The sequence below is a fragment of the Bombus terrestris genome, chromosome 13, assembly GCF_910591885.1.
Source record: "Bombus terrestris chromosome 13, iyBomTerr1.2, whole genome shotgun sequence".
Taxonomy (NCBI): Eukaryota; Metazoa; Arthropoda; class Insecta; order Hymenoptera; family Apidae; genus Bombus; species Bombus terrestris.
Window position 1 is genome coordinate 127,584 of NC_063281.1, and position 288,358 is coordinate 415,941.

General features: G+C 38.9%; 3 protein-coding genes, 2 long non-coding RNA genes, 1 other non-coding gene and 1 pseudogene across 12 annotated transcripts; 3 read left to right on the plus strand and 4 right to left on the minus strand.

The window, feature by feature from the left end:
* Positions 1-5,455: 5,455 nt before the first annotated feature.
* Positions 5,456-8,533, plus strand: LOC125386192. The gene is made up of 2 exons (XM_048411328.1): positions 5,456-6,580; positions 7,532-8,533. Exon 2 carries the CDS (start codon positions 7,613-7,615, stop codon positions 8,387-8,389), a length of 777 nt encoding a protein of 258 aa, XP_048267285.1. The 5' UTR covers positions 5,456-6,580; positions 7,532-7,612; the 3' UTR covers positions 8,390-8,533.
* Positions 8,534-74,007: 65,474 nt separating this feature from the next.
* On the minus strand, positions 74,008-74,694 carry LOC125386239 (annotated as a pseudogene).
* An 11,402-nt stretch (positions 74,695-86,096) lies between these two features.
* Positions 86,097-183,630, plus strand: LOC125386172. 7 transcript variants are annotated; one of them, XR_007226082.1, is made up of 4 exons: positions 86,097-86,234; positions 169,354-169,535; positions 171,030-171,127; positions 171,204-172,299. XR_007226082.1 is itself a non-coding variant. In XM_048411246.1 (2 exons), exon 2 carries the CDS (start codon positions 124,219-124,221, stop codon positions 124,993-124,995), a length of 777 nt encoding a protein of 258 aa, XP_048267203.1. In that variant the 5' UTR covers positions 86,097-86,234; positions 124,138-124,218; the 3' UTR covers positions 124,996-125,139. The 7 variants fall into 7 exon arrangements, 2 of the variants coding, with proteins under 2 accessions (XP_048267203.1, XP_048267204.1); XR_007226084.1 differs by lacking the exons at positions 169,354-169,535; positions 171,204-172,299 and adding an exon at positions 183,519-183,630; XR_007226081.1 differs by lacking the exon at positions 169,354-169,535.
* Positions 172,872-175,161, minus strand: LOC125386173. The gene is made up of 3 exons (XR_007226086.1): positions 174,359-175,161; positions 173,815-173,996; positions 172,872-173,069 (listed from the first exon to the last, which is right to left on the minus strand). It is a non-coding gene; the product is annotated as an uncharacterized LOC125386173 (long non-coding RNA).
* Positions 183,631-201,116: 17,486 nt separating the features above from the next.
* On the plus strand, positions 201,117-201,235 carry LOC125386252. The gene has a single exon (XR_007226227.1). It is a non-coding gene; the product is annotated as a 5S ribosomal RNA (ribosomal RNA).
* Positions 201,236-224,908: 23,673 nt separating this feature from the next.
* LOC105666892 lies at positions 224,909-229,333 on the minus strand. Its single transcript, XM_048411521.1, has 5 exons — positions 229,234-229,333; positions 226,527-228,485; positions 226,137-226,315; positions 225,526-225,761; positions 224,909-225,086 (listed from the first exon to the last, which is right to left on the minus strand). The coding sequence occupies exons 1-5, from the start codon at positions 229,331-229,333 to the stop codon at positions 224,909-224,911; spliced, it is 2,652 nt and encodes an 883-aa protein (XP_048267478.1).
* A 4,547-nt stretch (positions 229,334-233,880) lies between these two features.
* LOC110120181 lies at positions 233,881-238,744 on the minus strand. Its single transcript, XR_007226088.1, has 3 exons — positions 237,537-238,744; positions 234,539-234,782; positions 233,881-234,449 (listed from the first exon to the last, which is right to left on the minus strand). It is a non-coding gene; the product is annotated as an uncharacterized LOC110120181 (long non-coding RNA).
* Between the last annotated feature and the right edge of the window lie 49,614 nt (positions 238,745-288,358).

Below are 288,358 nucleotides of genomic sequence, written 5' to 3' on the forward strand. Positions count from 1 at the left end.
TAAATACCGAATGAACTTTTTTACAGGCTATCTCTAACTTCAACTCGATTTATCAGAGCTGCGATGGAGCAAAAACATCCGTTTTCTCTTACAATCGACATAGTAAAATGTGAATTATTAAAATATAGTTTTAACGGAAGATTTGGCTGACACGTTTAAGGAAATTTCTAAATCAATCGCCATATTTGTGTTCTGTCAAATTTGCATGGTATACTATTCCTATGTGCAAGTAGCATCAACTGAATTATGTAACATACATCCTCTTTTAAGTTCAATAATGCGTTAAACTGATATCGTTGCTGCTGCTCGAGATCTGTCAGCACCAGTTTATCATTTTCCGTAGGTAGAATATGTTACAACAAGATACCATAGATACTGTCAATTTGCATGAAAGCATGTTTTTTGTGACACTCTGTTCAATATTCGCTATAATTCGGATTGCAGTGAAATCTCCAGTATCCGAAATAATGGGGAAACATGACTGTTCGGATGAAAGAATTTTCGGACAGTAGGACTCGCATATTTTTGGTATAATTATTATTTTGTATTTCAATAAGAATAACATAAGAACTATTAAAAAGAATACGATATAATATAAGTGTTATATTGTTTAAACTTTTTAGGAATTCCATATAATTTTTATTGCTCAATCAAATAAATTTGTTAATATACTAAGCTGGGTTGAATATTACTTTTGAATATTTTCAAATATTTATTCTCAACCACTTAGTTGTAAGTCCTCTTTCTAATGTCGTAAAGGCTTCAAAATAGAAGGCTTCTTATCACCACTTTCATAAAAATTCTTTTTTTCAACATGACGATTCAAAATTTCGCCAACAATATTTATTAAAATTTCGAAACCTTTTCAATATAATATGAGTCTAGATGGATGATTCTATGGAATTGGGAATTTTTCTGGCTCTCACTTTTTAACTCTTTTAAACATGTTAAATTATATCATATTTGCATGATAGAGAAAGATAATAACTGTAACTTCATAGAAAAATTATGAAAAACTACCAATTTAATTTATTTATGTCCAAAAAATGACATTTTATACATGAAATTCTCAGTTTCTTGTCATGTCACAACTACGAAGTTTATGTTTACTCTAGAATTCATACCCATTGAATAAATTTGAAAATATTTATAATTTTTCTCTTTTATATTTTAAGGAAAGGGATTAATGATTTAAAAAAAATGGGTCACATTCATTTACTTAGCAATTTAATGTGATAAAGGCGACCGAAGTCTCGTATCTGGTCCTTTTGACATTTGCTGGGCGACGGGATAAAAACCGATTATCACGTTCTATTTAGTTGCCGCGTTCGGTAGCGTTAACTGACGTTTAATGCAACTGGCACTAAGTTCCACTTTCAGCTAACCTGCTACATGCGGAAATACTGGCACAGGAGAGGATTAAAGTTGTTCGAAAGTAAATTAACAATATGTAACGATTTATTCAAATCCTACTCGATTTTGATATTGACAATTGATTGACGGACTGACGGATGTAAAACTCTTCGGTTGACAAAATGATAACTCTACTCAAATGATCATCAACGGTTCGATGTCGGGGAATATCTAGATTATCGGCGCTCGGTCCGCTGCGAACACCGATGAGTTTCCATGTTTTATCTCCTACAATATATATTTTATAATAACCATATTTATTATTAACATTTATATTCTACCTTAACCGACTTCACTTTATTGACTATAATCTTTGTTACTACTTTTACATCTCAGTCCCCTGTCTATGAAGTTATTGAAAAAAACCATATCCACGGTGTTAAGAAAAAGATCGCGTGCAGAAGGTCAAACTTAATCCAGTGAAGTTACTGCACTTCTTACGTTTTGCAATAAACGGCCATTTTTGATTATCTGAAGTTGTAGATTCTCCCTCGATCGCCTGTTGCAACCAGTCAGCATTTCAGTCCACTAGTTCGTATTATATTCTAAGTTTATTATTGTTATATATATTATTAATGTAAATATAGCATTGGCATTCAACTTTCTTTTTATTGCCGGAATTGAATAGTAATTCGCTTGAATATTTTTGACATTCAATACGAGGTGGTGTTTGGTGTTGGGTGTCAAATAAATACTCATCGGTGTTCAACAATATATTTATTTTTAACAATCCTCGCTTTCAACTCGTTTCGTGCAATTCCAACTCACCATTTGCTTCTCCATTACAACTCGACTATTCTCACTAAGTGTCTTTGGCTTGTGCAGCCTCGCTGATCTCCTGGGTACAGTCGGTACACTGACAACCTCCTCCTGATTATTCTCATTAATTAAGTTGTTCATATAGTAATCACTTTCCTCTTCACTTTGAGCTTCTATATCACTTGTATCATCTCCTCCTTGAAGTTCAAAATCTTCAACGTCCCATATCCATTCACACATCGAGGAAACACATTTTCCTCGAACCTCGACATGACAAGAAAGTATTACCTTTTTGGTCTTCGGTAGGTAGATTCTATATCCCTTGACTTGTCTGTCGTAACCTACAAATATCCCTTCATCTGCCCTGCTATCAAATTTACCTTCGCCTGGGCTTTTCAGGTACCAGACCTTGCATCTAAATACCCTCAGCCTGTTGATCTCCCCTTGGATGTCGCATCCCTTACCTTTCCACAATTCTAGTGGGATCTTATCTCCGATAGCGGTGGATGGGCATAGATTTCTGATGTGACACGCAGTATTCACAGCTTCTCTCCACAGGTAGTCAGGGAGTCCCGACTAGATGAGCAGACACCTAGACATCTCAACCAGGGTCCTATTTGCTCGTTCTGAGACTCCATTTTGCTCAGTCTTCCTGGAACAGTCTTCTTGCGCAGAATGCTTTTCTCCCTCAGGTAGCTCTCAAAATTAATCCCTGTGTATTCACCCCCATTGTCGGTTTGGAGGGCACTTATTTTGGACTGATGTAGAGCCTCCACTTTCATCTGGTATTCCTTGAAGCACCTAAATACTTCGCTCTTCCTGCTGATGATCTTAACGTACATGAAACGAGAGAAATAATCTATAAATGTTACGAAATAATTACCTGCACCTAATGACTTGCACTGAGCTCTGCCACTGACGTCGCTGTGAACGATTTTCAAAGGACGCCGACACATATGGTGGGCTGTCTTCGGAAATGGCATCTTCGTCATTTTTCCTTTCACGCAGACTCCGCATAGTTCATTGTGTTTCTTGGAGTTCTCCTTCATGCTCCTTATAGGGATCTTCCTCATTGCATTTCCATGCAAGTGACCCAATTTCTCATGCCACGATGTGGTACTCTTGTATGCCCTCGCCTCAATGACTTCAACGTCTCCGTCATTTTGGCCAGGTTCCTCTTGATCATTCTCCACGGAGAGATTTGCTACGTGCTCTTCACAAAGTATTGTCTCTAAATAGTATACACCGTCTCCAACCTTTGAGTTGAATACGACGTCTTCACCGTCGTGTGTACCAACGGCTTCATCCCTTGTACACATTGTGGTCCCTTCTTTGCTAATTGTCTGATCGAGATTAGATTTACATCTAACTCAGGCACCCACAGAGCGTTCGATAGGGATAGTGTCCAACCACCACAGAACTCAGCCATTTTCACAACGATTGTTCCTTTCCCCTTAACTTTCAGGTGTCCCTTGCCGATCCTGATTTGTCCGGTCGCAGGCGTGAAGTCCACAAATCGATGTCTGTCCGAAGTCATATGATTCGAGGCACCTGAGTCAAGGTAGCTGATTCTCCTCCTATCCATGTGACTGATGGACGACAAAGCCAATGTTGATATGAGTTCCTTGGACCTCGGTTTGTCTTCCGATCCCTTCTCTCTCTTGTTATCTTCCTGTCTCTTTTTCTCCCTTTGGTTTCTCTCCTCTTTATCTCCTTTCTCCTCTTAGCATTGGTACGAAATGTGTCTCATTTTTCCACATCTGTAGCACCTTTGGTCGTGTGGGTCTCTGACCCTTGGTCTCGCGGTCATCTTTGTATTGTTGCTTGGACTTCCATTGTCTCCTGGTCGCCATTGTGCTGTCTCTCTCGGACAATTCCGCAGCCACGTCGATCCTTTTTTCTTCGAGTAGAAGATAGGATTTCACGGCCCTCGCGCTCAGATCCTTATCAATCCTTGTTGTCCTGAGGTACGTTGAGTAATTTGGATCCGCCACGAGGCCGGCTAAAAGGAAACATGCCATAACGTCGTCCTCGATTTTTATACCTACGCTGGATAGCTTGTCGCATAGATCCTGTATCCTTCCGCAGTACGCGAACATATCCATGCCAGGGATCTTCTCGATCGTACCCAGTTCCCGCATGCATAAGACAATGTCCATCGACGTAGATCTCTCATGAACATCTTCCAATGCCTTGCAGCACTCCTTTGCTGTTTTCAAGGTTCTAATATCTCCAAGATACTCGGGGTGTGCATGCCGGAAAATGTACGCACGTGCTTTATTGTCCATCTTTATGCAGTCTGCCCTCATCCTTTCTGCTGGCGTAAATCCTGGCTCTACGGCATTCCAGCAGCCCAGGAAAACTAACGAAGCTTCCGTCGGCGTTTTCCAGTACTCGTAATTGCCTTTTCTCAAGATCGGATTCATATCCTTGTCCACATCAACCATATTCTCCTGGTCGGCCATGGCGTGTTCTCTCCTCGGATAATTTCATAAAGACTCAAAAAACTCAACAAATAAATATTTCTCCTATTGCAGTTTACTGCCCTGCGCCCATAATCTGTTATTAAATATAGGTTGTGGTTGATATTCAATTGATTCACACAGATTGAATATTGCACTTTATATTTCATCTCCTCGTACAAAACGTATGAACACACAGGATAAGCTTGGGAAATTAACACGTGGTCGACTTCTAAGACAAAAGAGCGTCGTTAGAAGTCGTACCAACTGAGCTTACAGGAATTAGCGGTCATACCAACTTAGCGTTTCTCAACAATAAATCAGTCTTAAACGTTAGAAGATAAAGTATGTAATTTACTTACTTTAGTTTACGATAAAGAATACGAGATTGACCACTAGTTTGTTTATCTAAGGAATAAATATTCATCAGTTTTAAAAATTAAGTGATATTTGCTTTTAACTTTAACTGACGATTATCAAGACTGGTAGTTAATTCTATTATAATCTGAATGATTACCAATTACCATTGATGTATGATAGTGGATGTTCAAATATTGCGGATAATCCTTGAAAAGACATTTGCTTTTTCAAGTAAAAAGTTTTAAATACAGTTGATTACATATGGTTTTTATTGAAATCTCAGTTCCCAGTAGATACTTTAAAAAAAAAAACCAATCAAGTCACACTTCCCAAATTTTTCATTCTGAGTGAATTTTCCATCATTACATTATCATATTTTAGCCATTTCGAGGCAAGAGGCTAGAACAACAGTATTGGAAAGCGTTACTTGGGTGTATTGTGTGTGCAGTGCGCGTAGTGAGTGTTATATATAGTGTAGTAGTACTATACGTTGTTTATTATTTATATCGTCACATTTATTACAGAATGTCGTGTACATTTGGAGAATGTACCGTTTGGAGTACATTGCGGCGGACAGCAATAGCACAAAAGCGCAACGTTTATACGGCGAAAAATATCCTAATAGGACTATATCCAGCGCAAAGATATTTTGCAAAATAGACCAACGGTTGTGGGATGCAGGTACATTAAAACCTGCGAAATCTGGCGGACAAATTCAGCATGACGATTTGGATCTGAGAAATAGAATACTGTGCCATATGAGGCATGTGCAATATAAATATGAGGATTATTGCTGCTGAAGAATGTGTCCGCAACAACACCGTATGGCGCGTATTGAAGTGAGAAAATCTATACTCGTATAGCTTTTAGAAAGTTCAGGAGTTAAAAGCAGTGGATGTTCTCAAAAGAAAAGATTCTTACAAATGGATGACAACGTAATTCTAATTTCACCGCGAGCATATTATTTACTAATGAGGGAATATTTAATAAATGTGGAATGACGAATATATGTTAGCGAACATTTTTGGGCATGTGAAAATTCATACACATCAGGAGATGATTCATGGAGAATGGTATACCACCACATTCTACCAACCCAGTGCATGAGCACTTGACTAGCTCTTTTGGAAACATGTGTATCGGTCAAAGAGGACCTGTGCGTTGGCCTCTTCAGTCCCCAGATTTAAATCCCCTCGACTTTTACTTCTCAAGACACACGAAGAGATTAGTGTATGCATTGGCGGTGTCTACGGTAATTGATCTGTAACGCCGCATTTTCTCCGTGGCGGAAATCGCACAGAATACGGTGAGAAATTTTCGCACAATGTGGCAAATTTTTAAGAGAAGAGTCAGACTCTATTTACAAGAAGATGGAGGATAAATCGAACAACTATTGTAATTTGTTGTATTTTTAGTCGACACTCGCGACCGGGATAATCGCGGCGCGTGTGTAGACCTTTTATGAATATTGACAATACGCTGTTTTATTTAGAAATTAAGGAAGCAAAGGATTAGGGGAAATATTAATCTTCCCTACTCCGAATCATCGTGGGGCGATGTTTAATATACTCTATGGATTTCCATGAGTAAGTAGGTTTAATGTTCAATCTACCATTTCTTTTGGAAAACATCGCGCGGAGTCATTTACGTCTCTGAATATAATAGTTTTCTTCTCTACGACTTGTACGAGATGAGCTGTCGCCCATGTGTCGCTGGGTTTGAGGATCACTGTGCGTCCCGTTGCTTAGACTGAACTCATTTTACTCAAACTTACTGAAGTCATCAACATTTTGTTTATTCTTGATTTTCGTCTTATTTGGGCTTCAAGAATCACTCCTTAAATTTCCTGGAACCTCTGGGAGGAAAAGCTAACTAACGATTCCGAAAGCAGATGCTTTATGTTGTGAAATGAGTCTAAAATGATTATTATTTCTTGTTGCAAAATCATAACAGCTTAAATATCAGCAATCCTTTGCCGAATATTGAGTATTTCTTTCATTTTGCTCACAAGTGTATAATAAATGTCATATTAATTTTCAGTAAAATGAAAATAAGTGAAATTAACAAGAATTATTTCAAGGATGGCTGAACATCTTATCTTGTGTAGTCCACATATGTACAAGAATGCAAAAATAATAAATCCATAAAGCGCAACATCATTCGGTGTTAATATCATTGTTTATTAGAACGAGAAATATACTCCGCGAAATGTATATTTTTAAAATTAACATAAAAATTTCAGTATTGAGACAATTTTTATAGACAACATATGATTGTGAGCTTTCAATAAAGCTGTAATTCATTTATGTTTATATAACTCTTTTGCTTGATTATACTCGTAGAATACCTTAACAAGGTTTGGCTGCAAAATCTTGAGACATATTATATACATATTTCTCAATGTTCATTCATCGTAACTCTCTTGCTTATAACTACTATTAAATGCAGGACGCACAGATCTGTTCAATCATCAAAAATTCCTCTGTTTCGATCGTCAACTAAAACTATTCATAAGTCATTGATTTGTTTGTTCGCAGAATCGGTGCACATTCTCGAAATGCAACATACTCTGCGGGGACTATCCGGCGAGGCACGAATTAAATTACATTTCGCGCCAAATGCGACCAAGGCAAAACAGTATGTTCATTGGATCTAGCATGTCCTTCCTCCCTGGAGGTGAAGATATACCGCGTCGCACAAAAAGCGCCGTCAATCTTCAGTTCTTAATGTTTTCGGAGAACACCTCCAACGAACAGGATACTTTAAAAAACCTGAAGCCAGCCAACGAGTCTACGAAATTGTTGCAAGACGAACGAAAGGCTAGTATTGGTCAATTGAACAGAATCGAAACGTTTAAGTCTGCCTTTGCAGACAGAGGAATGAGTATCTGTCAATTCGATGCTTCCCCAAAATTATGGCAACGAGACCATCGGATGAGTGTCTGCCAATTTGACAGAATGGAGGTACGTGCCAGACCGTTGCAAAGAAATCGTGGTGGATGTATTTGTCACTTCGATAGAATGGACGTGTTAGCCAGGCCGCTGCAGAGAGATCGTATAGGTAGTGCTTACCGTTTTGATAGAATGGATGTTCTGGCTAAGCCAAATCTTTCTCTTGGTAAAATCTTGATGAGAGAAAGACGCGTCAGCATGAGCAATTTTCTCGAGAAAAACGAGGGAACAGTGAAAGGTAATCAAATAGCACAGCGTCTAAGCAGTAATAGCGTTGAGAAAATCGAGAAGGCAGCATTTGTCGACGAAGCGGTATGTGAAAAGAAAAAGGAGAAATTTGCCAAATATATACCCGAAGAAAATAAAAATACCTCTTATAAACTGGAACCGTCGTGCAGCAAAGCACCCGAAACTGTGTTTGATTACAAGACTACTTGCCTGTAGCAGGGACAACTTATACGTAAAACTTATTAATATCCTATTGCTAAAAATCATGTTAAATTTCCAATAACGTAATAATCGTTTTACTGTTATGGAATTATATCAGGAAACGGTATGTAATGATATAAACAAAATATGAAAAAGTAATTACATGATATGTACTTCTTATTTCAGTGTTTCGGAAAAAGAAATATCTGTTACCGACACAAAAAATTGCTTATAACCATAATTTTTCGTGAAAGTTACTATAGAATTGAATACGTACGTTAAAAACTCTAAGGATTATAACTATTTCTATAGATTCTTTAATAATATGATGTACCAGGTGTTGGTTTACAATACTTCAAGCTTCTACGGAAATGAAAACGTAAAAAGTTATAATTTTGAGAGTTAACAATTTCTTTTTATTTTAATATACGATGTTTGCGAAATCTTACACAAAATCATTTCAAAAATATTTACTCAATAGAAATAAGATTTCCGGCAAGAGAAAAGAAACAAATTCTATTCATATTATTTATAAAATTAAATATTTAAAAATGATAAAAGTAGACCCACCTGCAAAACATAAAAATTCATTTTATTAACAGAGGTGAGTTCATTACATTGGTTTATTACGAAAACAAAGTTGTGTATGAGAAATCAAAATAATATTTTATTATAGAAGTATTTTAAATTGAATTAGACAGATTCGAATTAATGTGCGAATTATACCTGCACTTCACTTAATACTCTTAATCCACTTCACATTCTAACGAACTAATGATTTTGTATAATTTCATGACACATGCAAAATTATATTTTATTTTATTTAGGAACTACATTTATTTATAGCACAGTGAAACCTTCTATATTTGTGCTAACTTGTATCAATTCGCACTAACATAACAGAATGCTCAAATTTAATAAATTTTAACTCTTTTCCGACTTTACAAACTTTAATAAAATTTATGTAGATTTTTGTGAATTGAAAGAAAATGTGCAATACTGTTTTTCTTTATATTCGTAAATTTTGAAAAATTGCAAAATTTTAACTTTGGAGATGTTTGATGCTTTTACAGTAGTAACTACCGAGTTGCATGAGCATTTGTTAATTTTAGTTGTATAAACATTTATATATGTTTAAATAATTATTAAAAGTGAAAGAGACACCATTTTTGCTTACATTTTTTAATTTATTAAAGCTAAGTCTAAGAGAAAATCTAACCGTAGCTCGCAATAGAGAGGATATCTGTGCAGAGAAATGCACCAAGAAAAACTAAAAAATCAAAGTCATATGCTATTCCCACTGTAAAAACGAAACAGGTTGGCAAGACATGCGATGGCAGCAGTGTTACGCAATGCTAGCAGTTAATAGCAGCGTACGGTTATGTTGCGCCAAACGACAGGCTCGTCGTTTGTTCGCTACGCGCTTGCAGTTTGAATGCTACAAAGTATCGTGTCTTTATAAAATTAGCATATCATTAAGCAATACATATGTATATACATCGATTCTTTCGATAATTTTTTGCCCCGACCAATACCCCAACTTTTGAACGAAAAGTTTTGATCACTGTATACAGGATGCCAACGTGGAGGGTAGCACTCACTTGACACGGCAGGTCTTCTTATCGCGATAGCCAACGGTATCGATATAAAGAAACGCGCACGGGCCTGCAGACAGTCGCCATCTTGGTATGGAGGCCCTGTTATTCAGGGCAGGCTTATAGAATCATGATTAGCCAGGTGCCGATGTACGAATTGATGGTGCCACCTGTACGTACAAGTTACGATACGTAGCCTTAGACGAGTATACGGAACGCGTCGTGCCATCTGGGGACTATTGCTAGTCACGACAGTTAGGTATTCGAGCACCGAATAGGACCTGGGCGCGTACTACGGTGTATCGAGAGCCATATGATAGGTTGCATTGTTAAGAGTATTTATTCTCTTCACTCTTTGTTATTGGCCTATTGCCCCTTTTAATTTAAGATTGGGAGAGTCGGTCTATTCCAGGCACAAGAGTTAATTATATGGAATTAGCTGGAATGGGAGGAATTTACTAAGCGAAAATTTCCGACGAAATGGTGGTTTGCGAAGTTTGGTTCTTGAGATGCCATATTGTTGTACGGGTCGGTATGTTTCCAGATGCGGTGTTCGATGTCCATTTGCAACGTCCAGTAGCGGTCGCCACATTACGGACCTCTTGTTTGTTGATAGAAGTAGAATCTGCTGTAATTGAGTTACACCGTTGTTGAGCTGTTACTTTGGAGATGTTTTTGGGTATTTCCGAAATTTTCTCACGGTTCAAATCTATTTTAAATAATGACTTACAGTGACAGTTATCTACTTGCCAAGTCGCGTTTCAGGAAAAAAATCTGGAAGCACAGGAAATTACTTAAGAACCCTGAGAAAGTCGGCTTGATATAGTCGGCTGTCTGAAAGTTCCATTTTGATATTTCATTTATAAGGACGGTAAGCGTGTTTTTCTCTTACATTTTTTGCTTGATTGGAAACATTGTCGAGGCCGGAGACATAGTTTAATGATGCAGACAGATGCAGCTTCCTATTGGCTATACATGGCGGCAGGATATGTTTGGAAGTCTTGGATGCTACGAGAGATCCTCTGTTCTTATTGCCGAGTTACTGGACTCTTCTAGGGGATCGTCACCCTCCTATTTATTGATGTGAGAGGAGCCGGGTCACTATTGAGCAATGTTGTTGCGGTACTCTGGATGATCTTCGACGCGCTGATTTCGGGATTTAGCTTTCTATTGTGGTATTTAGCCGATTCCAAGGACAGGGTTGGGGTTATGGTTCGTATTTGCCTTTAGATATATCGCGATGAAATAAGGGAATACAGAGCCAAGGACCGCACGTATTGACGGACTCGAGAGGATTCACTTGGACTGATTGGTAACGATTTTAGCTACATTTTAAGGACACGATATTGGTATAACTCAATTATGACGAACGCGGCTCTGTCCCTGGACAATGATACCTTTTTTTGATAAGATAATTATACATAGTGCAAATAAGAGTATTAAGGTTACGGCACAGAGGGTTTCGGAGCCTTCAGGCCCCGTCGGTGTTTCGAGTGGTGTTCCAGACTTGACCGAACGGTCATCCTGCAACTGGGCAAACGACGAGAGGAGGCTCGGCCTCGTGGTTCCCTCTCGTTTGGTAAATGCGACCAGGGACCAGAGTTTTGAAAATAGCGAGAGCGAAGTTGGAGGAGGTAAAGAAAGGCGTAGAAGAACAATAAAGAAAGGGCGTCGGGTAACCCTCTCTCATCCCTTGAAGAAGAACACGAAACTTCTCGAATTTAGTAATGACATTCGAGAGGTGGTGGAGGGAAAAGAACCCGGCAGCCTAGAAGTAAGCGGCAACGACGGAGGGATACCGCCAAGGATTGTCTCCGTCGCCACCGTCAACGAGGGGTATATGGCTTCGGTAGTGAAAGGAACAAGCGAAGTGGAAGAAAACTCTTTTGTAACTTGGTTAAGTATAGCCGGGAGACCGGTTAGTAAAGCCATCGATGTGGAGGTCAGCGCATCCGAAAAGAAGAGGTTCCTGTATCTGATAGAAGCTGTTACAGTACTCAGATGGTAAACAGAAACAGGCGTCCGAAGGAGCTATTCATCAAATCAGCGTTGAAGAAGCAAAAGAGTACAACGAGCGCGGAACGAAACAAATAAGACTGTGTGATAGTCAGCATCAGTGAATGGCATCATTAAAGGGGTCATTCTGGATATGAAAGATATTGTGGAGAGATTTGATTTAATTTCCAAAAGGGATCCAAATATCAGAAAGTTAGCCGACTCGTTCAATAGTAAGCAAACAGCGTCTGGGAGAGACTGGACCAACAAATGGAAAAGAAGGGATACAAAGTTAGGAGATAGGTGTGAAGTCCCGGAGAGGTTAATGTCTCTACGCAAACTTCCCATCCGACGGACGAGATTGGGAAAAGAAACGGCGACTTGAGAAACAAGATGCCTGTCGAACTGAGCAACAGGAGAAAAACCGTGCCACCGTTCGAGGATAGATAGGTTGACAGGAAGAATCGCGCGAAGAGAGAAGATAACTTACAGGGGTATGTAAGGAGAGAGAAAGGGGCTGCGAGGACTCTGGGGATAGAGAATCTAACGACTCTGGAGATGAGTGGATCATCCACACGAGTAGGAGAGAAAGAAGATGCGAGAGAAGGAAAAGTATCACCGAGCGAAGGAGACCACCGGTTAACGAAGACTGGAGAGAAAAGTTGGCAAGAACTCGAAACAGATTTGAGGCCCCCTTGGTGTAAGTCCGGGAGAGTGAGGGTGCAAGGAGCTTATGGTAGCAAAGGAAGCGCTATACGAGAGTACAGGCGTCAGACGCACTAAGAGCGGGGGTATCCTCGTGGAATTGAAAGCGGGAGACAAACGGGGTAACACTATCCTCAAGATAAAGAAATCAACAGGGGGCAAGGTCCTTGTTTTCCCCCCGCTGAGTAGGGCATCGGTGGAAATTAGGGACATCGAACTGGAAACCAGGGATGACCTTAGACAGGATATCGTTAACGGGCTGAAGATCAAGGATGCAAACGAGGTCGAAGTTAAATCGTTGAGGGCAGCACCGTGAGGCACGCAGATGGCGATTGCTGTGGTGCCGGCATCTTATATCACCGGCAAGGATGAGCACATGAAGATAAGAACTGGCCTCACTATAGCCGCAATTCGGGTCCTCCCAAAGGTAGTGAGATGCTTTTAAGTGCCACGAGATTGAGCACACGTCTAATAAGCGCACGCAGATCAGTCTTGGCAAGGAGCGATGCCGCAAAGGCGGCGTGAGGGACCACACGATTGCAAACTTCGGCTACGATCCAAGGTGTGCGATGCGTAATAAGGGGCCCGAGACACGGACTAGACATGTTACAGGGTCGTTAGCATGCACCACGTATAGGAAACTGCTTAAAAAAGGGACCGGCAGAAGACAGGCACCCTGAAAATATTGCAGATCAACCATAATAGTAGTAAACTCGCACAGGGCCTGATGCACTAGTTTGCCTGGGAGCATCGGGTCGACGTCGTGATTATCTCAGAACCTAATCGACAGCTCCCCTTCTGGTATAGTGACACGAAGGGGGACGCGTCCATCTGGGACACAAGGATCAATAACCTCAATACCAGCGAAGATACGTTGGCTGAACAGGAACGATATGTCGGAATCAAGATTGGGAATCGTACTGCGTGAGTAGATACTGCTCACCCAACGTTAGTCTTGTAGAGGTGGTATATGTTGTCTGTGATAGTAGTTACCAACTGTAGATGTCGATGCTGGGGTACTGCTAATTATTCTTCTATTTTGATGCGTGGAAGAAAAATAGGATCACGGGCGCCGGGAATGGGACCCAGGTCCGAACGTTCCAAACCTAGAGCGCTAACAACTGTGCTACCGTGTCCGTTGCTTAGTTAGTGTCGAGTAGCGGTATTTGTTACCGCTACAGTCTGAACATCTTTGACGAATACGCGGAGAGACTCCACATATCCATAGGGGAAGTCATGAGGAGATATAAGAACGTTATCATCTCAGGTGATTTTAATGCTGCGTCAATGGCATGGGGCGGTACCAAGACTGACAAAAGGGGAAGGATGCTGTCGGAGGTTCAGGATAGGAACCACCTTGCTCCTATTAGGTTTGGGAAGTGTATCGCGTTACAGAAAGGTACCAGGAGGAGTTTCCTAGATATTATGGGCGTTAATGGCAGCCTCTTTAAGAGACGTAAACGGATTATAGCGCCTCGGATTACAGCTACATTTTACATGAATTCAAGGAATTGGTTATACCCAGGAGTAAGGGGCCTTTTAGGTATTCGACGAAGGACATAGTGCCTGATATGTTTATACAAAATTTTGACGATATGAAAGTTAAGTTTTTAGGAGCTCGGACAGGAAAATCATGAGGATTCCTCGCAGAAGATCACAGAGAAAACTTGCAAGGTATCGCACAAGAAAGTCTTTCCCCCAGGGGGAGCAGGAACCCGAACTATTGGTGGAACGAAGAGATCGCGCGGCTCCGGGGGGCGACTCTCAAGAAGAGGAGATTAGCACAGAGAGCTAGACTAAGGAACGAGGAGTGAGCCGAACAAATGGGATCGCGTTATAAAAAGAGCAGGAAAGAGCTTAGGCTAGCTATCTTCAGGAGTAAGAACCTGGCCTCGAACGAGTTCATAGCCACCCTTGACCGGGATCCATGGGGCTTGCCATACAAGATGATCATAGCCATTTTCCGCGAGGAGGCGAAAATGCAATTACACATACCCCGTGATGGATTATTATGTTATGTGGGACTCAGCAGATGGCATATTCACTAAAAATCCCTCCTCTATCCGCTCCTTTGACCATACAAGCACCAACCCCGGAACCGCCTCACGGCACTACTTCAGGGTTGCCTTATGTTAGTACCGTTCTTCTACTCTCCTTCTAGCGTCTTCTTCTTCTCTCCTCTATCTTCTCTTGCGCCAGTCTAGTCTTCATTATTATATTGCACAAGGCCTGGAATTTAGTCCAATCATCTCCTTTTTCCACCACTAGCCCGATCAAATTATCGATTGTCAATGATGTGCCGAGGTGATTCTCTACCTCGATCCACCTGGGTTAATGGAACAGCACATGTTCGGCGCCGTCACCATCACCATCGCAGTCTCAGCAGTGGGCGTGTACCTCTTTCCTGACCATCCTTCGGTACACGTTAAAAATACCGTGTCCGGTCAGAATCTACATATTAATGTGATCAATATACCTCCAATGCTTCTTGAACGTGCAGACGTCCGCCACCAGCGTCTTCCTCCAATTGTCGTTGTGATAGCCACGCCACTCCTCCTTCCATTGATCCCCCATACGCTCATCCACTGCATTGATCCTTGCGTAAAAGACCGAGGCCGGATCTATTTTTGAACGGGTATCGTACTATGACTGAAGATATTCCTTCTTAATTCAATATTTCTCGGCCCGGAGCTCAATTGTATAGTAACTGGGTAAGGTGCCCGTCAGCACGCACAGTGTTGCGTGAGACGCTGTGCGATACGCCGTAGATAATCTTATCAGCGCGGCCATTTACGCCATCTTAAGAGTATTCATATTCTTTTTCTTCTCCGTCGTTTTTGCCCATACAGACTCCATAATAGAGCATCTTCGCAAAGCCGGTCGGACCGACGAGGATCATAGTCAGGCTGAGAAGGAGTAAGACGAACGTGAATCACGGGAGGGAGCAGGCCATGAACATTATTGCTAATCTCTTCACATTAGAGGGCACATGCGTAGCGGACGAAGAGGAAGTAGAGGACACCATCGGCGCGAGCCCCAGAGCAGGGGATACAGTCCATATGGATGATTTCAGGGTTAGCGGTTGGTCGGCTGAACGTGAACAAGACCGTTGGTATAGACGGATTCCCTGGCCAATTACCAAGTTGATCCTTATGCACAGACCCCGGACATGGTTGGCATGATCAACGCTATATACGTTATCCGAGCACTACCATCTAAATTGATGGTTACCCGGTTGATTAAGCAAACCTGGAAAGCATCTTAGGCTCACCTCGTCGTACCGACCAATCAATATCCTTTCGGCGTTCAGTAAGGTCTGGAAGAACACGTTCATGTCAGCCATTGAGATGGAATTGGAGTTGGATCCGTTTCACCGGAATCAGCTCGGCTTCCGCAGGAGGAATAGTACCATTGATGGCATTTCGCAGGTCAGCAAGTTTGCCGATACGTGCAGGAAGAATGGCCTAATTTGTATAATGATGTGCATCGATGATAAGAATGCTTTCAGCACGTTGTGATGAGAGGTCATTTTGAAGGAGGCGAGGCGTAGGAGCCCCTCTTATAAATTGACGAGGGTTCTCGCGAATTACCCGAAGGACCGAGTCGTAAAGATAAACTGTTCGGGGCCACGAACAATTCGAGCCCCTTATTTCTGTTGGGATAATAGGGGTAGTTGAGTTGGTATAACACTGCGATTAACAGGTTATAATATATATGTCGGGGTGGCGTTAGGATTAGGGGTAGGGATGATCGATGCATCTTCATTGGAATTAGCCATCGGTGCGGTGTAACAATGATAGAGTTTATTAGCACAAGTTAGAGGTATTACAGCGTCGGTAGTTGATCACAATGTTTAGATACTCGCGGCACCAATGATAATGGTCTCGGGTTCGATAACGAATGCGCGGTCAACGGGATGCCGAACTTTATCCCTCGTGAGTGTCTAAGTTGTACTCGAGGTTACTGCAAAGAGCAATCACTACGTATCTGAGAGTTACTTGAATCGTCATTGAAATCGTACAGGAGAGTGAGTCTCCATCACGGTGACGCTGTCGAGGAAAGCTATATGGGCTGTGTCTAAGGACACGAGATCCTCGGATTCGTCAAGGAAAGCCTTCGTTCGGAAGGTGAGGGAAATTGGCGTTGCTGCTAATTGGACAATCTCCATATTGGTGGTTAGAAAAGATGCTCACCCTTGAGGGGAAGTTGCTAGCGGAAAGCGTCCTTCGTGGAAGGATAGATTTCTCTTATCTTCCCGTAGTTGGGACAAAGACAACTTGTCTGTTTGAAGGACTTTATATAACTGAAACTTAAGATTTATAACGGGTCCTCGGCCAGAAAAACATATACTGTGAAGATGCGTTGACATCTGGTAATCATTTTACCCGAAAGACAAAGTCTGCGTGTGGCGAGCTACGGGACAGAGATCGTTGAAATGTTTACCATCGTGCACCGTCCCAAGTATTTCTTTTAAGGAGAGCTGTAGAGTTACTTCATGCCTTTGTTAGATAAAACGTTGATCCCTTGACCGCAGCTACGTTCGGCGACTGGTTGTCGCCTCGAGCCCGAGCTCACTATCATAAATCTTAAATAATACAGTCAGATCGAATGACAATTTCTTAATACGGCTATCGTGGAATCTAGATTACAGTACTAAGGGGCCTTCCCCAGGTTCCAACGGGAAGGTTCCGGTGTTCTTTCATCTCCGACATATATTTTATTTCTAACAACTGATTTCGCTGATTATATAAATATTCGGAGATACTCGTGGGTTAGGCTACGATGTCGAATTATAATGCCTTTTACAATCGGATTCAAAATGTTCGACTCGTATAGGTATTAGCAACTTCAGTAGGAATGATAGCGGCAAGCAGAACGGACACGTGCACGTCGCTCCGTAGGCATAACCGAAATATCTGGGTTAATTAAAGAATTCGGGCGGAAAAGTGCACGAAAGTGAAGTTCTAGTGCTCCGGAATGAGTGAGAATACAAGGAATAGTGGAGCTTGCTGGAATAAAAGCGAGAGAAGTGATAGAAAGTGCTGTGTGTGAAAAGTGAGGTTAGGGGCAGAGCGGAGGCCATCTTGGGTCGCGCGACCGAAGCGCCGCCGTGCCGGCTACCTGGGTAACCAAGGAGTGGTGGAGAGCGCCTCCGTGGAGGGCCAGTTAAAACTCCCCGCGTCGAACAGTGATAGTGACATTGCGAGTTTTAGAAATATCCGGACATCAGTCATACGATTGGCGATTTTACGACGACATCGGCAAGTTTATTAGGATACGAATCGCATACACTCGGAAGAATACAGTGTGATTATACGACGACCGGCTACGTCAAAGGACATCCTTTTCGTACATACATAATATACAAATTACAATATGGACAAGTACTATAAGGTAAGTAAACTTACGGCTCAGGGGGTTTCGGAGCTTCCAGGCCCCGTCGGGGATTCGAGTAGCGTCCCAGGCTGGACCCGACGGTCACACAGCGACTGGACGAATGGCGAGGGGAAGGTCGATCCCAGGGCCTCCCCTCGTTTGGTAAACACTACCGGGGACCAAGAAACGCCCGCAGTTGTCACGGAGGAAAAGATGTGCAAGAAAACCACAAGAAGATACCTCGAATTTGATGAAGACATCGCGGGAATCATCGAGGATGTCGAGATGCCAATGCAGGCACTCAAGGATAAGACACCACCCACCGAAAAGGCGACCCGAATCGCCAAGGAAAAAATCTTGAAAGGTGACAAGATCACCAGATATATGAGAAAGTCCCCAGTGGAGGGGAGCGCGTGCAAGACAACGAGAAGCCTGGCCAGGAGCCAGCCGAGGGCAACGAGGGACGAAGCGGCCAGCACCTCGGAGCTAGTCACACCGGCGGAAATGTCGGACAGCGGCAGCGAAGCGGCGGCACCAAGGGAATGTCTCAGGAGGAAGACCATGGCGAACAGAGCAACGGCCGAGACCGAAGGCAACGACGAGGACAGTATCGTCATTAAGATGAGCCAATGGAAGGCGATGACGGAAATCATCACAGAAGTCTTCCGCGAAATCCAGTACATAGGTAGCAGACTCTACCTCATGAGCAAAAAGGATACCGACATCAAGAAAAGGAGGGACGCCATCAGTAAAAAAGCGATCAAGCTCCACTCGATGTTGGACGAGATGAGGCTCAAGAGGAACGCGAGGACAGTCACGGCCACCAGGATGACCACCCCTCCGGGGAGGAGTGAGGAGAAGGAAGGCAAAAGGAAGGAGATATCGCCCGTCGAGGGGAAGGGCGACACCAAGAGAAAGAGACCAACGACCGTGGAGGCCTCCTACGCAGGAGCCTGTGCCGGCAACAGCTCGGCAAAAGCGACTACGGAATGCACGGACAGCGATGTAAAGGAAGACTGGATCCCTGTCCGCGGAAGGAGAGGAAAAGGAACCGACACCCCGACGGTGGTCAGGAAGGCGAACGCAGGAAGGGCAGCATTGGACAAGCCAAAGAGGCCGGAGGGACCGAAGAGGATACGTAACAGACCCGAAGCCATCCTCGTCAAAGTAGGGCAGGACAAGGAGTGGATCCAGGTCTGCAAAGACTTGATGGGGGCAAGGGAAACCCTAAAAGAGAGCTGTGGGATTAGGAGGACCAGAACAGGTGACATCCTGATCGAGCTGAAAGCAGGTAGCAACGCCAAAGAGACCACGGCGGATATGAACACGGCGCTAAGAGGCAAGGTGAGAGCGCTACCAATGCGCGACAAGACCTCCGTAGAGATCAGGGATATAGACCCGCTCGTAGGCAAGGAAGAACTAGCAAGGGAGATAGTAGAGCAACTGGGCGTAAGCGACATCACGGAGGTCGAAGTAAAGATCCTAAAAATGGCGCCGTGGGGCACCCAATCGGCAATAGTGACGATGCCGAAAGCCTATCTGGCCAAAGAGGGGGCGAGCCGGAAGATCAGAACCGGCTTGACGATAGCCTCGATAAAGGCACTACCCAATGTTGTAAAGTGCTTCAGATGTCACATGTTTGGGCATATCGCGAACAAGTGCGCGGCGATAAGCCCTGGAAAGGAGATTTGCAGGAAGTGCGGAGCCAAAGACCACATGATAGCTGCCTGCATCAACGGACCCTGCTGCTCCATCTGCAGCAAGGAGAAAGGAGTGAAATTTGAACACGTAACCGGATCCCTGGCTTGTCCAGAATATAGAAGGCGGTTGAAAGCGAGTAAATGAGGATACTGCAGATAAACCTCAACAGATGCAAGCTGGCGCAGGACATGATGCACCAATGCGCGATCGAACTTAGGCCGGATATAATAATAATTTCCGAGCCGAACAGGCAGCTACCGCACTGGTTTAATGACACCAAAGGAGACGCCTCGATATGGGTCACGCTCCTCAACGGCAAGCTGCCTGATGAAACAACGGAGGTCAAGAGCGACGGGATAGTGGGCGTCCGCGTCGGCGACGTCTCCTGCTTCAGCGGATACTGTTCGCCCAACATAAATAAGCCAGCATACTGCAAATACATAGACACGCTGTCTGCTATGACGAAGAGCGTTGCTAGAAGACACGACAAGGTCGTCGTGGCAGGAGACTTCAACGCAAAGTCAACCTGTTGGGGAGGATCGACCACAGACAAGAGAGGGAGAGTCCTAATGGAGGCTCTAAGCGGCCACCGGGTGTTTCCAGTGAGGCTCAAGGAAAAGTACACCTTCTTCATGAACGGGAAGACGAGCTTCCCCGACATAATAAGCGTATCCAACAAGGTCAGCGAGACACACGCCGGAAGCGCGGTCTTGGACAAATACTCGGCCTCGGACCATCTGTATGTGATCCACAGATTCAAGGCGAGGAAGACTCGGACCTATCGAAGTTCTACAAGTACGTGACCAAGGACATGTCGACGGAGGAGTTCCTGAGCAGATTCGACGACACACTGAAGAAGGAGGACCTCAACGCGGCTATCGGAGCGGATGGGGCCGAGTCCTTGCAAAAGAGCATCGAAGGTACTTGCAAAGGGAGGCTAAGGAAGTCGAACTGTGCGGCGAGCCGCAAGTACGCGAACTACTGGTGGAACCCGATGATCGCGGGAATTAGAGCGCAGACGCACAAAGCGCTCAGGAAGGTGACGAGAGAAAGGAAGAAGAATGCCGGCAACACTGAGCCCCTCGTCAGCGCCTACAAGGAGATCCGAAGGCAGTTAAAAAAGGAGATCGCCCGCAGCAAAAAAACAGCTTGGGCAGAATACTGCAAGATACTAGAGAGCGACCCTTGGGGCAAACCCTATCGCACTGTCATGAAGAAATGTAAAAGCAAGGGACCAACCAACGACATGCCGATGGACATGGTGAAGGCAATCCTACAGAGGCTATTCACCATGCGACACGGACCCCCCCCCCCTCCATTACGAGGGCCGCGAAGAGGCAGAGACTGAAGAAGAAGGAGATATCAGCCTCCGCGTCGCCATCGGCGAAGGCGATGTCGTCGATGCCGCCGGAAGAATGAACACGAAGAAGGCTGCAGGAGTCGATGGCGTGCCGGGCGAGATCGCGAAGCTGATAGTGAGTCGCAGGAGCGAGCTCGTGACAAGGGCGTTCAACGGCATCACCGAATCAGCAAGGATCACAGACTGCTGGAAGACGGCCAGAGTAATACTGCTAAGGAAACCGGGAAAGGATCCCAGTCTCCCCAACGCGTACCGGCCGATAAGCATACTCCCAACCATGAGCAAGATCTGGGAAAAATGCTTTAAGAGGATCATTGAGAGATGCATCGGGACGGACCCGTTCCATCGGAGGCAATATGGCTTCAGAAGGAAGAGGAGCACAGTAGATGCCATCACGCAGGTGATGAAGTTTGCCAACATCTGCAAACAGAAGAAGGTAATATGCGTGATGATCACCCTGGACATTAGCAATGCCTTCAATTCGCTCAGCTGGAAGAGCATATACGAGGAATTTGACAAGAGGAAGCTGCCATGGAAGGTCAAAAGGCTAACCGGTAGTTACCTCTCTGGAAGGAAGATCATCGTGAGCAACCAGCACGGCACGGTGGAGCACGAGGTGGCGGCGGGAGTTCCGCAGGGATTCATCCTCGGACCATTTCTGTGGAACTTGGTATACGACCGGTTGCTCGAGAGACTCGACAACATGCCAATGGTCAGAGCAACCGCCTTCGCGGACGATCTGGCCATCACGTGTTCCGTCGGGAGGAACAAAGAGGCATCCGCCAAGGTCATCACGATGCTGAGAATCGCCAACGATTGGTGCACGAGTGTCGGGCTCACACTGGCGAGAGAAAAGACGGAAGTCATGCTCATCACAAGTTTGCGAGTGCCGAGAGTGGTGAAACTCAGGTTGGGCTCCTCGGACATCGAATCGATCGATCGCATCAAGTATCTCGGAGTCGTCATCGACTCCAGTCGGAGGTTCGGTGCGCATATCGAGATGGTGTGTAATAGAGCCGACAAGTTAATAGGAGCCCTTAGGGGAATACTACCCAACATCAACGGGCCGCCCAGCTTGGCTCGTAGGCTCTACTACAATGTGTGGGAGTCCATCGTAACTTACGGAGCACCGGTGTGGGCTGGAGCAGCGAATACCGATAAGAACAGGGAAAAGCTGAAACGAGCACAACGAACGGCCCTGTGCATAACAACGACGGCATACCGTACCGTCTCCCACGCCGCACTTTGCGTGTTGACCGGGAATCTCCCGATTTACATAAAGATAAAGATGCTCGGAGAGACCTACGAGAGGAACAAGATCCATTGGTCCATGATTGGCACGGATGACGGCTGCAAGCTGAAGGAGGAACTGGAGGCGATTCGCAGGAAGGCCCAAGATGACTGGCAGAAGGAGTGGAACAACTACCAAAAGGAGAATATCACAAAGAAATTAATACCGAGTGCGCTGCTATTTACCAAAAAGAAGATGGCTATCAATCACCACACCATGCAGCTGCTAACCGGGCATGGGAGCTTCGGAGTCTATAGGAAAAGGATTGGCAAGGACAGCGACAGCAACTGTCTCGACTGTGGAGACCCGAACGACGATGCAGAGCACGCCCTCTTCGCGTGCCCGAAGTGGACGGACAGAAGGATCGAGCTGAAGAAAGCTCTTGGCGGGAAGATGGACGTGGGCAATCTGATCGCCACGGTGACCGCCAAGAACGAGAGCTGGAATAAATTCAGGCAATTCTGCAAGACCGTCATGTGTCACAGGAGGGTGACAGCGAGGGCCTGGGAAGAGGCAAGGAGGAGAACGAGTGAAACAACAACTACGCGGAGCAATGAAGGCAAGAATACGAAACAACGAAAAACCGCAGAAGGAGATCAGCCCAGTATTCGGAACTGGCTGAGAAGACGACATGAGCAGTAACTGCCCGAAGAAGTAGATACAACGGGGCACGAAAGGACAACCCTGATGATTGCCGACAGGTTTTACCGGGGTTGTCTGCCCTCAAAGCGGAGGAAGAAGGAGGAGGGCTTTTTAGTGGGTATGGCAACGACATCCGACCGACTCCCACATAACCCAGTGATGTGGGTCACTGGGCATGCGTAATAGCATTTTCCCCTCCCCACGCAAAAAAAAAAAATAGGTATTAGCAACTTGTCGAATGGTGACTAAGTTTTGATTCTTTTCGAGTTGATGTTTGAATGTTGACTCTTTCTGAGTTGGTGTTTGACTCCTTTTGAGTTAGTGCTTGACTCCTGTCGAGTTGGTGTAAGACTTCTTGCGAGTTGGTGCCAGACTTTTGGATTTGTTGCCGGACTCTTGCTAGCCGAATCTTCACTCTTGCGAGTTGAGCTTTCATTCTGTCCTCTCTTATGTAATTACGGAGGAAAGCTCGGTGTGGGTGTGCTTTTTGAACGAAGAATGCGGATTCGTTGTTTTCACTTTTCGCTAGTAAAAGTGAGGTTAACGATCCGCGGTGGCCATTCGTTATAGCTAACGTTAATAAATGAAGATAGGAGGAGGAGGCCTCGTACCATCGTGGCTCGTGGGTGTCTTTGTTTATAGGAAAAACCTACTGTTCCGTTAGACAAATATTCGCTTTTCCCGTTAGGTAACTACCTGCATTCTCTGTGATTTTTAAGAGCGAATAATAAACCCAAGAACTTTTCTAAGGACCAGCCATAACCAGAAAACACTTATAAGATTAGAAAATCCTTCCGGATAAGCACATTAACTTGAAAACATATGTTAACAATTAAGTAAAAAGTTAAGGTTTATAGTGGGTCCTTAGATTTATGGATGGTCGGAATGACGGTACGTGGACCCGTAGGCTGCCAAGCAATGAAGAACGTCGCGCGAACTATCTCATGCGACGTAACATTCTCCCCCCGTTAAGGCGGCACCGATCAAATTTTGAATGTAGGTTAGATGCTTGCCTTATCCCAATCCTTCGCTATCAGTGATTGTCCGGACTCATCTGGATCTGATTGACATGGTAGGGGGACCAGACGTTGATGCCGCAGTTCAGGATGCTCGACGATGTCTGCACAGTAGCTGCTCGTATTATTCCATCGGCTCCGGGATGGACCTTAAGTACGCGGCCCAAGGGCCATTGCATCGATGGAGTATTGTGAGGAATATTGTAAATGGAACATTGTATTCTGAGGATGACGATTGTGCCTTCTTGGATGTTGTGTACACCCTTGTTCCATTTGTTGCGGTTCATCAGTTCATTGAGATTATCCGTATGCCAGCGGTTCTAAAAATGTTTGATTTGTTGGATATGCTGCCATCTGGAGAGCCGGTTGGATGAAGTGTCTCCGAAATCTCGCTTCCGCAAACTCCTTACTGAATTGTCAATGAGGAAATCGCCCGGAATGAGGGCGAGGAGATCTTTGACATCCGTGGATATGGGAGTTAGTGGTCGGGAGTTAAGAACTGATTCTATTTTGATGATGATGTTGAATTGTTCGAAAGTAAGTAATTCGTTGCCGACGATACGTCTAAAGTGGTGTTTGAATGATTTCACAGCTGCCTCCCATAACCCAGCGAAATGCGGGGAATGAGGGGACATGAAGCGTCATTCGATTTGCTTGTCGTCTAGGAATGGATTTACCTTCTCATTATGATCATCCGATTTTAGTAGATTGTGGAGCTCTTTTAATTCGTTGTTTGCGCCGATGAAGTTCGTACTGTTATCGGAGTGGATGGTCGAGCAAAACCCTTGCCGAGCGATGAATCTGCGAAGAGCGGCGATGAAGGTTTCGCTCGTGAGATCGCCAACAAGTTCAATATGCACCGCCTTGACTGCTAGGCACACGAAAATGTCTACGTATACCTTGACCTGGCGGCGGTTACGATCTCGTTTCTTCTTAATGTAAAATGGACCACAATAATCGACACCGACGTTTGTGAATGGTCGAGATTGCGTTACACGAGCCTCCGGCAAATTACCCATTATATAGTCTACTGGTAGTGGATGAGCATGACAGCAACGGATGCAACTTTTGATCGTACGCCATACTTGACTTCGATCATCGATGGGCTAGTATCGTTGTCTTACTGCATATAGAGTAGCCTATGTTCCTGAATGCATACTGACCTTATGTTCATGATCTATGATCCGTAATGTAACCGGAGATTTGGGCAATATGATCGGGTGTTTTTGGGCGAAGGCCATCGGCGCTTGACTCAGTCGGCCTTCGACGCGCAATATTCCTTCCTTCTTGATAAAAGGGTTGAGTCTTTGAAGTCTCCCATTGAATGACATGTTTCGAATCCTTCCGGAGCGTTGCTACCTCTTCAGAAAAGTAACTGGATTGCAATTATTTGATGAATTTGTCGTGGGAAGCACTTAGTTTCTATGTGCTTACTGGTGACGACCGGTTTTGTTTCTATTTCCATCGAAGACAGCGAGCAGTAATTCTGATTAATTTAGGCCAGGATGAAAACCTGTCTAAGAGACTGTGGCAGACAGGAATTGTGGCTAGACAAATTGCTATTGTTTGTTCTGGTATGTTGGCCAAAGATGTTGGACTCCACATAGGCCAACACTCTTCCGATTGCTGTAGCCACTGTGGTCCAGTTTGTCAAATGTTCGGCTGCAGAAAATCTTCGGGAGATTGCCCTCGAGAAATTAGATTCGCAGGATTATCATTGGTGGGGACATGACGCCAATCGATGAAGCTAGTCTTATTTTGAATTTCTGCTACACGATTTGCAACGAAGGTTTTAAGTGCGTGTGGTGACGAATTGAGGCAATGGAGAACAATAGTGGAATCCGTCCAATAATCTGTCCGATTTATTTTGACCGGTAATGCTTGTTGTATAGTTGCAGTTAAAGATGCGAGTAGAAGGACTTCACTCAGTTCAAGTCGTGGAATGGTTTGCGATTTGAGTGGAGCTATCTTTGATTTCACCGTGAGTAGTCGTGTCCGTTTGGATGTTTCCGTCAGAATTGAAAGTACGTAGATAAACACAGTCTCCGTGCGCCTTTTCGCTGGCGTTGCAAAAGCCGTGGAGCTCAATCTTAATGGCTGATTTTATTATTGTTTTGCGAGGGAACCGAATATCATTAAGTAATGGCAATTTGGCATTATACCAGTTCCACTTGGAATGCAAGTTTGCTGGGAGAGACTCATCCCAGTCGACCTTCAACGACCAGACTCGTTGAAGTATAATCTTTGCTCGAACGATCACTGGCGCGAGCAATCCTAGTGGATCGTAGATTCTGACGATCACAGAACTGATGGATCGCTTTGTTATACGTACCGCATCGTCTTGGGAATTCCAAAATATGCCGAGTGTTTTTAGGGTTAGAGTCACTTAATTGTAACCTTCGGCTTTTTATCTCGTTCGGATAACCCTTGAAGTATGCCCTGGTCGTTGGAAGCCCATTCTCCAATGTTTAAGCCGACTGATTGGAGGAGGTCGGTAAGTTCCTTTCTGAGAGACAGTACCTCTTCCTTCGTGTTCGCTCCGATGAGGACGTCATCGATGTAGAAATCTCGTTATGAAACCGATGACACTCGTGAGAACCAATGTCCCTCATCGTCTGCCAACTGTTTGAGGCACCATAGAGCCAGGTTTGGAGCTGCCGATAACCCGAACGTCACGGTGTCAAGCTGGTAGGTTTCGATTTCTCCATTCTCGCTACGCGATACGATTTTTGATAGTGTCGGTCCTCTGGCCGCACTAGGAATTGCCTGTACATTTTCTCAATGTCCCCAGTGAGTACATACTAGTGAAGACGGAATCTAAGAAGGATATCGAACAGATCCTCTTGCAGTTAGAGACCTGTTTAGAGCGTATCGTTTAACGAAACTCCGGGGTTGCTTGCCGCCGATCCGTTGAATACGACACGGAGTTTGGTTGTTTCGCTCGATGCTTTGATTACGTCGTGGTGTGGTAGATAATACCCACTATCGTCCGCGTTGTCGGTGCGGATCCTTAACATGTGTCCCTGATTAAGGTAGTCCTGTAATACCGCTCGATATTCGGCTTTAAAGCGTTTGTCGCGTTGGAATTGGCGGTTAAGTGATGCGAGTCGTTTCATCGCTAGCCCTTTAGAGGATCCAAGCAATGGGAGTTGGTCGTTAAATGGGAGGGTGACGATGTATCCTCCTTCGCTGGTGCGACGGACTTGAGTTATGAAGTGTTCTTTGCATCGTCGATCTGCTTCTGAGATGTGTTAAATCGAAGGTCTATCTTTGATTTCCCAAAACCGCGCGAGGTCTGCTTGCAAAGCCATTGTGGATGCATAGAATGTGTTTGTCGCGGTTTGGGAAGTTGGGCTCTCCCAGTCAGATTACCCAGCCGAATGTTGTTTTTTGTAAACGCAGTTCCGGCTCGTCCGATGGCGTCATATTAATTTGTCCGCAAGTGTTACACCCGAGCTAAATACGACATCGATCAGAGCTGGCAAATGAAATCGTGGATTGGCTAGCTTGATATTTCTGGGTATATCAAGTGTCGATCGATCGATGTGTTGGCTTGGAAGAAGCTATTCGAGGGTGAGCAAAGTGGAGACAAAACGACGTTTCAGTTTTACCGAGATCTAAGAAATCTAGCCACATCCACGATACCAGATAACTTCATAACATTCACGCTCTGGTCGAATCGATTGCTCGTGCATGTACTGCGCGTTCTAGCCATCTCGGAAGAGAGGAAAATCGAAACGCTAAACCGAATGGCTGACCGCGTGCATGAAATCCGCCCTGAGTATCCCATATGGAGGCACGGCTCGACGCGTTGAGCTTCAACAATTGTCGCCGTCGGCGATCGAGTTCGAGACGTTGCAGATCACGGCCGAGAGAAGGATCGCGAAACTCTGGTCTCTATTATTACCATGAGACTTTTCGGGATCGCGCACGGAAATGTCGGTCCCCTTGCAACTGGGCTGAGGGAACGGCACCAGCCGTCCGTAAACGCGGCATGCGACGACGGCCTGGGATCCCGCCGCATATTCGCCACAGACAGGAAGTCCAAGATCTCCTTCCTCGTTGACACCGGTACAGATATATGCTCATACCCGCGCAAAACTACGCGGGTCCATGAACGAAGACACACACGAGTTGTTCGCGACCAATTGGTCACGCATCGCGACTTACGGCACTATCCCAATGTCCCCTGATCGGCGTGAACTTCCTTAGCTACTATGGATTGTTGCTAGACGCAAGGAATAAACGCCTCATCGATACTACCACGAACCTGTCGACAAGAGGACGCACGGACACGACCAGGACATAGTCGATAAAAAGAATCGTCGGTGAGTCGACGTATCACCTATTTCTCGCCGAATTCTCGGACATAACCCATTCACCGGTTTTCGGACGAGAGAAAACTCGACACGGTGTGGTACACCACATCGAAACCACAGCCAGCCCATCCGTCTATAGCAAACTCCGTCGCCTCGTACCTGAACGACTTAAACAGGTTAAGGCGGAGTTTGAAATGATGATCGAGCAAGGATTGATGCATGCGGGCATCGAAAAGCCCACGGACATCACCACTGCACGTCGTACCGAAGAAGGATGGAGGCATACGATCTTGCGGCGATTATCGTGCGTTACACACCGGACTTTTCGAAACAGTCAATATGATGTTTGGGCTTCGGAATGCCGCTCAAACATGCCAGCGATTCGGATGAAATCATGAAAGGTACAAAGAAGTCCAACGCGTCCAGTGAGTGGTCCGAACAAACCGAAAAGAGTTCCCGCGAGTCGAAACGTACCTCAACTGACGCGACAGTGTTAGTGCATCCGATTCCCGGCGTCCTCGTTAGCCTCGCGGTCGACGCATTCGATTACGCCATAGGTGTGGTACTCCAACCGCTCGTCTATGATACTTGGCAACCCTTATGTTTTATGACGAAATCGTTATCCCCCGTGCGAGGAGAGTACAGCGTGTACGACCGAGAATCACTCGCTATGTACACCGCGGTAAAACGATTCAGACACGCCGTCGAAGGAAGAGATTTCGCAATCTATACGGATCATAAACCCTTGACGTACGCATTTAACCAAAATCTTGACAAGTGTTCGCCAAGACAATTCAGACACCTCGACTATGTCGGATAATTTACGACTGATATCCGGCACATAAAGGGGATAGACAATAACGTAACCGACACATTATCCCGGATCGAAGCGACCGGGAAATCTGTAGATCATCAATCGTTAGCCGCGGCGCAAGAGAACGATAACGAGCTGCGCGAAATCATTAATTCCGGCCCTTGCGCGCTGCATCTGAAAAAAGTACGATTTCCCGATCAAGAGGTCGGAATATACTGCGATGTTTCGATCGAAACTTTGCGACCATATGTATTTGAACCGTTACGACGCAATGTATTTCAGTCGCTACATGGGATTTCCCATCCGGGGATGCGTGCTACGCAAAAATAGGTAACGATGCGTTTCGTCTATACCGTGTCAACGCTGCAAAGTTACCAAGCATGTGTCACGTAAAATAAAAAAAGGGGTAGCTTGAACGAAAAAAAAGAAGGTAACAAAAAACAAGAGAATTTATTTCTTGTACTCTGAGTTTACACTGACTGCGATTTGGTTCTGAGCTCCAGCCGTGACTTTCCAAGACTGGAGCTCTTACAATTTGACTTTCGGTGGGATCTGTTTCTTCTTTGTTTGTCATCCCTCAATATCCCCACTATCCTGTAGGCGTACGTGACCGTTGCAACGCTTCTAGAACATTCGGTAGAAGGACCGTTGGGATATAGATGACTCATTAGGCACTTCGGTGATATACATTGTCGCCAAGGCCGCCACATCTTTATCTCCATCATCGGCCCATCGGATTTGAAGTATGCCGGTCGTGACACATGTATCCTCACACGTCGAAACGTTCAAAACGTTTGCAGGCCGGTTCGAACACATACACTTGGACATTATCGTCTTGCAGTATTCACAAGGTTATCTTTATTGTCTATCGTGTATCGACCGTTCTTCGCGTTGGCTCGAAGCCGTTCCCATTATCAATATGAAAGCGCCAACCGGTTGACTGATAAAAGAACGAGTGCATGAATTTGTAATAGAAAAATATATTGAAATAAATATAGGTATAAGTATAATGTATAAGTATGTCGGAGATGAAAGAACACCGGAACCCCTCCCTGGATTCGCGGGAATACCGTAACGTTGTAACTTAGATTAAACAAGTGCCGCTCCGACTATTCGAGATTTATGATCATGAGCTTGGGCTCGAGGCGACAATCAGTCGCCGAACGTAGCCGCGGTCAAAGGGATGAACGTTTTATCTAACAAAGGCACAGAGTAACTCTATACCTCTCCTTAAAAGAAATAGCCGTAACGACACGTGGCAGTAAATACTTCAATAGTTTCTATCCCGCGGCCCGCCACACGCAGATTTTGTTCTCCGGGTAAGATGATCGCCGGGTGTCGGCATGCCTTTGTAGTGTATGTTTAGCTAACGTGAGGACCCGCTATAAGATCTTAAGATTTAGTCAAGCGAAGTCCTTCAAATAGACTTTGTTGCAACTCCGGGAAGATAAGAGAAACCTATCTTCCACGAACGATGCCCCCCGTCAACAACCTCCCCACAAGGGCGGCCAGCATCTCTTTCAAAACGCCGATATGGAGATCGACCAATTAGCAACAGCGCTAATTTCCCTCACCTTTGGAACGAAAGCATTCGTTGACGAATCCGAGGATCTCATGTCCTTAGACACACCCATTATAGTTTTCCTCGACGGCATCATCGAGACGGAGATTCATTCTTTCGTACGATCTCATCGACGAATGACAGTACCACCTTACAACCAGTGAATACCTCACTTCTAGTTAACAAAGAGTTAGACTTGAACTGTGCGAGAACATACGTTTATCATCCCGTGACCGCGGATTCGTTTCGAACCTAAGGTCATTATCACTAGTGCTACGAGTGCCTAATCTTGTTGATAAGCCTGTGCTAATAAACTCTTTATTGTATCACGGCAATGGCTAATTGCAATGAGAACTCATCAAACGCCCCTCTCCATAATCCTGACCCTAATCCGACAAGTATATGCTGATCCAGATCCTTACTCTCTTAGTGTTATTAGAATAGAATAGAATCGATAGGGAGCACATTCATATATTTATAGCACAAGGACATTACCATAAAAGTTAACCTTATAGCTCTAGCTAAAGGCTACAAGGAACATAAATAGAAATCTATTTATTAGTTCTTTTGTTTCTATACCTTGTAACCCAAAATATAATTTATATTCAAGGGCACAATAATATGTACCCCTTCTTATTTAGAATATTTCTGTTTCACTAAATTCTATTTTCTGCGTAGTAGCGGTCTCCAGGTCCCGGATATATCGAAAATAAAGATGTAGAATTCTTTCTTGAAGTAATTACTTCAACAATTATTGCATTTATATACCCATCAGTTAGATCGAATTACAATAAATTTCATATCATTTAGTAACACTTCCATGTGATTATAAAATTTAGTATTATGGAAATGAAATGAAATTTAATGAAAAATAAGGGTATGTACAAGTACTTGTAGTCACTGTATATAACGAAAGAGATGTTAATGTGCATTGTTAATGTAACACATGTTGACTTGAATAGAAAAATGCGTGAAAACAACGCATTCACTTATTGTTAGTATGTTAAATATGATACTAACAGAAATTATTGGTGGATACATTTATTTGCTCCACCTTAATCGAAGTTTTGATTGATATTGGATAATAAATATAAATATAAAAATAAAATTTATAAAAGAAATTTAAGAACGGAAGGAGAAAACATAGATAAGAACGTGTGATCAGGGATCATTTGGTTGTCATAAAAATATTGGTTATCATAAAAATATTTGGTTGTCAAAGTTATATAACACCATTGTATTGCGTTCGTACGTTTCTCGAAGAAACTATAAATGCTTATATGGAAAAATAAAAAGTATTAAGAAGTTTGAATACTTACTTATTGTTAGTAGCGTATCTATACTTTCAAGAACACTTCATTTATACTGCATAAATGATTACAAATTGTATTCCTACAATTAAAACATAAAGAAATAAGATATGGATACTTACTATGTGATGGCGGAATGTTGGAACATCTTCTTTAATAAAGTACACGAATAGACTGCGGATCTTTATGCATATTCATATTTATAAGAATATAGCTTAACAAGTAAAAAGAGCCTCGGTAGAAAATATTTTCCCTACCACGTATTATAGAAAGCATCATACTTTGGATATTTTATATATTTTTTCATAGCTTGCACTTTTTGAACAATTTTGCCTTTCAAATTTCCTGTAAATATATACAAATTCGCAGTCTACATCAAATATAAGACATCTAAAGAAATATTGATTTTGTAAACATTGTGTTCTAATATTTTTCCGAGGAGTTGATACGATGTAAAAAAAATATGCAATTCGAGTGCATCAGATCGTGAGAAAATAGGCATAATTTAACTTTTCTCTTGATAATAATTTCTTTTATATCTCCTACCAAATTGGAAATATACCCGCCTCAACCGCATGACGTACTTTGTATAATAGTGAGGTGGCCGTGTATGCGTGATATGTATATATTAGATGTGCGTGATAGGTGTAGTAGTTGGGCCTTGTCCGGAGAAATTGTCGCTAGGGACTGTAGATGTCGCTGCCGGGGTATTTTTCGCTGCTGATTTTTCCTCCGTTTTTTGGTGCGTGGAAGTAAAATCGGACTCCGGTCGCCGGGATTCGAACCCGGGTTCCCAACGTTCGCAACCTAAGACGTTAACCACTTTTTTTTTATCTTTGTTTATTGATTCCAGGTTTTTTTACATATTTTTATTTACATGATTTTTTTCCAGAATAAACGCTGAATTCTAATTGTAGGGTGGTACAGGCAAAAGTACTGATATGCGACGGTACGACGTAGCCATGCATTATTATATATTTTTTTTTTTTTTAAGATTATTATTGTGCCTTAAATTTAAGCCGCTGTTGCGCTATGCTTATGTACGATATTTTGATTTATGTCATGAAAGCCTGGACGCAAAAACAGGACAGTTCGCTAGCCTATTAGGGAGGGGATGGGAGGGGATGGACTGGGAGGGGTGTTCTGTGGGATTAGTATAATATTTGTTTATCTATTTACGTATTTACATATTTACACTTTTATTCGGTGAGCGTTGCCGTTCTATGGCTCTTTATCTTGTTGTTTTTCTTATGGGTTCCGTATCCACCAATATTTTTTTGTGTCTTTTCTGTGTTTGTCTTCTGTATCCTTTTGGGGGAGGGCCATGTTGTGTCTCCACCTAGTGTCTGCAGTACGGCCATCTAGGTTTTCCTCGTATTGTATAGATTTCATTTCTATTTTCCTTTGCATATGGTAAATTATAGGGATGTTATTTTGGTCTTGAAGATGGTTTCTTTCGTCTAGGAATAGAAAGGCTTCGGGGGGGGGGGGATGTAGCCTGTTAACAGAGTGTTTTTGAAGTGTGCGTCGTTTGGGAATAAGCAGCCGAAGATTAGGCTACTTTTTTTTTTATCTTCGCGGCTTGCGCGAAGTGGTTTCTTGTTAGTTTTAGGATGTGACAGTCGATGCGGTGGATGTTGGCTAAGTCGTATATTTGTTTGTTTTTTACGTATTTTCTGTATCCGCTGTGTTCTGATCCGTAAATGCTCAGGCAAGCTCTGATGCATTTTCTTTCGAATATGCGAATTTTTTCCATTAATGAAGCTGGTATGTTGTACCATATTGGACAGCCGTAGGTTATAATGGGTCTTATTAGCGTTTGGTAGCACATGATTTTTACTTTGCTATCGAGAAGTCTGGAATAAAACAGCCTTTTTGTATTCCAAGAAGCTTTGCTCGCTTTGGAGAGTTGGATTTCGATGTGTTGCTTGTAGTTTAGTTTTTCATCTATATTTACTCCTAGGTATTTTACGCAATTTTTGTGTGGTATGAGGTTCTCTTCGTTTGCTTTTTCTTTTAGGCGCAATTTCCTGACTTGTTCCCTTTCTGCTAGGCCGATTTTGCTTGTCATGGGTCTGAATAGGATGGTTTCGCATTTGCTTGCGTTAATTTTTAGTTTCCTTGTATGATAGTAATCGCTGATCTTGTTAAAGAGTTCTTGCAGTTCTGTTCTTATCGTTTTGGTTTTGCGGCCTGTTACGTAGATGATTAGGTCATCCGCGAAGGCTATGGAGCGTTTATGTGTGGATGTGTTGAGGTTAAAGAGGTTTAGTAAGTCGTTATTGTAGATGCTGAATAGTAGCGGGGAATTTACTGTTCCTTGTTGCAGGCCGTTCTCTATGGAGAATTCTTTGCTTGAAGTGTGCGAGCCGTCGGTCATTATAAAAGTTTTGTTTGTTATCGTGTCCCAGACTATTTTGATTAGGTATTCCTGGAAGTTCTTTTTAATAATTTTATAAACGATCCCTGGGATCCGGACTGTGTCGAAGGCTTTTTCGATGTCTATTAGGCAGGCGGCTACTCGTTGATTTGCGTTAAGTGCCCAGCAGATATCCGACGTAAGTTTGTTTATTGCATGGATTGTGGAGTGTTTGTGGCGGAAGCCGAATTGGTTTTCCGGGATTATCGTATTTTTTGAGCAGAAGGCTGCTAGGGGGCTGTTTATGATCATTTCGTATACTTTGCTTATGTTGGGGAGGAGGCTTATGGGTCGTAGGTTTGCAGGTGATGAGCTGTCTTTATTTTTTTTTGTAATGGCTATGAGTTTGGCTTTTTTCCATTTTTTGGGGAAGTACGTGTTGTTTAGTGCGTTATTAAACAGTACTGTGGAGTACCATTATATTTTGTTTGGTAGGCGTTTGAGCGAGATGTTTGGGATGCCATCGAAGCCGGCGGATTTTTTGTTGTTTAGCGTGGAGAAGATTGTACTTAGTTGATTGAAGTTTGTAAAGTAGTTTATTTCTGGGTCGGGCTGTTTGGGGTCTACCGATGTGTTTTCGTTTGAGAATGTGCAGACTGTTTTGTTTAGCGCTATGTCTTGTTTTATTTTATTTTTTAGTTTGTTTGTTTCGGCGATGATAATTCTGCTTAATTGTTCTCGGCCCATGTGTTCGTTTTGTGTGTGAGTTTTCGCGAAGTGGGTGCCGATAATGTCTAGTTTTTCCGTTGTTTTTGATATTATGAAGTTGCCCTCTGTGTCTTTGTTGGTGTTGTGTATCTCGATGCCTGCTTCTTGGATGAGGGAGGGTTCCTTTAGTCTGAAAATTTGATTTATCTGCGGGAACATGCTAACAGAGTCTTTTTTGGAGATATTTTTTATTTTTTTTGTCCAGTATTGATTTATAGAGTTTGCGAATTCTTGTTTTAGTTGTGATTTTATTTCGTGTAGCAGGTACTTTAAGAATTCTATGTCTTCTCTTTTGTCGTAAAAGTAGTTGTGTCTTAGGTTGTTTAAATTAGATAGTACGTAGCTTTTATCTCGTTGTAGTTTTTTTATTTTATAGTTTATACATATATAAAGCTGCTAGCATGTATAGTTTATACATATATAAACTATGAAATAAAAGAACTACAGGCTCGCAGGAGTCTTTTTTTTTAAACATCGGTACGGATTCTTGTAGGGCGATTTGTATATGTTTTTCTATTTCGTCTATGAACGAGTCTATTTGTCTGTCTGTTAGGTTGACATTGTTGTAGATTTTTAGGTCGCAGTTCTGTTCGAGTAGGTTTTGGAACTTCTTCCAGTCTGTCTTTTTGTAGTTGTACCTGCTTGTTTCGGTCTGTGTTTTGAGTGTTAGGTAGTCCGATGTGATTTTTGCTTATCTGAAATACTATGGCGTTATGGTCGCTATCGTAGTCTATGGTTTTGAGAGTGTTATTTGGTCGTAAGTTTTGGAATTTTATTCGGGCGTCTGCTAGGCATATGTCTACGTAGGAGCGTCCTTTTGGGTAAGAGGGTAGCTCGGAGCTGTAGAGGTTTGTTTTGTAGAAAATGCTTTTATTGTCTAGCCAGGTTCTGACGGAGTTTCCTCTCGTGTTGCTTATTTCGTTTTTCCAGCTGGTATGTTTGGCGTTAAGGTCACCGGCTATTATGTAGTAGTTTTCCTGTTTGTCGAGCTGTAAAAGTTGGAAGAGATTGTCAAATTCGTCGTTAAATTGTTTCTGGTTTCCGTAGGCTGCGTAGGCTGCGGAGATAAATAAGTTTTCCCTATTGTTTATTTTTATTTTTATGATCGTCGTCTCTAGGATTTTGAAGTTTGTTATTTTGTCGTTTTGGATTATTTTGAACTTCAGGGGGTTTTTTATGAGGATTGCCGTTCCTCCTCCTTGGGTAGCGTTTGATCTGTCGTGTCTTATTATAGAGTAGTTTTTGTAGTGCACTTTATGTCTATAGTTCAGTTTGGTTTCTGAGATAAGTATTATGTCGGGGGTTTCTTTCTTAATTAGGGTTAGCATGCTGTATCTTTTTTGGTTTGAGATTAGTGAGTTGGCGTTTATTGAGATGATTTTCAGATGTTTAACTTTTATCTGATTTGTTTTTTGCTGTAATTGGTGGACGGCTGGTTTTGGCTAATCTTCGTCTATATTTTCGATGATGTTGAAGATGGAGTCGATTCTTTCTTCATGCGTATTTAATGCTTTTTTTATTTCGTTTAGTTGTGTTTGTTGGTCGCTTAGAGCTTTTAGAATGCTTTTTTTGAAATCTTCAATGACATTTATTATGCTTGTTTGGGATGAGTCTATCGTTGGGTTGGGGTTTTGTTTGACTCGTGCCGCTATATTTGTTACTTGTGGACTTGTCTCGTTTATGCTTGTTCCTTGTTTTACTATGTCGGCGAACTTTAGCTCGGAGACGTACTTACGGCTTATTTTGGCGATTCTTTCGGTTTTTGTTGTTTTTGCTTTGGTGATTTTTTCATTAATCTTTTTACGTAATTCGACGAGTTTTGGGCATCCTTTGTATGATGCAGGATGTCCGTAGTTTTTGCAGTTTACGCATTAGATTTTTTCTTTGCTTACTGCTGCTTCTTTTTTTATCTTGCACTCGCCTGGCCCGTGCTGTTCAGTGCATTTTACACAGCGGTAGTTTAGGTTACAGTTTTGTGCTGTGTGGCCTATTCGCTGGCATTTGTAGCACTGCATGATATCGTTTTTTTTATTTTTTCCCATGCTATTTTCAGATAGTTAAGTCTGTTTATTTTTAGTAGGTTCCCAATGTTGCTATCGGGGGATACTTGAATTATATAGATTGGGAACAATATATTGTTCTCCCTTGATTTTCTTGTTGAGAATCGAGACACTTTGGTGAAGTTAACTTCTTCTATTTTCAGGGCTTTTAGGACTTCTAGAATTTCTGCTTCTGTGTAGCTGTTTCCTAGCCCTTTTAGCAGGTACGTGTGAGGTTTTTGAGATTTTAGGGTATATGTGAAATAGGCCGTGTTGGCTGCGGTCAGTATTTTTTTTGCCTTCGCGTGGTCATTTAGGTTTTGAAGATAAAGCACGTGCTTACCTGCATGGATTCTTTTGATATGGAAATTCTTGATTTTGAGGGAATTTTCCATGAGTGCTATTGTGTCTTTTGGGTCTTGTAGTGTTATGTTGATGGGGGGCGGCCTGGCCCCTTTTGCCGATGTGGGGGGGTCTGCCTGGTCTTCAGCGAGGTGGCTGGGTGGCAGGCCCTTATGCCTTTGGTTTTGCAGTGATGTTGTAGGTTGTGGTGTTGTTTTTTTCGGCGGAGTGGTGGGGGGGGGTTGCTTGACCGGGCGGCATTGCTTTTGTTCGTGGTTATCGGTGACGTGTCCAGGGTAGTGGGCTGTCTGGTTGCTTTTTTCCTTAATAAGTCGTTTTTTTTAATGTTTTCGATAATAGTTTCCTGCGGTTGCGGTGTGCAGGGGTCTTGAGCTTGGAGGGCTTCGAATCTGTTTTTTAATGGGATTGCCATTGGTTGAGGTTGAGGGCTTCTTTTTTGTTTCATATTTTCGTTTTATTCGTCGCGCTCTTCTTGTGAATCACTTTCTTCTCCTTTTAAATTTTCTTGTTTTGAGTTTATTTTGTTCCTGCTTACCAGGTTTGGAGGCGGATTGAGTTTCCGCGTCTTTTGTGCAGCAGGTCTTATGCTGCTATCTTTAATTATCTGTTGTTTTTCTATCTTCCTTTTGATCCCTTTTTTTGTCGGGCTTATGGCGGATTCCGCCTCCTTGGTTTCAATTTCATTTCTTCCTTCTTCTATTTTTATATTGTTGGTAGTGTGGTTGATGTTATCACTATTTTTTCACTGTTTAGCATTTTTTTTGTTTTTCTTTTTTTGCTCTCTCACTGTCTACTGTACACTGTATAGCTTGCCGCGCTCACTGTTATGGCCTACGCCTGGTTATCCCTTAGGGCCGAGAGGTCCGACCTGCTCGGAGGATTACTGTCAAGATCGTATCTGCTAAAATCGCGCCCTAAGATATTCAAAGTTTCTTCCGTTTATGAAATCGTGATATTTACGAGAAGCCTACAGAATCAACAGTAAATGTTACGATTCTATCTTGTCTTCGGTATTCGTAACCGTTATTTATTATTCTCGATTTCAAATCTTAGCTTTCTCAATTGATGCTTGAATCAAAATAGTCATTAATCTATTTCGATTACTTTGACTCTCGTTCATTATTTCGAAACTAATTCGTTAATATGACAGTAGGAGTGGCGTTAACCAGCGTGGCAATATGACTGATAAATAAGCTTCACGTTTCAGCTTCAGCTAACACGAGAAGGATTAAAGTCTTCTTGGAATAAATAAACATTTCCAATATCTTCTTGATTGGTAATTTATTCGATTTTATTTAGTCATATTTTATTAAAAAATGTTAGATCTTAGTTCTCTATGTGGTTTATACACAAGAATAATTGTCGTTATTGTAAACTATTAGCGATGTAGTCGTAGATCGCGTTCAGGTATATGTAAGATTGATGGTGAGAACTTATTTCTTACTTTAATAATACGTTGCAATCTTCATTTTTGCTGATGTCCTTCCAAAAGTGTTAGAATTTCTTTTCTTCGCTGATGTGATTTTCGTGGAAATCATTTTGAAGTTTTCCCTTTTTGAAGTCCTTGCTATTGCATTCCTCTTGCAGTTTTAATTTTTGCTGATGATAGGTCGTACTCGTTGACACGTAGTTAGTGTCATAGAGCCATAAACTACCGATAAGAAAACCAAGGGGGTCTAACGAACGTTCTGCAGGCCATCGAAACAACAACGTAGAGAGGGTTCCAGTTCAGAAAATAGTAACAGCATGGCCATCTCTGACCCGGACCCCCGGCGATACACCCGTCCTCACCTCCTCCATAGGAGCCAAACTTATATTATTATATATAAACCTTCCTAAAATCAGCTTTCGACATTCGCTGTTCCAACATTCTTGACTGTTACTCTGTTGGATTCACATAATAAACTCTGCCAGTATATCTAAAGTCTGAATTTTTTCTTACCTTCCTCGTGAAAAGCTCGAACTTACGCGAAATTATTCGAACGATGCGAGGAAAGCACCAGTGACCTTCTTAATTTCACCATTCCCCATGTCTTTGACGTAACATTACCTTTACTGATGCAGATATTTGATCCCTTGGCACGTTACACTTTGGCACTTTACAATTTGTCCAGCTGGAAATTTGGTAAATTTTTCTAACTTAATTGCTAAATAACATGTGGATGGCTATCCCCAATGGAATACCATCTTTGAGTTTAACTAATTTATTTCTATAGTGAGGTCAGTGGGGTGTTTTCTTTTTAGTATTCTTTCTATGTGAGTTTTGCTCGCGTTAGCAGTCAGCTGGTTTGGATGTGTTGCCATTCTTCCCTTGTATGTTTCTGTGTACCTTTTTTTTTTTTTTTTTTAATTAGAATATTTACAATCAATTCTCGTTGAGAATTTTCAGTAACTTAATTTGGCGTCATACAATGACATGGATTATAATAGCTTTATATTGTTGGTTCTAGTAGAAACTAAGGATTTAATCTAGAGGGTATTTTCTTTTTAGTCTGCGGATCTGGTCCGTCGTGTCCAGTAGTTGGGTGACTAGTGTGTTGTGGTGGTTATTGACTCTTGTGTTATATCTGCTTCTGGACTTGCGTATTTCATCTTTGACTGTAGGTATCTTGAGGTCATGGTGGATTGTTTCGTTGGTAACATAGCAAGGTGCATTTAATAGGGATCTTAGCGTTTTCGATTGGAAGCGTTGGAGTATTTCAAAGTTGGAGTTACTTGCTGTTCCCCATAGTTGGATTCCGTAGGTCCAGACAGGTTTTATTACGGCCTTGTAGAGGGTTATTTTGTTCTGTATGTTTAGTTTGGAGCGTCGGCCCGTGAGCCAATGGAATTTTCTTAGTTTTTCCTTTAGTTGCTTTGTTTTTTCTGAGATATGTTTTTTCCAAGTTAGCCTCCTGTCCAGGGTCATGCCCAGGTATCTTACGGAGACCTTGCTTGAGATTATTGTGTTGTTAATGGTGACCTGGGGGTAGGTTTGTTTTCGGAGCGTGAAGGTTACATGGGAGGATTTTTTTTTCGTTTATTTTAAAGCCCCATTTTTGGAACCACTTTTCCATGGAGTTGAGACTTCGCTGGAGAGTGGATGAGGCAATTGCCGGGTCTGCGTGGGTAGCTTTTAGTGCTGTGTCGTCGGCAAATGTTGCTATTGTTACCTCGTTTGATATAGGTAAGTCGGCAGTGTAGATGCAGAACAGTAGGGGTCCGAGGACACTACCTTGGGGTATGCCGGATTCTATTGGGAATGTTGCGGAAGAGGCGCCTAGGCATTTAACTATGAATTGTCTGTTGGTTAGGTAGGATTTTAAGATGGAGTAGTATGGATGGGGTAGGATCTTTTTGATCTTGTAGAGTAGCCCTTCATGCCATACTTTGTCGAATGCCTGTTGGATGTCTAGGAATACCGCTGAACAGTATTGTTTCTTTTCAAGGGTTTGGCTGATCATGTGGGTTATGCGGTGGATTTGCTCTACTGTTGAGAGTTGTTTTCGGAAGCCGAATTGGTGGTCAGGGAGTGTTTTCAATTCTTCTAGGAGTGGGAGGAGACGATTCGTGAGCATCCTCTCGAATAGTTTAGACAGGGTAGGTAAAAGACTGATTGGGCGATAGGAGGTGGTTTCATATATTGGTTTACCGGGTTTAGGGATGAGGGTGATTAGTGAGATTTTCCAAGCCTTGGGAAAGTGTTGAAGGCGGAGGATAGAGTTAAAGATTGATGCGACGAGTGCAATCCCTTTTATGGGAAGTTCCTTGATTGCTTTATTTCCTATTAGGTCGTGACCTGCTGCTTTCTTGGGGTTTAGGCGATGGATTGCTTCCATAATCTCTGCAGAAGTGAAGGGCTCAATAGGAGGGGACATTTGGAAGGGAGTGTGCAGGTATTCGGTAACGTCTGCAGCAGCTACGGAGGAATGGGGTTTGAATACTTCAGACAAGTGTTTGGCAAATAGGTTGGCTTTTTCTATAGGGCTACGCGCCCATCCGCCTTGCGGGCGGCGGATTGGAGGTATTATTTGTGGGGGGCGCGTGATTTTCCCGGAGGCCTTCCATAGTGAGTAGTTGGAGTCGGCTGTTGGGGACAAGCTGGCGAGATATTTGTGAAAACAGTCATTATTGTAGTTTTTCATGGTTTTGGATAGGTTTCTAGTTGCGTTGTTTAGTTTGCGTTTGTCCTCGGTGTTCTATGGGTCTGCCATATCCTTCTTAGTCTACGTTTTTCTATTTTTTTAAATATGTACTGGGGATACTCGTGTTTGCTGATGGACGTTATTGCCGGTGTGGAGAAGCGGATAGCGTTTATTATGCTCGTGTTTAGGTATTCCGTGGCTGCTTCGATTTCTTCATTGGTTTTTAGTGAAGTTGAGGCTGAAGTTGTGTGTGTGAAGATTTCTCTAAAGAGCTGCCAGTTGGTGTGTTGGTTATGAATGGAGCCATTAGGTGTATTCTCAATGATAGTTGAACTGATTGTTACTATCACGGGGGAATGGTCAGAGGAGAGATCAGCCGAGGAATTGATTTGGACGTGTCTTGACGAGATATTTTCAGTTATGAGGAAATCAAGGAGATCGGGTATTTTGTTTGTGTCGGTGAGCCAGTGTGTGGGTTCGTATGTGGTAAGGTAGTTGAGATTGTTGGTAATTATGCTGTTGAGGAGGTTTTTGCCTCTTACTGTAATCAGTCTGCTACCCCATTGGGTGTTTGGCGTTGTAGTCTCCTCCAGCTATGAATCTATTGCCCAGGGTGTCCAGGAAGTGGTCGAAGTCTTCTTTGACGATGGAGTGTCTGGGAGGGCAGTATACAGCTGAAGTGGTGATTGTACCATGACAGTCTTCTATTGCTACGTTTGTTGCTTGGAGGTAGTCTTTCTGGAATGGTGGAAGTTCGTAGTGCTTAATGTTTGATTTGACTATGATTCCGGTGCCGCCGTGGGCCTTTCCGCTGGGGTGTTGAGTATGGTAGAACTTGTATCCGTTTATGTTCAGGTAGTTTTTGTCGGTGAATTGGGTTTCAGATATGAGCATTATGTCGATTAGCTGGTGTTTTAGGAAGAGTTCTAGTTCAAGTTTGCGTTGCGCTAGACCGTTGGCATTCCACAGAGCTATGCGTCTTGGTTTTATTTTGTGTCGGGGCGTATTAATTTATCCATGATGAGTGTTAATAGCGATTGAAAATTGTTTATTTTCTCTGATTGTTTCTCTATTAGCTTTTCAAGCCTAGAGACGTTGTCTGTATTAGGTGTGGTGGGGGCACTATTTTGGGGAGGATCCCTGTGGCTATTTGGTGTATTTCGAGTGCCTTGTACCGCTTGGGCATAGGAGGCTGAGGGAGTGGTGAGTTTGGTAGGGCTGGGTGTTTGATTGGTTGGGGGGATTGGGGTAAAGGTGAATTTCGGCGAGCTGGGTGTTTGGTAGTTTACCTCTTTTGTTCTAAGTTTGGGGTACTTGTTTGAGTACAGAGTTTTGTAGGCTGAGCAACCTTTGTAGTTGGCAGGATGGTCACCTTGACAGTGGATGCACTTCGCTGGGGTTTCCGGTGATTACCTGCATTGGTCGGTGGGGTGTGTTTCTGCACATTTGACGCAGCGGAAGGTATGGTTGCAGTATTTCTGCGTGTGCCCGTATCTTTGGCACTTTTTGCATTGCACTATCTCCTTTTTGATTTGCGGTGGTTCGAATTTTACGATGGCGTTCATTAGGCGACTGGTGTTGTAGATTTCCTTGTTGTTGGGTTTCTGTTTTAAGTCGATAAAGAATAGGGATAACGGGTCATTCGTGGCTCTATGCTTTATGTTGCTGACATTGATGACTTCGTGGCCGAGTTTAGATAGTTCGGTTTTTAGCTCGTCGATGTCTGCGGAGTGGTGGATGTTTCGTAGCACCACCCGAAAAGGTCTTTCTTCTTTGAGTTGGTAGGTGTGGAAATTGGCGTTCAGGGCCCTAAGTGTCTTGGTGAGCTTCCTGTAGGCTTCTGGATTTGTCGGCAGGATTTTGATTTGGTTGTTGGTAATCTTCAGGTTGTAGTCCTCCTTGGAGATATCTCTCTCTAAGGACTTGATCATTGTCTGGATGTCGATGAAATCATTAACAAATATTGGTGGGGGAGGGGGGCTTCTGTGTGCGTGGTGGTTTGATGGCGGGCCTGCGATTTCCATGGCGTCGTTTGAGGATTCCAGTATTGCGAACCTATTGTGGGTGTTAATTTGTGTTGTTTGCTGTTGGTTCGAGTTTGTGTTTGGTGGTACAATTTTGCGCTTTTTCGCCTTATTGGCGTCGTTGGCGCGTGGAGATCTGCTGCACTTCTGCCACGGGGGGAGTAGTGCGGGGTAGTTGTGGGTTTGCGCGGGCGAGCCTGGTGGTGATTGCTGGGCCATCATCGAGCTAGCTATTTCAATATGAATAACTAGTCGTGAGACTATGAGGCACGGTTCGGGTTTGGGTTAGGTGCGTAGGCTTTTCTTCTCTCTGGCGGATAGGAAACACTTGGGAGGATAGGAGCACGTTGTGTTCACTTTCGACGGTTGGGTGACACGTGTTATTTTCGAACTTCACTGGGCACTAGAGACACGTCTGTACGCTTCGGCACTCAACAGCGAACTCGTTTCTGTGTACCTGACGATTTCTTCTTTGAACGTTGGTATTTTTAAGTCTTTACCTATATCCTAGTTTCTAACATGCCATCGGACGTCGACTATTGTTTTCAGCATCCTTGATTGTAGCGACTCTAGTTTATTTATGTTGCTCATTGCTGCTGTCCCCCATAGCGGTATTCTATACGTCCAGATTGGTTTTATTATCGTTTTGTAGATTTTTAGTTTATTTTCTATGCTGAGTATAGAGTTTCTACTAGTTAGACATACATCTTTTTATCCGTATTTTGCCTATAATTGATTTTGTATGTTGTTACCATGTAAGTTGTGCGTCTAAGTTGTGTCGTAGGTATTTAGCCGGCCTTGCTTGTATTATGTGCATGCCATGGATATCTGGTGGTTTCTGGTTTTTTAGTGTAAATGTAATACGGTAGCATTTACTGGGGTTTGCTTTTATTGGTTTATCTTGTATTCATTTTTCTATTTTTGTGGTGTGCTCTTGTAGTAATGTGACTGCAGTTTCTGGAATAATGTACCTGACTAGTACAGCCGTGTTGTCCGTGAATGTCAGTATTTTGGTCTTGGTAGTTGTTGGTATGTCGGCCAAGTATAATCTGTACCTAAGACGCTTCCCTGCGGCATCCCTGCCTTGATGTCTTTTACTTCAGAATATACGTCCTTTACTTTTACTACAAAGGTAGATAGATCTGTTGCTTAGATATGATTTGAGTAAGTGGTGGATTTGTTCCGGGAAGTGTTTTTTGATTGTTTGTAAGAGGCTTTTATGGTTCACTTTGTCAAATACTTTCTCAATGTCCATGAAGAGGGCTGTACAATATTGTTTTTTTTCTTTGCTAGTAAAATTTCGTTGATGAGCCTGTGCATTTGCTCTATCGTGGAGTGTTTATTTCTGAATCCATATTGGCCACCTGATATTAACTTTTCTTCCTTTATTGTTGCTTTTAGACGATCATATATTATTTTCTCGAGTATTTTGGAACACATAGGAAGTAGTGATATTGGTCTGTAAGATGTAGTTTGGTATAAGTCTTTGCCTGGCTTAGGTAACATTATGATCCGTGGAAAGTATTAGATTCTTAAAATTGCATTGAACATTATTGTGATTATACGTATTGCTTTTGGCGGAAAGTTTTTCAAGATATTACCACTGATTAGGTCGATTCCTGGTGCTTTATTGTTTTCTGTTTTCTCGATTATGATTCTAATTTCTTGTGCTGTTGTATTAGGTATGGTGTAGTGCTTGTTATTTGAAGTATTAATATTTTACGTATCTTCGTTTGAATGACATTTGGTTTTACTATTGTTAATATTATACGGAGTAAATGTGTTACAAAGCAGCTTGCTCTTCATTGCTTCTGGCTTATGTGTTGTCTGCATTTCTGATTGCTGGGATTAGTTTTATTGGCTTCATTATTTTGTTCGTGGCTTTCCATAGAGAGTAGTTGGCATTCTCGTGCGCAGAGAGTGTATATATGAATTTTGAGATTTCGTTATTATTATGATCTTTCATTTTACTTTTTATTTTCTTTGCGAGATTGTTTAGATGCTTTATGTTTTCACGTGTACTATGTTTTTGCCATTTTGCTTTCGCTTTCCTTTTTTCTCTGGTTATTTCAAGGATGTCTGTTGGAATTATTTTTGTTTGCTTGCTTCTTGGCTCATAATTAGTAGTTGCTCATGTTGCTTCTTGTATAATTTCTGCCAATGTTGTTACTGCCTGTTCGATATGTTCGAATATTTTTAGTGAAATATTGCAGGTGATTTTGCACTTGATTAGTTCTTTATATGTTTGTCATTTGGTTGTTTTATTTCAAAGCAAATCTGATTTGTTCTACAGTATTGGTTTGCTTGTGTATTCAATTATAATCTGTGTACGATCAAAGCTAACCTCAAGACTGGGTGTTATTTTTAATTTGTTTGCGTTTAGTCCTTTTATAACTGCAAAATCAAGTAAGTCAGGAATTTCGTTTAGATCTGTCAGTCAGTGTGTTGGTCTTCCTGTGGATAATATGTTGAGATTACTAGTTCTAATGTATTCTTCTAGTGTTCTATCTCGAGGTGTGTTAATTCTTCAGTCCCATAGCGTGTGCTTTGCAGTAAACTCTCCTGCTGCGATGTATTTGTCACCTAAGTATTGAAAATACTGTTCCCATTTTTGTAATGTCATTTTGTGTCGCGGTAGTGCATATACTGCTGATATCTGAAAGTAATTGCTGTTAGTTTGTATAGTAACTGTTGTTGTTTGAACGTGTTCCTGACTAGTTTTACTATGTAAGTGGTGTCTTATATCGTTTCTTCTTATCACTGCGGCCCTTTCGTGTGCCTTTCCTGAGAGGTATTCGTTATCATAGATGGTGTAACATGGTCTTTTCATGTAGCGTCGACTTTTCATCAGATCCTGTGCCCACACCGGAGCCCTGTACACGAACCGAGAAGAGGCGACTCCCTCATGCAGTCGGTGCACTCCGATTTTTGCCCCACCGATATTCGGTAGCAATGCACGTAGAGCGTTAGGTGACGTCGTCACTTTGGGAGCCAGCAGCTTGAAGTGTGGCCGCAACTTCAATTGACAATCGGGGGTGAGGCCCAAGTATTTCATCCGAGGTCCTACCTTGACCTCCTTTCCGCTCATGTCGAAACACAGGCCGGACGGAGGAACCCCCCTACGTTGGTAGTCATAGAACTATATGGTCCCCGACTTGGCTGGGGACATCCTCAGGCCCAGCCTGCGTATAGCCCGTATCACGCAAGCGGCGGCAAGCTCTCCATGGCGCAGCGTCTCGTGCCACCAGCGTCCTCCGGTCAAGACCAACGTGTCGTCCGCGTAACACACCATTACGTGGGGAGCTTCTAAAATCATGCTCCTAGTCATCGCCTTCTTGATTTTGACTCGCTCAGTACCGAGTTCGGCTAGCGGGACTTTCTGTCTAGTTGTCGCCGACACTCGCTCAGCGTTAGGATCACCGCAGATGACCGCCGTTGGGGAGGGAGCACCACCTTCCCGCTTTTCTGCACCGGCCCTCTTTTGGAGTTCGTTGCGAGGTCCCAGGCGCCTTTGCAGCACCTGGTCTCTTCGCATCCTTCCTCTTTTTCTTATGTTCGACCACCTTCCATTCGCCACCCTCTTGCCCTTTCGAAGGCGATGATATTTGGGTGGTATTGCCCTCAACCGTAGTTGCCTTTCTCTGCCTTGTTTCCGGACTATGACGCCAGTACTGTGAGCGTTCTTCCAGGGCCGTCAGTAGTGAAGGCCCGAGCTCTTCGAATTTCCTCTCGAGGGTAGAGAGACGTATCTCCTCCCCCCTTCATCCTCCTTAGGGTGCGTCAGCTCTAAAGTGGAGGCGTGACACCGTGTGTTCTCCTGATGGACACACCCGGCCTTTCCTGATTGATCTTTTCAGAGGACGATTTCCTTCGATCTCCTACTCTAGTACCTCCACCCGTATCTCCGCCATACTGGCAGCTCCAGTGCCGTAAGCGGGCTCTATCCTCCTTGTAGACTCCACCGTGCCCGCAGCAACGGTGCTTGCTACCCCCTTTAAGGTCTTAATGTAGGTGTCTTTTAAATTCGATGATGTTGTCGCCACCTTCATTATCTCCTTTATTCGATGAATTAGTTCGGCTTCCATGTCCGCTGTGGAGGATGTTCTCATCTCCAAAGTCAGTCCCATAGGTATGTCTGGAGCTATGGATGTCAGCTTCCGTTTTCTTCCTCTGGACGTCTCTGATGAAAATGGGGCCCCATCGGCCATCAACTCTTCAACGTCCGAACTCGCACTTACCTGCGAGTTTCCTGCTGTGGTGTTTCTTGCGTCTGATTCGGCGCTTGCAGCCATGACCACATTCATGCCTGAACCCTCTGGTTTATCCATCCTAGTTGCGATCCTCATAGATATCCTGGTTACCTATGTTACAGACTTTATTCCTTCCTCCATATCCTGCTTTCTACTAGTAGTATTCTTCTCGTCGAATACGGGGGTCCGTCCGGTGGCCGTCAACGCAGAGGGGCCTTGCGCGCACGTGCTCCCGGGTAGTTTCCGAGGTAGCCCGTGAGGCGGCTCTGCTGTCGCGTGTCGCAAAATGTCTGCGTCCGCCCACACGTGCCCCGAGGCGTATGTCGTGGCGATGCCGGCGCGCATCTTATGCTGTCTTCCTTTCTGCTTCCTCGACAGGACTGAATTTTTTTCTTGCTTCCCTGTCCCATCCAGCCCTTTCTTTACCAATTTTCTTGCGCACTTTGCACACACGCACTGGCACAACATTCTGGTCCACTTTTTTGTCGCCTTTCCTTATTTTCACTATAATTTAGTTTGCAGAGTACGGAGCGACGTAAACTCGTCCTATCTGCATACCGCCATCTTTTTTCCATTTCCTGCTGAGACTATCTTATTTTCATTCGTTACTCTCGCATAGCTAATCAAGATATCATCCATTTCTTTGTAAAACACATTAGACATTATAATTTTAACCCTCATTTTGTTTACTACAAAGTAAGTTGAAATTTTGACGACTTCTGTTCCTTTTAAAATTCTACCGTCTCCTCTTTTTACATTTATCGGGTTTTTCAAATTTTCATACTCAACAAAATAAGATAATTTCAATTATTCGATTAATTGATCTATTATTTGGACATCTATGTATATCGGTGATGGTTTAACTATATGAGCAGTGACCTATTCTTTTGTGTCTGTACTCATTTCTTCTATTAGTGAACCGAATAAGTTTCGGAATGGTATATCTTGTAGTCATAGTTGTTTTTCTGTATGTGTAGTTTTCATGGCGCTTGGACCTGGTATTATTTTACGCTGTTTGTACGTTGTTGCTGTCTTCCAGTGTTCATCTTGGTGTGATAGTTTGTCATCGTAGCTATTTCCTTCTTGGTTTCGAATCATTCCCATTTCTTTTGTAGCTTTATTCCTGTAATATGTTTCACTTTTGTTCGTTATTTTGACAGGTGGTATTTGCTGTTACATTTTGTATCTTTACCATTTGCCAGTGTTCGTTGTCTTTAGTTCACTTAAATTCATTGCTTGTCGCACTTTCATTGAAGTTTCTTACATCTGTCTAGCTTGGCTGCTCAGGCAGAACTGCTGATACATATGAGAAGGTCATAGTTCCTCACCTTTCGTTGTCTGCTTATAGTACTGTGTATCCTGGCGAGGAGAGTAAGATTAACCTGATGCCAAATTACATATTAATAATGGGAGAAATATGAAATATTTATAAACTCACCTTTTATGTATTAAAATTTAATTTTCAATAATTGTTTGTTATTTTACAGTATTACTCCCTTATTTACATTGACATCTATAAGTTTTGCAAACAAAACAAGTACGTCATTAAACAAGAACGCAAATTAGCAATGCATTATGCATATAAGTTGTAGGTATTATCAAAGATATGAGATTATTAAAGATACAAGATTAATTTAAAGAAATGTTTGTTTAAAATTACTAAGTCAAAAATTGATACAAATTTTTCACTGACATTCTGTAAAGAATCTTCTTTAAAATATAATTCCATCTTTATCTTTAAATCTATCTTTAAAATATAATTTTTTTGTGGTTTGGAAAATATTGAATCAGAAAAGGATGTTCCTCGAGAAATGCCCTTTATCCATTTACCTTTTCTGTATCTTACAATCAGTGAATTATTGCAAAACAATGTGGTTAATTTAAAATGCCCTTCAAATGTTCTGATGCGTTGATACGAATATGTAGAAGCTTTCATCTCTTCAAGATATCCCTTTCACTAAAATTTCTGTAACAAGAATCAAACTACTAATATTAATACTAATGAAAAATATGAAACGTTTACTACATGAAATCTTCAAAAATATTTTATAATTAAAAATAAAATTAAAATTAAAATCAATCAAAACAGAGACTCTATGCAATCGATTTATTTTATAAACGTTTTAACAATTGTAACTTAATTAAAATGCGTTTCTGATTTTAAGATGCTTCTTGTAATGAAATTAAACTATAAGCCCTACTTTGTTTTTCATCATTTGCATAATCATTAGATGTGTATCATGATACAAATTACATGTTTGCATACAAGAAACAGATGTACAAAATATATTCAACTATACACAAATTTCTACCAAATAATTCAACTACATTTTCTTCATGCTTGTATCATTCTTTTTATTTGCTCAGAACATAAAATTATAAGATAAAGATACATTTTACTCGCGGCATTTTTTAAAATAGTATATAAGTATATCAAAATGTTTTTATAATGTGAAACTTTACACTATTGGACTTCAATATATAAAAATTAATACATGTAGGCCAAGCACGCCTCGTCGCTTTTCTTTCTCGTCTCCCTAAGCTTTTGGTGTACTTGCCCACTGTTGGACTTTCTGGAGAACTCCCTGATGAGCCCCTTCTTCAGCTCATACCAAGTCCTGGCATGGCACTCGAAGCTTACGAATATCTTCGCCGATCCCCTCAGCAGCTTCCTCGCGTAGACTGCCTTCTGACCGTCCGACCACATGCACGTGTCCGCGACTTCTTCGAATGATTCGAACCATCGCTCCATGTTTTCACCTTTGTCGCCGCTAAACAATTCTAGTGCGTCTTCGACATCTTTAAAGCTTAATACTGAGACGGTGCATGCCTTTTGGCGATATTCATCACGGGCCGAGCACATCGTCGCTTTCGTCGTCGCTTTCCTCTCCCGACGATACGTTGTCTCCTTCCAGGGCCGCCTGTAGCCGTGCGCGTAGTTCAGACTTTCTCCCTGTGACCCTTAACCCCAAGCTAGCGAGGCGCGCTCTCAGCTCCTTCGTCCTCAGCTTCTCGAGGTCTTCGTCTCCATCCTGTTCGCGCTCAGCTCTCTGCCCACTCCTTAAGTCTCGCTGACTTACCGATTCTTCATCGCGCTTCGATTCCTTCGGAGTTGACTGACCAGCCTTATACGCTCGGTTCAGCCTGGCCATCAGCACTGACTTCGAACCAGATCTCGGCAGATTCAGACGTGCGAGCTTATTTCTTAGCTCCTCCAGCGTCGAACCCTCTTCAGTCGAAAACTGTTCCTCTTCACAATTTGCCATTTTCAACTCTTTTTTTTCAGCACAATTGGGTCCGTTAAACGTGTCGTTCTCTGTCTGGTTTCAATCCCGGCTCGAGCCCCCAATTGTAGTATCGGAGAAAGGATAGAATTAGGATAGTCTAGATTTGTAAAATTCTCCTAATACTATTTATTAAGATAAATAAAAATAACAGAGATTAATTGGACAGAGAACGATAAATGTTCAACTTGAATTAAAACACAAAAGTCTTATTCCGCTCAAATCACTCTCGCAACTCTATAACTCTAACAGCTCGATCTCTCTACAACGCTAGCAACTCTACAACTCTAGTCTTCGGCATCCGCACTCGCACGCTCTCGCTTCTCAACTCATACTGCCCGCCTTTTGCATTCGTTCTCGCTGGCGTCTCAACTAACTCTACCCTTAGCGTCTCTTTGTCTTTTCTCGTCCCATCGAACACGTGTCCCGAAACCCCGTGGCCAGGGTCACGCAGGCTCTTTCCACAAAATTGTCCACTTGAAAGGACCGACATTGATGTACTCGACGGCGCCACGGCTCTTGCCACTTTGTATACGGTTCGGCCGATATCTTGGGCCTTTTGCCCACGATACTACAAAATTAGAAACATAATTGATAAAACAAAAAACAACAAAGCACCAGGAATCGACCTAATCAATGGCTAAATCTTGAAAAACCTTCCGCCAAAAGCAATAAGCAATATGACAATAATATTCAATGTAATTCTAAGAATTCAATACTTCCCCAAACCATGGAAATTAGCACAGATCAAAATGTTACATAAACCAGGCAAAGACCCGCACCAAACCGCATCTTACAGACCAATATCACTGCTTCCAGTATTTTCCAAAATACTGGAAAAAATAATATATTGCCGGATAAAAACAATAATAGAGACAAAAAAACTAATACCGGATCACTAATTTGGTTTCAGAAACAATCACTCCACGATAGAGCAAATGCACAGGCTTATAAACGAAATAATAGTAGCACTAAAAAACAAGGAATACTGCACAGCCCTCTTCATAAACATAGAGAAAGCATTCGATAAAATTAACCATGAAAGTCTACTACAAACAATTAGGAAACAATTCCCGGAGCAAATACACCAATTAATAAAATCCTACCTAAGCAGCAGAACCTTCGTAATAAAAATCAAGGACACACATTCTCAAGTTAAAGACATCAAGGCCGGGGTACCACAAGGAAGCGTCCTAGGCTCAATACTATACACATGATACACGGCGAACATACCAACAACTACTAACTGCACAGTATTGACATTCGCGGACGACACAGCTATACTAGTCAGGCATACTAACCCAGAAACGGCAGTCAAAATACTACAAGAACTTATCATAAAAATAGAAAATTGGCTACAAGAAAAACAAATAAAAGCAAACCCCAATAAATGCAACCATATTACATTCACGCTACGAAAAAAAATACCACCAAACATCCTATTGAACGGCATGCATATAACACAAACAAAGCATGTCAAATACCTGGGACTCCATTTAGATACACAACTCACGTGGAAACTGAATAGTAAATCAATAATAGAAAAAATACAGAAAACAAGGAGACAAATGCATTGGCTAACAAGCCGAAAATCCAAATTAAGTATAGAGAATAACTTAAAAATATATAAAACGATCATAAAACCAATCTGGACGTACGGAATACCATTATGGGGGATGGCAGCAATGAGCCATATAAACAAAATAGAGACAATACAAGCTAAAATTCTTAGAACAATAGTAAACGCTCCTTGGTATATCAGAAACGAGGACATACGGAGGGACCTGGAAATCCCAACGGTCAAGTAAGCAATCAGCAGCAACGCGTAAAGATACAAGGTAAGAATAGCAACACACCCAAACCGGCTAGCAGCGGAAACGTTCAAAACCATAAACATGGAAAGAAGGCTAAAAAGGAAGCACCCAGCAGATCTCACAAGGGATATGACGTAGCAAACGCGAGGATGGTACCCCGCTGGGGGTAGCCACCAACATGTTAATATTACTGTTAAAAAATTCTACCAAATTTCCAAATTGAACAAATTGTGAATTTTAAGAAATAAATATAAAAAAAAAACTATCCGAAGATCCTTCTGTCTCTCCATTTTCAATGTATTCAGAACTTTCATTGTCAGCTTTTTTTAGCCTAATTTATATTGATCTTCTTCGGAGGTATCCTCAGAACAATCTTCATTGATGTTGACAATTTTATTCAATATCTTATTACATCTGGATTTACTCGCGATTGTTAGAAAAGGGGGATTGGCCAAAAAAAAGAAAATACTGTGTCCAAATTCAATTATCCTATTGTAAATACTTACAATAAGCGGAGACAATAATGGGACATGTCTACAATAACTGAAACTTTTGCACACTGTCTTTGAAAGCGGTTTGTTTATGAAATCAGTTAGCCCGTCAATTGGACGGGTTTCGTACAGATAGGTGTACTACATTCAGATTTCAAAAATTAAAAAGCCTAGGTAAAAATAATTGTGGGTTAAAATTCTTTAAATGAAATGATTAATTCATGATGCAAAATGGTTAAAATTAATGCTACAATTTTTGGGATATTTCATTTCGAAGTTTGAATTCCGTCAAATTGACGGGTCCCGTAAACCTAGTGTTAAACATTTCAACAGCTTCATTCGCCTCTAATTTTGTTTAAGTGATTCCACTAATTCTGCTATATTTTATTAGGTTTAGGAATATATCATAAATAACTTGCAGCCGATCCCGTTATTTTATCTTCAATTTTCCTAAAAGATCATCCCTGTTCAAATGGCTTTATTAATGGACAATAAGAATCATAGCGTTTGAAAAATTTGGAGAGGTTATGACTCGTACCATCAAAAATTGAAATGTATCTATGCCTTTCAAATCTAAATATTCTACATTTTTAGATGTGGGTATTCGAGTATCAATACTATTGGATAAAGTGTTCAGCGTACTTGACTGAACAGGAATCATACTGAGGGACTGAGTTTGTCGACACATATATTCCTTTACTTCAAAAGGTGAAATATAAAATCTTAAGCTACGATTACTTTTACGTTTTTTAAAACTTGTTCTATACCGAAACATTTTGTTACGCAATCTAACAACTTTTGATCAAAAAATAGCTTCGAAGAAAATATCGTCTACAGCAGAGAGCTTATAAATTATGGTCTAATATGAGGATACTTATTTTGTACGTTTGCTGTTTCGGAGACCAGTTGATTTCAATCCTTCGGATGTTGATTTCGTCTAGTGCTTGAATACCAGATCGCAAGTCGCAACAGTCCCCCGTTGATGACCAAGAAGCCCAATTGCTGCATTTGCTGAATGACCCGATGTCTTGCCAAGGAATGGGTTACGGAATACTTCGGCTATACGTCATTTTTGCCACCCCTTTGTTATTCACCTTCGCTGTTAAGAAACCGTATGAAAACCCCAGAAGAAGAAATTATACCTTCGCCAAATGCCATTCGTGCTTTGACAACAAGGGAAAGCACCCTATCATTATCGTTGATGGCGCCGTATATTCGTGAGTGTTCGGCCATTTCTTGAAGACTCCATTGATGTTTGAAAATTCCTCCGATTTTTCAGATTCGATCGCTATCACCAAATTTGTTTGGTCTCGTTTGCTGGAAAATAGGAACTTTGAGGTTCGGATGCCAGTAAAGCACTGATTCGCTTTATTCGTAATTGCCTCGATAACTTAAAAATGTAGTGCCAGCTCAATAAACTTGTATTTAAATTGCTTAAATATTGTTAAAATAACATTAAATTAAATAATAAGTTATACTTTAAAAGAGCGAAGTTAAATTTAATATTACAAAAATGCTTTGAGAAGCAATATGTCCAAACGCTTTGAACGATTGGATTATTGTGAGAGCTAATCTTTGTTGTTCAAGGTTGTATCTTCTGATTTCAAATAACAATTTGCAATTTATGTTGCACCCAATTAAAGAAGTCATAAATTACTATACAAATTAATATCATTGATGATTGTCGTGGCGCGAAGCGATCGTTTTATGCCTTGGCAATGTTGTTTATCATGGTTTCAACAGAAATAAGGCTATACGCCACTGGCAACAATTTGTTACGCAATAGTTTTGTTACTTACAAGAGGGGATTCGTTTATATGAACTGACATGTGAATGTTTCACAGACCCTTATCTTATGAAATTAATGAATGCGCGCGCACTACTGAAACAACTGTCTCTTTAGTGTTTATATATGGTATTATTACGAGAAAAAGTACTTTTAATGAACTGTAGAAAAGGCCGACTTTTATACCAGAAGGATTTAACAAAATATAAAAACTTTATTGCAAAGAAGAAATTCATATATATTTGTTTATTACAATTTCACTTATATTTTATTATCTTGCCATGGAACTGATCCTTGAGGAAATATAAAATAATTTGCAAAATAATATCTCACGGTGTAAAATTCGGCCAATCGCGGGGAGACGCAATCGCGAGGAAACACGTCAACGGGAGTCGTAAATTCCTGTTACGATTATAATGATCGACGCCGCGAGTAGATCGATCCCCTGATTTCCGTTAAGACAATAGGGGTGGTTGAATTAATATAACTTCGTGATTTGCAGTGTTATGATTATATTTTTCTCCAACAACTTCGTTTAATCACACACAATAGTAACGTCGCTGAGTATGAAGATTGCCTGGATCTTGCTCAGATTCTGACTGCCAATCTGATAGAGGAAGGCTCTCGTGTCGTAGTAGATGTGGCGATTGATCAGATCCGATTTTGACTGAATCGAATCAACAGAATCAACTGAATGAGGAGACGTCGACTGCTTGACTCCGACTGTGTGACTTGAGTGGCTTGAACTGACTCGTACTGACTCGAACGACTGACTCGTACTGACTTGAACAGACTGACTGTGAGAACTATGGGAACTCTAGGCACCGTGAGAGCCGTAGGAACTCTCCGTCGAGGCTAGAGAAACTCTTCGTCGGAACCACAGAAAACTCTGATGTTCGTTCTGATATGATTACGGAGGAAAGCTCGGTATGGGCGTCTCATTAGAACGAAGGAAGCTGATTCGTTGTTCATACTTTTCGTTAGGAACGGTGAGGACAAGGATCCGCGCTACCCATTGGCTAAGACGTTAACGGTTGAAGTTGGGATATGGAAGCATCCTACCGGCATGACTCGTGGGAAAATCCACACATTTCTAGTCTATAAATGCCTGGTTTTCCCTATCATATAATTAACAGTTTTTCCCGTTATAACTACCAGCTTTCTCCGTAATCTTTAAGCTTTCAATAGACCTAAGGACCTTTTTAAGTACCGGCTATAAATCCAAAATACTTGCAGGATTCAAGGTTCCTGCAAGCTAATGAGACTCGGTTTATGGTGGGCCTTAGGTTTATTGAGGGTTTCTCTAACGACGCTTGGGCCTTGACGGTCAGACATTACGGTACGTCGCGCGGACTTTTTCACGCAACGTAACACACGGCTACTACAAAAACGTTTCCGTGTATTCCACTCTGTGTACTATTTTCGCGGAGGAGACCTTCATAGGCGCCCGCGACCTCCGGGCAGGACCAGCAGGACCAGCCTCGCCATGCACCATATCCGAGGGTATACTCCCTCCCTCAGACACCTTGTAAATAGGTGACGTAGTCTGGGGGCCATGATCGCCATCGTCTCCGCCCATATCCGTCCCGGGACTCCGTCCGGGCCCGGCGTCACGTTGCGGGAGGCCATCTTCTTCGTAGCATCCAGCATCTCCTCTTTCGCAACCCCTAGTTCCTTTCGTCACTGCACTGTCTTAGTCGAGGAAGAGCGCGGCTGTCCCGGGCTGTCCTCCTGTGGCGGGAACAGTGTGCGAATGATCTCTTCCAGCACTGCCAGATCCATATCTGCCGTCAGTGGTGGAGCCCCTAAACGCAGTTTCTTCATCACCATATCCCACACTGTGTACTACTTTCGAGATATTCGAGAGAATCATAAACAATATTTACCAGTTGTATCCCACTTTTTACACGCGAATAGTCATGTAATGTACAACCGGCCATAAAATACTGTCATAAAAATTAATATTCGCGTTTAGAGGCCTGCGCTCGATGATAGTTGTAAATTTTGTTTTGTAAAGTTGTAAGTTTTGTTATATATTTGTTAAATATATCAAACTCTCTTTCGAAAATGGTAGCAAGATATATTACGATTATCCAAATGCGTCATCACCAATGACACAAAATTACATTATCCGTCCTCCCTTATCATTACGCAAACGACGACTGACTGATGTATTGAATACATTGTTTTGTAGTCTTTTACCCACGTTCGATTTCTAAAAAATTGATCGAAGTTTTGAATGAGCTACAAACAACAAATATAAATTTATAGCCAGCGCCTATCCAAGCTAGCAGCACTTGGGAAAAATATTTTGTATAATTAAAAAATTAAAAATCACTGTCGAACGGCCTACTCATATGAATATGTTTTCCATCAATTGTACCCATTATATTTGTAAAATTTATACGTCCGTGAAATTGGTTAATTATTTATACCTAATCCTCTTCATTTTTATAGGATGATATAATATAACGGTTGCAGATAATTACATATTTGTCTACAAGTGTCGTGTAGAATTTCCTTCACTGTGCACTAAACAGTTATTCAAAAGACAAGGCATTGAAGTTGACGTCTGTACCTGAATATTTAAATAAATAAATTGTATCGAAACATACATTATCTTATATTTTTAGGAACATGTGTGCAGAAGAAATAAAAAATTTAAAGATCTTGCTTCTCCAGAAAACTTGGAAATCAAAACGAAAGCAAATCTGGGCAAGAAAGTTGTAAACATGAGAAATATATCTGTTTCGAGTGATTATTATTTCTACATCCTGAAATGGAGCCCAAAGAAAGAGTCGGAAGTATATTAGCGATAGTATCGGAAGGCGAAGAAAGTGTAGAAGATGAATTAATAAGTACAGGAGATAAAATAACGTTTCTCGTTTAAGAGAAAAGGTGCGATCAAAGAAAAAATCGTATGGCGAATTTTTGTTGGAGATATTGGAAGAAAAGACTAATAAGCTGATAGATGCGTAAACAAGTTTTGTGTTATTTATAGTGTCACTGCTGAAATGATTGTTCCCACGAAAAAAGATTGATGCACAAATTCAAATGTTTTCAAAAGTTCAAAAATTCACGTGTTTCGAAAATAATGATTCTTCCGTATCACCTCTTCCACCACCTTCATTTCAGCCTTCATATTCATCAAATATTACACCTTATACTTGTATCGAACCACCATCGTTTTATTTTATAATTTTATTATTGAGTATTAATATTTTGTTGGGAGGATAGGTAAATTTATTAAACTTTATTTTAAATATTAACTTTAATTAAAGAATATATTTTGATCTTTTAGTAAAAATGAAAAGAGTAAATTACCTTAGGGATAACAGCGTAATATCTTTTTAAAGATCTTATTGAAAAAGATGATTGCGACCTCGATGTTGAATTAAGATAAATTTTAAATGAAGAAATTTAATAATTAAGTCTGTTCGACTTTTAAAATCTTACATGATTTGAGTTCAAATCGACGTGAGTCAGATTGGTTTCTATCTATAAAAATATAATAAATTATTTGTACGAAAGGACTATAATTTGTAATTAAATTATTAATTTTATTAATTAATATATTTTAGTAAATTATATTAGCATATTTAGTGCATTAAATTTAGAATTTAAATAAATTATAAATAATTATAATATATAATAATTATAAGTAATTTATTGAATTATATTTTATTAATAATTATAGTTTTGATTAGGGTAGCATTTTTGACTTTATTTGAACGTAAGATTTTAGGTTATATACAATTGCGAAAAGGTCCTAATAAAATTATATTTAAAGGTTTATTTCAACCATTTAGAGATGCATTAAAATTATTAATAAAAGAAATTTTTTATTTAAGAGTTAATATAAGATATTTATATAGTCCAATAATTATATTTTTTTTATCATTAATTTTATGATTAGTTTATCCTTGAATTAATAATTTTTATTTTATTGATTTTAGAATTATTTATTTAATATTAATTTTAAGATTTATAGTTTATCCAGTTATAATAATTGGTTGAGTGTCAATATGTAATTATTCAATTTTAGGATCATTACGTGCAGTTTCTCAAATAATTTCATTTGAAATTTTATTATTTATAATGTTTTTTATTTTAATACTTATAATTGAAGATTATTCATTTTTAAGATTTTCAAAATTTCAGAAAAATGTTAGTTTTATATTTTTTTTATATCCTTTATATTTAATTTTTATAGTTAGAGTATTAATTGATTTAAATCGAGTTCCATTTGATTTAATTGAAGGAGAATCTGAGTTGGTTTCTGGTTTTAATCTTGAGTATTTTAGAAGTTTGTTTGTATTAATTTTTTTGTCAGAGTATATAAATATTATATTTATTAGAATAATTTTAACTGTAATATTTTATGGTTTTAATAATTGATCTTTATATTTTTTATTAATTTTTATATTTCATTTAATTTTTTTAATTATAATTCGAGGGGTATTACCACGAATTCGATATGATATTTTAATAAAAGTGTGTTGACTTGAATTATTAATGTTAATTTTATTATATTGTTTTTTAATTTATTTAATAAAAGAAATAATTATATTAAATTATTGATTAATAAGATAATTTATTAATTGATTATATTGTAAATTTTGTAAATATTAAAAATTAATAGAATTTTTGTTTTATTAAAGTTTTAATAAAATAAGGAATTTAATTTATTATATATATATATATATATATAATTAATTAAATTTAATTATTTTTAATATTAAAAATTAGTTAATTAATAAATTTTGAATTTATAAATATATTTATAAGGATTAATATATTAAAAGTAAATTAATTAAGTTAATAGAAAATTTTATTTCTATAATATGATTTCAAATCATAAACTTGTTCAAGTTCATTAACTAATTTTTTAAAATTAAATCTCATATATTATTTATATAAAATGATAAAATTATATATAAAAAATATATAGAAGTAAATAATATATTTAAGTTGGTGTAAGGATATTCAATTATTTGTCTACCTAATCAAGTTAATATAATAAAAATGTTAATAAATCATCAATATATAAATTTATTAATAAAGTAGAATTTATTATTTTTTAATTTATTAATATTAATTAAAGGGATAATATATAAAATAAAAATAGATATAAATAATATAATTACACCTCCTAATTTATTAGGAATTGTTCGTAAAATTGAATATGCAAATAAGAAATATCATTCAGGTTTAATATGAATTGGTGTAATTATAGGATTTGCTATTTTAAAATTATCAGGATCTCCTAATATAAAAGGTAATTGTAAATTAATTAATATAAATATTGAAAATGTAAAAATAATAGTAATTAAATCTTTAATAGTGAAATATGGATGGAAATTGATTTTATAAATATTTATTTTTGAATGGATAGGGTTTGAAGAACCTGTAATGTGTAAAATTATTAAATGTATAAATACTATTAATAAAATAATAAATGGTAAAATAAAATGAAATGAATAAAATCGATTTAATGTATCATTATTGATTGAAAATCCTCCTCAAATTCATTCAACAGTAAATTGGCCAATGTATGGAATTGCTGAAATTAAATTTGTGATTACTATTGCACCTCAAAATGATATTTGTCCTCATGGTAAAACATAACCTAAAAATGCTGTTGCTATTGATAAAAATAAAATTGATACACCAATTGATCAAACTTGAATTAATTTAAATGAATAATAAAACAAATTTCGTGCAATATGAAAATATATAATTAAAAAATAAAATGAAGCTCCGTTTATATGAATTAAACGGATTAATCATCCTGAATTTATATCTTTTATAATATTTGAAATTCTGTGGAAAGCAATATTAATATTTGGACAATAGTGTATAGATAAAAATAATCCTGAAATAATTTGAATTATTAAAAATATTCCTAGAATTGAGCCAAAATTTCATATATAATTAATATTAATTGGAGTTGGTAAATTAATAAATGATATAGGTAGATTTAATATATGAGTTTTATAAATTATAGAAATTATTTTTTTCATTTTTTTGTTCGTAAATTTTTATTTTTAATATAACAGATTTTTGTTATAATGAATAATATTAGGATTAAGAAAATAATAATTATTAATAAAATTAAATGATTTGGTTTATAATATAAATTTTTAATAATTTTAAATTTATTATTTTTATAAAAATTAAAATTTAAATATTTAAGAATAATTTTTATTTGATAAATTTGAAAAATTATAATTAATAAAATAAATGAATTTAAAATTAATATTTTATAAGTATTATTTTTTTTTTTATTTTATTAATTAATCTAATAAAATAAGAAAATATAATTAAAATTCCTCTAATAAAAATAATTATTAAAATATAAAGATTTATTGAAAAATTTTGTTTTAAAATTAAAGTATTAAAAGTTATATAAATAATATATAAAATTAAATAAATTAATTGTTTTAAAGGTGAATTGAAGATATTTATATAAAAATAATAAATAATTAATATTAAATTAATATTTAAATTTATGTATATTATAAGGTTAAGAATTAATAAAGTTTTCATTTTTTATTTTTTTATGTTTTGTTATATTAATATTATAATTAAATTTTTAATTTACAAAATTAAAGTTTTTATTAAACTATAAAACATTTAATTTAAATTACAAAAAATAGTTTAATTAAAATAATAATTTTGGGGATTATTGATATTTTTAAAAGAATTTTTTTGAAATTTAATATTATTTTTAATATTTATATATATATATATATATATATATATATATATATATATATATATTAATAATAATAATAATATTGAATTTATTTTAGATTATTTAATTTTTAATATAGTGTTTTTAATATTAATTGTTTTATTAAACTATAGAATTTATTTTTTAAGATTTTTAATTGGAATTGAATATTTAATTGCAATAATTTTATTTTATTTATTATTAATAGATTATAATGGATTTTTATATTTAATTTATTTAATTTATTCTGTATGTGAAAGAGTATTAGGATTATCTTTATTAGTTAGAATAAATTATGAATATGGTCATCAGAAAATTAATTTTGTAAATTTAATTTAATGAATGAAATTTTGATTTTATTAGTTGTAATATTTTTAATAAATTATATTAATTTTTATATTTTAGGAAATTTGATATTATTAATAAGATTATATTTTTTAAAAAATATTAGATGAATTAAATGAATAAATATTTCTATAGGTTTAGGAAATAATTATTATTCAAATTATTTAATTTTAATAATAATTTGAGTATTTGGTATAATTTTTTTAAATTTTAATGAAATAAAAAAGAATTGTTTTATACTAAATTTGATTTTATTTTTTTTAATATTATTGAATTTTATAGTTATGGATTTATTATTATTTTATTTTATATATGAATCTAGGTTGTTATTAATTTTTTATATAGTAATGGAATGAGGGTATAGAGAAGATCGAATTTTAGCTGCATTTTATTTGATATTTTATACTTTAGTATTTTCTTTACCGATATTATATTTGATTTTTAAAATATTAGAAAGAAGTGGTAGAATAAATTTTTTTATATTAGAAATTAATAAATTTAAATTTGATTATTTTAATTTTATTTATTTATTAATATCTTTTTTAATTAAAATTCCAATATATATATTTCATGGATGATTAATTAAAGCACATGTAGAAGCTTCTTTTTTTAGGTCAATAATTTTAGCTTCAGTAATATTAAAGTTAGGAAGATATGGGATATTACGATTAATTTTAATTTTTAAGAATAGATTTATTAGTTTATCATATTATTTAATTATAATTAATTTATTTGGGATATTGATTTTAAGAATAATATGTTTATTTCAGTTTGATATAAAATTAATTATTGCTTTATCTTCAGTAATTCATATAGGAATTATATCTATAGGAATATTAAGAGGCTCAATAATTGGTTTATTAGGGGGATTATTAATAATAATTTCTCATGGATTAGTTTCTTCAGGATTATTTTATTTAGTTAATGAGATTTATAAACAAACTAATAGACGAATTATTTTTGTAAATAAAGGGCTAATTAATTTAATACCTTCAATATCAATAATATGATTTATAATATGTGTTTATAATTCAGGAGCTCCAATTTCTTTGAATATAGTAAGAGAAATTTTTTTATTAATAAGATTGATTTCTTGATATAAATATTTATTTATATTTTTATTTTTTTATTGTTTATTTAGATTTATATATTCAATTTATTTATATAGTTTTATTCAATTTGGAAAAATTTATGATTTTAATTTTAATTTAATAAATAGAAGTTTATTGAATTATTTAGTTTTAATTTTACATTTATTACCTTTAAATTTATTTATTTTTAAATTATTTTTTTATTTAAATAGTTTAATAAAAATATTGAATTGTGGTTTCAATGATATATAAATATAAAGTAAGTATTTTAAATCATTTTAAAAATAGTTGTTTTTGGAATTATATTGATTATAATAAGTTTAATTTTTATATTTTTTGGGCTTTATATTTTATTTATCAATAAATTATTTATTTATGAATGAATAATTTATAATTTAGATTCAATAAAAATAAATTTAATTGTAGTAATTAGATTTAAATTATTAATATTTATATTTTTAGTTATATTAATTTGTTCAATAATTTTATTGTATAGGGTAAGTTATATAAATTTAAATAATAAATATTTAATTAAACGTTTTTATTATTTAATAATATTGTTTTTATTATCAATAATTTTTTTAATTTTAAGACCTAATATATTAACTTTATTATTAGGATGAGATGGTTTAGGATTAATTTCTTATTGTTTAATTATTTATTATCAAAAGAATTTAGCTTTTAATTCGGGAATATTAACTGTAATTTTAAATCGGTTAGGAGATTCAAGATTATTAATAATTATCTCTTTTATAATAATTTTTGGTAGATGAAATTTAATTTTATATAATATAAATTTATTAATTTTGATAATATTTTTAATTATAGTATTTAGAAAAAGTGCACAATTAATATTTATAATTTGATTACCTGCTGCGATAATAGCTCCAACACCTGTTTCTTCTTTAGTTCATTCTTCTACATTAGTAACTGCTGGAATTTATTTATTAATTAATTATGAAATATTAATTGATTTAAAATATAAGGAATATATTTTAGTAATTTCAAGAATAACAATATTTATATCAGGTGTAATAGCAAATTTTGAAATAGATTTTAAAAAGATTATTGCTTTATCAACATTAAGTCAATTAGGATTTATAATAAGAATTTATTCATTAGGAATAGTAAATTTGACATTTTTACATCTATTTATTCATGCTTTTTTTAAATCTATAATATTTATATGTGTAGGTAGTTTAATTCATTATATAAGAGGAATTCAAAATTTTCGATTTTATTCTGGAATATATTATTTATATCCAATAAAAGGGTTATTAATAATATTTTCATTAATAATATTATGTGGATTTCCATTTTTAGTTGGATTTTACTCAAAAGATTTAATTGTTGAGTATTATTTTTTAAATAAAATAAGGATTTTTAGATTATTAAATTTAATTATTGGAACAATTTTTACTGTATCTTATTCTTTTCGTTTAATATTTATTTTAATAATAAATAGTTTTATAATAAATTTAATTTATTTAGATGAAGATAACATTATAATAAATTATATAATATTAATTTTATTAATTATATTATTTATTAGAAAATTTGTATTTAATTTTTTTTTTTTCATATTAGGGTAAATTTATTTTATATTTTTAAATATTTTGTATTTAAAATAATGTTTTTAGGATTTATATTTTCATTATTAATGTTTAATACAAATTTTTTAAGTAAAGTTATTTTATTAATTAAAAGTTTTTTTATAATAGATTTTTTTTATAAGTTTATATTAAATTATTTAATATATTGATTGGTTTTTTATGAAATTTATTTTGAGAAAGGGGTAATTGAAAAATTTACAGGAAAAATTATAGATTTTTTTTGTTATTTATTTGAAATAAATTATAGATTAAAAATTTTTTATATATTATTAATGTATATTTATTTATTAATATTAATTTTATTATATAATTAATATATATATATATATATATATATATATATATATATATAATTATGTAGATAAATTTTAAAAATTTTAGAGAATATAATTAAGAGTTTAAATAGCTTATATTTAGAGCATAATATTGAAAATATTAAGGAAATTGATTAATTTTTAAATAGATAAATAAATAAATTAATTAATATATATATATATATATATATATATATATATATAGAAATAATGATAATTTAATATCTAAATTAAAGTTAGAAGCTTTATAAATTTATTTCTATTTATAATTAATTATTTATTATTAATAATTTTATATTGAAAATATAATGTTTTATATAAAACTATATAAATTTTATAAATATAAATTAGAATATTTAAATTCAATGATTTTATTAACAATAAAATGCCTCTTTTTGGCTTTAATTTAAAATTATATATATATATATATATATATATGTCGGAGATGAAAGAACGCCGGAGCTCCTCCTTGGATTCGCGGGAACACCGCAACTCTGTAACTTAGATTAAACAAATGCCGCTCCGATTGTTCCAGATTTATGATCATGAGCTTGGGCTCGAGGCGACAATCAGTCGCCGAACGTAGCCGCGGTCAAAGGGATGAACGTTTTATCTAACAAAGGCACAGAGTAACTCTATTCCTCTCCTTAAAAGAAATAGTCGTAGCGACACGTGGCAGTAAATACTTCAATAGTTTCTATCCCGCGGCCCGCCACACGCAGATTTCGTCCTCCGAGTAAGATGATCGCCGGGTGTCGGCATGCCTTTGTGGCGTATGTTTAGCTAACGTGAGGACCCGCTATAGATCTTAAGATTTAGTCAAGCGAAGTCCGTCAAATAGACTTTGTTGCAACTACGGGAAGATAGGAGAAACCTATCCTCCACGAGCGTTGCCCCCCGTCAACAACCTCCCCTCAAGGGCGGCCAGCATCTCTTTCAAAACGCCGATATGGAGATCGACCAATTAGCAATAGCGCTAATTTCCCTCACCTTTGGAACGAAAGCTTTCTTTGACGAATCCGAGGATCTCATGTCCTTAGACCCACCCATTATAGTTTTCCTCGACGGCATCGTCGAGACGGAGAGTCACTCTCCGGTACGATCTCGACGACGATTCAAGTAACTCTCGGATACGTAGTGATTGCCCCACGCATTAACATTGAGTACAACTTAGACGCTAAAGAAGCGTAGAGTTCGTCATCCCGTTGACCGTGGATTCGTTATTGAGCCTAGGATCATTGTCATTAGCTTCTCGAGTATCAATTTATCGCGATTACTTGTCCAATTCCAACATGGTCATGTTTGCACTAGTAAATATCTCCTCTATTGCATAGTGATCACGTCTAGTGTCAATAGGAATTCGTTTACGCCCTTAACCCTAACTCTAATCGTAACGCCAACCCGACATCAGAAGTGGGATCAGTGCCGATTATAACAGTGTTAGAACTTACGACCATCGTGCGCGAGTAACCCAGTCGCTAGTGCAAAATCGAGTGTGAAACCTAACAAGTTTTCGCTACCACGTTTTAACCCTTAAAATCGCACGTTCCGACCCCGCTGCACGGGGCGCAACTGTCAACCTGATTATGAAAGAAAACCATAATTTCAATAACGAGTGGCGAGTCGACTTCTACGTACTGGAAGCATCATCGGGTAGATCAAGTCATCTGGGTGAGTCGTTTCCATTTTACTCCGATTCGGGAGCCGAGCGTTCACTAATTAAAGAGTCCGTGGCCTCGAGATTTCTGGCAAAAGAATGACTGACATATTAGTAATGCGAGGGGCAGGAAATACTTGTATTAAACATACGCCTCCCATTTGTTCATCGTGTGTATTAATGATTTTTACATCGAAGATAATTTCTCATGTCCTTGCTGATAGTTATCTAAAATATGATATCGCGATTAGTTGCGGAACTCTAAGTCTGGGTTTTGACGTAACATTACACAAAATAGCCTCGCTATGTGTAAAACAAAAACAATTAATGTCTGTAATGAAACCACTGCAAACGAGATTGTCGTTAATGAAGCTGAAACTGATGTACATGGTAATAATAAAAGTCGATCAATTTCTCTTCTCGACAAATTCAAAGATTCATTCGTTACGGATTCCCTACGTATTCGCGTAAATACAGGCTGGTTAGAAATACGATTAATTGATCCTAACATCACCGTATGAGGAAGTCCTTATAGATTTAGTGAGGAGGACCGAAGAGCGGTACGTGAGAAAATAAGCGTTTTAATTAAAGCAAAGAACATAAGGCCTAGTAATTCGCCATTCGCGAGCCCTACGTAACTCGTGAAGAGAAAAGCGGCTCAGATATATTACGAGTGGATCCCCGAGAACTAAATCAAAGTACCGTCGCGGATCGGTACCCTTTACTCCTTATTGCGGATCAAGTCGCGAGATTGCAAGAGGCGAGATATTTTATTAGCCTGGATATGGCCAGCGGGTTTCACCAAATTCCTACTTATCCTAATTCAGCGGAGTATACAGCGTTCGTTACTCCCGACAGACAATATGAGTAGATAACGATGCCGTTGAACTGAAAAAATTGCGCCGTCCGTCTTTCGGAGGGCCATTCGCAAGGCCCTAGGCAACCTCGCTCATTCGTACGTTGTTATTTATTTCGATAACGTTCTAATTATTGCCGACTCGATAGATCAAGCTTTAGGAAGATTGAACACCGTATTAGATACCCTCGTAAAAGCAGGATTCTCTGTTAACATTGCGAACTGTTCCTTTTCTAAAGACATCGGTGCTCTATTTGAGATATGTAATTCATAACGAAGAAGTTCGTCCGAACCCGGGTAAAATACACACCTTAAGCTCTTTACCTGTGCCAACAGCCGTCACACAGTCCAGGCAGTTCATAGGGTTAGCTTCGTACTTCCGAAAGTTCATCCCTAAATTCTCACAGGTGATGAAACCCCTGTATGCGCTCATCTCAAATAACAGAAATATAACTTGGACAGATAGGCACGAGAAAATAAGACAACAGGCAGTTTCCGCCCTGACCGACGCGCCGGTGTTAATGATATTCGACCCCAATTACCCGATAGAACTACATACTGACGCTAGCTCGGAGAGTTACGGGGCGATTTTGACGCATCAAGTCGAAGGTAAAGGCAAAGCAATAGAGTATTACAGCAAAAGAACTACCCTCACAGAATCTAGGTATAATTCCTACGAACTAGAGACGTTAGCAGTTGTAAACGCAGTCGAGCGTTTCCGTCACTATCTACATGGATGGGAATTTCTTGTCGTCACGGATTGCGACTCGTCGAAAGCGTCGAGTAATAAAGTACATTTAAATGACAGGGACCATCGGTGATGGGCCTACTTGCAGACTTTTGTTTTTTGACATTATGTATCTGGAAAGTAAACGGACAGCCCACGTAGATTTCTTCTCGCGAAACCCCGTAGATTTAGACCACCGTAAAATTGATAAAATTGCGGAGAAAGAAATCAATCTGGCCGAAATATCGGAATACTGGCTACTAGTCGAACAACGTCGTGATTCTCAAACCTTGGGAATCGTCAAGAAATTGCAAAACGATGAGCTCGCGGAAGACATCGCGAATACATACGAATTACGGTCCGATACTCTTTACCGTAGGATACAAAGAAAAGGCAGGACTCTCTGTTTACCTATAGTCCTAAGAGGTTTTAGATAGTCTGTTATTAACCATGTGCACCAGTCAATTATGCACTTGGGTTGGGAGAAAACGCTCGAGAGACTGTACGAGTATTACTGGTTCGAAGGGATGGCGAAGTACGTTCGCCGATTCATTGAGAACTGTCATGCTTGTCAAGTTTCGAAAGCTAGTTCAGGTAAGATACAAGCCGAACTACATCCTATACCTAAGACCAGCATACCCTGGCATACGGTCCACATGGACATAACAGGCAAGTTGAGTGGTAAAAGCGATTCAAAGGAGTACGTCATTGTTTTGATCGATGTGTTCACTAAATTCGTATACCTGCATCGTACTCGTAAGATAGATTTCCGTAACACCATTAAAGCGCTTAAACCCGCTATATTTTATTCGGAAGTCCCTGCCGGATAGTAGCAGATCAGGAAAGATGTCCTAAGGGTAATGAATTTCGAGAATTCTGTGAAAGCAAACGAATTAAAGTTCACTCGATAGCGACCGATGATAGAGCCAATAGACAGGTAGAGCGTGTTATGCGTACATTGAAAATACGTTCACGACAGTAGAAACGACCGGGCGGCCGTGGCAAGACGCGATTGGGGAAATGCAGCTAGCGTTGAACTGCACCGTCAACCGCGTGACCAATTCGAGTCCTTTACAACTACTAATCGGTAGATCGGCGAGACCGTATGACCTATTGCTACCCGACAATATCGAAGAAAAAGAAGTCGATATCTCCGATGTAAGGCAGCAGGCCGTACAGAACATAGAAAGTAACGCCCAATACGACAAAGAAAGATTTGATAGGAACAAAGCTAAAGTGGTTAGGTTTAACCTCGGCGACTTCGTACTACGCAAGAACGAGGAAAGAAACCAAACCAAGCTAGAGCCGAAATTCAAGGGTCCATTTGTAATAACCGAGATTTTGGAAGGAGATAGATATATTCTAAAAACGCTAGACGGCAAACGATCGTATAAAGACAGTCACGACAGATTAAGAAAAATGCCGGACAGTCGCGTTCCCGCTGAGTTGGACGTCGGTAGTGACGGCAATAACAGTGACCACGACGACATGAGTGCCTCGATCTCGGAAGATCCTTAGCACAAAGACCGTAGCACCTTACGGAGTACGTTATGAAGCTCGGTAAAGGGGCAAGTGATGTGTTCACGCGCACCATGAGCTATAGAGTTGTGAAGCTCGGTAAAGGGGCAAGTGATGTGTTCACGCGCACCATGAGCTATAGTGTTATGAAGCTCGACTAAGGGGCAAGTGATGTGTTCACGCGCACCATGAGCTACAGTGTTACGAAGTTTGGTGCGGTCGTGCGATCTAGAAAAACGAGATCCATTGGGGTACGAAATCGAGACTGGTCCATTTTGCCGTTATGACCCGACTGATAACCCACAGGATGCAACTAGCACTTCCGATACTAATTACAACGTTACTAATTCATGTTCTCTTCTATTCCTTTTGTTGTCAAACCCCCGAACAAAACTTTGTTGTTACACTGGACCCTCAGCTTATTTAGACATTAAGTTAAATTTTAAACAATGTTAATTGTACCGAGACTAACGTTAAGAAAACTCAATATTGTAGCTACACCCGAGGACGTGTGATAGTCAGAATGGCCGTGTCGGAGATGAAAGAACGCCGGAGCTCCTCCTTGGATTCGCGGGAACACCGCAACTCTGTAACTTAGATTAAACAAATGCCGCTCCGATTGTTCGAGATTTATGATCATGAGCTTGGGCTCGAGGCGACAATCAGTCGCCGAACGTAGCCGCGGTCAAAGGGATGAACGTTTTATCTAACAAAGGCACAGAGTAACTCTATTCCTCTCCTTAAAAGAAATAGTCGTAGCGACACGTGGCAGTAAATACTTCAATAGTTTCTATCCCGCGGCCCGCCACACGCAGATTTCGTCCTCCGAGTAAGATGATCGCCGGGTGTCGGCATGCCTTTGTGGCGTATGTTTAGCTAACGTGAGGACCCGCTATAGATCTTAAGATTTAGTCAAGCGAAGTCCGTCAAATAGACTTTGTTGCAACTACGGGAAGATAGGAGAAACCTATCCTCCACGAGCGTTGCCCCCCGTCAACAACCTCCCCTCAAGGGCGGCCAGCATCTCTTTCAAAACGCCGATATGGAGATCGACCAATTAGCAATAGCGCTAATTTCCCTCACCTTTGGAACGAAAGCTTTCTTTGACGAATCCGAGGATCTCATGTCCTTAGACCCACCCATTATAGTTTTCCTCGACGGCATCGTCGAGACGGAGAGTCACTCTCCGGTACGATCTCGACGACGATTCAAGTAACTCTCGGATACGTAGTGATTGCCCCACGCATTAACATTGAGTACAACTTAGACGCTAAAGAAGCGTAGAGTTCGTCATCCCGTTGACCGTGGATTCGTTATTGAGCCTAGGATCATTGTCATTAGCTTCTCGAGTATCAATTTATCGCGATTACTTGTCCAATTCCAACATGGTCATGTTTGCACTAGTAAATATCTCCTCTATTGCATAGTGATCACGTCTAGTGTCAATAGGAATTCGTTTACGCCCTTAACCCTAACTCTAATCGTAACGCCAACCCGACATATATATATATATATATAAGAAGTAAAATATTTTACTTTTAATTTCGACTTAAATATAGATTTTATAAAAAATCCTTATATAATATCTAATTAAATTAATAAATAAATATTTAATATATTCAATTTAAATAATTACAAAATCATTCTATAATTAATGAGTAAATTAATATAATAAAGAAAAAAATTATTATAATATATATATATATATAATTTAAAGTTTTAATAAATGAAATTAATGGCATTAATAAAATAATTTCAATATCAAAGATTATAAATGTTAATGAAATTAAATAAAATGGAAGAGAAAAAGGTAAGTTTGTTTTTGTAATAGGATTAAATCCACATTCATATGGAAGGTTTTTTTCAAAATTTATTTTTTTAATTATAGATAAAAATTTGTTTAAAAATAAAATAACAAAAATAATAATTAAAGTTATTATATAGAAGATTATAATATTAATTAAATATATTAAGTTATCTTAAATTTTTTAATTGGAAATTAATTGTAATAATTATACTATATATTTATTTAAACTATAAATAAATATTAAAATAAAAAATTTAATTTATTAAAATATAATAAAATATATAAATAAATAATCAAATTACATCTACAAAATGTCAATATCAAATTGAAAATTCAAAATTAATATGATGAATTGAAGAGAAATGATTTTTATATATTCGAATAAAAGAATATAGAAGTATTAGTGTACCAATAAGAACATGAATCCCATGGAATCCGGTTGATAAATAAAAGATTGATCCAAAAATTCTATCATTAATACAGAAAAATGAATTATAATATTCAAATATTTGTATTATATTAAAATAAAATCCTAATATAATTGTAGATAATAAATTTGTTATTCTTGATTTATATTTATTATTTAATAAATTATAATGTCTTAATGTAACAGTGAAACCTGATGTAATTAAAATAATAGAGTTTAATAAAGGAATTTCAAATGGATTAAAGAATTTGATTATTGAAGGAGGTCAAGAAAAATTAATTTCAATTGAAGGAGAAATTGAATTGTGAAAAAAAGTTCAAAAAAATGAAATAAAAAAAAATAATTCAGAGATAATGAATATAATTATTCTGAATTTTATTATTGAAATGACTGATAATGAATGTATACCTTGAAATGTTCTTTCTCGAATAATATCTCGAAATCATATAAGAGATACTAAAATTAATATAATTAAATTAATAATTATTAATATTAAATTATTTAAATAAATTCATAAAATAATTCTTAATATTAAATTTAATAAATTTATTGATGAAATAATTGGTCAAGGACTAATAGTAACTATGTGAAATGGAAAATTTTTTTTCATTTAATTAGATTCTGAAAAATATAATGTTAATAAAATTGAAAATACATAAGCTTGAATTAAAGCTATAGAAATTTCTAAAGTTAATAGTATATTTTGAATTATTAATGTAATTGGAGATAATAATAGAAAATTTATTATAAAATTTCTTAATAAAATTAAAATTAAATGACCTGAGATTAAATTAGCTGATAAACGAATTGATAAAGTTCAAGGTCGAATAATTAATCTAATTAATTCAATAATTACTATAAAATTTATTAAAAATTTTGGTGAATTTAATGGAACTAAATGTCTTAAAGTTTTAATTGGGAAATTAATAATAGAGTAAATTATAAATCTTATTCATAAAGATAAAGATATTGATAAATTAAATAATAAATGTCTTGTTGATGTAAAAATATAAGGAATTAATCTAAATAAGTTTAGTAATATAATATAAATTATAATTCTTAAAAATATAACAATATTTATAATATATTTATTTGATATAATTATTTTATATTCATTAAATAAATATTTAATAAATAATTTAAAAATTATTATAATTCGTGAAGGAATTAATCAATATATATTAGGAAAAATAATGGTTGGAGTAAATATAAAGATTCAGTTTAATTGAAAATAATTATTAATTGATGGATCAAAAGTTTCAAATAAATTTATCATAATCATTTTCATTTTTTATAAATATTTTTTTTTTTTAAATTTTTAATTTTAAAATTTAGTAATAAAGAATTTAATAAAATTATAATTGAAATTAAACAAATTATACATAATAAAAAAATTATAAATCAGTTAATAGGTATTATTTGTGGAATTCATTAGAAGTAAATTTAAATTACTATTATTGATTTAAAAGATCAATTCTTAATTTCAGACATCTAATGATAGAAAAATAATGATTTGAGTTATTAATTTTAGAATGACAATCTAATGTTATTTAATTTAACTAATTTTTCATATTATTTTTTTTTTAATTCAATTTAAAAATATTTCATAAGAGGTTCTTTCTAATATAATTGGTATAAAACTATGATTTATTCCACAAATTTCAGAACATTGACCAAAATAAATTCCTGGACGAATACAAAATAAATTTAATTGATTAATTCGTCCAGGAATTGCATCAACTTTAATTCCTAATGAAGGAATTGTTCATGAGTGAATTACATCTGAAGAAGATACAATTATACGTATTGAAATTTTAAATGGAATAATTAATCGATTATCAGTTTCTAAAAGTCGAAATTGATTTATTGATTCATAATTTAATATATATGAATCAAATTCATAATTATTAAATTCTGGATATTCATAAGATCAATATCATTGATGACCAATAGATTTGATTGAAAAATAAGGATTTATAATTTCATCAATATAATATAAAATTTTTAAAGATGGGAAACAAATAATTATTAAAATAATTATGGGAGTTAAAGTTCAAATAATTTCAATAGTATGATTTTTTAAAAGATTTAAATTTAAAAAATTATTTATTGAAAAATCTATAATGAAAAATATAGTTAAAGTAATAATTATTATTATTATTATTATTGTTAAATTATGAAATGAAATAAGATTATCAGAATAAAAAGAATTTGAATCTTGAAATAAAAATATGTTTCATGTAGAAATTTTTAATAATTAATAAAATTTATTTGAATTTTCAATTCAATTCAAAATATTGATTTATTAAATATTTATATTAATAAAAGAAAAATAATCTTTATAGTTGAATTTTAAATTCAAAGCACTAATCTGCCATATTAATATTATATTAAATATTTATATTAATAAAAGAAAAATAATCTTTATATTTGAATTTTAAATTCAAGGCATTAATTTGCAATATTAATATTATATTAAATGTAAAATTTATATTAAAAAGGTAGTTTATTTATTGAAAATATTTTTAACTTTATTTTTTGAAATTAATGGAATTTCAATTAATGAGTGATCATAAGGAGGATAATTGTTTAATCATTCAAGTGATGATTGATGAAATTTAAATAAAATTAATCGTTTAGAAATTAATCTTTCAAAAATAATAAAAATTAAAAATAATATTCTATTTATTGAAATTATTGCTCCAATTGAAGAGATTAAGTTTCAACAATAATATGAATCTGGATAATCTGAGTATCGTCGAGGTATGGATATTAATCCTAAGAAATGTTGAGGAAAGAATGTTATATTTACACCAATAAATATTATAATAAATTGAATTTTTAATCATTTTTGATTTATTATTAAACCTGTAATTATTGGGAATCAATGAATAATTCTTGAAATAATAGCAAAAACTGCTCCTATTGATAAAACATAGTGAAAATGACCTACTACATAGTATGTATCATGTAAAATAATATCGATTGATGAATTAGAAAGTATTACACCAGTTAATCCTCAATGCTAATCATCTAAAAACTTTAATTCCTGTAGGTACGGCAATAATTATTGTAGCTGATGTAAAATATGCTCGTGTATCAACGTCTAATCCTACAGTAAATATATGATGAGCCCAAACAATAAAACCTAAAAATCCAATTCCTAATATAGCATAAATTATTCTTAAATTTCCAAAGGTTTCTTTTTTACCTCTTTCATTTATAATAATTTGAGAGATTAATCCAAATCCTGGTAAAATTAGAATATATACTTCTGGGTGACCAAAAAATCAAAATAAATGTTGATAAAGGATTGGATCTCCTCCTCCTATTGGATCAAAAAATGAAGTATTAAAATTTCGATCAAATAATAATATAGTAATTGCACCGGCTAATACTGGTAAAGATAGAATTAATAAAATTACTGTAATACATACTGATCATGAAAATAAATTAATTTGATCATAATTTAATGAAAAATTTTTTATTAATAAAATAGTAACGATAAAATTTAATGATCCAATAATTGAAGAGATTCCTGATATATGTAAAGAAAAAATTGCAATATCAATTGAAGGTGATGAATGAAATAAATAAGAAGATAAAGGAGGATATACAGTTCATCCTGTACCTACATTAGGTGTAAATATATTTCTTAATAATAATATGAATAATGATGGAGGTAGAAGTCAAAATCTAATATTATTTATTCGAGGAAAAGCTATATCTGGGGATCCTAATATTAATGGAATTAGATAATTTCCAAATCCACCAATTATAAAAGGTATAACTATAAAAAAAATTATTAAAAATGCATGTCTTGTTACTAAAGAATTATAAATTTGATCATTATTAATTCATATACCTGGATGTCTTAATTCTATTCGAATTAATAATCTTATAGATGAACCAATTATTCCTGATCATATAGCAAAAATAAAGTATAATATTCCAATATTTTTATGATTAGTTGATATTAATCATTTTTTAATTAAGATTTATAAATTATTATTATATATTTTTAATTTTGAAGATTAATAGTTTTTAAATTAACTTAAAATCTTTAAAATTTTAAATATAAGTATTATGTCTGAAAAAGAAATAAATTGTAAATTTATTAATGAAAATTAAAATTTTTCTAATACTAATTTGTATTTAAATTTATTATTATATATATATATATATATATATATATATTTAATATAGTTTAAAAAAAAATTTTAAATTGCAAATTTAAAGATTAAAATAAAATTTATATTAAATTGAATAATATAAATATAAATGAATAAGTTGTTAATACAATTATAGAATTTTTTTTTAAATTAATAAAGTTAATTTTATTTAATTTATTAAATTTAAATTTTAAAATTATAAATTTAAATAAAATAAAATAATTTCAAAGTATAAATATTCTTGATAATAAGAAAAGAAAAATTAAATTATTTCTATAATTTATATTTAAAGTATAAATAAATTCTCATTTTAATATAAATGTTATAAATAATGGAAATGAAGAATATATGAATAGTATTAAAATTAATATATAATATGAATTTAATGGAATATTATTGAAATTTAAATTTTCAATATTATAAAATTTTATTATTAAAATTAAATTAAGGAATGAAGTAAAATAAATAATTATAAATAGTAAAAATAAATTTTTATTTCTATAAATTGTTAAAATAAATAATAAAGAATTAAAAATTGATGAACATCCAAATAATTTTTTGATCGAAAAATTTAAATTTGTATATAATGAAATAAATAAATTATTTAAAAATAATAAAGTGATTATAATTGGTGAAAGATAAATAATAGAAGAGAAAAAATAAATAGGAATAAATTTTATAAATGTTGAAATAATAAAAATTTGTCTTCATGAAGATTTATTATAAATAAAAATTATTCAGAAACAAAATGGAAATATTCCAATTTTTATAAATATAGAAATTATTAATATTAAATTAATATCAGGGTTTTTTAAAATAATTAATTGGGTAAAGTTAAAGGAGATAATTATAATTGTTATTAAACTTGAAATTGAGGAAATTATAAAATATAAAATCCTGACAATTTTATTTATTGATTTAATATTAATTATTCTAATTAAAATAATAGTAGAAAATTCTATTGATAATCATTGGGTATAAATTCTAGAAGAGGCTATTAAAATAAAAAATAAACTTGTAATAGAAGTTAAATAAATTAAATTTAATTTATTTATTGAAATTAATATTTAAATTTATTAGAAATAAAATATTTTATATAAAAATTTACTATTTGATTATAGATATTTATTCTATTAGTTTTCTACTTTTTATATATATATGTCGGGTTGACGTTAAGATTTGAGTTAGGGTTGAGGGCGTGAAACGAATCCCTATTGGCGCTAGACGTGATCATTATGCAATAGAGGAGATACTTACTAGTGCAAATATGACTATGATGGAATTGGACAAGTAATCGCGATAATTAGATACTCGAGAAGCTAATGACAATGATTCTAGGCTCACTAACGAATCCGCGGTCAAGGGGATGACGAACTCTACTTTTCTTCAGCGTCTAAGTTGTACTCAATGTTAATGCACGAGGCAATCACTACGTATCTGAGAGTTACTTGAATCGTCTTTGAGATCGTACCGGAGAGTGGTTCTCCATCACGGTAACGCTGTCGAGGAAAACTATGACGGGTGTGCCCAAGGGCACGAAATCATCGGATTCGTGGAGAGAAGCCTTCATTCGGAAAGTGAGGGAAATTGGCGTTACTGTTAATTGGTCAATTTCCATGTTGGTGGTTAGGGAAGGGTGCTAGCCGCCCTTAAGAGAAAGTTCGAGAAGAGGAAGCGTCGTTGGTGAGGAAAATAGATTTCTCCTATTTTCTTGTAGTTGGGACGAGGACTGTTTGTCGGTTTGAAGGACTTTAGTTAAACAGATCTTAAGATTTATAGCAGGTCCTCGGGCTAGCTGAACATGTACTGTGGAGACGCGTCGACATCTGGTAACCATCTTACTCAAAGAATAGAGTCTGCGTGTGGCGAGCCACGGGACAGAAATCGTTGAAATGCTTACCGTCGTGCCCCGTCCTAAGTATTTCTTTTAAGGAGAGCTATAGAGTTACTTCATGCCTTCGTTAGACAAAACGTTCATCCCTTGACCGCGACTACGTTCGGCGACTGGTTGTCGCCTCGAGCCCGAGCTCACTATCATAAATCTCAAATAAGTACAGTCGAATCGAATGACAACAGTTTCTTAATTCGGCTATGGTGAAATCTAAATTACAACACTAGGGGTCTTCCCAAAGTTCCGAAGGGAAGGTTCCAGTATTCTTTCATCTCCGACACGGCCATTCTGACTATCACACGTCCTCGTGTGTAACTAAAATATTGAGTTTCCTAATATTAGACTCGATACAATTGACATTATTCACAATTTAACTAGATGTTCGAATAAGGCAAGGGTCCAGTGTAGCAACAAATCCTGTTCGGGGGTTTGGCAGCAAAGAAATAAAAGATAATGAAAATTAGTAGCGTTATAGTTTGTATTCAAGGTGATAGTTGCATCCTGCAGGTTATTAGTCGGATCGTAACGGCATGATGGACCATTTTCGATTTCGCACTCCAAAGGATCTCGGTCTTCTAGATCGTGTGAGCACATAGAGCCTTGTTCCACGGTTTCACCGAGTTTTACCATATTGTTGCCCCGAAATGCATGCGAACCACACCGCATGTTCTCACTGAGCCTTATCATACTGTCGCCCCGAAATGCATGCGAATCACATCGCATGTTCTCACTGAGCCTTATCATACTGTCGCCCCGAAATGCATGCGAATCACATCGCATGTTCTCACTGAGCCTTATCATACTGTCGCCCCGAAATGCATGCGAATCACATCGCATGTTCTCACTGAGCCTTATCATACTGTCGCCCCGAAATGCATGCGAATCACATCGCATGTTCTCACTGAGCCTTATCATACTGTCGCCCCGAAATGCATGCGAATCACATCGCATGTTCTCACTGAGCCTCATCACACTGTCACCCCGAAACACGTGCGAACTCGCTCTGCCGGGTGTTAATGGCATAGTGCTACTGATCTTCCGAGATCGAAGTGCACATATCGTCATGGTCACTGTTATTGCCTTCACTACAGACATCCAACTCAGCAGGGATGCGACCATCTGGCATTTTCCTCAACCTGTCGTGACTGTATTTGTACGATCGCTTACCGTCTAATGTCTTTAGGATATACCTGTCCCCTTCCAAGACTTCTGCTATTACAAGTGGACCTCTAAATTTTGGATCTAGTTTGGTTTGATTCCTTTCCTCATTCTTGCGTAATACGAAATCACCGAGATTAAACCTAACCGCTTAAGCTTTAGCTTTGTCAAATCCATCCTCATCATACCTAGCACTAGTTTCCATCCACTTTATTGCCTGTCGTCTTATATTGGAGATACCGATACTTTTGATGTTATCGGGTAACAACAGATCGTGAAGTCTTGCCGTTCTACCTATTAGTAGTTCTAATGAGCTCGAGTTTGTCACGCGGTTGGTGGTGCAATTCAAAGCCAACTGTATTTCCCCAATCGCGTCTTGCCACGGCCGCCCGGTCGTCTCTACTACCGTGAACATATTTTCCAATGTACCCATAACACGCTCTACCTGTCCATTGGCTCTACTAGCACCGATCGCTATCAAGTGAACTTTAATTCGTTTGCTTTCGCAGAATTCTCGAAATTCTTTTACCCTTAAAACATTTTCCCCCGATCTGCTATTATCCGGCAGGGGCTTCCGAATAAAAATATAGCGGATTTAAGCGCTTTAATGGTGTTAAGGGAATCTATCTTACGAGTATGATGCAGGTATACGAATTTAGTGAAGACGTCGATCAAAACAATGACGTACTCCTTTGAAATGCTTTTACCACTCAACTTGCCTGTTATGTCCATGTGGACCGTATGCCAGGGTATGCTGGTCTTAGGTATAGGATGCAGTTCGGCTTGTATCTTACCTAAACTGGCTTTCGAAACTTGACAAGCATGACAGTTCTCAATGAATCGGCGAACGTACTTCGCCATCCCTTCGAACCAGTAATACTCGTATAGTTTCTCCAGCGTTTTCTCCCACCCTAAGTGCATAATTGACTGGTGCACATGGTTAATAACAGACTATCTAAAACATCTTGGGTCTATAGGTACACAGAGAATCCTGCCTTTTCTTTGTATCCTACGGTGCAGAGTACCGAACCGTAATTCGTATGTATTCGCGATGTCTTCCGCGAGTCCATCGTTTTGCAATCCCTTGACGATTTCCAAGGTTTGAGAATCACGACGTTGTCCCGCTAATAGTCAATCTTCCGAAACTTCGGCCAGTCAGCTATTTTCTCTTTGATTTTGTCGAATTTAATAGGGTCAACGCCTGTGGGGTTTCGCGACAAGAAATTTGTGAGCCGCCCGTTTACTTTCCCGATACATAATGTCAAAAATAAAAGTCTGCAAGTAAGCCCATCACCTATGGTCCCTGTCATTTAAATGTACTTTATCACTCGATGCGTTCGACGAGTTGCAATCCGTGACGATAAGGAATTCCCGTCCCTATAGATAGTGACAGAAATGTTTTACGGCGTTTACGATAGCTAATGTATTGAGTTCATAGGAGTGATATCTGGATTCCGCGGAGCTGGTTCTTTTACTGTAATACTCTATTACCTTGGTCTTACCTTCGGCTTGATGCGTCAGAATCACCCCGTAACTCTCCGAGCTAGCGTCAGTATGTAGTTCTATCGGGTAATTGGGGTTGAATATCGTTAGTACCGGCGCGTCGGTCAGGGCGGAAACTACCTGTTGTCTTATTTTCTCGTGTCTATCTGTCCAAGTTATATTTCTGTTATCTGAGACGAGCGCATACAGGGATTTCATCGTCTGTGAGAATTTAGGGATGAATTTTCGGAAGTACGGAGCTAACCTTATGAACTGCTTGAACTGTGTAACGGTCATTGGCACAGGTGAAGAACTTAAGGTGTGTATTTTACCCGGGTTAGGACGAACTTCTCCGTTATGAATTACATATCGCAAATAGAGCACCGATGTCTTTAAAAAAAGAACGTTTCGCAAAATTAAAAGAGAATCCGGCTTTTACGAGGGTATCTAATACGGTGTTCAATCTTTCTAAAGCTTGATCTATCGAGTTGGCAATAATTAGGACGTCATTGAAATAAATAACAACGTACGAATGAGCGAGATCACCTAAGGCCTTGCGAATGACCCTCCAAAAGACGGACGGCGCATTTTTTCAGTCCAAACGGCATCGTTATCTACTCGTATTGTCTGTCGGGATAACGAACGCTGTAAACTCCGTTGGATTAGGATAAATAAAAATTTGGTGAAACCCGCTGGCCATATCCAGGCTAATAAAATATCTCGCCTCTTGCAATCTCGCGACTTGATCCGCAATAAGGAGTAAAGGGTACCGATCCGCGACGATACTTTGATTTAGATCTCGGGGATCCACTCGTAATCTATCTGAGCCGTTTTTTTTTCTTCACGAGTTACGGCTCGCTAATGGCGAATTACTAGGCCTTATAATCTTTGCTTTAATTAGAACGCTTGTCTTCTCACGTACCGCTCTCCGCTCCTCCTCGCTAAGTCTATAAGGACTTCCTCCTACGGTGGTGTTAGGATCAATTAATCGTATTTCTAACCGGCCTACATTTACGCGAATACGTAGGAAACCCGTAACGAATGAATCTTTGAATTTGTCGAGAAGAGAAATTGATCGACTTTTATTATTACCATGTACATCAGCGTCAACTTCATTAACGACGATCTCGTTTGCAGTGGTTTCATTACAGCCATCAATCATTTTTGTTTTACACATAGCGAGGCTATTTTGTTTAATGTTACGTCGAAAACCAGACTTAGAGTTCCGCAACTAATCGCGACATCATATTTCAAATAACTATCAGCAAGGACATGAGAAATTATCTTCGATGTAAAAATCATTAATACACACGATGAACAAATGGGAGGCGTATGTTTAATACAGGTATTCCCTACTCCTCGCATTACTAATATGTCAGTCATTCCTTTGCCAGAAAATCTCGAGGCCGCGGACTCTTTAATTAGTGAACGCTCGGCTCCCGAATCGGAGTAAAATGGAAACGACTCACCCAGATGACTTGATCTATCCGTTGGTGCTTCCAGTACGTAGAAGTCGACTCGCCACCCGTTATTGAAATTATAGTTTCCTTCCATAATCAGGTTGGCAGCTGCGCCCCATGCAGCGGAGTCGGAGCACGCGATTTTAAGAGTTAAAACGTGGTAGCGATAATTGTTAGGTTTCACACTCGATTCGCACTAGCGACTGAATTGCGCGCGACTTGCGACTTGCGCACGATGATCGTAAGTTCTAGCACTGTTATAATCGGCACTGATCCCACTTCTGATGTCGGGTTGACGTTAAGATTTGAGTTAGGGTTGAGGGCGTGAAACGAATCCCTATTGGCGCTAGACGTGATCATTATGCAATAGAGGAGATACTTACTAGTGCAAATATGACTATGATGGAATTGGACAAGTAATCGCGATAATTAGATACTCGAGAAGCTAATGACAATGATCCTAGGTTCACTAACGAATCCGCGGTCAACGGGATGACGAACTCTACTCTTCTTTAGCGTCTAAGTTGTACTCAATGTTAATGCATGGGGCAATCACTACGTATCCGAGAGTTACTTGAATCGTCGTCGAGATCGTACCGGAGAGTGACTCTCCGTCTCGACGATGCCGTCGAGGAAAACTATATTGGGTGGGTCTAAGGACATGAGATCCTCGGATTCGTCAAAGAAAGCTTTCGTTCCAAAGGTGAGGGATATTAGCGCTGTTGCTAATTGGTCGATCTCCATATCGGCGTTTTGAAAGAGATGCCGGCTGCCCTTGAGGGGTGGTTGTTGACGGGGGGCATCGTTCGTGGAAGATAGGCTTCTCCTATCTTCCCGTAGTTGCAACAAGGACTGTTTGTCTAAATGAAGAACTTTGCTTGACTAAATCTCAAGATTTATTGCGGGTCCTCACGATAGCTAAACATATACTACGGAGGTATGTTGACATCTGGAAATCATCTTACCCGGAGTATAGAATCTGCGTGTGGCGAGCCACGGGGCAGAAACCATTGAAATATTTACTGCCGCGTGTCGCTACGACTATTTCTTTTAAGGAGAGGTATAGAGTTACTCTGTGCCTTTGTTAGATAAAACGTTCATCCCTTGACCGCGGCTACGTTCGGCGACTGGTTGTCGCCTCGAGCCCAAGCTCACTATCATAAATTTCGAACAATCGGGGTGACATTTGTTTAATCTAAATTACGACATTACGGTATTCCCGAGAATCCAAGGAGAGGTTCCGGTGTTTTTCCATCTCCGACATATATAATGTTCAATTCTCGGATAGTTCAGGGATCGATTCTTAAGTTTGAAAATCGAGTTTATTGTAACAATGCTTAGATACAATACAGAAGTAAACAACAATTAATAATAATTAATAACAATAAATAATAATAAATAACGAAGCTTTGTACAAGTTCTACCTGAAAATAGAGAGCTGAGCTACCGATCTTTCTCCGTCAATCCTCAATGTTTTTCAATAATGATTCTTTCTTCTGTGTCTGCTGTAGCTCTCTGTCCGTCCGTTTGGGAACTGGGCGTCTCTCAATATGGCTCTTCGTAAAACGAAGAAAGCCGCTCTGTCCGTGAAATAAAAGAAGTCGTGCTGTCCGTAAACAGAGATAGTCCGTTAAACAAATAAAATCCCTCTGTCTATCCGCGTCTGAACTCTTAGGGAGTTTACATATATTTGTCTCTTACAATTAGTAATGAACGCCATTTATTTAATGGATATAACACCAATTGAAGTTATTACTATATTTAATTAAAACATTTCATTTGTGTTCATTTGTTTCATGTGTATTTCAAATGTATTTAAAGAATTATGTGAAAATTATTATAATACTGTTGCAATTTTCTCAGCCGTAATACCTTTAATGTTTTAACAATAAAATAATGTTATAAATATTTCAATTTGCTATAGCTAAATCAAAGATCAAACGTTGATTTTCAACAAAAATCTTGTGCGAAAATTATTTGTACACATCATGTTGATCGTGATAATAAAAGTTATATTTCTATTTTATATATATTCGTAAATTATTAAATTTGTAAAATTAAAAATTAAATTTGTATTCAATTAAAAATTTTTTATTCTGACAAATTACATTTTACAACCGATATTTTGGAAAGACTAATATTATTATATAATAATTATTAAGGTGTTATCATTAATTATAGTTATTATTAATAATGATTATATACGCGTATTGATACTTATAATTATAATTTTCTATCATTATATTATATAATAATAAATATATCTTATTATTATTATATTTTTTAATATTATAACTGTAATTATAATGATTAATATACAGATACAATCATTGAACAAAGTAACAGGATTGGTAATTATGCAAGTTATGTTAATTTTTAATATGGAGAACAGAAGTGAAATTTAATAAAATATAATCTTTGTAAGAAAATAAAATATAACCACTGATAAGTAAATAAAACTATTAAAAAATTTAAACTAGCAAATCTTGTCAGTACAAAATTGTTTAATTCTTAAGAAGCAAACTATGTGATTTTTCATTTTGATCTTCAAAGCAAATTTTCAATTCTCGCTCCAAATTTAAATTCAAATTTTGAAACTAAATGTCAAATTCAAGTTGCGTTATTAATGATCTTACATTAAATGTTCACATTTGTTCTATTTGTGTCTAATATATTCTGTTGCAGGTTTTTAGTCAGTTTCGAATTAGCTACAAAATTGCAATATTCGTAATTGCCAAAAAATGTTTCTTTCGATAAAAGGTAAAGTTAACAGTACTGTAACTGATGTCAAGACAATATTAATAATCTACAATGCGATGACCTTCAAAGGACCATAAATTCAGAAATCTTGAATTCATTGTATTTCATCATTTTGGTTTATTAAGCTGTTATGTCACGTGTCTAATAGTAGTGCATACCATCGCTAAATTTCAATAGTAAAGATTACCAAAAAACTTCTTATTCATCAAAAAGTCAATGTTACCGCAACTTTTTTACATAGAATTATGTAAATGCATTTAGCCATTTTTTAAGGCGGTTGCAAGAGATAATACGCGAATGTGTTGAATGGCAGTGCTTAAACGCTAAAGATAATTATTTATTGCTCTTTATCTTGAAATCAATTATTTGCAAATAATTTATTTCTGAAGTAAGATTTTGAAATTTTTTTGCAAATAACTTCATTTTCAAATAAATTTGCTTGTTATTTTATTCTAAAAAATTATTTCTCCTTTTTATTTATTAGTTTCAAATATATTATTTTATAAATAAAAAGTGCTTAAACCTATTGTCCGAGTACTTTCCCCTCTTATTTTTGTAACGCAATTTAAAAGTTAGAACCGACTGAAGGGGGCAAAGAAAGAACGAAGAAGCTATTTTGGTGAATATACGGTAGTATAGATATCTATATCATTGGGAAGGTTAGGACTTGCACGTTGGTTGATGTTCTGTTTTACTTCCTTGTCGACAACGTTGAGTTATCAGTCACGTGGAGAACATTCGCGGCTTCGGTTCGTTTCTCTGATTCTTTCTTTCGTGTTATGTTTAACGACAAGTGATATCGATTGATTCAAGAAAAGAAGGAATTGTGGCACTCAACAACCGGCAGAATCCGACGAAAGTAAGAAGCAATTCAAATTGATGAGCTTATAATATCCATAATAGTACAAGTTCGTTTTTTTTCTAGAAAAGCAAGCGATTAGTCTAATATTTTTAATTTCTTCGTTAGATATATCATTACTTTTCAATCATCCTATATATTATGCAATTGCTATGAGTGTAACTATTTATATTTCAGAAGAACTATAATGAATTATACAGTGAAGTTGTAGATTTTTCGGCAATATCTGTTTTTATAGATAGAACAAGTTAATGATCATTCGATAATAAAACAAGAGATGAATTATTTTTTTATAATATCGATTTCATCATGTGAGCTTCACTTCCAAATACTATTGTAGAATCTCTTATTGTCTAAAAAGTCGAATTTAATAAGGATTGTCCTTTTTATGGGCATCTTAATTCTTCACTATTCTATTAATTTTACTTTTGTGTGGATTTCATGTATCAACGTTTGTTCATATTACACATTCTTAATGTTGTTTGTCGCGTATTTTGAAGTATTTGATAACGGACAACGGTATTCAATCGTTTTAATTTACATATTTTGAAGTGTAAAGGCAATAGTATAAATATATAAAGAAGTACCGTGACTGAAATGTACCTTTATCTCAAAATTTTATATTTCGAACAAATAAGAGTGATACGGGGATAAACGGAAATATAGTTCAATTATTTAATAGTAATTTGTCAATTGTCAAATACATTTTATACATCTCTTTTTGTATGCAAGACGTGTAATTTATATCGTGACACATGTCTAGTGATTATGATATTATCTAGTGATGCGAACAACGAAAAACAAAGAAGCCTTTGAAAGAAGAGGTTTTAGCTTAATACGCAATAAGAAAGAACTTAAAACGAAAGCCCCATTCGTGTATTGCTATTCATATGTAGTACTATTTTTATTTTATCTAACTATCGTAGTAAAAATTATGCATTGACTTTGTAAATTTTGATTAAAGTAGAATTGTTAAATTGCATTGTGCTTGCTTTGACACATAGTAATTTAGTTTGAAATTTAAATTTCAATCATGAAACATTTTTAACGATGCGTAATACTAAACGATTTATATTTTTCATTAATATTATTAGTTCAATTCCCGTTACAGAGATTTTAATGTAAAGAGTATCTTGAATAGGCAGAGAGATGCATTTACATATTCGTGTTAATGAATCGAAACATTCGTGATATGGTTTCCACAAAATACTATTATTTCTATAGTTCTATAATGCTTTCTTAAAACATCTTTCCTCCATTGAACATGATTTTTATCAATCTCGAATGGAAAGTATCTTAGAGCACAGAAATAGTAATAAAGGTAAAATAATGGAATTTCAACAATTAACGTGTATCTACAAAGATTTAAGCGAAACTCATTCAATATTATTAAACTTTGATATATTATTTTCTTTTCCTTTTTCCTAAAATTACTCATTATAAAACATCAAAGACGAGATTTTGCAATATTTTTACAATCGAGCTATATCATAAAAACATAATTATTATTACATTTTATTAACGAGAATTCTTTAATGAACGTTTGGAAAAGTCGTTTCTTTTTTACATTTTCTACAAGAATATAATTTCAAAAATATGTGTGCAAAATCTTATGCATGCACTTGTAATATTAACTAGAATATCCTGCTAAATAAATATATGCTTGTAAAATACGAATATTTAATAATAAAACAATTGATTATTATATAAAAAATAAATGTCTTTTCTAATTTTTATTCATTTTTTTAACCAAAAATATATTTTTCATAGGGCATTGCCAGGACGGCCAGATTGAATGTTCTAACACTAACGCAAGCTCAATACATTAGTGATATATATTTGTAATTGAATTATATGTTACAACAGACATGTGATACGTTCTTGCAGCTTCGTCAAAGATAAACAACCAGCGATCGACACTGACGTATACCCTGTTACATCCGCACAATTATAAACAGAAATAGTCTGTTGTAATATTTGCAGTTTTTTCGTAAATATAATATAGGAAACTAAAGCCAATCGACGGTTATATCTATAACAAACAGTTATTCAAAATGTGAAGCTTTACGATATATTCAGAAATCATCGAAATCGGAAAAGCAGAATAGTTCTACAAATTCACCTTTTAATATAAAAATATTTAACAATATTAATTATTATTGGGAAACGGATACGTTTTTATTAATTTTTATTAAATATAAATATATTCTAAAAATAACGACATTTTAATATAATTTGGCCGCTACAGTCGGTTGCTAGATTAAAATGCAGACTACACTGCTTCAGAAGCAGTTGATCGTCAGATACGATTTAGACCTCTTTCTAATCTCACATTGCACAAACGACAAACCGACCGACCTACAAATATAACATGAAAAAATACAGCATTTTAAATGGACGCGTCCTAAGTGGTCTTGTGCGATGGAACAACGTTGTATTTATCGCTCAGACTGTTTGAAACTTGATCTTTGTCGCATCACCAGATCCACAGGCAACAGTTTCGCCTTCGTTTAGTAGGACCCATACTAACGCAACAATGAAACTTTTTTATCTGAAATCTTTTCTTAATACAATAATCATCGATACATTGGCGAGATTTTATAATCGAGCAATGCAACAGTATCCACATACTTTTATATAAAATTTACTGTAAACTAAAACTTTATAACAATATCGAGTTTGAACTCATTTTTAAATGCCTATACAGATCCATATACAGTGGCCCATCACTTCGATCATTGCGCAAGTTATGATTTTAATGAAAAATGTTCCAAATAAAAGTTAGATGATTTCGGAGGGGATATAATTTGACGTAATTAGAGCTTTTGTAGGACAATGCGTAGAGGATATATGATGAGCAACCTTGTATTTTCGAGCTATCGCGGGGAGACGCGGTCGTTAGAATACGCGCCAACGGGAGTCGTAAATTCCCGTTACGATTAGAATGATCGACACCACGAATAGTTCGATCCCCGTATTTCGATTAAGATAATAGGGGTGATTCAGGTATGATAACACTGTGGCTCACAGAGTTAAAATTTATATTTCCAACACTTAGTATACACGATTGAATAGATATAAACACTTAATAACTTAGAACGGTATGAGACTTAATGTTAGAAGTTAGGCGTTAGATCTTTGACTGTGGTAGGAAAATGTGAGAGATATAGGAACGGTGACAGTTATAGGGAATGCAGGAACTCTAGTCACCGTGAGAGACGATGGAAAACTCTGAAGCTTATTCTAATGTGAATAAGGAGGAAAGCTTGGTATGGGTGTGCCCTTTGAACGAAGAACGCGGATTCGTTGCTTACATTTTTAGTTAGTAAAGTGAGGGCAATAATCCGCGATGTCGATTGGTTGGGACCAATGTTAGGAAGGAAGAGAGGAGGAAGAAACCTCCTACCAACTTGGGTCCTAGGCGACACTGTTTACCGGGAAACTTAGATTTTTCGTTAGGTATATCTCCGCTTTCTTTGTAATTCTTAAGAGCACATAATAAACCCAAGGACCTTTCTAAAAACCGGTCGAAAATACTTCTGGAATTAGAAAGTCTCTTCTGGCAAACAGATGTGCTTAGACTATGTGTGCGAACAATGCAGCTAGAATTGCAACTTTATCGTGGGTCCTTGGGCCTTTGGAGTGTTAGAAGGACGGCAGGTAGCCCGGTGGTTGGCAAGCCGCGCGGGATGGCGTGCAGATGTGTTGCGCGACAGAGCAAACATTATTTTTTTTAATTCTTTCGAATATCCTACGTTAGCATTAGTTAAGGTAACATATTAAAAAATTAACAATTCGTAAGATATTTTAGATTGAAATTTTTCTTTTTCTTCGCTATACTTCTCTACGTCTACCGCTATCGGTAAGATATAAAGAACATGGAAAATCTGTTGCGTGAATGTTTTACAGCTGTGTTGAATGTTCATTGATGAAGTAGCGTAAGTATGTGTATATTTCTGTAATCTTTTGTTTAGTTTTTACTACTTTTTATAATTTTCTTCCTTTCTTTGTAATTGCCTTTTATAATTTTTTCAATTTCAATATAATTATGTGTATATAATTTCTCAATAAATACCTAAATCCTACCGAATGACGTTATTATTGCTCCATTTTCATTATCATCCATAAGTTTTAAGCAATTTTACAGAATACAGATAAACTTAAATTTGTATTATCAGCATAGCAAGAGAATTTTTGTTATTATTGTCGATTCCATATAAATGAAGTCATTTGTATTTTCGAGCTATCGCGGGGAGACGCGGTCGTTAGAATACGCGTCAACGGGAGTCGTAAATTCCCGTTACGATTAGGATAATCGACACCACGAATAGTTCGATCCCCGTATTTCGTTTAGGATATTAGGGGTGATTCAGTTAGTATAACACTGGTCGTCACTTGGTTATAATAGAATATATTTCCAACAATTAGGCTACACGAGTGAATAGATATACAAACAACAACCTTATCGCACGCACTTAATATCGATGTGTACAACATAGAGCACGGATCTTACAATTGAGTTTAGTCTCTTAATGGACGTAGCACGCTATGATACTTAATAGAATACGCGAATGTTTGGCAATGTCGCGGGCTGATTTGAGTTATGCTCCGTTGGCTTTCTGTGTTCCGAGTTAGATGTTAGGCGTTCGAATTTTGACTAATTGGTCGTTCTTGCGTTCATACGGAAGAATGTTCGGGGTGGGTGTGTCCTTTTGTATGACGAACACGGATTCGTTGTTCACTCCTTTCGTTAAGAAAATTGAGGATAACGATCCGCGATGTCGATTGGTTTGCCCTCCGATGATACTTGAGGGATGAATCAGAGGCCTCTTACCATCGGGGTTTACAGTTGACCTTGTTCATGGGAAAAACCTGATTGTTTTATTAGCTAGTCCTTTGGATTTTCCCTAATGGATGCGTGCTAATGGGTGCTTGTCCGCTTTTCCGTAACTTTTACTTGCGCCTAATAAACTCAAAGACAACTCTAAAACCAGATGTGCTTCGAAAATAACTTTAGGCTTAAGACGTTCTTCAGGACAAAGAGATTGTCCGACGACGCCTGTTAATACAATACAGTAAAATTGAAAGACTATATTGGGTCCTTAAGTTTATTGAGGGTCGAAATGCCGTTACGCAGGCCGCTGGCTGTCCGGTTGCGAAGGCTGGAGTGTAGATGCTTTAGGCGACGTAACATCATTAAACATCTATAACTTTAAAAATTGTAAAAATTCGAACAGTTTGTGGTCCTACGTGATTATTATAATCACTCTTTTTAGTTTTTCTTCGAGTAACCAAAATTTTTTTTTTATTTGATAGACTATTTACAATCAATTCTCGTTGAGAACTTTAAGTAACTTCATTTGGCGTGGTACAATAACCTGGTTTATAACAATTTATATTATCTTTATTCTAGTTGAATCTAATGCATCAATCTAAAGGGTATTTTCTATTTAGTTTGCGGATCTGGTCCGTCGTGTCAAGTAGTTGGGTGACTAATGCGTTGTGGTGGTTGTTAACTCTTGCGTAGTATCTGCTTCTGCACTTGTACATTTCTTCTTTGACTGTGGGTATCCTGAGGACGCGGTGGATTGTTTCGTTGGTAACATACCAGGGTACATTTATTAGGGATCTTCGCGTTTTCGATCGGAAGCGTTGGAGTATTTCAATGTTGGAATTACTTGCTGCTCCCCATAATTGGATTCCGTAGGTCCAGACAGGTTTTATTACGATCTTATAGAGCGCAATTTTGTTCTGCGTGCTTAGGTTGGAGCGGCCAAAATTTTTTGAGTTTGTCCCTGAGTTAATTAAATTTGTCTACCATATGTTGTTTCCATGTTAATCTCCTGTTCAGAGTCATGCTCAGGTATCTAACTGTAGCCTCGTTAGGAACTGTTATATTGTTAATGGAGACCTTTGGGCAGGTTTGTTTTCGCAGAGTGAAGCATGCATGTGTGGATTTTTTTCATTAATTTTGAAGGCCCATTTATAGAACCGCTTTTCCATTGAGTCGAGACCTTGCTGGAGAATGGATGAGGCAATTATCGGATTGGCGTGTGACGCTAATAGCGCTGTGTCGTCGGCAAATGTTGCTACAATTATTTCTGTTGATACTGGTAAATCGGCAGTGTAGATGGAGAACTGCAGGGGTCCGAGGACACTACCTTGGGGTATGCCCGCATCTATTGGGAATGTTGTGGTACTGGCGTCTAAGTATTTAACCACGAATTGTCTTTTGGTTAGGTGGGACTTTAGGATGGAGTAGTAAGTGTGTGGTAGGACTTTTTTAAGTTTGTAGAGAAGCCCTTCATGCCATACTTTGTCGAATACCTGTTGAATATCAAGGAATACCTCTGAGCAGTATTTTTTCTTTTCGAGGGTTTGGCTGATATAGTGTGTTATTCGGTGGATTTGCTCTATTGTGGAATGCTGCTTCCGAAAACCGAATCGATGATCTGGCAGTGTTTTCGGATCCTCTAGGAGTGGAAGGAGTCGATTCGTTGGCAACTTTCCGAATAGTTTTGACAAAGTGGGTAGAAGACTAATTGGGCGCTTGGAGCTAGTTTCGTGTATTGGTTTTCCGGGTTTTGGGATGAGCGTAATTAGTGACGTTTTCCAGGTTTTGGGATAGTATTCAAGGCGAAAAATTGCGTTGCAGATTGAAGAAATGAGTGGAATCGCTTTTACGGGTAGTTCCTTAATTGCTTTATTACTTATTTGATCATGTCCCGGTGCTTTCCTGGGGTTCAGACGATGGATTAATTCAGTAACCTCTAGAGAAATGAAGGGTTTAATGGGGAGAGATATGTGGAAGGGAGAATGCAGGTATTCTGTTACTTCCGGAGCGGTATTGGAGGAATGAGGTTTAAAAACGTTGGATAGGTAGCGAACAGATTGGCTTTTTCTATAGGGCTTCGTGCCCATCCGCCTTGCAGTTCCGCCTTAGATGCAGGCGACCTAAACGGACGTGCGAAACAGTGCTCCAGTGAAAATGCTACAAGGGGGAAGAGAAAGCGGCAAAGTAAACGCCCATCGCCAAAACGTGGAATCATGCAGATTCCACCAATAAAAATAACTAACAAAGGAGAAACATACTTTATAAATAGAGCTACAGGCTGTACAGAGGCAGAAAAAAAGACTTCAACATGGAAATATCACAAGCCAATGACCGGAACAATGAACCAACACATCACGAAGAAAGCTTGACGGTAGCAACTTCCAGCAAAAAAACACAAAGTAACCCCGTTCGCAAGCGAGAAGAAAACCGAAGTAACAGAAAAAAAACAATGGCTGCAGGATATGAAACTGAGTAATTCATTTAGCGCACTGCCAGAAGAGACCGCAACGGACCCAACGGAACGTCCGACAACCCGCATTGCTAAACCACCACCAATATACATAGATGCGAAAATAATAGACCTCTCATTGAACTGCTAAACAACACGGCAGGGAAAGATAACTATATTATCAAACAGATAAAAATAGACCATGTGAAAGTGCAAACCAACACCCCAGAAACATTCAGAAAAGTGACAAGATCACTAAAGGATAAAAATGCAGGGTATCACACCTACCAGATCAAAACCGACAAAAGCTACAAAGTAGTAATCAGGGGATTACATCCAAAAACAAACACCGACAAAATAAGCGAAGAACTTGCAAAAATCGGACACCAGGTAAGGTCAATAAACAACATAAACAAGTATGATACCAAACAACCATTACCGCTATCCCTAGTCGAACTAGAACCTAGAAACAATAACAAAGACATATATGATATAACAAAATTACTAAACACAATAGTAAAAGTAGAGCCACCTAGATATTAAAAAAGATATCCCGCAATGCATAAGGTGTCAGCAATACGGCCACACAAAAAACTATTGCAATAGAACCCCGGCATGTGTTAAATGCGCAAATAACCACTTAATAGTACACTACCCATCCCCGAAAAATAGAGGAAGTTAGATGCTATAACTGTAACGGATACCACCCAGCCAGCTATAAAAGTTGTGAAGCCAGGAAACAATTACAACGCAAACTGTTTCCGCCGCTACGAAACAAGACATACATTAACATACAAATACAACAGGACAGCACAAAATCCGAGGCAATACCAAATACAGAGCACGCAATAAACACTAAACACATCAGCACCAACACCTTTAGTAGTCGAAGCTACGCGCAAATAATCAGCCAATCTTCCCCCTCTGACAACCAATATCACAACAACAGTAGCAACGACACTACAGAAATCAAAGAACTACTCAAACAATCCATCAAGAATACCGAAATGGTAATCAGAATGATAAGCGAACAAAACGCAGTTCTCAAACAGCAAACGCAACAAATCACAGTCATGCTACAACTAATTACAAACGTGCTAAGAAAAAACGGACACGTTGAAAATAGCAGCCTGGAACTCAAACGGCCTACAACAACGGGCCCTTGAAATTAAAACATTCATATACAATAACAATATAGACATACCACTTGTCTTAGAAACACACTTCACTACAAAAAGCTACTTGAAAATACCATACTACACCATATATGATACCAAATACCCCTCAGGAAAAGCTCACGGAGGGACAGCGGTGATAGTCAGAAACGATATCAGTCATTAGCTACACAGCCAAGTTAATAAGGAATATTTACAAGCAACCACCGTTACAGTTCAAACTAGCAGCAGCTACTTCCAGCTGTCAGCGGTATGTGTGCCACCGCGACACAAAATAACATCACAAATGTGGGAAGAATACTTCCAGCACCTAGGGGACAACTACATCGCAGTGGGCGACTGCTGCTCAAAGCACACGCTATGGGGATCAAGAAACACTACACCTCGAGGCAAAACACTGGAAAAATACATTAGAAATAATAATCTCAATATATTATCTACAGGAACACCGACACACTGGCCGACTGACCTGAACAAAAAACCAGATCTTCTGGACTTTGCAGTTACAAGGGGACTAAACACAAACAAACTAAAAATAACACCCAACCTCGAGCTTAGCTCCGATCATATACCCATAATAATTGAATACAGAAACAAACCAATACTTTATAGCAAACCAGAAACACTATGCAATAAAACCACCAAATGGCAAACTTTCAAAAAATAATAGAAAGCAAAATAAACTGCAACATCCCGTTGAAAACTCCGGAACACATAGAACAGGCAGTAGCAACATTGACAGCAACTATCCAAGAAGCAGCAAGGACAACCACTACACCCGAACCAACCAGCAGACAAGCAATAACAATTCCGCAAGAAATACTCGACAAAATCAGAGAAAAAAGAAAAGCGAAAGCAAAATGGTAAAAACACAGAACTCGAGAAAACAAAAAACGCCTAAACAAACTTGCAAACGAAATAAAAAACAAAATAAAAGAGCACAACGATAACGAATTCGCAAAGTTCATAGGGACACTCTCCACACACGAGAACACCAACTATTTAATATGGAAAGCCACGAAAAAAATAAGGGAGCCAATAATACCCGTCCCAGCAATCAGAATAGCAGATAACACATGGGCAAGAAGCAACGAAGAACAAGCTGAAGAATTCTCCAACCACCTCTGCAACACATTCACACCACACATTATCAACAACAGCAACCTCAAAAGTCATACGGAGGAGGATGCACAAACCACTATTACCACAACCGACAAGGAATACTCCATACCTAAAACAACAGCACAAGAAATTAGAAACATAATCGATAAAACAAAAGCACCAGGAATCGACCTAATCAATGGTAAAATCTTGAAAAACCTTCCGCCAAAAGCGATAAGACTAACGACAACAATATACAATGCAATTCTACGAATTCAATACATTCTCAAACCATGTAAATTAGCACAGATCAAAATGTTAGCTAAACCAGGCAAAGACCCACACCAAACTGCATCTTACAGACCAATATCACTGTTTCCAGTATTTTCCAAAATACTGGAAAAAATAATATATTACCGGATAAAAACAATAATAGAGATAAGAAAACTAATACCAGAACACCAATTTGGATTCAGAAACAAACACACCACGATAGAGCAAATGCACAGGCTTATCAACGAAATAATAATAGCACTAGAAAACAGGGGATACTGCACAGCCCTCTTTATAGACATAGAGAAAGCATTCGATAAAATTAATCATGAAAGTCTACTACAAACAATTAGGAAACAATTCCCGGAGCAAATACACCAATTAATAAAATCCTACCTAAGCAGCAGAACCTTCGTAATAAAAATCAAGGACACATATTCTCAAGTTAAAGACATCAAGGCCGGGGTACCACAAGGAAGCGTCCTAGGCCCAATACTATACACATTATACACAGCTAACATACCAACAACTACCAATAGTAAAGTACTGACATTCACGGACGACACAGCTATACTAGTCAGGTATAGTAACCCAGAAACGGCAGTCAAAATACTACAAGAACATATCATAAAAATAGAAAATTGGCCACAAGAAAAACAAATAAAAGCAAACCCCAATAAATGCAACCATATTACATTCACGCTACGAAATAAGATACCACCAAACATCCTACTGAACGGCACGCATATAACACAAACAAAGCATGTCAAATACCTAGGACTCCACTTAGATACACAACTCACATGGAAACTATATATCAAATCAATAATAGCAAAATACAGAAAACAAGGAGACAAATGCATTGGCTAACAAGCCGAAAATCCAAATTAAGCATAGAAAATAAATTAAAAATATATAAAACGATCATAACACCAATCTGGACGTACGGAATACCACTATGGGGGATAGCAACAATGAGCCATATAAACAAAATAGAGACAATACAAGCTAAAATTCTTAGAACAATAGTAAACGCTCCTTGGTATATCAGAAACGAGGACATACGGAGGGACCTGGAAATCCCAACGGTCAAGTAAGCAATCAGCAGCAACGCGTAAAGATACAAGGTAAGAATAGCAACACACCCAAACCGGCTAGCAGCGGAAACGTTCAAAACCATAAACATGGAAAGAAGGCTAAAAAGGAAGCACCCAGCAGATCTCACAAGGGATATGACGTAGCAAACGCGAGGATGGTACCCCGCTGGGGGTAGCCGCCTACATGTTAATATAACTGTTAAAAAATTTTACCAAATGTCCAAATTGGACAAACTGTGAATACAAATAATAAAAAAAAATGAAGAAAAATAAAAAAAAGGAAAACTTATGTTTCTTTAAATATTCTATTTTTTTGGGCATCAAAGACAAATAAGAAAACTAGTTGTTTCAGCCAACGCTCATACCGCGTTGAGAGCACTCGTTCTCGACGTCCTGTTTTTGCGTCCAGGCTTTCAGGACATAAATTAAAATATCGTACATAAGCACAGCGCAACAGCGGCTTAATTTTATTTTATTTAACATTAATAATCCCCAAAAGAAAAAAGAGAAAAGAATGTAATAATGCATGGCTACGTCTTATCGTCGCGTATCGGTACTCTTGCCTGTACCACCCTACAATTAGAATTCAGCGTTTATTCTGGAAAAAAATGATGTAAAAAAATATGTAAAAAACCTGGAATTAATAAACAAAGATAAAAAAAAAGCACTCGTTCTCGTCCGATCACGAAAGTTAAGCAGCGCTGGGCACGGATAGTACTTGGATGGGTGACCGCCTGGGAACTCCGTGTGGTGTTGGCTTTCCTTTTTCTTTTTTTTTATTTACTAATTTTTTTTTTATTTACTAATCTACTTTACTTTCTTTAACAATCAACTTTTAATAATCCATAACCTAAGCATCGAGAGAAAAAAATGTTTTGGCATTACACGACTATTACGCCACATATTATATACCATTCTCATTATTACACACACTTATGTTTCTTCTCTAAGTATTCTATTTTTTCTTCTTTCTTTTTTTCCGCATCAAAGGCAAATAGAAAAACTATTTATTTCAGTCACGGATTATACCGCTCTATACGCAATCGTTTCGCTGAACGCAGGTGGTGTTCAACGCAGTGAATCGAAACCTCCCATAAACAGAGTAACCTAGAGAAAAGTACTATTGCAAAAATCGACCAAGAACTTTCTTAGCAACACAAGGCTGCCAAAAGACGCGGGAACTTAACCCCCCGTCGAACCTGGTGAAACAGGAACAAAAGGGCAGAAAACATCCAAGGAAGTAAAAGCAAAGAAGAGAGCACAACAGGAGACGCGAATAAAAAGAAACGAAATCATGAATTCGGCAGAACGCTCCCTATTATCAGCAATACCAACGAATAATAGATTCTACGTATTGCAATCACAAGAATCCAGCATATCTCAGACACAGTAAGACCCTCAAATAAAAACAATAAAAGAATCTACAAAACCAAACTCTACTTTAGAACTGATAAGGAAAAAGAACAAAAACCTAGAAATTAAACCAAGTGGACATATGACCTCTCAGGACGGGAAATCACAAATTTGGAAGAGAATAGAGAATGGACCGAGAGGTATACCATCATCAACGAAACCCTCAACGTCCCAGGTGCAGCCCAGCGAAATGGACAACACAGGAGAGGCCCATATCTCCAGCAACCTGGATATGGAAAAAATATGGAAAAACCAGACATATCCCAGCAGACAGGCCACCAGCTTCTCCAAGAAAGAATCCACTGACATGGATCTGTCCATATTTATGGTTTTGTATGTTTCCGCAACTAGCCGGTTTGTGTGTGTTGCTATTCTTGATTTGTATTTCTCGGAGTATCTGCTAATTTCTTCCTTGACCGTTGGCATTCCCAGGTCCCTTCGTATATCTTCGTTTCTGACGTACCAAGGTCCGCTTACTATTGTTCTGACGATTTTAGCCTGTATTACCTCTAATTTGTTTATATGGCTCATTGCTACCGTCCCCTATAGTGGTATTCCGTACGTCCAGATTGGTTTTATGAGCGTTTTATATATTTTTAATTTATTTTCTGTGCTTAGTTTGGATTTTTGGCTTGTTAGCCAATGCATTTGTCTCCTTGTTTTCTGTATTTTTTCTACTATTGATTTGATGTGTAGTTTCCAGGTGAGTTTTTGATCTAAGTGGAGTCCTAGGTATTTGACATGCTTTGTTTGCGTTATATGCGTGCCGTTCAATAGGATGTTTGGTGGTATCTTTTTTCGTAGCGTGAATGTAATATGGTTGCAATTATTGGGGTTTGCTTTTATTTGTTTTTCTTGTAGCCAATTTTCTATTTTTATGATATGTTCTTGTAGTATTTTGACTGCCGTTTCTGGGTTAGTATGCCTGACTAGTATAGCTGTGTCGTCCGCCAATGTCAATACTGTGCTGTTGGTAGTTGTTGGTATGTTCGCCGTGTATACTGTGTATAGTATTGGGCCTAGGACGCTTCCTTGTGGTACCCCGGCCTTGATGTCTTTAACTTGAGAATGTGTGTCCTTGATTTTTATTACGAAGGTTCTGCTGCTTAGGTAGGATTTTATTAAGTGGTGTATTTGCTCCGGGAATTGTTTCCTAATTGTTTGTAGTAGACTTTCATGGTTAATTTTATCGAATGCTTTCTCTATGTCTATAAAGAGGGCTGTACAGTATTCCTTGTTTTCTAGTGCTACTATTATTTCGTTTATAAGCCTGTGTATTTTCGAGCTATCGCGGGGAGACGCGGTCGTTAGAATACGCGTCAACGGGAGCCGTAAATTCCCGTTACGATTAGAATGATCGACACCACGAATAGTTCGATCCCCGTATTTCGATTAAGATAATAGGGGTGATTCAGGTATGATAACACTGTGGCTCGCAGAGTTAAAATTTATATTTCCAACACTTAGTATACACGATTGAATAGATATAAACACTTAATAACTTAGAATGGTATGAGACTTAATGTTAAAAGTTAGGCGTTAGATCTTTGACTGTGGTAGGAAACTTTGAGAGATATAGGAACGGTGAGAGTTATAGGGAATGCAGGAACTCTGGTCACCGTGAGAGACGATGGAAAACTCTGAAGCTTATTCTAATGTGAATACGGAGGAAAGCTTGGTATGGGTGTGCCCTTTGAACGAAGAACGCGGATTCGTAGCTTACATTTTTAGTTAGTAAAGTGAAGGCAATAATCCGCGATGTCGATTGGTTGGGACCAATGTGAGGAAGGAAGAGAGGAGGAAGAAACCTCCTACCAATTTGGGTCCTAGGCGACATTGTTTACCGGGAAACTCAGATTTTTCGTTAGGTATATCTCCGCTTTCTTCGTAATTCTTCAGAGCACATAATAAACCCAAGGACCTTTCTAAAAACCGGCCGAAAGTACTTCTGGAATTAGAAAGTCTCTTCTGGCAAACAGATGTGCTTAGACCATGTGTGCGAACAATGCAGCTAGAATTGCAACTTTATCGTGGGTCCTTGGGCCTTTGGAGTGTTAGAAGGACGGCAGGTAGACCGGTGGTTGGCAAGCCGCGCGGGATGGCGTGCAGATGTGTTGCGCGACAGAACAGCCTGTGCATTTGCTCTATCGTGGAGTGTTTGTTTCTGAAACCAAATTGGTGATCCGGTATTAGTTTTTTTGTCTCTATTATTGTTTTTATCCGGCAATATATTATTTTTTCCAGTATTCTGGAAAATACTGGAAGCAGTGATATTGGTCTGTAAGATGCAGTTTGGTGCGGGTCTTTGCCTGGTTTATGTAACATTTTGATCTGTGCTAATTTCCATGGTTTGGGGAAGTATTGAATTCTTAGAATTGCATTGAATATTATTGTCATTAGTCTTATTGCTTTTGGCGGAAGGTTTTTCAAGATTTTACCACTGATTAGGTCGATTCCTGGCGCTTTGTTGTTTTTTGTTTTATCAATTATGTTTCTAATTTCTTGTGCCGATGTTTTAGGTATGGTGTATTCCTTGTCGGCTGTGGTAGTAGTGGTTTGTGGATCCTCCTCCGTATGACTTTTGAGGTTGCTGTTGTTGATAATGTGTGGTGTGAATGTGTTGCAGAGGTGGTTGGAGAATTCTTCAGCTTGTTCTTCGTTGCTTCTTGCCCATGTGTTATCTGCTTTTCTGATTGCCGGGACGGGTATTATTGGCTTCCTTATTTTTTTCGTGGCTTTCCATAGTGAATAGTTGGTGTTCTCGTGTGTGGAGAGTGTCCCTATGAACTTTGCGAATTCGTTATTGTTGTGCTCCTTTATTTTGTTTTTTATTTCCTTTGCAAGTTTGTTTAAATGTTTTTTGTTTTCTCGGGTTCTGTATTTTTGCCATTTTGCTTTTGCTTTTCTTTTTTCTCTGATTTTGTCGAGTATTTCTTGCGGGATTGTTATTGTTTGTCTGTTGGTTGATTCGGGTGTAGTGGTTGTCCTTGCTGCTTCTTGAATAGTTGCTGTCAATGTTGCTACTGCCTGTTCTCTGTGTTCAGGAGTTTTCAACGGGATGTTGCACTTTATTTCGCTTTCTATTATTTCTTTGAAAGTTTGCCATTTGGTGGTTTTATTGCATAGTGTTTCTGGTTTGCTATAGTGTATTGGTTTGTTTCTGTATTCAATTATTGTGGGTGTATGATCGGAGTTAAGCTCGAGGTTGGGTGTTATTTTTAGTTTGTTTGTGTTTAGTCCCCTTGTAACTGCAAAGTCCAGAAGATCTGGTTTTTTGTTCAGGTCAGTCGGCCAATGTGTCGGTGTTCCTGTGGATAATATATTGAGGTTATTATTTCTAATGTATTTTTCCAGTGTTTTGCCTCGAGGTGTAGTGTTTCTTGATCCCCATAGTGTGTGCTTTGAGCAGCAGTCGCCCACTGCGATGTAGTTGTCCCCTAGGTGCTGGAAGTATTCTTCCCACATTTGTGATGTTATTTTGTGTCGCGGTGGCACACATACCGCTGACAGCTGGAAGTAGCTGCTGCTAGTTTGAACTGTAACGGTGGTTGCTTGTAAATATTCCTTATTAACTTGGCTGTGTAGCTAATGACTGATATCGTTTCTGACTATCACCGCTGTCCCTCCGTGAGCTTTTCCTGAGGGGTATTTGGTATCATATATGGTGTAGTATGGTATTTTCAAGTAGCTTTTTGTAGTGAAGAGTGTTTCTGAGACAAGTAGTATGTCTATATTGTTACTGTATATGAATGTTTTAATTTCGAGGGCCCGTTGTTGTAGGCCGTTTGAGTTCCAGGCTGCTATTTTTAGAGTGTCCGTTTTTTATTTTTTGCTTAGCACGTTTGTAATTAGTTGTAGCATGACTGTGATTTGTTGGGTTTGCTGTCTGAGTACTGCGTTTTGTTCGCTTATCATTCTGGTTAGCATTTCGGCGTCCTTTATGGATTGTTTGAGCAGTTCTTTGATTTCTGCAGTGTCATTGTTACTATTGCTGTGGTGTTGGTTATGTGTGTGTGTTGGTTGGCTGGTTACTTGAGCGTAGCTTAGACCACCAATGGTGTTGGTGCTGATAGGTTTGGTGTTTGTTGCTTGCGCTGTATTTGGTATTATTTCAGGTTTTGTGCCGTTCTGTTGGGCTTGTGTGTTAGTGCTTGTCCTGCTTCGTAGGGGCGGGAACAGTTTACGTTGTAATTGTTTTCTTACTTCACATCCTTTGTAGCTGGCTGGGTGGTTTCCGTTACGGTTGTAGCATTTAACTTTTTCTATTTTTCCAGAATATGGGCAGTGTATAGTTAAGTGAATTTTTGCGCACTTGACGCAAGCTGGGCTTCTGTTGCAATAATTTTTAGTGTGTCCGTATTGTTGACACCGCATGCATTGAGGTATATCTTTTTTGTGTCGTGGTGGTTCGACTGTTACTATTGTGTTTAGTATTTGTTTGATATCATATATTTCCTTGTTATTGTTTTTGGGTTCCAGTTCTATTAAGAATAGTGGTAATGGTTGCTTTGTGTCGAATCTTGTTATATTGTTTATTGTTCTTGTTTGATGACCAATTTTTGCTAACTCATCGCTTAGTTTATGTATGTTCGTTTTAGGATGCAATCCTCTTATGACAATTTTATAGCTCCTTTCAGTTTTAAGCTGATACGTGTGGTAGATAGCATTTTTTTCTTTTAATGCTTTTATAACTTTCCTAAATGTTTCTGGTGTGTTTGTTTGTATTTTTACTTGTTCCAATTTTGTTTGCTTTATTGTGTAGTTGTTTTTCTCATCTAGATTATTTAGTAGATCGATGAGCGGGTCTATTATTTGGGTCTCAACAAAGATTGGTGGTGGTTTTGTAATATGATTTGTTTGGATAGTGGTTTTATTTACGGGGTCAGCGTCTATTTCTTCCGTTAGTGAGCTGAAGGAGTTACTTAGTGGTAATTCTTGCAGCCATCGCTGCTTTTCTGTGTCTGGGTTTCCTATGGCACTTGTGTCTGTGGTTGTTTTACGTTTTTTGCTAGCCTTCACTGGCTTCCAGCTTTCGTCCTGGTAGTATCTTTCATATTCTGAATTGCTATCTTCCTGTCGCCGATGCTCTTTTGTTTCTTCTGTCTCCATGTTAATTTGTTTGGTTTTTATATAATATGTTTCTCCTTTTGTTGCTATGTTTATAGTTGGTATCTGCATTGCTGTTTTATTTCCTCCTCACTATCACTTTGCAGCACTATTACTTTGGAGCACTTTTTCACTATTCACTTATACCTGGAGAGGACGACCGTCTAGACACATCCGTCCTCCTCGGCTGTCCGAGCAGGAGTGGACCACCAACATGGATATTTTTTTTCTTATTTATTTATTAGAATATTTACAATCAATTCTCGTTGAGAATTTTCAGTAACTTCATTTGGCTTGATACAATGACATGGCTTATAATATTTTATATTGTTGGTTCTAGTAGAATCTAAGGATTTAATCTAGAGGGTATTTTCTTTTTAGTCTGCGGATCTGGTCCGTCGTGTCTAGTAGTTGGGTGACTAATGGGTTGTGGTGGTTGTTGACTCTTGCGTTATATCCGCTTCTGGACTTGTATATTTCATATTTGACAGTAGGTATCTTGAGCTCGCGGTGGATTGTTTCGTTGGTAACATAGGTGCATTGGTAACAGGGTGCATTTATTAAGGATCTTAGCGTTTTCGATTGGAAGCGTTGGAGTATTTCAATGTTGGAATTATTTGCTGTTCCACATAGTTGGATTCCGTAGGTCCAGACAGGTTTTATTACGGTCTTATAAAGCGTTATTTTGTTCTGCGTGCTTAGGTAGGAGCAGCGGCCAATGAGCCAATAAAATTTTTTGAGTTAGTCCCTGAATTGTTTAGATTTGTCTAGGATATGTTGTTTCCAGGTTAATCTCCTGTCCAGAGTCATGCCCAGGTATCTGACTGTGTCCTTGTTAGGAACTGTTATATTGTTAATGGAGACCTATGGACAGGTTTTCGCAGCGTGAAGGTTACATGTGTGGATTTTTTTCATTAATTTTGAAGCCCCACTTATGGAACCACTTTTCCATTGAGTCGAGACCTCGCGGGAGAGTGGATCAGGCAATTATCGGGTTGGCGTGGGACGGTAATAGCGCTGTGTCATCAGCAAATGTTGGTATAGTTGGTATAGTTATTTCTGTTGCTGTTGGTAAATCGGCAGTGTAGATGGAGAACAGCAGGGGTCCGAGGACACTGCCTTGGGGTATGCCCGCTTCTATTGGGAAAGTTGTGGTAATGGCGTCTGCGTATTTAACCATGAATTGTCTTTTGTTTAAGTAGGACTTTAGGATGGAGTAGTAAGTGTGTGGTAGGATTTTTTTAAGTTTGTAAAGAAGCCCTTCATGCCATACTTTGTCGAATGCCTGTTGAATATCAAGGAATACCGCTGAGCAGTATTTTTTCTTTTCGAGTGTTTGGCTGATATTGTGTGTTATTCAGTGGATTTGTTCTATTGTGGAATGTTGCTTCTGAAAACCGAATTAATGATCTCGCAGTGTTTTCAGATCCTCTAGGAGTGGAAGGAGTCGATTCGTTGGCAACTTTTCGAATAGTTTCGGCAAGGTGGGTAGAAGACTAATTGGCTGATACGAGCTAGTTTCGTGCATTGGTTTTCCGGGTTTTGGGATGAGCGTAATCAGTGACGTTTTCCAGGTTTTGGGATAGTATTCAAGGCGAAGAATTGCGTTGCAGATTGAAGAAATGAGTGGAATCCCTTTTACGGGTAGTTCCTTAATTGCTTTATTACTTATTTGATCATGTCCCGGTGCTTTCCTGGGGTTCAGACGATGGATTAATTCTGTAACCTCTAGAGAAGTGAAAGGTTTAATGGGGGGAGACGTTTGGAAGGGAGCATGCAGGTATTCTGTTATTTCCTGAGCGATATTGGAGGAATGAGGTTTAAAGACGTTGGATAGGTAGTTAGCGAACAGGCTGGCTTTTTCTATAGGGCTACGTGCCCATCCGCCTTGCGGACAGCGAATTGGAGGGATTATTTGCCGGGGACGCGTGAGTTTCCTGGAAGCCTTCCATAGTGAGTAGTTGGAATCGTTGGAATGTTTTTAGTGAGATTGAGGCAGAGGTTGAGCGGTTAAAGATTTCTCTAAAGAGCTGCCAGTTCGTGAGTTGGTTGTGAATGGCGCCATTAGGTGGGTTCTCGATTATTGCTGAACCGACTGTTGCTATTACGGGGGAGTGGTCGGAAGAGAGTTCAGTCGAGGAGTTGATTTGGACATGTCTGGGCGAGATATTTTTGGTTATGAAGAAGTTGAGTAAGTCGGGGATTTTGTTAGTGTCAGTGGGCCAGTATGTGGGTTTATGTGGTGAGGTAGTTGAGATTGTTGGTGGTTATGCTTTGCAAGAGGTTTTTGCCTCTTGCTGTAACAAGTCTGCTGCCCCATTGGGTATGTTTGGCGTTATAGTCTCCTCCAGCTAAGAATCTATTGCCTAGGGCGTCAATGAGGCTGTCGAAGTTCTCTTTAGCAATCGAGTGTCTGGGAGGGCAGTATACTGCTGAGGTGGTGATTGTACCATGGCGGTCTTCTATTGCTACGCTGGTGGCTTGAAGGTAGTCTTTCTGGAATGATGGAAGCTCGTAGTGCTTAATGCTGGATTTGATGATGATTCCGGTACCACCGTGTGCCTTTCCACTGGGGTGTTGGGTGTGATAGAAGTTGTAGCCGTGTATTTTAAGGTAGTTTTTGTCGGTGAAGTGGGTTTCAGATATGAGCATTACGTCGATTTGCTGTTGTTTTAAGAATAGTTCTAGTTCAAATTTGTGCTGAGCTAGACCGTTGGCGTTCCACAGAGCTATTCGTATTGGCTTTATTTTGCTTCTGTGCGTATTAATTTATCCATGAAGAGTGTAAGTAGTGACAGTAAGTTGTTAATTTGTTTTGTTTGCTTCTCTATTAGTTTTTCGAGTCTGGTGAAGTTGTCCGTGTCTTGTGAGGTGGGAACACTATTTTCTGAGTGGCCACTGTGGGTTTTCGTATTGTTTATATTTCCTTGCACTGTCTGGGCATAGGAGATTGATGGTGTGGAGAATTTTTGAGGTCTAGGTTCTTGTTTGGTTATCTGCTTGGGTCTTTGTTTAGGGTACTTACTATTGTGCAGTGTTATATAGGCTAAGCATCCTTTGTAGTTCGCAGGATGCTCCTTGGCAGTGGGTGCACTTCGCGGGGGTTTAGGGGATTTAGTGCATTGGTCAGTGGGCACATTTTGCGCACCGGAAATTATGATTGTAGTATTTCTGTGTGTGGCCGTACCTTTGGCACCTTTTGCATTGTACTGTCTCTTTTTTTACAAGAGGTTGTTCAATCTTAACTAAAGAGTTCATCAGCCGATTGATGTTGTAGATTTCTTTGTTATTTCGTTTTTGTTTTATATCGATGAAAAATAGCGATAGTGGGTTTTTTGTTATTCTATGCCTAATGTTGCTGATGTTAGTTACTTCGTGGCCGTGCTTTAACACTTCGAACTTTAGTTCGTCTAGATCGGCTGAGTGGTGGATGTTGCGTAGCACCACACGAAATGGTCTTTCTTGCTTGAGCTGGTAAGTGGGGAAGTTGGTATTCAGGAGTTTTAACAACTTTGTTAATTTTCTATAGGCGCCTGGGTTGGTCGGCAGAATTTTTACACGGTTGTTACTGTTTTTCAGTCTATATTCCTCCTTGCTGATATCTTTTTCGATAGTCTTTGTCATTGTTTGAATATCAATGACATCGTCAATGAAGATTGGCGGGGGAGGGGGAGTTTTTTTGGTTATGTTGTGTATTTACCGCTTCGGTTATGTCCATAGCGTCTTCTGTTGTCTCCAGTATCGTGAACCTGTTGTGGGTGGTCTCTTGGCTATCTGGTAGGTTGGTCAAAAGGAATGTAACAGATGTCAAAAGGAAAATAACTTAAAAATATATTATTCAAATCAAAAATCACTTTTTATTCTGATTAAGACCAATGTCAAAACAAGTCAAAAATTTAGCTTTAAACCTACCAGCGCCGGTCAAATTGACCGCTCTCGAACTTCTACACAAATTTAATCATATTTAAACGTTATCATATCACTTCATAATTTCTGACATTACCTAAAACTTGCATACAATAAATTTTTTGGTTTTTACTTTTAGTTTGCTCTTTTATGTTCTAAGAAAAATTTGTATTCTGTCTTGTCTACTGCGAGCAGTTAATTTTACCGGCCGACAAAATATTTTAGATATTCTTAAAATATATACAATCAGTACAAAGAAAAGACTACCTCAAGGTCAAATGATAAACGAAAACAGTAATAACAAATAATAACAGCAGTTACGCCCGTAATTTTATCATAAAACATAATCCATCCCTCGATTAAGATGGACACCAGCTGTCAAGACATATCAACTCAGGCCCATAATAATCCTAAGGAACCGCCATAAAATTTAACATTTTTATAGTCCATTGTTACAAACATTTTAAAAGTCGAGAAGTTTCTTAGTGGAAACACGGAAAAAGCGGGTTTTTCCCAACCCCATTCTCGAGTAACCGTTGGAGGAGAACGACCAATATTCATTAATACTTTCGTATAAATATCGGTGTTACAGCCCATATACTCGGTCAAAATAGACATTTCAAAGAACAGAAATTCCTACGGAGCTAAATTTTGATAGAGACCTTGGGTACACCTGTAGAAATAAAGTTTCAAAAATCCCTATTGATTCCATGCGGCCTAAAAGAATTATTCAAGGTCAAAGTCAAAACTTTCGGATTTTTTGAATTTTTCTTGAAAACGGTAAATTTTATCGAAAGTATAATCCAGACAGAAATTGTAGATCATAAAATTATTTACAAAAATGTTTCTCATACTTTGTTTCCTAAGATATCGCCATTCTAAAAGTTGAAACAATTACATTCTACATGATATGCACACATTTCCACACCACCTATGAGGTAGTGGACTTGGCGCCTTTTTTTAACGTGGTATCCCTGGTAAGCCTATTCCACGATCTGTTATGATGGAGTTTTATGGGAAAATACTGTTTTTACTGCATGGTGATTAGTAATATTGATATTGATATAGGTGATCATTTTAAACTATAGTTTTAATTTATGTTAATATTTTAGTCTGATTCATACTCTTCAAATTCGACATCAACAGTCATATCTTCTTCGATTTCTCCTTCTTCCTCTTCTTCTTGCTGAATGTTCATAAATTGTTCAACTGAAGATGAATCAACTGTCTCTTCATCGATATCACACGAATCTTCGTCTATAGCATTCGATTGAAAATTCGTGCAAGACTGGTTTTGGCAGTTAGTACATTTAGTACTACAACCTTTTTTACAATTGCAAAAAATAGTGTTTAGGAGTTTTTCTGGAGCAGGTGGGAGGATAGTTTGAATCGGTTCCAAAATATTGTCTGTTAATTTCCAATCCCAGTCTTCGGAGTTTAGTTGATTGCCTAGCCATGACTGAACTTGATAGAATGCTCGATACAAGTGTTGATGAGCAGAAGCCGATGTTGGAGGAAGACAAAATAGTTGTACTTGTTTCTTGTTCCGTGTATTTTTTACAAAAATTAAATATCTATACTTGTCTATGCAATCAATTTTCTTTGGAGCTTCTCAGATAATCAACGAACTCATCACCTATTTCGCTACTTGCATCGATCAATGTTTTCATTTCACGACTGACTGTAACAATTTTACCTACCGTCAATAGTTTATTACAAATAAAGCACAATTGTGACATTATTTAATCAAATTTGACAATAATTTTGTATTTCATACATGTAGTATCTAAATGGATCTTTAGAGGAAAGGACAAGTAATGATGTTTTGATTTAATAAATAACATTTTTCAATAACATTATTCAAAACAACAAAATGATTACAATGCTGTCATACGTTTTATTCTCATACTCAGCTTTGACTTCCCGATTCACACTCTCCGGCTTCTACACTCGCTCGCTCTCGCTTCTCAACTCACTCTGCACGCCTTTTGCATTCGTTCTCTCCGGCTTCTCAACCAGCACTGCCTTTAGCGTCTCTTTGTCTTTTCCCGTCCTATCGGACATGTATCCCGAAACGCCCGTGGCCAGGGTCACGCAGGTCCTTTCCACGAAACTATCCACTTGAAAGGACCGACGACACATTGATGTACCCGACGATGCCGCGGCTCTCACGATATTGTTTACGGTTCGGCCGATATCTTAGGCCTTTTGTCCACCATACTACATACATGATGTTATTTTGCGATAAATATTAACCCAAAAGTGTCAAGACTTCTCAAAATAAAATTATACTAAAAAAAATAACAGACATAGAAGAAGACTGTTCAGTATGCAATGAACAAGAAATTTCAGCAACTGAAAACGGCCTGGAAACGCATGAAAAGCTATTTACAACCGATTCAGAGTTGAATATTATTTATAAATAAGCGTTCACGTCCAGAGAAAAGACTGAGGTATATTGGTTATTGTGGTGATAGAGCTACTGATGGTATAGATAACGCTGTTAAATTTAAATTAAAATTTTTAAACTAAAAATCAAATTTAAGATGTATTATTAACGATATTGCCTTAAATTTTTACATTTGTTCTAGTTGTGTCTAATATATTTTCTTTTTAGCTGTAAGTATGTATAATGTAATTATCTAACAAATAAGTAACGATTGAAATGATTACTAATATCGTGAATCGTATTTGAGGTGTATAGTCCGTGATGATTGTCGTCAGTCCTCGTCCGGAGTAATCGTTGCTAAGGGCTATAGATGTCGCTGCTGGGCTACTGTTGCATTTTCTTCTCATTTAGATGTCGTGGAAAGAAAGATCAGACTACGGGTGTCGGGATTTGAACCCGGATCCTGAACGTTCGTAATCTAAGGCGCCAACCACTGCGCTGCTGTCGTCCGACAGTAATTGCTGTCGAGTGTCGCTACAGATGCATCAACTATTGGTGGAGTGTCGAAATCGGCAACTTTAGAAGAATGACGATAAAGAGCAGGAGGAAGGTGCAGAGAACCTGGATGAGAGGCACAAACGACGCGACTCGATTGAGCAAAGAATTTAAGGAGAACAAGAAGAAGTTGGCGAGGATGATTAAGAACTCTAAGGAAATGTGTAGGAAGGAATTCTATGCGACGCTGGATCGGGATCCATGGGGAAGGCCGTATAGGGCTATCATGTCCAGGATGCCTCGGAGAATGAGGACGGAAGGCCTCCACCTGGATAGGGCCCGTGACATACTTGACGCGCTCTTCCTGACGATAGCGACGGGAAGTAGGTCTAGGAATCTGAACGAAGATGGTGACGACGGCTGCAGGGTTATGGTGGAGGACTTGCGGGACGCTGGCAAGAAGATTAATCCGAAGAATCCTGTACGCGGGTGTCCCCCAGGGATCAATACTGGGATCGTTGCTTTGGAACCTGGTGTACGATGGATTATTAAAGGTGTTAAAGTCGATGCCTCACCTGAACGGGGTGGCATTTGTCGGTGACCTAGCCGTCATACTTGACGTGCCTAAGCAGGAAGGGGCGACCACAAAGTTATCCGATGCGATGGATGTGATTTCGCGATGGTGTGCCGATTGTGGATTGAGAATTGCTCGTGAGAAGACTCAGGTGATATTTCGGACGGGCAAATGGATCTCCAAGATAATCGAGATGAACGCCGAGTAAAAGTAAATTTGGACGAAATTTTATGAAAGTTCATCATTTTATATACATTCAGTTATAAATTAATCATTATCTAAATTAAATCATAAAAACTATTACTTCTTCAATCACCGGTCATTTTGACCGCACACGACAAGAATAGGTATACACGAAGTGTCGGTGGGTTTAGTGTTAATAAGAAAACATAATCCTATAAAAGTACCTGGAGCAGGCCTAATAATTGGCGAACTTTTACAATAGTAGCCGGATAAAGCATATATCACGCCATATTGAGACTTAGTTATTTCCCATTGCATGGAAGTGTGCAAAGATTACCCTAATACCAAAATTCAAGGAATTACTGATATTAGCGACAAGCTACGGACCTTGTTCCTGGTTCCAACATGTATATCATCCTGGAGAAATTAATTTATATGAGAATGTATAATGAAAGCTAAGGCATAATTCCAAACCACCAACTTGGACTTAGAGAGCACCATGGTACATGGTACCATCGGACAGGCGTACAAGTTTCTAAATAAAACAGTACAATCATTTTCAGACGAAGAGATTTGTCATCCTTGATCCAGAGAAAGCATTTGATAAAGTGCCGCATGATAAACTAATATAAGATCTCCAAATTACTTGACGCTATTTTACATCATACTAGACTCAGACGTCAATAGCTGTTATTGTATTTTCGAGCTATCGCGGGGAGGCGCGGTCGTTAGAATACGCGCCAACGGGAGTCGTAAATTCCCGTTACGATTAAAATGATCGACACCACGAATAGTTCGATCCCCGTATTTCGATTAAGATAATAGGGGTGATTCAGGTATGATAACACTGTGACTCACAGAGTTAAAATTTATATTTCCAACAACTAGTCTACACGATTGAAAAGATATAAACAATTAACAGCTTTATCGCACGCAGATAATGTAAATGTATACAGTATCGAGCAAGGCTCTTACACTTGAAGTTAGTCTCTTGGTGGACGTAGCACGATATGATACTTAACAGAATAAGCGAATGTTTGGCAATGTGTAATGTTCGACGCGTCACAAGGAACTGGTCGACTTTGGATGATTTCTTTGTCTCATCTTTAAGACGACCCCCACCATCCTTAGGTCACGCCACCGTTCGCGCCTATGATCACGTATGTCCGCTCTTGCGTGGAAAACGTAACGGACCAAATTCGACGTTTCGAGAACTCGCTGCTTGGCAACAGCTATGCGCTCGTCGATACATTGTATATGATCCGGCGGTCAGATAAGACGATCTGACTGAGACATTGTAGGGCCGCGAGTGACGGTTAGAAAATACAGCCTGTGTTAAACCTCGTGGCGTAACAGTTATCTTTCTTCTGACGTAAACCAAAGGCCGTGGCTTAACCGCTATACACGAAGGGCAGAAGCGCCATGTACGAACCCGGTTACTCTAATTTTTTATGAAGTCAACGTACCTTCACTAAAAGTTAGAAGAAAACAATTGAGCTTATCGTGTTCGTTATTCGTAGCATTCTTAAAATTTCAACACCATCGAATCCTATGTAAGAATTATTAACTGCTGATACCTTTTTTAATGACTTTGAAAAACAACCTAATTTACCGAAACTACACGTATATTTAGACATGAACAGAACAGAACAGAATGTCTCCTAGTAACAAATGTTCTTTCCTGTTACAAATGCTATTATTACACTCCTCGTCAAAAAGATAACCCAGGTGTGTTATCTTTAATTTCTCAATGACGCATATAAAGTTTGTCGTCAGTAACGCATAATATCAAACTTTATGAGCTCAGAATATGCGTTTCATTGAAAATAATTAAAAATGTTATGAGGTTTAGTGTGTAACAAAGAAAAGCTATTCCATACTAAGGTCGAAATGATAACACACTCTGTTCATACGTTTAGAAATTGTTCAGTAGTTCATGATCTATCAGTAAAGATTACAGTACAATACTATATAAATTTGTATGTGCGACGCGGAAAAAAATTAAACAACTCTGAAAAAAAAGGAAATTCTTGAACTAAAAGTGCAACAGTTATCAGTAGCAAAAATATCGAAAGTAATAAAATGAAGTCGTAGAGTAATACACAATTTCATAAAAAATGTTGAAGATTATAGCAAAAAGAAAAGTACTGGTCGGCCGTCATCGTTATTCGATCGTGATAAGCGAGTAATTTTACGTGTAGCTTCCAACTCACAGTTGACAACGAAGCAAATAATGAAAAAATCTAGCGTTAGTTCCAGTATTTCAAGTGTTCGTCGAGTTCTACTATCTTGCAAAGATATTAAGAGGCTAAAATTGAAAAAGAAACCTTCGTTAACAACGAAACACAAAGCAGAACGTTTACGCTTTGCAAAAGAAAGAATGCATTGGAAAAAGAAATGGAGAAGGATAGTAATTTCAGATGAAAAAAATTCAACTTGGATGGTCCTGATGGGTTAAAATATTATTTTCATGATATAAGAAACGAGACAATGTCAGCAATTTGACGACAAATGGGAGGGGCAGCGTGATGGTTTGGCCGGCATCGGTTATTTCGGCAAAACAAGTGTCAAGTTTATCGTTGGGAGAATGAATAGAGTCCGATACATAAATTTAATCAAAGAACAAATAAATAATCATGCAGAACGCATTTCTGGAACTGATTACATCTTTCAACAAGATAATGCACCTGTACACACATCAAGATTGGTCCAATCACACTTTAATGAAAATAATATATCTATTTTGGCGTGGCCTGCACGCTCCCCGGAACTTAATATTATTGAAAATTTCTGGGTAGAACTTGTTCACGGCGTATACGCGAACGGAAAGCAGTATCAACACGTACAAGAATTAAAAAATGCAATTGTATATTGTATGCAATGGGATACGTTAAGTCAAAATTTCTTCCAGAAACTATATAAATCGATAGCAAATCGTACAATAGAAAATAGAGAGGGATGTAACCATTATTAAACTAGTATATATGTTTGATAAGTAATTGTTGTTAGTTACAATCTATGTTGATTATTATTTTCTTATTGCACATGCGTTATCATTTCGTTCTTAAGATAAAAAAATTTTATTTTTGTTACACACTAAACCGTATAATATTTTTAATTATTTTTAACGAACCGCATATTCTGAGCTCCTAATGTTTTGATATTACACGTTACAGACCAAAAATGCTTTGCACGCGTCATTGAGAAATAGATGATAACACACCTGGATTATCTTTTTGACGAGGAGTATATAATACATATACAATAATATACACATATAAATTCTATGGAAAGTTTACAAATGTTTTTACCAGTCACTCTATACTACTTGTAAGTTTCTACGTGACCTCTGTTCTGATTTTGTGTTTATATTCATAAACATGAACAATTAATTCTTTTGTCATCGTTACTGTCATATTTTCTGTCGATCTGTACTGTTAGTCTGTTGCATTAAATTTGATTCGTATGATTTCATAAGTGAAAGTATAAGATCATTACCTTTTAATATTAGGTTGTCCCAAAAGTTTCTTTCGTTTCATAAGTGAAATAATAGATGCACATTACTTTTTTTTATATTTTTTATATTATATTATTATTTTTTATATTATATTATTATTTTTTATATTATATTATTTTTTATATTGTTTTATGGATTTATGTATGATCCATTTTATAATAATAGAATAGAATGGATCAAACATAATTCAATAAAATAATATAAAAAAAAGTGTTGTGCATCTATTATTTCACCTATGAAACGAAAGAAACTTTTGGGACAACCTAATACTAATTTTATTAATGTAGAAATTGTTAAAAACGTGAACTATGATATTGCATTCACAGTTGTGCTTTTTGATTTAAATTATCATATTGTCGTCAATGATGTTTTCATTTCTAAAATACACTCTTAATTTAATAAAATTCTGCAGATAGAAGTGCGTCAAATCGAAAGTTTCCAAAGCCATTTCTCTAAAAAATAAAGCATATGCAAAAACTTTATTACGTATCTAATAAATTTTTTCATGAGAAATTACTTCTTTCCGGTCGTATCAGGATTGCAGAGAAGTCTTGCACTACAAGAGGCTCAATTCGTCGCAATCTCTGCAATTTCCAATCAGGGGTTCGTGCTAGTAGCAGCCTTTTCAAATATACATATAACTTCAGATAGAGAAGAGTAAGCTATTTCTGAAATTGGCGGCTTCAAGAATTCGGATAATATGGTTTTCGGCAATGACACATCGAAGTAACGGAAATTATACAACGATCATTTTCTTTCTTTAGTTTACGCTTTCTCCTTGGTGGATATGTTTTCGCTTGTATGACTGAATCGGTATCTATATATAACCGCTAATGAGCATTCGGACACTTCAATCAATTTAAAAAATAGCGTGTGAATTTTATCAATGTGTACAAATTAATGGCGAATTGATAATTAGAAGCACCAGTTATATTTCTATTAGAGGCCTCTATTTTACGTATATCTAAATATACGCGTACACATGTGATTAATATATCATTTTAGCATTTTAATTTGTATAACTTTAATACATGTATATTATTAAGGAATATTTAAGGAATATTTCAGAGCAATTTGCGAAACAAATATATAGTGACATGCAAAATACTTAATTGTTTAACAAAAAATGTTCGGTCGTCTCACTAACAACACAGTAATCAAACTGATGTCAAGATGATCATGTTTCACGAAACTTATATTATAAAGTATGAATTTTTTATAAATATCCATAATATAAGTATTATTTAGTAGAAGTTGCAGATCACAATGATGAGGACCTATTTTATTTTTTACAATGAACATTTATATGGTTTAGCGGAGAAAAAAATATGGGATCCTCAGATATTAAAATAAGCTGGCAATATCCGTGTTTTCTATTTGAAGAAATGAAATTAAATATCAGAGAGATGATTGTTCTGTTATTGAGAAGTTTCATTATCCGAACCTTTTTGTGTCCCTACTATTTCGGATATTGGAGGTTCTATTGTATTTTACATAAATAATGCATAGTAAAAACTATTGAGATATGTATAATTTTGTGTGCTGGACTGGATTAAATGCGTAGTAGAGATACTTCTATGTGGGTATCAGTGCGCGGAGTCTGGAAAACAGATGAATGTAAACTGTTCAGTCGGTCAACAGTCGGGTATGGAAGAAAATGCTGAGACGCGTGCAAGTGTGTATCGATGAATATTCTAGAAATCGTGCATAAAATAAATATACGACTATACTAATATTAATCTAAAGTGTAAATTCAATGTTCCCATAACAATATTTCGGCCATCAAGATCCACAATTCTCAACAAAAACAATTCGCAATTGGAAAAAGCTTTACAACTTTCTTTCCAAAGTAACATTAATTTAAATACCGAATGAACTTTTTTACAGGCTATCTCTAACTTCAACTCGATTTATCAGAGCTGCGATGGAGCAAAAACATCCGTTTTCTCTTACAATCGACATAGTAAAATGTGAATTATTAAAATATAGTTTTAACGGAAGATTTGGCTGACACGTTTAAGGAAATTTCTAAATCAATCGCCATATTTGTGTTCTGTCAAATTTGCATGGTATACTATTCCTATGTGCAAGTAGCATCAACTGAATTATGTAACATACATCCTCTTTTAAGTTCAATAATGCGTTAAACTGATATCGTTGCTGCTGCTCGAGATCTGTCAGCACCAGTTTATCATTTTCCGTAGGTAGAATATGTTACAACAAGATACCATAGATACTGTCAATTTGCATGAAAGCATGTTTTTTGTGACACTCTGTTCAATATTCGCTATAATTCGGATTGCAGTGAAATCTCCAGTATCCGAAATAATGGGGAAACATGACTGTTCGGATGAAAGAATTTTCGGACAGTAGGACTCGCATATTTTTGGTATAATTATTATTTTGTATTTCAATAAGAATAACATAAGAACTATTAAAAAGAATACGATATAATATAAGTGTTATATTGTTTAAACTTTTTAGGAATTCCATATAATTTTTATTGCTCAATCAAATAAATTTGTTAATATACTAAGCTGAGTTGAATATTACTTTTGAATATTTTCAAATATTTATTCTCAACCACTTAGTTGTAAGTCCTCTTTCTAATGTCGTAAAGGCTTCAAAATAGAAGGCTTCTTATCACCACTTTCATAAAAATTCTTTTTTTCAACATGACGATTCAAAATTTCGCCAACGATATTTATTAAAATTTCGAAACCTTTTTCATATAATATGAATCTAGATGGATGATTCTATGGAATTGGGAATTTTTCTGGCTCTCACTTTTTAACTCTTTTAAACATGTTAAATTATATCATATTTGCATGATAGAGAAAGATAATAACTGTAACTTCATAGAAAAATTATGAAAAACTACCAATTTAATTTATTTATGTCCAAAAAATGACATTTTATACATGAAATTCTCAGTTTCTTGTCATGTCACAACTACGAAGTTTATGTTTACTCTAGAATTCATACCCATTGAATAAATTTGAAAATATTTCTAATTTTTCTCTTTTATATTTTAAGGAGAGGGATTAATGATTTAAAAAAAATGGGTCACATTCATTTACTTAGCTATTTAATGTGATAAAAGCGACCGAAGTCTCGTATCTGGTCCTTTTGACATTTGCTTGGCGACGGGATAAAACCGATTATCACGTTCTATTTAGTTGCCGCGTTCGGTAGCGTTAACTGACGTTTAATGCAACTGGCAATAAGTTCCACTTTCAGCTAACCTGCTACATGCGGAAATACTGGCACAGGAGAGGATTAAAGTTGTTCGAAAGTAAATTAACAATATGTAACGATTTATTCAAATCCTACTCGATTTTGATATTGACAATTGATTGACGGACTGACGGATGTAAAACTCTTCGGTTGACAAAATGATAACTCTACTCAAATGATCATCAACGGTTCGATGTCGGGGAATATCTAGATTATCGGCGCTCGGTCCGCTGCGAACACCGATGAGTTTCCATGTTTTATCTCCTACAATATATATTTTATAATAACCATATTTATTATTAACATTTATATTCTACCTTAACCGACTTCACTTTATTGACTATAATCTTTGTTACTACTTTTACATCTCAGTCCCCTGTCTATGAAGTTATTGAAAAAAACCATATCCACGGTGTTAAGAAAAAGATCGCGTGCAGAAGGTCAAACTTAATCCAGTGAAGTTACTGCACTTCTTACGTTTTGCAATAAACGGCCATTTTTGATTATCTGAAGTTGTAGATTCTCCCTCGATCGCCTGTTGCAACCAGTCAGCATTTCAGTCCACTAGTTCGTATTATATTCTAAGTTTATTATTGTTATATATATTATTAATGTAAATATAGCATTGGCATTCAACTTTCTTTTTATTGCCGGAATTGAATAGTAATTCGCTTGAATATTTTTGACATTCAATACGAGGTGGTGTTTGGTGTTGGGTGTCAAATAAATACTCATCGGTGTTCAACAATATATTTATTTTTAACAATCCTCGCTTTCAACTCGTTTCGTGCAATTCCAACTCACCATTTGCTTCTCCATTACAACTCGACTATTCTCACTAAGTGTCTTTGGCTTGTGCAGCCTCGCTGATCTCCTGGGTACAGTCGGTACACTGACAACCTCCTCCTGATTATTCTCATTAATTAAGTTGTTCATATAGTAATCACTTTCCTCTTCACTTTGAGCTTCTATATCACTTGTATCATCTCCTCCTTGAAGTTCAAAATCTTCAACGTCCCATATCCATTCACACATCGAGGAAACACATTTTCCTCGAACCTCGACATGACAAGAAAGTATTACCTTTTTGGTCTTCGGTAGGTAGATTCTATATCCCTTGACTTGTCTGTCGTAACCTACAAATATCCCTTCATCTGCCCTGCTATCAAATTTACCTTCGCCTGGGCTTTTCAGGTACCAGACCTTGCAACTAAATACCCTCAGCCTGTTGATCTCCCCTTGGATGTCGCATCCCTTACCTTTCCACAATTCTAGTGGGATCTTATCTCCGATAGCGGTGGATGGGCATAGATTTCTGATGTGACACGCAGTATTCACAGCTTCTCTCCACAGGTAGTCAGGGAGTCCCGACTAGATGAGCAGACACCTAGACATCTCAACCAGGGTCCTATTTGCTCGTTCTGAGACTCCATTTTGCTCAGTCTTCCTGGAACAGTCTTCTTGCGCAGAATGCTTTTCTCCCTCAGGTAGCTCTCAAAATTAATCCCTGTGTATTCACCCCCATTGTCGGTTTGGAGGGCACTTATTTTGGACTGATGTAGAGCCTCCACTTTCATCTGGTATTCCTTGAAGCACCTAAATACTTCGCTCTTCCTGCTGATGATCTTAACGTACATGAAACGAGAGAAATAATCTATAAATGTTACGAAATAATTACCTGCACCTAATGACTTGCACTGAGCTCTGCCACTGACGTCGCTGTGAACGATTTTCAAAGGACGCCGACACATATGGTGGGCTGTCTTCGGAAATGGCATCTTCGTCATTTTTCCTTTCACGCAGACTCCGCATAGTTCATTGTGTTTCTTGGAGTTCTCCTTCATGCTCCTTATAGGGATCTTCCTCATTGCATTTCCATGCAAGTGACCCAATTTCTCATGCCACGATGTGGTACTCTTGTATGCCCTCGCCTCAATGACTTCAACGTCTCCGTCATTTTGGCCAGGTTCCTCTTGATCATTCTCCACGGAGAGATTTGCTACGTGCTCTTCACAAAGTATTGTCTCTAAATAGTATACACCGTCTCCAACCTTTGAGTTGAATACGACGTCTTCACCGTCGTGTGTACCAACGGCTTCATCCCTTGTACACATTGTGGTCCCTTCTTTGCTAATTGTCTGATCGAGATTAGATTTACATCTAACTCAGGCACCCACAGAGCGTTCGATAGGGATAGTGTCCAACCACCACAGAACTCAGCCATTTTCACAACGATTGTTCCTTTCCCCTTAACTTTCAGGTGTCCCTTGCCGATCCTGATTTGTCCGGTCGCAGGCGTGAAGTCCACAAATCGATGTCTGTCCGAAGTCATATGATTCGAGGCACCTGAGTCAAGGTAGCTGATTCTCCTCCTATCCATGTGACTGATGGACGACAAAGCCAATGTTGATATGAGTTCCTTGGACCTCGGTTTGTCTTCCGATCCCTTCTCTCTCTTGTTATCTTCCTGTCTCTTTTTCTCCCTTTGGTTTCTCTCCTCTTTATCTCCTTTCTCCTCTTAGCATTGGTACGAAATGTGTCTCATTTTTCCACATCTGTAGCACCTTTGGTCGTGTGGGTCTCTGACCCTTGGTCTCGCGGTCATCTTTGTATTGTTGCTTGGACTTCCATTGTCTCCTGGTCGCCATTGTGCTGTCTCTCTCGGACAATTCCGCAGCCACGTCGATCCTTTTTTCTTCGAGTAGAAGATAGGATTTCACGGCCCTCGCGCTCAGATCCTTATCAATCCTTGTTGTCCTGAGGTACGTTGAGTAATTTGGATCCGCCACGAGGCCGGCTAAAAGGAAACATGCCATAACGTCGTCCTCGATTTTTATACCTACGCTGGATAGCTTGTCGCATAGATCCTGTATCCTTCCGCAGTACGCGAACATATCCATGCCAGGGATCTTCTCGATCGTACCCAGTTCCCGCATGCATAAGACAATGTCCATCGACGTAGATCTCTCATGAACATCTTCCAATGCCTTGCAGCACTCCTTTGCTGTTTTCAAGGTTCTAATATCTCCAAGATACTCGGGGTGTGCATGCCGGAAAATGTACGCACGTGCTTTATTGTCCATCTTTATGCAGTCTGCCCTCATCCTTTCTGCTGGCGTAAATCCTGGCTCTACGGCATTCCAGCAGCCCAGGAAAACTAACGAAGCTTCCGTCGGCGTTTTCCAGTACTCGTAATTGCCTTTTCTCAAGATCGGATTCATATCCTTGTCCACATCAACCATATTCTCCTGGTCGGCCATGGCGTGTTCTCTCCTCGGATAATTTCATAAAGACTCAAAAAACTCAACAAATAAATATTTCTCCTATTGCAGTTTACTGCCCTGCGCCCATAATCTGTTATTAAATATAGGTTGTGGTTGATATTCAATTGATTCACACAGATTGAATATTGCACTTTATATTTCATCTCCTCGTACAAAACGTATGAACACACAGGATAAGCTTGGGAAATTAACACGTGGTCGACTTCTAAGACAAAAGAGCGTCGTTAGAAGTCGTACCAACTGAGCTTACAGGAATTAGCGGTCATACCAACTTAGCGTTTCTCAACAATAAATCAGTCTTAAACGTTAGAAGATAAAGTATGTAATTTACTTACTTTAGTTTACGATAAAGAATACGAGATTGACCACTAGTTTGTTTATCTAAGGAATAAATATTCATCAGTTTTAAAAATTAAGTGATATTTGCTTTTAACTTTAACTGACGATTATCAAGACTGGTAGTTAATTCTATTATAATCTGAATGATTACCAATTACCATTGATGTATGATAGTGGATGTTCAAATATTGCGGATAATCCTTGAAAAGACATTTGCTTTTTCAAGTAAAAAGTTTTAAATACAGTTGATTACATATGGTTTTTATTGAAATCTCAGTTCCCAGTAGATACTTTAAAAAAAAAAACCAATCAAGTCACACTTCCCAAATTTTTCATTCTGAGTGAATTTTCCATCATTACATTATCATATTTTAGCCATTTCGAGGCAAGAGGCTAGAACAACAGTATTGGAAAGCGTTACTTGGGTGTATTGTGTGTGCAGTGCGCGTAGTGAGTGTTATATATAGTGTAGTAGTACTATACGTTGTTTATTATTTATATCGTCACATTTATTACAGAATGTCGTGTACATTTGGAGAATGTACCGTTTGGAGTACATTGCGGCGGACAGCAATAGCACAAAAGCGCAACGTTTATACGGCGAAAAATATCCTAATAGGACTATATCCAGCGCAAAGATATTTTGCAAAATAGACCAACGGTTGTGGGATGCAGGTACATTAAAACCTGCGAAATCTGGCGGACAAATTCAGCATGACGATTTGGATCTGAGAAATAGAATACTGTGCCATATGAGGCATGTGCAATATAAATATGAGGATTATTGCTGCTGAAGAATGTGTCCGCAACAACACCGTATGGCGCGTATTGAAGTGAGAAAATCTATACTCGTATAGCTTTTAGAAAGTTCAGGAGTTAAAAGCAGTGGATGTTCTCAAAAGAAAAGATTCTTACAAATGGATGACAACGTAATTCTAATTTCACCGCGAGCATATTATTTACTAATGAGGGAATATTTAATAAATGTGGAATGACGAATATATGTTAGCGAACATTTTTGGGCATGTGAAAATTCATACACATCAGGAGATGATTCATGGAGAATGGTATACCACCACATTCTACCAACCCAGTGCATGAGCACTTGACTAGCTCTTTTGGAAACATGTGTATCGGTCAAAGAGGACCTGTGCGTTGGCCTCTTCAGTCCCCAGATTTAAATCCCCTCGACTTTTACTTCTCAAGACACACGAAGAGATTAGTGTATGCATTGGCGGTGTCTACGGTAATTGATCTGTAACGCCGCATTTTCTCCGTGGCGGAAATCGCACAGAATACGGTGAGAAATTTTCGCACAATGTGGCAAATTTTTAAGAGAAGAGTCAGACTCTATTTACAAGAAGATGGAGGATAAATCGAACAACTATTGTAATTTGTTGTATTTTTAGTCGACACTCGCGACCGGGATAATCGCGGCGCGTGTGTAGACCTTTTATGAATATTGACAATACGCTGTTTTATTTAGAAATTAAGGAAGCAAAGGATTAGGGGAAATATTAATCTTCCCTACTCCGAATCATCGTGGGGCGATGTTTAATATACTCTATGGATTTCCATGAGTAAGTAGGTTTAATGTTCAATCTACCATTTCTTTTGGAAAACATCGCGCGGAGTCATTTACGTCTCTGAATATAATAGTTTTCTTCTCTACGACTTGTACGAGATGAGCTGTCGCCCATGTGTCGCTGGGTTTGAGGATCACTGTGCGTCCCGTTGCTTAGACTGAACTCATTTTACTCAAACTTACTGAAGTCATCAACATTTTGTTTATTCTTGATTTTCGTCTTATTTGGGCTTCAAGAATCACTCCTTAAATTTCCTGGAACCTCTGGGAGGAAAAGCTAACTAACGATTCCGAAAGCAGATGCTTTATGTTGTGAAATGAGTCTAAAATGATTATTATTTCTTGTTGCAAAATCATAACAGCTTAAATATCAGCAATCCTTTGCCGAATATTGAGTATTTCTTTCATTTTGCTCACAAGTGTATAATAAATGTCATATTAATTTTCAGTAAAATGAAAATAAGTGAAATTAACAAGAATTATTTCAAGGATGGCTGAACATCTTATCTTGTGTAGTCCACATATGTACAAGAATGCAAAAATAATAAATCCATAAAGCGCAACATCATTCGGTGTTAATATCATTGTTTATTAGAACGAGAAATATACTCCGCGAAATATATATTTTTAAAATTAACATAAAAATTTCAGTATTGAGACAATTTTTATAGACAACATATGATTGTGAGCTTTCAATAAAGCTGTAATTCATTTATGTTTATATAACTCTTTTGCTTGATTATACTCGTAGAATACCTTAACAAGGTTTGGCTGCAAAATCTTGAGACATATTATATACATATTTCTCAATGTTCATTCATCGTAACTCTCTTGCTTATAACTACTATTAAATGCAGGACGCACAGATCTGTTCAATCATCAAAAATTCCTCTGTTTCGATCGTCAACTAAAACTATTCATAAGTCATTGATTTGTTTGTTCGCAGAATCGGTGCACATTCTCGAAATGCAACATACTCTGCGGGGACTATCCGGCGAGGCACGAATTAAATTACATTTCGCGCCAAATGCGACCAAGGCAAAACAGTATGTTCATTGGATCTAGCATGTCCTTCCTCCCTGGAGGTGAAGATATACCGCGTCGCACAAAAAGCGCCGTCAATCTTCAGTTCTTAATGTTTTCGGAGAACACCTCCAACGAACAGGATACTTTAAAAAACCTGAAGCCAGCCAACGAGTCTACGAAATTGTTGCAAGACGAACGAAAGGCTAGTATTGGTCAATTGAACAGAATCGAAACGTTTAAGTCTGCCTTTGCAGACAGAGGAATGAGTATCTGTCAATTCGATGCTTCCCCAAAATTATGGCAACGAGACCATCGGATGAGTGTCTGCCAATTTGACAGAATGGAGGTACGTGCCAGACCGTTGCAAAGAAATCGTGGTGGATGTATTTGTCACTTCGATAGAATGGACGTGTTAGCCAGGCCGCTGCAGAGAGATCGTATAGGTAGTGCTTACCGTTTTGATAGAATGGATGTTCTGGCTAAGCCAAATCTTTCTCTTGGTAAAATCTTGATGAGAGAAAGACGCGTCAGCATGAGCAATTTTCTCGAGAAAAACGAGGGAACAGTGAAAGGTAATCAAATAGCACAGCGTCTAAGCAGTAATAGCGTTGAGAAAATCGAGAAGGCAGCATTTGTCGACGAAGCGGTATGTGAAAAGAAAAAGGAGAAATTTGCCAAATATATACCCGAAGAAAATAAAAATACCTCTTATAAACTGGAACCGTCGTGCAGCAAAGCACCCGAAACTGTGTTTGATTACAAGACTACTTGCCTGTAGCAGGGACAACTTATACGTAAAACTTATTAATATCCTATTGCTAAAAATCATGTTAAATTTCCAATAACGTAATAATCGTTTTACTGTTATGGAATTATATCAGGAAACGGTATGTAATGATATAAACAAAATATGAAAAAGTAATTACATGATATGTACTTCTTATTTCAGTGTTTCGGAAAAAGAAATATCTATTACCGACACAAAAAATTGCTTATAACCATAATTTTTCGTGAAAGTTACTATAGAATTGAATACGTACGTTAAAAACTCTAAGGAGTATAATTATTTGTATATATTCTTTAATAATATGATGTACCAGGTGTTGGTTTACAATACTTCAAGCTTCTATGGAAATGAAAACGTAAAAAGTTATAATTTTGAGAGTTAACAATTTCTTTTTATTTTAATATACGATGTTTGCGAAATCTTACACAAAATCATTTCAAAAATATTTACTCAATAGAAATAAGATTTCCGGCAAGAGAAAAGAAACAAATTCTATTCATATTATTTATAAAATTAAATATTTAAAAATGATAAAAGTAGACCCACCTGCAAAACATAAAAGTTCATTTTATTAACAGAGGTGAGTTCATTACATTGGTTTATTACGAAAACAAAGTTGTGTATGAGAAATCAAAATAATATTTTATTATAGAAGTATTTTAAATTGAATTAGACAGATTCGAATTAATGTGCGAGTTACACCTGCACTTCACTTAATACTCTTAATCCACTTCACATTCTAACGAACTAATGATTTTCTATAATTTCATGACACATGCAAAATTATATTTTATTTTATTTAGGAACTACATTTATTTATAGCACAGTGAAACCTTCTATATTTGTGCTAACTTGTATCAATTCGCACTAACATAACAGAATGCTCGAATTTAATAAATTTTAACTCTTTTCCGACTTTACAAACTTTAATAAAATTTATGTAGATTTTTGTGAATTGAAAGAAAATGTGCAATACTGTTTTTCTTTATATTCCTAAATTTTGAAAAATTGCAAAATTTTAACTTTGGAGATGTTTCATGCTTTTACAGTAGTAACTACCGAGTTGCACGAGCATTTGTTAATTTTAGTTGTATAAACATTTATATATGTTTAAATAATTATTAAAAGTGAAAGAGACACCATTTTTGCTTACATTTTTTAATTTATTAAAGCTAAGTCTAAGAGAAAATCGAACGGTAGCTCGCAATAGAGAGGGTATCTGTGCAGAGAAATGCACCAAGAAAAACTAAAAAATCAAAATCATATGCTATTCCTACTGTAAAAACGAAACAGGTTGGCAAGACATGCGATGGCAGCAGTGTTACGCAATGCTAGCAGTTAATAGCAGCGTACGGTTATGTTACGCCAAACGACAGGCTCGTCGTTTGTTCGCTACGCGCTCGGCGCGCTTGCAGTTTGAATACTACAAAGTATCGTGTCTTTATAAAATTAGCATATCATTAAGCAATACATATGTATATACATCGATTCTTTCGATAATTTTTTGCCCCGACCAATACCCCAACTTTTGAACGAAAAGTTTTGATCACTGTATACAGGATGCCAACGTGGAGGGTAGCACTCACTTGACACGGCAGGTCTTCTTATCGCGATAGCCAACGGTATCGATATAAAGAAACGCGCACGGGCCTGCAGACAGTCGCCATCTTGGTATGGAGGCCCTGTTATTCAGGGCAGGCTTATAGAATCATCATTAGCCAGGTGCCGATGTACGAATTGATGGTGCCACCTGTACGTATAAGTTACGGTACGTAGCCTTAGACGAGTATACGGAACGCGTCGTGCCATCTGGGGACTATTGCTAGTTACGACAGTTAGGTATTCGAACACCGAATAGGACCTGGGCGCGTACTACGGTGTATCGAGAGACATATGATAAGTTGTATTGTTAAGAGTATTTATTCTCTTCACTCTTTGTTATTGGCCTATTGCCCCTTTTAATTTAAGATTGGGAGAGTCGGTCTATTCCAGGCACAAGAGTTAATTATATGGAATTAGCTGGAGTGGGAGGAATATACTAAGCGAAAATTTCCGACGAAATGGTGGTTTGCGAAGTTTGGTTCTTGAGATGCCATGTTGTTGTACGGGTCGGTATGTTTCCAGATGCGGTGTTCGATATCCACTTGCAACGTCCAGTAGGGGTCGCCACATTACGGACCTCTTGTTTGTTGATAGAAGTAGAATCTGCTCTAATTGAGTTACACCGTTGTTGAGCCGTTACTTTGGAGATGGTTTTGGGTATTTCCGAAATTTTCTCACGGCTCAAATCTATTTTAAATAATGACTTACAGTGACAGTTATCTACTTGCCACGTCGCGTTTCAGGAAAAAATCTGGAAGCACAGGAAATTACTTTAGAACCCTGAGAAAGTCGGCTTGATATAGTCGGCTGTCTGAAAGTTCCATTTTGATATTTCATTTATAAGGACGGTAAGCGCGTTTTTCTCTTACATTTTTTGGTTGATTGGAAACATTGTCGAGGTCGGAGACATAGTTTAATGATGCATACAGATGCAGCTTCCTATTGGCTATACATGGCGGTAGGATATGTTTGGAAGTCTTGGATGCTACGAGAGATCCTTTGTTCTTATTGCCGAGTTACTGGACTCTTCTAGGGGATCGTCACCCTCTTATTTATTGAAGTGAGAGGAGCCGGGTCACAGTTGAGCAATGTTGTTGCGCTACTCTGGATGATCTTCGACGCGCTGATTTCGGGAGTTCGCTTTCTATTGTGGTATTTAGCCGGTTCCAAGGACAGGGTTAGGGTTATGGTTCGTATTTGCCTTTAGATATATCGCGATGAAATAAGGGAACACAGGGCCAAGGACCGCACGTATTGACGGACTCGAGAGGATTCACTTGGACTGATTGGTAACGATTTTAGCTACATTTTAAGGACACGACATTGGTATAACTCAATTATGACGAACACGGCTCTGTCCCTGGACAATGATACCTTTTTTTTGATAAGATAATTATGCATAGTGCAAATAAGAGTATTAAGGTTACGGCACAGGGGGTTTCGGAGCCTTCAGGCCCCGTCGGTGTTTCGAGTGGTGTTCCAGACTTGACCCAACGGTCATCCTGCAACTGGGCAAACGACGAGAGGAGGCTCGGCCTCGTGGTTCCCTCTCGTTTGGTAAATGCGACCAGGGACCAGAGTTTTGAAAATAGCGAGAGCGAAGTTGGAGGAGGTAAAGAAAGGCGTAGAAGAACAATAAAGAAAGGGCGTCGGGTACCCCTCTCTCATCCCTTGAAGAAGAACACGAAACTTCTCGAATTTAGTAATGACATTCGAGAGGTGGTGGAGGGAAAAGAACCCGGCAGCCTAGAAGTAAGCGGCAACGACGGAGGGATACCGCCGAGGATTGTCTCCGTCGCCACCGTCAAGGAGGGGTATATGGTTTCGGTAGTGAAAGGAACAAGCGAAGTGGAAGAAAACTCTTTTGTAACTTGGTTAAGTATAGCCGGGAGACCGGTTAGTAAAGCCATCGATGTGGAGGTCAGCGCATCCGAAAAGGAGAGTTTCCTGTATCGGATAGTAGCTGTTACAGTACTCAGATGGTAAACAGAAACAGGCGTTCGAAGGAGCTATTCATCAAATCAGCGTTGAAGAAGCAAAAGAGTACAACGAGCGCGGAACGAAACAAATAAGACTGTGTGATAGTCAGCATCAGTGAATGGCATCATTAAAGGGGTCATTCTGGATATGAAAGATATTGTGGAGAGATTTGATTTAATTTCCAAAAGGGACCCAAATATCAGAAAGTTAGCCGACTCGTTCAATAGTAAGCGAACAGCGTCTGGGAGAGACTGGACCAACAAATGAAAAAGAAGGGATACAAAGTTAAGAGATAGGTGTGAAGTCCCGGAGAGGTTAATGTCTCCACGCAAACTTCCCATTCGACGGACGAGATTGGGAAAAGAAACGGCGACTTGAGAAACAAGATGCCTGTCGAACTGAGCAACAGGAGAAAAACCGTGCCACTGTTCGAGGATAGATAGGTTGACAGGAAGAAACGGGCGAAGAGAGAAGATAACTTACAGGGGTATGTAAGGAGAGAGAAAGGGGCTGCGAGGACCCTGGGGATAGAGAATCTAACGACTCTGGAGATGAGTGGATCATCCACACGAGTAGGAGAGAAAGAAGATGCGAGAGAAAGAAAAGTATCACCGAGCGAAGGAGACCACGGGTTAACGAAGACTGGAGAGAAAAGTTGGCAAGAACTCGAAACAGATTTGAGGCCCCCTTGGTGTAAGTCCGGGAGGGTGAGGGTGCAAGGAGCTTATGGTAGCAAAGGAAGCGCTGTGCGAGAGTACAGGCGTCAGACGCACTAAGAGCGGGGGTATCCTCGTGGAATTGAAAGCGGGAGACAAAGGGGGTGACATTACCCTCAAGATAAAGAAATCAACAGGGGGCAAGGTCCTTGTTTTCCCCCTGCTGAGTAGGGCATCGGTGGAAATTAGGGACATCGAACTGGAAACCAGGGATGACCATAGACAGGATATCGTTAACGGGCTGAAGATCAAGGATGCCAACGAGGTCGAAGTTAAATCGTTGAGGGCAGCGCCGCGAGGCACGCAGATGGCGATTGCTGTGGTGCCGGCATCTTATATCACCGGCAAGAATGAGCACATGAAGATAAGAATTGGCCTCACTATAGCCGCAATTCGGGTCCTCCCAAAGGTAGTGAGATGCTTTTAAGTGCCACGAGATTGAGCACACGTCTAATAAGCGCACGCAGATCAGTCTTGGCAAGGAGCGATGCCGCAAAGGCGGCGTGAGGGACCACACGATTGCAAACTTCGGCTACGATCCAAGGTGTGCGATGCGTAAATAAGGGGCCCGAGACACGGACTAGACATGTTACAGGGTCGTTAGCATGCACCACGTATAGGTAACTGTTTAAAAAAGGGACCGGCAGAAGACAGGCACCCTGAAAATATTGCAGATCAACCATAATAGAAGTAAACTCGCACAGGGCCTGATGCACTAGTTTGCCTGGGAGCATCGGGTCGACGTCGTGATTATCTCAGAACCTAATCGACAGCTCCCCTTCTGGTATGACACGGTAGTGACACGAAGGGGGACGCGTCCATCTGGGACACAAGGTTCAATAACTTCCATACCAGCGAAAATACGTTGGCCGAAGAGGAATGATATGTCGGAATCAAGATTGGGGAATCGTACTGCGTGAGTAGATACTGCTCACCCAACGTTAATCTTGTAGAGGTGGTATATGTTGTCTGTGATAGTAGTTGCCGACTGTAGATGTCGATGCTGGGGTACTGCTAATTATTCTTCTATTTTGATGCGTGGAAGAAAAATAGGATCACGGGCGCCGGGAATCGGAATCGGGTCCGAACGTTCGAAACCTAGAGCGCTAACAACTGTGCTACCGTGTCCGTTGCTTAGTTAGTGTCGAGTAGCGGTATTTGTTGTCGATTGCCGCTACAGTCTGAACATCTTTGACGAATACGCGGAGAAACTCCACATATCCATAGGGGAAGTCATGAGGAGATATAATAACGTTATCATCTCAGGTGATTTTAATGCTGCGTCAATGGCATGGGGGGTACCAAGACTGACAAAAGGGGAAGGATGCTGTCGGAGGTTCAGGATAGGAACCACCTTGCTCCTATTAGGTTTGGAAAGTGTATCGCGTTACAGAAAGGTACCAGGAGGAGTTTCCTAGATATTATGGGCGTTAATGGCAGCCTCTTTAAGAGACGTAAACGGATTATAGCGCCTCGGATTACAGGTACATTTTACATGAATTCAAGGAATTGGTTATACCCAGGAGTAGGGGGCCTTTTAGCTATTCGACGAAGGACATAGTGCCTGATATGTTTATACAAAATTTTGACGATATGAAAGTTAATTTTTTAGGAGCTCGGACAGGAAAATCAAGAGGATTCCTCGCAGAAGATCACAGAGAAAACTTGTAAGGTATCGCACAAGAAAGTCTTTCCCCCAGGGGGAGCAGGAACCCGAACTATTGGTGAAACGAAGAGATCGCGCGGCTCCGGGGGGAGACTCTCAAGAAGAGGAGATTAGCACAGAGAGCTAGACTAAGGAACGAGGAGTGAGCCGAACAAATGGGACCGCGTTATAAAAAGAGCAGGAAAGAGCTCAGGCTAGCCATCTTCAGGAGTAAGAATCTGGCCTCGAACGAGTTCACGGCCACCCTTGACCGGGATCCATGGGGCTTGCCATACAAGATGATCATAGCCATTTTTCCGCGAGGAGGGGAAAATGCAATTACACATACCCCGCGATGGATTATTAGGTTATGTGGGACTCAGCAGATGGCATATCCACTAAAAACCCCTCCTCTATCCGCTCCTTTGACCATACAAGCACCAAACCCGGAACCGCCTCACGGCACTACTTCAGGGTTGCCTTATGTTAGTACCGTTCTTCTACTCTCCTTCTAGCGTCTTCTTCTTCTCTCCTCTATCTTCTCTTGCGCCAGTCTAGTCTTCATTATTATATTGCACAAGGCCTGGAATTTAGTCCAGTCATCCCCTTCTTCCACCACTAGCCCGATCAAATTATAGATTGTTAATGATGTGCCGAGGTGATTCTCTACCTCGATCCACCTGGGTTAATGGAACAGCACATGTTCGGCGCCGTCACCATCACCATCGCAGTCTCAGCAGCGGGCGTGTACTTCTTTCCTGACCATCCTTCGGTACACGTTAAAAATACCGTGTCCGGTCAGAATCTACATATTAAAGTGATCAATATATCTCCTATGCTTCTTGAACGTGCAGACGTCCGCCACCAGCCTCTTCCTCCAATTGTCGTTGTGATAGCTACGCCACTCCTCCTTCCATTGATCCCCCATACGCTCATCCACTGCATTGATCCTTGCGTAAAAAACCGAGGCCGGATCTTTTTTTGAACGGGTATCGTACTATGACTGAAGATATTCCTTCTTAATTCAATATTTCTCGGCCCGGAGCTCAATTGTATAGTAACTGGGTAAGGTGCCCGTCAGCACGCACAGTGTTGCGTGAGACACTGTGCGATACGCCGTAGATAATCTTATCAGCGCGGCCATTTACGCCATCTTAAGAGTATTCATATTCTTTTTCTTCTCCGTCGTTTTTGCCCATACAGACTCCATAATAGAGCATCTTCGCAAAGCCGGTCGGACCGACGAGGATCATAGTCAGGCTGAGAAGGAGTAAGACGAACATGAATCACGGGAGGGAGCAGGCCATGAACATTATTGCTAATCTCTTCACATTAGAGGGCACATGCGTAGCGGACGAAGAGGAAGTAGGGGACACCAGCGGCGCGAGACCCAGAGCAGGGGATACAGTCATATATACATACATATGGATGATTTAAGGGTTAGCGGTTGGTCGGCTGAACGTGAACAAGACCGTTGGTATAGACGGATTCCCTGGCCAATTACCAAGTTGATCTTTATGCACAGACCCCGGACATGGTTGGCATGATCAATGCTATATACGTTATCCGAGCACTACCATCTAAATTGATGGTTACCCGGTTGATTAAGCAAACCTGGAAAGCATCTTAGGCTTACCTCGTCGTACCGACCAATCAATATCCTTTCGGCGTTCAGTAAGGTCTGGAAGAACACGTTCATGTCAGCCATTGAGAAGGAATTGGGGTTGGACCCGTTTCACCGGAATCAGCTCGGCTTCCGCAGCAGGAATAGTACCATTGATGGCATTTCGCAGGTCAGCAAGCTTGCCGATACGTGCAGGAAGAATGGCCTAATTTGGATAATGATGTGCATCGATGATAAGAATGCTTTCAGCACGTTGTGATGAGAGGTCATTTTGAAGGAGGCGAGGCGTAGGAGCCCCTCTTATAGATTGACGAGGGTTCTCGCGAATTGCCTGAAGGACCGAGTCGTAGAGACAAACTGTTCGGGGCCACGAACAATTCGAGCCCCCTATTTCTGTTGGGATAATAGGGGTAGTTGAGTTGGTATAACACTGCGATTAACAGGTTATAATATATGTCGGAGATGAAAGAATACTGGAACCTTCCCTTTGGAACTTTGGGAAGACCTCTAGTATTGTAATTTAGATTTCACCATAGACGTATTAAGAAACTGTTGTCATTCGATCCGACTGTATTTATTTGAGATTTATGATAGTGAGCATGGGCTCGAGGCGACAATCAGTCGCCGAACGTAGCCGCGGTCAAAGGGATGAACGTTTTGTCTAACAAAGGCATGAAGTAATTCTATAGCTCTCCTTAAAAGAAATACTTGGGACAGGGCACGACGGTAAACGTTTCAATGGTTTCTGCCCCGTGGCTCGCCACACGCAGACTTTGTCCTTCGGGTAAGATGATTGCCAGATGCCAACGCATCTTCACAGTATATGTTTAGCTGGGCGAGGAGCCGCTACGAATATTAAGTTTCAATTATACAAAGTTTTTCAAATAGACAAATAGTCTGTGCCCCAACTACGAGAAGATAAGAGAAATCTATCCTTCCACGAACGACACTTCTCGCTAGCAACTTTCCCCAAGGACAGCTAATATCTTTCTCTAACCACCAACATGGAAATTGACCAATTAACAGCAACGTCAATTTCCCTCACCCTTCGAACGAAGACTTTTCTCCGCGAATCCGATGATCTCGTGCCCTTAGGCACACCCATCATAGTTTTCTTCGGCAGCGTCACCGCGACGGAGAGTCACTCTCTAGTGCGATCTCATCAGTAATCGACCTGTCTTTCGTATACGTAATAATTGCCCCTTGTTCTAACATACAGTGTAACTTAGACGCTAACGAAGGGATAAGTTCGTCATCCCGTTGACCGCGGATTCTTTATTGAGCCTAGGATCATTGTCAATAGCTTCTCGAGTATCTAATTATCGCGATTACTTGTCCAATTCCATCATAGTCATATTTGCACTAGTAAATATCTCCTCTATCGCATAACGATCACGTCTAGCGCCAATAGGGATTCGTTTCACGCCCTTAACGATCCTCACGCCTCACGACATATATATGTCGGGTCGGCGTTAAGGTTAGAGTTAGGGATGTTCGATGCATCTTCATTAGAATTAGCCATCGGTGCGGTGTAACAATGATAGAGTTTATTAGCACAAGTTAGAGGTATTACAGCATCGGTAGCTAATCACAATGTTTAGATACTCGCGGCACCAATGATAATGGTCTCGGGTTCGATAACGAATGCGCGGTCAACGGGATGCCGAACTTTATCCCTCGTGAGTGTCTAAGTTGTACTCGAGGTTACTGCAAGAGCAATCACTACGTATCTGAGAGTTACTTGAATCGTCATTGAAATCGTACAGGAGAGTGAGTCTCCATCACGGTGACGCTGTCGAGGAAAACTATATGGGGTATGTCTAAGGACACGAGATCCTCGGATTCGTCAAGGAAAGCCTTCGTTCGGAAGGTGAGGGAAATTGGCGTTGCTGCTAATTGGACAATCTCCATATCGGTGGTTAGAAAAGATGCTCACCCTTGAGGGGAAGTTGCTAGTGGAAAGCGTCCTTCGTGGAAGGATAGATTTCTCTTATCTTCCTGTAGTTGGGACAAAGACTACTTGTCTGTTTGAAGGACTTTATATAACTGAAACTTAAGATTTATAACGGGTCCTCGGCCAGCTAAACATATACTGTGAAGATGCGTTGACATCTGGGAATCATTTTACCTGAAAGACAAAGTCTGCGTGTGGCGAGCTACGAGACAGAGATCGTTGAAATGTTTACCATCGTGCACCGTCCCAAGTATTTCTTTTAAGGAGAGCTATAGAGTTACTTCATGCCTTTGTTAGATAAAACGTTGATCCCTTGACCGCGGCTACGTTCAGCGACTGGTTGTCGCCTCGAGCCCGAGCTCGCTATCATAAATCTTAAATAATACAGTCAGATCGAATGACAATTTCTTAATACGGCTATCGTGGAATCTAGATTACAGTACTAAGGGGCCTTCCCCAGGTTCCAAAGGGAAGGTTCCGGTGTTCTTTCATTTCCGACATATATTTTATTTCTAACAACTGATTTCGCTGATTATATAAATATTCGGAGATACTCGTGGGTTAGGCTACGATGTCGAATTATAATGCCTTTTACAATCGGATTCAAAATGTTCGACTCGTATAGGTATTAGCAACTTCAGTAGGAATGATGGCGGCAAGCAGAACGGATACGTGCACGTCGCTCCGTAGGCATAACCGAAATATCTGGGTTAATTAAACAATTCGGGCGGAAAAGTGCACGAAAGTGAAGTTCTAGTGCTCCGGAATGAGTGAGAATACAAGGAATAGTGGAGCTCGCTGGAATAAAAGCGAGAGAAGTGATAGAAAGTGCTGTGTGTGAAAAGTGAGGTTAGGGGCAGAGCGGAGGCCATCTTGGGTCGCGCGACCGAAGCGCCACCGTGCCGGCTACCTGGGTAACCAAGGAGTGGTGGAGAGCGCCTCCGTGGAGGGCCAGTTGAAACTCCCCGCGTCGAACAGTGATAGTGACATTGCGAGTTTTAGAAATATCCGGACATCAGTCATACGATTGGCGATTTTACGACGACATCGGCAAGTTTATTAGGATACGAATCGCATACACTCGGAAGGATACAGTGTGATTATACGACGACCGGCTACGTCAAAGGACATCCTTTTCGTACATACATAACATACAAAATACAATATGGACAAGTACTATAAGGTAAGTAAACTTACGGCTCAGGGGGTTTCGGAGCTTCCAGGCCCCGTCGGGGATTCGAGTAGCGTCCCAGGCTCGACCCGACGGTCACACAGCGACTGGACGAATGGCGAGGGGAAGGTCGATCCCAGGGCCTCCCCTCGTTCGGTAAACACGACCGGGGACCAAGAAACGCCCGCAGTTGTCACGGAGGAAATAATGTGCATGAAAACCACAAGAAGATTCCTCGAATTTGACGACGACATCGCGGGAATCATCGAGGATGTCGAGATGCCAATGCAGGCATTCAAGGAAAAGACACCACCCACCGAAAAGGCGACCCGAATCGCCAAGGAAAAAATCTTGAAAGGTGACAAGATCACCAGATATATGAGAAAGTCCCCAGTGGAGGAGGGCGCGTGCAAGACAACGGGAAGCCTGGCAGGAGCCAGCCGATGGCAACGAGGGACGAAGCAGCCAGCACCTCGGAGCTAGACACACCGGCGGAAATGTCGGACAGCGGCAGCGAAGCGGCAGCACCAAGGGAATGTCTCAGGAGGAAGGCCATGGCGAACAGAGCAACGGCCGAGACCAAATGCAATGACGAGGACAGTATCGTCATCAAAATGAGCGAATGGAAGGCGATGACGGAAATCATCACAGAAGTCTTCCGCGAAATCCAATGCATAGGTAGCAGACTCTACCTCATGAGCAAAAAGGATACCGACATCAAGAAAAGGAGGGACGCTATCAGTAAAAAAGCGACCAAGCTCAACTCGATGCTGGACGAGATGAGGCTCAAGAGGAACGCTAGGATAGTCACGGCCACCAGGATGACCACCCCTCCGGGGAGGAGTGAGGAGAAGGAAGGAAAAAGGAAGGAGATATCGCCCGTCGAGGAGAAAGGCGACATCAAGAGAAAGAGACCAACGACCGTGGAAGTCTCCTACGCAGGAGCCTGTGCCGGCAACAGCTCGGCAAAAGCGACTACGGACTGCACGGACAGCGATGTAAAGGAAGACTGGATCCCTGTCCGCGGAAGGAGAGGAGAAAGAACGGACACCCCGACGGTGGCCAGGAAGGCGAACGCAGGAAGGGCGGCATTGGACAAGCCAAAGAGGCCGGAGGGACCGAAGAGGGTACGTAACAGACCCGAAGCCATCCTCGTCAAAGTAGGACAAGACAAGGAGTGGATCCAGATCTACAAAGATTTGATGGGGGCAAGGGAGACCCTAAAAGAGAGCAGCGGAATTAGAAGGACCAGAACAGGAGACATTCTGATCGAGCTGAAAGCAGGTAGCAACGCCAAAAAGACCGCGGCGGATATGAACACGGCGCTAAGAGGCAAGGTGAGAGAGCTACCAACGCGCGACAAGACCTCCGTGGAGATCAGGGATATAGACCCGCTCGTAAGCAAGGAAGAACTAGCCAGGGAGATAGTAATGCAATTAAGCATAAGCGACATCACCGAGGTCGAAGTAAAAACCCTAAGAATGGCGCCGTGAGGCACCCAATCGGCAATAGTGACGATGCCGAAAGCCTATCTGGCCAAAGAGGGGGCGAGCCGGAAGATCAGAACCGGCTTGACGATAGCCTCGATATAGGCACTACCCAATGTGGTAAAGTGCTTCAGATGTCACATGTTCGGACATATCGCGAACAAATGCACGGCGATAAGCCCTGGAAAGGAGATTTGCAGGAAGTGTGGAGCCAAAGACCACACGATCGCTGCCTGCGTCAACGCACCCTGCTGCTCCATCTGCAGCAAGGAGAAAGGAGTGAAATTTGACCACGTAACCGGATCCCTGGCTTGTCCAGAATATAGAAGGCGGTTGAAAGCGAATAAATGAGGATACTGCAGATAAACCTCAACAGATGCAAGCCGGCGCAGGACATGATGCACCAAAGCGCGATCGAACTTAGGCCGGATATAATAATAATTTCCGAGCCGAACAGGCAGCTACCGCACTGGTTTAATGACACCAAAGGAGACGCCTCGATATGGGTCACACTCCTCAATGGCAAGCTGCCTGATGAAACAACGGAGGTCAAGAGCGACGGGATAGTGGGCGTCCGCGTTGGCGACGTCTTCTGCTTCAGCGGATACTGTTCGCCCAACATAAGTAAACTAGCATACTCCAAGTACATAGACACGCTGTCAACTATGACGAAGAGCGTTGCTGGAAGACACGACAAGGTCGTCGTGGCCGGAGACTTCAACGCAAAGTCAACCTGTTGGGGAGGATAGACCACAGACAAGAGAGGGAGAGTCTTAATGGAGGCACTAAGCAGCCACCGGGTGTTTCCAGTGAGGCTCAAGGAAAAGTACACCTTCTTCATGAACGGGAAGACGAGCTTCCCTGACATAATAAGCGTATCTAACAAGGTCAGCGAGACACACGCCGGAAGCGCGGTCTTGGACAAATACTCGGCCTCGGACCATCTGTACGTGCTCCACAGGTTTAAGGCGAGGAAGACTCGAACCGTATCGAAGTTCTACAGGTACGTGAACAAGGACATGTCGACGGAGGAGTTCCTGAGCAGATTCGACGACACACTGAAGAAGGAGGACATCAACGCGGCTATCGGAGCGAATGGGGCCGAGTCCTTGTAAAAGAGCATCGAAGGTACGTGCGAAGGGATGCCAAGGAAGTCGAACTGTGCGGCGAGCCGCAAGTACGCGAACTACTGGTGGAACCCGATGATCGCGGAACTTAGAGCGCAGACGCACAAAGCGCTCAGGAAGGTGACGAGAGAAAGGAAGAAGAATGCCGGCAACACCGAGCCCCTCGTCAACGCTTACAAGGAGATCCGAAGGCAGTTAAAAACGGAGATCGCCCGCAGCAAAAAAACAGCTTGGGCAGAATACTGCAAGATACTGGAGAGCGACCCTTGGAGCAAACCCTATCGCACGGTCATGAAGAAATGTAAAGGCAAGGGACCAACCAACGACATGCCGATCGACATGGTGAAGGCAGTCACGGAGGCTATTCACCATGGGACACGGACCCCGCGAAGAGGGCCGCGAAGAGGCAGAGACCGAAGAAGAAGGAGATGTTAGCCTCAGCGTCGCCATCGGCGAAGGCCATGTCGTCGATGTCGCCGGAAGAATGAACACGAAGAAGGCTGCAGGAGTCGATGGCGTGCCGGACGAGATCGCAAAGCTGATAGCGAGTCGCAGGAGCGAGCTCGTGACAAGGGCGTTCAACGGCATCACCGAATCAGCAAGGATCCCAGACTGCTGGAAGACGGCCGGAGTAATACTGCTAAGGAAACCGGGAAAGGATCGCAGTCTCCCTAACGCGTACCGGCCGATAAGCATACTCCCAACCATGAGCAAGATCTGGGAAAAATGCTTTAAGAAGATCAGAGAGATGCATCGGAATGGACCCGTTCCATCGGAGGCAATATGGCTTCAGAAAGAAGAGGAGAACGGTAGATGCCATCACGCAGGTGATGAAGTTTGCCAACATCTGCAAACAGAAGAAGGTAATATGCGTGATTATCGCCCTGGACATTAGCAATGCCTTCAATTCGCTCAGCTGGAAGAGCATATACGAGGAATTTGACAAGAGTAAGCTGCCATGGAAGGTCAAAAGGCTAATCGGCAGTTACCTGTCTGGAGGGAAGATCATCGTGAGCAACCAGCACGGCACGGTGGAGCACGAGGTGGCGGCGGGAGTTCCGCAGGGATCCATCCTCGGACCATTCCTGTGGAACTTGGTATACGACCGGTTGCTCGAGAGAATCGACAACGTGCCAATGGTCAGAGCAACCGCCTTCGCGGATGATCTGGCCATCACATGTTCCGTCGGGAGGAACGAAGAGGCCTCCGCCAAGGTCAACACGATGCTAAGTATCGCCAACGATTGGTGCACGTGTGTCGGGCTCACCCTGGCGAGAGAAAAGACGGAAGTCATGCTCATCACAAGCTTGAGAGTGCCGAGAGTGATGAAACTCAGGTTGGGCTCCTCGGACATCGAAACGGTCGATCGCATCAGGTATCTCGGAGTCGTCATCGACTCCAGTCGGAGGTTCGGTGCGCATATCGAGATGGTGTGTAATAGAGCCGACAAGTTAATAGGAGCCCTTAGGGGAATTCTACCCAACATCAACGGGCCGCCCAGCTTGGCTCGTAGGCTCTACTACAATGTGTGGGAGTCCATCGTAACTTACGGAGCACCGGTGTGGGCTAGAGCAGCGAATACCGATAAGAACAGGAAAAAGCTGAAACGAGCGCAACGAACGGTCCTGTGCATAACAACGACGGCATACCGTACCGTCTCCCACGCGGCACTTTCCGTGTTGACCGGGAATCCCCCGATTTACATAAAGATAAAGATGCTCGGAGAGACCTACGAGAGGAACAAGATCCATGGGACCAGGATTGGCACGGATGACGGCTGCAAGCTGAAGGAGGAACTGGAGGCGATTCGCAAGAAGGCCCAAGAGGACTGGCAGAAGGAGTGGAACAACTACAAAAAGGAAAATATCAGAAAGAAATTAATACCGAGTGCGCTGCTATTTACCAAAAAGAAGATGGACATCGATCACCACACCATGCAGCTGCTAACCAGGCATGAGAGCTTCGGTGTCTATAGGAAAAGGATTGGCAAGGACAGCGACAACAACTGTCTCGACTGTGGAGACCCGAAGGACGATGCAGAGCACGCCCTCTTCGCGTGCCCGAAGTGGACGGACAGAAGGATCGAGCTGGAGAACGCTCTGGGCGGGAAGATAGACGTGGGCAATCTGATCGCCACGGTGACCGCCAAGGACGAGAGCTGGAATAAATTCAGGCAATTCTGCAAGACCGTCATGTGTCACAGGCGGGTGACAGCGAGGGTCTGGGAAGAGGCAAGGAGGAGAACGAGGGAAACAACAACTACGCGGAGCAATGAGGACAAGAACATGAAGCAACGAAAAACCGCAGAAGGAGACCAGCCCAGTATTCTGAACTGGCTGAGAGGACGACATGAGCAGTAACTGCCCGAAGAAGTAGATACAACGGGGCACGAAAGGACAACCCTGATGAGTGCCGACAGGTTTTACCGGGGTTGTCTGCCCTCTAAGCGGAGAAAGAAGGAGGAGGGGTTTTTAGTGGGTATGGCAACGACATCCGACCGACTCCCACATAACCCAGTCATGCGGGTCACTGGGCATGCGTAATAGCATTTTCCCCTCCCCACGCAAAAAAAAGAAAAAGTTGGGAAACCATTGGAGACAAAGAAGTCGAGTAAGTCAGATTCTGGTCTGTAGACTAGTAAGCGTAATCCCCAATGATTGTGTTGCAGTTTATTTACCTGCATATTTTTAAAAACTACTTTGCCTGTTAATATTGCGATTCTTGTTCTCCAGCACGTACTCTTGGTGTTAATATGCATACGAGGAATTTTTTACCCAGGTTTGCAAAAAATGAATCGAATTCTCCTTATGAAATATAGTGTTTGCGAGATGGGTAGTATAATGTTAACACGGCTCCATAGTCTCATGGCTATGCCAGTCGTGGAGTACAATATTGGTTGATTGGATTTAGACGTGCTTATAAATTAGAAGTTCATTGTATTTTAGGCTGGATTTTATTATTTTAGCTGTACTGCCGTGTACTTCGTTATTGAGATGACGAAGTGTATAAATATTATATCTTTTGATCTTTATGTAATTTTTTCAGTGAAATGAGTTTCTGCCATCAGGTTTATGTGAGTATTTTGGGCACTGAGAGATAATTCGAGCTCATGCTTGCGTTTGTGTTTCATACGACGATATTTACTGATGTAATTATGTATTTGCTGTCATTTATTATACAATTGCTATTATTAGTGTTAGCCTGTTATCTATTTACTTGCTTTGCTTTATCAATGTTTGTTTCAGTTTGATGAAAGTAATTTCTGTTACCTGTAAGAGTGCATCGAGGTTATGGTTTAGCGTATTCTTATAATCAGTTTTAATTTCGGTGTTTCGTTTGGATATATGTGCGTAGGTAGGACGATGATATGGGTGTGTCTCGCTGATTAATGTATTGCTGAGGCGAATTGTTGCTGATTGATTCGCCGACGTTTTTTTGTGTACGGGATAGTTTTTGTAATTAGGTAATCACCTTTTTGTGGTCACCTTTGCAGATAATGGGTTCTGCTGGCATGTTAGATGGTTTTATACATTCACTACTTAGATGAGGTTCTGAACATTTTACGTATGTATAGTTTAATATTTATGTAGGATGACGGTTGATAGGTTTTGTTGTATCTGATATTTGTTTAAGTTTGTGCCCAAGTGTTAATAATTCTTCTTTCAAATGATTCATCCAAACCAGCAGAATGATAAATGTGACGCAAGGCCATTCCGTAAGTATGTTCTTGATTAAGATGAAAAGTGTGGAATCTTGCATTAAATCTTGTCATTATCTATTTATTCGATTTTAAACATGTCATTTAGCAAAATGGACGGTGAAAGAGGCTCCTTTACGAGCGGTAGCTCAACCATCTCTTGAGATAGTCGTGGAAATAAGTGGATATATTTCGATGTCCAATGTTTATAGTGGGAAGGATCTTTTACTTAATGTTAAAGGATCTGTATCTGTTATTTTTTGTTTCATATTTCGTGTTTCTGATTTAGCGGATCTTCTTTTTTTGTTATACACGTTGACTGAAATTTCTTTTTGCCATACGGCCGGTAAACTTCTAATACTGTTGTTTATTTCTGTTGTCAATTGTAGAGACTTGTTTGGTTACTCCATAGGCGTGTTATACTCCATAGGCTTTTAGTAGACTGTTATTCAATGTTCTGGATTTCATGACACACTCCAGAAAAATCACTTAAATAAACACTCATTACACTACATTACACAGATTGATGTTAATTTTGGATACGATTTGTGTACAGATGTCACGCTGCTGACAAGGAAACATAGCATTGTTCTCGCAATGTGTTCTCTCACATCGAACTGTTTCAAATGTAAAGTAGAAAGAGAAAACAATTTTCATGTTTAATTTTCTACAGAAAGCCATCTTTTCTTAAGAAGATATTTTTAAATAAATTTTCATTTCATTTCTACTTTCATATTCTGTAGAAAATAAACTGTTTGAATATTTTGCAATTTGTCTTTTCTCAATATAGGATTTGAAATAAATTTCAGTAAATGGATAGCCCATAATGCCTTTATTTAATAATTGATATAATTGCCATACGCAGACTAGACCGAGGTCAAAAACAACATTATGAAAAAGGATAGCTGAGTTATACACGCATCCTTATTTTAGTAATCTAATTTTTTTTATATTATTTAATTTGTACTTTACAATTTGTCTAACTGGACATTGGGTAAATTTTTCTAACTAGTAATCTAAATATGCAGTGAACATGTGTAGTGAACAGTGATACGATTAAGTCCAGTGTACTAATTAATAATCCAAATTAAATCATATCTTATCATTACATCATAATGTTGTTCATCCATTGTACTTGCTAAATATTCGATCTTCACGAGCTAGTTCTAATTTTAGAATAAATACTTCCAATTTTCTAAAATGTATCACTCTTATAATTACGATATTTGAATGAATCGTACGTCATACAAGTGATAATTAAATCATAAGTATCAAGAAAAAGGCATTTCTATTTCATTGTATTGTTGTAACAAATTTAGGAAAACTTCTATAAATTTCCGGTATCTACAAATTTTATTTCTGCGACTCTTATAATTTCTTCTAACTTTATAAATTTTAATCCCATAAATTTTATTATTTTAATGTCTACTGTTATAATTATTTAAAAATAATAGCAGAGAAAGATGATGTTAAATGAATAGATATTGTCTGATAAACGAACAACTGTTATACATATTCAATCTGATTCATTTGCCTCAGAGTAAGAAACATGAAGAATGAGTGAACTAGAAAGTACGGTTCGTTAACACGATTCATTCATTTATAAAAGTATCTAACGTAAAACTAAATTGCTTATGAATTATGCAACAAGAACTTTCTTCATTGAAAATGACACTTCATAAATATCAACTACTATATGTACACACATATATTGCACTATTTATTGCAATCTTATCCTGTATAAAAATCATTCAAAGTTATGTCTCATAAAATAAATGATTCCATATTTTTGTGCGATATTGTAAGGATGTATACATATGGACAATTGTATAATAATAATCTTACATAGAGAACGTCCAATAGTTCATGGTACAGATCGGGTCAGTTTCTATGTTTTAAAATAAGGTGAAAATCAAGAATGATGAAATTGTGTTGGTGGCTTCATTTTTTGAAAAAATCAAGTTTGACAATTTTTAAGCTACATCACATTTACCTGATTCTCAATTACGCAGTTGTAGATAATTAATAGGATATTGTTATACACGTGCGTGAAAATAAATGGAAAACGTATTAAAGTTTGAACTTCTCCCTCTACAGTCTCATTTTCGAGAAAATTAAATTCGAGAAAGGCTATACGGATCTCGATACAAACTATTATTTACGTTATCTATTTACGTAGAAACGTACATATTAAATCAAAAGTTTATCTCGAAGACAGCACAAATCTTCCCCAATTAAAAGCGAGGATTATTTTGGTCCAAAGGATTATATTAGTCCACAGAACTAAAAACGGAAAGTACGTTGGAAAGCGTGCACGAAAATTTAATTCGGAGAGCATTTTCAACAATTTTTGCATTAATAAAGTAAATCTTAAGAATTATATGCTTTATTACTACTCGTAAACCTATATGGTATGATTTGTATCGTGATCTGTTTAATCACGACATAGTTAAGTGCATGCGTATTCGCAGGAAATTCCAGTTCGATTTTCTCGAAAAAAAGTGTCAAATGGAAAAAACGTATTCCATATTTTCGACTTATTTTCGCATGTTCAATAATCACCTCCTGATTATCATCAATACTGGGACACCCTATATAAATACTACCACAAAATAAAGTATCGCTAATCCATAAGAAAAGCTTTGTGTACGCCTTATCCAGTTCAATTATCTTCTCATTTCCAAGAATATTAATATCATTTATTTTGCGCCTCGAAATCAATAATATTATTGATTTTATTATCTGCAATGTATACTAAACCAGTGAAGTGGAGTATTCAGGTCGTAATAAACGGTTGAAGTTTAATTTATTCGCGCGGATCTGTTCATCCGCTCCAATTCATCACTACATACATCCAAGTATTTGAACAGTCAATTATTCACTATATTAATAAACAATGATGTGAAGTGCTACTTTCAACTATTTTCTACACTAATTGCATGTTCAAGATCATTATTCATGGTGTATAATAATTTTTCACTAATGTAAGCATATGTTTGCAATAAATGTCTTCTGACTGCTATATACATTTTTATATTGGTTTCATATTTTACTATTACAATTACGATAATTGTATCTCATTATAATGCTAATGAAATTTCAACAAGTTTCGTAGGATACAGACAATATATTTAGAAACAAATTCTGTAGTCGAATACTTTCGTGAGCCACTGTATATTATAATATTTATATACTAGAAAATCTCTACTTTTATCTAAATTGTATTAAAGAAATTATAAATGACTTAAATAAGAAACTCGAAGATAACAACTTTGCTCAAAGTGTAAATCTTTATTGTTGCATGCCATAAAATCGTTTATAGCAATAAAATAGAAAATTGATGAAAAATTATTAAGAATTGAGATTTCAATATTTGTATTAAATTTTTTGTGTTCTACGTTCTGAGAGTAAATATCTTTTTGAAGTATTCCATTTTCATGATTTCAGAGAAATCTAGAAGTTTTTGATTGTCAGTGTGGAGAGAAAGAATCTACTTAAAATACATCATGTCACATTATCACCGATCAGACATCAAGATGCCAATTATAGTGGTATGCGAATTGAAAGTTACTAATAAAAAAGGTGATTTATGTAAAAACTGCAAATAAAATTATATATGATATGTACTGGCAGGAGTAACTATGACTCTTTTAAGGGCGAAAACAATACGCCGCTAGAAAACAGTCTCTATTGCGGGTCTCTTGGGGAATCATGGTCGCTCAGAAGCAAGGGAGACCTTGGTCTCGTTTGATCAAGTCGCACTCCTACCTCCTAGTGGTACAGTCGACAGCATGTACGTCGTGTCTGTGTGGGCAATTCTTTTGCCGCGAATACGACTTCCATGTCCAATATCCAATATGTCCATGATCATTGGATCTCTTGATACTATCTCTTGATATTAGAATTTATTTTAGTAACAATAAATACCTCAGCTCGCCGATTCACAGATTAACTGTAAAGATAAGGAGTATATAATTAAATAAAGGAATTCGTCCCTGCGAGGACGGGAATTTGTTGACAACCGGGCATAACTTGGACTATGAGTGGATTATAGATTATAGTCCATTAGTAATGAAAGCACTTCTTGTGTATGAAAGTACTTCTTGATTCTCGAAGTGCTGTGGCGGATTCATTCGCTTTGGAAAGGACCATGGCTAATGACCCAGGCACGTCCACGGACAATGATTTAGTTTAGAAGGTTACGATCCCATTAATGGGGGATAAGATTGCTTGTCCAGTTTGTTCGGAAACGGAGGCTTACTTTTTTTTTGTTGCATTGGGGGATCTGGACAAGCACCTTAAGTTGCATCATGCGAGGACCCGCATTCAATGGGAATGTGTATACTGAGGTAAAAGCTTCCTTAAGCTGCATGGGGCAAGATGCCATGTACCTAAGTGTAGCGGCCTTAGTCATAGAAATAAGTGGCCATTTAGATGTGAAGCTTACCCCATGAGGTTCGGACCCAAAGGACCCTATCTACTGTAGAGGACTAGTATATAGGATGTTTGACCGTGAGATTTATTAGATATTATTGCTTGCTGTCGAAACCGTCAAATATATTTAAAATAATAAATAAATATACAGACTGTATTCGCTGAGTCGCTTGTACAGTATATAAGTCGCAAAGTAAGGTCGCTAATAACTCGTTAATTAGATCGCTGATAATTCTTTTCGGTTGCGTCCGTTTATTTATAATGGTCGGGGGGAGTCGGAAAATTCAAATTCGTCTTTATTCGACGGTTGTACGTAGTGGCGACATTGTTTTGTCCGGAGTTTATTTATGTTGAAGTGATCACCACTTCTACGAAAACTCCACATCTGGTGTTTTTAGTTTTCTCAAGTGCTGAAGCCACCGACAGCATATAGACAAAAGACTAGCATGAAGGCAGACCATAAAAAGTAGACAGGCGACGTTGGCTTCGGGGTTTTTCAGTTATAAGGTAACACTTCTAGTGTACGGATCTGGACCAGCTCAAATTGTATTCCTACTTATTATTACACTTCTCTATTAAATTAAATATATTTTGTACCTTACACTTTATCCACGCGTTTTCTCTCTTTATACATCTAATAACCTCAACAATTTATTCTTACGTTACATGTGTCCCGATCTTGATACTCCGAGACAAAACAACAACATGATTTGAATTGTCCTCTACTCATGTGCCGCTACAGAACTATGAGACGTCCGCTGACACGTACCGCCTTGCACGCGCTCTCCCTACCACATTTCACAGAATAATAAGCAGATAACAGAAGTTGAGATGCAACAATCTTCTCACACAGCATCTGCAGCGATAAACAACTGACACGCGCCAGTGTCGGTATCAGCAAAGTAACCACGTGTTTAGCGGAGTAAGACTTATCAGCAGAAACTAATACTGTAAAAAAAATGCAGCAGCAAGGACTTCTAGAAAACAGGAAACTTCAATAATACTTCCATTAAAAACCACATCAGCTAATACCCTAACACTTCTGGGAGGACACCAGCGAAATCGAAGATTGCAGCGTCCGTAGAAGTAATCACGTACCAAAATTCCGCGCTATCATGGAATGCTCCGTCACGTGACAATTAGCCATAACAGATGAGTCAGTTACCCATGATAGATGAGTCAGTTAGCCATGATAAGGAGAGTCAGTTATTTAGTTCAGTCAGTAAAAAAGAGAGTCAGTTATTCAGTTCAGTTAGTAAAAGGAAGGTCATTTAAACAGTCCATATAAAATCTGTAACGCAGTTTATTCAAAATTCTGTTGAAGGAGTCTTTGAGTTCAGTCAGTTAAAGTCGGCCAGTTAAAAGAAAATCCAATCCAGTTACTCAGTTTAGTTATAGAGTCTAGTTAGTTGAAATTTTGTCAAGAGTCAGTAAAAAATTTATCAAGAGTTAATATCAAGTTCATAAAAATAATAGTCTTTGCGAAGCCGAGGATTGTTTCAATATAGAGTCTTTGAGTAACATTAAAAAGTAAAACCGAGATCTACCATTCTTCAGCAATTCATACAGCCAGTCTTCCAACAACTACACGAACTTAATACGATATTCCAAGAATGCGATCGACAACACATATAAGCAAGATGAGAAGCTAAACATTATAACACTTTCTTCTTCGATTTCGAACTTGTACTACATATACGATTTCAATAAAATTATTTATTGACTATTATTGTGAACGATCAAAGAGATATTGAAAATATTTATTTACTCCAAGAAAACTTTAACCCTTCCTGTGCTAGTACTCCTGCACATAACGGATAAGCCAAAACGTGGAATTTTATTTATCAGTCGTATTGGTACGTTAGTTAACGCTATCCATACGGTTATATTAACAAATTAAAACATTAAGTATACGACAGTTTGGAAATTTTACGGAGATGGGGATAATACCTCAAATAAAAGACGATATTAGACAAACTGTTAAGTTTAATAACAAAACTTGACACTGTAGGTAGATTAAACTGTTAAAGTAAACTGTTCGAAGGCTGAAAAATAGGTATCTGTACTCGTCAAAAAAGTGGTCCTCCGAAATTTGAATGAAAGATATCGATGAAAGTAAGATACGTAAGTATTCCTCCATTATTGCCGCCGAAATAACGGAATACTTGCACTCTCCCTTCCAGATGTCTCCTCCTATTGAATCTTTCTCATCTTTGGAAGTTATGGAATTAATTAGAGGATTTGACAACAATGCCAGATCATCAATTCGGTTTTCGGAAGCAATATTCTACGACAGAACAAATTCATCGTCTAACTCATAAAATCAGCCAAGATTTAGAAAAGAAAAAATATTGCTCTGCGGTATTCCTGGACATTCAGTAGGCGTTCGACAAAGTGTGGCATGGAGGACTTTTGTTCAAAATAAAGAAAATCCTACAACACACTTTCTACTCCATCTTAAAATCATATCTAACCAATAGGCTGTTCATGATTAAATACTTGGACACCAGAACCGCAACATTTCCAATAGAAGTTGGCATATCCCAAGGCAGTGTCCTCGGACCTCTACTGTTCACCATCTACACTACCGCTTTACCAACCTTAACAGAGATAACCACAACGATATTTGCTGATGACACGGCTTTATTAGCATCTCACTCAGACCCGACAATTGCCTCCTCAACTCTCCAGCGAGGTCTCGACTTTATGGAAAAGTGATTCCGCAAATGGCGCTTCAAAATAAATGAAAATAAATCTAGTCATGTAACTTTCACGCTGCGAAAACAATTCTGCACACAGGTGACCATAAATGATATTCTAATTGCAAACAAAGATACAGTCAGATATCCGAGCATGATTCTAGACAGAAGAATGACATGGAAACGGCACATCGTAGATAAATCTAAAGAACTGATAACAAAACTAAAAAAATTCTACTGGCTCATTGGCAGACGCTCCAACTTAAATATGCAGAGTAAAATAGTGCTATATAAAGCCATATTAATACCTGTTTGGACCTATGGAATCCAACTATGGGGAACAGCGAGTAATCCCAACATAGAAATTCTCCAACGATTCCAATCAAAAACTCTAAGATCCTTAATAGATGCACCTTGATATGTTACCAACGAAACAATACATCACGACCTTAAGATACCCACAGATAAAGAAGTTCCGAAACATCTAAATTCAGAAACAGATACAATATAAGAATTAACAACCACCACAACCCATTAGTTACCCAATTACTTGACACGGCGGGTCAGATCCGCAGATAGTCTACCAAATAGAAAAAGAAAAAAAAATTGATACACCGAAATCGTGCTATTTTGTCATACTTAAAATAATTTGCCTAATGTCTAGTGACAAATTGCAAGGTATATAGGAGATACTAAAAAAACATTTTCCATATGCGTACAATAAACTCCTTAATTCACCCCAACAATAGAATTTCGAGATTTTCACAGCATATAAGGATCCGAAAAACTACATGCTGTTTGGCATCGCGTGTGTTAAGTTAAGTGTGAATTAGTATAGTGAGATCGAGCTAAAAATCCCTTTAGATCAATATTAACACGTCGGAATTCGCGAAATAGCCTAAATTCTGTTTGACATTTGTAAAAGCTACTCTTAGTACATTGCCAGTGTTTCAAAACCATACATAAAAATATTAAGGCAAAATACATACAAAATACAAGCCCGCAATCATATATAGCTTAATTGAATAGTTCTACAAGACACGATTTTACCGCTCGAATCGTGTTGGCTTTTGTTGATCGAGTTACGAGGCTTGCACTAATGTTTCCTGCGATTTCCTGATTTCGCATCAGATTCGTTTGCAGATCTCAACATCCAAAAGAAACCTCCTAACAGCTCGCGTGTTAGGATCCTATTTTCTCCTAGATGCTTAGTTATTGAAATAAAGCAAACAATGTAAGCAAGGAATGGTGCGTTTTAGGGTCATTTTCATTTTATTCATTATCTAACATATCTAAATGTTTATAACGTAGTAAAAATCTATATCATTTTATTGAATTTTTGGTGTCAACGGTAAATTAGTTATTACTGTAGTTATTACTGCAAAAGCATTAATTATCTTGAAAGTTGAAAATATGCTGTTTTACTCAAAATATTTTTTTTCGAAAACTGTATATACTGGAAGAAACGGTTTGTAGATTCGTTTCTAGCTCATAAAAATCTATAAGAACCTATTGGTAATTAAAAAATTGAAGGGAGATTAAAATATGCTGTTTAGTGTAATTATTAACTTTTCAAATAGTTTGGTGAACTTTATGAAATGTTCTATCAGTAAATGTTTTATAACTTCTATGCAGAGTGTTCATTTGTAAACATGGTGTCCGATCTAAATTACTCTTTTTGGAAAAAAGTCGTTTGAAACAGAAGCTTCGCAGTTTTAAGGAGAGAATTAAACAATGCTACTCGTGTTTTATTTTTTTAAGGTCATTTGAAGAAAAAGTTGGTTTTTTAAAATGAAAACCATATCTCTCCCTAACAGACTCTTAATCTATGAGAAGAAAGAAAACACCTTTATAGGAAACATTTTTTATCGGACTTCATCTTAAAAAGATATTTGTAGCGGCACATGAGTCAGTGGACGATGAGAATCGAGAGCGACTCATGTTGTTATTTTGCCTCGGAACATTGACGCACGAAACGTAACGATAAATAAACTCCGGGCAAAACAATGTCGCCGCTATATGCAACCGTCGACTAAAGACGAATTTGATTTTTCTGACTCTCCTCCGACCAGCATAAATAAACGGATACGATCGCGAGCGAATCAGTTATTAACAATTATTAACGGAGTTATACGAGTTATACAAGTTATCGAGTTATCTGCGAGGGATCATACATTGTCTTTGCGAATACGTTTCTATGAGCGTCTCTCGACAGTATTTATATCTATTAATTTATTTAATTTATTTCAAATATATTTGACAGCTTGCAACAGCAATCTCTAGTTCCCGTTTTATCAATCCTCTACACTCATCTACAACATATTTATAAGGTTCAATAATGGGGTAATTCAGGGATCGATTCTGAAGTCTGAAAATCGAGTTTTTTATTATGAAATGATTGGATAAAATACAAAAGTGAACAACAATTAATATGCGTCTATAACAATCAATAACGATGATTATCTAAACGGGAAATTATAAGTCTTTGGTGCAATGTTTAGCTGAAAATCGAGAATCGATTTTCAACGTCCTGAGCTACCGATCTTTCTTCTTCAGTCTTAAATCTTAAATCTGCAGTCTTTACAATCTTAAACAATTATTCTATAACCTTGTCTGTCTCTCTAATGTAACTCTCTGTCCGTCCGTCTGGGGAACACGTGCTTCTTCACTGGTCGTCCGTGCAACAAAGGAAGATCGATCTCTCCGTTAAACACAGCCTGTCGTGCTACCCGTACAAAAAAAGAATCCCTATCCTACAAGAACTCTAGGGATTTTACATATTTATTCGAATAAAAATTTACTTCACTTTCTCTTATTTCCAAAGTAGCGGAAGGAAATTTAGGCAATACAACATAAGTTTCAGAAGTTTCATTAATTCTTCTAGTCATTGTCTATGATAAAATGAAAGTAAAATCAATAACAACTCCATTGTTTTACGATACTTACTTACACAAAATATCGAAATATGATGAAATCTTTTTAAAAATATTTACATTTTGTGCTAAACAATCTGTTTGTAGATTCAATTCTTGCCTTTTTTTAAAACATCTTTTAATATGTTCTTGCATTATCATATTATTTTCTGTTCTATATTTTTGCATATGTATGTAACATTCCTATCCCGATTTCTAGACTGTCAGGAAAATAATATCTTTTTTTTTTAACTTGAAGGAAATCCGCGCGAACATCAGACCGCTTCTGGGGAAAGCGGTATGGTAGTGCCGGACTCCAACCGACTAAAACCTCCACGATGACCGTCCCGGGTGTGATGGAGAGAGGGCCGAGAGAGACCCACAACGCCTCCCCCCCGCGTATAATAATGCAGCGATGTGAGGCCATGTCACACCGCGCCTTGTCGCCGGGTCTGCCGTGCAAGGCAGTTTGTAAGGACGGTCTCGAGGACCCTTAGCCCCGGCGCGACCGCTCTCATGTCGAGGCTGACGCGCCATCTGTCGAGTAAGTCCCGCTGAGCCCGAACCTTAACGTCGGCGTCCACCGGGCCGACCTCGCCCGATAGACCCCGAGTGTGGAGATAAATCTCGCGACACCTCAGGGCCTGCAATTCGGACGGGGGAAACCCGGCGATCACCGCCGCTGCTGCTGCCGAAATGGTACGGAAGCCACTACCCTGATGGCCTCCTGTGCGGCCTCCTGACCTTTAGGAAACTGCGACGGCTGGCCATCAGGTCCTCCGCCCAGATCGGAGCTTCGTAGAGGAGCCTCGATCGCATCACGCCGGCGTACAGCCGGCGCATTTCGATGCCACTCCCGCCCAGCCGAGGCAGGAAACGTCCTAAGGCGTTCGCCGTCTGTATTCTGTCGTATGCAGACGGTGCCAGGCGCTCAAAGTGAGAGTCGAAGGTCCAGTAGCTGTCGAAGGTCAGGCCCAGATACTTCATGCTGGTTCCGACTCCGATCTCAGTCCCCTCCAACCTCAGGCGATAACCCGCTGGAGGCGTCCCGTGATCGGCCCTGCGGCAAAACCACATTGCCTCAGATTTCTCAGGGGACACCCTCAGCACCAATTCCTTGATCGCGGCGACCACGTAGGCCACCGCCAGCTCGGATCTGCCCCACGCCGTGCCCCAGACCAGCAACAACGTGTCGTCGGTGTAGCACGTCAGTGCCGATTCCGGAGGCATCGGCGCCCGAAGCACCACGTCGTACACGATATTCCACAGCAACGGACCCAACACCAAATCGCCCTCTCAGTCATCCCGCCGCCCCGGACGATGTAAACGATACTGCGGTACCGGAGGAATGCTATACTCGAGGGCTATACATATCCTGATTCAGAGGATGCTGTTGAGGGCGTTGACCACGTTCAGCGAAACGGCCAACGCCACGTAACCACGCCGCTCGACCCCCTCGACCAGGGAGCGGACACGGGCGACAGTGTCGGTCGTAGACCGCCCCCTCCGGAAGCCGAACTGGCTGTCGTACAATCCGGGAAAGGAAAATAATATCTAGGAAAATAAATATTTCGTATCACGTTTATTTTTATTTAAAACAAGTTGTAAAGTTTCGTTTAAATTATGTATTCTTCTTCAAGTTTAAATTAGAATTATTATTAATATAATCTTGCATTCGCATTTTATTATTTTTGAAGAATTAACAATAATATATTAAAGAAGCGAGACATTTCATATGCGTGGCAAGACCATACGATCAAGCCTTGGGGGAAATCGCTGTTCCGCCAATAGCAGGTGTAGTAACCTCAGGGGACGTTACACATATTATCTTATATGCTGTAGCAGGTCACCTTCACGCAGCAAATATAAACAATTTATCAACGCAATAATTTCTGAAAATATAAAGTAAACATAATAATTAGTACTTTGGAAATTGATCGTAAATTTATACAAATTCCTCTTTCCTATTAAATATGCTTTATTCTTTTAAAAAAAAAGAACAGAAAAATTGTTCATTCATCATGTATTGAATCTCATAGAAAAATTACTACAAATTAGATCTGCAGTTAAAAGAAGAGGCCTGAAGATCAGAGACTCATCATACCCTAGATGAATTAACTGAAATCGAAATTTTGCATAATTTTTTTCTAAATCCAACGAACTTTGATGTGTAATGTGGTCAGATGCTACTGGTATATCAGTTGGTTTTATTTACAATATACTAAAATTATGTAAATCACATCCATGCAAAGTGCATTAAACATCAAACATTGAATTAAAATGACCGTGACAAATGAATTAAATTTTGCGAAAAAAATACCGATTTGTTGTATGCTAAGTCATAGATATCGCAATACAACTGTTCTTCCGTCAAATGCACGTTCTACTGTAATAAATTTGGGAATAAACACAATTCACATTATTGATATGACGAAACTCCATACATAAATAGAGAAGGACACGTACAATGGCAAGAATAAATTAATGTATGGGCTAGCATATTTGGTAATCCAATTATTGGACAATGGTTAATACCATTAATATATGTCGGGTTGGCATTAGGGTTTAGGGATTAGGGTTAGGGTTAGGGGCGTGAAACGAATCCCCATTTGGATTAGATGTTATCGTTATGCAATAGAGGAGATACTTACTAGTGCAAATATGATTATCACAGAATTTGACAAGTAATCGCGATAATTAGATACGCGAGAAGCCAATGACAATGATCCTAGATTCAATAACGAATCCGCGGTCAACGGGATGATAGATGTACGTTCCTACAAAGTCCAAGTCTGACTCTTTGTTAGCAAAACGTGAAATATTCACTGATCGTAAAGACGTTACTCTTTCTGTCGATGAAATCGCACGAGAGAACGACTCTCCGTCCCGATGATGCCACCGAGGAAAAACTATATGGGGTGTGTCTAAGGACACGAGATCATGGGATTCGTCGAGAAAAGCCTTCGTTTGGAAGGTGAGGGAAATTGGCGTTGCTGCTAATTGGTCAATCTCTACATCGGTGGTTAGAAAAAGATGCTAGCCGCCCTCGAGGGAAAGTTGCTAGCGGGAAGCGTCGTTCGTGAGAAAAATAGATTTCTCCTATCTTCCCGTAGTTGGAACAAAGACTGTTTGTCTGTTTGGAGGACTTTAGTTAACTAAAACTTAAGATTTATAATAGTCCCTCAGGCTAGCTGAACATGTACTGTGGAGATGCATCGACATCTGGTAATCATCTTATCCGAAGGATAAAGTCTGTGTGTGGCGAGCCACGGGACAGAAACCGTTGGAATGTTTACTGTCGAGTGCCGCTACAACAATTTCTTTTTATTCTTAGGAAAGCTATACTATTACTCCATACCTTTGTTAGACAAAACGTTCACCTCTTGATCGCGGCTACGTTCGGCGACTGGTTGTCGGTTCGAGCCTAAGCTCACTATCACAAATCTCGAACAAATACAATCGGATTGAATGCCGACAGTTGCTTAATTACGGCTATGGTAGAATCTAGATTACAGTATTAAGGAGTTTTCCCAAAGTTCCAAAGGGAAGGCTCCGGTGTTCTTTCATGTCCGACATATACAGTGACGAGCAAAAGTGTAAACACACTCCGCTGATTTTATGTAAAAGGCGACAATGCGACTAGTTGTTCAAGTGATCGGTAAAGATTAGGTAACAGTAACTACAAGCTGCATGTGATTAACGAAATGTAATAGTTCATTGTCATTAACATTAATTATTAATGTTATTGTCTCCAGATACAATGTACAGAACATTTTACAAAACTGGACATCTCAAACCATATTTATAGTTTTGCACTTTAATTATACTGGTTGAATTAACGTTTCAACCTAGTATTTCGTCCACTTTCCTTTACTTTTTCTTAATGCTTTTTTTTAATGCTAATATTGTACCATTCTTGTTGTGTTTTTTCCATAATTCATGAACACCTGAAGGTGGATTATTATATTTTGCCAGCCTTCTTTTCAAAATGGACCACAAATTTTCGATCGAATTCATATCCGGACTTTGTGCTGGCCACTTCATCACAGAAAAATTTTGATTTTCTAGCCAGGTTTTAATTATTTTTGCAGTATACTTAGGATCCATGTCTTGTTGAAATACTACTTCACGTTCATTATCACTCCTGCTCGGACAGCCGAGGAGGACGGACGTGTCTAGACGGTCGTCCTCTCCAGGTATAAGTGAATAGGGAAAAAGTGCTTCAAAGTAATAGTGCTGCAAAGTGATAGTGAGGAGGAAATAAAATAGCAATGCAGATACCAACTATAAACATAGCAACAAAGGGAGAAACATATTATATAAAAAACAAACAAATTAACATGGAGACAGAAGAAACAAAAGAGCATCGGGGACAGGAAGATAGCAATTCAGAATATGAACGATACTATCAGGACGAAAGCTGGAAGCTAGCGAAGGCTAGCAAAAAACGCAAAACAACTACAGACATAAGTGCCATAGGAAACCCAGCTACAGAAAAGCAGCGATGGCTGCAAGAATTACCATTAAGTAACTCCTTCAGCTCACTAACGGAAGAAATAGACGCTGACCCCATAAATAAAACCACTATCCAAACAAATCATATTACAAAACCACCACCAATCTTTGTTGAGGCCCAAATAATAAACCCGCTCATCGATCTACTAAATAATCTAGATGAGAAAAACAACTACACAATAAAGCAAACAAAATTGGAACAAGTAAAAATACAAACAAACACTCCAGAAACGTTTAGGAAAGTTATAAAGGCATTAAAAGAAAAAAATGCTATCTACCACAAGTATCAGCTTAAAACTGAAAGGAGCTATAAAATTGTCATAAGAGGATTGCATCCTAAAACGAACATACATAAACTAAGCGATGAGTTAGCTAAAATTTGTCATCAAACAAGAACAATAAACAATATAACAAGATTCGACACAAAGCAACCATTACCACTATTTTTAATAGAACTGGAACCCAGAAACAATAGCAAGGAAATATATGATATCAAACAAATACTAAACACAATAGTAACAGTCGAACCACCACGACACAAAAAAGATATACCTCAATGCATGCGCTGTCAACAATAAGGAAACACTAAAAATTATTGCAACAGAAGCCCAGCTTGCGTCAAGTGCGCAAAAAACCACTTAACTATACACTGCCCATATTCTGGAAACATAGAAGAAGTTAAATATTATAACTGTAACGGAAACCACCCAGCCAGCTATAAAGGATGTGAAGTAAGAAAACAATTACAACGAAAACTGTTCCCGCCCCTGCGAAGCAGGAGAATCACTAACACACAAGCCCAACAGGACAGCACAAAACCTGAAATAATACCAAATACAGAGCAAGCAACAACCACCAAACCTATCAGCACCAACAACATTGGTGGTCTAAGCTACGCTCAAGTAAGCAGCCAATCAACACATACACACAACCAATATCACAGCAATAGTAACAATGACACTGCAGAAATCAAAGAACTGCTCAAACAATCCATAAAGAACATCGAAATGCTAACCAGAATGATAAGCGAACAAAACGCAGTACTCAGACAGCAAACCCAACAAATCACAGTCATGCTACAACTAATTACAAACGTGCTAAGCAAAAAATAAGAAACGGACACTTTAAAAATAGCAGCCTGGAACTCAAACGGCCTACAACAACGGGACCTCGAAATTAAAACATTCATATACAGTAACAGTATAGACATACTACTTGTCACAGAAACAGACTTCACTACAAAAAGCTACTTGAAAATACCATACTACACCATATATGATACCATACACCCCTCAGGAAAAGCTCACGGAGGGACAGCAGTGATAGTCAGAAACGATATCAAACATTATCTACACAGCCAAGTTAACAAAGAATATTTACAAGCAACCACTGTTACAGTTCAAACTAGCAGCAACTACTTCCAGTTGTCAGCAGTATATGTGCCTCCGCGACACAAAATAACAACACAAATGTAGGAAGAATACTTCCAGGACCTAGGGGACAAGTACATCGGAGCGGGAGACTACAACTCTAAGCACACGCTATGGGGGTCAAGAAACAATACACCTCGAGGCAGAACACTGAAAAAATACAATAGAAATAATAACCTCAATATATTATCCACAGGAACACCGACACATTGTCCGACTGACCTGAACAAAAACCAGATCTTCTGGACTTTGCAGTTACAAGGGGACTAAACACAAATAAACTAAAAATAACACCCAACCTCGAGCTCAGCTCCGATCATACACCCATAATAATTGAATACAGAAACAAACCAATACACTATAGCACACCAGAAACACTATGCAATAAAACCACCAAATGGCAAACTTTCAAAGAAATAATAGAAAGCGAAATAAAGTGCAACATCCCGTTGAAAACTCCTGAACACATAGAACAGGCAGTAGCAACATTGACAGCAACTATTCAAGAAGCAGCAAGGACAACCACTACACCCGAATCAACCAACAGACAAACAATAACAATCCCGCAAGAAATACTCGACAAAATCAGAGAAAAAAGAAAAGCAAAAGCAAAATGGCAAAAATACAGAACCCGAGAAAACAAAAAACATTTAAACAAACTTGCAAAGGAAATAAAAAACAAAATAAAGGATAACGAATTCGCAAAGTTCATAGGGACACTCTCCACACACGAGAACACCAACTATTCACTATGGAAAGCCACGAAAAAAATAAGGAAGCCAATAATACCCGTCCCAGCAATCAGAATAGCAGATAACACATGGGCAAGAAGCAACGAAGAACAAGCTGAAGAATTCTCCAACCACCTCTGCAACACATTCACACCATATATTATCAACAACAGCAACCTCAAAAGTCATACGGAGGAGGATCCACAAACCACTATTATCGCAACCGACAAGGAATACACCATACCTAAAACATCAGCACAAGAAATTAGAAACATAATCGATAAAACAAAAGCACCAGGAATCGACCTAATCAATGGTAAAATCTTGAAAAACCTTCCGCCAAAAGCAATAAGACTAATGACAATAATATTCAATGCAATTCTACGAATTCAATACTTTCCCAAACCATGTAAATTAGCACAGATCAAAATGTTAGCTAAACCAGGCAAAGACCCACACCGAACTGCATCTTACAGACCAATATCACTGTTTCCAGTATTTTCCAAAATACTGGAAAAAATAATATATTACCGGATAAAAACAATAATAGAGATAAGAAAACTAATACCGGAACACCAATTTGGATTCAGAAACAAACACTCCACGATAGAGCAAATGCACAGGCTTATCAACGAAATAATAATAGCACTAGAAAACAAGGAATGCTGCACAGCCCTCTTTATGGACATAGAGAAAGCATTTGACAAAATAAACCATGAAAGCCTACTAGAAACAATTAGGAAACAATTCCCGGAGCAAATACACCAATTAATAAAATCTTACCTAAGCAACAGAACCTTCGTAATAAAAATCAAGGACACATATTCTGAAGTTGAAGACATCAAGGCAGGGGTTCCACAAGGAAGCGTCCTAGGCCCAATACTATACACATTATACACGGCGAACATACCAACAACTATCAATAGCACAGTACTGACATTCGCAGACGACATAGCTATACTAGTCAGATAAACGAACCCAGAAACAGCAGTCAAATTACTACAAGGACATATCACAAAAATAGGAAAGTGGCTACAAGAAAAACAAATAAAAACAAACCCTAATAAATGCAACCATATTACATTCACGCTACGAAAAAAGATACCACCAATCATCTTTCTGAACGGCATGCATATAACACAAACAAAGCATGTCAAATACCTAGGACTCCACTTAGATACACAACTCACGTGGAAACTGAATAGTAAATCAATAATAGAAAAAATACAGAAAACAAGGAAGCAAATGCATTGGATAACAAGCCGAAAATCCAAATTAAGTATAGAAAATAACTTAAAAATATATAAAACGATCATAAAACCAATCTGGACGTACGGAATACCACTATGGGGGATAGCGACAATGAGCCATATAAACAAAATACAGACAATACAAGCTAAAATTCTTAGAACAATAGTAAACGCTCCTTGGTATATCAGAAACGAGGACATACGGAGGGACCTGGAATCCCAACGGTCAAGAAAGCAATCAGCAGCAACGCGGAAAGATACAAGGTAAGAATAGCAACACACCCAAACCGGCTAGCAGCGGAAACGTTCAAAACCATAAACATGGAAAGAAGGCTAAAAAGGAAGCACCCAGCAGATCTCACAAGGGATATGACCTAGCAAACGCGAGGATGGTACCCCGCTGGGGGTAGCCGCCTACATGTTAATATAACTGTTAAAAAATTCTACCAAATGTCCAAATTGGACAAACTGTGAATACAAATAATAAAAAAAAAAAAAAAAATAAAGAAAAATAAGAAAAAGGAAAACTTATGTTTCTTTAAGTATTCTATTTTTTTGGGTATCAAAGACAAATAAGAAAACTAGTTGTTTCAGCCAACGCTCATACCGCGTTGAGAGCACTCGTTCTCGTCAGTTGACCGTGATCCTCCGAGCAGGCCGGACCTCTCGGCCCTAAGGGACTACCAGGCGTAGGCCCAAACAGTGAGCGCAGCAAGCTATTCAGTGTACAGTATACAGTGAGAGAGAAAAAAAAAAAAAAGCAAAAAGAGTGCTAAGCAGTGAAAAAATAGTGATAACATCACCCACACTACAAACAATACAAAAATAGAAGAGGAAAGGAATGAGACTGAAACCAAGGAGGCGGAATCCGCCATAAGTCCGACAAAAAAGGGGGTCAAAAGGAAGATAGAAAAGCAACAGATAATTAAAGATAGCAGCATAAGACCCGCTGCACAAAAGACGCGGAAACTCAACCCGCCTCCAAACCTGATAAGCAGGAACAAAAAAAAAATCAGACAAGAAAATTTAAAAGAAAAAGAAAGCGATTCTCAAGAAGAGTGTCACGAAAAAAACGAAAACATGAAACAAAAAAGAAGCCCCCAACCAATGGCAATCCCAATAAAAAACAGGTTTGAAGCCCTCCAAGCTCAAGACCCTTGCGCACCGCAGTCGCAGGAAACTATCATCGAAACATTAAAAAAAAAAAACGACTTACTAAGGAAAAAAGCAACCAGACAGCCCACACCCCTGGTCACATCACCGATAACCACGAACAAAAACAATGCCGCCCGGACAAGTACCTCCCCCGCCGCTCCGCCAAAAAAAACAACAACACCACATCATTCAACACTACTGAAAAACCAAAATTATAAAGGCCTGCCACCCAGCCACCCCGCTGAAGAACAGGCAGACCCCCCCACATCGGCAAAAGGGGCCAGGCCACCCCCCATCAAAATAACATTACAAGACCCAAAAGATACAATAGCACTCATGGAAACTTCACTCAAAATCAAGAATTTCCACATCAAAAGAATCCACTCAGGTAAGCATGTGCTTTACCTCCAAAACATAAATGACTACACAAATGCAAAAAAAATACTGACTGCAGCCAACACGGCCTACTTCACATACACTCCAAAATCTCAAAAACCCCATACGTATCTACTAAAAGGTCTAGGTAACAGCTACACAGAAGCGGAAATACTAGAAGATCTGAAAGCCCTGAATATCGAAGAAGTCAACTTCACCAAAGTGACCCGATTCACAACAAGAAAATCAAGGGAGAACAACACATTGCTCCCAATCTATATAATTCAAGTCTCCCCCGATAGCAATATTGGGAACCTATTAAAAATAAACAGACTCAACTATCTAAAAATAGCATGGGAAAAAATAAAAAAAAAACAACGATATCACGCAGTGCTACAAATGCCAGCGAATAGGCCACACTGCACAAAACTGTAACCTAAATTATCGCTGTGTAAAATGCACTGAACCGCACGGGCCAGGTGAGTGCAAAATAAAAAAAGAAGCAGTAGTCAGCAAAGAAAAAATCTACTGCGTAAACTGCAAAAACTACGGACATCCTGCATCTTACAAAGGATGTCCAAAACTCGTCGAACTTCGGAAAAAGATTAATGAAAAAATCACCAAAGCAAAAACATCAAAAACCGAAAGAATCGCCAAAATAAGCCGTAAGTACGTCCCCGAGCTAAAGTTCGCGGATATAGTAAAACAAAAAACAAGTATAAACGAGACAAGCCCGCTAGTAACAAACTTAGCGGCACAAGCCAAACAAAACCCAAACCCAACAATAGACGCACCCCAAATAAGCATAATAAATGTCATTGAAGACTTCAAAAAAAGCATCTTAAAAGCACTAAACGACCAACAAACCCAACTAAACGAAATCAAAAAAGCACTAAATACGCATGAAGAAAGAATCGATTCCATCTTCAACATCATCGAAAATATAGACGAAGATTAGCCAAAACACACCCGCCCACCAATCACAGCAGAAAATAAACCAGATAAAAGTTAAACATCTGAAAATCATATCAATAAACGCCAACTCTCTAATCTCAAACCAAAAAAGATACAGCTTACTAACTCTAATTAAGAAAGAAACCCCCGACATAGTACTTATCTCAGAAACCAAACTGAACTATAGACATAAGGTGCAATACAAAAACTACTCTATAATAAGACACGACAGACCAAACGCCACCCAAGGAGGAGGAACGGCAATTCTCATAAAAAACCCCCTGAAGTTCAAAACAATACAAAACGACAAAATAACAAACTTCAAAATCCTAGAGACGACGATCATAAAAATAAAAATAAACAATAAGGAAAACTTATTTATCTCTGCAGCCTACGCAGCCTACGGAAACCAGAAACAATTTAACGACGAATTCGACAATCTCTTCCAACTTTTACAGCTCGACAAACAGGAAAACTACTACATAATAGCCGGTGACCTTAACGCCAAACATACCAGCTGGAAAAACGAAATAAACAACACGAGAGGAAACTCCGTCAGAACCTGGCTAGACAATAAAAGCATCTTCTACAAAACAAACCTTTATGGCTCCGAGCTACCCTCTTACCCAAAAGGACGCTCCTACCTAGACATATGCCTAGCAGACGCCCGAATAAAATTCCAAAACTTACGACCAAATAACACTCTCAAAACCATAGACTACGACAGCGACCATAACGCCATAGTATTTCAGATAAGCAAAAACACATCCGACTATCTAACACTCGAAACGCAGACCGAAACACCCAGGTACAACTACAAAAAGACAGACTGGAAAAAGTTCCAAAACCTGCTCGAACAGAACTGCGACCTAAAAATCTACAACAATGTCAACCTAACAGACAGACAAATCGACTCGTTCATAGACGAAATAGAAAAACATATACAAATCGCCCTACAAGAATCCGTACCGACATTTAAAAAAAAAGACTCCTGCGAGCCATATATAAACTATAAAATAAAAAAACTACAACGAGATAAAAGCTACATACTATCGAAATTAAACTACCTAAGACACAACTACTCTTACGACAAAAGAGAAGACATAGAATTCCTAAAGTACCTGCTACACGAAATAAAATCACAACTAAAACAAGAATTCGCAAACTCTATAAATCAATACTGGACAAACAAAATAAAAAATATCTCCAAAAAAGACTCTGCTAGCATGTTCCCGCAGATAAATCAAATTTTCAGACCAAAGGAACAAAACTCCATCCCGCCCCTCAAACTGCCTCCAGAAAAAGCCTCCCTCATCCAAGAAGCAGGCATCGAGATACACAACACCAACAAAGACGCAGAGGGCAACTTCATAATATCAAAAACAACGGAAAAACTAGACATTATCGGCACCCGCTTCGCCAAAACTCACACACAAAACGAAAACATGGGCCGAGAACAATTAAACAGAATTATCATCGCCGAAACAAACATACTAAAAAATAAAATAAAACAAGACATAGCGCTAAACAAAACAGTCTGCACATTCTCAAACGAAAACACATCGGACGACCCCAAACAGCCCGACCCAGAAATAAACTACTTCACAAACTTCAATCAACTAAGTACAATCTTCTCCACGCTAAACAACAAAAAATCCGCCGGCTTCGATGGCATCCCAAACATCTCGCTCAAACGCCTACCAAACAAAATAAAATGGTACTACACAGTACTGTTTAATAATGCACTAAACAACACGTACTTCCCCAAAAAATGGAAAAAAGCCAAACTCATAGCCATCACAAAAAAAAATAAAGACGGCTCATCACCTGCAAACCTACGACCCATAAGCCTCCTCCCCAACATAAACAAAGTATACGAAATGATCATAAACAACCCCCTAGCAGCCTTCTGCTCAAAAAATAAGATAATCCCGGAAAACCAATTCGGCTTCCGCCACAAACACTCCACAATCCACGCAATAAACAAACTTACGTCTGATATCTGCTGGGCACTTAACGCAAACCAGCGAGTAGCCGCCTGCCTAATAGACATCGAAAAAGCCTTCGACACCGTCTGGATCCCAGGGCTCATTTATAAAATGATTAAAAAGAATTTCCCCGAATACCTAATCAAAATAGTATGGGACATGGTAACAAACAAAATTTTCATAATGACCGACGGCTCGCACACTTCAAGCAAAGAATTCTCCATACAGAACGGCCTGCAACAAGGAACAGTAAATTCCCCGCTACTCTTCAGCATCTACAATAACGACTTACTAAACCTCTTTAACCTCAACACATCCACACACAAACGCTCCATAGCCTTCGCGGATGACCTAATCATCTACGTAACAGGCCGCAAAACCAAAACGTTAAGAACGGAATTGCAAGAACTCTTCAACAAAATCAGCGATTACTATCATACATGGAAACTAAAAATTAACGCAAGCAAATGCGAAACCATACTATTCAGACCCAGAACAAGCAAAATCGGCCCAGCAGAAAGGGAACAAGTCAGGAAATTCCGCCTAAAAGAAAAAGCAAACGAAGAGAACCTCATACCACACAAAAACTGCGTAAAATACCTAGGAATAAACATAGATGAAAAACTAAATTATAAGCAACACATCGAAATCCAACTCTCCAAAGCCAGCAAAGCTTTTTGGAATACAAAAAGGCTGTTTTACTCCAGACTCCTCGATAGCAAAGTAAAAATCATGTGCTACCAATCGCTAATAAGACCCATTATAACCTACGGCTGCCCAATATGGTACAACATACCTGCGTCAATAATGGAAAAAATTCGCATATTTGAAAGAAAATGCATCAGAGCTTGCCTGAGCATTTACAGATCAGAACACAGCGGATACAGAAAATACGTAAAAAACAAAAAAATATACGACTTAGCCAACATCCACCGCATCGACTGTCACATCCTAAAACTAACGAGAAATCACTTCTCGCAAGCCGCGAAGATCAAAGAAAACAGCCTAATCTTCGGCTGCTTATACCCAAACGACGCATACTTCAAAAACACTCTGTTAACAGGCTACATCCCCCCCGAAGCCTTTCTATACCTAGATGAAAGAAACTATCTCCAAGACCAAAACAACATACCCATAATTTATCATATGCAAAGGAAAATAGGAATGAAATCTATTCAATACGAGGAAAACCTAGATGGCCGCACGGCAGACACTAGGTGGAGATACAACATGGCCCTCCCCCAAAAGGATACAGAAGGCAAACACAGAAAAGACACAAAAAAATATTGGTGGATACGGAACCCATAAGAAAAACAACAAGATAAAGAGCCATAGAACGGCAACGCTCACCGAATAAAAGTGTAAATATGTAAATATGTAAATAGATAAACAAATATTATACTAATCCCACAGAACACCCCTCCCAGTCCATCCCCTCCCAGCCCCTCCCTCATAGGCTAGCGAACTGTCCTGTTTTTGCGTCCAGGCTTTCAGGACATAAATTCAAATATCGTACATAGGCACAGCGCAACAGCGGCTTAATTTTATTTTATTTAACAATAATAATCTTAAAAAAAAAAAAAAAAAAAAGAGAAAAGAATGTAATAATGCATGGCTACGTCGTACCGCCGCGTATCGGTACTCTTGCCTGTACCACCCTACAATTAGAATTCAGCGTTTATTCTGGAAAAAAATGATGTAAAAAAATATGTAAATAACCTGGAACAAATAAACAGAGATAAAAAAAAAAAAAAGCACTCGTTCTCGTCCGATCACGAAAGTTAAGCAGCGCTGGGCACGGATAGTACTTGGATGGGTGACCGCCTGGGAACTCCGTGTGGTGTTGGCTTTCCTTTTTCTTTTTTTTTTATTTACTAATTTTTTTTTATTTACTAATCTACTTTACTTTCTTTAACAATCAACTTTTAATAATCTATAACCTAAGCATCGAGAGAAAAAAATGTTTTGGCATTACACGACTATTACGCCACATATTATATACCATTCTCATTATTGCACACACTTATGTTTCTTCTCTAAGTATTCTATTTTTTCTTCTTTCTTTTTTCTTTCCGCATCAAAGGTAAATAGAAAAACTATTTATTTCAGTCAACGATTATATCGCTCTATACGCAATCGTTTCGCTGAACGCAGGTGGTGCTCAACGCAGTGAATCGAAACCTCCCATAAACAGAGTAACCTAGAGAAAAGTACTATTGAAAAAATCGACCAAGAACTTTCTTAGCAACACAAGGCTGCCAAAAGACGTGGGAACTTAACCCCCCGTCGAACGTGGTGAAACAGGAACAAAAGGGCAGAAAACATCCAAGGAAGTAAAAGCAAAGAAGAGAGCACAACAGGAGACGCGAATAAAAAGAAACGAAATCATGAATTCGGCAGAAAGCTCCCTATTATCAGCAATACCAACGAATAATAGATTCTACGTATTACAATCACAAGAATCCAGCATATCTCAGACAGAGTAAGACCCTCAAATAAAAACAATAAAAGAATCTACAAAACCAAACTCTACTTTAGAACTGATAAGGAAAAACAACAAAAACCTAGAAATTAAACCAAGTGGACATATGACCTCTCAGGACGGGAAATCACAAATTTGAAAGAGAATAGAGAATGGACCGAGAGGTATACCATCATCAACGAAGCCCTCAACGTCCCAGGTGCAGCCCAGCGAAATGGACAACACAGGAGAGGCCCATATCTCCAGCAACCAGACATATCCCAGCAGACAGGCCACCAGCTTCTCCAAGAAAGAATCCACTGACATCATAGCCCCCATGTCTCAAATGGAGACAAACCGCCCCCAATATATACATCACCCACAACAAACGAAGATCCGAAAAACGCAGTAAAACTCGTTGAAGAGACCCTAAATACAAAGTCATTCCACTTTAACGGAGTATTCGAGTCTAGAGGCATTAATTTCGGGCGGTTTTTGAAGCTCTGTACAAACAAAACAAAAAATATTTTTACTATCAATTTTTTTTATCATTTGTTTATTGATATTTTAAGATTATATTTTAAGATTATTTTAAAATTAGTGTACGAATTGAAATACGTCGCTTGTATCCATGCGGATACAAATTATGCTTACTGTATTAACATATATGAATTATATATACAAAAAGCTTGTCACTAATTTAAGATCCAATCGTTAGTTATTTTATGCAATTAGAAATGGAAATAGATTATATATTAGAAGTATTTTTAATTTTGCTCCACCTTGCAAAAGGTTGCTATATATTTAACACATTGTTGAGTTACAAAATCGGTAATCTAACCTTTGATGCATACATTTCTAAATAAAATACAAATAAAATAGAAATTGTTTCATACTTTTTGGTGTTCTTCGAAGTCTGTAATATTTTCTTAGCAAAAAATCGTTTATTTCAAATTTCTTAGTGAAATGATCGATATTACAGAGCCAACGTAACAAGATTTTCATTGTCACAAGGTCCAACAAATAACCCAAATCGAAGTAATCGATGAATATAAATAAAAATTTATTTTAAGCAAAAAAAGAAACGGATTTTTGCGAAAAAAAGAGAATAGTTCATGATGACAAAATCGAGAAAATTAATCTAACTGGACCAACCGAATAAGATGCCGTACAAGATGGAAAGAGAATCATCCCGATTGATCACGCCGTTTCGGAGAAGTCAGCAAATGTACATAAAAAAGAAAGAAGGAAAGTATACATGTCAAACTTAGATACCTTTCTTCTTTTCCGAGATCTGTATAAAAAGTATTCGTACACCTGCCATAAAAAGCTTTCAGATGTATATGGTGCGTGTTATATGAAACATTTTGAAATTTCACTGTACCATAATGAGATGTGATTGCAATGATTCTATTGAAAAAATTTGAACCCAAAATCTGAAGATATATATAGAAGTTCCAAGACATTTACTATGAACTTATACGTATTTAGTAAAAAGTTGATATACATTATGAATCATCATCTGAAGCCTATAATAAATATTAAAGACCGTGTCACTAAATACTGAGATTTATTTACATTGTGGATTGTTGTCTGTTTAAATACTTTTGTCATCTCTCTGAAACATGTATGTACTTATATTAAATATAATTCGTAACTTCTGCGTACATTTTTATAGTCATTTAAAATTTTATCAATACAAGTATGATAGTTAGATGTCATTACAATATTAATGAAATTTCAAAAGGTTTTGTATAACATACGTAATACTACGTAAAAAAAAGTCGCTAGGTGTTTATTTCTTCCCTCCAAGTCTTTTTAACACTTGTCATAGACAAATATGAAAATATGTTTGCTATTTCTGGCCTACTTCATAAAAGGTTTTTATTTCATGTACTCGCATATAACATTATAGTCCGGTCAAAATAGACATAAAAATAGTGGTCAAAGAACAAAATTTCCGACAGAGGTAAATTTTGGTAGATTCCTTGAGTACACCAGTAGAAATAAAGTGCCAAAAATCCCTATTGATTCCATGCGGCCTAAAAGAATTATTCAAGGTCAAAGTCAAAACTTTCGGATTTTTTTAATTTTTCTTGAAAACGGTAAGTTTTACCGAAAATATAGTTCAGACAAAAATTGTAGATCGTAAAATTATCTACAAAAATGTTCCTCATACTTTTTTTCCTAAGAATCACCATTCCTAAGATATTGCCATTCTAAAAGTTAAAGTTCTATTGTCCACGTGGCGACGCTCATATACCTGCTTTTCTGAAGTGGCTTAAGTGAAATACTTTTAGTGTTGAACATTTCTTTCGAGTGAATACATGTATTTATTGCTAGTGTCTACTATTACAGTTTGTACCCATTAATATTTTTAAAAAATGTCACAATTGTGCTTTATTTGCAATAAATTTTTGACGAAAGGTGAAACTGTTACAGTTAGTCGTGGAATGAAAACTTTGATCGATGCAAGTATCGAAAGAGGCGATGAGTTTGTTGATTATCTGAGAAGTGCAAAGTCTGTAACAGTTCACGTGGATTGCCGAAAATCATACATCCGGAAAAGTTCAATTGCTGCTATCAAAAGACAACATGAGGATGAACAAGCTAGTACATCAAAAGTAAGTCCACCTTGTACTAGAGCACGAGTAAGTGAATCCGACTTTTGTTTCAAAAAATATTGCTTATTTTGTGGCCATAAGCGGATGAAGAGGTTGAAAAAAAATCGCTGCATCGTCGACAAGAAATTTATAACGCTGTTACACTATCATTCAAAGAATCCGTTTTGACAGTAGCTCAGGATCGTTCTGATGACGTATCAAAAGCTGTTACTGCACGCATTAATTTTGAGTATGATTTAATTGCTGCCGAGGCTAAGTATCATGACAATTGTTACAAATCTTTCCTGAGACCTAATACTGGCGGTAGAGTAGGCCGTTCTCAAGATGGGGCAGCAAACTTTGCGATGAAGGAAATTTATAAGTTTATATAAAGTAGTGATGATTGCCAGTTTACGTTGGATGAACTAAAGAATGTTAGTAAAAATGTAGCTTTAGATAACAGAACTACAAAAATACGATTGAAAGTAAAGTATGGTAATAGAATTATTATTACAGAAAAGCCGGAAAAATTAACATTTATTTGTTTCGTCGACAATTACCAAGACATTTTAAGTCAAGCCTAGTCTGATAAAAAAAACTTGAATGAAAAAGAAGAACGGTTAAAAATTTTGAAAGCCGCGGCAGCAATTATTCGTGACGATATTCAATCTTGTGTGTTTGATAATACTATGTACCCCCTACCGAGTAGAATGTTCGAGAATATAAACAACGATATCACAGATTCATTGTCATATTTTTTGGAGCAAATCATTCTTGAAAACAAACGTCATAATTTGGAGCATTTGAAGTTAGTTTGTACAAATATTAGCCATGAATCTCCGTCATAACAGATCGTGGAATAGGCTTACCGAGGAAACCACGTTAAAAAAAGCGCCAAGTACACTACCTCATAGGTGGTGTGGAAATATGTACATATCATGCAGAATGTAACTCCTTCAACTTTTAGAATGGCGATATCTTAGGAATGGTGGTTCTTAAGGAAAAAGGTATGAGGAACATTTTTGTAGATAATTTTATGATCTACAATTTTTGTCTGGGCTATATTTTCGATAAAACTTACCGTTTTCGAGAAAAATTTAAAAAATCCGAAAATTTTGACTTTGACCTTGAATAACTTTTTTAGCACACATGGAATCAATAGGGATTTTTGGCACTTTATTTCTACAGATATACCCAAGGATCTACCAAAATTTAGTTCTGTCGGAATTTTTGTTATTGAGATGTCTATTTTAACCGGACTATTAGAAATAGTCTTGATAACGATCATTAGCAGTAGAATTCATAAAAACATTAAAACTAATATACGACTCAGTGGAAAAATAAGAAAAATCAGTTTCTGTATATTTTGTGGTAGTTTCTGATACCAAAGACACTTTGTACACTCCATCAAAAAATAAATAAATTATTAAGCACAATAGTCAGTTATTTTATATGATGTACAAATCTTTTGTATAAGCTTCTTTATATTTATTATATATTTCCTTGCTGTTTCAGAGAAACGTAAAAGTAGATCGTCAGTGTGGAGAAAAGAAATCGATCTGAAGAATATGCCACTCTGTATGTCGAAAAGGTTTAGAATGCCATTCACAGTGGTATGTATATACATATATATGAAATTTACAAATATAAAGGATGAGTTCCAATGGAAGTGAAACTGAAATTTTTAAGTTACATCTTTACTAATCTACTCAATTTGTGGGTGGTGTTTTCTTCCTCTATATATACATACATGACGTGTCGTGTGTCACGACCGGCGCCCTTCAAATCTGATGGGCCAATGATGGAAATAAAGATGTGGGCGCCTTGGCGACAATGTATATCGCCGAAGTCATCGTGCCTAATGAGTCATCGATATCCCAACGGTCCTTCCACCGAATGTTCTAGAAGAAGGGGTGCCTGGCAACGGTCACGTACGCCTACAGCGTAGTGGGAATATTGAGGGGTGACAAAGAAAAAAGAAACAGATCCCACCGAAAGTCAAATTGTAAGAGTTTCAGTCTTGAACAGTCACGCCTAGAGCTCAGAAGTGTATTATAAGTGTATTATTAAGTGTATAAACGAAAAAAAATAAAGTTTCTTTTTTTTTAAATTTCTTTTTTTTATTTTACGCGACAATTTCATAGAAATCTGTCCAGACAATATTACTTTAGAGGCAAACAATCCTTTAAATATTTTAACATATCTTAAGAAATGGAAAATGCTACATAAAACATTTTAACTAAGGAAGACAGTTACGTACTTGGATGGAGTCATGATTCACTATAATATCGCATCGAATTAAATAAAAAGTAAGAAAACAAAAAGACTAAAAACTAGAGGACAATAAATTAAATCAATATTAAAACTACAATTGATTAATTATATGTTAATATACAGGATATCCCACACCACTTACACAAGTTATGATCCTGAAACAATAAAGGATAGAAAAGAATTCTATTATGTGTTCGCAATTCTCCTTCGGTGTGTTCATTCGAAAAGTGGTGGCGTTTTGAATATCTTAAGATCAGTTACATTTTTGTAAATAGAACTATAAACTTTTTTATATGCCTAATCTACAAGACATTTAGGTCAAAGAGTGATTTGTTTAAAAGATATTTCAGTTTCACTTTTGTGAGAGTTTGCATATGAGAAATAAGGGAAAATGCAAGGCAATACTCGTGTGTTTGTATTTTTCTCATTTTTCCTGTATTACATTTGGTGAAATTAAAATTTAAACGTTCTTAAAACTAAGCATTTTATGGCAAAATTTAGAGTTTTATTTATAAAAGCATAGGTTAGATTATGTTAGCTATTTTAGCTTACAGATAATTTAAAATCTTTAAAACACTATCATTTTACCATTTATCACTAAACACACATTAAACACTATCATTTACCAAACACAAAATCACTGAATTTTGTCTAATATAGTTCTTTTCTATGTTTTATTATTACAGGGTTGCGTAATTACATGATGCCTTATTGTTTCACAGGTGCGTGGTACATACTGTATAATTAAGGTAAAAATTTATCGCATTAAATTCATCGGGTTGAATATTTATAACTCTGCATATTTTACTTTCGTTTCCGCTTTATGACTAAAATGAATCTTTCTTGTGTCACGTAAAATAAAAAAAAAAGGAAATCTCAGATGAAAAGAAAAATAAAATGTATAAAAAAATAAAAAGAGAATTTATTGTTGAGCACTTGGTTTACACTAATTACGATTTACTTCTGAACTCCAGCCGTGACTTTCGAAGACTGAAGCTCTTACAATTTGACTTTAGATCAGATCTGTTTCTTTTCCCTTCTTTGTCACTTCTCAATATCCCCACTATCTACGCGTTTGTTAGGCGTCCGCGACGCACGCACGCCTTCTTCTAGAACATTCGGTGGAAGAACCGTTGGGATATTGATGGCTCATTAGGCATTTCGGCGCTATACATTGTCGCCGAGTGCCGCCGCATCTTTATCTCCATCAACAGTCCATCGGATTTGAAACGTGCCGGTTGTAACACTTGCTTGGCGGTTTTCTTTGGAGAATTCTAAAAACTGACATTTATTATTGTTGAGAATTGTGGATCTTAATCGCCGAAATCTAAGTAAAGGAACACTAAGGTTACACCCAGAATTCATATTAAAATAGTTTTCGGTTTATTTAATAAACGATTTCCAGGATCTTCGTCGATATACATGTGCACGCGTCTCAGCACTCTCTGTGTCTCACCATCTTCCATATCACACTGCCAACAGAACAGTTACATTTATCTGTTTCTCGAGACGCTGTGCACACACATACTTCCATACACTCATATTCACATACGTGTGTCACTGCTACGCGGGCAATCTAGTCTAGCACACAAAATTATACATATCTCAATAATTATAAACCATCTACAGCAGTAAAATTTATGTACAAAAATATTAGTCCATTATGTACCACTGTATCTTTAGCAATGTTACGTCATACGCAGTAAGGGGGTATTCTAGTCTAGAGACTCGAATTTCGGGCTTTTTTTCGAGGTCGGTAAAAAAAAAGCGAAGAATATTTTTACTATCCACTTATTTATCATTCGTTTATTTATATATTAAGAATATTAAAAAATAAAATAAAATAAAATAAAAAATTAAAAATAATGCAGTATTCAAAAAGTTATCGGCTGGTGAAGTGTGTGGTCCAAAAAAAAGGCGTGTGTAACGTAAAATTGACACTTGGATTGTAAGAGAAAAGAAGACTGAGTTGTAACCCAACTATTAATTTTCTTTTATTGAACTTTATTATAAATTTAGCACTTACAAGAATAGAATGACACTGAACCGCATGTGGACTAAGGTGCGTCACAGCCTTGGTGTAGGTTATGATAATAAGGTGGTGATGTGTCCAAAGGAGTCCGAAGCTCGGGGGTCGATGTGTTATCTCTGATGTAGATTGAAGTGTGATTGATGTCACACGTGCATAGTTCTAACCCTTCTGATCATCTGAAACAAAAAATCCAACGGATTCTTAATCAGTAAAGATGTTGCTATCGCTTCTATCTCGGAGAAATAAAAAAAAATTTTTTATAAAATTTCGGCCGTTTGAAAAAAAATGTTTTTCACGTTTTTTTAACAGTTTCAAATTTTTTAAAAATAGTAAAAATTAAAATTTGTGACTTTAATCTGCTAGGCGACATAGAGGGATGTATAGAGAAGGTTCGCACAAAATTTCAAATAAATCGGTTCAGTAGAACTTGAGATATCATGCACGCCAGCTTGAAAAAGGTAGTTTCGAGAAAAACGCGTTTAAAGTTTTGAGTAAAGTTTCAGGGAGTTTTACTGATATAATGGTACGGTATACTTACATATTTTCAAGCGGCGATTTCTGCTCCATACAATGGAGTTCATTCCACTTCCTCCACTTCAAAATTTTCATTCTCTAAAGTTCTTTCGTGTAGACGAGCAGTCCTGGCTTCCTTTGAAGCATTCGATGCTCGGATTTCAGAACGTTAGATCCGAGTTTCGTCCCGTTTGACAGCGAACGTGTAACCTCAAAATCTTCTACACTGACGTCACTTTAGGCGATCACCTCTAAACATCCTCCAAACAGTCGACACATCGCCGTCCTGGTAAAAAATTTCCAAAAACAATATCCCCACCATCATTTCCGTTGTCCTTGGTTAGTATATAAACTCCGAATATTGACGACCAAGTCAGTCTGAACTGTGAGCCGATACTTGAACATTGCAAGTGGTACCCAAGGGTCTTGGACTCTTGAGAAATAAAGTTTTTTGTATCATCAAGAGAGTTTCTTTTTTTACGTGACAAACGCATAGCTACTGGACCAATCGTGATTCCCATAACGTCCAATATTTTTAAAATGGGTATACAACCTTCATTAGAAATACTAACAGCGACAAAAGTAGCAATTTCAATGCTTGAATTCCGCGTTCCTGTAAGAATGTGTTTCGGAACAAAAGTCCATATCAAAGAATTTGGCTATTCCTTATTATTCTGAGTTTTAGAAGCCAAGCATCGTTCTAATAAGGTATTTGCAGACAAACTTTCATTCTCGACGGCCCAGAGGATAGCGTTGAGAGGGGTGGTCCCTCTCAATGCCCAAACTAACCAAGGAACGACTCCTTCAGGCAGGAGAAGACGCAGGAGTGCTCCGTTAATATTTATGCCGTTTTTTTGGTAACGGGTACTTTCCGCAGATATATATCCATACAGCACCCGGGTCCCCTGGACCACTTGGGGTTGGGTAAACGCCCAACCGTCGCGCAAGGCACACAGTGCCCTGCTTCCTGGATTAGCTAGGCCTGCAGGGGCTGTCGCTCGTCTCAGGTCGAACGGGGCCCTTTCTAAGCCCTACCGTCTACCGGGTACGGTACGGGTGCAGGTGGGACGCTGCTCACACGCCGTAGGCCATTCGGTGGAGCCTCCACCTTAAATCGGCCCTCTTGCCAGCATCTTGGCCATCAACCACTGCCACCACGAGTCCATACCCATTATTTGGTATGGAGCATTGGTATTTGGTAGAGCAGAGGGGTCGCTACTCCCTCCGGGCTGTAACTCGACCCGCCCGTGGTACCAGCCTAAGTCGCTGGTGGGACTATCGTGTGGATGAAAGGCCACGTCACTACCGGCCCGGCGTCCTGTTAACCGAGCTCGGCAGTTCCAGATGGGACTCACGTAAGCGGGGCTTACAGGACGCCTCCAAACCCTGAACTTTCCCCGACGGTCCCATCCTTGGCATCAGGATCGTGGGTGCGCTACTACCCAAGGCCCCTTGGAGAGAGTGTGGCCGCCTCTCTCCGCCGGCAACCTTCCATGCGGTGTACATAGGGACTCACATAAGCGGGACGCTTGTCCCGATGGTCCCCCTGGCTGCGGGAACGTGGGTTTGCCAGCCCCCATAGGCTCGCAAGGCGAGCCCTCCCTGCGGGAGTGCTCCGGCAACAATTCGAAAGAGGTCTTGGGGCATCCCAGCTGAGCGTTGGGCGGTTCACCGTGAGATTTTAGTCGGTATAGTCCGTCACTATCCCGCCGCTTTCAAGAGCGGGGGGAGGGGGGTGTCCATCAGGATTTCCCCATGTATAAAAAAAAAGACAAACTTTCATGCATTCGCAACATCTACCGTTTATTGTTAAATTTGTTTCAGTCGAATCAGTTTACTTGCCACGTTACCAAAATCATTGTAACTCGGTAAACAATTGGAATTTTGAAAAATCCCTTTGGGAACATACTCCCGAATGTCTAAGCTTTGAAAATATAAAAAAATTTTCGATTTTTTCAAATTTCTAGACTAGAATACTCCCATAATAGAATACATGATAGATTTTAATGCAAAGCTCAAGGACTACTTGCAATAAAAATTCTGTTATGATTCTTTTTGTAGCTATTAACCTTTAATTTCGTCTATACTTTGGTTCTTTATATGTGTATTTTAGCACTTTTATAGGATCAGAATTTAATGTAGTTTCATTCTTTTTTAATCCATCTTTTTAAATATAGCACGATATGATTCTCTTAATGGAATATGCTATATTTATTGGAAGAACTTTTTTATAAAAATAATATTAAATTTTAAGCTTTCACGATGGTAAAATGTATTGAAAAAAATTCCAGATCTGTCCTGAAGAAATAGAATGCAATGTTCATGAAACGTTGGCGCAACGTGTAAGTGCAACATTGACACGAATGTTGCGCGAAATCAATAACATGACAATATAATTGAATAATTTAAGTTTGTTAATCAAGCAAATTTATTTTGTGCAACAATTTGCATAAGGAAGATGAAAATGTGTTACGTAACGATAAGTTTATAAATGCAAAGCAAGGGAATAGTTATTATCTTTAGTCCTCCAATTCTTATACTTCAGATTATGATACAATCAAAAAAGCGTTAATTCTTATCTCTATTGACATAAAGCAACGGGTTTCAGGACGTTATTTTGAAATGTATGTAAAAACATTGATTGATAGTTTTATTATAGTAATTACAAATCTTTTGTACGATATTTTTTTAGTACACTCACAATATGTATCAACATGCAATATGTCCACGTAATATCCCAAAACAAACACTTGCTAGTATTATTAGTTTTTAAATATTAAAAAATGATATTATTAGATATATAATATGTTACGAGCACTTTGAGCAGCACGAGAGGCCGACAAGCCAGTATTTTATGGAAGTATTTAATGCAATGTATGGAAGTATTTTATGAAATACGGTTTCAATATATTAACAGGTATGCGGAATGGACTTCGCACGAGATCAGAAAGCCGCTAGGATTATTGTTTAAAAGGATAAACTTGCTGCGAAATCAGGGTCTCTAGATATTTAGAGATGTACGGAAAACATGTACGGACGTGCCTGATACTAGGTCAGCGAAACGCAGGAGTTTAAAACTTTGTGAATGAAGCCAATGTGAAATCGGGGAAATGTTAGTAGAGGCTTTGTAACTCTGATTAATAAAAGTTGATACGATTTGAGCTGTAAAATCGTGTCATGTGAGGACGCTCAGCCAGGTTGTACGGATTGCTAGCTGGAATGTTAGGATTTAAAATAAGTTAAATCGAATTCATACCAGAACATAAATACATATATTCTCATTAAGAGGCAGTTGCAGAATTGAGTATATATAGATACCCACTCCGAGCTTTCCTCCGTAATCACACAAGAACGAACTTCATTTGTTCTCATCACGACAGAATCACTTCATCCCTCTAGATTTGTGCTCTAGATTACAGAGCAGTCACTTCATCTCTATACTTCTTCTACGGCATTAGGAGGGTCAACTCAAATTCTTCTACTTGCTCTCTGGACTTGTTCCACAGTAACATTCAAGTAACAGTTAAGCTCACCAGTTAGTCTACATCAACTCGAGTCAGAGGGCAGTGCAAGGAACAGGAAGAATCTACAAGTCGAAGACAGTCAATCGACAGAAGATATGTCATCACCGTCGTCAACACGAAAGGAGTCTCAGGTCGTACTCATTCGGAGTTGTCATTTCAAATATTCAATCTTGTATCACACTGAAGTTGTTGGATCATTCATCAATATATAATAACCTGTTAATAGCAGCGTTATATTCGATCAAGCACCCTTATTATTCCACGAGAAATAAGGAATCGAACGATTCGTGGCGTCGATTAGTCAAATCGTAACGGGAATTTACGACTCCCGTTGGTGCGTTTCTTCGAGATCGCGTCTCCCTGCGAACGTCCAAAAGTTCAATAGATGTAAAATATTACCTAGATGTTCGGTTTTGACGCACTGGCAATACGAGGACTAAGAGTAGTGTCAAATTTTTGTTTCTAAAAGGATTAATTCTAAAAGAATTTTCAACCCGATTTCACTATACTGCCTTTTAACAAATGTGTTAGTTACACAGTTAGTCTTTTTGTGATGTTCTATCCGTGAAGCATAATTCCCCAGCTAAGTAGCATATAAGCATAATATACTATATAAGCATGTAATATAAAAATCCGAAAATTTCATGGTGAGATAGGTCGTGAGTTTATCATTTGTTCTGCATTTGCGTATGGGAAAGAATTAATTCCTTCAAATTTTCTGGGAAACGGTGCTCTCCGGTGTCCACATGACGCGGCGGTCGCCTCGATCGCAGTTTTGTTTTTCGCATCGTTTAAAATATCGTTTAAACTGACAGACAATTGGCTCAGACATGTGCCGCATACAATCCGCATCTGTCTTTCATAAAAAATCTGCAGATAACGGAATACAAAATTTAAGTCCGAAGAGAGTCCGCAGATAAAAACCTAGTTCACGTTGTCGGAAGAAATCCGAAGATGACAAATTGCTTCCGCAAAATGAAAGTTCGCAGAGAAGTATTTCGAATACGATTCTTGCATTTCTCCCCATTTTTGAGCCAACTTTTTGTAATAAAATTTCGATATCGCTTTCCGATATCTTTACAGAATTCCTACACTCTTCGTCAAAGAGATAGCCTAGATATGCTATCTTTAATTTCTCAATGACGGGTGCAAAGTTTTTCGTCTGTAACGTATAATATTAAAACATTATGACCTCAGAATATGCGGTTCGTTAAAAATAATTAAAAATATTATACGGTTTAGTGTGTAACAAAAATAAAATTTTTTTATCTTAAGAATGAAATGATAACGCATGTGCAATAAGAAAATAATAATCAATATAGATTGTAACTAACAATAATTACTTATCAAACATATATACTAGTTTAATAATGGGTACATCCGACTTTATTTTCTATTATTTCTATTGTACGATTTGCTATCGATTTATATAGTTTCTGGAAGAAATTTTGACTTAACGTATCCCATTCGCGTACAATTGCATTTTTTAATTCTTGTACGTGTTGATACTGCTTTCCGTTCGCGTATACGCCGTGAACGAGTTCTACCCAGAAATTTTCAATAATATTAAGTTCCGGGGAGCGTGCAGGCCACGCCAAAATAGATATATTATTTTCATTAAAGTGTGATTGGACCAATCTTGATGTGTGTACAGGTGCATTATCTTGTTGAAAGATGTAATCAGGTTCAGAAATGCGTTCTGCATGATTATTTATTTGTTCTTTGATTAAATTTATGTATCGGACACTATTCATTCTCTCAACGATGATCTTGACACTTGTTTTGCCGAAATAACCGATGCCGGCCAAACCATCACGCTGCCCTCCCATTTGTCGTCAAATTGCTGACATTGTCTCTTTTCTTATGTCATGAAAATAATATTTTAACCCATCAGGACCATCCAAGTTGAATTTTTTTCATCTGAAATTACTATCCTTCTCCATTTCTTTTTCCAATGCATTCTTTCTTTTGCAAAGCGTAAACGTTCTGCTTTGTGTTTCGTTGTTAACGAAGGTTTCTTTTTCAATTTTAGCCTCTTAATATCTTTGCAAGATAGTAGAACTCGACGAACACTTGAAACACTGGCACTAACGCTAGATTTTTTCATTATTTGCTTCGTTGTTAACTGTGAGTTGGAAGCTACACGTAAAATTGCTCGCTTATCACGATCGAATAACGATGACGGCCGACCAGTACTTTTCTTTTTGCTATAATCTTCAACATTTTTTATGAAATTGTGTATTACTCTACGACTTCATCTTATTACTTTCGATATTTTTGCTACTGATAACTGTTGCACTTTTAGTTCAAGAATTTCCTTTTTTTTCAGAGTTGTTTAATTTTACTCGTTGATAGATCATGAACTACTGAGCAATTTCTAAACATATTAACAGAGTTTGCTATTATTTTGTTCTTAAAATAAAACAATTTTTTTGTTACACACTAATCCTCAATATTTTTAATTATTTTCAACGAAACGCATATTTTGAGCTCCTAATGTTTTGATATTATACGTTAGAGACGAAAAAATTTGCACGCGTCATTGAGAATTTAAGGATAGACCACCTGGGTTACCTCTTTAACCAGGAGTGTAATTCCAGGAGCGTCTTCTAGATTTATGTCTGTGAGAAGATTTTTCCATACTCATAGCTAGATTGCGGGTTCCTATACAAACTTATAATTTTGAGAATATAATTAAAAAATATCGATTCAGCAATAAATTGCTTTACTTACCATGTATTATGAGAAACATTACGCTTTATATACTTCACATATTTTTTCATATTATGTGCATTCTGTGCAATTTTATAAAACTTAGGTTTTCAGAATCGTTTAATAGTTTTCTCCTTCTCTTTAAGCAAATTAAAAGATATATAATATGCTCCATAAAGCGATCTCACTCAAAGGTACAGTTGAAGACATTAATTAAATGTGAGCACTAAGAATGTTCTTGAGATTCCGAGCTCGGGCGTACGTGAAGAAACTGGGGCGATGTTGGTCCCCATTTGGAAGCACTGTTTGCGGACAGTCTACATATGTTATCCGCTAACAGTTGTCAGCGTAGGTAGAGCTTAAACAGGGGATATTTAGGCTAAAAGGCACTTCTGTTTTTTAGATGTTTTATGAAAAAGAGTTTCAGGAGTGTGGATGTAGGAAGATATTCTCCATCCGTAATGATTGTACATATAAATATGTTTTATGGACTTTGTACAATGATGTAAATTCAAAACATAATTTATATCTATCATTTTCTTGACACTGTAACGGGAAAACTAATCAGGCAACATAAAATACGTACTTTTTTTAAAAAGCAGCTGAAAACAATTGGGAAATAAACGAAACAATTGGAAATGGGTATTGAAATTGATACCAAACTAGAATGCATTCGAATCTACAGTGGCTACAAAAAGTATTGGTATATCGTTGTACCTATTATAGCATTTAAGTACTAATTCAATAGGTCTAAATATTTAAATTTCACATAGTTTAATAATATCCTTATATGACTACTAAAAGTTTATACTGTAGAAATGAAATTTACGATTTGAAAAAAGCGCTTTATTGGAATATAAGGGTGCGTAGCAATAACTTGTATATCCGTTACACAGATTATTAACTTACTTATCTCATAAAATAAAAAAAAGATGATACTTATAGGTACGCATAGGAATTGGAGAGTTGAAACAATGTCATGGTATATTTTCATGCCATAGATATACTATGAAATACATTCTTCTTAATTCAGAATTAAAAATATACGTGCTTCAATCGTGTTATTATTAGTACGTTGCAACTTTGTTCCGACGTTTCATGAACGCTTCAGTTTATTTCCTCAGGCTAGATCTGAAAATGAAAGTTTCAAATCTTGATGTTATTACTTGTACCCTTACCGTGTATATACGCTAGCAGCGGAAAGTAAGTTGACACTGCTTTATGAATTGTTATTTTTTGTATAAAAATTGGCAATGAGAATTATTTTTGAGATAGTTCTGTCATACAACATAATACGATATTACAAAATTTTCCAGCGCTATAACGACAAGCTATTATAATTATACCGACACGATTCTAAAAATGATAGGCGTTGTTAGATATTTAGCACAAGTCTGTATATATTTTGCAGAGAGCACAAAGGAATTTAAACAATTATCCACGATATTGAACATTACAGACAAATAAATAAACTCTAGAACAACATACATGTTCCATTAAACACATACATATACTGCGTTGTACTCATTTCCACGTGGTTTCTTATTAAAGTCCAAATTTTTTATTGGTTGTTATTATTTCAGTTCTACTCCTATTCAGTTCAATTATTACTCCTTCCTATGCCGTGGCTGATAACACTTATTCCATCCACAACGTTCTTGTCGTCTTGTGAAGGGATTATCGGAGACAAATACGTCGGTACGTAATCCATTCTACGTGGTTCTTGCACACGGTCAACCATATAAAGACATAGACCTTCTTTACGTATTATTCTCCTCGCTGATTCGTGTAAAATCCCCATTTGACGAGATATTCTTCGCAAACACATTAAAGGGTACATACGTCCATAAACGATAACGTGCTCTTCCTTACGCTAATGGACACGAGGAGTGTCGAGTAAGATATTAGTGTCACAATTGTGGATCGCTGAACCTTTTGGAAATCATGACGATCTGGAACTCGATGCAGCGATCCTCTATTAATTCTTGTCAATTGCAGACATATTTCTCGTGCCAAAGAATAATTACCACCATTCATCAATAGCACAAAGCATCGAACAAATATTTCTATGTTTGCAGAGTATTTTCCAAAGGCGAGTAATTTTACGCTGACGTATTTCCATTATCCTCGCCTGTTAATAGTTCGTCGCACTTGACGTTGTTCATACTGATCCAGACTATCCCAAATAGCCTTTTAGTGTTGGCTAATGGGCGCAAGTGGCGTTGTACGCATAATCTCGTAAAGGAGATTTGTGCCTGCGCTCACAATTTGCCCTATCACGATCTTTCTGCTATGTCGCTCTGCACTTTGCTGTAATAAATAGCCAGCAAATATCTGTATTCCCTTATATTTATCGTATATGCTATTTACTTCTTCATATTCATCTTGCATTTTCACCCTAATGTTCTGTTTACTTCTATCGACCTGACTCGTTGAACGGGAAGAATATAGTAAATCGTTCTTTCGTTCTTCGCACTTGAAAACCGTTCGCGGGTTTAATATAATAATAATAATGTAATAATAATAACTTAGACAGGCTTGATTTATTCCATATCTGACTGTAACATGTAAATAAAGTCAGTTTAATATTTTAAATGATAGATATCATAGTTCAATAGTAAGTAGATTCCAACACCGACGTTATTTTGTGCCATATCCAACTTTAAAATAAATAAGACCAGTTTAATGATGAATGAAGCTTTAAATATTTTTTCTAAGAAGATGATTTATTTGCGACTCGCGGGTTCCTTTCAGACATTCGTTCCTAGTAATGACTACCATACAATGGAATAAAAAAGTTTGACCATGAAAATCATGCTCTAGTTAATTTTCGCGATCCAGTTTTTTAACAGATTTCCATCGATCCGGAAGTGTAGAATCATCTTCCAGAGTCATGACAAATAATTTTTGATACCCCGTACATATATCATATCGTTTTCGTTTTTTTAGGAGACGTGACAGAAATCAAACTAGAGCTAAAGGAAGCTCCGGAAGACAGGATTCTTGTCGGATCAATGCCATCCAAAGTGGACGTCATCGCTGAAATCAATTCGACCTATCCGGATGGTGAGTTTAAAATCACATAAAACGCAGAAGACGAACTTTCGTTGCTTGTACTTAATTCGAACATCATGCGTGATCCACGATTCAGAAAGACTGAACGGTCGAACGTATCTTTGAATTTCACCATGAAGAAATCGCCTTTTTCGTGTTTTAGTAAACTACCGCATTTAACGCCTTGTTCTACAACAACGAGTGAGACTCGTGGTAAGAAATTTGGGCCAAAACAATAAGTACGAGCCTGGCTCGTGGTAATTCATTTGGGACAAACATAAACCGTACGAGTCAGACTCGTGGTTCAGTTGCTCTCAATATTTTCTTACTTTAGCTATGTGTAATTCTTCGTTATGTTCACACGTTTGCATTATAATTCTCTGAAAGAATTAGACAACCCTTATACGTATCATGATAGTAAAAAAATCTAATATTGATGGTAGTAGTGAGAAGTGTATTACTATTATGGATAGTGATTCGGTAGATCCTTCTTTATAACGATAGTGACGGTAGCGATATTGTGTTTGCTGTACGAAAATGTCCAAGAAAATTAATCATTGAACACCGACGATGATCAATCATCAGTTATCGAAGCAATGGATTTGGAGAGAAGAAAATAACAAGCCAAAAATCTGGAAGTATATACAGACTCTTGGCATAAGATCAGCAATTTTAGATCGGTGGAAGTAAAAAAGAGTTAGACATTTTTTATATAATGTTTGACAATGTGTTTTGGGATAATATTGTCACGGAAACGAATCGCTACGTAGGACAAGCAAATCAATGAAAATAAAGAAAGAAAATTGATGAGACTTGGATCCATGTAAATTGTAATGAAATCAAAATATACTTTGCATTAGGCATAATAATGGCTCAAGTTAAAAAACCAAAAATTCAGATAAACTGGTCTAAAAGAGCCATTGTAGAAACACTGATATTCAGGAAAACTATGCCACTGAAAAGATTTTTGCAGAGCACTGAGTTTTTCCATTTTGTAAATAACGATACGACTGACGAAATGAATATTTTAATAAAAAATTTAAAGAAATATACGCAATGAAAGAGAACATTGCGATCGATGAATCGTTAATGAAATTTAAGGGACGCATGTTTTATAAACAATTTAATCCTTTGAAGAAGACAAAGTTCGAGAGAAAATTTTATAAACTGTGCTAGTCAACATCGGGATATTGCTATGATTTTACAATATATTCAGGTAATGATAAAACACATCTTGGTTATAGTGCATGTGAAAGTGTTGGCATAGAGTTATCAAAGTCAATACTATATAAAGGACACACTTTGTATATAGGTAATTGGTATTCTTCGCCGAAACTGTTTTTAATTTTAGTTAAAAATTGAACAAATGTTGTTGGGACAGTATGTTTTAATAGAAAAAATATGCCGAAAGATTTTGTTAAAGCAAAATTTAAAAAAGGGGAATGCAGGATAGGAAGCTGCAATGATATATTAGCGTTGAAGTGGAAGGATAAACGAGAAATCCATATTATCTCTTATCTCTACAAAGGTACGAAACTGTAGAAATGACTGAACAAAACAGAAGTCAACTAAACCCTTCTTTCAAGCCAAAATGTATTATTCATTATAACAGAGGAATGATGGTTATTGATCGCCAAGATCAGATATTAGCGTACTTTCTTGTTAAGAGGAAATATTTGAAAGGGTAGCGAAAAATCTTTTTTTACATATTTGATATGGCACTTGTTAATTCAGATATTCTGTACAACAGAAAACAATATGGAGAAGAAACAGAATTACACCGAGTATAAACCTCAAATAGCCGAAACATTATTACAAAACGTACCGATACGAGATTATAAAAGACGAGGGCAATTATCGAACACAGATATAACAATGAGATCATATGAGCAACATTGAGGTCATTTTCCGAAAGATATAGATTCCACACCATTGAAAAAAATCCAACAAGAGCTTGTAAAGTATGTACGAAAAATAAGAAACGTAAGGAAACAACATCGAGTTGCGTTACATGTATCTCATTGTTTCGAAATATCACACAGTTGAAGATTACTAATTTTTTACGATTTTTCTCAAAACATTAATTAACAATGATTAATTTAAATTAGGTATTAATTTACGAATTGTTACTGATACATTGTCCATTTTCAAATATTAAATCATTTTTGTTCACTGATAAATCGATCATAATTACTTCCCAGACATCTTAAAAGTATTAGTTGTGCATAAATGTGTTTATTATTTCACAATTCATTTCGTTGTGCCGAATACATGTCATAAGTCGCATACATTTCGTGCAGGTTGGAGTACACAGCTAAACAGCTAAATAGCTCGACGTCTGACCGACTTTCTTGTTTATTGTGGCCTGAGCAATCGGGAGTTAGCGGGTAGGACAAAGGGTTAACTAAGGGAATGTGTTTCTATGCATAGTTTGACGCATATCTGCTGTACAGAAAATCCTAGATTTTTAAGTGTCTTTTGGTAATAGTTACACTATTAGCTTCATACTAAAATAATAGGAAAGATATGAAATTATAGAAAGGCATTTCGTTTGTTTGATTGTTATGCAGTAAGAGGAAAGATCCAGAATTTCGGTCAGAGGCAATATCAAAAGAAACATTAAACTTATTTTTTCATAAACTCACAAGTTATTAAATTATATAGAGACAGTACAAAGCTGCCTCGCGAGGCCTGTAAATAGCTGATCGAAAAAATTGATCGTCAAATTGCTTATGGTTCGCTAGTAGGTCGTAGCTGGATGAAGTTCGGCAGACCAAGATATTTTGTAATACTAATTGAACTCAATAATAGAACATGATTATATTTATTGTACTTCATGACGTAGATATAAAGCCATAAAAATGGACTGAAAGTTGCTCTTTGTAGCGGTAAGTTGTGTTTCGTTAGAACAGACGCATGTTATTTATTTGCCGACAAGATATTATCTGGCCTCATGACCACTTTTGGTCTCCCGCTTTGATATCCGTTTTGATATCCCGATAGGATACAATGATACTGTTGTTTATATCATCGGTTTATTTTTTTTTCCATTATGTCCGCCCCGTGATTTTGTTTTGAGCACTTGACTGAATCGTATATTTCGCTTTCGTATCGATGAGGCGAGATAAAATTTATTCAAGTTAAATATTTAGTGAATAAAAATTTCATGAACACACTGGTAAGATTTTTCTGATGAAAATGAGACAAAACGCGATATTATTATATTGCCAATCAGCCAACTGATTCAGAATTTCTTCTTTTTTACACGATACTTTTTGCTCTTCAATACACATATTGTCTAATCGTAACGGAAATTTACGACTCCCGTTGACGTGGTTCCACACGATCGCATCTCTCCGCGAGTGGTCGAAACACATATCACTGCTATACCTAAATAGTGACAATTTCTTTCGCGTATAAATGATATTTCATTGCTTGGATTTTACATTTTAGAACATTACTCTTACGAGTAGGTCACATGAGTTCAAGCTCCCATTTTTTCCTCACATGAAATCTAATCCAGGTCATACCTCAAGATAAATCATATCACGTAGGGCATACTTTATTCAATTTACTTGTCATTCTCAGCCAGATTGATCATTCTTTCTTCTCAGCCTCGAATTTTGTTCAAAATAGGATATAGTGCAGGTCACGTGAAATTAGAGGTGAGGGGTGAAAAATTTGTTTATAATTTTTAATATTTTAAAAAGCATTTTCAACATAATAAGAATTTATTCGATCGAAGCGATTCTACTCGGTTAAAACAAAAAATAGTTTATTCAGTACGATAAATACTTTTCGAAATAAAAATTCAAATGCACAATCCAGTTCTACCAAAATTGATAGAGATGGCAAAATTCAAAGACTCATGTTTCTAGAAACGAAGATTTAACTTCATTCATCTTCCTAATTTCACGTAAACCGCATCATATCTCATTTTGAACAAAAATGAAAAGAAGTGATCGATTTGGCGTGATAGAGATGTGACTTGAATACTATTTCTGAATTTCATATTTTTACCTATACTTTACCATATATTGTTTAAGTTTATTTTATAGTTAGAAGAACTAATTTTCGGGATCATCGTAAAAGTCGAATTTAAACGCCATATTTAACCTATTTTTATATTGGAGTTGTTTCTTATAATATTCTTCGATCCACCGCCGTCATCTTCGCCTTGTCTTTTTATTTCCCAAAATTCGGTGAATTTAAACGCGGTTAACCTTGCTTCGCTTACTTGTATTGTGTAAGCTACACTCTACGTTAAGGTAGGAAACAATGAAGTGTAAGGTATGAAACAGTGAAGCAGCTTCGTAGCGACCGCGCATAGCTTTAGATGTTCGCTCAACAAAGTGTTTATTGGTTGGCATCGTTAAGAGGACGGACCTTGGGGCAGTGAGACAGACTTTGTTGTATATTTAAGTATTTACTTTAGAAAAACAGTATGACACATGCTTATTTAGTAATTAAGGTTAAATCAAGCAACTTAATGTTACAGAACTTTTTATTTTGTACTTCGGTAGAATAATTATTATTAAAATAATTTTATTTATATTAGTTCAGTTTGCTGGTGAGTACCGAAGCGTGCAGACGTGTGTCCAGTGCCCTGTGAAGTTCACAAAACAACACGTGACGCTCATCTGTCGAAAGCGAATCCAACAAACCTAGCCAAGTGTTCACACAGCCTCTCGACCAGTTTTTTCATATTGAATTAACTAGATCGACGATGGCCCAATCATCCCAAACGGGCTCTACGGAGCTTAGTTACAACAACGCCGCTCTTCTTCCCCGTGGCAAAGGGGCAATACACCCCTCTTTGCAAACGACCCTCATACGAAAAAACGCAAACTCGAAGCTAGCAAGACTAATGTGAGCAAGAGGTAAACCAACCCGCCAGTCAGCCAAATGACCACCGACAACAGGTTCGCGATACTGGAGGCTGAAAACCCCCTTGGACTCAACCGCAGCGGTAAATATACAACTTACACAAACCCCCCTTCCCCCACCAATCTTCATTGATGATGTCATTGACATTCAATCAATGACAAAGACAATTCAAAAAGAAATCGGCAAGGAGGAATATAAATTGAAAATCAGCAACAACAGTGTAAAAATCCTGCCGACCAACCCAGACGCATACAGAAAATTGACGAAGTTGTTAAAAACCCTGAATGCCAACTTCCACACATTCCAGCTCATGCAAGAAAGATCATTTCGTGCGGTGCTACGCAACATCCAACACTCAGCCGATCTTGACGAACTAAAGTTCGAATTGTTAAAGCACGGCCACGAAGTAACTAACATCAGCAACATAAGACATAGAATCACAAAAAATCCACTATCGCTATTTTTCATAGATATAAAACACAAAGAAAATAACAAAGAAATCTACAACGTCAACCGGCTGATGAACTCCATAGTTAAGATCGAACCAGCTCTTGTAAAGAAAGAGATAGTACAATGCAAAAGGTGCCAAAGGTACGGCCACACGCAGAAATACTGCAATCATAATTTCTGGTGCGTAAAATGTGCAGGTAGTCACCCCACTGACCAATGCACTAAATCACCAGAAATCCCCGCGAAGTGCATTCACTGTCAAGGAGAGCATCCTGCGAACTGCAAAGGATGCTCAGCCTATAAAACACTACATAATAATAAGTATCCAAAACTGAGACCCAAAGAGATAACCAAACAAGAACCTAGACCACAAAAATTCACCACACCATCAATGTTCTATGCCCAGGCAGCACAAGGAAACATAAACAGTTCGAATTTCTTGCGGAATTGTTATTGTTTGTCTGCTGGTTGATTCGGGTGTAGTGGTTGTCCTTGCTGCTTCTTGAATAGTTGCTGTCAATGTTGCTACTGTCCTGTTCTATGTGTTCAGGAGTTTTCAACGGGATGTTGCAGTTTATTTTGCTTTCTATTATTTCTTTGAAAGTTTGCCATTTGGCGGTTTTATTGCATTATTATGGGTGTATGATCGGAGCTAAGCTCGAGGTAGGGTGTTATTTTTAGTCTGTTTGTGTTTAGTCCCCTGGTAACTGCAAAGTCCAGAAGATCTGGTTTTTTGTTCAGGTCAGTCGGCCAATGTGTCGGTGTTCCTGTGGATAATATATTGAGGTTATTATTTCTAATGTATTTTTCCAGTGTTCTGCCTCGAGGTGTAGTGTTTCTTGATCCCCATAGCGTGTGCTTTGAGTTGCAGTCGCCCGCTGCCATGTACTTGTCCCCTAGGTGCTGGAAGTATTCTTCCCACATTTGTGATGTTATTTTGTGTCGCGGAGGCACACATACCGCTGGCAACTGGAAGTAGTTGCTGCTAGTTTGAACTGTAACGGTGGTTGCTTGTAAATATTCTTTATTAACTTGGCTGTGTAGATAATGACTGATATCGTTTCTGACTATCACTGCGGTCCCTCCGTGCGCTTTTTCCGAGGGGTGTTTGGCATTTCGGTGTTCTTTCGGTGTTCACCGGCATTCGGTGATGGATTGTTTTAGCAGTTCTTTGATTTCTGTAGTGTCGATGTTACTATTGTTGTGGTATTGGTTGTCTGAGTGTGTCGATTGGCTGGTTACTTGCGCGTAGCTACGACTACCAAAGGTGTTGGTGCTAATGTGTTTACTGTTTATTGCGTGCTCTGTATTTGGTCCTGTTGGACTTGTATGTTAGTGTATGTCCTGTTTCGTAGAGGCGGAAACAGTTTGCGTTGTAATTGTTTCCTAGCTTCACAACCTTTATAATTGGCTGGGTGTTTTCCGTTGCAGTTATAGCATCTAACGTCCTTTATTTTTCCCGTGGATGGACAGTGTATCGTTAGATGATTTTTTGCACATTTAACACATGCCGGGGTTCTATTGCAATAGTTTTTTGTGTGGCCGTATTGCTGACACCTTGTGCATTGTGGGATATCTTTTTTATGTCTAGGTGGCTCCACTTTTACTACTGTGTTTAGTAATTTTTCTATATCGTATATGTCTTTGTTATTGTTTCTGGGTACTAGTTCGACTAGGGATAGCGGTAATGGTTGTTTGGTATCATACCTGTTTATGTTGTTTATTGACCTTACCTGGTGTCCGATTTTTGCTAGTTCTTCGCTTATTTTGTCGGTATTTGTTTTTGGGCGTAATCCCCTGATTACTGCTTTGTAGCTCTTGTCGGATTTGAGCTAGTAGGTGTGATACGTTGCATTTTTATCCTTTAGTGATCTTGTCACTTTTCTGAATGTGTCTGGAGTATTGGTTTGCACTTTCACATGGTCTATTTTTATCTGTTTGATAATATAGTTATCTTTCCCTGCCGTGTTGTTTATCAGTTCAATGAGGGGTCTATTATTTTCGCATCTATGTATATTGGTGGTGGTTTAGGAATGCGGTTTGTCGGACTTTCCGTTGGGTCCGTTCCTGTCTCTTCTGGCAGTGCGCTAAATGAATTATGCAGTCTGATATCCTGAAGCCATTGTTTTTTTTCTATTGTTTCGGTTTTCCTTCCGCTTGCGAACGGGGTTACTTTGCGTTTTTTTGCTGGAAGTTGCCACCGTCCAGCTTTCTTCGTGGTGTGTTGGTTCGTTGTCCCTGTCGTTGGCTTGTGATATTTCCATGTTGAAGTCTTTTTTTCTGCGTGTGTAGAGTCTGTAGCTCTATTTATAAAATATGTTTCTCCCGAATTAGTTATTTTTATGGGTGTAATCTGCATGATTCCACGTTTTGTCGATGGGCGTTTACTTTGCCGCTTTCTCTTCCCTCTTGCCGCACTTTACTGGAGTACTGTTTCGCACGTCCGTTTAGGTCGCCTGCATAGGCGGAACTGAGTCAAAGAAGTGATCGAAGGGCAGTCAATCTCTTTTGAAGGTTCTAACAGCATACATCGAGAGGTCTGATAAATAAAGTCGCTAAAATCTGACGAATATATCGAGAAATATTACAAATCATGTCTAACTTTTATAACACATTAACTGTATTTATCATTAAATAATTTGTGACGCTTTTATTATTATATGCATTGTTGTTAAATATACAAGCTATATTAATCTGTTAATACAGTATTAAATTCTTTGAACTACCTCTGTTATCTTAATCGAAACAGGGGAACGACTAATTCACGGCGTCGATTATACGAATCGTAGCGAGAATTTACGCCTCTCGCTGACGCGTTTTCCTCGCGACTGCGTCTCTCCGCAAACGGTCGTAACTCTGTATTTTTAGAATCTTCTAATGACAAAACAAATTTCTAACCAAATTTCATAACTATACTTATTTCCTATAAAAATATGTTTTTGCATAAAGATCCGCAGTCGATTCATGATAATATACCCGATAAAATTTCTAGCATGTACACATCTAACATAAATCTACGAAATTATTGTTTAAATTTTCCTATTACTATTCTTCGTGATTTCAACTAATTACAATTTTTTATATCTTACTTAGTAAATTAATCCTTCTAAATTTTCACAAAAATTTACGTTTAATTTAAAAAAAACTACTCTGTTTTAAAGGATGTTCGAATACTTTCGTAATCCAGCGTATTTCTTTCATCACTATTTTAAATAATTTTGACATTTGTATTATAAGATCTTCCATTCTATTTGTTGTTCATGTGTTTTAGAATTACTTTACGAGTGAGATTCAAAATTTGTAAGATTTTTTTAATCCATTAAAAATTAATAAACGTTAAAGTTTATGGAAAAGGAAAAGTTTATTAGACAATGTTAAATATCATAATGGCGCATGATCTGGTCATACTGTTACCCAGAAAAGTACTTGAATATTCGTAGAAACTTTATACCTGCAATGGCTCACAAAAATATTCAGACACCCTCAGAAACTTCTCCTGCATTATATTATATAAAGCATTTCGAGATCTCATTAGCACTGTAACGAGACAATGCTATCGTGATTATATTTGTATTTAAAACGGATTTAAAAATGTATCGTATCTATATACGTTACAAGATATTTTTGGACATCATCAAAATATATGAATAGTCACATATTCACTATACCGTAGCGAGATTATACTACTTTTTCACTAATTATATTAGTGAAAAGTAAATATGTCTTTGCAATAAAAGTCTTGCAACTTCTACATACATTTTCGAATTGGTTCTAAATTTTATTACTGCTATGTGATAACTATAGTCATGTCTCATTACAATGCTAACAAAATTTCAAAAAATTTCGAATAATGTATGTAATACATTTCTTAAGATTTCCTGCGGTAAGTGTTCAAATATTTTGTTGAAGATAGCAACGTGAGTTCGTGCTCGCCCTCCACATGCGGATGCGCTAGTTACAAAAGGCAGTAACTAGAAGATTGCTCTAGAGGCAATCAATAGATTCGATCGATAGTTCTAGATATTTTTTTCTTTCCTTTTTTTCCCCTAGTCTGTAAGCGCGTGCAATAAGGGTTCTTTTCGGCTCAGAGCGGTGCGATAGATTTATCCGTGAAACGTAGTAATAACTAATGTGATCCTACCTCTGAACATAAAAATAACAACATATTTTCATAATTCACTGTTATTTAAAACTTGAATACGATACGTTTAAATAGAGACAATATGAAAAATATATTAATCCATGGTTGTTCCAACGATAAATGTATAATAATAGAAAATAATGTTGCAACGGGCATTCCGAAACCAAATGCAGTTATAGTCAGAGCTGAGGAGGCTTTAATTGTTATTTTGGTCCTCCTTCTTTGGGTTGCGGCAATTGCGTTATTCTTCAATCGCTGGCGGAAAATTAGAATGTTGGAGCCATATCAACCGAAATTTCAACAAGAACATAGACAAAGCTGTACTACGACTGAACAAAATCAAATCCAGGTAATATATATTTTATTTATGGATCATAGGGGACAAACGCGTTACATTTTTGTATTTATCATATGAGGGCAATATCAAAATCCTTATTAATAAATCACATGTCACAAAAATTGTATATTTAATAAGTTTTGCTATGTAGAATTTTTGAAAATTATTTACATGAGAAATATTCATTTCAATTATCTCGAAAACACTAATTTCAAACAGCACTTTTTGTTTGAACTGAAAATATTAAATAAAAAGATAATTAATAACTTAAAATAAAATAACAAACAAATTTATTTGAAAATAAAGTATTAATAAATTCCAAAATTTTATTTGAGCAATGAATTATCAAATAATTTGTTTGCTAAATATTTTATTATTTTAAATAATAAGGGAAGTAAGAGGAAGACAGATAGCTTGTTTTCCGTGTATAAGAAATACATTAATATGAACTAGCAACACCCGTATCATACTTTTAATATCATGACATTGATTTATTTTACATAAACTCGTAAGATCTCAGAGAAAATCACTAGAATCAGTAAGAATCGTATAAATACTTGTAAATTTGTGTAAATTGTTTTAAAAGTCAATAAATATCGCGAGAACGTCAGAAATCGTTTACGAATAGTGGAAACATTTGTAGTAACTCTGACATATACATACATAACAGTTTTTTGTATAAGATATACTCATAAAATCGTAAAAGTTGAGACAAAAATACCGTATATAAACTATTGTTTCGAAGCAAACTACATGAAAGAAAAATATGCTTAAATAATATTAAAAATATCCTTTCATATATACATAATTATATATGTCGCGTCGGCGTTAAGATTAGAGTTAGGGTTAAAGGCGTGAAACGAATCCCTATTGGCGCTAGACGTGATCATTATGCAATAGAGGAGATATTTACTAGTGCAAATATGACTATGATGGAATTGGACAAGTAATCGCGATAATTAGATACTCGAGAAGCTAATGACAATGATCCTAAGCTCAATAACGAATACGCGGTCAACGGGATGACGAACTTTACCCTTCGTTTGCGTCTAAGTTACACTGTATGTTAGAGCAAGGGGCAATTATTACGTATACGAAAGACAGGTCGATTGCCGATGAGATCGCACTAGAGAGAGAGTGGCTCTCCGTCGCGGTGACGCTGTCGAAGAAATCTATGATGGGTGTGCCTAAGGGCACGAGATCATCGGATTCGCGGAGAAAAGTCTTCGTTCTAAGGGTGAGGAAAATTGACGTTGCTGTTAATTGGTCAATTTCCATGTTGGTGGTTAGAGAAAGATATTAGCTGTCTTTGGGGAAATTTGCTAGCGAGAAGCGTCGTTCGTGGAAGGATAGATTTCTCTTATCTTCCTGTAGTTGGGGTACAGGCCATTTATCTAGTTGAGAGACTTTGTGTAATTGAAATTTAATATTCATAGCGGGTCCTCGCCCAGCTAAACATATACTGTGAAGATGCGTTGGCATCTGGCAATCATCTTACCCGAAGGACAAAGTCTGCGTGTGGCGAGCCACGGGACAGAAATCGTTGAAATGTTTACCGTCGTGCCCCGTCCCAAGTATTTCTTTTAAGGAAAGCTATAGAGTTACTTCATGCCTTTGTTAGATAAAACGTTCATCCCTTGACCGCGACTACGTTCGGCGACCGGTTGTCGCCTCGAGCCCGAGCTCACTATCATAAATTTCGAATAAGTACAGTCGGATCGAATTACAACAGTTTCTTAGTGCGGCTATGATGAAATCTGGATTACAGCACTAAGGGGGTCCTCCCACCGCTCCAAAGGGGAGGCTCCGGTGTTCTTCCATCTCCGACATATATAAGTATTATATATTATATATAAGTATTATATATGTCGGAGATGGAAGGATACCGGAGCCTTCCCTTTGGAACTTTGGGAAAACTTCTTAATACTGTAATCTAAATTCTACCATAGCCGTAATTAAGCAATTGTAGTCATTCAATTCGATTGTATTTGTTTGAGATTTATGATAGCGAGCTTAGGCTCGAACCGACAACCAGTCGCCGAACGTAGCCGCAATCATGAGATGAACGTTTTGTCTAACAAAGGTATGGAGTAATAGTATAGCTTTCCTAAGAATAAAAAGAAATTGTTGTAGCGGCATTCGACAGTAAACATTCCAACGGTTTCTATCCCGTGGCTCGCCATACGTAGACCTTATTCTTCGGGTAAGATGATTACCAGATGTCGATGCATCTCCACAGTACATGTTCAGCTAACCTGAGAGCCTATTATAAATCTTAAGTTTTAGTTAACTAAAGTCCTTCAAACAGACAAACAGTCTTTGTCCCAACTACGGGAAGATAGGAGAAATCTATTTTTCGCTTCTGCTTCGAACCAATTTTCCATTGAGTCGAGACCTCGCTGAAGAGTCGAACAGGCAATTATCGGGTTGGCGTGGGACGCTAATAGCGCTGTGTCGTCAGCAAATGTTGGTATAGTTGGTATAGTTATTTCTGTTGCTATTGGTAAATCGGCAGTGTAGATGGAGAACAGCAGGGGTCCGAGAACACTACCTTGGGTTATGCCCGCTTCTATTGGGAATGTTGTGGTAATGGCATCTAAGTATTTAACAATGAATTGTCTTTTGTTTAGGTAGGACTTTAGGATGGAGTAGTAAGTGTGTGGTAGGATTTTTTTAAGTTTATAAAGAAGCCCTTCATGCCATACTTTGTCGAATGCCTGTTGAATATCAAGGAATACCGCTGAGCAGTATTTTTTCTTTTCGAATGTTTGGCTGATATTGTGTGTTATTCGGTGGATTTGTTCTATTGTGGAATGTTGCTTCCGAAAACCGAATCGACGATCTGGCAGTGTTTTCGGATCCTCTAGGAGTGGAAGGAGTCGATTCGTTGGCAACTTTCCGAATAGTTTTGACAAAGTGGGTAGAAGACTAATTGGGCGATAGGAGCTAGTCTCGTGTATTGGTTTTCCGGGTTTTGGGATGAGCGTAATTAGTGACGTTTTCTAGGTTTTGGGATAGTATTCAAGGCGAAAAATTGCGTTGCAGATTGAAGAAATGAGTGGAATCCCTTTTACGGGTAGTTCCTTAATTGCTTTATTACTTATTTGATCATGTCCCGGTGCTTTCCTGGGGTTCAGACGATGGATTAATTCAGTAACCTCTAGAGAAGTGAAAGGTTTAATGGGGGAGATATTTGGAAGGGAGAATGCAGGTATTCTGTTATTTCCGGAGCGATATTGGAGGAATGAGGTTTAGAAACGTTGGATAGGTAGCGAACAGATTGGCTTTTTCTATAGGGCTTCGTGCCCATCCGCCTTGCAATTCCGCCTTAGATGCAGGCGACCTAAATGGACGTGCGAAACAGTGCTCCAGTGAAAATGCTACAAGAGGGAAGAGAAAGCAGCAAAGTAAACGCCCATCGCCAAAACGTGGAATCATGCAGATTCCACCAATAAAAATAACTAACAAAGGAGAAACATACTTTATAAATAGAGCTACAGGCTGTACAGAGGCAGAAAAAAAGACTTCAACATGGAAATATCACAAGCCAATGACCGGAACAATGAACCAACACATCACGAAGAAAGCTGGACGGTGGCAACTTCCAGCAAAAAACACAAAGTAACTCCGTTCGCAAGCGAGAAGAAAACCGAAATACCAGAAAAAAACAATGGCTGCAGGATATGAAACTGAGTAATTCATTTAGCGCACTGCCAGAAGAGACCGCAAAGGACCCAACGGAACGTCCGACAACCCGCATTGCTAAACCACCACCAATATACATAGATGCGAAAATAATAGACCTCTCATTGAATTGCTAAACAAAACGGCAGGGAAAGATAACTATATTATCAAACAGATAAAAATAGACCATGTGAAAGTGCAAACCAACACCCCAGACACATTCAGAAAAGTGACCAGATCACTAAAGGATAAAAATGCAGGGTATCACACCTACCAGATCAAAACCGACAAAAGCTACAAAGCAGTAATCAGGGGATTACACCCAAAAACAAACACCGACAAAATAAGCGAAGAACTTGCAAAAATCGGACACCAGGTAAGGTCAATAAACAACATAAACAAGTATGATACCAAACAACCATTACCGCTATCCCTAGTCGAACTAGAACCTAGAAACAATAACAAGGACATATACGATATAGAAAAATTACTAAACACAGTAGTAAAAGTGGAGCCACCTAGACATAAAAAAGATATCCCACAATGCACAAGGTGTCAGCAATACGGCCACACAAAAAACTATTGCAATAGAACTCCGGCATGCGTTAAATGTGCAAAAAATCATCTAACGATACACTGTCCATCCACAGGAAAAATAAAGGAAGTTAGATGCTATAATTGCAACGGAAAACACCCAGCCAAGTATAAAGGTTGTGAAGCTAGGAAACAATTACAACGCAAACTGTTCCCGCCTCTACGAAACAGGACATACACTAACATACAAGTCCAACAGGACAGCACAAAACCCGAAACAATACCAAATACAGAGCACGCAATAAACACTAAACACATTAGCACCAACACCTTTCGTAGTCGAAGATACGCGCAAGTAACTAGCCAATCGACACACTCAAACAACCAATACCACAACAATAGTAACAACGACACTACAGAAATCAAAGAACTACTCAAACAATCCATCAAGAATACCGAAATGGTAACCAGAATGATAAGCGAACAAAACGCAATTCTCAAACAGCAAACGCAACAAATTACGGTCATGCTACAACTGCTTACAAACGTGCTAAGCAAAAAATAAAAACGGACACGTTGAAAATAGCAGCCTGGAACTCAAACGGCCTACAACAACGGGCCCTTGAAATTAAAACATTCATATACAATAACAATATAGACATACTACTTGTCTTAGAAACACACTTCACTACAAAAAGCTACATGAAAATACCATACTACACCATATATGATACCAAACACCCCTCAGGAAAAGCGCACGGCGTGACCGCAATGATAGTCAGAAACGATATCAGTCATTAGCTACACAGCCAAGTTAATAAGGAATATTTACAAGCAACCATCATTACAGTTCAAACTAGCAGCAACTACTTCCAGTTGTCAGCGGTATATGTGCCTCCGCGACACAAAATAACAACACAAATGTGGGAAGAATACTTCCAGGACCTAGGGGACAAGTACATCGCAGCGGGAGACTACAACTCCAAGCACACGCTATGGGGGTCAAGAAACATTACACCTCGAGGCAGAACACTGAAAAAATACAATGGAAATAATAACCTCATTATATTATCCACAGGAACACCGACACATTGGTCGACTGAACAAAAAACCAGATCTTCTGCACTTTGCAGTTACAAGGGGACTAAACACAAACAAACTAAAAATAACACCCAACCTCGAGCTTAGCTCCGATCATACACCCATAATAATTGAATACAGAAACAAACCAATACTTTATAGCAAACCAGAAACACTATGCAATAAAACCACCAAATGGCAAACTTTCAAAAAATAATAGAAAGCAAAATAAACTGCAACATCCCGTTGAAAACTCCGGAACACATAGAACAGGCAGTAGCAACATTGACAGCAACTATCCAAGAAGCAGCAAGGACTACCACTACACTCGAATCAACCAGCAGACAAACAATAACAATTCCGCAAGAAATACTCGACAAAATTAGAGAAAAAAGAAAAGCGAAAGCAAAATGGTAAAAACACAGAACCCGAGAAAACAAAAAACACTTAAACAAACTTGCAAAGGAAATAAAAAACAAAATAAAGGAGCACAATGATAACGAATTCGCAAAGTTCATAGGGACACTCTCCACACACGAGAACACCAACCACTCACTATGGAAAGCCACGAAAAAAATAAGGAAGCCAATAATACCCGTCCCAGCAATCAGAATAGCAGATAACACATGGACAAGAAGCAACGAAGAATAAGCTGAAGAATTCTCCAACCACCTCTGCAATACATTCACACCACACATTATCAACAACAGCAACCTCAAAAGTCATACGGAGGAGGATGCACAAACCACTATTACCACAACCGACAAGGAATACTCCATACATAAAACAAGAGCACAAGAAATTAGAAACATAATCGATGAAACAAAAGCACCAGGAATCGACCTAATCAATGGTAAAATCTTGAAAAACCTTCCGCCAAAAGCGATAAGACTAACGACAATAATATACAATGCAATTCTACGAATTCAATACTTTCCCAAACCATGTAAATTAGCACAGATCAAAATGTTAGCTAAACCGGGCAAAGACCCACACCAAACTGCATCTTACAGACCAATATCACTGTTTCCAGTATTTTCCAAAATACTGGAAAAAATAATATATTACCGGATAAAAACAATAATAGAGATAAGAAAACTAATACCGGAACACCAATTTGGATTCAGAAATAAACACTCCACGATAGAGCAAATGCACAGACTTATCAACGAAATAATAATAGCACTAGAAAACAAGGAATACTGCACAGCCCTCTTTATAGACATAGAGAAAGCATTTGACAAAATAAACCACGAAAGCCTACTAGAAACAATTAGGAAACAATTCCCGGAGCAAATACACCAATTAATAAAATCTTACCTAAGCAACAGAACCTTCGTAATAAAAATCAAGGACACATATTCTGAAGTTGAAGACATCAAGGCAGGGGTTCCACAAGGAAGCGTCCTAGGCCCAATACTATACACATTATACACGGCGAACATACCAACAACTATCAATAGCACAGTACTGACATTCGCAGACGACATAGCTATACTAGTCATGTATACGAACCCAGAAACAGCAGTCAAATTACTACAAGAACATATCACAAAAATAGGAAAGTGGCTACAAGAAAAACAAATAAAAGCGAACCTCAATAAATGCGACCATATTACATTCACGCTACGAAAAAATATACCACCAATCATCCTTCTGAACGGCATGCATATAACACAAACAAAGCATGTCAAATACCTAGGACTCCACTTAGATGCACAACTCACGTGGAAACTGAATAGTAAATCAATAATAGAAAAAATACAGAGAACAAGGAGACAAATGCATTGGCTAACAAGCCGAAAATCCAAATTAAGTATAGAAAATAACTTAAAAATATATAAAACGATCATAAAACCAATCTGGACGTACGGAATACCACTATGGGGGACGGCAGCAATGAGCCATATAAACAAAATAGAGACAATACAAGCTAAAATTCTTAGAACAGTAGTAAACGCTCCTTGGTATATCAGAAACGAGGACATACGGAGGGACCTGGAAATAGCATCGGTCAAGGAAGCAATCAGCAGCAACGCGGAAAGATACAAGGTAAGAATAGCAGCATACCCAAACCGGCTGGCAGCGGAAACGTTCAAAACCATAACCATGGAAAGAAGGCTAAAAAGGAAGCACCCAGCAGATCTCACAAGGTATATGACCTAGCAAACGCGAGGATGGTACCCCACTGGGGGTAGCCGTCTACATGTTAATATAACTGTTAAAAAATTCTACCAAATGTCCAAATTGGACAAACTGTGAATACAAATAATAAAAAAAAAAAAAAAAAATAAAGAAAAATAAAAAAAGGAGAACTTATGTTCCTTTAGGTATTCTATTTTTTGGGCATCAAAGACAAATAAGAAAACTTGTTGTTTCAGCCAACGCTCATACCGCGTTGAGAGCACTCGTTCTCGTCCGATCACGAAAGTTAAGCAGCGCTGGGCACGGATAGTACTTGGATGGGTGACCGCCTGGGAACTCCGTGTGGTGTTGGCTTTCCTTTTTCTTTTTTTTTTTATTTACTAATTTTTTTTTACTTACTAATCTACTTTACTTTCTTTAACAATCAACTTTTAATAATCTATAACCTAAGCATCGAGAGAAAAAAATGTTTTGGCATTACACGACTATTACGCCACATATTATATACCATTCTCATTATTGCACACACTTATGTTTCTTCTCTAAGTATTCTATTTTTTCTTCTTTCTTTTTTTTCCGCATCAAAGGCAAATAGAAAAACTATTTATTTCAGTCAACGATTATACCGCTCTATACGCGATCGTTTCGCTGAACGCAGATGGTGCTCAACGCAGTGAGTCGAAACCTCCCATAAACAGAGTAACCTAGAGAAAAGTACTATTGCAAAAATCGACCAAGAACTTTCTTAGCAACACAAGGCTGCCAAAAGACGCTGGAACTTAACCCTCCGTCGAACCTGGTGAAACAGGAACAAAACGGCAGAAAACATCCAAGGAAGTAAAAGCAAAGAAGAGAGCACAACAGGAGACGCGAATAAAAAGAAACGAAATCATGAATTCGGCAGAAAGCTCCCTATTATCAGCAATACCAACGAATAATAGATTCTACGTATTACAATCACAAGAATCCAGCATATCTCAGACAGAGTAAGACCCTCAAATAAAAACAATAAAAGAATCTACAAAACCAAACTCTACTTTAGAACTGATAAGGAAAAAGAACAAAAACCTAGAAATTAAACCAAGTGGACATATGACCTCTCAGGACGGGAAATCACAAATTTGAAAGAGAATAGAGAATGGACCGAGAGGTATACCATCATCAACGAAACCCTCAACGTCCCAGGTGCAGCCCAGCGAAATGGACAACACAGGAGACGCCCATATCTCCAGCAACCTGGATATGGAAAAACCAGACATATCCCAGCAGACAGGCCACCAGCTTCTCCAAGAAAGAATCCACTAACATCATAGCTCCCATGTCTCAAATGGAGACAAACCGCCCCCAATATATACATCACCCACAACAAACGAAGATCCGAAAAACGCAGTAAAACTCGTTGAAGAGACCCTAAATACAAAGTCGTTCCACGTTAACGGAGTATTCTAGTCTAGAGGCATCAATTTCGAGCGGTTTTTGAAGCTCTGTAGAAACAAAACAAAAAATATTTTTACTATCAATTTTTTTTTATCATTTGTTTATTGATATTTTAATATTACATAAAAAATTAACCGTTTAGACGTAAATTAATTGAGCTCGGCACATTAGAAAGAGAACGCGGCAAAAGATTTCAATTAAGAGAAAAAGCAAATGAAAGGGATTTCAATCCCCACAAAAATTGTGTAAAATACTTAGGCGTAAATATACGCGACGAACTAAACTTCAAAGAGCATATCGAAATTTTTTTTTTTATTTATTTATTAAAATTCACAATTTGTCCAATTTGGACATTTGGTGGAATTTTTTAACGGTTAAATTAGCATGTTGGTGGCTACCCCCAGCGGGGTACCATCCTCGTGTTTGTTAGGTTATGTCCTTTATAAGGTCTGCTGGGTGCTTCCTTTTTAGTCTTCTGTCCATATTTATGGTTTTGTATGTTTCCGCAGCTAGCCGGTTTGTGTGTGTTGCTATTCTTGATTTGTATTTCTCGGAGTAGATGCTAATTTCTTCCTTGATCGTTGGGATTCCCAGGTCCTTTCGTATATCTTCGTTTCTGACGTACCAAGGTCCGTTTACTATTGTTCTGGGGATTTTAGCCTGTACTACCTCTATTTTGTTTATATGGCTCATTGCTGCCGTCCCCCATAGTGGTATTCCGTACGTCCAGATTGGTTTTATGATCGTTTTATATATTTTTAAGTTATTTTCTATACTTAATTTGGATTTTCGGCTTGTTAGCCAATGCATTTGTCTCCTTGTTCTCTGTATTTTTTCTATTATTGATTTACTATTCAGTTTCCACGTGAGTTGTGCATCTAAGTGGAGTCCTAGGTATTTGACATGCTTTGTTTGTGTTATATGCATGCCGTTCAGAAGGATGATTGGTGGTATATTTTTTCGTAGCGTGAATGTAATATGGTCGCATTTATTGAGGTTCGCTTTTATTTGTTTTTCTTGTAGCCACTTTCCTATTTTTGTGATATGTTCTTGTAGTAATTTGACTGCTGTTTCTGGGTTCGTATACATGACTAGTATAGCTATGTAGTCTGCGAATGTCAGTACTGTGCTATTGATAGTTGTTGGTATGTTCGCCGTGTATAATGTGTATAGTATTAGGCCTAGGACGCTTCCTTGTGGTACCCCGGCCTTGATGTCTTTAACTTGAGAATGTGTGTCCTTGATTTTTATTACGAAGGTTCTGCTGCTTAGGTAGGATTTTATTAAGTGGTGTATTTGCTCCGGGAATTGTTTCCTAATTGTTTGTAGTAGACTTTCATGGTTTATTTTATCGAATGCTTTCTCTATGTCTATAAAGAGGGCTGTGCAGTATTCCTTGTTTTTTAGTGCTACTATTATTTCGTTTATAAGTCTGTGCATTTGCTCTATCGTGGAGTGATTGTTTCTGAAACCAAATTGGTGATCCGGTATTAGTTTTTTTGTCTCTATTATTGTTTTTATGCGGTCGTATATTATCTTTTCCAGTATTTTGGAAAATACTGGAAGCAGTGATATTGGTCTGTAAGATGCAGTTTGGTGCGGGTCTTTGCCTGGTTTATGTAACATTTTGATCTGTGCTAATTTCCATGGTTTGGGGAAGTATTTAATTCTTAGAATTGCATTGAATATTATTGTCATTGGTCTTATTGCTTTTTGCGGAAGGTTTTTCAAGATTTAGCCATTGATTAGGTCGATTCCTGGTGCTTTGTTGTTTTTTGTTTTATCAATTATGTTTCTAATTTCTTGTGCCGATGTTTTAGGTATAGTGTATTCCTTGTCGGTTGCGGTAATAGTGGTGTGTGGATCCTCCTCCGTATGACTTTTGAGGTTGCTGTTGATAATGTGTGGTGTGAATGTGTTGCAAAGGTGGTTGGAGAATTCTTCAGCTTGTTCTTCGTTGCTTCTTGCCCATGTGTTATCTGCTTTTCTGATTGCCGGGACGGGTATTATTGGCTTCCTTATTTTTTTCGTGGCTTTCCATAGTGAATAGTTGGTGTTCTCGTGTGTGGAGAGTGTCCCTATGAACTTTGCGAATTCGTTATCGTTGTGCTCCTTTATTTTGTTTTTTATTTCCTTTGCAAGTTTGTTTAAATGTTTTTTGTTTTCTCGGGTTCTGTATTTTTGCCAATTTGCTTTCGCTTTTCTTTTTTCTTTGATTTTGTCGAGTGTTTCTTGCGGGATTGTTATTGTTTGTCTGCTGGTTGGTTCGGGTGTAGTGGTTGTCCTTGCTGCTTCTTGAATAGTTGCTGTCAATGCTGCTACTGCCTGTTCTATGTGTTCAGGAGTTTTCAACGGGATGTTGCAGTTTATTTTGCTTTCTATTATTTCTTTGAAAGTTTGCCATTTGGTGGTTTTATTGCATAGTGTTTCTGGTTTGCTATAGTGTATTGGTTTGTTTCTGTATTCAATTATTATGGGTGTATGATCGGAGCTGAGCTCGAGGTTGGGTGTTATTTTTAGTTTATTTGTGTTTAGTCCCCTTGTAACTGCAAAGTCCAGAAGATCTGGTTTTTTGTTCAGGTCAGTCGGCCAATGTGTCGGTGTTTCTGTGGATAATATATTGAGGTTATTATTTCTAATGTATTTTTTCAATGTTCTGCCTCAAGGTGTAATGTTTCTTGACCCCCATAGCGTGTGCTTTGAGTTGTAGTCTCCCGCTGCGATGTACTTGTCCCCTAGGTCCTGGAAGTATTCTTCCCACATTTGTGTTGTTATTTTGTGTCACGGAGGCACATATACTGCTGACAACTGGAAGTGGTTGCTGCTAGTTTGAACTGTAACAGTGGTTGCTTGTAAATATTCTTTGTTAACTTGGCTGTGTAGATAATGTTTGATATCGTTTCTGACTATCACTGCTGTCCCTCCGTGAGCTTTTCCTGAGGGGTGTTTGGTATCATATATGGTGTAGTATGGTATTTTCAAGTAGCTTTTTGTAGTGAAGTGTGTTTCTGAGACAAGTAGTATGTCTATATTGTTATTGTATATGAATGTTTTAATTTCGTGGGCCCGTTGTTGTAGGCCGTTTGAGTTCCAGGCTGCTATTTTCAACGTGTCCGTTTTTATTTTTTGCTTAGCACGTTTGTAAGCAGTTGTAGCATGACTGTGATTTGTTGGGTTTGCTGTTTGAGTACTGCGTTTTGCTCGGTTATCATTCTGGTTAGCATTTCGGTGTTCTTTATGGATTGTTTGAGCAGTTCTTTGATTTCTGCAGTGTCATTGTTACTATTGCTGTGGTATTGGTTGTGTGTATGTGTTGATTGGCTGGTTATTTGAGCGTAGCTTAGACCACCAATGGTGTTGGTGCTGATAGGTTTGGTGTTTGTTGCTTGCTCTGTATTTGGTATTATTTCAGGTTTTGTGCTGTCCTGTTGGGCTTGTGTGTTAGTGATTGTCCTGCTTCGTAGGGGCGGGAACAGTTTACGTTGTAATTGTTTTCTTACTTCACATGCTTTATAGCTGGCTGGGTGGTTTCCGTTACAGTTGTAGCATTTAACTTTTTTTATTTTTCCAGAATATGGGCAGTGTATAGTTAAGTGATTTTTTGCGCACTTGACGCAAGCTGGGCTTCTGTTGCAATAATTTTTAGTGTGTCCGTATTGTTGACACCGCATGCATTGAGGTATATCTTTTTTGTGTTGTGGTGGTTCCACTGTTACTATTGTGTTTAGTATTTGTTTGATATCATATATTTCCTTGCTATTGTTTCTGGGTTCCAGTTCTATTAAAAATAGTGGTAATGGTTGCTTTGTGTCGAATATTGTTATATGGTTTATTGTTCTTGTTTGATGACCAATTTTTGCTAACTCAGCGCTTAGTTTATGTATGTTCGTTTTAGGATGTATTTCTCTTATTACAATTTTATAGCTCCTTTCAGTTTTAAGCTGATACGTGTGGTAAATAGCATTTTTTTCTTTTAATGCTTTTATAACTTTCCTAAGTGTTTCTGGGGTGTTTGTTTGTATTTTTACTTGTTCCAATTTTGTTTGCTTTGTTGTGTAGTTGTTTTTCTCATCTAGATTATTTAGTAGATCGATGAGCGGGTCTATTATTTGGGCCTCAACAAAGATTGGTGGTGGTTTTGTAATATGATTTGTTTGGATAGTGGTTTTATTTATGGGGTCAGCGTCTATTTCTTCTGTTAGTGAGCTGAAGGAGTTACTTAATGGTAATTCTTGCAGCCATCGCTGCTTTTCTGTAGCTGGGTTTCCTATGGCACTTATGTCTGTAGTTGTTTTGCGTTTTTTGCTAGCCTTCGCTTGCTTCCAGCTTTCGTCCTGATAGTATCTTTCATATTCTGAATTGCTCTCTTCCTGTCCCCGATGCTCTTTTGTTTCTTCTGTCTCCATGTTAATTTGTTTGTTTTTTATATAATATGTTTCTCCCTCTGTTGCTATGTTTATAGTTGGTATCTGCATTGCTATTTTATCTCCTCCTCACTATCACTTTGAGGCACTATTACTTTGAAGCACTTTTTCCCTATTCACTTATACCTGGAGAGGACGACCGTCTAGACACGTCCGTCCTCCTCGGCTGTCCGAGCAGGAGTGGACCACCAACATGGAAATTTTTTTCTTATTTATTTATTTGAATATTTACAATCAATTCTCGTTGAGAGTTTTCAGTAACTTCATTTGGCTTGATACAATGACATGGCTTATAATATTTTATATTGTTGGTTCTAGTAGAATCTAAGGATTTAATCTAGAGGGTATTTTCTTTTTAGTCTGCGGATCTGGTCCGTCGTGTCTAGTAGTTGGGTGACTATTGGGTTGTGGTGGTTGTTGACTCTTGCGTTATATTCGCTTCTGGACTTGTATATTTCATATTTGACTGTACGTATCTTGAGCTCGCGGTGGATTGTTTCGTTGGTAACCTAGGTGCATTGGTAACAGGGTGCATTTATTGAGGATCTTAGCGTTTTCGATTGGAAGCGTTGGAGTATTTCAATGTTGGAATTACTTGCTGTTCCACATAGTTGGATTCCGTAGGTCCAGACAGGTTTTATTACGGTCTTATAAAGCGTTATTTTGTTCTGCGTGCTTAGGTAGGAGCAGCGGCCAATGAGCCAATAAAATTTTTTGAGTTAGTCCCTGAGTTGTTTAGATTTGTCTAGGATATGTTGTTTCCAGGTTAATCTCCTGTCCAGAGTCATGCCCAGGTATCCGACTGTGTCCTTGTTAGGAACTGTTATATTGTTAATGGAGACCCGTGGACAGGTTTTCGCAGCGTGAAGGTTACATGTGTGAATTTTTTTTCATTAATTTTGAAGCCCCATTTATGGAACCACTTTTCCATTGAGTCGAGACCTCGCTGGAGAGTGGATCAGGCAATTATCGGGTTGGCGTGGGACGCTAATAGCGCTGTGTCGTCAGGAAATGTTGGTATAGTTGGTATAGTTATTTCTGTTGCTGTTGGTAAATCGGCAGTGTAGATGGAGAACAGCAGGGGTCCGAGAACACTACCTTGGGTTATGCCCGCTTCTATTGGGAATGTTGTGGTAATGGCATCGAAGTATTTAACCATGAATTGTCTTTTGTTTAAGTAGGACTTTAGGATGGAGTAGTAAGTGTGTGGTAGGATTTTTTTAAGTTTATAAAGAAGCCCTTCATGCCATACTTTGTCGAATGCCTGTTGAATATCAAGGAATACCGCTGAGCAGTATTTTTTCTTTTCGAATGTTTGGCTGATATTGTGTGTTATTCGGTGGATTTGTTCTATTGTGGAATGTTGCTTCTGAAAACCGAATTAATGATCACGCAGTGTTTTCAGATCCTCTAGGAGTGGAAGGAGTCGATTCGTTAGCAACTTTTCGAATAGTTTCGGCAAGGTGGGTAGAAGACTAATTGGGTGATACGAGCTAGTTTCGTGCATTGGTTTTCCGGGTTTTGGGATGAGCGTAATCAGTGACGTTTTCCAGGTTTTGGGATATTATTCAAGGCGAAGAATTGCGTTGAAGATTGAAGAAATGGGTGCAATCCTTTTTACAGGTAATTCCTTAATTGCTTTATTACTTATTTGATCATGTCCCGGTGCTTTCCTGGGGTTCAGATGATGGATTAATTCAGTAACCTCTAGAGAAGTGAAAGGTTTAATGGGGGAGATATTTGGAAGGGAGAATGCAGGTATTCTGTTATTTCCGGAGCGATATTGGAGGAATGAGGTTTAAAGACGTTGGATAGGTAGTTAGCGAACAGGTTGGCTTTTTCTATAGGGCTACGTGCCCATCTGCCTTGCGGACAGCGAATTGGAGGGATTATTTGCCTGGGACGCGTGAGTTTCCTGGAAGCCTTCCATTGTGAGTAGTTGGAGTCGTTGGAGTGTTTTTAGTGAGATTGAGGCAGAGGTTGAGCGGTTAAAGATTTCTCTAAAGAGCTGCCAGTTCGTGAGTTGGTTGTGAATGGCGCCATTAGGTGGGTTCTCGATTATTGCTGAACCGACTGTTGCTATTACGGGGGAATGGTCGGAAGAGAGTTCAGTCGAGGAGTTGATTTGGACATGTCTGGGCGAGATATTTTTGGTTATGAAGAAGTTGAGTAAGTCGGGGATTTTGTTAGTGTCAGTGGGCCAGTATGTGGGTTTATGTGGTGAGGTAGTTGAGATTGTTGGTGGTTATGCTTTGCAGGAGGTTTTTGCCTCTTGCTGTAACAAGTCTGCTGCCCCATTGGGTATGTTTGGCGTTATAGTCTCCTCCAGCTAAGAATCTATTGCCTAGGGCGTCAATGAGGCTGTCGAAGTTCTCTTTAGCAATCGAGTGTCTGGGAGGGCAGTATACTGCTGAGGTGGTGATTGTACCATGGCGGTCTTCTATTGCTACGCTTGTGGCTTGAAGGTAGTCTTTCTGGAATGATGGAAGCTCGTAATGCTTAATACTGGATTTGATGATGATTCCGGTGCCGCCGTGTGCCTTTCCACTGGGGTCTTGGGTATAGTAGAAGTTGTAGCCCTGTATTTTGAGGTAGTTTTTGTCGGTGAGGTGGGATTCAGATATGAGCATTACGTCGGTTTGCTGTTGTTTTAAGAAGAGTTCTAGTTCAAATTTGTGCTGAGCTAGACCGTTGACGTTCCACAGAGCTATTCGGATTGGCTTTATTTTGCTTCTGTGCGTATTAATTTATCCAGGAAGAGTGTAAGTAGTGACAGTAAGTTGTTAATTTGTTTTGTTTGCTTCTCTATTAGTTTTTCGAGTCTGGTGAAGTTGTCCGTGTCTTGTGAGGTAGGAACACTATTTTCTGAGTGGCCACTGTGGGTTTTCATATTGTTTATATTTCCTTGCACTGTCTGGGCATAGGAGATTAATGGTGTGGAGAATTTTTGAGGTCTAGGTTCTTGTTTGGTTATCTGCTTGGGTCTGTGTTTAGGGTATTTACTGTTGTGCAGTGTTATATAGGCTAAGCATCATTTGTAGTTCGAAGGATGCTCCGTGGCAGTGGGTGCACTTCGCGGGGGTTTAGGGGATTTAGTGCATTGGTCAGTGGGCACATTTTGCACACCGAAAATTATGATTGCAGTATTTCTGTGTGTGGCCGTACCTTTGGCACCTTTTGCATTGTACTATCTCTTTTTTTACAAGAGGTAGTTCAATCTTAACTATAGAGTTCATCAGCCGATTGATGTTGTAGATTTCTTTGTTATTTCGTCTTTGTTTTATATCGATGAAAAGTAGTTTTTTGTGATTCTATGCCTAATGTTGCTGATGTTAGTTACTTCGTGGTCGTGCTTTAACAGTTCGAACTTTAGTTCGTCTAGATCGGCTGAGTGGTGGATGTTGCGTAGCACCACACGAAATGGTCTTTCTTGCTTGAGCTGGTAAGTGTGGAAATTGGTATTCAGGGGTTTTAACAACTTTGTTAATTTTCTATAGGCGTCTGGGTTGGTCGGCAGAATTTTTACACGGTTGTAACTGTTTTTCAGTCTATATTCCTCCTTGCTGATATCTTTTTCGATAGTCTTTGTCATTGTTTGAATATCAATGACATCGTCAATGAAGATTGGCGGGGGAGGGGAAGTTTTTTGGGTATGTTGTGTATTTACCGCTTCGGTTATGTCCATAGCGTCTTCTGTTGTCTCCAGTATCGTGAACCTTTTGTGGGTGGTCACATGGCTAGCTGGTGGGTTGCTCAAAAGGAATGTAACATATGTCAAAAGGAAAATAACTTAAAAATATATTATTCAAATCAAAAATCACTTTTTATTCTGATTAAGACCAATGTCAAAACAAGTCAAAGATTTAGCTTTAAACCTACCAGCGCCGGTCAAATTGACCGCTCTCGAACTTCTACACAAATTTAATCATATTTAAACGTTATCATATCACTTCATAATTTCTGACATTTCCTAAAACTTGCATACAATATATTTTTTGGTTTTTACTTTTAGTTTGCTCTTTTATGTTCTAAGAAAAATTTGTATTCTGTCTTGTCTACTGCGAGCAGTTAATTTTACCGGCCGACAAAATATTTTAGATATTCTTAAAATATATACAATCAGTACAAAGAAAAGACTATCTCAAGGTCAGATGATAAACGGAAACATAATAACAAATAATAACAGCAGTTACGCCCGTAATTTTATCATAAAACATAATCCATCCCTCGATTAAGATGGACACCAGCTGTCAAGACATATCAACTCAGGCCCATAATAATCCTAAGGAACCGCCATAAAATTTAGCATTTTTATAGTCCATTGTTACAAACATTTTAAAAGTCGAGAAGTTTCTTCGTGGAAACATGGAAAAAGCGGGTTTTTCCCAACCCCATTCTCGAGTAACCGTTGGAGGAGAACGACCAATATTCATTAATATTTTCGTATAAATATCGGTGTTACAGCCCATATACTCCGGTCAAAATAGACATTTCAAAGAACAGAAATTCCTACGGAGCTAAATTTTGATAGAGACCTTGGGTACACCTGTAGAAATAAAGTTTCAAAAATCCCTATTGATTCCATTCGGCCTAAAAAAATTATTCAAGGTCAAAGTCAAAACTTTCGGATTTTTTGAATTTTTCTTGAAAACGGTAAATTTTATCAAAAGTATAATCCAGACAGAAATTGTAGATCATAAAATTATTTACAAAAATGTTTCTCATACTTTGTTTCCTAAGATATCGCCATTCTAAAAGTTGAAGCAATTACATTCTACATGATATGCACACATTTCCACACCACCTATGAGGTAGTGGACTTGGCGCCTTTTTTTAACGTGGTTTCCCTGGTAAGCCTATTCCACGATCTGTTATGATGGAGTTTCATGGGAAAATACTGTATTTACTGCATGGTGGTTAGTAATATTGATATTGATATAGGTGATCATTTTAAACTGTAGTTCTAATTTATGTTAATATCTGATTCATACTCTTCAAATTCGACTTCAACAGTCATATCTTCTTCGATTTCTCCTTCTTCCTCTTCTTCTTGCTGGATGTCCATAAATTGTTCAACTGAAGATGAATCAGCTGTCTCTTCATCGATATCATACGAATCTTCGTCTATAGCATTCGATTGAAAATTCGAGCAAGACTGGTTTTGGCAGTTAGTACATTTAGTACTACAACCTTTTTTACAATTGCAAAAAATAGTGTTTAGGAGTTTTTCTGGAGCAGGTGGGAGGATAGTTTGAATCGGTTCCAAAATATTGTCTGTTAATTTCCAATCCTAGTCTTCGGGGTTTAGTTGATTGCCTAGCCATGACTGAACTTGATAGAATGTTCTATACAAGTGTTGATGAGCAGAAGCCGATGTTGGAGGAAGACAAAATAGTTGTACTTGTTTCTTGTTCCGTGTATTTTTTACAAAAATTAAATATCTATACTTGTCTATGCAATCAATTTTCTTTGGAGCTTCTCAGATAATCAACAAACTCATCACCTCTTTCGCTACTTGCATCGATCAATGTTTTCATTTCACGACTGACTGTAACAATTTTACCTACCGTCAATAGTTTATTACAAATAAAGCACAATTGTGACATTATTTAATCAAATTTGACAATAATTTTGTATTTCATATATGTAGTATCTAAATGGGTCTTTAAAGAAAAGGACAAGTAATGATGTTTTGATTTAATAAATAATATTCAACAACAAAATGATTACAATGCTGTCGTACGTTTTATTCTCATACTCGGCTTTTGACTTCCCGATTCACACTCTCCGGATTCTACACTCGCTCGCTCTCGCTTCTCAACTCATTCTGCACGCCTTTTGCATTCGTTCTCTCCGGCTTCTCAACTAACATTGCCTTTAGCGTCTCTTTGTCTTTTCCCGTGCTATCGGACCTGTGTCCCGAAATGCCCGTGGCCAGGGTCACGCAGGCCCTTTCCACGAAACTATCCACTTGAAAGGACCGACGACACAGTGATGTACCCGACGATGCCGCGGCTCTCGCGACTTTGTTTACGGTTCGGCCGATATCTTAGGCCTTTTGTCCACGATACTACATACATTATGTTATTCTTCGATAAATATTAACCCAAAAGTGTCAAGACTTCTCAAAATAAAATTATACAAAAAAAAAAAAAAAAAAATAACAGACATAGAAGAAGACTGTTCAGTATGCAATGAACAAGAAATTTCAGCAACTGAAAACGGCCTGGAAACGCATGAAAAGCTATTTACAACCGATTCGGAGTTGAATATTATTTATAAATAAGCGTTCACGTCCAGAGAAAAGACTGAGGTATATTGGTTATTGTGGTGACAGAGCTACTGATGGTGTAGATAACGCTGTTAAATTTAAATTAAAATTTTTAAACTAAAAATCAAATTTAAGTTGTATTATTAACGATATTGCCTTAAATTTTTACATTTGTTCTAGTTGTGTCTAATATATTTTCTTTTTAGCTGTAAGTATGTATAATGTAATTATCTAACAAATAAGTAACGATTGAAATGATTACTAATATCGTGAATCGTATTTGAGGTGTACAGTCCGTGATGATTGTCGTTAGTTCTCGTCCGGAGTAATTGTTGCTAAGGGCTATAGATGTCGCTGCTGGGTTACTGTTGCATTTTCTTCTCATTTAGATGTCGTGGAAAGAAAGATCAGACTACGGGTGTCGGGATTTGAACCCGGATCCTGAACGTTCGTAATCTAAGGCGCCAACCACTGCGCTGCTGTCGTCCGACAGTAATTGCTGTCGAGTGCCGCTACAGATGCATCAACTATTGGTGGAGTGTCGAAATCGGCAACTTTAGAAGAATGACGATAAAGAGCAGGAGGAAGGTGCAGAAAACCTGGATGAGAGGCAAAAACGACGCGACTCGATTGGGCAAAGAATTTAAGGAGAACAAGAAGAAGTTGGCGAGGATGATTAAGAACGCTAAGGAAAGGTGTAGGAAGGAATTCTATGCGACGCTGGATCGGGATCCATGGGGAAGGCCGTATAGGGCTATCATGTCCAGGATGCCTCGGAGAATGAGGACGAAAGGCCTCCACGTGGATAGGGCCCGTGACATACTTGACACGCTCTTCCTGACGATAGCGACGGGAAGTAGGTCTAGGAATCTGAACGAAGATGGTGACGACGGCTGCAGGATTATGGTGAAGGACTTGCGGGACGCTGGCAAGAAGATTAATCCGAAGAATCCTGTACGCGGGTGTCCCTCAGGGATCAATACTGGGATCGTTGCTTTGGAACCTGCTGTGCGATGGGTTATTAAAGGTGTTAAAGTCGATGCCTCACCTGAACGGGGTGGCATTTGTCGGTGACCTAGCGGTCATACTTGACGTGCCTAAGCAAGAAGGGGCGACCACAAAGTTATCCGATGCGATGGATGTGATTTCGCGATGGTGTGCCGATTGTGGATTGAGAATTGCTCGTGAGAAGACTCAGGTGATATTTCTGACGGGCAAATGGATCTCCAAGATAATCGAGATGAACGCCGAGTAAAAGTAAATTTGGACGAAATTTTATGAAAGTTCATCATTTTATATACATTCAGTTATAAATTAACCATTATCTAAATTAAATCATAAAAACTATTACTTCTTTAATCACCGGTCATTTTGACCGCACACGGCAAGAATAGGTATACACGAAGTGTCGGTAGGTTTAGTGTTAATAAGAAAACATAATCCTATGAAAATACCTGGAGCAGGCCTAATAATTGGCGAACTTTTACAATAGTAGCCGGATAAAGCATATATCACGCCATATTGAGACCTAGTTATTTCCCATTGCATGGAAGTGTGCAAAGATTACCCTAATACCAAAATTCAAGGAATCACTGATATTAGCGACAAGCTACGGACCTTGTTCCTGGTTCCAACATGTATATCATCCTGGAGAAATTAATTTATATAAGAATGTATAATGAAAGCTAAGGCATAATCCCAAACCACCAACTTGGACTTAGAGAGCACCATGGTACATGGTACCATCGGACAGGCGTACAAGTTTCTAAATAAAACAGTACAATCATTTTCAGACGAAGAGATTTGTCATCCTTGATCCAGAGAAAGCATTTGATAAAGTGCCGCATGATAAACTAATATAAGATCTCCAAATTACTTGACGCTATTTTACATCATACTAGACTCAGGCGTCAATAGCTGTTATCTTTCTTCTGACGTAAACCAAGGGCCGTGGTTTAACCGCTATACACGAAGGGCAGAAGCGCCAAGGAACAGTCATCAATATAACTAGGGTTGTTGCTCTGCCTTACGACAACCTCAGGTGATGGTATGACCGCCGGACATAATGAGATATATTCAGGGCAGTTACCAATAGTCAGTCGTCAGGTATGGTTCTCTTCCGTCTCACGAGGTTCAACGATTGTCGTCCAACCTCCGGACATGGCAGGGTAATTACATACGAACAATCATTCGTCGTCTGACACGACGGTCTGATCGTCAGATACGACATGACAATTCATATATATCACATCTAGAAGGGACAGTCCCTTGATAGTCACACATCCAATAAATTTATACAGTTCACTTTGTAATCTATCTGTTTGGATTGCAATTCCTTTCTTCCGTCAACCCGCTCACAACTGTGAGTGTTTGGAAACGTACAAATACCTTTGCGAATAACTCAAGTAATGTGAATTTCGATTGAAGATTTTTTAAAATCAATACAAGTGTAGAAGAAAGTTCAAGATACGCATCTTGATATCCTCATATCACCAGGAAAATGATCACTCTTTACACACTAATTCTGATCAGCGAATCTACGATAAAATCTATCAAAGAACTCTAGTCCAGAATCTAACAACATTCCCAACTTTTGTTATTCAACAACTACCAAAATCAGGACTAGTGTATCTGTTAAATATTTATAACTGCATGCAGTTGAACATCTCTTCCCGCCAAATGGCAAGAAGCGATAATCGTCTTCATATTACAACTTGAAAAAAAAAATTCATCCTAGTAGTTATATATTTATCTCCCTTACGTGTTGTATGTACAAACTGTTAGAAGACGTATTAAACAAAAGACTGCGATAGTAATTTAGAATCAATACCTTATTTAAAAAGACCAAAATGAGTTTAGACAATATTTTGTTATGCTTGACTCAACCATTTGTGAAATCTTCCTTAAAAAATAGGGAGGACCTGCTGTGGGAGGACCCCCTTAGTGCTGTAATCCAGATTTCATCATAGCCGCACTAAGAAACTGTTGTAATTCGATCCGATTGTGCTTATTCGAAATTTATGATAGTGAGCTCGGGCTCGAGGCGACAACCGGTCGCCGAACGTAGTCGCGGTCAAGGGATGAACGTTTTATCTAACAAAGGCATGAAGTAACTCTATAGCTTTCCTTAAAAGAAATACTTGGGACGGGGCACGACGGTAAACATTTCAACGATTTCTGTCCCGTGGCTCGCCACACGCAGACTTTGTCCTTCGGGTAAGATGATTGCCAGATGCCAACGCATCTTCACAGTATATGTTTAGCTGGGCGAGGACCCGCTACGAATATTAAATTTCAATTACACAAAGTCTCTCAACTAGATAAATGGCCTGTGCCCCAACTACGGGAAGATAAGAGAAATCTATCCTTCCACGAACGACGCTTCTCGCTAGCAACTTTCCCCAAGGACAGCTAATATCTTTCTCTAACCACCAACATGGAAATTGACTAATTAACAGCAACGTCAATTTCCCTCACCCTTCGAACGAAGACTTTTCTCCGCGAATCCGATGATCTCGTGCCCTTAGGCACACCCATCAAAGTTTTCTTCGACAGCATCACCGCGACGGAGAGTCACTCTCTAGTGCGATCTCATCAGTAATCGACCTGTCTTTCGTATACGTAATAATTACCCCTTGCTCTAACATACAGTGTAACTTAGATGCAAACGAAGGGTAAAGTTCAGCATCCGTTGACCGCGGAAACGTTGCCGGTGTCACGTAAAATAAAAAGCAGGAGGGTCGAACGAAAAGAAAAAATTAAGATAACAAAAAAAACAAGAGAATTTATTTCTGAATTTACACTGACTGCGATTTTGTTCTGAGCTCCAGCCGTGACTTTCCAAGACTAAAGCTCTTACAATTTGACTTTCGGTAACATCTGTTTCTTCTTTGTTTGTCATCCCTCAATATCCCCACTACCCTGTAGGCGTACGTGACCGTTGTCATACTTCTAGGACATTCGGTGGAAGGACCGTTAGGATACAGATGACTCATTAGGCACTTCGGCGATATACATTGTCGCCAAGGCCGCCACATCTCTATCTCCATCATCGGTCCATCGGATTTGAAGTATGCCGGTCGTGACACCGGAGCCGAGACCATTGTCATAGTGCCGCGAATATTGAAACCTTGCGATTATCTATCGACGCTGTAATCTCCCTAATTTGTGTCAATAAACTCAACTATTGTTACACCTTACCGATGGCTAATTTCAACGAAGATTCACCGAACATCCCCACCCCCAATCCTGACGTGCATCCGACATATATATGTAATAAATTTAATAATTTGTATGAAATTTTTTAAAAGGCGGATTCATTTACGTCCGCGTCAATAGCAAACTATGAAAGAAAACCGAGATCTCAAATGAGGTCCTGGAATGGTCAGTTTAAAGCGTAACCTTATCCTTGATTGCAATAAATGATATCACGGTAGCGTTTGCCAAACCAGTAAAATATGCTCTATTTGCTTATTATCGTATAGTTTTTATTACTGGAAAGAACTTAATCACTAGTCACAAAATTTTTCTAGCTAGCCTGGATAAACTCCAAAATTATGCCTTACAGACTGGTTTTAAATTTTCTAAAAGCAAAGCTAACGTAACCATCTTTTCGAATGCTAGAACAATTCAAAGCATTAATCCGCAGATCCACCTGCGTTAATATCAAATTGTGACAACAGCTGTACCTAAAATTCTTAGTCTAATTTTTGACAGGAGACATAGTTGGGTTCCATTTCTAAGAAATCTTAAAATTGAATGCTATAGAAGACTAAACATATTATAAATCATCGCATCAAAAAATTGAAGAGCCGAATTTCAAGTTTTAGTTAAATCATACAAGGTCTTTAATCCTATCTAAAGTAGATTAAGGATCAGTGGTTCTGCTAGACTACACATCCTAAAATCTTATCACGTGTAAACAATGCTGGAGCTAGGATAGGAACCGGAGCTTACTGTACGAACCCGGTTACTCTAATTTTTCACGAAGTCGACGTACCTTCACTAAAAGTTAGAAGAAAACAATTGAGCTTATCGTTTTCGTTATTCGTAGCATTCTTAAAATTTCAACACCATCGAATCCTATGTAAGAATTATTAACTGCTGATACCTTTTTTAATGACTTTGAAAAACAACCTAATTTACCGAAACTACACGTATATTTAGACATGAACAGAACAGAACAGAATGTCTCCTAGTAACAAATGTTCTTTCCTGTTACAAATGCTATTATTACACTCCTCGTCAAAAAGATAACCCAGGTGTGTTATCTTTAATTTCTCAATGACGCATATAAAGTTTGTCGTCAGTAACGTATAACGAGTTCCGCCTGGGCAGGCGACCTAAACGGACGTGCGAAACAGTGCTCCAGTGAAAGTGCGGCAAGAGAGAAGAGAAAGGGACAAAGTTAACGCCAAAAATAGACAAAACGTGGAATCATGCAGATTCCACCAATAAAAATAATTAACTCCGGTGAAACATTTTTCATAAATAAAGCTACAGACTCTACATATGTAGAGAAAAATGATGATATTATGGAAACAACACAATCCGACGGGGAGCAAAACATGTCAATACACCAGGAAGAAAGCTGGACGGTTGCAACCTCCAGCAAAAAACGGAAGGTAACCCCGCTCGCAAGCGCGAGGAAAATTGATACATATGAAAAAAAACAATGGCTACAAGATATCAAGCTGCACAATCCATTCAGCGCACTGCCAGAAGAGGCAGCAACGGACCCAACGGAAAGTCCGACAAACCGTACTCCCAAACCACCACCGATATACGTAGACGCAAAAATAATTGACCCCCTCATCGAACTACTAAACAACATCGCAGGAAAAGACAACTATATCATCAAACAAATAAAAATAGACCAGGTGAAGGTGCAAACCAACACCCCAGAAACATTCAGAAAAATTACAAGATCACTAAAGGAAAAAAATGCAGCATATCTCACTTTTCAGCTCAAAACCGACAAAAGCTACAAAGCAGTAATCAGGGGACTACACCCAAAAACAAATACTGGAAAAATAAGTGAAGAACTGGCAAAAATCGGACACCAGGTAAGGTCAATAAATAACATAAACAAATACGATACCAAACAACCATTACCGCTATTCCTGGTTGAACTAGAACCTAAAAACAACAATAAAGAAATATACGATATAGAAAAATTACTAAACACAATAGTAAAAGTTGAGCCACCCAGATATAAAAAAGAAATCCCACAATGCATAAGGTGCCAACAATACGGACACACCAAAAACTATTGTAATAGAACCCCGGCATGCGTTAAATGCGCAAAAAATCATCTCACGACACACTGCCCATCCACGGGAAAAATTGAGCAGGTTAAATGCTACAACTGTAACGGAAACCACCCAGCCAGCTATAAAGGATGTGAAGTAAGAAAACAACTACAACGTAAACTGTTCCCGCCCCTACGAAGCAGGACAAGCACTAACACACAAGCCCATCATGACAGCACAAAACCTGAAATATTACCAAATACAGAGTAAGCAATAAACACCAAACCTATCAGCACCAACACCATTGGTGGTCTAAGCTATGCTCAAGTAACCAGCCAACCAACATACACACATAACCAATACCACAGCAATAGTAACAACGACACTGCAGAAATCAAAGAACTGCTCAAACAATCCATAAAGAACACCGAAATGCTAACCAGAATGATAAGCGAACAAAACGCAGTACTCAAACAGCAAACCCAACAAATCACAGTCATGCTACAACTAATTACAAACGTGCTAAGCAAAAAATAAAAACGGACACTCTAGAAATAGCAGCTTGGAACTCAAACGGCCTACAACAACGGGCCCTCGAAACTAAAACATTAATATACAATAATAATATAGACATACTACTTGTCTCAGAAACACACTTCACTATAAAAAGGTATTTGAAAATACCATACTATACCATATATGATACCAAACACCCCTCAGGAAAAGCTCACGGAGGGACAGCAGTGATAGTCAGAAACGATATCAAACATTATCTACACAGCCAAGTTAACAAAGAATATTTACAAGCAACCACTGTTACAGTTCAAACTAGCAGCAACTACTTCCAGTTGGCAGAAGTATATGTGCCTCCGCGACACAAAATAACAACACAAATGTGGGAAGAATACTTCCAGGACCTAGGAGACAAGTACATCGCAGCGGGAGACTACAACTCAAAGCACACGCTTTGGGGGTCAAGAAACATTACACCTCGAGGTAGAACACTGGAAAAATACATTAGAAATAATAACCTCAATATATTATTCACAGGAACACCGACACATTGGCCGACTGACCTGAACAAAAAACCAGATCTTCTGGACTTTGCAGTTACAAGGGGACTAAACACAAATAAACTAAAAATAACACCCAACCTAGAGCTCAGCTCCGATCATACACCCATAATAATTGAATACAGAAACAAACCAATTCACTATAGCAAACCAGAAACACTATGCAATAAAACCACCAAATGGCAAACTTTCAAAGAAATAATAGAAAGCAAAATAAACTGCAACATCCCGTTAAAAACTCCTGAACACATAGAACAGGCAGTAGCAACATTGACAGCAACTATTCAGGAAGCAGCAAGGACAACCACTACTCCCGAACCAACCAGCAGACAAACAATAACAATCCCGCAAGAAATACTCGACAAAATCAAAGAAAAAAGAAAAGCAAAAGCAAAATGGCAAAAATACAGAACCCGAGAAAACAAAAAACACTTAAACAAACTTGCAAAGGAAATAAAAAACAAAATAAAGGAGCACAACGATAACGAATTCGCAAAGTTCATAGGGACACTCTCCACACACGAGAACACCAACTATTCACTATGGAAAGCCACGAAAAAAATAAGGAAGCCAATAATACCCGTCCCGGCAATCAGAAAAGCAGATAGCACATGGGCAAGAAGCAACGAAGAACAAGCTGAAGAATTCTCCAACCACCTCTGCAACACATTCACACCACACATTATCAACAACAGCAACCTCAAAAGTCATACGGAGGAGGATCCACAAACCACTGCTACCACAACCGACAAGGAATACACCATACCTAAAACATCGGCACAAGAAATTAGAAACATAATTGATAAAACAAAAAACAACAAAGCGCCAGGAATCGACCTAATTAATGGTAAAATCTTAAAAAACCTTCCGCCAAAAGCAATAAGACTAATGACAATAATATTCAATGCAATTCTAAGAATTAAATACTTCCCCAAACCATGGAAATTAGCACAGATCAAAATGTTACATAAACCAGGCAAAGACCCGCACCAAACTGCATCTTACAGACCAATATCACTGCTTCCAGTATTTTCCAAAATACTGGAAAAAATATTATATTGCCGGATAAAAACAATAATAGAGACAAAAAAACTAATACCGGATCACCAATTTGGTTTCAGAAACAAACACTCCACGATAGAGCAAATGCACAGGCTTATAAACGAAATAATAGTAGCACTAGAAAACAAGGAATACTGCACAGCCCTCTTTATAGACATAGAGAAAGCATTCGATAAAATTAACCATGAAAGCCTACTACAAACAATTAGGAAACAATTCCCGGAGCAAATACACCACTTAATAAAATCCTACCTAAGCAGCAGAACCTTCGTAATAAAAATCAAGGACACACATTCTCAAGTTAAAGACATCAAGGCCGGGATACCACAAGGAAGCGTCCTAGGCCTAATACTATACACATTATACACGGCGAACATACCAACAACTATCAATAGCACAGTACTGACATACGCAGACGACATAACTATACTAGTCAGGTATACGAACCCAGAAACAGCAGTCAAATTACTACAAGAACATATCGTAAAAATAGAAAATTGGCTACAAGAAAAACAAATAAAAGCAAACCCCAATAAATGCAACCATATTACATTCACGCTGCGGAAAAAGATACCACCAAACATCCTATTGAACGGCACGCATATAACGCAAACAAAGCATGTCAAATACCTAGGACTCCACTTAGATCAAAAACTCACCTGGAAACTACACATCAAATCAATAGTAGAAAAAATACAGAAAACAAGGAGACAAATGCATTGGCTAACAAGCCAAAAATCCAAACTAAGCACAGAAAACAAATTAAAAATATATAAAACGATCATAAAACCAATCTGGACGTACGGAATACCACTATGGGGGACGGCAGCAATGAGCCATATAAACAAAATAGAGGTAATACAGGCTAAAATCCTCAGGACAATAGCAAACGGACCTTGGTACGTCAGAAACGAAGATATACGAAGGGACCTGGGAATGCCAACGGTCAAGGAAGAAATCAGCAGATACTCCGAGAAATACAAATCAAGAATAGCAACACACATAAACCGGCTAGCTGCGGAAACATACAAAACCATAAATATGGACAGAAGACTAAAAAGGAAGCACCCAGCAGACCTAATAAAGGACATAACCTAAGAAACACGAGGATGGTACCCCGCTGGGGGTAGCCACCAACATGCTAAATTAACCGTTAAAAAATTCCACCAAATGTCCAAATTGGACAAATTGTGAATTTTAACAAATAAATAAAAAAAAAAAAAAAATATTCAATACACCTCGAGTTACCTCTAGTATCCTGAATGAGTCGCATGATTGATCAATAAGCTATGAATAATTATACAGATTCAGTTTTTCCTCATTCTATCTGAATATTACAACAAATACTTTACATTGAATATTTTATGAAATACTGCAAGTTTTTCACAAACGCTTCAAAATTCATAGTCTATTGATCAATTCCTCTATCCTTTCTCTTTCTCCTCACTAAAATAGATAAATTCTTAATGCAGTTTATGGAGTTTTTTTTCATAAAGTAAATCACATTTATCGTCTGATATATTTTTTTAAGTAATTTCTGTCTGTACATTTTCTTCTTTTCCCCTACTTCCTTTCCTCCTTCTAATGAATTCTTTTTATTCTGTAAAATAGTTTTTGTATCTTCAATTTCATTAGGTGCAATTCTTATTTTTGATAATTTACTTTTATTAGATAATTCTTATGAATCTTCTACTACATCTTCCATATCATTTTGAGTGTGGCTTCTACCTTCAGTAAATTTAATATTTTGAACAGTATCATTAATTTCAATAGCTTTTTCGGCTTCAAGTCAATCGCACTTATTATTTAATATACCTTTTGAATTGACTTCCGTCTCTGCAGTTTCTTCTTTTGTATTTTTTTCGACTTTTCTGCTGGGTCTGCCTCTATGTTTCACTTCTCTCTTTGCAATATTATCACCTTTGTTTTCTTCTGGTTGCTTTTTGTCATCACAATTCTTCGATCGCCGACTATGTGATAAGGGACTATCAAATACCATATTTGTATGCAAACGAGATATTTTATTCCTAGTACGTTGGCTTAAATTCGCTTCATCAATTGTTATTACACTCGTTACTGCATTATCATTTTCTATAGATTTACACCTATCGTTATCATTAGTTGTGTCCGTTAAAAGAACTTCCCCTCGTTGACGCGTATCAGTTGCTTCGCTTTCACTATCTGAAATTGATTTTTGTTTAATACCTCTTTTTTCTTCTTTGGTCAATTTATTTTCTATATTTTCCGATGTGTTTTGTTTATTAATTATTTCAGGCTTGTCTTCGATTAATTTCGTCATTAAAGCGCTTTGAAAAATTTTATTTGTGTTTGATTTTTTATTTGTGTTTTTTTTTTATTTGTGTTTGTCTTGGTTGGTTATAAACAATTTCTTCGAATTTTGGCGAAGTAGCAGGCTTTACAGCAACATTATAATGATTGCGCCATTTACTACTATCTAACATAGATGGAGATAGACTTTTGTCATTTTTATTTTTCAAAGACTTCTCTTGTATATTAGCATCTAAATCTCTCGACATAAGATCTGTTGAAGTATTTTGTTCTGTACTGTCACAAATATTTTTCGCTGTCATCATTTGGTCTTCTTCTATAAGCAAATTTTCATTACTGTGAGCATTATCTTTTGCTTTTTGTACGGATTCTAATGATATATTTTGTTCAACGTTGTCTGTTGATTTTATATTTTTTTCAGCAGTTGATTTACTAACTGCATCTAATTCCTTCATTTCAATTTTGTTTTCTTTATTTGCATCATCGTCCAAAATATTTCTTATTGAAATATTATCCTTCTTGTTATGATCTTTCTCTGCTTCTTCTAAATTTTTACTTTTTTTATCAACCCATTCTTGCAAATTTTGAGTATCTTGTGACGAAGATTGTGACAAATCATTATACAATGCTGCAATATCTTCCTTCCTTTGTTTCAAAGATTCTTTCTGGTGTTCTGTCAAGCTATTGGCATCAAACATTAAGTCTGTTTTAATGAAAATATAATCCTGTGAATCGGTGTCAATTGATACTTTCTTTTCATAAGAATTTTCTACGTTAGACTGCAATTCTTTTGAAAATTCTTTCAAAACCATCTCCTCATTTTCTACAGTGACGTCTTTTTCCTCCAAGATTTTGTTCAAACTATTAGGAACTAAACTATCCTGACAACTCCCACTAATCGCTTCTTTAATAGTTCTCTGTCTTCTAATTCCTAACTTCATTTCGGCAATTTTTCCTAGCAGTCTTATCTCCGCTTTACGATTTCTGTTTTCACTTTTGATTTTCTGTTGCGTTTCTTCTATACGTTGCGTAAGAAGTTCGATTTGCTTTTGCATCGCGTCGAATGTAGAAGCGGTATTAATGGTTTCGATTTTGTCTTTTCTAATTGAGCTTATCGAGTCTCAACTATTGTTGCTATTTGAGCTCGAAACGCTTGAGAAACTTGGTTTTCTCGCACGGTAATGTAAAAATGAATCCAGATTTCCAGCTTACCGTAGTAGCTATGGCCGTTGAGGATCCTCTGGGGTGTTTCCTCTCTGATTGGCTCTAGATTCCAAATCCTGTTCGTAGGCTTGCTCTGCGCTGACCGTAGTCTTCTCGTCTAGTTTCACCGTAGTAGAACGTTGAAAGTTGCTGCAGGGCTTCGTAGTAACAAAGATTCGCAGTGGTCCGCTGATCCTTCAATCTTCGATGATTTGAAATGCCGAAATTGTAATTTCGTTTTCACTGAAGTGAATGGATCCTGGCAAGATCCATTTTATATAAAATAATAATTTAAACACTTACAGAAAAAAATGTCGATCTCAGAATAAGAGATCGAACTCTTTATTTTTTTCTACACGCTTGTACAATAAATAGTTCGCAACGGTAGACTTTAAGTTTAGGGTGGAATATTGCAGATTCGCTCGGGTGATTTCGGGAGGAGTATTTATATGCCCTTATTTGTTGGAGTGGGAGAAAGACTTTGGTCGTACGGATGCATCATATGATTGGATGTTACTCTGGACTTCGGTTGTACGGATGTATCATGTTTAGGGTGACTGGACGTTACCCTGGCGGTGACTCATGATAAAGCGGTTGGGATTACCTATCTTATCACACAGTGAGGCAAATTTACCCTGTGACAATGCCTTCGTCTTGCATTGTTGTCCTATCATTGGGATGAGCACCGCTAAAGCGCATGACCCAAATGGACACATTGCCCTTAGTATTGTTATGCCAGTACGTTTGTTGCTTATTCGGTTCTGAGATGATAACCACATCGGATCGGATCTTGTAGGCGTACTGGTACATCAAATCTTGTGCCAGTTTACAGCAATTTAAGTTTATTTGTAAGATTTTAATCTTGTCCCGCTAATGAACCCGTAACGTAATGTTGATATTCCCTTATTTCACTGACCTATTTGATTGTATGCGCATATGTAGGGAATACCAGTGAACCTATCACGTGTTTTATATTTCTTCTCCTTCTTTCCTCTATTTTTCAAACCCCGTTATCACCTTCTTGCGTTATCTAATTTCCAGTGTTTGCTCTACATACATCGGCGTATGTGGCTTCATCTTTTTTCTATTTTCTTCTTTCTTCTCCTCGGCTGGTGAGATTTGCTTTCTTTTCGTCGCTTCGATCATTTATCGCCTCCTACTCATTAGGGTTTCCTTGCTGTTGTTCGTTTCCTCTGTATAGCGTGGAAACGTCTGTGTCATTGAAATTCTGCTCTCAAAGATTACTCTCTTGTCCGTTCTACCACTCGTTATCTTTCTTCTCCTTGGCTTGTTAGTCCATTCAGTCAGTGACGTAGCATATCCGTCCATCATTCCTTCAATTTTAGCTATCTTCGAGTCCTTTTTTGAAACCAGAGTATTCATCTTTTTAGGCTGCAGATACTTTCCACTGCATCTATCAATATCTAGGTTAAATGTTTCGGCTTACTTACTTTTATAATCATTGCATTCTCGTCATCTACTAGTTTGGTTTTATCTTTCTTTCCACTATCAATTGCAACATTATTCTTTCTTTTGCTTTTTTTCCTACGTGGAGACTAGGCTGGCGGCTTACACGCCGGCGGTACTATCCGGTGCGATGGGTCGAGCAATTCCTGGCCCAGTGCCCCGGCTCACCGCACTTGTAACATAGATCGGACCGATCGATCGTCGACTCGCAATTCTGCCTCACGTGACCAGTCTCCAGACATTTGAAGCACTGGAGTTTGCGCCCCGAGAGTAGGTGAACCCTCGCCCTCGACCATCCCACCTGCAGTATTCCTTTGCCATCGTCGCCGCTGCAGATCTTCCTCGCCGTCGTCAAAGGGCAGCGGAGCCACACCGAGCCAAGACCACACGAGGTGATTCGGAGCTTGCCTACGTTGACCTCGCCGGCGTGACAACCGCCGCCCGCTTCAGCGACGGCCGCTGCCACCTCCTCTAGGGTGGTCGAGATATCGAGCCGTGTCAGCTTTAACTTCGCCGTCTCACCATTGGTCCCCAAAGTCATGACATCCGTGAACTCTCTCTTGGGTAGAACATCGGCGATTCTCAAATCGGACAGCCTGATCTTCCTCGGAACTCTCGATCTCGTTTCCGCGTAAGTGGAGACCGAATCCTGCAGCGCTACCGCGGCGCACCGTGGGGGTTGGGGGAGGTTAGGCATAATATTTCTGCGCGTGCTTGCACCCGCCCCCTCGTCCCTCCCGTCCGATTCCTTCGAACCTCCACCTTTGTTCTTCTTCTTACTTCCGTCACCTCTATTTCTTGTCCTTTTCTTTTCTTTTCCTATTCTTTCTCCACCGCTGGAATTCCCTGCTCCCTTCGCGGATTTCGAGTGCTTTTCATTTTTTCTGTCTCTTCTTCTGCCCACTTTAGAATCGACGATGTTGGTGAAGTCGTCCACCTCGCTTTCCGAAGACTCGATGATCGATCGCAACCTCGTGGATTTCGCAGCGGGGAGGGCGCTCGTACCTGAGGATACCACTCCCTTGTCTTTAGTTAGCGACGACGACTGCGACGGCAGCAGCCAACGCCGCATTTCGATATTCATACGGCGGAACAGATCCTCGAGTTCTGTCACTGTCGGGTCCTCCGCCCTCTCTTTTTTATCTTTGCTTTTTTTCTTCTCTGTTCCCCGCGTCAGCCGCATCACCGTCTCTTGGAGGCGGCCCTCCTTGCTCTCGAATTGGCACAGCCTCTTCCACGTGCGTGGAATCGCCTCAGGGTACTCTTCTCCCTCCTTTTTCGCCCACCTGTCGTCGCCATGTGAATGGCGATGGTAGCGAAGAGGATTGGTCGGCGTCGTATTTTCGCAGGTGGCGATTACTCGCTCCCGAATTATAGCGCTGGCTGTCCGAATCTTACGGGACGCAATTATTAATCGCTTGACATACATCCACTTTAAGTTCTTGTAGATGACAATCCGCTCCACTTCCTCTATTGCGCGTATTATCTTCGCGTCGAGTTCTGTGGTTGCCTGGCCGAACATTGCTTCCTCCATATCCGACTCGAACGATTGGACAGTATTTCTTTTCCTCTTCTTAGGAGCTGACACGGTTACAAAATCCGCATTACTATCCGTGCTATCGTCGTCCAATGCGGCAATCCTTCGAATCGGGCGCTTCTTCAACCCTGCCAACGAGGAAGAACCAAGCGACGACCTTTCATCATCGGAGCTCTCCCTTCTACGCTCCAACGGCAGCTTGTTCCAAACGTATTCAGACTCGCTCACTTCGGTACGTGACACGTTAGAATCTACGGATGTGCTCCTATTATTCACACTCCCTTCCTCATCACCAGACGCAGAGGCACGTCCAAGGGCCTGGCGGTCCACCCCCGGACGGCCGCGGTTGCACGATGTCGACGCAGCGGGGCCCGCTTGACAACCCTCTACTGCGCCGGTACTGGGGTCTCCCTCCCCTGCACCGTAAACTGTGTTCTTTTTACGTTCCATAACCATATTATTTATTTCAATTTCGCTGAGGTCGTCACCATCAGTTCCAGTCTTAGTGCCACTCACTCTTCCGCACTCTACCCCGGTTAAAACCGGTGTAGGGTGACGGGGAGCCCCAACGAGAAGGTGAGGTGAGTGGTCTTGACAGGTATGGGTCCACCAACTTCTCCGAAATTCTCCGCACCGGATCGGCAAATCAGCGGATGTGCAAAGTCACCGACCGACCGCCACTCGGCTATAGGACAATATCAGATTCATCAGGGTTTCCCACGGCGTGGTACTACGCCACGAGAACCCATACCCGTCTCGTGCTCCCCAATGTAGCCCCAACCTTTTCCTTCTTTTTTTTTTACGTGGGGAAATCCTCATGGACACCCGGCCGCTCATCTGGAAAGCGAAGGGATAGTGTCAGACTCTTAACGACCCCCCACGATCGCCTATCTAATGATTAACTGGAGTGCCTCGAGATATCTTTGGAATTGCTACCAGAGCACTCCTGCGTCTTCTCCCTTTCTGAGGAAGCCAATCCTCATATATAATTCAGGCGTTAGGCTCATAACGCCACCCTCTGAGCGGTCGTGCAAGTCCGAAGAGGTCCCAGAATCTCCTCGGCGTGACGAGTCCTATGACAATCCTTCAGGCTTTTGATGTAAGTACCCTAGAAACTAACAGTAATCGCGTTCTGAATCGATTAAAACAAACTTGGAGACACGTGATTTTTTCATGCTAAACTAGCATTTTTGCACAATGTTGCAGTGCGTGCTCACCTTTTCATACGGAATATTTCGTTGGTTGGCTAGCAAAGAGAGATGCTGCGATGTAGGGTTTGCTATTGTCGCAATTCTAACTCGTTCTACCATGATCACTAGTTGTATTGTTCGCGCTTACATTCGGCTTGCTCGATCTCTTGCGCGTGAGATATTGCGCTCAATATTCTAAGGATGTTGCAAAATTTCGGCAGGCAGGCGTAGCCGGTAGATCCATACATTATTTTTCCTATTCATTGAAGGACGATGTAGGGTCCATTTTCCGGGGCAAATGTACGTTAAGCAAAGCCTCCCAAATTTTGCTGAGTTTTAGTGGTAACTCTAAAACACGTTCCTTGTTAAGTTACCGTTTCTCGGCGTACGAAGTTATACGTAAAGAAGTCTTGTCGAATGTCTCTCCTAATAATTGCGTTGCCTCATTGTCTATTCTAATTGCCGAAGTTTCTATCTGCGATTGTACCTCGTCAAATTTATCGTAAAGGCCTTCGTTGATCTTCACGCGCTTCTCGAGTGCTGTTATATCAGTCTTACCGACTGCTATTATGTTACTGATAAATGTTGACTATACGTATTTTTTTAACAATGTCATCTTCGATTTAACTAATCGCGTTTCGCTATTAATGCTTTTAATTGAACCCTTATCATATCGAAATTTACGCAAGGTAAAGACAAGGAAGGACAAGACTCACGTTAAGAAGATGGAATCAGATCAGTGCTGCTGGATTGCTCCTTCCAAGCATGCTTGGTCCAGGTTCTCATTACTGCGTCTTTGCACAGATTGCTATCTCGTTCAGGAAGGTGCAATGTCAAGTCAACTTCACTTATCCCTATTTGTCTATCTACCGAACTGGTCTGATTTAAAGCTTCTTCTTCCTCTGAAACCTAAGGAGAATTCCAACTCCGACCGTAACTTCCACAATCCATAGCAGAAAGAGAATAGCAAAGTTAACATCCTTAGAGTCGGAAAATTATTCATAAATTATTAATAAAAAATATAATATAAATAAATATAAAATAAAATATATAGTAAAAATAAAATAAAAATAGAGAAAGAAGGAAAGAAAACAGATTAGATTTAAATGTACGCAAGAAAAATTAAGAACCGCTATACAAACAATAAAAGATGATCGTGTGAGTGTCAATAGAGCATATAAGGTATTCACTATTCCCAGGGTAGTAACGTAATTAATAAATTAAAGAAGCATGTATCTCTTCAAAGGATAATGGATTCTTTATCCGTACTAAATCAGGAAGTAATACGGATTGAGAAGTGGATTATAGATAAAACCAAAGTTGTTTTTCCTATATGAATTTGTGAAGTGCAAGACATAATAAGGGTTACAGTAGTAAAAGACACAAAAATTAGTACAATAAACAGATCGCGGTGCACCATTTAAAAAAGGTAAACCTGGTAGAAAATGGATGGAGTTGTTTTCAATATCCCTGAATTAGATAGAAAAATTGATATAATTTCAAAGGCTCGGGCCTCAGTTATAAAAGTAGGTAATCAGGAGTAATTTTTCAAATTGAAATCTTATTTGAAATTTATTAATAGAGAAGAAATTCTGCAATATCCTATGTTAAGTACCTCTATATGTGACACTCTATATAAACTAGAATCCATCTCTTGGTTAAGATGGTCACTAGCTGTGTAAATATAATTAATCGGACTGCAATAATCCTAAGAAACGATCATAAAATTAAACGCTTTTACTTTACCGTCAAGGCCCTTAATTGCTGCAGCATATCTTTCAAATCAAGACGTTCCTTAGGGTTATTGTTCAAACCAGTAAAAAATGGGAACATCGGGGTTTTCCCACGTTCAACGGTCGTTTCCAGCCGCAAGTGACCGGTGGTGCAGCGACCAGCGACTATCACTGGTTCAGTATACCGCCATCACAGAACATGACTGGGGTGTGTTTTTTGATCAGTCATCATCTTCACATGTATTGCTGACTCCGTTCCTTCAATGTCTTAACTTATATCAGTCGACATATTAACTGTTATACCAAAACTGGTATTCTACGAGAAGAAATTGTCGGAATAAAAACTATATATTGTAATCTGTTAATTCAGTATTATAATCGCGTCCCCCGCGAATCGGTCGAACATCCTAGAAGAACATTTAACTCGGATGAAGAAGGCTTTTTAACATGTTCAAAATCTGGAAAGCTGTGGTGACGAAACAGGTAGGGAAATGTGTATAAAATTGCTTCTAGATCAGAAGAAGAGCGTATCACTGCTCTGTGTATTTTTTCTGCCAAAAGAGAAACTATTAATCCAATAGTAGTTTGCCAGCACAAAAATATTCTTCAATATATAGTTAATTCTGCATCAGCTCATTTTGCAATTGGTCGAAGCGACCAAGCGAGTGCAACATTTTACAAATACATAGCAAATCTTTTTTATCCTTTGCTTATAAAAAATAAAACTATCTTCCCGGTACTATTACTTGTGAATGGTCATAAACGAAGACCTTTACAATCTTTGCATTGAGAAATGAATTATATTGTCTTGTTTATTTTCTAATGCTCATATATTACAATCATGTGATGTATCAATTTTTCGACTATTAAAAAATATTTAGAAAACAGTAGTTGCAAAATGTAAGCACACAACAACTAAATTTTTTAGTAATTAGTATTAGCAATTTAGTATTAGTAAAGCAAATTTTGCTCCTATATTTTGTGAAGTTTTTCAAGATATAAAGCCAGAAGAAATAATATGTGCCTGATCGAATAAATTATGAAAAATGTATTTCAAGGAGACAAGAAATAGACATATTTGTAATAAGTACAAATGGAAAACAAAAGCTTTGTAAAAATTATTATGTCACGATCCATAAAATCATTAATGCTGAATTATCGATCGAAACCGTAAGATTTTTTGAAGACATTTTCAAAAACCTTTAGCTGAAGAAGAAGAATGAACTTGAAGGAGAGGAGAACTTGTTCACGCTTTGAAAAAAATAATAAATTAAAATCCTTGGACAATGAAAATGTTGAAAGTTTCAAGATGATAATTTTGCGTTGAAACAAGGTGCATCCTCATCATTTGAAACACAGCAATAGCAACAAACACATATATTTAGCAGAGTATTAGATTTATATTTACAAAATATTTCAAATATCTTTAAATGAAGATCTCAAAATTCTGTTTGAAACTATTGAAAACTTGATGGTAAATCATTTTATTAATGATCTTGTACTAGAAAATGAGGAAGTAATTGAGTGTAGTAGTTTATGTAGTTAACATATATAAAAAACGTAATCTTGTACTAATAGATAAAAATAATAACATTGATATTGATGAGCATAATAATACGATGGTAAATAGTACCTACATCAGAATGCAGGCAAAATGACAAAATCGTTTTAATGTGGATGATTCCTGGCATGAATATCTGCTTTGCCCACAAATGATTGCTCCAGCAATTAGAAATAAAACAACAGTTCCATTTGCTATTACATATGAAAAATGGAAACAATATTACAACAAGAAAAAAAGGAATTGGCAGAATAAGAAAAATTAGAAAGAAAATATGAAGGACAAGCAAATAGGGTTGAAATGAAAACACAAAAATGGAGTAGAGAGAAAAAATAAGCATGTGGACATAGTGAGTGCATATTCATACGGCATAATATTTACGAAAAATATTTATAATGTTTACAATGTGTTAAAAAAATATTTAAATACTTATAATGATTGTAATTTATCTCTATGTAACTTTTTATTTAATTGACAGTACATTATTCTAATGTCAGACATTAATCTAATTGTTATTCATTTGTATATAATAAAACATAACACAAGAATTTTATTTAAATTTTTATTTGCTCCAGCTTCTGTTCTAATTTTTCTGTATATTGCCGGTTACAACGCTGTGTTTACTTTCCTACACCTTGAACTTGTGCATGTGCGCCAATTGTTTTCACTGACACTGGAGTAATGCTCAACGTCAATCAACGGATTTTGTGATTTTGTACCATTTCTCATTATTTTTTCTCTTACAGTATGTCATGACTAAAAAAGTCATCTGTGAAGGACAACTCTGCGGTTTCTGAACTAGTTGCTTGCAGTAAATCACACCCGGAAAGTTTTTGTCAACATTGTTCTCACTTATGGGATGTTAGTTGACTTCTTATATGTAGCGAAAAATTACCGATAACGACGATTTGTTTGTGAAGATTAAGGATTTCTTTGAAGTTTTCGAAACTGGAGAAGGTATTAAAAGTCTTCTAATCAAATCTAAAAATGTTAAACAATGGACTGATTAATGTTAATAATAGAGTTTCTAAATTGGAATCTGCTATGAACTTTAATGAAGAAGCTGTGCTTGTAAAAATTAACTAATAAAATTAATTAATTAAATTAATAAACATTAATTGTTTAATTAATTAATCAAAATACAAATTAATTAATGTGCAGTTAACAGTATTTTGGCGAAAATCATTCCTACTGTAGATTTTGGTAATTATTGTATTAAGAGTAGAAGAAGGGACTACTGATTTTCTTCGTCCAGCTTGTTTAATTTTTGCATCCCCCGACATATCGAAATTAATACTAAATAACACAAGGATATAGAGCGTTTTCAGAACCGTTCAGGATTTAACAATAAAACAACGGACTTATTTTAATAAACTCAGGGTAGAAGTGCGGAATGCCAACGATAATAATAAAACAATTAGATATTTTAATGGTTTGCCATAAATTGCTATTAGACCTACTCCACCAAAAAACTACTAATTGAACTAAACATTTGTTATCTTATATAATGGAACGAATCCGATAATACCATCAATGTTGCGACCTATCAACTAGGCAGCGATCAATCAGGTGCAACTGTCCGATTGCGGTCAAGGACCTTGTACGATATTATCGCCCAAAGTGGAGGTAGATTAAAGACGCAGAGTAATCCTGTATTTAGTTGATTTATTTGGATCGTTTTGTAATACACAGAAGAGTATATACTGTACGTAACGGAGTTTAACTTAGATATTTTCCTGATGGCTCGTGCTTGATAACCGATTTGTGCTTACATCCTAGCTCTCCGTCCAGGGGGGTGTCCTTTGTCTATCTCCTGCGAGGTGGGAATCTATTTTCATCTAATCTTGTAATTGTCGAACCATCGTGGGCGTATCTCATGTGGCCCGTCTTGCGCGTACATGGTCGAGAGTGTGTAGAGTAACGTCCTTTTCTAATGTCGCGTTCTCATCGGGTGTTGATGTTTTGAACAAGAGGTTTACTTTAGAGCGGATCCATCGAGCACTTAGGGTGCCACTTAGCCTCTCGACGAGGTCCGCATTGTAAATCTTACAACTTACGAGGTGAGAATTTCTAACTTCCCAAAAAAGCAGATGTACTGTTCGTGTCGAAAACTGATATCACCGACGAAATACAGAACGCTGTATCACCTTATGTATCACCTTATAGAAATTTTTGTCGTACTTTCTGAAATACCGATCGTATAAAAGAGAAAGCTTTTGCTCTGCGATTTACAGTGGTAAATTTAGGAATTATTTTCCACCCAATTATTATCAGACCAAAATTGGTAAAGTCAATAGAAGTAGAAATATGGTATATACGATATGGTAGAAATATTGCCTAAAAGCATAGTTGTCAAATCACATCTTAGAAGACTGTTACATCTCTCGCGCAATTGCCATATTTCTGAAAAATTCAATTTCGCTTGAAACAATTGTTTACTTCAGTGGTTCGTAACCCACACGTAAGTCAATGTTGGTGTTATTCGAATAACAAATATTTAGTGTGTATATTTATATGTCCGTAATAAATCTCTTCCCTCCAAATTTGAAGGTTGTGAATGAGTGATCTAAATATATATTTGACACATTTAAATTACAGGATTTAAATTTTGAGTTCAATTTTGGTTATCCGCGACGACAAAAAATTATTTAAAGAGGGTTTGTGGTAAGCAACGGGATGCAAATTTCGGGTTTATTTATAGCATCGCTCGCTTTTAACACTAAACCTATCAGTGTTGATAAAATTGTCCGTTTTCAAATTTCTACACAAATTTAATCATATTTAAACGTTATCATATCGCTTCATAATTTATGACTTTTCATAAAACATGCATACAATATATTTTTCGGTATTTACCTCTAGTTTGCTTTTCTTTTTCTATGAAAAAATTGTATTTTGTTCTGTATTGTATTCTACCGCGGGCGGTTAATTTGACCAGTCAACAAAATATTTCTTTACTCTTAAAATAAATAAAATAAGTACAAAAGCCTATCTCAAGGTCAGATGACAAACAAAATCATTAATAAGAAATAATAGCAACCGCTATGCCCGTAATCTTGTTATAAACCATAATCCATCCGTCGATCAAGATGACCACCAGGTGTCAAAACATATGAACTCAAGCCTATAATATAATAATCCTAAGGAACCGCCATAAAATTTAGTATTTTTACGGTCAACTGTTACTAACATTTTAAAAGTCGAGAAGTTTCTTAGGATTATTCCTCATTCTGATAAAACACGGGAAACACAGGTAAACAGGTAACACGGATAAAACACAGGTTTTTCTCCATGTTCAACGGTCAATTCCATGCTCGAGCAACCGTTGATAGAGAACGGACAGCACCCATCAATATTTTCGTATAAATATCGCAGTCACAGACCATTTCTTACTTGCTATCGTCCTTTCGACCAGAATACATCTCAGTTTGTTAGTCAATCAGTCGATCTAAACTTGTTATCTCTAAAACTCACACAGAAAGCACCTCAGGACGTTTTGTGTAAAGTTGTTATAAAAGGAAAATAATAGAAAAAGGATATATTCCGTACATTGTGTTATTCTGTGATTAATATTTACCCTAAAAGTGTCAAGACTTAAAAAAAAAATTATTTAAAAAAACAACGGACATAGAAGACTGTTCTGTGTGCAATGAAGAAGAAATTTCAGCGACTGAAAACAGCGTGGAAACTCATGAAACGTTATTTACAACCAAATCAGAGTTGAATATTATAAACAAACGTTCACGTCCAGGGCAAAAAGGAAAGAAATTATCGTTGCTGTCGTTGACAGCAGAGAGTGAAATTGATGTAGAGAACGAACGTGTCGAAACTGGGCCTGATGGAACAGTTTGGAAAGAAATGAAAAAGAAGAAAAGATGCAAGTCCCAAACCTGACAGAACATCAGTTCATAATATTTTTAGAGATATGCTAAACGGCATATAATGAAAGGACAAGCAAAAACGGCATTTTATCTTATCATAGATCACCGTATAAGGGATCACATAATAAGATGCACAGAAGAAGAAGTATTTAAAGTATTGGGAACTAGGTGCGAGCTAGATACAACAAAACCAGATGTCTTATATAAAAAGAATTTAAATGTCTTATATTTGTGGAATAAAATTTGGAGCCCTGCATTTTTTCAAAAACAATGAGCAGGAATGACTTTGCTGAAATTATGAGCTTTATACGATTTGGTAAGAAGAGTGAAAGAGGTCGATTTTTATGAACCAATAAATCTGCTATGGTATCTACAGTATGGGACCGATCTATAGGAAATTCACAAAATTGTTATATACCTGGTGCATACATTACTTTTATATAAAGAATCGTGGGAAAGAACCATGCAATAAAACTATCAACAAGTTCAGATTCATTGCTACAAAAATCTAGTGGTGTAAAAAATTGTAAAGGTTACAAAACTACGAAAATCTGTTCAAAATACGAGAAATATATATGCGGCAAATGTACCTTTGATAATAAGATAATTTGTAAAAAATGCAGCAAATTTGAATAAGATATATCTCTATATAAATAAAAGTGTAATTTTGTTTAAGTTCATAATTACACAAAATTAAACAAAATCAATTAAACAAAAATCAATTAGAAATTAAACAAAAATCAATTTGGAAGAAATTTTATGAAAGTTCATCATTTTACATACATTTAGTTATAAATTAACCATTGTCTAAGTTAAATTATAAAAATTATTGCTTCTTTAATCACCGGTGATTTTGACCGCACACGAAAATGGTTTACACGAAGTGTCGGTAGGTTTAGTGTTAAAATTAACGCAATGTAACAATTTTTTTCTGGTAAATGTACTATGTGACGTAAATGAATTCGGCAGTAGAAGTGTAAGAAGGAATGAAAAAGAAAAAGAAAATATAAAAACCGCAATATCCTTAATTTTTAAAATGTACGTACTACTTGTCCCATTATCATCAGTAGACGTGTCGTGTTTGAACTCATTTTAATCGGAAGAATCTCAACTATCCACTGGTTCAAATTTTGAATATTATCTAGCAATTTGTTTTACTTATGATATTACTCCAAGATGCATATATCGCGTTTTCTTGCGTCACATTTATTTTTATGAAATTATCGATAATTATCTGATACATCTGCTAATGTATTGATGTACGTTTCATACTTACAGTGATTGGAATAACAAAAAGTAATCCCATTATTAACAATTTATTATCTTTACGAACACTCTGAACCCGATAATCGCTGCGACACTCACCGGAGCTATGATAACCGAGTCAGGTGTTGCTTGCGCGAAGACAGTGTACGACGCAAAAAAAGGAACGAAAATGACGATCGCGTTTATAAACACACGGATCGGTCGACGCTTCGAACAAAAAATTCAAAGGATGGATCGTTCCGTTGGTAACGATAAATAGCGACGCGACTGTCACGTAAAATAAAAAAGATCGAAGATGAAAATAAAAAAAAAGAGAATTTATTCACTAACACCTTGATTACAACAATGATAATTTAGTTCCGAGCTCCAGCTGTGACTTTCCAAAACTGAAGCTCTTACAACTCGACTTTCGGTCGGATTCGATTATTTTTCCTTTGCCGCCCCTCAATATCCCCACTATCTACGCGTATGTATCCATTCTCCACGGGACTGCTGTCGAACATTCGGCGGAAGGACCATTGTGATATTGATGGCTCATTAGGTACTTCGCTTTGGCGATATACATTGTTGATGAGTGCCGCCACATCTTTATATCCGTTTTCAGCCATTCGTATTCAGCCATCGGTTTTGAAGTGTACCGGTTGTGACACTACCGTGGTTTGATTCCTTAACACGTTTTGATATTCGTTTGATACTGATGATGAGACAAATATCAAATGAATATTAATGATATAAGGTATCATTGATAAATGACGATACTGTACCGATTTTCATATTGTATGGTTGTTACGATCTGGTCTTGATCTTCAGTAACCGTCATGTGTTACTTCAGATATCGAATCTTAGATTTCTCGAATTATATTTAAATCAAAGCTGTAGTTGCTGCCACCAGAAATAGTCGTTAAACTATTTCGATTAGTTCGACTATCATTCGTTATTTCGAAACGAGACGAATGACTGAATGGAATAGTTTCAGAAACTTGTCGCATCTTTCTAAAGCTCGGCACTATTCTAAATATTCCAGAGGAATCTTCAACCTCAAAATATCACTACCAAATAGAAACCGAAGAGCAATTTGAAAAACACTATCGCGCTATGAGTGTAAAAATTGTGATGTGGGTCTATGTGTCGTACCGTGCTTTAAAATACATCACACTCAATTGTATTATTAATTATTAAAGTGAATTATTAAAGTTAAAGTATATGCATCATATCTTTAAGAAAAATTATAATTTAATTATCAAAAACTTCATTCCAGTAGTGCTATATCGTTTACGCGTAATTCGTGTCAAACTCTAGCATACAAAGAAACAGCCCGCATAAAATTCAAGTCTAGTTTTTCAAGATGCGATATATAAAAGATTGTACAGTCTAATGGAGGAACGCAATATACAAGTAGAAAATTTAGTGATTTTGGAAAAAATTGGGATTTTAAAAATACCACCTCGTTTGCAAGATATTTATAAAGCAACGGAATGGTCGAAGGACATATTCAGACTGTTAAACGTATATTGAAGAAGGCGAAATTTGATAATAAAGATCCATATCGATTCCTATTAGAATATAGATATCTACTAACGTTCAATATGAATTATAAAAATACGAAAGACAATGATTATGAAACAGAGACAAATTGTGGGGCAGACAAATCACACAAAAAAAGTATTTTAGTAGAAAAACAAAAACTCTTTCGGATTTCTCGGTTGATGATAAGTTTAGAATACAAAATGAGAAAAATAAAGTGTTTGATAAATCGGGAATATCTTGTAACATTTTAACAAAATCGGAAAGAATTGTTAATCGATACAAGAAACACATTATGCGCGATTCGAATAATAGTAAATTCAAGATTGTTAAACAGGAAATAAATGAAAACACACTATCTATTAGTAATAATATTGTAAGAAGCGAACTAAATACAGTACTAAACTGAGAATAGGTAGTAAGAAGAAAATGCGATAGGCCTTAAGAATAGTCAAACAGATGTAAAAATAAAAGATGAGAAGCTGAAAAAAGCAATAGTCTAACGAAAACATCTAATTATTTAAAAGGTTACGTTTTAAAATACAAATTTTATATTATCTTATTTTAAGATGCCAAGATTAAGGTTCTTTATTTTGTTCAAAAAATATATGAGTATGTGTACGTGATAGAGTCAGCATGGCGCTGACCAAGAGACTGAGCATCTCTATTGTAAGATATGTTCTAGGATAACGGTTTTATATCGTATTATAGTATTATCATAATTTTATTACAAAACATAATAGACGTCGATAGCGGAGCGAACGTGTCGTACAATTGCTTATCTGTTGCTACTGACGTATGTATTGTTAAATTATTCTTGTAATAGTTCAAAATACCCTAAATAATTTTTTTCACAACTGATTAAATTAGTGACAGCTAAACGGGGATCCCATCTAAATTATAAGGAGACCCCCATTCGTTTACTATTTACATTTTTCAAATCTATGATGTATATGTAAGAAATTAATTACAGGATGTTATTCCACATATGTTAAGAATACCAAACGTCCAATAGGATTTAATGTCAACATCGTTCAAATTGTACACATCATCTACTGTCGATTCAACCTGAAATAGTTATAAATAACGAATGTATTATCGATATGTTTACTGTTCAGTATCGCAGTGTATATGTCTCTGACTTTGACTTTTGATTTTCCTTAAATGACATTCAAAGTATTATCTATACATTTAGCCTTCTTATTGATATCAGCGATGTATTCCCTAAACTGAATTCTTTCGATAATACGAATGGCTCAGTATATGATTCCGTTCCTCCTATCTTTTTCAAATATTGTAGTTTTATTTTAGCTGGACTGTATTGGATTATCTTCAACAAATTCTGGAATTCTCATTCAGAATTTATTTGAATTCTGGAATTTTTCCAACTTATCGGAAAACCTTCTCATAGTTACACCTATTCTTAAATTAGAAAATGCTTCAGATGTTGTAAACTATAGCCCGTTTCTATACCCAGTCTAATGGTCTGAGGTGGGGTTTGATGTAAGGTGCCCAAGAAATACTCTCGATGTTCAACAATATAATTTATTTAACAATCAACAGTCAACAACCAACAATCAAGAATCAACAATCCTCGCTTCTCGACTGTGTTTGCTTCGCTGTTACACTTGACCCTTCGCGCTCCGCTGTTCAAAACCGAATGAATCATTGGACAGATTCTTTTCTTTTGTTGTCCCTCGATATCCTCACTCCGCACGCGTTCGTTAGACATCCGCGACCGTTGCCGCCTACGCATTCTTCTGAATATTCGGCGGAAGGACTGTAGGGGTATCAATAGCACATTAGGCATGTCTGCCTTAGGTTTTGATGATATTATGCTTTGTGTCGCGAAGTCATCGGAAAATTCCGTCATCGAGTGACGCCACAGGTCTTTGAAAATATCGTTACCGATAAAGTTGGTTTTATTATTATTTATTATTATTCTTAATCTCGAATTTTAGTTTTCTCAATTGACGCTTGAATCAAAAGAGTAGTTGATGCTACCAGAAATAGTCGTTAAATTACTTCGATTAGTTCGACCCTCGTTCGTTATTTCGAAATAAGGCGAACGATTGTATAGGACAGATTCAAGAACTTGTCGCGCCTTTCTAAAGCACAACACTATTTGGAATTTCCAAACTGTTGTATTCTTGATATTCTATTTTGTTAATATGACGGTAATAGTAGCGTCAACTAGCGTATCAATGCGACTGGCAAATAGGCTCCACGTTTTGGCTGTGTCCAGGAGTACTAGCACGGGAAGGATTAAAGTTTTCTTGCTTATATGCGAAGTGTATAGGTATAGTTAGTTAGTTGTGAGGGATAGTGCTACTGCTGGTGTAGATGTCGCTGCTGGGGTATTGCTGCTTTCCTTTTCATTTTTGTATCGTGAAAGAAAAATCGAACTACGGTCGCCGGGATTTGAATCCGGGTCTCGAACGTTCGTAACCTAAGGCGCTAATCATTGCGTTGCCGTCATCCGACACTAGTTGGTGTCGAGTGCCGCTACATATGTATTGTCCATCGCACTTTGGAAATATCGCACTAAACAATCTAAATATAATTGTTTGAAGACTGACTTCTTGATGTTAACTCTGACTTTTAAAATCTTCAACTTCTCAAAAACCACTGCTGTAACTGAACTCAACTTGATATTAACTCACCATTAATTCTTTACTCAACTTCGAACTGACTGACTGACTCTTTACTCTAAGTGGCTAAAAACTATCATGGGATAATTGTCATGTGACGGTTTATTCCACGAATACGCGGAATTTTGACACGTAATTGTTTCTACGAACACTGCAATTTTCACTTTTTGCTGGTGTTCTTCCAAAAGCGTTAGGGTTTCTTTTCTCCGCTGATGTGGCTTTCGTGGAAATGTTTCTGAGGTTTTCCTTTTTTGAAGCCCTTGCTATTGCATTCCTCTTGCAGTTTCAATTTCTGCTGATGATAATTCGCACTCCTGGACACGTAGTTACCTTTGCTGATGTCGATACTTGATCCCTTGGTGCGTGGCAGTGCTACGTGAAAAGGTCATAGTCTCTCAATTTTCGTTGTCTGCTTATTGTACTAGGTATTGTGGTAGGGAGAGCGCGCGCAAGGTGGTACGTATCAGCGAGTGTCTCATTGTTCCTTGTTTCGATTTCGATATTCGTAGGTTAGGTTTTAATCTTGTTCAATAATATTGTTGTGTATTTGTTTGTTGATTTATCGCGATATTAAAGTACTCATACGCGCCGTATCTTTTATTTCCTTTAAGCTTTCTGTTCTTAATTATATATGTTCAGAGTAATGGCTCACGCTATTCACGAGTTATGATGTATTCTTTTTCTGTTTTATGTTACGGCTCGTGTGGAGTGCCAGACGTGACATTAGTAATATTTCATCTAGCATTATTTGCGGGGAACAGCATGAATTTATTCAAGGTTGCTGTGCGATCACCGAATCTTATTATATTTCGAAATTATGTTTCCATTAACTTAGAAATTGTATATACTTGTTTATAAAAGTTACCTTTGGAATTCCTCAGGCGTCACATCTTGGCTCATTATTTTTTAATATTGTTATCAGTGATTTATATGGTGTTTCTGTTAATAGCAAACTTCCTTTATATGCTGATTACCTCAATATTTTTAGAGGAATTTCGAATATGAGCGACACACGCAAAATTCCAATGTGATTTAATCAGATTTGTGATTGGTATAGAATAAACAAAATGTCTCAATTTCGCTAGAGGCTATCTAATCAGATCATTTCGTAACAATTATTCTACTATCTTTAATTATGTACTTTAATGGTCAAGTTATTGTATTTCATTGTATTATGACATTTAGTTAGACCTCAATTAAAGTATGCCTCAATAATTTGATCTTCTAAATTCTTAAAAGACAACTTGACGATTGAGAGATTTCAGCATAAATTTCGAACATATATACCTTTCCGTTTAAACAAACCTATGTTACGCAACGATAATGACTATGAAAAATTACTTAATGTGCTTAATGTAACTTGTGTAGCTGGTGGTAGAATCGTTAGTGGGCTTCCTTTCCTATTTAAAATTATTAATAATGTATTTTCGACCAATCGCGGGGAGACGAAATCGCGAGGAAACACGTCAACGGGAGTCGTAAATTCCCGTTACGATTATAATAATCGACGCTGCGAGTGGATCGATCCCCTGATTTCCGTTGAGATAATAGGGGCGGTGTAACGATGCGATTAACAGATTACAACACAAGTTAATAACTTCGCTGCTTAAGATATAGGTGACGAGAAATGGATTGCTCTGATATGAGAGAATCCTGGTAGATATGTTGACTGATCTGAAGACCGATATTGAGTGCGGGTAGATAGGTGGTCTTTGAAGAAGTCTTGAGGATTGAGAGTATTCGAACTCAGATAGAACTCCCTTGTTTGTAAGTATCAGAACTTAGATAGAACTCCCGATGATAGACTGATCTGTCGTTCCAAGGACGAGTAGAGTTTTGAAGTTGACTGTTCTTTGGTTATGAGAACAAGTAGAGTGTTGAAGTTGACTGTTCTTTGCTTATGAGAACCGGTAGAGTTGACCCTCCTGATGGTGTAGAAGCAGTAGAAGCAGTAGGAACAGTGAAGTTCGTTCTGGTGTGATTACGGAAGAAAGCTCGGTATGGGAGTGCCCTTTGAACAAAGAACACGGATTCGTTGCTCACATTTTTAGACAGGAAAGTGAGGGCGACGAACCGCGATGCTGATTGGTTATGAAAAATGTTAGGAATGAAGATAGGAGGAAGAGGCCTCCTACCAACGTGATTCATGGGCGACATTGTTTATGGAAAAAACCAGCTTTTCCGTTAGGCAACTATTCAATTTGGCCAGTTTGCTGGTGAGTGCCGAAGCGTGCAGAGGTGTGTTCAGTGCCCTGTGAAGTTAACAAAACAACACGTGACGCCCATCTGTCGAAAGCAAATCTAACAAACCTAGCCAAGTGTTCGCAAACGTGCTAGTGAAGAATCCAACGCTACTAACCTCTGACCCGAATCACAGCCTCTCCACTGGTTATTTCATATTGAATTAACTAGATCGATGATGGCTCAATCATCTCAAACGGGCTCTCCGGAGCTAAGATACAACAGCGCCGCTCTTCCTCCCACGTGGCAAAGGGGCAAAACATCCCCCTTTGCAAACGATCCGCACACAAAGAAACGCAAGCTGGAAGTATTCAAGACGAATGCGAACAAGAGTCAAACCAACCCACCAGCTAGCCAAGTGACCACCAACAACACGTTCGCGATACTGGAGACAACAGACGACACTATGGACATAACCGAAGCGGTAAATAGACAACATACGCAAAAAATTCAGCCTCCCCGCCAATCTTCATTGACGATGTCATTGACATTCAAACAATGACAAAGACTATCGAAAAAGATATCAGCAAGGAGGAATATAAATTGAAAATCAGTAGCAACCGTGTAAAAATTGTGCCGACCAACACAAACGCCTATAGAAAATTAACGAAGTTGTTAAAAACCCTGAATGCCAACTTCCACACTTACCAGCTCAAGCAAGAAAGACTATTTCGTGTGGTGCTACGCAACATCCACCACTCAGTCGATCTAGACAAACTAAAGTTCGAACTGTTAAAGCACGGCCACGAAGTAACTAACATTAGCAACATTAGGCATAGAATCACAGAAAACCCACTATCCTTATTTTTCATCGATATAAAACAAAAACAAAGTAACAAAGAAATCTACAACATCAATCGGCTGATGAACTCTATAGTTAAGATCGAACCACCTCTTGTAAAGAAAGAGATAGTACAATGCAAAAAGTGCCAAAGGTACGACCACACGTAGAAATACTGCAACCATAATTTCCAGTGCGTAAAATTTGCAGGTAGTCATACCATTGACCACTGCACCAAATCCCCAGAAATCTCCGCAAAGTAAATTCCCTGTCAAGGAGAGCATCCTGTGAACTACAAAGGATGCTTAGCCTATAAAACGCTGCACAATAATAAGTACCCTAAACCCAGACCCAAGCAGATAACCAAACAAGAACCTAGACCCCAAAAATTCTCCACACCATCAATCTCCTATACCCAGGCAGCACAAGGAAATATAAACAATATAAAAACCCACAGTGGACACTCAGAAAATAGTGTTCCGACCCCACAAAACAGACAACCCGAAAAAATAATAGAGAAGCAAACAGAACAAATTAACAACTTACTGTCACTACTTATACTCTCCATGGATAAATTAATACGCACAGAAGCAAAATAAAAACAATACGTATAGCTCTGTGGAACGCCAATGGTCTAGCTCAGCACAAATTTGAACACACCACATATGAACCCACATACTGGTCCACTGACACTAACAGAATCCCCGATTTACTTGCCCTCTTCATAACTAAAAATACCTCGCCTAGTTATATCCAAATCAACTCCTCGGCTGAACTATCTTCCGACCATTCCCCCGTAATAGCAACAGTCAGTTCAGCAATAATCGAGAACCCACCTAATGGCCTTATTTACAACCAACTCACATAACTGGCAACTCTTTAGAGAAGTCTTTAATCACTCAACCTCTGCCTCAATTTCACTAAAAACAAAGGAAGATATCGAAACAGCCACAGAATACTTAAATATGAGCATAATAAACGCTATCCGCTCCTCCAAACCTACTAAGACTTCTATCAGCAAACACGAATATCCCCATTACATATTAAACAAAATCAGAGAAAAACGAAGACTAAGAAGAGTATGGCATACCCATAAAACACCGGACGACAAACGCAAACAAAACAACGCAACCAGGAAGTTAATCAAAATCATTAAAAAATACAAAAATGACTGTTTCGAAAAGTATCTCGTCAATTTACCCACCTCTGCCGAATCCAACTACTCACCATGGAAGGTTTTCAGGAAACTCACGTGTCCCCCGCAAATAATCCCTCCAACTCGCTGTCCTCAAGAGGGATGGGCACCAAGCCCGATAGAGAAAGCCAACATGTTCGCTAACTATCTATCCAACGTCTTTAAACCTCATTCCTCCAATACCTCTCCGGAAATAAGAGAATACCTGCATTCTCCCTTCCAAATGTCTCCCCCCTTTCACTTCTCTAGAGGTTACTGAATTAATCCATCGTTTTAACCCCAGAAAAGCATCGTGACATGACCAAATAAGTAATAAAGCAATTAAGGAACTACCCGTAAAAGGGATTGCACTCATTTCTTCAATCTTCAACGCAATTCTTCGCCTTGAATACTATCCCAGAACCTGGAAAACGTCACTGATTACGCTCATCCCAAAACCCGGAAAACCAATACACGAAACTAGCTCCTATCGCCCAATTAGTCTTCTACCCACTTTGTCAAAGCTATTGGAGAAGTTGCTAACGAATCGACTCCTTCCACTCCTAGAGGATCTAAAAACACTGCCAGACCATCAGTTCGGTTTTTGGAAGCAATATTCCACAATAGAACAAATCCACCGAATAACGCACAATATCAGCCAAACCCTCGAAATGAAAAAATACTGCTCGGCGGTATTCCTTGATATTCAACAGGCATTCGACAAAGTATGGCACGAAGGGCTTCTTTACAAACTTAAAAAAGTCCTACCACACACTTACTACTCCATCCTAAAGTCCTACCTAACCAATAGGAAATTCATGGTTAAATACGCAGACGCTATTACCACAACTTTATCAATAGAAGCTGGTATACCCCAAGGCAGTGTCCTCGGACCCCTTCTATTCTCCATCTACACTGCCGACTTACCAATATCAACAGGAATGACAATAGCATCATTTGCCGACGACACAGCGCTATTAGCGTCCCACGCCAACCCGACAATAGCCTCATCCACTCTCAAGCGAGGTCTCGACTCAATGGAAAAGTGGTTCCACAAATGGGGCTTCAAAATTAATGAAAAAAATCCACACATGTAACCTTATCGCTGCGAAAACAAACCTGTCCACAGGTCTCCATTAACAATATAACAGTTCCCAACAAGGACACAGTCAGATACCTGGGCATGACTCTGGACAGGAGATTAACCTGGAAACAACATATCCAAGACAAATCTAAACAACTCAGGGACAAACTCAAAAAATTTTATTGGATCATTGGCCGTCGCTCCAACCTAAGCACGCAGAACAAAATTACGCTCTATAAGGCCGTAATAAAACCAGTCTGGACCTACGGAATCCAACTATGGGGAACAGCAAGTAATTCCAACATTGAAATACTCCAACGCTTCCAATCGAAAACGCCAAGATATTAAATGCACCCTGGTATGTTACCAACGAAACAATCCACCGTGACCTCAAGATACCTACAGTCAAAGATGAAATACACAAGTCCAGAAGCAGATATAACACAAGAGTCAACAACCACCACAACCCATTAGTCACCCAACTACTTGACACGACGGACCAGATCCGCAAACTAAATAGAAAATACCCTTTAGATTGATGCATTAGATTCAACTAGAATCAATATAATATAAATTATTATAAACCAGGTTATTGTACCACGCCAAATGAAGTTACTGAAAATTCTCAACGAGGATTGATTGTAAATATTCTAATAAATAAAAAAAAAAAGGAAAGCTCTACATTTTCTCTTGTGTTTAGTTTTCTCAATCCTTGAAGCCATTGAGTATTCTTCAGCTCAAAATTCATAGCCTTCCTAGGAACATGTCACGCATAGATGGTGCAACGGGATATAGACGGACCAACTTTCGTAATTATGTAAATACGCATAGGCCCATGGCTTCGGAGCTCTATTGTAATGTAACGCTTGCAGCGTTCGGATCTGTATTAGCATACACTGTACTTACAATTATACTTAGATATATTTCTATTACACATTCATCCACGCGTTCTCCTCTATTCTATCGAAAAAAACCTCAACAGTATTGACAATGCTGTCAATTATTGTATATTACAATTAGCTTAGGCGATACGCTTTTTACCGTATTTCTAGAAGAGTCATAACCATTTTTCTCTCTTTTTTTTACGTGGAGGAAATCCGCACGGACACGAGGTCACTTCTGGGGGGGGGGGGGGAGCGGCGTGATAGTGCCAGACTCTAACCGACTAAAACCTCCACGATGACCGACCCGGCTGCGATCGAAAAAGGCCCGGGAACCAGCGCGAGCGCACAGAATGTATCGTCACCGGAGCCGCCATGCAAGGCAATCTGGTTCCCCTACCGGACTGCCTGGCGGTCCCGAGGCTGATCTATCAGCACCTAACTTTGACCCCCACCGGGGGGAGCGGCGGCCCTGGAGCGCCATGTCCAAGCATGCCCGCGGCGTCTGCCGCGCCCCCGCCGGTCGATCCTCTCGGGGTGGGAGCTCCGCACCGTCGCTCTTTCCGCTGCCTCCTTCTGAAGCATAACCTGCTCACAGAAGGAGGTCACGGCCCTCCTCCCTCTCTCGCTCGCCAACAGTGCCGCGAAAATCGTCTGTGGCGAAAGATCCCACCCGATTTCCGCGATGAGATCGCGGCGCAGCCGCGCCCACGCCGGGCAGAACTCTAACGTGTGCTGCGCCTAATCTATGCTCGCATCGCAGTGGTGGCAGCGCGCGGTCGTTTCCTTCCTGATTCGGTGCAAGTATTCGCCAAAGGACCCGTGCCCGGTGAGCACCTGCGTCACCCTGTAAGTCAGGGGGGGCCCGGCCCCATCCAACCAAACGTCCCAGTTTGGAAGGACAGCCTCGAGAACCCTTAGCTCCGGTGCGCTCGCCCTCATGTCGAGGCTGACACGCCATCTGTTGAGTAAGGCCCGTCGAGCCCGACCCTCAACGTCGGCGCCCACCGGATCGACCCCGTCCGACAGACCCCGAGTGTGGAGGTAAATTTCGCGACACCTCAGTGCCTGCAGTTCGAACGGGGGGAACCCGGCGAGCACCGTCGCTGCCGCCGCCGAAATGGTGCGGAAGCCCCTCACTACCCTGATGGCCACCGTCCTGTGGAACCTTCTGACCTTCAGGAGACTGCGGCGACTGGCCATCAGGTCCTCTGCCCAGATCGGAGCTCCATAGAGGAGCCTCGATCGCACCATGCCGGCGTACAGCCGGCGCACTCCGACGCCGGGCCCAGAAGAGTCATAACCTAGAAGAGTCATTTCTAGAATGACATAAATAAATACAGAATTTTTAATCATATTAGTATAGCAAAGGCTTGTTTCATATATGTCTAGTTCTCATTAGGGTTAGGCCTGTAACGTATCTTCATTTGGATTAGACATTGTTGTTATGCAATAGAGAAGATATTTACTAGCTCAAATATGATTATTACAGAATTTGACAAGTAGCCGTAGTAATTATATACTCGAGATGCTAATGATAGTGAACTTAGGTTCAATAACGAATCCACGATCAACAGGGTAGCAAATGTCCTTTCTTCCAAAGTCCAAGTCGAACTGAAATCGCTGGTCCACAATTCAAGTTTTTTTTTTATTTATTTCTTAAAATTCACAATTTGTCCAATTTGGAAATTTGGTAGAATTTTTTAACAATTATATTAACATGTTTGTGGCTACCCACAGCGGAGTACCATCCTCGCGTTTGCTAGGTTATATCCTTTATGAGGTCTGCTGGGTGCTTCCTTTTTAGCCTTCTGTCCATGTTTATAGTTTTGAACGTTTCCGCAGCTAGCCGGTTTGGGTGTGTTGCTATTCTTGATTTGTATTTTTCTGAGTATCTGCTAATTTCTTCCTTGACCGTTGGGGATTCGTGGAGAAATGCCTTCGTTCGGAAAGTGAGGGAAATGGACGTTGCTGTTAATTAGTCAATTCCAATGTTGGTGGTTAGATAAGGATGCTAGCTGCTGTTGACGGAAAGTTGCTAGCGGGAAGCGTCATTCGTGAGAGAAATAGTAGTAGCAAAGTAGTTGGGACAAAGAATGTTTGTCTGTTTGAAGGACTTTAGTTAACTAAATCTTAAGATTTATAACGGGTCCTCGTGCTAGCTGAACATGTACTGTGGAGCTGCGTCGACATCTGGTAATCATCTTACCCGAAGAATAGGCGTGTGGCGAGCCACGGGACAGAAACCGTTGGAATGTTTATTGTTGAGTGCCACTACAACTATCTCTTTTTAAGGAGAGCCATGCTGTTACTCGATACCTTTGTTAGGCAAAACGTTCATCCCTTGACCGCGGGCGGCTACGTTCGGCGACTGGTTGTCGCCTGGAGCCCAAGCTCATTATCACAAATCTCGAACAAGTACAATCAAATTGAATGACGACAATTGCTTAATTACGGCTATGGTAGAATCTAGATTATTACAGTGTTAAGGGATTTTCCCAAAGTTCCAAAGGGAAGGCTCCGGTGTCCTTTCATCTCCGATATGTATATTGAACAGCCGTAGGTTATGATCGGTCTAACTAGAGCTTGGTAACAGAGGACTTTTACTCTGTTGTTCAGATGTTTGGAATAAAATTGTGGCGGCACTCGACCACGGAAATTTCCAACGGCTTCGCGGCACAAAGCGCTATGCCGACAAGCCTTATGTGCCATCGATATCATCCCTACGGCTCTTTCGCCGAATCTTCGGGAGAACGCATACGCGGCAACCGTCGCGGACTTCTAACAAACGCGCGATATCGATGGCCAACAAAGAAAAGAATCGGCGTGGCTTTTGAATAAAAGAGATTCAGTCTGCCCCGAGCTGCGAAGCGCGAAGGATTACGCGAAGCAAACGTAGAGAGACGAGTAGTCGACTGACTTCCGATAACCAGCGTTAAGCATTGTTTGTTCATCAAGCGTTGTTAATCGTTAACTGTTGTCAATCGTTGTTTGTTGTTAATTGTTATTTGTCGTCAGTTGTCAAAAGTCAATATAAACGTTATTGTTGAAAATCAGGAGTATTTCTTGCGCGCGCAATCACGACATATACCGCCTCAGAATAATCTTTTTGCTTCCCAGAACGCTTTGCTTGCTTTGGTAAGTTAAATTTCGATATGCTGTTTGAAGTTTAGTTTGTCGTGTATATTTACGCCTAAGTATTTTACACAATTTTTGTGGGGAATGAAATCCCTTTCATTTGCTTTTTCTCTTAATTGAAATCTTTTGCCGCGTTCTCTTTCTAATGCGCCAAGCTCAATTAATTTACGTCTAAACAGTTAATTTTTTATGTAATCTTAAAATATCAATAAACAAATGATAAAAAAAATTGATAGTAAAAATATTTTTTGTTTTGTTTGTACAGAGCTTCAGAAACCGCCCGAAATTAATGCCTCTAGACTAGAATACTCCGTTAATGTGGAATGACTTTGTATTTAGGGTCTCTTCAACGAGTTTTACTGCGTTTTTCGGATCTTCGTTTGTTGTGGGTGATGTATATATTGGGGGCGGTTTGTCTCCATTTGAGACATGGTGGCTATGATGTCAGTGGATTCTTTCTTGGAGAAGCTGGTGGCCTGTCTGCTGGGATATGTCTGGTTTTTCCATATCCAGGTTGCTGGAGATATGGGCCTCTCCTGTGTTGTCCATTTCGCTGGGCTGCACCTGGGACGTTGAGGGTTTCGTTGATGATGATATACCTCTAGGTCCATTCTCTATTCTCTTTCAAATTTGTGATTTCCCGTCCTGAGAGGTCATATGTCCACTTGGTTTAATTTCTAGGTTTTTGTTCTTTTTCCTTATCAGTTCTAAAGTAGAGTTTGGTTTTGTAGATTCTTTTATTGTTTTTATTTGAGGGTCTTACTGTGTCTGAGATATGCTGGATTCTTGTGATTGTAATACGTAGAATCGTATTCGTTGGTATTGCTGATAATAGGGAGCGTTCTGCCTAATTCATGACTTCGTTTCTTTTTATTCGCGTCTCCTGTTGTGCTCTCTTCTTTGCTTTTACTTCCTTTGATGTTTTCTGCCCTTTTGTTCCTGTTTCACCAGGTTCGACGGGGGTTTAAGTTCCCGCGTCTTTTGGCAGCCTTGTGTTGCTAAGAAAGTTCTTGGTCGATTTTTGCAATAGTACTTTTCTCTAGGTTACTCTGTTTATGGGAGGTTTCGATTCACTGCGTTGAGCACCACCTGCGTTCAGCGAAACGATTGCGTATAGAGCGATATAATCGTTGACTGAAATAAATAGTTTTTCCATTTACCTTTGATGCGGAAAGAAAAAAGAAAGAAGAAAAAATAGAATACTTAGAGAAGAAACATAAGTGTGTGCAATAATGAGAATGGTATATAATATGTGGCGTAATAGTCGTGTAATGCCAAAACATTTTTTTCTCTCGATGCTTAGGTTATAGATTATTAAAAGTTGATTGTTAAAGAAAGTAAAGTAGATTAGTAAATAAAAAAAAAATTAGTAAATAAAAAAAAAAAAAAAGAAAAAGGAAAGCCAACACCACACGGAGTTCCCAGGCGGTCACCCATCCAAGTACTATCCGTGCCCAGCGCTGCTTAACTTTCGTGATCGGACGAGAACGAGTGCTTTTTTTTTTTTTTATCTCTGTTTATTTGTTCCAGGTTATTTACATATTTTTTTACATCATTTTTTTTCCAGAATAAACGCTGAATTCTAATTGTAGGGTGGTACAGGCAAGAGTACCGATACGCGGCGGTACGACGTAGCCATGCATTATTACATTCTTTTCTCTTTTTTTTTTTTTTAAGATTATTATTGTTAAATAAAATAAAATTAAGCCGCTGTTGCGCTGTGCCTATGTACGATATTTTAATTTATGTCCTGAAAGCCTGGACGCAAAAACAGGACAGTTCGCTAGCCTATTAGGGAGGGGTTGGGAGGGGATGGTCTGGGAGGAGCGGGGAGGGGTGTTCTGTGGGATTAGTATAATATTTGTTTATCTATTTACATATTTACATATTTACACTTTGATTCGGTGAGCGTTGCCGTTCTGTGGCTCTTTATCTTGTTGATTTTTGTTGAGAATTCCGTATCCACCAGTATTTTTTTGTGTTTTTTCTGTGTTTGTCTTCTGTATCCTTTTGGGGGAGGGCCATGTTGTATCTCCACCTAGTGTCTGCCGTGCGGCCATCTAGGTTTTCCTCGTATTGAATAGATTTCATTCCTATTTTCCTTTGCATATGATAAATTATGGGTATGTTGTTTTGGTCTTGGAGATAGTTTTTTTCGTCTAGGTATAGAAAGGCTTCGGGGGGGATGTAGCCTGTTAACAGAGTGTTTTTGAAGTATGCGTCGTTTGGGTATAAGCAGCCGAAGATTAGGCTGTTTTCTTTGATCTTCGCGGCTTGCGAGAAGTGATTTCTCGTTAGTTTTAGGATGTGACAGTCGATGCGGTGGATGTTGGCTAAGTCGTATATTTTTTTATTTTTTACGTATTTTCTGTATCCGCTGTGTTCTGATCTGTAAATGCTCAGGCAAGCTCTGATGCATTTTCTTTCAAATATGCGAATTTTTTCCATTATTGACGCAGGTATGTTGTACCATATTGGGCAGCCGTAGGTTATAATGGGTCTTATTAGCGATTGGTAGCACATGATTTTTACTTTGCTATCGAGAAGTCTGGAGTAAAACAGCCTTTTTGTATTCCAAAAGGCTTTGCTGGCTTTGGAGAGTTGGATTTCGATGTGTTGCTTATAATTTAGTTTTTCATCTATGTTTATTCCTAGGTATTTTACGCAGTTTTTGTGTGGTATGAGGTTCTCTTCGTTTGCTTTTTCTTTTAGGCGGAATTTCCTGACTTGTTCCCTTTCTGCTGGGCCGATTTTGCTTGTTCTGGGTCTGAATAGTATGGTTTCGCATTTGCTTGCGTTAATTTTTAGTTTCCATGTATGATAGTAATCGCTGATTTTGTTGAAGAGTTCTTGCAATTCCGTTCTTATCGTTTTGGTTTTGCGGCCTGTTACGTAGATGATTAGGTCATCCGCGAAGGCTAAACGAGAACGAGTGCTCTCAACGCGGTATGAGCGTTGGCTGAAACAACTAGTTTTCTTATTTGTCTTTGATACCCAAAAAAATAGAATACTTAAAGAAACATAAGTTTTCCTTTTTTTTATTTTACTTTATTTTTTTTTTTTTTTATTATTTGTATTCACAGTTTGTCCAATTTGGACATTTGGTAGAATTTTTTAACAGTTACATTAACATGTAGGCGGCTACCCCCAGCGGGGTACCATCCTCGCGTTTGCTAGGTCATATCTCTTGTGAGATCTGCTGGGTGCTTCCTTTTTAGCCTTCTTTCTATGTTTATGATTTTGAACGTTTCCGCTGCTAGCCGGTTTGGGTGTGTTGCTATTCTTACTTTGTATCTTTCCGCGTTGCTGCTTATTGCTTCCATGACCGTTGGGATTTCCAAGTCCCTCCGTATGTCCTCGTTTCTGATATACCAAGGAGCGTTTACTATTGTTCTAAGAATTTTAGCTTGTATTGTCTCTATTTTGTTTATATGGCTCATTGTTGCTATCCCCCATAGTGGTATTCCGTACGTCCAGATTGGTTTTATGATCGTTTTATATATTTTTAATTTATTTTCTATGCTTAATTTGGACTTTCGGCTTGTTAGCCAATGCATTTGTCTCCTTGTTTTCTGTATTTTTTCTACTATTGATTTGATGTGTAATTTCCACGTGAGTTGTGTATCTAAGTGGAGTCCTAGGTATTTGACATGCTTTGTTTGTGTTATATGCATGCCGTTCAGAAGGATGATTGGTGGTATCTTTTTTCGTAGCGTGAATGTAATATGGTTGCATTTATTGAGGTTCGCTTTTATTTGTTTTTCGTGTAGCCACTTTTCTATTTTTGTGATATGTTCTTGTAGTAATTTGACTGCCGTTTCTGGGTTCGTATACCTGACTAGTATAGCTATGTCGTCTGCGAATGTCAGTACTGTGCTATTGATAGTTGTTGGTATGTTCGCCGTGTATAATGTGTATAGTATTGGGCCTAGGACGCTTCCTTGTGGAACCCCTGCCTTGATGTCTTCAACTTCAGAATATATGTCCTTGATTTTTATTACGAAGGTTCTGTTGTTTAGGTAAGATTTTATTAATTGGTGTATTTGCTCCGGGAATTGTTTCCTAATTGTTTCTAGTAGGCTTTCATGGTTTATTTTGTCAAATGCTTTCTCTAAAAGCTCTCATAAAGAGGGCTGTGCAGTATTCCTTGTTTTCTAGTGCTATTATTATTTCGTTGATAAGCCTGTGCATTTGCTCTATCGTGGAGTGTTTGTTTCTGAATCCAAATTGGTGTTCCGGTATTAGTTTTCTTATCTCTATTATTGTTTTTATTCGGTAATATATTATTTTTTCCAGTATTTTGGAAAATAATGGAAACAGTGATATTGGTCTGTAAGATGCAGTTTGGTGTGGGTCTTTGCCTGGTTTAGCTAACATTTTGATCTGTGCTAATTTACATGGTTTGGGAAAGTATTGAATTCGTAGAATTGCATTGTATATTATTGTCGTTAGTCTTATCGCTTTTGGCGGAAGGTTTTTCAAGATTTTACCATTGATTAGGTCGATTCCTGGTGCTTTTGTTTCATCGATTATGTTTCTAATTTCTTGTGCTGTTGTTTTATGTATGGAGTATTCCTTGTCGGTTGTGGTAATAGTGGTTTGTGCATCCTCCTCCGTATGACTTTTGAGGTTGCTGTTGTTGATAATGTGTGGTGTGAATGTATTGCAGAGGTGGTTGGAGAATTCTTCAGCTTATTCTTCGTTGCTTCTTGTCCATGTGTTATCTGCTATTCTGATTGCTGGGACGGGTATTATTGGCTTCCTTATTTTTTTCGTGGCTTTCCATAGTGAGTGGTTGGTGTTCTCGTGTGTGGAGAGTGTCCCTATGAACTTTGCGAATTCGTTATCATTGTGCTCCTTTATTTTGTTTTTTATTTCCTTTGCAAGTTTGTTTAAGTGTTTTTTGTTTTCTCGGGTTCTGTGTTTTTACCATTTTGCTTTCGCTTTTCTTTTTTCTCTAATTTTGTCGAGTATTTCTTGCGGAATTGTTATTGTTTGTCTGCTGGTTGATTCGAGTGTAGTGGTAGTCCTTGCTGCTTCTTGGATAGTTGCTGTCAATGTTGCTACTGCCTGTTCTATGTGTTCCGGAGTTTTCAACGGGATGTTGCAGTTTATTTTGCTTTCTATTATTTTTTGAAAGTTTGCCATTTGGTGGTTTTATTGCATAGTGTTTCTGGTTTGCTATAAAGTATTGGTTTGTTTCTGTATTCAATTATTATGGGTGTATGATCGGAGCTAAGCTCGAGGTTGTGTGTTATTTTTAGTTTGTTTGTGTTTAGTTCCCTTGTAACGGCAAGTTCCAGAAGATCTGGTTTTTTGTTCAGGTCAGTCGGCCAGTGTGTCGGTGTTCCTGTAGATAATATATTGAGATTATTATTTCTAATGTATTTTTCCAGTGTTTTGCCTCGAGGTGTAGTGTTTCTTGATCCACATAGCGTGTGCTTTGCAGTCGCCCGCTGCCATGTACTTGTGCCCTAGGTGTTGGAAGTATTCTTCCCACATTTATGATGTTATTTTGTGTCGCGGAGGCACACATACTGCTGACAACTGGAAGTAGTTGCTGCTAGTTTGAACTGTAACTGTGGTTGCTTGTAAATATTCCTTATTAACTTGGCTGTGTAGCTAATGACTGATATCGTTTCTGACTATCATTGCGGTCACTCCGTGCGCTTTTCCTAAGGGGTGTTTGGTATCATATATGGTGTAGTATGGTATTTTCATGTAGCTTTTTGTAGTGAAGTGTGTTTCTAAGACACATTCTAAGTCTATATTGTTATTGTATATGAATGTTTTAATTTCAGGGGCCGGTTGTTGTAGGCCGTTTGAGTTCCAGGCTGCTATTTTCAACGTGTCCGTTTTTATTTTTTGCTTAGCACATTTGTAAGCAGTTGTAGCATGACTGTGATTTGTTGCGTTTGCTGTTTGAGAACTGCGTTTTGTTCGCTTATCATTCTGGTTACCATTTCGGTATTCTTGATGGATTGTTTAAGCAGTTCTTTGATTTCTGTAGTGTCGTTGCTACTGTTGTTGTAATATTAGTTGTCAGAGGGTGTCGATTGGCTGATTACTTGCGCGTAGTTTCGACTACTAAAGGTGTTGGTGCTGATGCGTTTAGTGTTTGTTGCGTGCTCTGTATTTGGTATTATCTCGGGTTTTGTGCTGTCCTGTTAGGCTTGTATATTAGTAATTGTCCTGCTTCGTAGGGGCGAGAACAGTTTGCGTTGTAATTGTTTCCTAGCTTCGCAACCTTTATAACTGGCTGGGTGTTTTCCGTTGCAGTTGTAGCATTTAACCTCCTCTATTTTTCCCGTGGATGGGCAGTGTATCGTAGGATGATTTTTTGCGCATTTAACGCATGCCGGGCTTTTATTGCAATAGTTATTTGTGTGGCCCTATTGCTGGCCCCTTATGCATTGTGGAATATCTTTTTTATGTCTAGGTGTCTCCACTTTTACTATTGTGTTTAGTAATTTTTCTATATCGTATATGTTTTTGTTATTGTTTCTAGGTTCTAGTTCGACTAGGAATAGCGGTAATGGTTGTTTGGTATCGTATTTGTTTATGTTGTTAATTGACCTTACCTGGTGTCCGATTTTTGCAAGTTCTTCGCTTATTTTGTCGGTATTTGCTTTTGGGTGTAATCCCCTGATTACTGTTTTGTAGCTTTTGTCAGTTTTGAGCTGGTAGGTGTGATACGCTTCGTTTTTATCCTTTAGTGATCTTGTCACTTTTCTGAATGTTTCTGGGGTGTTGGTTTGCACTTTCACCTGGTCTATTTTTATCTGTTTGATAACATAGTTATCTTTCCCTGCAGTGTTGTTTAGTAGTTCGATGAGGGGGTCAACTATTTTCGCATCTATATATATCGGTGGTGGTTTAGGAATGCGGTTTGTCGGACTTTCCGTTGGGCCCGTTGCTGCCTCTTCTGGCAGTGCGCTGAATGGATTATGCAGCTTGATATCTTGAAGCCATTGTTTTTTTTCAAGTGTATTAGTTTTCCTCGCGCTTGCGAACGGGGTTACCTTCCATTTTTTGCTGGAGGTTGCCACCGTCCAGCTTTCTTCATGGTGTATTGGTACGTTTTCCTCTCCGTCGGATTGTGTTGTTTCCATGATATCGTCTTTTTTCTCTACATACGTAGAGTCTGTAGCTCTATTTATAAAATATGTGTCTCCTGCGTTGGTTATTTTTATTGGTGGAATCTGCATGATTCCACGTTTTGTCAATGGGCGTTTACTTTGTCGCTTTCTCTTCCCTCTTGTCGCACTTTCACTGGAGCACTGTTTCGCACGTCCGTTTAGGTCGCTTGCCCAGGCGGAACTGACCGGAACTGACTGATCCTTTTAAGAAGGATGGGTGGGGGAAAATCATGCTAGAAAAAGAAAAAAACAGAAGCGTTATTATATATATGTATGTCGGAGATGGAAAAACACCGGAACCTCTCCTTGGATTCTCGGGAATACCGTAATGTCGTAATTTAGATTAAACAAATGTCACCCCGATTGTTCGAGATTTATGATAGTGAGCTTGGGCTCGAGGTGACAACCAGTCGCCGAACGTAGCCGCGGTCAAGGGATGAACGTTTTATCTAACAAGGGCACAGAGTAACTCTATACCTCTCCTTAAAAGAAATAGTCGTAGCGACACGCGGCAGTATATATTTCAATGGTTTCTGTCCCGTGGCTCGCCACACGCAGATTCTATACTCCGGGTAAGATGATCTCCAGATGTCAACATACCTCCGCAGTATATGTTTAGCTAACGTGAGGACCCGCAATAAATCTTAAGATTTAGTCAAGCAAAGTCCTTCATATAGACAAGTAGTCTTTGTTGCAACTACGGGAAGATAGGAGAAACCTACCTTCTACGAACGATGCCCCCCATCAACAACCTCCCCTCAAGGGCGGCCAGCATCTCTTTCAAAACGCCGATATGGAGATCGACAAATTAGCAACAGCGCTAATTTCCCTCACCTTTGGAACGAAAGTTTTCTTTGACGAATCCGAGGATCTCATGTCCTTAGACCCACCCATTATAGTTTTCCTCGGCGGCATCGTCGAGACGGAGAGTTACTCTCCGGTACGATCTCGACGATGATTCAAGTAACTCTCGGATACGTAGTGATTGCCCCATGCATTAACATTGAGTACAACTTAGACGCTAAAGAAGAGTAGAGTTCGTCATCCCGTTGACCGTGAATTCGTTATTGAGCCTAGGATCGTTAGCTTCTCGAGTATCAAATTATCACGATTACTTGTCCAATTCCATCATGGTCATGTTTGCACTGGTAAATATCTCCTCTATTGCATAATGATCACGTCTAGTGTCAATAGGGATTCGTTTTACGCCCTTAACCCTAACTCTAATCGTAACGCCAACCCGACATCAGAAGTGGGATCAGTGCCGATTATAACAGTGTTAGAATTTACGACCATCGTGCGCGAGTAACCCAGTCGCTAGTGCAAAATCGAGTGTGAAACCTAACAAGTTTTCGCTACCATGTTTTAACCCTTAAAATCGCACATCCCGACCCCGCTGCACGGGGCGCAACTGTCAACCTGATTATGAAAGGAAATCATAATTTCAATAACGAGTGGCGAGTCGACTTCTACGTACTGGAAGCATCATCGGGTAGATCAAGTCATCTGGGTGAGTCGTTTCCATTTTACTTCGATTCGGGAGCCGAGCGTTCACTAATTAAAGAGTCCGTGGCCTCGAGATTTTCTGGCAAAGGAATGACTGACATATTAGTAATGCGAGGAGTAGGGAATACCTGTATTAAACATACGCCTCCCATTTGTTCATCGTGTGTATTAATGATTTTTACATCGAAAATAATTTCTCATGTCCTTGCTGATAGTTATCTAAAATATGATATCGCGATTATTTGCGGAACTCTAAGTCTGGGTTTTGACGTAACATTACACAAAATAGCCTCGCTATGTGTAAAACAAAAATAATTAATGTCTGTAATGAAACCACTGCAAACGAGATCGTCGTTAATGAAGCTGACACTGATGTGCATGGTAATAATAAAAGTCGATCAATTTCTCTTCTCGACAAATTCAAAGATTCATTCGTTACGGATTCCCTACGTATTCGCGTAAATACAGGCCGGTTAGAAATACGATTAATTGATCCTAACACCACCGTAGGAGGAAGTCCTTATAGACTTAGCGAGGAGGAGCGGAGAGCGGTACGTGAGAAAACAAGCGTTCTAATTAAAGCAAAGATTATAAGGCCTAGTAATTCGCCATTAGCGAGCCGTAACTCGTGAAGAAAAAAAAACGGCTCAGATAGATTACGAGTGGATCCCCGAGATCTAAATCAAAGTATCGTCGCGGATCGGTACCCTTACTTCTTATTGCGGATCAAGTCGCGAGATTGCAAGAGGCGAGATATTTTATTAGCCTGGATATGGCCAGCGGGTTTCACCAAATTTCTATTTATCCTAATCCAACGGAGTTTACAGCGTTCGTTACCCCGACAGACAATATGAGTAGATAACGATGCCGTTTGTACTGAAAATTGCACCGTCCGTCTTTCGGAGGGTCATTCGCAAGGCCTTAGGTGACCTCGCTCATTCGTACGTTGTTATTTATTTCAATGACGTCCTAATTATTGCCAACTCGATAGATCAAGCTTTAGAAAGATTGAACACCGTATTAGATACCCTCGTAAAAGCCGGATTCTCTTTTAATTTTGCGAAACGTTCTTTTCTAAAGACATCGGTGCTCTATTTGCGATATGTAATTCATAACGGAGAAGTTCGTCCTAACCCGGGTAAAATACACACCTTAAGTTCTTCACCTGTGCCAACGACCGTTACACAGTTCAGGCAGTTCATAGGGTTAGCTCCGCACTTCCGAAAATTCATCCCTAAATTCTCACAGACGATGAAACCCCTGTATGCGCTCATCTCAGATAACAGAAATATAACTTGGACAGATAGACACGAGAAAATAAGACAACAGGTAGTTTCCGCCCTGACCGACGCGCCGGTGCTAACGATATTCAACCCCAATTACCCGATAGAACTACAGACTGACGCTAGCTCGGAGAGTTACGGAGTGATTGTGACGCATCAAGCCGAAGGTAAGAACAAGGTAATAGAATATTACAGTAAAAGAACCAGCTCCGCGGAATCCAGATATCACTCCTATGAACTCAATACATTAGCTATCGTAAACGCCCTAAAACATTTCTGTCACTATCTATAGGGACGGGAATTTCTTGTCGTCACGGATTGCAACTCGTTGAAAGCATCGAGTGATAAAATACATTTAAATGACAGGGACCATAGGTGATGGGCTTAGTTGCAGACTTTTATTTTTGACATTATGTATCGGGAAAGTAAACGGACGGCTCACAAATTTCTTGTCGCGAAACCCCACAGGCGTTGACCCTATTAAATTCGACAAAATCAAAGAGAAAATAGTTGACTGGCCGAAATTTCGGAAGATTGGCTATTAGCGGGACAACGTTGTGATTCTCAAACCTTGGAAATCGTCAAGGAATTGTAAAACGATGAGCTCGCGGGAGACATCGCGAATACATACGAATTACGGTCCGGTACTCTTTACCGTAGGATACAAAGAAAAGGCAGGACTCTCTGTTTACCTATAGTCTTAGGAGGTTTTAGATAGTCTGTTGTTAACCATGTGCACCAGTCAATTATGCACTTAGGTTGGGAAAAAACGCTCGAGAAACTGTACGAGTATTACTGGTTCGAAGGGATGGCGAAGTACGTTCGCCGATTCATTGAGAACTGTCATGCTTGTCAAGTTTCGAAAGCTAGTTCAGGTAAGATACAAGCCGAACTACATCCTATACCTAAGACCAGCATACCCTGGCATACGGTCCACATGGACATAACAGGCAAGTTGAGTGGTAAAAGCGATTCAAAGGAGTACGTCATTGTTTTGATCGGTGTGTTCACTAAATTCGTATACCTGCATCATACTCGTAAGATAGATTCCCGTAACACCATTAAAGCGCTTAAACCCGCTATATTTTTATTCGGAAGTCCCTGCCGGATAATAGCAGATCAGGAAAGATGTTCTAAGGGTAATGAATTTCGAGAATTCTGCGAAAGCAAACGAATTAAAGTTCACTGGATAGTGACCGATGATAGAGCCAATAAACAGGTAGAGCGTGTTATGCGTACATTGAAAATACGTTCACGACAGTAGAAACGACCGGGCGGCCGTGGCAAGACGCGATTAGGGAAATACAGCTGGCGTTGAACTGCACCACCAACCGCGTGACTAATTCGAGTCCTTTACAACTACTAGTCGGTAGAACAGCGAGACCGTACGACCTATTGCTACCCGACAATATCGAAGAAAAGGAAGTCAATATCTCCGATGTAAGACAGCAGGCTGTATAGAACATAGAGAGTAAAGCCCAGTACAACAAGGAAAGATTTGATAGAAACAAAGCTAAAGTGGTTAGGTTTAACCTCGGCGATTTCGTACTACGCAAAAACGAGGAAAGAATCCAAACCAAGCTAGAGCCGAAATTCAAGGGTCCATTCGTAATAACAGAGATTTTGGAAGGAGATATATTTTAAAAACGCTAGACGGCAAACGATCCTATAAAGACAGTCATGACAGATTAAGAAAAATGCCGGACAGTCGCGTTCCCGCCGAGTTGGACGTCGGTAGTGACGGCAATAACAGTGACCACGACGACATGAGTACCTCGATCTCGGAAGATCCTTAGCACAAAGACCGTAGCACCTTACGGAGTATGTTATGAAGCTCGGTAAAGGGGCAAGTGATGTGTTCACGCGCACCATGAGCTATAGAATTATGAAGCTCGGTAAAGGGGCAAGTGATGTGATCACGCGCACCATGAGCTATAGTGTTATGAAGCTCGGTAAAGGAGCAAGTGATGTGTTCACGCGCACCATGAGCTATAGTGTTATGAAGCTCAACTAAGGGGCAAGTGATGTGTTCACGCGCACCATGAGCTATAGTGTTACGAAGTTTGGTGCGGTCGTGCGATCTAGAAAAACGAGATCCATTGGGGTGCGAAATCGAGACTGGTCCATTTCGCCGTTATGACCCGACTGATAACCCACAGGATGCAACTAGCACTTCCAATACTAATTACAACGTTACTAATTCATGTTCTCTTCTATTCCTTTTATTGTCAAACCTCCGAACAAAATTTTGTTGTTACACTGGACCCTCAGCTTATTTAGACATTAAGTAAAATTGTAAACAATGCTAATTGTACCGAACCTAATGTTAGAAAGACTCAATCTTGTAGCTGCACCCGAGGACGTGTGATAGTCAGAATGGCCGTGTCGGAGATGGAAAAACACCGGAACCTCTCCTTGGATTCTCGGGAATACCGTAATGTCGTAATTTAGATTAAACAAATGTCACCCCGATTGTTCGAGATTTATGATAGTGAGCTTGGGCTCGAGGTGACAACCAGTCGCCGAACGTAGCCGCGGTCAAGGGATGAACGTTTTATCTAACAAGGGCACAGAGTAACTCTATAGCTCTCCTTAAAAGAAATACTTAGGACGGGGCACGACGGTAAGCATTTCAACGATTTCTGTCCCGTGGCTCGCTACACGCAGACCCTATTCTTTGAGTAAGATGATTACCAGATGTCGACGCGTCTCCACAGTACATGTTCAGCTAGCCCGAGGACCTGCTATAAATCTTAAGATCTGTTTAACTAAAGTCCTTCAAACCGACAAACAGTCCTCGTCCCAACTACGAGAAAATAGGAGAAATCTATTTTCTCACGAACGACGCTTCCTCTTCTCGAACTTTCTCTTAAGGGCGACTAGCACCCTTCCCTAACCACCAACATGGAAATTGACCAATTAACAGTAACGCCAATTTCCCTCACTTTCCGAATGAAGGCTTTTCTCCACGAATCCGATGATTTCGTGCCCTTAGGCACACCCGTCATAGTTTTCCTCGACAGCGTTACCGTGATGGAGAACCACTCTCCGGTACGATCTCAAAGACGATTCAAGTAACTCTCAGATATGTAGTGATTGCCTCATGCATTAACATTGAGTACAACTTAGACGCTAAAGAAGAGTAGAGTTCGTCATCCCGTTGACCGTGGATTCGTTATTGAGCCTAGGATCATCGTCGTTAGCTTCTCGAGTATCAAATTATCGCGATTACTTGTCCAATTCCATCATGGTCATGTTTGCACTGGTAAATATCTCCTCTATTGCATAATGATCACGTCTAGTGTCAATAGGGATTCGTTTTACGCCCTTAACCCTAACTCTAACCGTAACGCCAACCCGACATATATATATATATATATATATATATATATATATATATGGATTTAAAAGAAAAGAAGGAAAGATAAAAGAAATGGATTGAAGATGGAAGTGGAAGAATTTGGCAGAAGCCACACCGATTAAATATACAGGGCATAATATTCAAAAGAATAGAAGACTTCCCTCAAGGTGGAGGGTTGATTAAAGAGATCTAGTGTGATTGTGATTTCGAATGTTTATTTTGAAGAGTTTTATGATTGTGATTTGTAAGTGGTTAAAGTGTGATTTGAAGTGTCTCTTGAAGTGTCCTATATGATGTCGTTAGCATGACTTGTCATGAAGTATGTCTGGCGCTTATTTGCTAGGTAGTCAGTCTAGGGAGTATGTTTTCGTCAACGATTTCTGCGTTCGAGGAGTCTATGTCTATCCAATTCTGTGACTTTCAAACTGCCGTCGGCGTATTGTGTGTACCTGGCCGGGGTTAACTGCGTGGCGCAAAGTCCAAGTTTACTTTAATGTGCAAACTTTGTAATGTGTAAACTTTAATGTGAACTCTAATGTGTAAACTTCATAATGTGCAGTGTGAGATATTCCTTCTCAAAACATAACAGATGTGCTGCAATATCGTAAACTTGAGATAATCTTACATCCTAAACATGCTGCCACTCTCAAGCGGTCACGCTAAAAATAGTAAACTCTGTATGCTCGCATATAATACATGTGTTGACTAGATACGTATTTTACAAACGTGCGAATGTATAATGAGTGTCTCAAAATTTAACATATATATATGTCGGAGATGAAAGGACACCGGAGCCTTCCCTTTGGAACTTTAGGAAAACCCCTTAACACTGTAATCTAGATTCTACCATAGCCGTAGTAAAGCAGTTGTCGTCATTCAATCCGACTGTATTTGTTCGAGATTTGTGATAATGAGCTTGGGCTCGAGGTGACAACCAGTCGCCGAACAAAGCCGCGGTCAAGGGATGAACTGTTATTATATGTAGGTTGGGGTTGATATTCAAGCTGATTCTGTATAATAAATTACAAATAATAAATAGTATCAAAGAAATCGTATACCTAATATTTCCACGATACTACAAGTGGGGGCTCGTCCGGGATATTTGAACAAGACAGAAAACGACGCGTTTATAGGAACTAAAAAATAAAAATGGCAAACGCGGAGGACGAACGATTGTCGAGTGAAGAGGGTTCGACGCTGGAGGAGCTGAGAAATAAGCTCGCACGTGTGAATCTGCCGATATCTCATTCGAAGTCAGTGCTGATGGCCAGGCTGAACCGAGCGTATAAGGCTGGTCAATCGGCTCCGAAGGAATCGGAGCGCGATGAAGAATCAGCAAATCAGCGAGACCTAAGGAGTGGGCAGAGAGCTGAGCGCGATCAGGATGGCGACGAAGACCTCGAGAAGCTGAGGACGAAGGAGTTGAGAGTGGGCCTCGCTAGCTTGGGGTTAAGGGTCACAGGGAGAAAACTGAACTACGCGCACGGCTACAGGCGGCCCTGGAAGGAAACAATGTATCGTCGGGAGAAGAGAGCGACGACGAAAGTGACGATGAAGAAGATAAGAAAGAGGTAATAAAACACAAGAGAAGTACGCGAGCGATGTGCTCGTCAAAAGGCATGTACCACTTCGGTATTAAGCTTTAGAGATGTCGAAGACGTACTAGAATCGTTTAGTGGCGACAAGGGAAGCCTAAGATGAAAATTTGGAGCGATGGTTCGAATCATTCGAAGAAGTTGCGGACACGTGTATGTGGTCGGAGGGTCAGAAGGCGGTCTACGCGAGGAAGCTGCTGAAAGGATCGGCGAAAATATTCGTAAGTTTCGAGTGCCGTGCCAGGACTTGGCACGAGCTGAAGAAGGGACTAATCAGAGAGTTCTCCAAAAAGTCTAACAGTAGGCAAGTACACCAAAACCTCAGAGAGACGAGAAAGAAAAGCGACGAGACGTGCTTGGCCTACATGTATCGCATGCTGGAAATAGCCAGTCATGTCGATATAGAGGAAGAAACCAAAGTAGAATAGGTCATAGACGGGGTAATAGATGAAGACGTCCATAAATCTATGCTGTATGATGCTGCATCCATTAAGAAGCTAAGGAAGAGGCTAATTGCGTACGAGGAGCAGAAGAGCCGAAGGACGAAGTCGGTTGCGAAGTCAGCCAGAGTTGAAAAAAACAACGTCCCAGTCAATGTGGAAGTGCGAGAAAGACGCGTTGCTACAACTGCGGTGATGAAGAACACGTGTGTGCAGAGTGCCCGAACAAGTCGAAAGGACCTAAATGTTTTAAATGTAGACGGTACGGACACATTGCATCGAAGTGCGGCAATCTGAGTCCATTATAAAGGTTGGTAGTGTGTTTCGATTGTTACCGACGAAGCGTGATAAAGACGTGAAGATCGGAAATTTCGAACTGAGCGCGCTGATAGACACCGGTAGCGAGTTAACTTTGATGCGGTATAATCAGTATATAAGAATCGGAGCGCCTAAGTTAAGTCGAGACATTATTGAATTTCACAGTGTCGGGTCTAAGAAAAATTTTACGCTCGGCAAATTTTCGACAGATATTATTATAGACGGTGAATTGTATCATATAACGATACACGTAGTTCCGAACACTGCGATGCAACACTCGTTGTTGATAGGTACAGACCTCCTGGATACCGTCGAGATAAATATGAAGAGGGGAGATATCTCCACTCATAGAATAAAAGACGAGAATTCCGATGGGTTTCCGGAGGTCCTTAAAGTAGACATAGAGACGGGAGCGCGTAAAGTAGATCTACCTCGTGTCGAGAACGTGCAACATAAGCTGGCAGTTGCAGTTCCTACGGGTGCTTGTCTCAAGGACACCGTCGTAATGAACAAAATTTCGTTAGATGAATCGGTTGTGGCGAACATAACCGCAGTAGCGTCGGGTGGAAATGACACGGACGATTGCGATGAAGTTTTTGTAGGGTGCACCGAGCATCATGCGAATTGTAGAGTTGCACTAACAAATTCTGTCGCGAGTTCTACGAAGCGAACCAAAAGCGAGAATGAGACGGCTGCAGGAGAATCCAAGGTAGTGCGAAGACGAGCTATCAATCCGACCTCTTGTCGGCGAAAGGCGTTCAACAAGAGGCGCAGGAAAAAACCTTTTCGTGAGGAAAAAACCTGGTTAGAAATTGTTGAGGTTATTCGGTATATAAAGAGAGAAAAACGCGTGAATAAAGTGTAAGATACAAAATATATATTTAATTTAATAGTGAAATACAGGAATACAATTTGAGCTGGTCCAGATCCGCACGCTAGCAGTGTTACTTTATAACTGAAAACCCCGAAGCCAACGTCACCTGTCTACTCTTTATGGTCTGCCTCCCTGCTATTCTTTTGTCTATATGCTGTCGATGGCTTCAGCGCTTGAGAAAGCTAAAAAGACCAGATGTGGAGTTTTCCTAGAAGTGGTGACCACTTCAACAGAAATTAACCAAAACAAGGCCGTCTGTCCTTCGGTTATTAGTTTATATAGAAAAAGCCTGTGTGACCAAAGTCACCTAGTTCTTGCGGAGCGATAACAGGATGGGATTAGAGAGAGGGAAAAATAGCGCTAATCGAGGGGGACGATTTGAATTCAAGGAGCGGTTAATCGAGAAGTGAGAGTGGGTCGAGAGGTCAGAGTTAATCGAGGAGTCGAAGAGTAGAGTTGTTAGAGTTAGCGTTGTCGAGTTGCGAGAGGAGTTAGCGTTGTTGAGAGTAGAGTTGTTAGCGTTGTGGAGTTGCGTGAGCTACTAGCGTAGCTGAGAGGTTGAGTTGTTGGCGTTGGCCAGTTGCGTGAGTGGTTAAGTTAAAGTAAGATTGTTACAATTAGTTCCATATTAAACAACCATCGTTTTCTGTCTCATTAATATCTGTATATCTAATTTATTGTAAAATAAATTACAAATAATAAATAGTATCAAAGAAATCGTATATCTCATATTTCCACGATACTACAATATGTGACCCATCTTACCACATTTGTAGCACCTTTGATCATGTGCGTTCCTCGTCTTCGGCCGTGCGCCATCTTTATATTGTTGCTTAGGCTTCCCTTGTAGCCGGGTCGCCATTGCACTGCCCCTCTCGGATGATCCCTCAGCCGCGTCGAGCCTTCTTTCTCCCAGTAGTAGATTGGATTTCACGACCTTCGCGCTCAGATCCTTATCAATCCTCGCTGTTCTGAGGTACATTGCGTATTTTGGATACGCCACGAGACCGGCTAAAAGGAGACATGCCATAACATGGTCTGCGATCTTTATACCTAAGCTGGATAGTTTGTCGCATAGGTGCTGTATTTTTCCGCAGTATGCGGACATATCCGTGCTAGGGGTCTTCTCGATCGTGTCCAGTTCCCGCATGCATAAGACGATGTTCATCGACGTGGATCTCCCGTGGATATCTTCCAATGTCTTCCAGCACTCCCTTGCTGTTTTCATGGTTCTAATATCCCCAAGGTACTCGCAGCGTACACGCTGGAAAATGTACGCACGTGCTTTATTGTCCATCTTAATGCATTCTGCCTTCATCCTTTCTGCTGGCGTAAATCCTGGCTGTACGGCGTCCCAGCAGCTCAGGAAAACCAACGAAGCTTCCGTCATCGTTCCCCAATACTCGTAATTTCCTTTCCTCAAGATCGGATTCATCTCCTTGTCCACATCGGCCATGCTCTTCTGGTCGGACATGGTGTGCTTTCTCCTCGGATAATCTTACAAAGACTCAAAACTCAAAAATAAATATCTCTCCTGCCGCAGTTTACTGCCCTGGGCCCATAACCTGTTATTATATATAGGTTGGGGTTGATATTCAAGCTGATTCACACGGATTGATTATCATAACTTTTATTTCTACTTGTACAAAACGTCTGATCACACCGGATACGCCTAAGCAATTAGCACGTGGTCGACTTCTAAGACAAAGGAGCGTCGTTAGAAGTCGTACCAACTTAGCTTATAGGAACTAGCGGTCATACCAAATTAACGTTTCTCAACATGAACGTTTTGTTTAACAAAGGTATGGAGTAATAGTATAGCTCTCCTTAAAAAGAAATAGTTGTAGCGGTACTCGATAGTAAACATTCCAACGGTTTCTGTCCCGTGCCTCGTCACACGCAGACCCTATTCCTTGGATAAGATGGTTACCAGATGTCGACGCATCTCTATAGTAGATGTTCAGCTAGACTAAGGGTCCGTTATAAATCTCAAGATTCAGTTAACTAAAGTCCTTCAATCTGACAAATTGTCTTAGTCTTAGCAGCCTTAGGGAAGATACGAGAAATTTTCTTGTCTCATGTATGACGATTCCGCTGGTAACTCTCTCTCTCTCACTCTCTCTCTCAAGGGTGGTTAGGATCATCCTTCAACCACCAACAGGAATTAACCAATTAACAGCTATGTTCATTTCTCTCACTTTCCGAACGAAGGCTTTCCTCGACGAATCGAATGATCTCGTGTCCTTAGACACACGCCATCAGAGTTTTCATCTGCAGCTGCATCGTGACGAAAAGTCATTCTTTCGTGCGATATTATCAGCGAAAAAGAGCAACGTCTTTACGATCAATGAATATTTCACGTCTTTTTTAACAAAGATTTAGAATTAGATTTTGGGAGGAAAGTACATTTATTATCCCGTTGACCGCGGATTCGTTATCGAACCTAAGACCATTGTCACTAGCGTCTAATCATCGCGGTTACTTGTCAATTCTGTAATATTCACCCTTGTGTTAATAAACGTTAGTTCGATTATATAATGATGCATAATCCCAGAGAAAGATTCATTACACCCCCCTAATCCTTATTATTGTAGTATCGGAAAAAGGATAGGATTAGGATAATTTAGATTTGTAAAATTTTCCTAATATTATTTATTAAGATAAATAAAAATAACACAGATTAATTGGACAGAGAACGATAAATGTTCAACTTGAACTAAAACACAAAAGTCTTATTTCAGCCGCACTTGTTTTTCTTGTTGAGACTCCAGTATTTCACCCGCACAGTACGACGCTCCGTTGATGACTGTCATCGTACTTTGTTGATACTCCCCACTAGCCGTTGAGTCTCGTCCTCCCATAGTGCATTACCGGCCGGTGGTTTTCTCTGGGATTTTTCCCTAACCTCTGAGTCATCAGGTTTGTAGCTCGGGGATAACATGTAATGCGGGCATTCCCAAAGAAGGAATAGGGCCTGTCCGAGCCATGAGCGGACGGGCACTCAAAATCTCGAACATAACGCCCCTCTTAAACGGTCCCGCTCAAAAGTTGTCGGTAATGATGTATATTTCTTCCGTATATTCCTGTTCATCGTCGTCGATAGGTAATGGCCCCTGGAGTGGATGGATGTTGTCTACCTTTAATATTGAGATGGGGTCAAAGATTTCGTTGCGAACCCTAGCGGTTGCAATTCGTTATTCACGCGTTGTTGTAATACTGCACCCATTGCGTAGTCGGATGCATCTACCGTGAGGCTGATAGGCGCACCTAGTATCGGATGCGCCAGCATCGTGGCAAACACGAGAACACGTTGCGATTCGCGAAAGCTGTTTTCCGACTGTTCCGATCACTCGATGGGCGCGTTGCCCTTTTTCGCACCTTTTAACAGGTCATAGAGCGATTTAAGTGTTTTTGCGGCCCCCGGTATAAAACGTCGATAGAATTTTATCATACCGAGGTACCTACGTAGTTGTTTAGCGTTCGCAGGTTTCGACAATTTTATAATCGCTTCGACACGTTCGGGGAGCGGCTTAATTCTGTCGGAGTTTACTGAGTATCCGAGGAAAGTAATTTCGCGCACGCCGAATTCGTATTTCGTGGGGTTTATCACGACGCCGTAATTATTGAGGCGGTTGAACAGGATTTTCAAATGTTCGCGATGTTGGCTTTCGTCGTTCGATGCTATGAGGAAATCATCGATGTACGCGTAGACGAAATCGAGCCCACGTGTGATTTCGTCGACGAATCGCTGACATGTCTGCGCGGTGTTCCGAAGCCAAAACATCATGTTTGTTGCTTCGAAAAGTCCGAAAGGTGTTGCTATCGCGGTTTTTTCGATGTCTTCGGGCGCAATCGGAATTTGGTGGTATGCGCGGACGAGATCGATCTTTGAGAAGATTCGCTTACCATGCAGATGTTGCGCGAAGTCTTCGATATGTGGCGGTGAGTCGGTGAGTGTGGGCGTTCAACGCACGGTAGTCGCCACATGGTCGCAGGTTTCCGTCCTTTTTCGGCACTACGTGCAGAGGTGATGCCCACGGGCTCTTTGATGGTCGCATCACGCCCTGCTCGATCATGAGCTCAAATTCCTCCTTTACCTGTTTGAGTCGATCAGGTGCGAGACGGCGGGGTTTGTTGTAGACCGGTGACCCCAGGTGTGGTTTCGATGTGGTGTACCACACCGTGTCGAGTCCTCTCTTTTCCAAAAATCGGTGGGCGAATGAAGTCCGGAAATTCTGCCAGGAGTTGGTGATGTGGTGATTCGCCGATGATGATCTTAACGGACAATTCGTCTGCCGTGGCGGTGTATCTCCTCGATGACATTTGAGTTGTCGTGTAGATGAGGCTTTTGTTTCGCGCGTCCACGAGCAACCCGTAATGGCTTAAGAAGTCCATGCCGATGATGGGTATTTTGACGTCGGCTACCGTAAAATTCCATTTGAATGCTCTGCGTAGGGACAGGTTTAGATTGATCGCGACTGTACCGTATGTTGTGATCCGTGTCCCGTTGGCCGCAAACAAATCGTACTCGCTTTTGTTCACGGGCCCGTGTAACCTGCTACTCGGGAATACGCAAATATTGGCGCTGGTGTCGATAAGATAGGAGATTCGCGAGTTCCTATCCGTTACGAATATGCGGCGAGATGCTAAACCGTCGTCGTTTGCCGCTTTTACGGATGGCTGGTTCCGTTTCCCAAATTCCAATGGGAATGTGCATTTTCTCGGGCGTTCTCGGTGCTATGCGTGGTAGTAGCATGGTCCATCTTGCCGCGGCTACTCGCGGGAGCGCGGACGGCGGCGGAATTGCGTACGCGAACGCGATTGTGATCGTGATCGGCGATGTCCGTCGATTCTCAGCTCGGAAATTTGCGCTTGCATCTGGTCCATACGGGCGTCCATTCGCGTTAACCGATCGTTCAACGCGTTGAGGTGGTTGCCACGGAGTCGCCTATTCCGCTGTTCTGTCCAGGTGGATGGGTTACTGCAGGTAGTCGGAATGCGCTGGCCGCGACGATCTGCCCTGTTTCCGAGGTGGTTTCGAAGATGCTATCGGCGATTTGGATGCGGGTTTCCGGGTCTTTGCTCTGTACGGAGGCTAGGATGCTCCGCACGCGCGGCGAGAGTCGGCCTTCCCAGACAGTGAGAATGAAATCGTCCGCTAACGCGTTGGTGGCTAACTTCTTAGATCTCGGTAGAACTGGGATGGCTTCCTATCGCCCATTTGTTCCTTCTCGATTACTTGTCGGAGTCTCTTGGCGTCCGACTCTCCCAATCTCTTGATGAGCTCCTTTTTGACGAACTCGTAACGTCCGGTCGCCGGTGGGGCGTTCAATACGTCTCGGATTAACCTCGCGTGCGACTTATCGAGGTGTGCAACAGCGGTCTGGAATTTTTCCTGATCGCTCGTGATCCGAGCAGTTGCGAACTGCACTTCCAGCATCGTGAACCACAAATCAACATCGTCAGGCCAGAAAGGTGGTACACGGAGGAGTGCGTTTGTCGTGTCTACGTTGTCACCCCCGACCGTCGCATGTTCAAAATCGGCGGTATTGGTCATTTTGAACTATCTTAAATTCGCGGCGTTTGAAGTCTCAGAAGCACTATCACGGTCACCTCTTTCACTGAAAATCACGTCGGGGTCACCAATTTGAGGTGGTATTTCGTGATAGGTGCGGAAGGAATACTCAGATGTTCATCAAAAAGTTTATTACTATTAACAATCAACAGGTCAACAATTTATACGATTCACACTTATGATTAACCATCGAGAGTTTACAATCGCATATCTCGGCTTGTGTTTGCTTCGCTATGATGCTGAACCTTTCCCACTTCGCGGCTTGAGGCAGAATGACTCTTTTGTTCGAAACCAAACGGATTCTTTCCTTAGTTGCCCTTTGATATCCCTATTACACACGCGTTTATTAGATGTACCGCGGCGGTTGCCGCGCGTGCATTCTTCCGAACATTCGGCGGAAGAACCGTAGGGATATCGATGGCAAATTAGGCACGTCGGCCTTACGCTTTGAAGGTATAGCGCTTTGTGTCGCGAAGCCGCTGGAAAGTTCCGTGCTCGAGTGCCGCCACAATATGATTAGCAAGTTCCGTGGATTCTGGTTAGCTGTATTTTTAGAGTTTCTGATTTCTTCGAGTAGACCATATCGTTCTTATTTGCACCTGTCAATTTCGATGTTGATCTTCTTCAAAGTCGAATCCAAGGTTGCAAGCTGTGTCAAATACTCGACAGATTTTATTGCTCTTCCTAGAGATAAAGGACTAAGTCGGTTGCTAACTTTTGTAACTCGGATGTGCAATCGCAGTAAATTAACGTTCAATTCCCTGATTTTTTGTATGTATTTTAAGTAATCCGGATAGCAGTCATCCTCTTTGTTGCCCATAAATTCTCCGCTGTAATTTGCTGCCCAGGAAGTGTCGTTGGGTATCCTGGTTCTGCGTTTTGATAGCTGTACTGGCTTGATATGTAGGATATTCTTCGGACCTTTGGTACCAAGTCTTGAACAGAGTGACCACGAAAGACGAGGTGAAAGGCTGCTTTTCTTCCGCTTTTTCGTTTCCTCTCAGTCGATTGGGCGCAATTGGTTGGACTTTCACCTACTGGCGTTTGTAGATATCCTGGTTTACTGTGTCGATATTTATTCGTTGTTAGATTGTTCATAGGTTTGCTCCTTGATATTGTGGCCGCATTCGGCGCGATATCGTCTTCTTATTCCGCGCAAAACGGACTACCCTGCATTGACTCAGTTCTCAGGAGGTTGTTGTGCTCTGAATTGGCCAACATAAAGCTTAGTTTGTTCCTGGAATGTGTCATCGTGCTGGAAATTTTCAAGGAAGTCGATGGTCCATCATATCTAGCGAGTTTGTCGTTGGGAGACCAGGTTGATGCGACTGATCGGTAGACTTCCAACTACCTTCGTAAACCGAAATCTTATCTCCGGACGAACTTCAAATCGTGCGCCACGTTTATTATGTGTGGTGGCTTCTTCGTGACTGTCTCGCCCGTAACGATCCAATTGAATTCTGTGTTTCGTAATTGCATGTATTTATCTGCTAAGATGACACTTCCTTCGCGAAGGAGGTTCCAAAACAGCTGAGATCCAATGAGGCCGTCGACGTTAGCTGATCGATGGAACTATGGATCGGCTAATGGAATATTTTCTGATAAATCTAACTTGCCTTGATCAATATCTTCTGATGGAACTAATTGCGAGACCTTGTCCACCACCAAAAACGTTAACTCTGCCGTATTCACACTAATTCGCGAGAGAACTTTCGCTCGAGTGATTTGATTAATGTGCGAGGTCATCTGGTTGGTATCACATAGAGGTACATCGACCCTTTGTGTGGTTAACGCTAGATGCTTACATGTGTCGTTAATCAAAAAATATGCCTGTGAGCAGGAGTCTAACAAAACTCTACATCGTTATATTTTCCAGCTTTGATCACCGAGATTTGTGACGGCTGTAGATAAAATAGTATTCGGAAATATCTTCGGTGATCGACATGCTAAATTAGTTCGATTTAGCTGTCTTGACTTATCTATATTAGCATGCAGGATAGTGTGGTGTCTTTTACGGCGTAACATGCAGCTACCAGATGTACATTCTTCCAAGGAATGTGTGTTACGCAGACAATTGGTACAGAGGTTTCTCTCTCTCTCTCTCACTAGTTTGGATTTCTTGGAAACTGACATCGATAAGAATTGTTTGCGGTTTTGTGCTGTGTGAGATCTGTTACGAAAATTGCTCGTAATTGGAGGTTGTGCGACGAGGCTCTGGTTCGGCGTCAGATTGCGTATACCGCTCTTGGCTGTTGACCTCCCATTATACGGGAGGGTTGTAGGGTGGGGTGGTGTTTGATGTGTAAAGCCTATCTGTCTTAATACGTTGCAGCGATCGCGCAAAAGGAGGAATAGTTTTCCGACGCTTGGAAATGGTTTGTGATCTATTCTTTCCTTCCGTCGTAACTGTGTGTCGTGATCCAGCTTGGATGTAAACAAATACAGTAGCACGGTATCCGCGATTGGCTGGTTGAATGCTTGCAATGCTTTGTAATGCGTTTGTAATTCGTTTACATAGGCTTCTAGGTCTTGGTGCGATGTCCGCTGTAAAGGAGATACATGGAACAATGCTTTCAAATCGTTGGCTCCGATTTTTGCCGGTTGGTTATATCGCATTTCCAAAATTTCCCATGCGACGGGATAATTGAGAACTGTATTTAATTACGATGCTATCAATTTCTTACAGTCGTCAATCCGTGAATTCTTGTGAACTTTGCAGCGAAATTGATGCGCACACTCTGACCAATCTTCGCAGGGTCCAGAAAAAGAAGGTAATTGAATTTACCGTAGCGCAACTTCATTGATTTGAATATGATGTGCCCGGTACGTTTAGCATACTCCTATCAGTTGGCTCTCTGAACTGCCTTTTAACGCTCTGAATTATATCTGTAGCGCGTGCTTTACTGTGCAAGAATTTATATCTTATGGCAACGCGTTCATCTCGTTCCTGATCCTCGTCTATCTAGCCCAATTCCTCCTGATTTTCGCACATTCTGTCTCTAAATCGTTTAAACGGTATTGAACGACGGTTACTGACCCTCCTTCCTGGTAGTTATCAAGTAGCTATTAAAAATTTGCTAATTCTTTCGTGAATCTTTCCCGTTTCTTCCCTAATTGTTTTAAGCATACTTCTTGGTTAGATGGCATGGTATATGCGCATGAGTTTCGATACGATAATTTTACGCCGCGTACAAGAGTAGAAGCGAATCAACAAGTGTATGACTTACGTCTTGATGATAGCATTTCGTTCGAATTGATGCTTCGTCTGCTGCTCTTCGTTATGCAGCGAGAAGTTGGCGGTGTACTTCGCGATGGAGGTGTTTCCTTCCCGAAGGTGGCACTCGCTTAGAGTTGTCCCGGCTGTTGGTTGACGCAGGTCGCTATGCAGCGGAAGGTCGTGTGCGGTGTACTTCGTGATGCAGGTGGTTCCTTCCTGTTATTTCACCCGATATTTCTTAGGCAATCTGTCCACGTTACTACAGTACTATCGTTGAATCTGACCAGAATGTAATTATTTGGCATATAACATTTAATGCTTCAATAACATTGTTAAATAATTTGTTTAGTAACATTGCTACACATAATTCTAATCTTGGTAACGTTTAAGTTTTCAATGGAGCTATCCGCGATTTGGAGCCTAGTAAATATATCTTCCGATTGTTGGTTGGATCTGTGCTACGGATGTACATAGATGCTCCGTACACTCGCCTACTTGCATCAGAGAGGCTGTGCAACTGCAATTTGATGTAGTTGTCTACAATAACACGCTTAGAAATCATAACTCGGTGATCTGTTTTCCATTGTGATTTTACTTGGCGTTTCCATAATTCTTGCAATGTAAGTTTCGCAATAACTATTACAGGCCCCTATAGATCGAGCGGATCAAATAACTGTGCTAGTGTAAACAGTATTCCTTTTCGTAATTTTGTGTGTTATCGACTATCTATTAAGCTGGGTTCGTTCCATACCCACTGCCTGAGTTTGAATCCTTCCTTCGCGGTCAGATCAATGATTTCGTCACGTACCGTAATTGCCGCATCAATAGACTATTCCCTGGCTAACCAATCGTCAATATAAAAATCTTTTAAATTTTTATGTCCCTACTATATGGTATTGTCCTTCGTCCTGAGTTCATTGATATAACATACGTATTACAAGGTACGGTGGACCTGAACTTTTGGTGGACCTGTACGAAAAACACTCGCAATTTGTAATCTGTACAATAAAGGATTACACCATGTATACATTAGAAAACATTAATGCTAAGTAACTGATTTGTACGAGTAATAATAAGTAAATATTACACATTTCAATAACCAAGTAACTATAAATGTTTATACTATTATTAAAATGTTATTACAAGGATGTTATTATTAGCACACGTGTTTCGTAGTAAGTAATCCTCTTTGCGCTTACTGTGATTATATATGGGATTATCATTTAGTTTTGTGTTTTAATATTAGAAGTTTTGTTATAAATAATTGATAATGCAGTCACCACCGAGGCTCGGATGCCACAGGCGGGAACGACAGTCCTGTGTGCGAGATCAGTCGCGCCCCTGGCGGTGAATCTCGCAGCCTCTCTAAGTAATTTAACGTAAGTACCATTAAGGTGACTAGATATTTCCGCCATCTTGGAGACTTTCGCAACCCGCCATATCAGCCCCGCTCCGATGTCCGCAACAGAGGTCGTTCTCGTCTCCTGTACGAGTTCCTCCGGAATCTCGGGAGACCCGACAACCCTCCTCTTCTTCCCACGGTTGCTTTAGACGAGGGGCGGATTCTTCTTCCCCCGACGTCTCTCCATCCCGCGGACTCCCTACCGTTGTCTTTATTGGAGAGCGTAAGAGCCCCTCCTTGGGCTTCTTCTCCTCGTACGTCTAACGTCTGCTCGCGCAGGCTCATGACCAGACTCCTCTTCCTTCCTTCTTCTCTTCGTTTGGTTTTGGTTTGATTTTTGGGGGTTCTAATCATTTGGTTCGTTCGGCCCCATACACCAGGGCTTCTGTTGGTCACCAACTCTTGCGGAAAGGATGTCACCCCTCGGCAGAGCCGCTTACGGGGGGAAGGCTACTACCACCGCGGATCGCCAGGAACCCTGGGTTGGCCACATCAGCCACCTCACAGTGCCCTCGATTGTGAGGCAATACATCGCCCCGCACCGCTGCTTAGGAGAGCTAGGGATTTTTTATACAGGTTATCATCCTCGCGGTCCGGTCATTGAAGGCAGGACCTCCGACACATGGAGACATGACGAACGGGATATGGTATTATACTTGGGCTAGGGTTTCTTTGGATTGCATTTCCGTATTGCGACTCGCCAGCGAACCCGCAACCCTCCGAGGGATTGGAATGTAAAACGGTAAGGGAAACGGAGGGTAATAGGAGAAAGAAGGGGAGAGCCATGACCCTTGCAGTTCCTTAGTAAGATGCCCCCTTCCTGCCCATTCCCGAGTCAGAGCTATTGACGCATGTCCGGCGTGTTATTAACCCGCGACGACCATAGTTAGACCTGCGTCGTGTGGGTGTTTATGCTACGATGCCCCCAGCTCTCTTCCTCGGGAAGCGTGAGGTTTTACGCCGCATCGCCTTCCTCATACAATCGGCATCTTCTTCCGAAACCACCCGTCACAGCTCAAGGAAAGAAATGTAATAGAGGAGCAGGACAGGTGTAGGGAAAAGGGTGTTTGCTCTCCCAATAAAACTAGGTAAGCAGATGACACATGAAAAACTCGTCTGAACATATCTTCGTTCCAGATCAAAGGTTCCAGCATATACATATGAATATCATAGGTCCACTGCCTCCAACGCTAGATTACAAGTACTGCTGGACAAAAACTAATCGCCCCCTCCCCCTGAGGCAATACCAATTTAGGATAAAGTCCATACCACGACATATCGTCTATCGTTGAACGGTATGATAGAAAGATAGTACAGGTCATTAAATTAAAAACCGCGATCACATGCCAGAATACAAAAGACTGGACAGAAACTCTGTCATCAATTATTCCTGGCCTACGAAAGTTATAAATTTGATATCTCAGCTTCTGCAGCAGAAATGCTCTTCGGAAATACACTACGGCTACGCGGCGAATTTTTCACCAATGAAGAACCAGCAGACCCGGGATTCCAGGACAAGCTAAGAGAACATATACGAAGGGTTAAACCAATTCTTCCTGTGCATTATGCAGAGGATGAATTCGTATTGAAGGACTTATACATATATATGTATTTGTACATATGGTCGCAATACGAATGCCACTTGGCCCATTCTACAAAGAACTACAAATATACAAAATCATTAAGAATGTCACAGATAAAGTATTCACAATAAACATTAAAAATGTTCCAGTAAATATTTTCACAAAAAGGTGCGAATCGGATATCCTGGAAACACAAACTACGCATAAAACATATTCAGGGTCACTAGAAGGAAAATCAGTAAGATATTTGGAGTAGGTGGTGTAGCAACGTCGCTCTCTCGTAATGGCGCACAAGTGAGCTCCGTAGCCTGCTCTTTACTAATCCCGTTCCTATGTAACAATAACCCTCCTTCTGAAAGGCTCAAAATACCTTTTATTGAATATGCTTAGTAAGAACGAACTGGTAGCCCTTAAAGTAAACAAAAAGTATACATTTTCAAAGAATGAAAGAACTAGTTCGTTAGATATAATCAGTACGGGTGGAGGACTGGCAAGGAAGTACAAGGGTAGCAAAATACCGAAAGTGTTGGCAGTCTCTTATCATTCTTACATACTATACGGTTTTAAACCTAATAAGACGAGACGTAATGTCGATAATTTTAAATATCCAGCGAAGGGAATTGACCTCGATAATTTTATTTTAAAATTTGACCAGTAATACTGTAATTTATTCATTGAAAATTCGAAAGACTAAGAGGCAACATAGAGAACGTTCTCAGAAAACTGTAGAAACGACACATGCTTCTGAATTAAAGAAAATATATATTCCGACGGAAAGAAGAAACAGGAACTAGTGGTGGAGTGGAGAGCTAAGGACACTTAGGGCGGAGGTCTTCAGGAAAAGAAGGAAAGAGCAGAAAGCCAGAACGAAACGATTACAGAATGTGAATCAACTGATTCGAGAGTTTAAAATAAAGAGAAAAGAACTCAGGAACAGGATTGTCGAAAACAGGAAAAAAGAATGGAAGGAGTTTTGTGCCAGCTGGATATGGATCCTTGGGGGACACCTTATCGGACTACTATATCCAAAATAGCCCGAAAAGTCTCAACAGTTGGCCTTCACGTTAACAAGATCCAAAAGATAGTGAGCGAACTCTTCGAACTGAGACCAACGGAACAGATACGAGAAGCGAATGATGGCCATAATGGCGAAAATGGTGTTAATAATATTATAGTACCGCGAAGTACACCACCAACTTCTCGCTGCATACCGAAGAGCAGCAGACGAAGCATCAATTCGAACGAATTGCTATCATCAAGACGTAAGTCATACACTTGTTGATTCGCTTCTACTCTTGTACGCGGCGTAAAATTATCGTATCGAAACTCATGCGCATATACTATGCCATCTAACCAAGAAGTATGCTTAAAACAATTACGGAAGAAACGGGAAAGATTCACGAAAGAATTAGCAAATTTTTAATAGCTACTTGATAACTACCAGGAAGGAGGGTCAGTAACCGTCATTCAATACCGTTTAAACGATTTAGAGACAGAATGTGCGAAAATTAGGAGGAATTGGGCGAGATAGACGAGGATCAGGAACGAGATGAACGCGTTGCCATAAGATATAAATTCTTGAATAGTAAAGCACGCGCTACAGATATAATTCAGAGCGTTAAAAGGCAGTTCAGAGAGCCAACTGATAGGAGTATGCTAAACGCACCGGGCACATCATATTCAAATCAATGAAGTTGCGCTACGGTAAATTCAATTACCTTCTTTTTCTGGACCCTGCGAAGATTGGTCAGAGTTTGCGGATCAATTTCGCTGCAAAGTTCACAAGAATTCACGGATTGACGACTGTAAGAAATTGATAGCATCCTAATTAAATACAGTTCTCAATTATCCTGTCGCATGGGAAATTTTGGAAATGCGATATAACCAACCGGCAAAAATCGGAGCCAACGATTTGAAAGCATTGTTCGATGTATCTCCTTTACAGCGGACATCGCACCAAGACCTAGAAGCCTATGTAAACGAATTACAAACGCATTACAAAGCATTGCAAGAACTCAACCAGCCAATCGCGGATACCGTGCTACTGTATTTGTTTACATCCAAGCTGGATCACGACACACAGTTACGACGGAAGGAAAGAATAGATCACAAACCATTTCCAAGCGTCGGAAAACTATTCCTCCTTTTGCGCGATCGCTGCAATGTATTAAGACAGATAAACTCTACACATCAAACACCACCACACCCTACAACCCTCCCGTATAATATATGTGTCAACAGCCAAGAGCGGTATACGCAATCTGACGCCGAACCAGAGCCTCGTCGCACAACCTCCAATCACGAGCAATTTTCGTAACAGATTGCACGCAGCGCAAAACCGCAAACAATTCTTATCGATGTCAGTTCCCAAGAAATCCAAACTAGTGAGAGAGAGAGAGAAACCTTTGTACCAATTGTCTGCGTAACACACATTCCTTGGAAGAATGTATATCTGGTAGCTGCATGTTACGCCGTAAAAGACACCACACTATCCTGCATGCTAATATAGATAAGTCAAGACAGCTAAATCGAACTAATTTAGCATGTCGATCATCGAAGATATTTCCGAATACTATTTAATCTACAGCCGTCACAAATCTCGGTGATCAAAGCTAGAAAATATAACGATGCAGAGTTTTGTTAGACTCCTGCTCACAGGCATATTTTTTGATTAACGACACATGTAACCATGTAGCGTTAACCACACAAAGGGTCGATGTACCTCTATGTGATACCAACCAGATGACCTCGCACATTAATCAAATCACTCGAGCGAAAGTTCTCTCGCGAATTAGTGTGAATACGGCAGAGTTAATATTTTTTGTGGTGGATAAAGTGGAGACAGTTACGAAGGAGCAACCATCCAAAGCAACTTGTAATGTAACATTGAAGGCTCTTCATGGGGAACTGAACAAATTTTGGAACGTGGGGAAGGCTCTTCAACTAAAATTTTATCAGAGGACAAAGCCTTTGAAACGCATTACGCGAATCACTCCACTCGAGATTTGACCGGACGATAGGATGTCCGCTTATCATTTTAGCATAATGGCTCCCAGTTAGGTGACACATACAGGTTGGCTCTAAGGAGGTTCCTTCCGTTAAAACGCTCACTTCATCATAAACCTATGTTGAGGTGGCCGTGATGGAGTTATAGTTGTAGTAGTTGGGCCTGGTCCGCTGTAATTGTCACTGGGGGCTGTAGATGTCGCTGCCGGGGCACTGCTGATTTTTCCTCCGTTTTTTGGTGCGTGGGAGTAAAATCGGACTCCGGTCGCCGTGATTCGAACTCGGGTTCCGAACGTTCGCAACCTAAGACGTTAACCACTGCGCTGCCATCGTCCGACACTAGTTAGTGTCGAGTGGTGGTATTTGGCTTGTCGAGTGCCGCCAAACCTACATACAAAGCACAATATCAAGAATTTTTGTGCAAATATGAGTAATTGGGTCGTATGTCCGAGATCCGAAATGATCCAAGTGATGGCTGTTACCTACCTCATCACCCAGTCATCAAGGCAGACAGTGTCACGACCAAGGTACGTGTCGTCTTTGATGCTTCTGCCTGATCATCATCCGGGAAGTCATTAAATGATCTTCTAATGATAGGTCTCACCATGCAGGACGATTTATTCACTTTGTTTCTAAGATTCAGGACACACAAATATGTAATCGCAGCCGATATTGCTAAGATATACCGGCAAATAACCATTCATGCGGAGGATCGGCGGTATCATAAAGTTCTTTGAAAAGAAAACATAAATGGCACAATAAGAACTTATCAATTAAATACCGTAACATACGGGGCAGACTTCGTACCATACCTTGCTATACGTATTCTACACCAATTAGTGTAAGACGAAGAACATAACTATCTAATAGGAGCACGAACATAGAAATGTGATTTTTATGTTGACAATTTGCTAACAATAGAGAACATTCTCGAAAAAGCAAGGTCGTTACGGGATGAACTCATTGACATAACTACAAAAGGGGGATTCGAGCTCAGACAGTAAGTTTCAAACGAATACAAATTAATAGAGTCACTACACATGAAATCAGATCAGTCGAACCACCTCTTGTTACACGACGAGGATGCCAAGAAGACGTTGGGACTACATAGGAAAGCTACATTATCGAAAGCTACATTGGAAACATACTCAGAGCTACTCATTAAAACAAGATGCAGGAATTCGCAAGGTAACAAGGGTGCAATACTCTCTAGAGTAGCTCAACTATTCGATCCGTTAGGTCTATTAGGACTGGTACAAGTCCAGACAAACTTAAAATTACAAGAATTCTGGAAATGTCACGTGGAGTGGGACGATACCAAATACCAAGTAATATTCGTGTAGCATGGTTAAAACTCCAATCTCAATTACAAAAAATTCACTGAGTTATCATTCCTATGCGGGTTACTATAGACAGCGTCACGTTACAATTACACGAATTCGTTGATGCTAGTGAGCGAGCATATAGAGCTTGTATTTACCTCCGCAGTACAGACACAGGAGTCACTATGCTTAAAATCTAGAATAGCGCCACTGAAAACGCAATCCCTACCCGGATTAGAGTTATGTGCGGCAGTATTATTAACCAAGTTATTCAGCATCGTTACTAAGGTCTGAAACTTTTTAGTTGAAACAATTACCTTTTTACCGGATTCGACAATAGTATTATATTGGATAAACACTCCACATACCCTTAAACCTTTGTTGCAAATAGAGTAACCGAAATTTTTCAAGTTAGTCACGTAAAGCAGTGGCAACATGTACCGTCAAAAGACAATACTGCAGATATCCTATCTTGAGGATTAGACTTGGAAGACCTCATACAGCATAAGACTTGGTATCATGGACCACATTGAATAAATCAAGTCAAAACCACATGGCAATATGATGAACTACAGCCGATAGAAATACCTGAGAAACGAAACTTGATAACACTACAAACGAATATATCAACCGAAGGTCAAATACTTGAAAGATTATCGTCGCTCCCATTACTCAAACGGGTCATTGCCTATTGTATAAGATTTTATAACAATACTATACAGCAATAAAAACACGGAGGAGACCTAACGATAGAAGAACTACAGCAGGCTAACAATCGAATCATAATCATGCTCCAAAAACTAGCATTTCCGAACGAAGTACAAGAGATTTAATCATTAAGACGACACCAAGCAAAATAAATCGATTAATCTCCTTAAACCCATTCATGAACGCAGAAGGGATAATAAGAGTTAGAGGTAGACTAGCATAGTCAGAGCTGCAATACGAACAGAAGCACCAAGCCGTTTTGTCTCAACATCATTATGTCACAAATCTGATTATTGGCGAAGCATACATAAGCCAAGGTTACAGCGGCGTGCAAAGCACACTAAACGCAGTGAGACAAACCTCCTGGCCGGACAACGGAAGAATGGCACTAAAAGCAGTAATTCGAAAAGGCGTTGTAGCAGCGCTCAACAACAAACCTTCCAACGGTTTCTATCCCGCTTACTAGACAAAGACTCTATCCTTCGGACAATCTGCCATATTCTTCTTAGTCTACGTTTTTCTGCTATTTTTTTTAATATGTACTGGGGGTATTCGTGATTGCTGATGGACGTTTTTGCCGGTGTGGAGAAGCGGATAGCGTTTATTATGCTCGCATTTAGGTATTCCGTGGCTGCTTCGATTTCTTCATTGGTTTTTAGTGAAGTTGAGGCTGAAGTTGTGTGGATAAAGACTTCCCTAAGGAGCTGCCAGTTGGTGTGTTGGTTATGAATGGAGCCATTAGGTGTATTCTCGATGATAGTTGAACTGACTGTTACTATCACGGGGGAATGATCAGAGGAGAGAACAGCCGAGGAATTAATTTGGACGTGTCTTGACGAGATATTTTTAGTTATGAGGAAATCAAGAAGATCGGGTATTTTGTTTGTGTCGGTGGGCCAGTATGTGGGTTCGTATGTGGTAAGGTAGTTGAGGTTGTTGGATATTATGCTGTTGAGGAGATTTTTGCCTCTAACTGTAACCAGTCTGCTGCCCCATTGGGTGTGTTTGGCGTTGTAGTCTCCTCCGGCTATGAATCTATTGCCCAAGGTGTCCAGGAAGTTATCAAAGTCTTCTTTGGCGATGGAGTGTCTGGGAGGGCAGTATACAGCTGAAGTGGTGATTGTACCATGACAGTCTTCTATTGCTACGTTTATTGCTTGGAGGTAGTCTTTCTGGAATGGTGGAAGTTCGTAGTGCTTAATGTTTGATTTGATTATGATTCCGGTGTCGCCGTGGGGCTTTCAACTGGGGTGTTGGGTGTGGTAGAAGTTGTAGCCGTGTATTTTGAGGTAGTTTTTGTCGGTGAAGTGGGTTTCAGATATGAGCATCACGTCGATTTGCTGTTGTTTTAAGAATAGTTCTAGTTCAAATTTGTGCTGAGCTAGACCGTTGGCCTTCCACAGAGCTATTCGCATTAGTTTTATTTTGCTTCTGTGCGTATGAATTTGTCCATGAAGAGTGTGAGTAGTGACAGCAAGTTGTTAATTTGCTCAGTTTGCTTCTCGATAAATTTTTCGAGTCTGGTGAAGTTGTCTGTGTTTTGTGGGGTGGGAATACTATTTTCTGTGTATACACTGTGGGTTTTCGAGTTGTTTACGTTTCCTTGTGTTGCTTGCGCATAGGATACTGATGGTGAGGTGAGTTTTTGGGGTCTAAGTTCTTGTATGGTTATCTCCTTGGGTCTCAGTTTTGGATACTTAATATTATGTAGTGTTTTATAGGCTGAGCGTCCTTTGTAGTTCGCAGGATGCTCTCCTTGACAGTGGATGCACTTAGCGGGGATTTCAGGGGATTGGTCAGTGGGGTGATTACCTGCACATTTTACGCACCGGAAGTTATGGTTGCAGTATTTCTGCGTGTGGCCGTATCTTTGGCACCTTTTACATTGTACTATTTCTTTCTTTACAAGAGGTGATTCGAACTTAACTATGGAGTTCATCAGCCGGTTGACGTTGTAGATATCTTTGTTATTCCCTTTTTGTTTTAAATCTATGAAAAATAGTGATAGTGGATTTTTTGAGATTCTATGTTTAATGTTGCTTATATTTGTTACCTCATGGCCAAGATTTTGAAGTTCGTACTCTAGTTCATCTAGGTCGACTGAGTGGTGGATGTTGCGTAGCACCACACGAAAAAGTCTTTCTTGTTTGAGCTGATATGTGTGGAATTTTGCGTTTAACGTTTTTAGCAACTTAGTTAACTTTCTATAGGCGTCTGGATGGGTCGGCAGAACTTTCACGTGGTTGTTGTTTATTTTTAACTTGTAGTCCTCTTTGCTGATGTCTTTTTCATTGGTCCTTATCATTGACTGTATGTCGATTATGTCGTCAATGAATATTGGTGGGGGAGGGGAAATTCTTTGAGTATGGAGATTATTTACCTTTTCGGTTGTATTCATGGTGTCTTCCGTAGTCTCCAGTATTGAGAATCTATTGAAGGTGGTCACCTGGCTGGCTGGTGGTTTAGCTTGACTCTTATTCACATTTGTCCTGATTGGTTCCAGCTTGCGTTTTTTCGAGTGATGGTCGTTTACCAGGAGAGATGTGTTGCCCCCTTGCCACGGGGGAGGAAAAACGGCGGTGTTATAATTTAGCTCCGGAGAGCCTGTTTGGAATGTTAGAGCCATCATCGAGCTAATATGAGCTTAATTCAGTGTGAAAGAACTAGTCGAGAGGCTGTTAACCCTTAGCTAAGTTTGTTGGATTCGCTTTCGACAGATGGGCGTCACGTGGAGTTTTGTGAACTTCACAGAGCACTGGACACACGTCTGCACGTTTCGGCACTCAGCAGCAACTGGGGAAATAAATATGGGAGATTACTTGCTGGTGACAAAATAGAATATCAAATATCTTAGTGTGCGGCTGGATAGCGGAAGAAAATTTACCCAACATCTGGAGAAGGTCTGCAGTAAGGCAGATGCCCTATGGGGGCACTAAGGACATTATTGTCGAATGTCAACGGGCCCACTGATTCCGTTAAGAAACTCTATTACGGAGTGTGGGAGTCAGTGGTGCTTTATGCCACACCAGTAGGAGCCGAAGACCTGAAAATGTAAAGGAATAAAAATATTTTGAAGAGGGCGCAAAGGGCAGTACTAATTCACGCATCTAATGCATACAGGGCGGATTCCTACGCAGTACTATGTATACTTACGGATACACTGCCTGCAACCTGACACAAAAAAAAATAGAGTCAATCTTCACAAAGATCAATACCAAACAACAGATATTCATAAGTTCAACATACGTATCTCACAAAAACAAACTCCCACCCAAATCTCTGGACATCCATCTATACTGGGCTCACCCACTGGGCAATAATCTAACTCACTTTTCCTCATCGGTGGGCATTTCAACTCTTCAAACCAGGAAAAAACAAAAATGATCCTACTACATCCTACAACTACAGACACACCAGGCTGTTGAGTTTATTCAGTAAACTCCTCAAAGTGATAATCTTCATATATCTTCACAATCATCTCTAGAAACAAAATACAATCGTAAATGAACAGTCTGACTGTTACGCCACAGGCTTGCCACAGGCTGTATTTTCTAACCGTAGCTCGCGGCCCTACAATGTCACAGGCAGATCCTTTTTTTATCTGACCGCCGCATCATATACAATGTATCGACGAGCGCATAGCTGTCGCCAAGCAGCGAGTTCTGGAAACGTCGAATTTTGTCCGTTACGTTTTTCACGCAAGAACAGACATACGTGATCATAGGCGCGAACGGTGACGTGACCTAAGTAGAGTGGGGGTCGTCTTAAACATGAGACAAAGGAATCATCTAAAGTCAGTCAGTTCCTTGTGACACGTCGAACGTTACACATTGAATCGAATCTAACACATAACGTCTGTCTCAAGCTGCGAAGTGCGATAGATCTCGTTATAAGCAAACCGCTAAACAAACCTTGACTGTTATCTTTTTCGTTTTTAATTGTTGATCTTTGACTGAACTTGTTGTTTCGTTATTTTTATTAAACTTTTATCAACCAACCCAGTATAATTGTTCATATACACTCAAACCT

What these genes read in the sequence shown, in the direction of transcription:
- LOC125386192 (XM_048411328.1), top strand. Translation starts at nt 7,613, where the DNA reads ATGCGACCAAGGCAAAACAGTATGTTCATTGGATCTAGCATGTCCTTC.
- LOC125386172 (XM_048411246.1), top strand. Translation starts at nt 124,219, where the DNA reads ATGCGACCAAGGCAAAACAGTATGTTCATTGGATCTAGCATGTCCTTC.
- LOC105666892 (XM_048411521.1), bottom strand. Translation starts at nt 229,333, where the DNA reads ATGTATGGATCTACCGGCTACGCCTGCCTGCCGAAATTTTGCAACATC. An exon ending in CGATCTATGTTACAAGTGCG is followed by an intron (nt 226,316 to 226,526) that starts GTGAGCCGGGGC and finishes CATTTAACCTAG; the next exon opens with ATATTGATAGATGCAGTGGA. An exon ending in GTGGTAGAACGGACAAGAGA is followed by an intron (nt 225,762 to 226,136) that starts GTAATCTTTGAG and finishes CGGGTTCATTAG; the next exon opens with CGGGACAAGATTAAAATCTT.